This window comes from Scomber japonicus, chromosome 9 (genome assembly GCF_027409825.1).
Source record: "Scomber japonicus isolate fScoJap1 chromosome 9, fScoJap1.pri, whole genome shotgun sequence".
NCBI classification, from domain to species: domain Eukaryota; kingdom Metazoa; phylum Chordata; class Actinopteri; order Scombriformes; family Scombridae; genus Scomber; species Scomber japonicus.
The window spans coordinates 26,360,498-26,645,895 of NC_070586.1; the positions used below are offsets into that span (position 1 = coordinate 26,360,498).

Here is a 285,398-nt window from a genome sequence, read left to right on the forward strand (position 1 = left end):
AACATTAAGGTAATTAAAATGCTGCCTACATGTTAAATAAAGACTTGATATTGTAATATACAGTATGATAAAACACTGACGGGTATTCTGCCTGCACGCTGACTTTTTACTGTCTTGACAATTACTTGTAAAGCAGTATTTGTTATTGCTATATATTGCTTTTAATTAAGTAAATACATTTTTCTTGGTTGTTTAAGCATCTATGGGCCTGTGAGTATTAGGGTCCCATAAAGGTAAACCACTGTACTAACGAGATTCATTAATTTATCATGGATAGGATAACAGAAGAGGAACTGTGGATGGTATTTGGTCCCATAAGAGATGCATTATCTTCATGTCCAATAAATGTGTGTGATTAAAAAAAAGACAGAATATAAAAACATGTTTGCACATGTGTAAAACAGTGTTTTATAGCAAGTATGAAACAGATGGTTGGAGCGTTTGGTGGGCTGTTGATTTGAAACTGCTCCTCAGAAAGGCAGCTCTGCAGCTGTCTAGTATGTATCTGCTCTTCTATTTATCTCCTGCTTGTCCCTCTCTCTCTCTCTTTAACTGTCTTCCTCTTGTTTGATTTTCTATTCCCATCTAACCAGACCAGTGCCAGACCTTTGTACAGTGGCCAGCACAGATCCAGTGATCCACTCCACTGTGGGCTGTGTGGACGTGAAGGTCACACAGTTTATGAACCACTGCACTGATCTTCCCTGATCATTCAAGACAGCTGAAGGTGTTCTTTAATTGATCCTGTGTAATAACTGATAGTGATTTTAATTATGTAGCCCATACATCAATGTAGAGAGTAGACAGGAGTCCAGGATGTCTTGTATTGAAAAGGTTTATTTTCTTGGCCAAGGAGAAGTGAATGAATGATCAGTAAATGTTATGTTCTGATGCTCCCTTCAATTCTGAAGCTTCTCTCCTCCGGGGATAGACTTTAAACCACACAGATAATGCCACAGGTTGAGCCATGCCCAAATATGGGCAGATCCAACACATCTACAATATACAGAATTTAGTCTACTGGTCTATAGACCAAGCATTGCTTAGACCTCACTCAGGACCTTTGTTCTACATCCAACACTATATCAAACCTCTGACTCCAGTTGCATCCACCCCATTCAGGGAAAACAGTCAAACACATATCTGACCTTGGCTGCTATAGCAACCCTATCAGAATGTATCCTGTTTTCCCCAAAAGGAGCAAACTCACTGTTTACCACTATCTCAAGGGGAAACAGTGTCTAAACCCATCATTTGGTGTGGCCTTGGTGTGGCCTTGCTATGACCGCAAAGCCTAGTTTGGCCCAGTGCATATTAATGATTGTAAATTCCCTAACAATAACAATAAAGAAAACACAAAATAAGCATCCATCTAGCCATCCGTCTATTCTGCTGCCCTTCATGCTTCCATTGATCCCTCAATCTCAGCAGAGAGTATTACAGTTTGGATGATATTTACTGTGACTTCATCCACTTGCGATTAGACATGGCTACTGAACTCAGCATCAGTAACTACTTCCCTACATCTCAGGGGCCACGCTACACAGCAGCAAGGCAATTTCCAGGGTTGTCCAGTGGTAGTCGAGGTGGAGGATAGTGCTTATATAATGATCAGAACAACTACAGACAGAGAGATTACTAATAAACATTCAAGGGGCCAGTAATCTGCAGCTCCATCTGCACCGCTGGAGGGGTTGCATAACCCACATAAGCCCAGACTGAGTCATGGTCTGTGTCTGTGTTTAACACATTTACAAAGGGATCAAATGTTAATCTATATTTTGGACACTACATGCTCAAACGTCATGTGGGATCTCTGCAATCCAATCTTACGTAATCAATCTTTTTTTTGTGACTCCAGATAAAACATTGTCTGAGTGTGAGTGAAATAGAAAGAAACAAATTTCAGGCTGCTTTCGCAACTATTTCCATGTGGTTAAATGTGCACCATCATGATGATGCACTCTGCAATGATCTTTTGCTAAAGACTATTGCAAAAATATGCATAGATGGGTTACGCATGTGTGTCAATACCTTACTGACCTTGTCTGAATGAATAATTGATGATTGAATTCTAATCATACTCAATCTGATCTCTATACCAGGACCCCTATGGAGTCAACAACACTCATTACACTCACATGCAAACATGCAGTCATTAAATCGATTCTGACAACAGTGCAGCCCTGATATCAAAAGCGTTATAATTCATTTTAATTTTATCTGTATGAATGTTTATTCTGTCAACTAGGTCTAATTATAGCATGAAACAAGCTGAAATAATAGGAAAAGAATCAGTATGCAAGACATGAAACATGAAATACAAAAAGTGTATGTGACAAACAGAGTGGGGAGCAGGAGAATTAAATTAAATAAACTGCTTTAATCTGTACATTTCTCTTATTTAACAATATTATATGAGAAAAGGATGGGTGTCTGAACTCCGGATATGCTGCTGTGGTTATATCTAATGCATATGCATGACCAGATGTATGGTGAACTGCTTGCATTCTGCAGACTAAAACACTATGACCTACTTGACCCTGCACACATCTCATTGATATTCATCCTCTCTATCCAATGGCCCTCTTCTTCTGAAGAATTAGACTGCCACCTCCTGGCTGTAACACTTATGTCTGCTGCTTGAAACCACCCGTTGCTGGCTGTAGAAGTGGCTGATTGCTGCCAAGACCCTTCTCCACTACTGTGCAGCAGAGTGTGCTGTTGCTGCTCTCTGCTGGTATTTCCAGGTAAGGACAATGTGCAGTCAGACGTGTCAGTGACTTTCAATGAGCACAACTCACAACTCTGCAGATGGTCTTCTTGCAGGTCAGCCAGAGGTTATATTATTTTCTAGAGAGTTTATTAATGTGAATTAATATGCTCCATCTCATTCATATGAATCTTTAATTTGATGTTTGTTTAAATGTGTATGATAAGGGCAGCTGTTCATTCATCTAGCCAAGATCTGTGGTCATCCAATAATAATTAGAGGCATATACAAAACTATAATTAAAAATAGACAGATTAATTGGTTTTATAATTAATTAAAAAAACTATAATATAGAGGGTAATTGTTACCTTGGTAGGAAACCCTGCAGGCAAATATAGGGAATTGACAGAATAATGCAATAACCTTGCAATAAATCATATCTTTGCTGATGATGTTCTTATCAACATTCATACTCTATCACTTTGTTTATTATCTGTTTATTTTTTACACCCATTTTGATGACTGAGTGGGTAAAACGCATAAAAAATACTGCTACAAGTAAAGGTTCTGCATTTCCTGAATTTAATATATAGAAGTATTATGAATAAATGTACTTAGTTCATCAAAAGCAAAAGTTTTCATTGCAATTGTTAAGGTGACAGAGCCTGAGATTGATCCCTTGCAGTTTGCTTATAGGCCACACAGGGGAGTGGAGGACGCCATGGTCACTTTAATAAATATGAGTTTTAAATATCTGGAAGGGAAAGGAACACATGTTCGACTTTTATTCATTGATTTCTCATCGGCTTTTAACACAATCCAACCACACATTTTAACGGAAAGGCTTGTGGAGCAATTCAGTTTAAGTAATAATCTTGTGGGCTGGGTTCTTAATTTTCTAACTAATAGGACACAAAGAGTGCGAGTTAATGGTATCCTATCTGACCAAACCAGCACCTCCACTGGCTCTCCCCAGGGGTGTGTACTGTCCCCCCTCTTGTTCATTCTGTACAAAAATATGTGTCACAGCAGCAGGGCAGACAGATTTATTGTAAAGTATGCTGACGACTTACTCCAAGGAGATGAGGTAAGCCATGACCCTATTATTCAGGATTTTATTGACTGGTGTGACAAGTCATTCCTGCAGATGATCATCTCAAAAACCAAAGACATGTTAATTGATTGTAGGAAATGCCCAAAGGAGCCCACTGTTATAACGAGTCAGACAGTAGCTAGAGTCTGTGGAAAGATATATATATATATATGTGTATATATACAGTACAGACCAAAAGTTTGGACACACCTTCTCATTCAAAGAGTTTTCTTTATTTTCATGACTATGAAAATTGTAGATTCACACTGAAGGCATCAAAACTATGAATTAACACATGTGGAAATATGTACTTAACAAAAAAGTGTAAAACAACTGAAAATACGCCTTATATTCTAGTTTCTTCAAAGTAGCCACCTTTTGCTCTGATTACTGCTTTGCACACACTCTGCATTCTCTTGATGAGCTTCAAGAGGTAGTCACCTGAAATGGTTTTCACTTCACATGTGTGCCATGTCAGGTTTAATAAGTGGGATTTCTTGCCTTATAAATGGGTTTGGGACCATCAGTTGTGTTGTGCAGAAGTCAGGTGGATACACAGCTGATAGTCCTACTGAATAGACTGTTAGCATTTGTATTGTGGCAAGAAAAAAGCAGCTAAGTAAAGAAAAACCGGTGGCCATCATTACTTTAAGAAATGAAGGTCAGTCAGTCCGAAAAATTGGGAAAACTTTGAAAGTGTCCCCAAGTGCAGTCGCAAAAACCATCAAGCGCTACAAAGAAACTGGCTCACATGAGGACCGCCCCAGGAAAGGAAGACCAAGAGTCACCTCTGCTGCGGAGGATAAGTTCATCCGAGTCACCAGCCTCAGAAATCGCAGGTTAACAGCAGCTCAGATTAGAGACCAGGTCAATGTCACACAGAGTTCTAGCAGCAGACACATCTCTAGAACAACTGTTAAGAGGAGACTGTGTGAATCAGGCCTTCATGGTAGAATAGCTGCTAGGAAACCACTGCTAAGGACAGGCAACAAGCAGAAGAGACTTGTTTGGGCTAAAGAACACAAGGAATGGTCATTAGACCAGTGGAAATCTGTGCTTTGGTCTGATGAGTCCAAATTTGAGATCTTTGGTTCCAACCACTGTGTCTTTGTGCGACGCAGAAAAGGTGAACGGATGGACTCTACATGCTTGGTTCCCACCGTGAAGCATGGAGGAGGTGGTGTGATGGTGTGGGGGTGCTTTGCTGGTGACGCTGTTGGGGATTTATTCAAAATTGAAGGCATACTGAATCAGCATGGCTACCACAGCATCTTGCAGCGGCATGCTATTCCATCCGGTTTGCGTTTAGTTGGACTGTCATTTATTTTTCAACAGGACAATGACCCCAAACACACCTCCAGGCTGTGTAAGGGCTATTTGACCAAGAAGGAGAGTGATGGGGTGCTGCGCCTGATTACCTGGCCTCCACAGTCACCGGACCTGAACCCAATTGAGATGGTTTGGGGTGAGCTGGACCGCAGAGTGAAGGCAAAAGGGCCAACAAGTGCTAAGCATCTCTGGGAACTCCTTCAAGACTGTTGGAAGACCATTTCAGGTGACTACCTCTTGAAGCTCGTCAAGAGAATGCCAAGAGTGTGCGAAGCAGTAATCAAAGCAAAAGGTGGCTACTTTGAAGAACCTAGAATATAAGACATATTTTCAGTTGTTTCACACTTTTTTGTTAAGTATATAATTCCACATGTGTTAATTCATAGTTTTGATGCCTTCAGTGTGAATCTACAATTTTCATAGTCATGAAAATAAAGAAAACTCTTTGAATGAGAAGGTGTGTCCAAACTTTTGGTCTGTACTATATATATATATATATATATATATATATATATATATATATATATATATATATATATGTGTGTGTATATGTGTGTATAGATATATACATATGTGTGTATATATATATATATACATATGTGTGTATATATATATAGTGTATTAACATATATATAATATGTATCATGACTATTTCTGTTGACTCATTAACCCCCCTTTTATTGAATGCAAGATAGGTGATTAACAAGGTATGAGGTGATCCTTACTTTTCAAGTGTTCAACTTCAACAATATCTCACTGGAACCTTTAACAAATTCAGGCTGAAAGACACAGGAAGATTTGATCTACACTCTTATCACACAGGTCTTTTTAGAATTTATATTGTTGTTTTGTTTTTTGTTTTCTCTTTTTTCCCCCATTAGATTTATGTTTTGTCCCGGATCAACTGACAATATTTTGGCACCATAATTAATTAGCCTAATTTCAAGCTGTTAGTTTAATTGAATAATTGTTAATTGTATAAGTAATAAGTTAATTGACTTTCCCAGTGATGAGTTATTAAGCAGTCTGTTGCTGGCAAAGTGTTATTTTTATTCATTTATTTTAAATAAAGTATACTCTTCAGTGTTCACTGGTTCCAATTCTTAAACTAAACAATTTCATGCCAGGATCGCCAGAGTAGGAGTTCCAAGTATTGTGAGGAAGTGACAATAGAAAAAGTTAATTCTCTGATCCTCTTGGCTTTGATTATTCACTTAAATTTGATTTTTTTACTCATCTAACTCCAGGAAGGAAAAAGCAAATAGGAGAACAATTTTCTTTAAAAAAAAAAAAAACCTAAATCATTTTGATATTACAGTGATTACCTTACTGTGATGTCTTCCAATAAAATTATACTGACATTAATCTAACTGTCACTTTCCTGGGGACCACCCTGATCCTCCGCAAAAGGCCTCTACTAGGTCCCCGGACCTCAGCTTGGGATACCCTACCCGGAAGTGGGTGGTGGAGTCACCGTCACCCAACTGGTCACACCACCGTCGACATACTGCCTGCTGGGATGAAGCTCGCCACCGGAGAACCACAGAGATCGTTACAAATCTGAGATCACTCACAATCTCTGCGATAACTCGGCGAAACGACCCAGTTAGCAGCATACAGTTTCCAGGAGCAGGGAGGACAGAGGCGCGCTGCCAAAATGATGGAAGAAATAGATAGATTTCAAGTGCCGAGCGCCGTGCAGGAGGCAGAGATGCAGGCTGAGATGCAGCCGCTGGTAAGTCTGATTTGTAGGCTTATCTTATCTTGTGGAGACTATTAATCAGTGTTTTGGTCTTGTTTTGTTCTTTAAACATCACACTTCTACCGATCCCATATGTTTGTGTGAGGCCCACCATTCATATAATGCTATGCTTTGGGATCCCGACAAATCCATCACCTGCCATGCGTAATAATGGCTGATGTACCATTAGAGCATTTCTTAAGTTTTTATCGGCAGCTGTCAGTCAGTAAAATATGAAAATGATAGTAAAAAAAATGTCAGGTGAGGAATTGTTTGCTTCCAGCCAGGCGTATCCGCTCCTCCGTGTTATAGGCTACATACAGCGTCCGGTCTGCTGCGTAGTGAGCAGCATCCGTCATGTCTGGCAAAAAAACAAGCATCCCATCCCAACACCGCTGCTACATCCTCAGCATCCATGCAGCAAGTTGCTCCGGCTTCGAGGCCACTTGTTTAGCCCTGAATGTGATGAATTTATGGCCCTGCGTCGCTAATATGTGCGTGTGTGTGACATTAAAACACTAACTCTTGATTAAATAAGTGAATATAATGTGACGGTGCGCTCCGTGGCCTGTAGCGGGGCCCAGGGTTACTGCAACCTGCAGGGCGGCCTCTGCTGCCCGCGGCCGGCATCTAGAGAGCCAGACCAGTCCCAAAGCTGTCTGAACTGCTGTCTACAGGCCCCCCAATTCACACCATTGCCCATGGAAGCCACTGATCAATAAGGTCTTTCGTACCATTTACATTTGCCCCGCGGATTTAAGAGGTGTATTTTTCAGGAGTGTTTCCAAAACTGGGATCCAGATACTTCCGGGAGTCCAAATGATCCAACTCCAAATTGTCCCAGAGCAACTTCAGCATCTCAAGTATCACTTAAAGATATTTTACAGTCACTTAACTATTGTGTAATTGCTAGTTTGATGCTTTGTTTCCATTGTTATCTTGTCAGTTGGGTACATTCACAACAATGCTAATTAAGGTTGGGGTAATCCAGTTCTCCAGCAGTGCAAGTCACAATATGACTGAGACACACAGTCTAGGTGTATGTCCAATGCTTCATACAATGATGTGCATTTCATAGAGAAAGGGAGTCTTCCTCCTGTTTAATCTATTTATAAACTGTTTAATTCACATGGTCTGGGAATTGTTGGGGGTCTGTTACACATTAAAATAAGACATTAATTATTCATTGATGCCTCTGTGATGCACATTTCTCCTCATCTCCCTGTCCACGCCATGTTCCCATTTTTCTCCAGGACCCTGCCTCATCCACAGCCTCAGAGGCCGACTCAGACACCAGAGAGGGGGAACCCGTCACTATCAACTACAAGCCCTCCCCCCTGCAGATGAAAATAGGTGAGTAGGTACTACTTTGCCAAGTGTCTGCCTGTGGGAATCAGGATGTCTTTTATTTTAAGGGAATATTAAGAGTAATGTACAGATGTGGCTCCAGAAAGTATCTGCTGCTGTATCTGGAATAATATTGACTCAAAACAAAGGCATATAGAGGAGTCTGTGAACATTTTAATTCACAGTGTGATTGCATCTGAGCAGTGAAGATCAATTTTCTATTACAAGGCAAACCAAAGACTGTGGTGATAGACAGTGGCTTCATTCTTGTTATGGAGCTAAACTGTGAGTAACAAGTATTGTTTAAGCATGCAATCCACCTGTTGTTTTAGGGCTATAACTATATATATATATATATATTACTGATTAATCTATGTATAATGTTTTTTTAATTAATGTTGTAATAATTTGTAATAATTGCCAAAAAAATGGTAATCACAAGTTTCCAGAGCCTAGGCTGAAGTCTTGCTGGTTTTATTCAGCCAGCACTTCAATATCCAAAAAAGTATTACATTTATATGTTATAACACAAAGAAAACCATTTGTAATTAGAAAATGCTTGAGAAGTGGCTTAAACTATGTGATCAATTGTCAAAGTTGTTGTCAGTTATTTTTTAATCAACTGAACAATTAAAAGATGAAATGTTTCAGCATTAAATAATTTAATTTTTATAGACATATATATATATATATGTAAAGCAACAGCATTTGTTTGGGAAATTGAGTGTCTTGTGTTTATGAATAGTGACAGTTCTTAAAGGCTCATTTCAGCACCTTGGACAGAGTCCAGTGTTGAGCAGCAGAGCTTCTTTATTTTCTTACTCCTACAGAAATACTTCAGTAAGCCAAAGCTTTTAAGAACTGAGAATATTCAAAACCGTAGTGACAGAAATGCTAAAAGTATACTTTTTTATAATGTTATTTTCATTCTTACATGAGCACTGCACGACAGGTCTTAACAGACAAGCAACACACCTGCAGTGTTGCAATGTTGAAAGTGTGACCACAAAGACGGCTGTAGCCCTGCTTAATATTATTCTAACATCGTCTTAAAATAAAGTATATAAAACCACAATCTCAACACATCCCTTCAATTATTAATGCTTGTTAAACTAGTCCCTCTGTAACTGTGACCTTGAGACCTAAGGCTCTAATCTACATACAATAGCCTTGTAGAATCTCTTCTATTAAAAACTAGATGTCTTTAACTGGTGGCACAGCATAAATTAAATACATAAATATAAAATAAATACTTCCATTTGTAGTGTCACTAATGTATTTTAGTTCATCAGTGACTCAGACTAGACTGAGCGTCACTGCAGTCATTTGTCATCTGACCCATGACGAGAATCAAACAAGGAAGAAAATGGAGGGGAAAGCATTCAGGTCAGGATTGAGTGCTTTTAGGATTCTGTACTAAGTTGTTTATTAGTTTTTAAAAAAGACTCCTGATGACAACAACACCCTCAGTCCTAACAACAGTGATCATCACTTCCTGGCCTGCTGATCATAAATCCCTTCAGAGAGCAAAAATTGATGCACTCATGTTAATTTTTGCACTGTGCTGCTTTCAAATGTAAAAAACTGATCATACATCCTGATGAGTAAGTGTCTTAAATTATGCTTATTTTCTTTTGAGAAAGTTTAGTACTCAAGTCAGTGTACAAGACAAGTATGTTATTTAATAAACTGGTCTGAAGAGGCAAATGCAATAAAATGACATGCAACAGAGCTGAGAAATTAAACCTCTTCTGTTAACAATGCCTTGCTTTACACTTTCTAATTACAAATGTTCCCATGATCATATAAGAATGTTTTGAATGGCAACATGTGCTACATTTTAAGTGTGCGTGGCTTGTACGTTTTACTAGTCAGGGTCTTTTGGAGCTGATCCACAGTGGTGTGTTCCTCTGCATGTGTTTCTTGCACAGAGAAACAGAGAGAGCTTGCTAGGAAGGGTTCGTTGAAGAACGGCAACACTGTAGGCAGTCCAGTCAATCAGCAGCCCAAGAAGAACAATGTCATGGCCAGAACACGGTGAGAAAATGACTGAATTTCATCTTCTGTTGGATGCTGCTATCTTTCTGAGAGTTCAATTGAAATGTCTTTTTGTTTTAGTGTTAAACCCAAATTAATTCTTCATTCCAGTGCAATATTTTAGACAGCATGGGGAATACAGGCTAATTCTCTAAAATGATGGTCATAATAAAGTTGTGTGTTGTTCTGTACTTGATTATTGTCAGAGATACTGTAGAGTCTGTCATGATGGAAATTGCAGTGCAGCACACTACTGATACAAGATTTAAGATCAAGTTTGTTTTGTGTCACTCTATCAATCAAATCATAATTAAGTGAATCAAAGCCAGATTGAAATCAACAATACTCAAAAAAAAAAAGAAAGTGTTGAGTACTTTTGTTTGTCCTACTTCGCATTGTGTGTGTGTTTATTATATAATATCAAAACATGTTTTCACAGGCTTAAATAGATGGGGTTTTTATCTCATAGTCATCATCTTTGATTATCGTATGGGCTCAGAAGATAAAAATACTTTTATTGATTCAGGGTTTGTATGATGTCCGAGTTAGAAAGACCTCTTTCATGCCTCTGTTGTTGCCGAGCTGTGATGTTGCCTCCAGGCCTGCTTTCCTTTTCTCTTAACATCCCTGTCAATCATGGTCTTACTCACCTCTTCCTGTTTTCCCTCTTCCTGCCTTCCTGCCATCTTCTGTTACACCCTCTGTCTGCTCTTCTGATCTTTTCTTTTCTGCTCTCTCTCTCTCTCCCGCTACTGCCTCTTTCTCTCTGTTCTTTCCCCACAGGTTGGTAGTCCCCAATAAAGGCTATTCCTCTTTAGACCAGAGCCCAGACGAAAAGCCCTTGGTGGCCCTAGACACAGACAGGTGAACACACACTCACACACAAACACAAAACACACTAAGTCTCAAACACTTAACCCTAACCTTTTCTTTTTCTTGATGGAGACATACATAAACACACAATATCATGTTTTTCTGTTGCAGCGATGATGACTTTGACATGTCTAGATACTCATCGTCAGGATACTCCTCTGCTGAGGTGAGTTACGTGATCGAGCAGATATCTGTGCAGTCTATAAAGCCTCACGTTTACTCTCTCATTCAGTCACTCCCTCACCTTCTTTACTCAATTTCAACGATTGGTCAAGAGCCAAGTTTTTATAAACATCCTGATCATCCATGTTGATTCTGCAGGCATGTGCTTTCGCGGAAAGTTTGCGATTACTGCAGATGCACCTGCACACAAATGTGTATGAGACATGAAACAAATGAAATGTCATCTCAGGGTGTCTGTGCCTGCAAATCCTGTTTACAAATGTTTCTGCCAAGAAAACTGCAAAACACAGCCACATAATGATTTTTACTTCCTAGAAGAGTCCCCAGTCATTTTTCTGTCTCTGAGTGGTGCGTTCCAACAGTAGTCAGATCTTAATGCTACCATGATGTACAGTAAATGCTGTACCTGTGTTTAGCCATTAGGTTAGATTAGATTAGATTTCTTTATTTGTACCCGCAGGTAAATTTGGCTCGCAGTGAGAGACATTCATACAAAACAATACAATAAAATGAAAACAGTAAAATAGCCACACAATTCGTCATCATCCCCATCATCATTCCATGCTGCCTCATAAAGTGCATTTATGTAAGGTGGCTACCCTCAAAGTGCATGGCATAAAGTGCATAAGTGCACTCATCATCATATCATCATCGCCATCGCCATCATGGCGATGATGATATGATTAGCTCTTCAGTGTCAGCATTAGATAATGCCAAGTTGTAAGCAAGGGGTACACCATGGCAACAGTATGATTGTACTGTAGCTTGAGGAAGGAGGACAAAGCTTGTTGTTGGTAATGCAGTGCAGTAAATGTGTGACTGTTAGTACATAAAAAGGTAAACACTAGACTTTAAAGTCAGTGTAAAGTAAGAATAAATATGTATTCTGAGTTTGACATACCACAGAAAAGTGTGTTGTTAACCATCCTGCCTAATTTGAATGATTAAAAAAAATCGCTAAATATATAAAATGAGTGTCAGTGTCACCTGTCAATCAAAGTCACTACCTCTACCGGTGGCTAGCTCGGCGGCTAACTCAGCTAACTGGCTAACTGTAGACTGTAATAGTAGTAGTAGTACTAGTGTGCGCTGAATGTATTTATACGAGAATACCTACAGCAGCAGGGGCGGGTTTATGCCAATGGTGATTTTCAGGCCCGCCCACTAAATCCTGAACACAGAAATTTTGAAACAGTTTGTTAAGCCTAGCTCCAACATTCAAATCTAAATGGTTGAAATGCTTTTTACACATTTTTTAGAAATACATTTATGACCTATTTTATGTGTTTAGAAGAAAATGTCTGAATTCACTTTAAACGGTCTTTAAGAAAAGAACAAAGAAACAGGATTTTGACACAAAACAAAGCCTCTTTTTTGCATGCAAACACAGGCTTCACAAACAAGTCACATCAAGAAAGGACTTATCAAGTTGATGAAAAAGCTCCAAGTGATGCTCCTTACAGCCATCTGTGAAAGTGCCACAACTCAGTTTGCCATGGTTACCACGATAAAAGTCATGAGCATAGAAAATCTTAATATTAAGTATTACATTTTCTAAAAAGATGTTTTTTGGTGCCATTAAACTTTACTCGAGGCCCTTCAAATCCACATAGGTCTGATCATAAATAGTTCATGTCAGCACAGTCATATAGATACCTGCCTTTCTGTGTTTAGTGTTACTTTACCTTACTTGAACCCTACCTTTTTTCAGCATACCTTCTGTAAATATTGACAACATAAATGTTTGGCTTGTTTAGGACGACCTCCTGCTAAATTAAGACATACAAATATCTATCAAGCTCTCTAAAATGGTCTAAATCTTTTTGCTCACATTAGCTGGATAGTTACAACATTACTACTTTCGACCTCAAACTGATACCTGCTCTACTGGCACTAGGCTTGTATAGGGCGGTATTTCTTTTCTACGGTAAATTTTAAGGTAATATGACGTGATTTGTCTTACCTGTTCACCCTGTACCACAGCAGAGACATAGCTCAATAAATGTCCAGAAACAAAGTTACTGAGGGGCCACAAAATGAATATCAGCTCAAATAAAGAAAAGTATAGCGAGTTTCATTCACCACAAACATAATTATGGACGAATAACTCAAATCTTGAAGGTTTTCAGCTAAGTAAAAAAAAAAAAATTGAGTCACTTCTTCAATAGTCTTCACTTCCTGCGGAGTCAACGAGCGGAAGTGCGGACAGCGCCACTCAGACATTGTAACCCACACTGTGGTCAAAGGTGGTATTACATGCTGCCTTTAGGCGCACCCTTATATACAATCTATGGGTGCACCTCGTAAACTCCAGGTTAACTGGGAGTCTGTATTTTTGACGTTATTGAAAATAATATACCCAGGACTTTTAAACCCTACCCTGGTATACTGACTAACAGGTAGCCTACTGACAAATTTGACACCCAAATTTAAGTATTATTGCTATCTTTCACCTGTTACTGTTTGCTCACCAGCTAATGCAACACATTAGGTAGCATTCTGTTTGGTGTATCTACCTGCAACACAAATTAGTTACATTTGAACATATGTTGTATGGAAACAGCTAACCTAAACTCCAACAGCAACAAAATGTATGTTAGAACTCTACACATCCTGAATATTAGTAGGCTATATGTTCTCTGACCTCTTCTGTCTCTCCTTCTTTCCTCAGCAAATCAACCAGGATCTGAACATTCAGCTGCTGAAGGATGGTTACCGCCTAGATGAGATCCCGGATGACGAAGACCTGGATCTGATCCCGCCCAAGTCAGTCAACCCCACCTGCATGTGCTGCCAGGCAACCTCCTCCACCACCTGTCAAATACAGTAACCCAGCCCCGTTCTGACCCTTTTACCCCTCCCCTTTCCACACAACATAACCCCTGATCTTCATCTGCTGTGAGTTTACTTCACCACCAGAGTGGCGACAGTTAAGCATTGGTAGAATATTGTAATGACAGTTAAGTGCTATGACAATAATGACAATGACAATTAATCAAATTAACATATAGAAAGTTTGGTTTAAAATTAGGAGAAGGAAAACATACGTGAAAATATTCAATATGTATTTACAATATGAGTCAAAGTGGTGGTTTCCTCCTATGGTAGGACGTGCACTTGTGTTTGAGAGCCCTTCTCCTGGTGAACATGATGTAACAAAACACACTGATAACAGTAGACAGAAGACAATAGGTCCATTGATGCGCTAAAGTGATTTCCTTTTCCCCAAAGAATAAGAAACATTATCATTACTGCTGACTCGACTGCTCTGCTTTCCTGAATCCTTGGTTACGTTTTTGGGTTTTTAATTCAAGTTTTTATTTGAAAGCTTACTTTTTTTAAACGGAGGGATCAGTATTATTGTATGTGTTGAAGAGATATTTGAGAAGTGTGGACTGCGGTCTTGGTTCTAGTGCGGTATTCATTGTACTGTACAGGGTTGTTATGTAGCACAGGGCAGGTTGTTGCACTCATTCACACCACCTTCAACACTCCCACAGTTTGATATCTTTGCAGTACAGGTTTGAAATATTTCAGTGCAGAGTTTAAGGATGAATGTATGAACATGAATGGCTGAGGAATAAACTGCATGAAGAGTAGACTAAATAATTGAATGGAGACTATTAGGTAAATAGCCTGTTGCACATTTGATTTCCCCCCCCCATTTCTACTGTGCAATCATTTGCTACTGTTGTGGCTCTAGCTTGACTTGTATTGTTTTGAATTTGCACATTTTGGTTGTTGTTTTTTTTTAGGCCCTTGTTTTTGTACTCTTTCCTGCATAGCAGTGACAGTGTCTTATCTGAAATGAACTGTGTCAAAAGGGAAGATTACATATTGTTGCACCGACCCTCTAACACTTGATGCTCACATGATTCCCGTCTTATCAATGCCAAAGGGACTGTGGGGGCTCTTAAGATAGATTTTCTTCATTCTGTTGTTACCTCCATCATGTATTTTCTCAGTGTCACAGAACCTGACGATCACCAGACACTCCTTCCTTTCCTATTTCTACTTTCACACTGCAGATCATCGAGGAGCACACAGGTTCAGACACCAAAAAGATTTACCCTTTCTTCTCAAATATGCATATGCATGCATACAGACATACAATGCCAACATAAAGAGTGAGGTGGCATCTATTAGTCTTATTTAAATAATAGGTTGGAAATTGTTTTGTAACTACAACATCAAGGATGGTTGACTTGGAGCACTAATATTCCTTAATTTACAACCCTCTGTCTCTCTTAAATCAGTTGATTATTTGCAATTAGAGTATGCCTTAAGTACAGAGAAGTTTAAAAGACGTGTGTATTTATTGCCATCTTTATTTAGTTTATTTGAAAGAACATTTGCTGTCTTTTAAGGTGTTTTTTTTTTTTTTTTTTACATTTAGACACGGGTGATGCTTATATTTCTTTGGTTTTTTCCTTTTTTTAAAATGATTTACTTGTATTGTAAACACCTTTCATTACAGTATTTAACAATGTTATTGTTATGTGCGGTGTAAGAAAAAACAGTAAATAAACACAAAGCTAATGGAGCACTCCCTGTTCTACTTTGTGTCATTTTTACTGTAAGTCACCTCCTCTCTGTTTCATCAGTTATGTCCTTAAAGAAAAGGATGAAATATAGTGTCAGGTATGGATGTGTGTCATGGGACAGAAGTCATGAGCAAATGTTTAGAAAGGAAAAATAATTTTAATGTTAAAACTTTTAGCAACAATCATTACATGGCTATGTATAATGCGATAACATAAGGTCTGGACTGACAGTCCCTGATTACAGTACAGTAGCATCAGAAGTAAGGGCTTCAACCTGAAAGGGTGATCACACAATCACAGTTGTCATAATGCCAGAACAAAAAAAACAAAACAGCATTTCACTTTACAAATGTATGTAGATTTGTGTCCTAAGAGCTAATCTACACCTAACTTTACACTCTATCTGGACATTTGAATGCATTATATGGCAAGTATAAAAAGAAAACGAATGACATCAACAGTGTTTCTGGCTCTGGATGCATAAGATGTGTCATCCCATTAGTAATATTATAAAAGATTGCCAGACAAATAAAAAGAAAAAATACACTGTACCAAACAAATACGTACAAACATGCTACATGATGGAATTGAATGATTCACAAACTGAAACAAGAGAGTGTGCCTTAAAATGCTCAGACAGAAAAATAAAGATTTTATGACTTTCTGTTGGGAGAAATGTTGTGCTTCAACATCACCACCAGGGGGTGTAATATTGATTGAAATGACCGTGCATCACTTTATTCCCTGATAAAATGCAGTCCAGATACTGAGTAAACAGAAGTTAGGTTCGAGCAGTTGGCACTGTTGGCATAAGAGACAGTCATTGATATTCAAAATGATTGCTGAATATCAACATAAAGAGTCTGATGATGTTCGTTCAGGTAGTTTAATTCCAAAAGCTGAAAATGTAGAAACTCCTCTCTGCTTGTGACAAAAACCCTTAAAAGGCACAGACCTCCTTGTTTACAGTTCACACACTTTTAATAAATATGAATTGTCATGGTCTTAAACTCTGAAAAGTGTTTCAACTGCAAACTGGAAAAAGTAAAGTCGCCCACTGTAGCTTTTAAAGGCTTTACCCTGTTTTTCCTGCACTATTGACACGATTCAAGCATGGAAAAGCGACACAGTTGTTGAAGTTCATCTAACCATAAGGTTTACTTAAGTGTTGTGGTCTTGTCAAAGTACTGTATTTTGGTGCAATTATTTGCAAGTTAATCATGATGTGACAACATGTACGTATCAACACAGGAAACACACTGCTTATACCTAAAAGCTCACACTTTACCTGATTTACTAAGCCCAGAGTAAAATATATATATGAAATTAAATACCCAAGCTCTTTAATTCTCTATATAATAGCTTTATTTTATTACTCTCTAATAACATTTAACTACAGTATATTGAGTAAATCATCCACCTAAAAGGTAGTCCATTTAATCTATTTACATGGTAATACTGCTATACTGTACATTCGCCTTGTCCTGGACTGGAGGGTAACTGTACAAGTGTAAATGTGTGTTTATGTGTGCAATAATAATATTCATTGAATCTTCTTAACCCACTAGGAATATCTCCCTTCTGACATATTTTTCACCTACAAATGAAGTCTGTGATTCAGAATGAAAATATGTAGTTTTTCTGAAAACTATACACATCCATCCAGGAAAAATAAAACCTCACACAACATAAAGTCAAATTATTACAAGCTGCAAAACAACTACACCTGCCTACAGACAGAATAATCTTTAATAAATACCAATCACCTCAGGGAATAAGGGAAGCTCTGATTTGATTACAGCCAAGTTCACAAGTATTGTTTCTGTTTTCTTGTTGTACAATGTTACATGCGTAGAAAAACTCTCTTATAGTGGTATAGCTGGTTGTCAGACTTGACCGGATTTGTATAAAAGGTGCACAGGTGTGTCCGTGTTTGTGTATTCCTCTGTATGTTCTGCATGTACCTTTATGTATATATGTACAGCATGAGGGTGTGTCTCACACCCCAGCAGGGCTTTGGTCTCCAGAGTCAGAGGATGACATGGACACAGAGCAACGGCGTCTTTTGGCTGCACTGGCACCCTGGAGCATGCTGGGATGAAAGCCCGCGTGTCGGCGGGCGTGTTTAGTCAGGTGGTCACTCCTCATGAAGCACTTATCACACATCGGACAGTTGAAACGCTTCTCGCCTGTGTGTGTGCGGTAGTGACGTGTCAGCTCGTCTGATCGGGAGAACTTCTTGCCACAGTCTGGCCAGGTACACTCAAATGGGCGCTCACCTGAGAAAACACACACAAACACACACAACCTTTTGTAAATATTACACTACATTAATTTCCAATGCTCTGACATCAACCCTTGTCACTAACACACCTAATTTTAATTTAATATTTACTCTAAACGAAACCTAATCTGTGTACACACTTTCATTCCAAACCCAACTAATTCTGAACTTGCCCTTGGGACATTAGACAAAACATTAACACACAACTTTATTATATACAACTATAGTTATTATTTGATGTATTTTTTCCTTCTATACTGTGTGAATGTAGGATTTATTGTATGCATAAAGTACATGTGAAGAGCGGGTGTTTCTACAAAGCCAGTTCTCTCTTTTGGTTTACAGTTGAGGACCATAAGTAGCTGTAATAGATTAGGAATGGGTTTCGTTTAAAACCCAACCCCCTTCATTTTATTCTGTTCAACTCTATTTTTGTCTTGGGTAACTACATTATTTGGCAGAGGCAGATCATACAATTCTATTTATTTATTGCCATGTTTATCTGAGAGGAAAGGAGAAGACAATTGGAGCAGTAACCCTTATCATACACCAAGTATGTTATGTTTTGCTTATTTGACTGTTTTATGTTCTATTACTATGTAAGTTGTAAACATTAAGAATATTCAAAGTAATACTCAAAAGTAATCAATGCCGAACAAGAAGAGAGGGACAGCTTGATCTAACAGCTGTTTGGTTGTTGCTATTAGTTTGGCTGAATATAATTTGGGGAAGCAGACCTGCAAACAAACATAGAACATTTTGATATAGAAATGACAAGAGCCTCATTAAATTTAAAAGAGAGAGAGAGAGAGAGAGAGAGAGAAGAAAAACTACAACCCTCCTCCTCCACCCCCCGCCCCCCTTCCTCCCCTCCTCCTCCTCCTCCTCCACGTGCTCCATTGAACCACATGTCTGCTCTTGTTTACAACCCGACGTGAGAGAGGATGACGTATGAGGAAATTGTGGTGCAGGGAGGGTTATCTCCGGACAAGAACATGTGGGGACAACAGTGTCGCAGTGACCTACCATATGAACCATAAGCCAATACGCTGACATTTTGGTCCACCGTTCCTCTTTATTATTAGTATGAGTGATGCATGTTCACACAAAGCCAGATGTGTGTGTTTAAGATCTTTTATAAGGTAACTCACGGTTGATAACACTGATAATCATTCTGATGCATTACTTAGATGACATCCTGTCTTAATGTGATCCGGGATGACTTATCGCACTTGGACAATTTACCACGCATGACAAATATGGGCGGCGGCACGCGGTGTTCCCAGATCGCAGTTTGGATGCGTGTCAACAGAACATTAAAATACACCCCCACTGCCCTCCCCCTTCCTCTCCTTCTCTGTCTCTCTCTCACACACACACACACACACACTCACGCCTCCTATCCCCCCTTTCAACCAGCCTCTGACCCTCTATGGGCCGGTCAGTCACACCCCCAGAAGGGGCCAATTTCATGGGACGACCATTCCTATAATCTGTTATTCATTTGCTCACATGTGGACTCTCACTTCCATCTCTCATCTCACATTACAAACCACACGGTGGACTGTATCGGCCAGACAGAGACGTCATATAGGCCCAATCACATCATGACTTTAAATGACATTATTTGGCACATTTAATCTCTGACATTATAACATTCTGCATTTGTGTCCCTAATGACGTATGACATTTTAGACTAGTGTTTAATCACTAGTGTTTAAACTGTGACGTCAACCTGCGTCTGATATTAAATGATGGAACAAGTGACGCAGGGCGGTTTCGCTGTCGTCAACGGAACCGAGCCAGTGAGTTTCGTAGGCGTGTCATCCCAGTCCTACACTCACCGGTATGGACCCTCAGGTGGGCTTTGAGGTGGGACGATTTGCCATACATCTTTCCACAGCCGGCGAAAGGGCAGCTATGCCTCTTTTCAGGGGAGTCCTGCCTCGCCGACGCCTTCTGGTTCCGGGACTGTTTGGGTGCCACAGAGCCCCGGCTGTCCCCGGGATTCAACCAACAACTCCCCCGCTCCACCTTCTCTTGCGCGCCGGCCTCACCTCCCCCTGCACATCTGCTGCCCCCCGCACCGATAGCGCTGGGGTTGCATTTATTTAAGTCCAATAAAATCATCGCCACCATCAATAGAGTCCCGTTCTCCTGGTTCTCTTTCAACATGTCCTCTGTGCGCCCCGGTGGCCGGCTGGGGACGCAGTCTGCAGGGACATCAACCTCCGACATCACCGCAGAGGATCCGGGTTAAGGATACAAGAAACAATGTAGGCTACCTAGACTAGGTATTCAAAAACACTCCTGAAAAAATAACACAATCAAGTAATTAGACCGCAGTCCTCCCAGGAAACATGTGGTTAACCACCCACACGTGTCGTCTTCAATGTGACCATTCCGCAAAGACTGCGTTTTCCTGTGGAGGTTGCAGGGCGGATAAATAAACACCCCCTCAGGAAAGATAGCAGTTTGAACAGTCCCCGGCTCTCCCTCTCTCCTCCTATCGATGGATCATTTTTTTCCTAATAGCCAGATCAATAAAACACAGCGTTAACGGACTGAGCTATTGTGTCTGCGTTTATTCCCCCTTCATGTGAGCTCCCACACATGCGTCAACTTGTCCTATTTTACTGTGAGCAGCACTTCTCTCAACTCCAAGAAACAATTTCGCGGAATCCCACGGTGTCATAATAAAACTGGGCTGCAATTGGCTGACAGGAAACGTGATTCGGTTTTTGGAATTGCCTATTCACGGGAGTAAGTGGCGGCACTGTTGGCCAATTATAGAGCAGGATTGACGCACAGTGGGTTGAACCAGACTAACGATGCCTTGAAGGACTTGAATCTGAATTGGAAATACGGGTATCAAAGTAAACATTTAAAAGTTTTTAAGGCTCTAGTTGACTTCAAAACCAATACATTCATGTAGAGAGTCAAACATCTATCTATGGTCAGAAAGCAATTAGTGAGGACGAATGCTGAACTTCATCATATGACAACAAAAGGAGTTCATCTGTGGAACAACTGCACTGAAGAAACGAAATAAATAAACACAAAGCTTATAGGTGAGGTTTTAAGATAAGCTCATAATGGGGTTCTACCTCACACACGTGTTTTATTTTTTTCTTACTATTTTTCTCTGACTTTTATTTGACAAATGTGCAAATAAACCAATAATAAAGCAATACAACTGTTGGACAGATATAGAAAGGATGAACAAAGAGGTGGACTGCAATAATATGATTTGGTACATTGTGACAATTTGACTTGTGTTGTTTCATTTATGTTATTGTTTCCTATGTTTTTGGCTTGATTTGGTTATTATAGTTTCAGCTAAAGTTACCATGTACTCAGACATGGGGATAAGTCTAGTTAAAATATAATACTCGAATCATGAAATAATCCAAATAATAGTTTTCTATATTTTAATTTTCTGGTGGACTATAAAGAAAGAGGAACACTGGGAGATGTTGCCTTGATCCCAGCCCTTCATTTCCACAGCCACATAAATTCAACCTAAATAGAATAAATAAATAAATAAATACTTGACTGACTGAGATTAAAAAGAGAGTTATGTCTGCTTTATCAAATTTACAATATAATCCGTTTTTTAAAAAAGTGGTCTAAAGAGTAGCATAAGAAAATATTAATTCTGATTTGGTTGTCTAAATTTAATGTTAATGAATGGAGCCTAGGACTCCTTGTCAAGCAGTTTGAGAGTCACTGGGTTCACTAACATGTTCTTAGATTTTAACGGTGGAATCAAATCAATTTCATTTTTCTTACCCAACATCACAATTCACAAATTTTCCAATGGTTTTTTTTGTATCAGTTGTATAGTAATCCTCCCAAAAATAAACTTTTCACTGGGACAGACAATGCAATAGATACATCTACACTTTTTATGACATTTTTATCACTGTAAAAAGGTAAAATAATATGACAGCCAAACTATTAAAATGTGACGTGATGTGATGTGCACGTTTTTTTTGTGTAGATGCTTCAGCTGTAACATTCAGCATGCTTGAAACTTATCTGGCCTATTTTGCCGTGTCGTTCCAATTATAGCTCAAATTTACAATGTGCTGTGAAGGGGCACTTGAATGCAACACCTCAGCATGGGGGGCTGGTACATAACCTCAACATACCCCGCCCCTCGACCTCCTCTGTTGCCTCAAACGCCCCATGCTGGAGAGAGGTGTTATTTTGAGGTTTATTAGGTATATGTACAACAACTTATGTTTTACCATCATATTTATAAAGCTGAGGGATGAATCAGTGGTTGTGTATTAAGCTTGATCAGGCAAGGTCATTTTATTTTGTAGGAGAGAAAAAGAGCAAAGAGAAACAACACAGAAGAGCTGGATTGCACAATCAGCAAACCAAAGAAACCATGTGCCTTGAACTCATTTACATTTTTCACAACGAAAAATAAGATTAGTTGCAACACTATAGCATACTGACCAAAATTATCATACAACATGTTCCCGCTCTATGTGTGCATATGTTGAAGCATGATAGACATCTTTATAATGTAGCCAGTGGCAGCTGGTGTTGCTGGAGGTCCCGCCCACAGCTGTAAACTATTTGCTCTGCCGTTATCAATCAATGAAGGTCAAGCAGTTCATGTTCATGCAAGAAGCATGCAGGCATAAAGCTGCTGCAATTATAAACACCAGTCTTCTTTATGTTGTTGGTACTTTAGGCGACAGCTGTGGAAGGGTATCTGTGGTGCATTGGGTTCATATAGAGAGTTGACTATGATTATTCATTTAAGTCTAAGAGCAAGATTTCAAAGTTTTTACATCATAGCATTTCCAGGTTTTATTGTTAGTCCACTATTATAAAGAGACTTAGTAGAAGTAGATGATGCCTCCCTTGTTAGGAAATACAGATTTGCTTGAGCAAGATCCTCACATTAGCAGCTGCGGTGGCATCTACCCACAGCTGGCAGATCATTATTCAGGGGACGACAAATAAAGCTCTGACATGAAAAAGAGATATGTGTCTTGTTTCTCTTAGACCCAAACAGACCCAGTCACTGTGGCCCATAATGCTTTAGCTGTGGACAGGTCTCACTTTTGTGTCCCAGTTTCACAACCATGACCTCCTCCTAAATTAGCGTCGTCCTCAACTGTCCTCAAAGCTACACTTAACCTCCTCAATGCCAATGCAAACTCACTTGATACTGTCCACGAGGTTGCTCTTATGTTGTCAGAAAGAGAAATGGCTATAGGATGTCGCCATATGGGCCCTAAGAGTCAGCTGGTCCTTTCCTCTACTTCCCACACTGGTGATAACACTGTCAGTTTGTTTTTGCAGATTTCAGATATTTTATTACCAATTCCTCCATATCCATATCCATACATTGGGTACTTGTATAACACAATATAAGCAACTTCTTTATGATAGGTGATGCAGGCCTTTGCATTGCAATACTGTGACTACTAAGTTATGAAGCATTACAAGCATGAATGTGATAATAGACTACTGTATAATCACAATTTTGTAATAAAATATTTAAATGTAAAATATCTCAATTACTTAATTACTTTACCCAATATATATATGATGAGGTTTTATAGGTAACATGGATAGGACAGTGTGGTTTGGTGGTCACAGTACCTGTATCTGCTTCCAGTAGAGCAAGGGTCCATTGTTAATTATTGTTTATAATATATTTACAGGTATGTGTTAGTTTTATAAGTTTTAAAATATTTTGTGTAGTCTTTTAATCAATTCACTTTTTTTGTATAGTAACACATCAAAATAGCTTCATGTATATGTTTCTGTTTACTATCTGTAACATAGTGTAAGATGACCTGTGTTCAGCTGTGACCACACTCTGTAAAATTCACAACACCTTACAACCATTTACGGAAAGTGGATCAAGTGACTCTGAGTAAGTGTGACAGCCTACTTGGGTTAGTTTAATGATTGAATTTGTAATTCCTTATGGGTCTAGTGTCAGCTACAGTAATGCATAAAGTTTTTTTGCATGTGTTATTAAGCATTATCCACATAACATTTCATAGTTGTGGACTTTATAGAAAGTGTTACTATGGTTTTATTTAGGCTACATTCATTTTTGAAACACGTGTACTTGTATGTGCATTATGTTTCAATTATCGTGACTACTTTAAAGCTATGTGAAGGCACACATTTAGTCACATACTGAATTCAACGCAACTATGAAAAAACGGCAAACAAGCAAAAAACATTTAGCTAATCTTTTTTGCAGAGTTGAACACATTACTAAAACTCAGTTGTTCAAAATTCATAAGTGCAGATCAGTGACAAGTGTAAGTGGATCTGTTAATCTTGTATTTGACAGACATGTACATTCAAGAATTTGTATATATAGGTCACACTGAGCAAGGGACTGTAATGTAGTCAGTCAGTACACTTGAAAGTGTAACAAGACCCTCCTCGGTTTAAAAAAAAAAAAAAAAAAAGGAAAAAAAAGGAGTGCTTCAATGCAGTGGGAGGTTCATTCATGGGCAAAGTTCCTAGAAAATCCTACTCAGCTATTAGGGGGGTGTTGGGATTGAGCAATGTTGTCTCTGGCCTGAGCTGTGCAGACATTTTGGATACACTCTCTTCCCTGCGGCTGTTTATGTGAATAAAGTGACTCATACCAAGTAATGACACCCATACAGAGGTGTTTTCCTGCATAAGTAGCACATGACCCGAGTAATGCTTAAATCCCACTGAGCTACCCTAAAACATACGTAATAATACATGTTAATGATTGTATGTAATGCATTTAAACAGTGGAAATACCTCTCAGAAACTAGACTCATTTCACAACAGGCAGGGAGGAGTGCCACGCCTCTCATCAACAACTAAATAGTCTCTTTTGATGTGTCTACACTGCATCAGTGAGTCATTTGTTTAAAAGCAGATTTATTCTGATCCTTTCTTTCATATGTCCAATGCTCGCACGATATGCAAAACCAGAGGAAATGTACTGGAGGAAAGTTCGAGAGCGCTACAGGAGTGTTATCATGAAGTCACCACTTGAACACCACAGATGCAAACAATGGACTTCTTGCACTTGAACTCCGTCTCCAGTTTGCTCGTTGCGGTGGCAGAACCCCCACATTTCCAGGAAAAGAAAAATCTAGTTGAAACAAGCGTCTAAGGACGGGTATATCCTGCAGCTGACCCCCTCCCCTCCCCTCCCCTCCACACCCCGCTCCTCCTTCAGCGGGGCAGGCAGTAAACATTTCCCTGGAAGAGGAGGCGCCTATGCTTCCCCTTTACAAAAGTGCAAGAGTTCAACAGAGCACGGTGCATCTGGGTCATGTTGTTGAGATGACATGATATGGTGATTGTGTCAGGGATGAAGTTGTTTTTTGTAAGTGCGCGCGCGCGTGTGTGTTGTAACAGAGAAAAGGAGGGGGCACGTGCTCAGAACAGAATGTTCCCTTCCTCGTGTACGAGTAAGAGCTGACGCACCACTGCTGTCCCGTTGTACCGTCACACACACACACATACACACACACACACACACACACACACACACACACACACACACACACACACACACACACACAGAGGCAGACAGACTGGAAATCCTAGTCCAGTGGCCCTCTTCCAGTCAACAATATTGTTCTTCTTGTTTTCTTGTTTCTTCACTTCACTTTGCAGAATAATGTATGCACATAGTTTGACACAAGAAGGCTATTTTCACATTCATCTACTGAAGGAGGAATGTTGCTCTGTTCACAGCTTGAATCTGAGTTGTAGCCATCATCATGATTTCTGACGATGATCACAGCTAGTTTGGAAAAAACATGCCAGACACAATTTATCATTCAAAGCAGATTCTTTTTATGTGTCATACAACATGTCTGGAGGGGATGCCAAAAATATGTTAGTGTACAGACACACGCAGACCTTGAAAGCCACTCAGCCAGTCAGGACTACACCTTGAAGGGAAAACAACTTAAAGAATGATGTGTTGCTAAATGTGCAAAGGATATAGCGTAAAAAAGTGGTCTGATCCTGACAGACTATTTCCTCATATGGCATCCATTTAAGGCTGGGTTTGATTGTGCCACATGGCAGTGGGACAGGATTTAAAACTGTCAGTCCACCAAGCAGCACCTGTCCCACTGATCTCACCAACAGCCACAAGGAGGCAGGGGGAGCCTGACATCTTGCCATAACTGCTTAACAGCATGTGTTGGTGTGCCTCATTTTCATGGTTTACACAGTGTGACCTTACAATGATGCGTTTAACAGGTCTAAGTCCTGGTTTGTAGCTCGCATCATAAAAGGAGCCAAAGAAATACAGATGTTAATGTTTAGCTCTGCAGGTTTTCCATCCATCAGTGATCCAGTAAACAAATTAAGCACCATGTTGAGTCTTTTTCTCTCTCCTTCCAGCGTGCATAGTTCTGTGTGTACAGAAGTATTCCTCTCTCTACTTGTCTTTTTGTCAACCTGCTAAAAATGACATGAAACACTGTTTGAGCTTTTCATACATTTCTCACATCTGTCACACATGCGATGAAGAAATGATTTTTGTCATGATTTACTTTTTGTCAGGTAAGAACAGGCCAGACACGGTATACCAATCTATTTAATTGTTTATTTAACAATGCATGCCAGACATGATCCTATTCACATTGAAGAATACAGATTTGTATTTGCATCCAAATACTCACTACTTTGATTTCATATTATAATCTCTCTCTATCTTTCTCTCTTATCATCTTTACAGGTCGTCTCTGTACACTCTGAGTGGAAGAACTGCATGCATTTAAACAACATTAAATAAAGTGTGACCAGCGGGGGGTGGGTGGGGGGGGGGGGGGGGGGGGGGGAGTCCCTTTCAGTTGTAAGAGCACAACATTAGCAATTATTGCAGAGGGAAAAAAAAACAAAAAAACGTGTGTGAACTTGTCTAAACTTACGAGTCACAGGTCATCATAGGAGGGAAGCAGATCTGTTGATTATTGTCATATGCTCAAGGTTGCACAAAACTGTAAGATACAGTATAGGAAAGTATTTCAAAAATATTGTACACTGAGATTCTGTCGGATGGTGTTGTGTCGGCATGCCTCCTAGTGTCATCCACATGTCGCAGTTAATGTACACGCACATACACACGCGCCCAGGCACACCTCCCTCTTTAGATTTCAGCTGTCAATACCTTGCACAGTAGCCATGTCAATATATCACAAAAACCATTTATAGAATCATGTACACGTGAATTTAGAAGTGCCACGGACATGTACGCAGAGTCATACACTTCATTATAAGGAATACATTTATTTTTCTATCTCAATAGCTCAAATAGGAGGGCCTCAACCTACACTCCGACACACTCATCTTTTTTCACACTAACCGCCTTGCTTAGTTAACCCTGTCTGCCACAGCTGTGTAGACAACAGGTCAGTAGAGCACGACTGAGCTTCTTTCCATTTGGTTTGGCAAAGTTTGGTTTGGTTCAACTCTTTCAATATACAACTCTCTTTCAAAAAATCCCTCCTTGTTGTTTGGACTAATAGGAACTGAAACTCCTGTGACTGACATAGGAGCACGTCAATCAGGTATGAAGACATTTATTCATATTCTATTGCCATTTCTGAAGACATTAAAGCAACAAAATATACAGACTTCTCCCACAATTCCCAAAGATTCTAGGTTAGACTTGCAACGCACAGTGATTATATTAGAAACTGGCTGAAGACAAAATCAGATCTTTCTTTCCTTCCACAATGATTCCCACAATATACTTACTGCCTTGCATTACTGGTGTATTGTTGTCCCTGAGCACTGACTTGGGGTCAACCTTTTCTCACCAAAAAAATATGGTTACTTATATATTTGTTGAGGAAAACTACAAATCTGATCCTCTTGAATGGGCTACAACATCCAACTCGTCATCTTACGGGCACTTTAAATTATTTCCCAATCTACGTAGCGCATGTCCACCATGTAGTTTATGATGGTGTTGTGATTAGTGGGCTCAGGGAAAAGTAAGAGATAGTGGACGTATGCAGTGACCGGATTGTCAGACAGATAAATTATATCGTTCAATTTTACTGCAACAGTACCAACCGTATGGTGATGCTATTGTATATCGTCATGGTTATCTATCAGTTTAATGTGCAAATAGTTTCAGTGTTTCTGTGTTTTGGTGGATTCAATATATCCATACAAGCAGCAATACAGTCTGCTAATTACAACAACAACCCCCCACTCTGTACATCAGATGTGTTTTAAGAGAAAAACAAATGTTTATGCCACATGTTGAAAATAATCATTGATATTTGGACTTTATGATCAGGGGGAAAAAAAGAGAAATTTGACAGATATCTGAATAACTTCAGTCCTCATATACTCCATCCATGCCCAAAAGGCACCCTAAGTTTGGTATACTGGCAACCATGTATTGCCATGTCAACTTTACATTAGAAAATTCTCATAAGCTGCTTGTTAAAACATACAATAAAAACAACTGTAAATACTTCATATATGATTGAAATGTACAGTATATCAGACAGTTCTATATATAATAAATAATATAATACATCAGCATTTAGTGCATGTAGATGGTCATCTTTTATTCAATTTAAAAGCTTAATTAGAAAATACTTAAAATTCGACAAAAATATCACTGAGAAGATATAAATATTAATCTCGTAATTCAAACAGGCATTTACTGTAATTATCAGTAATGAGCGAGAAAATGTCAATAAATAGAATCAATCTCAAAATAATTGCAACATGATTAAACTGAGTTGTAATAGTGATGAAATATAAAACAAACATAAAAAAATCAGTAAGAATATTATTAATTTCAACTATCTTATCTTTACAAAGCTATCAGAGGAGGGTGTCTTTTCCCCCTCAGACTTCTTTCAATAAAATAAAAAAAGAGAGATTAAAAAAAAAAAACACTGATCTGGCTTTCATCTTATACTAATAATGACCCCCATGTTTCCACCTTCATGTCACCTAAAATCCATGCCTTTCTTATATTTCATCTAGAATGCATATACTCAGCAGCTTATTTTGAAGCTTTTTAAAAAGTTAAATTAGCTCTTAACTGAAAATGCTCAGCATCCTCTTATTGATTTGTGTATGATTTTAATGGGCTTAGTCATCAGGCAATTGCTATCTTTTAAAGTTTCCTTTTGCAGTGGCTGGCTTTGAATACAATTAAGAAAAAAAAGGAGAAAAGCTGATGAATGACAGTTAAGGAATAGATGAAGGACGGATCCATTAGTTGTGGATGTAAAAACCATTTCAAGAATATGCCACTGCTAAAACCTGAAGGAGGAGCGCTGGGTTGCAAGAGAGCAATGATTCATCGAGTGGAATGATTTTTGGTGTCAGGTACAGGCAAAGAAGGTTCACCTCAGGTTCACCCAGAAATCCTTGCTTCTGAAATAGGCTCATGGCGCCCTCTTGCCCCCATTTTTTGCAATTGCACTTGATAAAGCTCTCTGGGATCAGGTCAGAAATTATGTGAGATTCCTCGACCATGTATGTGTGAGTGTGTGTGTGTGTGTGTGTGTAGTAGACATGTAAATATGCATGTGAATGTCTACACACACTTCATATAACTCTTCTACCTCCTTTCCTTCTTTATGCATCAGCTTTCAAAGCAATGTTTCCTGTTATGGAGCCATGTCTCGATGCAGTGCTATGCCCTGAGCACGAGCTACAAAACACTGGATACTATCACTCACTAATCTCAGTCTTCATGTCACATTTTCTCCCTCACATTGCTTCTCACTCTTATCACGTGGCTAATTAACCCAAGTGTTTACTGCTCCAGTCACTGCAGATACAGGTTGCTGATAATCGACAGCCATGACTGGAGACACATGATGAAGAAATTACCTTTTGACTGTTTAAACACTGCTTTCTGTTTCTAGCTGAGCTGAATCATAAAAAAATACAAAAAAGTTTTGTAGATGTCATCTTGGTTTACAGACAAAACTCTGATAAAATATGCCAACAAAAGACAGAGGTGATATTCCTTTGAAAAATGAAAAAAAAGGTGTATTTGTGTGTCTAGAGGTAAGTTGTTGCCATGTTACAGCAATCATTTCCAGTGCAACCAAGAGGTGAAATAGTTCACACTGGTTTCAAACACTTCACTTTATGAAGCAGCCAGAAAGATAAACTTCTTTCTGTTTGCTAGTGCTCGGGTATTACAGGGTGGATTATATGAAGAGTGGAAATTGTATATCAAGCAAAGCTTGAGTGACATTAATGATTTCCGTGCTAAGACAAAATGAGGTGGATGTTTTTTTCTTTTCTCTCTTTGTCTCTCAGACCCGACAGTTTCTATCATATAATGCAGCTAAGAGTAACAGTATACTTTCATTGACTAAAGTGATTGATATGTGATGTAACACGTGACAGATGTCTACTTGACGTAAAAGGTGGTGGGTGGAAGACATACAGTACAAATACACCTTCCATTGCCGTAACACCCCATTGAGATTTACTTAGCTACAAGAGGAGGTAAAAACTAGTCTAGAGTCATAGCTCTTTGTTTTTGACAGGTGTACAGTAGTACCCCAACATCTCCCATCCCCCTGTTTCCTCATCCAGGGTAAAGTTGCCCTCCAGCACTGACTATGAATCAACTTTTATCACCTTTACTAACCTAAAACATAAGTGAAAAAAACCCCAGTAGATCTGGTATAGATCAAGCTCTTTGGGCAACTTCACCCTGTTCTCACTTTTTGCTCACTGCCCTTTCATTTTTCTTCCCTGGTCCTGTCAGTGTGTGAGTGTGCTGACCAGTGTCCTTGTCACGTGTAGTTCTGTCTATCAAAGCTGCGGAAAGCTGATGGAGTAGCCAGCTTCCTCATGGAGAGGCTGTCAGTTTTGGCTGTTTCAGGCCGTGAACCAGCCTTGCTCCTGAGGAAGGGGTTTCTGGTTCCTGCCAGACCCCGTCCCCCCGGCCCAGGCCCCCTGTCTGCCCCCAGACCTGGCCCCCTCTCCATCCTCTCACTCACCGACAGGCTCTTCCGGTGCGGAGGGGCCAGCGTGAGCGAAGGATGGGAGTCATCTGAAGAGCAGCTGTTTGCTCGCTCCAGCTTGGAGAAGGGGGAGCAGAGGGGGGCCCCGCTGGGCCCACCAAGGCCCCCTAGACGAGGGGTATCAGGGGCTGGAATCAGGTCCTCAAGGTCCTCTGGATCAGACTCTGTGTGACTAAGCTCTGCCTCTCTCTCTGGGTGAGAGGAGCTAATGTCTGACGGTTTATCAAAGGGGAATGAGGTGGATCCTCCTGGGGAGTGTGAGCGTTCTGCAGGGGTGTATGGAGCTGAGACGCAGCGTATATCGATGCAGTCAGTGATGCTGGTGTACTCTGCAGCTTTTACCTGGACTCCTGCTGCCCCAAGTCCACCGTAGCAGCCTCTTGGTGTGAACATGAGGCTGTGGGACTTGACCAAAGGAGGCTCATCCAGGAAAGCTGTGCCTGCTGTAGAGAGGTAGCGGCTGCTCTTGGAGCGCTCGAGCAGCCCGGCTGAGGGAGGTGGGGATGGTTCCATGTCCCAAGGAGGTAAGGTGGTGTCTGGTAAGAGGTGGGCTGAGCATAATGACAAGTCAGCAGCTGCGCTATCGTCAAACATGGCTCCGGCTGTTCCGCTGCTGCCAGCGCCGCCGCCCTCCGAGTGCCTGTCGCCCAAACCACTGGTGGCAGCGCTGCTGAAGTCCCGGCCTCCCGGCAGCACCGTCTCCATGATATCTGACTGCAGCGAGGAGTCTCTCTGGAGTGGTGGGACCATACGGAGAGGATCCAGAAAGACCTCTGCAGGCCCCACCTCCTCAGAAGTTGAGACATAGATATCAATGCATGATGATGGACGGTGCTGCTGGGAGACCGACAGCGTCGCCAGGGGGAGGGGCTTAGACTCCTTGGGGGCGGCACCTGAAGACACTGATTGTGAGCTGTTGGCTCGGTGGAGACTAAGTGAGCGTTCTTTGAAGAAGCTCTCAGCTCGTTCAGCTCTACTTGCACGTTCACCACCACCACGACCACCTCCAACATAAAATGAGTGACTCCTTGTCCGTGTAGCCAGGCTAGTAGGAGAAGGAGGGGACATGGAGCCCTCAGCTGTTCCCTCCAGTGCCTCCTGCAGGCGGTAGGCCCCTTCTGTGCTGTTGAAGCTGCTTTGACGAAGGATGTACGCAGCTTCAGGGCATTCACCCTGGCGGAGGATGTATGCCGAGTCCGTGCAGTCAGATGACGTCCGTGACCGTACTTTGTTGACCTCCCCACGCTCAACACCTGTCACACGCTCCAGCGCTACGGCAATTCGTCCAATCAGGTCCTCCATCTGGGCCAGACGAATGTCAACAGTCTGCAGTGAGGCCTTCATGAAGTGTTCCCTCTCATTGACTTCCTCCAGACGCATCGCCATGTTCTCCACCCTGACACAGTGAGGCGAAGAAAGGACAAAAAATACATTAAATGCACTGAAGAGGAACGAATAGCAGGGGAAAATGATGGCTGAGAGTGCAACCCGATGATTAAAAAAAACAAAAAACATAATAAAAACACATAGAAAACGCATAATAAATACAAATCAACAGCATATGAACTGCTTTTAAAAATACACAGTAATTACACAAAGAAATACAGAAAATAAGCCAAAATTGCTGCATTGCTCCAGCAACACAAAATACATTTTTCCAGGAACACAAATGACAACAGCATGTGTTCAATGAGAAAAACAATGCACAGTTAATCTATCTATCTAGTTATCTGAATGTTAATACTATAGTAACCTATCCACTTAGTTCACTGACACCACATATTAAAGCTGGTGGTCTAGGATGGCAATAATTGGTCGCTCATTTTTTGTCCAGTGTGTGACCCATACAGACAATCAATGTCCACTTCTGCTGTGTGCATTTCATAATAATTCATGCAGCTTATGTGTTTGTCAGACCAGTGAATCAGTTGTCTCAGTACGCTTTTGTTTATAGTTGCAATATGTTGGTCTCCTGCTCATCACCGAGAAAAGAAAATCATGAAAACATTTCAGACATTGTATGAAATGTCTATTGCATCACTATTGTTTGTTATATTTTGGTTCTGTCACTTCCTTTGTCTAATGTTTTTGGTGGACAGAGTATTGTACTGAGTGATATACAAATCTTCCATAGACACAAGTTTTCTGTGTAGCTATGTCTGACCTTTCAGAAGTGACTCTGATCCTCTCGTCATTAGAAGAGTGGAATCGATCATCTTTCTCTCTGAAGTACTCTTCAATGCACTGCTCCTCAAAGTCGTGCACTTTCTTCAGCTCATCCTCTGTGATGAAAAGCTCTGTGGATGGTAGAGTTTAAAGGTGATAATATTACAGTATTGTACTGAACTGTTTGATCGATAGCAGATGTTTCAAATTACACAATGTTAACTTTTTAGAAATGGTTCTGTGATCTGGATAAACAACACTGTCATAACAATAAAAACAGAGTCTTGTAAATGCCATCGTTAACTTGGGTTAAAGCCTAAACTGCATGTCATTTTACTACCACAACAGTACAACTCATCACTCTTGCTTGTTCATGCCACTCACTCAGTCCATAGTCCCTCTCGTCATCGTCATGCTTGCGCCAGCGACAACACAGGTGCTTTAGTACCATAGTTATGTGACTGAAGATGATGAGGGGTGGAGGAAGGACTGGACGCTCATGGAAGGTCATAATGAGCTGGTAACGCTGGAACTTCCAGACCTGGTTGGAGATGGACTTCACCTCGAAGAATGTATTACTAAGATGATGGACAATCACAGACAGATATGCCACAGCAACCAAGAGAGATTACACCAGTTGAAAGCTTAAATTAATGACATAAATTCATTGGGGGTGAACTGTACATTGTATTGTATGCTGACTGAATGGTTAATGGACTGATTTGTTCACTTATAGCATAGCGCTACACTGCAGAGTCAAGATAAGACACTGTGAGAATGTTGAGACAGAAATAAATGCAACAGTCAACACAATAAATGGCTGCTGTAAATGTGTAATGTGATTAAACCTTCAATTTAACTACTGTTATTCCTATATGTACTTCTTGTTAATTGTCCTGTCAAACATGAAGAAGAGGATAATTGTCTTTACTACATAGATTATTCAGAAGCACACAGACAGATCATCATGGAAAAAGCATCAACCCTTTCTGTTAATATAATTTGCTACCACCCTCTAATGAATGGCTTAACACCAGTCCAAATGGCAACTACTGTCATCTCTCTTTCTTTCACAAATCTTAAAAAAAGTTTGAAAGACAATTATTATGTCTACCTCATGTAAAACAGTAAAAATGAAAGATGCTCCTACAGGTAATACCTTAGTAATAACCTGCATGGCTCAGCTGTTTTGTGATGGTGTGCAAGGACAGAAGGAAGTGATTTGTCATCATTTTTGCCTATATGTGTGTTTCAGGCCCTGAAGAGTGTGTAAAGTAATGATTAATGGTTAGATGATGGTTAGATGAGAAGTTACGTACTTGAACACAGCTATGAGTAGATTGACCAGCAGTATGTTGGCCACCAGCAGATAGCAGGCCATGATGGCCGGGACAATCCAAGCGCCTGTCTTACAGGGAGGCAGGCTCACCACCACTCCATCCTCTGTGGTTATGTTCTGCCCACAGGGCGCTGCACAACGCCGCAAAACATACAAACACATACACACACACGCACAAGTTAATCCGAGGTAAGTATGCCTGTAGATTGAATCAATCATCTATAATATTTGTAGATGCACAACAAAGGACATGCAGACACACATAGACATAACATATATGATTAAGAGAAATGACAAATTAAAATAAATTCAACAAATTATAATAAACATGAAAAAACATGAAACATTTAGCACATACTGTACACGTAAAGACGATGACAACAAACAAAGAGACGAGCAGACCTGAAAATACCAAATAAAATTCATAGCAACATATTTTGCAAACAAACAAGAAGCATAAGTTAGTTTATGCATCTCTTCTTATTGTGGGACTGGAAATAGTGAATACTATAATGATAGGGGCTCATGTCCAGAAATGTGCATCTGAAAACAAAATACAGAAAAAAAATACATTCATCATGTATCAACGCAAACTGTGTCCCCAATATATTTAAACATGTCTTGAATGTTTAAAATATATTGTCACATATGTGTGCTATAGCTTCATTCAGCAATGGTTGATTGCTTTGAATCATTTGAAAATGCATTTAGGATACATAGTATGTTTTTTCCATCTGTGATGGTTCAGTTGCTGTGGATTATCTGTGGGGAACATTCAGCGTTTGTTCTTGGTTTGTTTGCCTTTGAGATTCATTCTCATCATGCTCATCGTTGCTTGATGTTCAATTGTTTCACACAATGCAGCCCAAAGACAGAGAACTGAAGTAATTTTTTCTATTTTCAATATTTTACCTTCAAATAATTTGGATTAAAAACTCTGACAACTGAACCACGTGAAAAAACAGATTACAGATGAAGAAAGGTGGCTGATAAATATGTTCTGGTCCAGATATGTGTTGTAACATATGTAACTTTTAATGCTTACTTATGTTAATGATGGCTATATATTTGGTATAAATATTTTGGCAGTGTTGCAGTAGCTTCACTGAGAAGCTGAGCCAGCATAAAGGGAGGGTGATATGGTTTATGTGACAGATGATGTTGACATGGCAGGGTCACTCCTTCAAATGATGCTGATTAGAAGTTAAAAAACAAAATGGTAGAAAGACATCAAAATGATATCAAAGTTTAAAACTTTGATAATTCCTCTTGATGTTTTCAACTTAACACAACTGACCAGAACAAAGACCACAAAAAATTAGGACACATTTGAAGAGTGCTGCTGCCATGTAACAGTCATTTGCCAGCCAGTGCCAAAATTAGCCAGGGTAAAGTTGCTTACAGGATGTGGTCTTAGGTCGAGCTACAATTTAGTCAGTTAAATATTTGGAGAAGATTTGCAGCCATTGAATCAGGCCTCCATACACTTCATAAACATATTCTCTTAAACTAGTTTCTGGTATTTACAGAAAATGATGCAGATACAGTAGCTGACCAAACACATGAGGGCAACTTTAGCCTTACAAGCGTGGAGCCGCATGCACACTTGTGTCTCAAGTGGCCTCTGGTGGTAAGGGTGGGCATGACATGGGAATGTGAGGATGATGAAGGAGAGGTGGGATAGGTAAATGTGGTTAAATTGAGGTCTATAGCTATAAATTTACTGTTTTGACTGTACTGGGCAGTGTGGAAAGCACCATTACTACGCCAGCTTCCGTGAGTTCGAAAGTAATTTTCGACCGGCCAGAGTTTTTCATTCAGCCTGTGCTGTAACTTCCTACTATGCATATCTGAAACAAAGAATAAAAACATTATTTCAGATCTCTTCTCTTTGGGCCACTCCTCACACTCTGTACACAGCATCATATATAGTACCATACATATGGACAACAGAACAGTACACAAATACACTCTGTCAAGACATTTTCTCATGGACGCTGCTCACAGTCTATGTTTGATTTATTGAGTCATCACTTTCTCTACATCAGATAAATTAATATAAACACCAAACACCAAAGATCAAGACAAACTAACATTAAAATGAATGTCCTGATATAGGAAGCTAAGTTACCTGGCAGAAATAACGCAGATATTGAGGCATAAAAACATTTCCATTAATCTATTTGTAGTGTAGTGTTTTAATATATATGTGTTATGAGAAGGCATCTTCCGGCAATGTAACAACCTGTGGAGGAATGACTGAAAACTTTAACGTAACTGCGCTGAGATAAATGTGTATTCCTCTTCAGAGTCAGGAACTATTCTCCCATGAATTAACACAAACAAAGTTTACTCAAAAGCTCTGACACGTTGGCCCTGAACTTACGGTCAATCTGGTCGGCAAACACCTCTCCATAGATCATCCAGTAAGGCATGAAGAAGATGTTCCTCGCTAGCATCCAAGATGGGTCTTCGTTAGGGTTGAGGATGGCCTGCCGCGCCACCCCGAAACTCATCAGCACCACCAACATGATTATCACAAAATACATCATGTCGATCATCTGACAGACAGAAGGGGGTAGAGGAGGATTGCAAAGAAGGGGAATGGAAGGGGTAAGAAGTTAAAAAAGAGAGAAAAAAAAGAAAAACAGTGAGAATACAATGTTTATAGAAAGGAATGAAGAAAGCAGTAATGAAATAAACCAGGAGAACAGAAAGGGAGATTGTTGGTCTGTAACACTGTCACAGCTGGAGAAGTTTGATGAATGATGGTCTGCATTTGCAGTTTGCGATCTCTCCAAAAGTCTTGGTTGGTCAATCGAACTGCAGTTCAATTTGTTCTGAAATGAAACCTAAACTCAATATTTACAGTGAATTTAATTTAGGTTAATCCTAAAGTGATTAAGAAAGTTACAGCACTGGAACGTGAGACACCCTCCCCTCAGGCCAATTTATATTCAACTGGCTTGTGTTACACACATGTTTTTGTGCATTAAGGGAGTCATTCATGTGCTTTTATGAAAACTTGACACATAACTTAAACATAGTCTCACTTTTAAAAACAGATTGGAGCTATAGTTTGTCATTCTAATCACAAAATCATGAGGTTTATACCCATTTGGCTGTATAAAACCTTTCAGTTTTTCAGAAAGACAGATGAAAAGCATCCTATTATGTTAGTGGAATAAAAAGTCTGAAAGTATGCTGTTACTGCAGTTTTCTATTGTATTTTAAATGTGGCTTTTCTATTTCCCTCATTTCTCTGAATGGCTTTGACTTCAATTCGTCTTATCTTGCTGCAACATCATACATGCTAATTACCACCGAATGCTAATCTAAATCTCTCCTTCTCTCTGTCTCTCTCACTAATTGCTGATTTTCATATCAAAGAGAGTTTGTGTCCATTGGTACACAACCGATGTCAAAGACAGTCAAACATCAGACAGACACAGATTTGGGCCTTTGATCTGCGCTCTAGTTGTGTCTTCATGTTGAAACCTATGTATCAGTGGATCTGATCTGATGCTCTTTCAGATCAAACAATAAGGTTTTGATTACACCTGCACACCACATACAAATTAAACCTTTGTAATCATGGGACTCAGTCAACCTTTTGTATTCATGGGACTCAGTCAACGTATTCATGGGACTCAGTCAACCTATTCTTTTAGGGTGACTACTCAACATCAGTCCAGGGACAGCAGATGTAAAATAGCCTTTTGGCTAATTCTGGCATGTTTACATTTGTTAAAATCCTTTATTAATGTGCATTGTCCCTGATCATTAAACCTTTAAATAAATAAACCTTAATAATCAGTATAGATCATGCTGAATGAAGGCAGAAGGTAAATGACAGACATAAATAAAGAGAAGATAATGGACATTGATGCTGTAGATAACAAATAAATAAAGACAAATAGACGTATATATCCAAACCCGCTGCCACCTCTCACCATCTTGCCAATCATCATCACATAGGGACCCAGGTACTTGTTCACCCCAAAGATGTCGAGCAGCCGGATGTACCAATAGATGATGTTGACGCAATAGATGACCCGCCCGTAGCTCATGAGTGGCGGCTCCTGAAGACGCAGAACCATGCCGACGGAGAATATGAGGATGGCCATGAGGTCTGTGATGTTCCAGTACTCCTGAAGCCACACCTTCACTTTCTGTAACAACTTCCCAGGCTCTGACATGAGGATCTGAGAGGAGGGAGATTAGTAAAGAAAGGAAAAAGTGGAAAAAAGCTCAAAAGTGGTGTTCATAAGTTCAACAATTTAAGCAAGACTAAAATGAGATTGAACTCGAGGAAAGGAATAATAGCAATGCATTGTATCATGATCACCATTAGAGGGCAGTATGAGTTCACTAATCACAGCATAGAGAAAATGTCTGAGGAGGCATTGTTGTTCAGCTGAGAATGATGTGACACAATGATTAATGAATTTCATACACTTACAGTACAAATACCGCCACACGATGAGGCTGAACTAGATAATCTCATATGGCCACATGCCTGCATTTTCTTCGTGTCTTTCTTTGTTTTGCCATCTCTATGCCTTCATTTCTGCCCGCCCCCCCTCGCCAATGCTTAACCTTCAATGGCCCCATTGTTGTTTTCCCTATTTATTATGAGCTATTGAGACATTGGATGACATCCTCTGCCCTCGACCACAAAACTTATTGAGTTAAATTATGTTGATGAGCTGCCCACATTTGCATGTAACCACTGCTGGGATCTATTTGTACCTCTCTCATCTTCTCAATGCCGTTGGTGAAAATGTAAGCGATGACAATCCACTCTTGAGGAGAAGGCCAGAGGTCCATCTTGACCAGAACAATATAGTTGAACAACATGAGGTAGCCCACGTATGCCATCTGCAGAAAAAACACAACAGCAGCAGAGGGAGTTCAGCCAAGACAAATATATGGTTACATGCTTGTGTGTATTTATGTATGTGTGTTTGTGTAGGTATCTAAGACTGTGCTCACATTAGCATTCTGTATATCAATTATGTTCAATTCATTCTCTGCAAACAAATTGGCTGAAAAGGCTTTTGGGGATTTTGTGTGAAACTGGTCAAATTAAATGTATATTTAGTGATCGGATGACCCTAATTACACTTTCCCTTTAATAAATTCATCAGACCTGATAATAGAGATTTGATGTCAAGACACCTGATTCTTACACCTCAACACTTGGCCTGAAAATGTCCATTATGTGTCTCCTGTGGCTGCTTTTATTTAAATCCGTGTCAGCTGTCCACTTTCGTTTTTTCTCATCATGTTCTCATCACGTTCATAACAATCCAGATAAAGAAGTTTTGGTCACAATGTAAACCTGACCACTAAATCAATTTTTACATCAATACATTCACAGGCTCTGACATATTTGACATTTCTGATAACCTTAAGAGATTTCCAGTGATTTGAAAAGAGGAGGAAAGCCTTAAACATATTTAAACTGCTGATTTGAAAAATGGGGGTAGTATATCAAGTATTCCGCTGAAGTAGGCAGGTTAAGCAATTTTAATAATGTGTGACCGGGTTTTCTTGATTTACTCCCACACACACAGTGGGTTTGTGTGACAGGTTTGACTAATATTACCATAACATGGGCAGTGCTCTACAGTGGATGCAGAGCATGAATACAAATGATGAATTCACAGTTGAGTGTTTTTATCTAACCTGTAGAGCACGAAGGAGCAGAAACTGGGAGGGGAGTGGGCGGGGGGGTTAAATTGCCAGGGAGAGGGAAAATGGGATGAAACAACAGGCAGTCGAGATATTTTCTTAGCATAAAAAAACAGTGAAATCCCTGCCAGTGATGTGAAGAGATGCTTTCACTGGGCAAGCAAATTGAAGGAGCCCAAGACGGGATGTGGGAAGCAAAAGGTGAACTTTTATCAAACATTACACACACACACCGGCCGTCACTGTGCACACATCAATGACATCTTAAAGTCATAAAACCAAGATGAACAGTGCCATACAGATGTTTACAGATGTTGAAAGGACACACACTCACACACATGTGAACACTGTAAAAATAAAGTTTAAGTCAAATATTATTTACTTATTGTAATGTTTAATCCAGCAGCATTATACCATTACTCAGAGGGTTCCGTGTGAGTTTATACTGTAAGTATTTGATATTCAATCCTTTTCTCTCTCTTGCTACCCTGTACTTTTCTCGCTATATTGCTTCCATCAGTCTCCGTAGCTCTTAAACTTTCCCACCCAGTAAAGCTGGGTAATGACAGGACCGAACAGGAGGTTAATGATGATGTTGGCACTGTGGAAGTAAAAGCAAACCACAGGGAAGCAGCAATTGGTGCTGTTGCAGAAACACAGTAAACAGACAGCGCCAGCAGGAAGCTGAGTATGTCTGTGAGGTTGTCGAAGCAGAAACTGACCGTATGAAACCAGAACTTGACGATGGGAGCATTGTAAAACTCGTAGATCTTGCGTCCCATGGGGATGAGACGGTGGCGTTTCTGAACCTCCTCAACATCCTTCTTCCTGGATGTCTCTGTTGTTACTTTACCCAGCATTGCCTGGGGGAATGCAAACCCCACACAAGAAGCGAGGGAGGAAGGGAAGAGAGGTGTGAGGGATAAAGGAATAGTGAGATTGGGAAGGGGACAATGTGACGGATTGGGAAAAGAGACAATGAGTGGGGGATATGTAGAAAGAGAATGGAGATGACGACAAACGTGGAAAGGAAGAGGTGGGGCGGGGAGGTTTGGATAAAAGAGAAAAAACAAAGACAAATGGAGAAAAGGATAAAGGGTTACCTTACGAGTCGCTGTACAATTTTAATATCATAATAAAAAAAGCAAGCACAGGCAATGTCATCATTCCAAAATGTGAAATACGTGTTTGAGGTGGAGTGTTGGGTGAAGGCTGGTAACACAGCATGACACAGACACAGACACTCATGGATTGTGTCTCAGACAACAGGAAGAGGCAGAAGTAAGACAAGATACTGACAGAGAGAAGACAGAAAAAGAAAAGGGAACAAAGATAAGACATAGATATCTCATTTCCATCTGGGACACATTTCCTAATCCATGAGACAGGGTTCAGAGAGCCCTTTGTTTTTATGGGTCATGGTCTTAATGTCAGAGCAACACCAGACCTCTGAGGGAGTTAATTCATGAGATTGTATTGTATGTTAAGATATATATATATATATATATATATATATATATGTATATATATCGTAGACCTGGGCAAAAATAAAACGGTTGAAAGTTGCTCTAAATATTTTTTTCTTGATGAAAAGTTCCCAGGTGCTGACACAGATGTAACTATAAAATCAACAAGAAATCATAGGAGAAATTACCATCATTAATAAATAAAGTGATTTTTGTTTTTCTACGTAAGTGAAACACATTTCACAAACATTTTGTCTGTTTTTGGGGTGCGAAGCACACACAGACAGGGCCTTCAGGTGAGTAGATTCAGATGCCAGTGTGTAAATCAAGCCTTTACTGTACTGAACATGCATATTTATCCGATCAGCAAGTGGACACAAGCTATCACACGCGCTATAACGTTCATGACAGTGTGGGTTATCTAAAGCATCTGGGGATAGGACAATACAATCTCCCTCTGTGGTGTAGCAGTCTGTGTATCTGTATGAATCCTGGTGTGATTCATAAGTATCTGAAGGTGCATTTGTACAGTCAGAAGGCAGGGCAACAGGAAGGACTCATTGCAGATGCATCCGCTGGCAGCAGGGTTCTTTGTTCAACCCTGCAATGCTTCGAGGACTACATGTGTAAAATGGCCCATTTCTTTGCGCTGGCTTGCTGGTTGTGCTCAATGCAGATGAAAAGTATGTAGAGTGGTGCTGAAAGACGTTCAACTTCAGTTCAATCAGTTAACGGGACAACCTTAGATCCAGTTTGTGTATTCAAATTACCTTTAAAATGCCAGTCTTCATTTCAGTACACAAACTGTATCTTGGTATCATCTCCAGAATTGATTGGATTGAAATTGAACGCGTCCAAATCCTGCTGTACATCCACGTCTATGCAGATGGACCAACTCTCACAAAGTGAGCTGGGAGAAGGTGCTCAGACTCTGCATGACTTAAACTCTGCAGCAGCAGGCGGACATGATTATATAATGCAAAAGCCTGAGCCTCCCATGCTCAGCAGCCGACATGCTGAGTGGCATGCTGCAGCAAGCCATCACTGATGGGAGAGAGTGAGGGGCAGCAATCGGCTGGCATACAGTACTGTACCTCAATCAGAACTGAGCTTGGGAAGAGGGAGAAAGACAGAAAGAGCTGGAAAGAGGACGAGTTTTGAAGAAAAAGAGATTGGAAGCAAAGGAAATAGAGAAACAAAAGAAGCAAAGGGAGAGCTGGGCAGAGAACAAGAGGGACCAAAAGAAAGGCAGAGAGAGAAATAGGGGAGATAGATAGAAGGAGAAACATACACGAGGGAACCCACAAGCGGCGACAGACTGAGACGCTACAACTCCACGACCATGTCTTTTCTGAGACGACAAGAAACAGGAAAGGCCAATTTGGCTGGAAGGGTCCAGTTGGCCAGAATAGAGAAACAAGTATGTCTGTGTGGAGAATTGTGTGCGAATGCGTGTGCATATCGTTATCTTGCTGTGGACCGTATAACACAGCATTATATCCACAACAGATATTTACAAAAAAAACACAGAATCTGGGCTATGTGTTCAACGATGTGTTTAACAATCTGAACAAAGCATGTGTGTAATGTCTAAAGTTTGAATATGTGTATAAATTCTGAGTTGCGGGGCTAAGGTGGGTTCTCTCACCACGGAGTTGTACTGCGCCTCACAGTAAGATCTTACTGTGAACTCCATGTCTTCCTCCTCCTTCTCCTTGACTGGCTTCTCAGGCTCCTCCTCTTCTTTCTCCTGCAGGTAGGCCTCCTGGTCCTGGGGCATGTAGGACATCTCATCCTTGTTCTTAAACTCCAGGCTCAGGATGGACGGCGGCAGAAGCAGCCCTAAGATTACCTGGGTTGGTGTAGGAGAGAGGAAGTGCAAGAGGAGCAGGAGGAAATGTTAGGGAGGAGAGCTGGAAGTGACAAATGACAGATGTGATAAAGATGTACAATTTCATGAGCAGCGCTGCTGAAATTAGGACACAGAGAGTCTGGAACAAACTAACCTTAATAATCAGTCTGCGACATGCACATGTGGAACCCACACTTATAACATAATTTAACCCTGGGCTGCACTGAATGACAAAGCTTTGGTATTTACAACAGGTCAAGTGAGGGCTGTCATTGTGGAAGTCAATTCGGACAGGCAGCAAGGGTACTGTGCTGCCATGATGGACACACAGCAACAGCAGATAAAGTGTAAACACTTCAGATACATAATAATCAAACAAGAAAAGCAGGAGCGAGGCTGTAACCACAATGGGAAAATATAATAACAAGGGGAAGAGAAGAAGATGGAGAGCAGAGTAATCAAGCGTCTCCTTATCTATGGAAGCAGCTGTCTGTTCATTGTTTTAAGAGAATTCTAGCTGTTTTAGTGCACTGGCTCAAAGCTTTAATTAATTAAAGTTTAGTTTATATTACATTCTGATTAGATGGGGTATGAAAAACTGAAAAAAATCATGATGATTTATTTGCAAAGCTGTGAGTAAAGTTAGATGAGACAGCGTAACTGATTGTGTGAAAAGGACAGTTTCAGGGTCAAACAACGAGGGTAGTCACCAGTACAAAATACAATTATAACCACTACATGGAAAGTGATTTATCAGCTTCTCTTGTCATCAGTCATGTCAAGGGAGCAAAGGAAAGGATGTCAATAGCTTGTCAGACTTGATGTTTAAGAAATCAATGTACTCATCCTTACATTTCATGTCCCTTCAGAGTCCCCAGAGACTGATATTCTGATATGCATTACAGTGGCAGGAGTCTAAGCAGACTGCCTTCACAACTAAAGCAACTCACAGAACTGCACACATATTATTTTGACAACTTTTTGACAATGTTATTTACTGTATATCATAAACACCAGGGGGGCAAAGAATCTTGTTTGTTCCACTTGTGGTTTCCTTTTTGTCTTTCTGCTCCAGTGAGCATGCCTTAGCAGAGCACCTTTTCTCCTCCCCGGCTCCCTCACTCTCTTTCCTGCAAAGGCCAAACCAAAGTACGTGTAGTCTGCCCTGCACCGAGAAACTAGTCAGACCCATCACCCTGTCTCACTCTGTCTATGATGAGTGTGAACCCAGCTGTGCCTTCAGCAACTCCCAGGGTAACTGTTCATTATAAATAACTCTAACCTCCCTGATCTGCACAGCTGCCTCCTATCACCTCACCCCTAGACATCTGGAAAACCCACATGAACAAAATTTCCCAAAAACCCGACAACCAGTCTTAACTGAAAGCTCTCTACTCCACTCAAATGGATGCTCACCTACATAGGCCTTTATATAAAATATGTGGGACACAATTTCAAGGTTTTTTAGTTATTAAGGTCAGTCCTCTGTTCCCTCTGGATCAGAGAAAGCTTATACTAATGAAGTTATGGTGGAAGTTCAACCAGGGGCACCACCTCACAGAGACACTCATCACACTCTAAATGTTCCTCCGTAGCTCAATGCAACGATAAATGTCTCTCTGCCTGATCATCCTCCTCTGCACCATCACAAGTAACCTTGACTGTCTGAGCTTTGGGTTTCACAGTCTGTCGTCAAGTACATCATTTCACCCAGATGAACTCATCTGCGTCACCAATCAGTCATTCCTTTTGAAATGCTTAAACTAGTTTACTGCAAGTTAAATAAAAATATACATAAATTATTCTATCACTTCTTCTGGTTTCGTCTGGGCGAACTATGTATACACGTACTTGGAAAATCATGTCAGAACAATTAACTGACTGAAAACATTGAAGGACCAACTGTCACAGATTACAGCCATCTCTATTCAAGTTAACCAAAACTACAGGATTACAAATCAAAGGTTGTGACATGATTGGAAAAGGTCTGACTGATGTGAAGAAAGAGTGTTGAGTCCTGTGCTCCCAAAAAACCCCAAGATAAAGTGCTTTAACTGTCAGTAGTGACCCATCTACAGTGCTTTTCACAGTCCGGTGCACTCCCTCCACAATCTTGACGATGAGTCATCAGAGTCAAAACACAAATATAACCAGACACACACTCGGGCTTCTTGCTGTAGGTTATAAATTCCTTATTGCAAAAACTTTGTTTGGTTAAGAGCCCATTTTTCTCTGCCCGTGATGTATATTTTATGTCATATTTATGAAGAGGAATATGCATAAAATGTAGATGAACAATTTGAAAGGAAGTATATTTTTTCAGTACAAGACTGATGCTTGACATAACTACTGTACTGTATACTTGCTGTACTGTGTATGCTGCATGACTTCTAATACGGGATCAGACTAATACTCTATTTTTGAGACGGACACTGATATTTATATTCAACTGTATTAAAAAATGATTTTACATTTTACAGCTGAACAAATACAACTAGTTAGTGTTCTCTGGTGAACAAACTAAAAACTAAATTAACTCTTGTATTTGGCATTTTGAACTACAGTTTCTTATTACATCCACGCCATTACTGTATATGTACTGAATACTGATATATTTGTAATACAATAATACAGTGTATCAGGTATGCTTTACGTCTAATAATGGTATATTGTGTCCAAAGCAGCTTACAATATTTAGAAATCATCTACAGAAATGTTTTCATGCATCACATCTACTAATTCTCATCGTAGTATTAGAAGCCACCCAGCAGCTGCACAGGTACAATTTGGGCGACCTTAGAGGTGAGAGAATCCCTGCACAACTTTATCCAGACAGTTTGATGGGATACAAGCATTTCAATTCAACTCTAAAACCGTAGACTATAATCATTGTGAAGTGCACAACTGTAAGTGTGATTTTGTTTTCTTTACCAACAGGTTATCCCAAACATCTGCCCCATTTCCACTACCTTCAGGCCCGAGTTCTTGCGCATCCGCAAGCGTCCCATCCACATGTCGGTCAGGAGCATCTGACTGCAGGTGTGAGCGATGAAATCTCTATGTTTGGCTGCTACCGCCAGCTGCAGGCAGGTGGCGTTGCTCCAGTTCTTCAGCTCGTAAGTCAGCAACTTCATGGCCATCTGCTCGTCCTGTTTATAGGACTGGTCTAGGAGCTCCACTGCCAGCTGGCCAAACTCTCTAGGGAATTATATGCAGGACATATACAGGCACAGAGAGACATGAAGAGAGACAGGAATATACTCCCTACATGTAAAAATGAAATTAAACTGGTCCAGACATCACTGACCATCTGGCCAAAATCTGAGGAAGATTAGCTTCGCATCCACACTTTCACTTACAAGATACAAAAACATTCTGCGCAACAACACATAGACATGACCGAGGCATTACATGACAATCATATATAATATCGTTAGTAGATGCACACACATGGATACAGCAAAGAATTCCCAAATTCTCACTGGTAATTATGTTTGTCCAAGATGAAGAGGTTTGGAAAGCTTATTTTTGAAGATTATAACATACTGTATGTATTCTGCAGAAACAAGAAAGACTATGTGCAGAACTTACTTTGAGATTTCTTTTCAAAGTTACGATTACAGGAGAACAGAGCTAATATGAAATATTCCTTCCATAAATCAGGCGGAAAAATAAGAAAATGGTAAAAAATGGAAAGAGTAGTATGTTCAACACACTCACATACACGCAAACACGCAAACACGCACACATAAACAAAACTGCAGACAAACATAAAGCACCAGCTTTTTAATATGTCCCATTCCAGACAATAAAGACATCAATCAGATGAAGTTCACCATCATTTTAGACTTTGGAAGGACATTTTGCCTCACAGACACACATGCAAGAAAACTCACAAATACACAATGCAATATTGTACACTACACTGGGAGGCAATCACTCCTGTTTAGTTTAATGTGTACAATAAAGCACTAGCGCTGTTGGGCTTTGGGGGATTTATAAAGCAAGGGCTCACAATGTCCTGGATGCACAACACATGGCACAGTTCAGTAGTGTTATAAATGACTTAAATGATAAACCATGACATATAAAATGTGAATACACAAACAGTATTCATGAAGTTTGCTGGCAAGTGACTCGAGAAGCAAGAACTTCCTACATAATGTAGGCATCACTGTATGTATGTAACACATGTTATAAATATCCCAAACAAACATTCCTTCCCTTGAGTTTATACATACACACACACACACACACATACACAAAAATATTTTCACACATGTAAAAATGACAGATATAGATATAAGAAAAACAGAAAAATATAATATGTATGTAGTTAAATGAGCTCTTCGAAGGAAGGCAGCCAAATTCTCAGTAGAAAGTACACTCAAAATATGCCAGCTCTAAGGCTCTTCTTTGAAACTGTGTGTGTGTGTGTGTGTGTGTTGGGGGAGCTGGGGATTGGTGTGGCTGTGCTTCATTTGTAGTATCTGAAAAAAATCCCACCTAATTAACAGTTATTTCCGTAGCCAGCATTCTCATCTCTAGGTGATTACCTTCATCTCAAATGCATATTGCTTAACTAACGATGATGCATGTCATTAGATTTCTGTATGTATGTCATTAACATCCCATAGGAGCCTGCAGTAGTCTGAAACAGGTCATTTTCCAGGAATAAAGGGATGTTAGTGTGTTTGTGTGTGTGCATCTGTTTTTATGTGCTGTAGTGTGTGTGGGGGGGGTATCTTTCCTGTCTAGACTCCCTCAATCATTTGCTCAAGCCCACAAAATGTTGGAGTACTGTATTTAAAGCCAAGGCAAGACGATATGGTGGCCCACACATGCAGAGATGGCCTTACTTGTGCGTGTGTGTAGCATTCATGTAACCCACCTGGAGTTGTGGTTTAGTTCCTGGGAGATGTCATCCACCATGTCGTTCTCAGATGCTTCATGTGCCATGGCCTTACAGAGCTTGCAAGCTACCAGTGCCTTGGCCATGGCCTCTTCACCGTGCTGCCAAAAGAACAGAGCCATCTTTTGACGTTTCATCAGCACGGCCCACACCATCAGCTCATGGAAGGGGAAAGGGAAGTGGTTGATTTCGGGGTCGTCCAGATCAATGTCAACCTCCTCCTCTCGTTTGCGTGTCGTTTTTTGACGGCCTCTGCGGATTGGCATATCATCCTGGTGGAGATCCACGACAAGTGAGAGGGGAAGGAAATGTGAGACAGCCACGCATATATTTTCTAGTGATGGTTTGTTGTAGATTTTAATTTCCATAAATACACAACAGGACTACATTTAAGTGTTTGAAGTTGATTCTGAACTCTTTGGAATCTATTTTAAAGCTTAGGGTCTGAATGGTAACTACATGTCAAACTCAAGAAATTGGAGCTCTGACAGTCTTTTCCTGGGTTTAGCCACATCAGACATGGAATATGTCTAGAGTGGTCATATCATCCAGTTCATATTTTTTCAAAGCTGTTCACCCTCCATGTGATGAGAGTTAGTTGAATGTAGAGGGAAAGTCAGACTTTGGAGGAGACAGGTGAAAGGACAATGTGCTGCACAACAAACAACAGGCATGATCTTATACACTCTTGAATATTTTCTCTCTCTCTCGCTCTCTTTTTTTTTTTTTTACTTTTCTTTTCCTTTGGAATAGAAAAATATTACTCTACCAGATATAACCACTCACTCACTGTCTCTGGAGAGACTAACACTGCCAGTTAGTGCTTAAAATAGCATGTCAGCAGGGTGGTATTGATCTCAAATAATTTCACATTTTAACAGTTGAGGACCACTGATGGTTGGTCAATTATAAACATCTGAGAAATTATCCTCAGTGCCTCTACTACTGCTGCTTGCTTTGAGACATTATTTGGACAAAGAAATACTATTTCAGTAAATTGTTGTTTTTCTATGGACATTTAGAAATGATTGCAGCATTATTTAAAATAATTAAATTTAAAATTTCAACAATGATGGGTGTCAGGTGTTAAAAGCAGTACATTTTACATATTCTGTTCGATGGCCAGGTTGCCATGCTGATTGGAGGACAAATTGGCTTAGGAAAAAAACAGAACAAGATGTTGAGGCAAAGAAGTAGATTTAAACAGGCACGCACAGAGACAGAACACACACTGACAGGGAGACAGATTTCAAACAAGCAGACTTACAAAGGAACGGACAGCCATGCACGTTAGATATAAATACCTCTGAGGAAACTGTAGACACATGCTGTGATAAAAGTTTTAGAATGTGGATATCTCATGGTGTGTACACCATGGATGCATGCGAGTACACAAACCATCTATTACATAATCCCGTTAGGCTAGCCATTACCTATTTACTTCAATGTAACTGGGCTGCTCTGACATGTATCATCATAATGTGAGTTATCTACAGACATTTACACTGTCTGGAGTATTTTATGTGGACATAATCATTTTTGTCATTCATATATCTTTCAAAAAATGTAATTTGAAAATAACTCTGTACAAGGCAGTGTAAAATGTCTGCTTATTTTATTAGACAGCAAGCCTTCAACTGGCTTAAAAGTGAATACAGATTGCCAGCAAAATAAATTAAATATGCCTCAAGTTCTTCCTTTAGAACACACACTAAATTAAATTAAAAAATATATTTTTGTTTTTGCAGAGAGGGTTTTCTACAGACCGACTAGACACCCAACATTTTTGAGGGAGAAGACTGTGTTTCAGACGAGGAAGAAGAACAGTGAAGGAATGACTGAATAACAACCTTGATGAGATCAACACTCACCTCCATCCCCAGCAGTTTCAGGGCTTTGGGCTAGAAAAGCAACAAAAACATAAACAAACAGAACAACACCTTGTCGAATGTATTTTATAGAGCAATTTACTCTATAAGCACAACACAGTGCAGAATGACAGACTCACTCACATGAGACCAGATATAATGTTTCACATGGTAACTCATAAGTCACTCATTTTCAATTGAGTAGTTTTCTTTAACAATGAGGGAAAGCATTCTGGACTGGTGTGAGTGACAGTGTACTATACATACAGCAACAACCTCCAGCTGCCTGTTTGCATGTGTTTAAACTGAACCTATTTGTGCATTTGGTACAGTACTGTGTATCTGTATTAAAGCAGGGCATGTATGAATTATGCATTCATGAGCCATCATCTGAGTTGGTAAAAATAGCCCAGGTCTCCTGTGGGGATTTTGATATCTGCATCTATTTCAAGGCTTTGTTCTTTGTTAACATGTATTTGTGTGTGCGCTCGTGTGCATGCGTGCATGTGACTATGTGTTCGCACGTTCATTTCATCTAGAAAATCACAGCTAAATTGGAATCTGCTCTCTTTCTCTCACCCCTCTCTCTCTCTCATTTTGCCTCTTTGCTCAGTCTCTGTCCCGTTTCTTTGCTTTCGCTTTATCTGCGTCTTTCCAGCTGCTTTGTTGCTGCCATGGCAGAGGCACAATGAGATAAACAGGCACATGACATCGCACATACACACAGTCACTCACAAACACTCAAATATATACACACAAAGGTGCACCATCAAGCAGAAACATGGGTGTTTCACACACAGCTGTGTACTGTATATTTCTATCTTCATCACACTTGGGGCAGTGTGTAAGTTACTAAGGCTGAATGAGAGAATTATACATCAGAACGGAGCATGAGCATATACCATTTAATGTAAAATGTGTTAAAATGGTATAGCACATTATTTCAATGATCAGTTGGTTAAAGGTGTGCTAATCAGTGAGATGAGTTTCTGTAGTGGTTGGTATGAAGTGTGTATTTTCTTGGGGTTATGATGGCACATGATGGAGGGCCACTGCTATAGATGGATGATTTGTTGCACCAAGCTAATAATAGGAGCTGTGCTGCCACTCTGCTTAAAGAGGAAATGAAGAATAAGGGGAGGACCACTCTTATGTTTGACCTCTGCTGATGAACAGCACTTTGATTACTTAGGATAACAATTTATGTGGATTCAGTGACAGCTACTCAACAAAACAAGAAGATAAATCCCTTCACATCATGTTGTGTTTTTCTAAGTACTGTATGTAATTTTAATATCAGACTAAAACATTTCAACATTCCAATCCAGGGCTATACTAGCTAGAAGCACCATGAAGTAAAACAGCAGTAATTTACACTTTCAAGATCAAACTATATACTGGAAAAGGTTATTCTGTCCTGCCATTTACAGTAAGTCAATCCATTATGTAAGAAAACATTATCATTCGTAAAAATGACATATAGTTGTATATAGTTGATTTTGATTCATGAAATTCAGTAAAGTGCTCACAGAATTCTCTTTTCCTCCAAATATCACGTAACACACTTACAGCAAACTGCAGGCAGGCGTCTCCTGTGTTTCATGTCACAATGAACCAAATCTAAATGTACACTCTAATTTACTAATCGCATTAGCAAGGTGAAGTTTACCCGAGTGCACAATCCCTGATTAACATTTTATTATTAAAACATAATTTGTCTACATTTTCCATCTTGCCCTCATCAGGGCCAATTTGTTCATGAGGCTAATTTCACTGATATTCTTCCTTTGATTAATGACATTTACTTCATTAAACATTAGCATTAAATAGTGAGATGCTGCTGCAGTTGAGAATAATTCACTCACCCTCTTTGGTCCGAAGAGGTTGTGGTATAGAGTTCTGAATCTCTTCCTGGTGTAGTTACAACGGTATGCCCCGCCCATAAGGTATTCAATGACTAGTCCAATGTCGATGAGGCTGATGCGGTAGTCCGGGGGCAGGTTTCCCTACAAAACCAGACAGTGTTAACAGCCAACAGCTCATCTCAATTCATTAATAAAGGAAAAGTAAACAAGAGGGAAACAAGAGTATAAAACAAATCTCACACACTCACTTCACAAAATCCATATCAAACTGTTTTTGGCTATGAAAAAAAAAACGTGATTATCGGATTCACCTTGAAGTAGATCCAACTGAACCCTGGATATTCTCGCTTGGAAAGAACACACAATGTCAGTGAGTATACCGCACGATAAGCATGAGCAGGGGAAATGAGACACACAGAAACTCTCAGGCGAGATCTCTCTTCCAGCCTCTTAAACTAAATTGTTATTTCATCCAAGTTGTTTTGTTTAGGTTTTTTTTTTTTAGTGGATCCGTGTAGAAACTTTAATATCATAATTGTTTTAGGTATGGTATTTGCTGTGCTCTGTTCATCCAATAAAAGAGCAGAAAATGAATGAGGGGAAAATAAAAACTTGCAGATTGATTCATAGAGAGAACATAATTTATCAGCATGGCTACAAAGGATTTAAAAAACTGAATGATCTGTCCTAATTTGCATTTCGGGAAATAATAAGATCTTCAGAGAGGTTCAATGCAGTCTTGAAGAGAAGAAAAGAAAGAGAAAGTAGTAATGACTCATTAGCCTGGAAGAGAGGGGCAATATCATGGAAAGACAGACAACTATTAACACTGGATGAGAGAATCATTATTGAAGATTCTTTTCACATGAGGACTATAACCATGTCAACGTCCGTGCCCTCACCATCAACCCTGGATCCTGCAGTTACAGTATTATCCTGACCCCCACTGTTCCTTTGAGCTACACCAATTACCTTACACATCTTTACCCTGATACCATCTCCACTGCTTCTGCAATCAGACATGGGATCTCTGTCCTCCTCATCCCTACCATGCCCTCATATCCAAAGATTCAACTTTATAAGCTGCAGCAAAGTAAATCCAGGAAGCACTGCTACCAAAGCCCTGTAGGCCAACTGACAACACTTTGAAGTTAAGAAAGACACAGATACTGCTTGTCTTTTTATACATAGTTCAAAGTGAGCACACAAAGAATCACCTCCTCATCCTGCTGATGTAGTTCAAAATGCAGCAGGCAGCGGCCAGCAGAGCCCTCTTTTAAATCCCTCTGGTGGTGAAGCTAAAGTTAATAATGGTTTATTTACACCTTTTGTGAATACACACACTCTCTCCTCTCCAGTGGAGTTAGTGAACTTTGAGTCCTATGGCATGGCCCTTGCATTAGTGAGAATGTCACCATTTGCAAAACCTTTAAAACCCAAGCACCTAAACCCTTTTTAAGCTGTAATTTTTGGCCAGATTTTTTTGGAAAGTCACAAGATAATCACAATACAGATAACTTCTGTTGCTGTTTTGCAATGTACACTAGGTCAGTGTTTCCCAGCACAGTCCTCAAGTCAGCTGATACCTACATTACTAATCATCTACCCAAATATTCTGGTTCATTCTTAGTCATTTAGCAAAGAAAATGAAGAGGTAACACCGCCAAGTTACATTTGCTCCCAAAATTTCCAGATATGTGATCCAAGGCACAAGGTGTATAGTTACTAACCTTTGGCTGCAAAACTCAGTTCATTTACTCTACAGGGAACCAATTTCTCCTTCGGCAGCTGTACTCCATAAGCCAATCTCTGTGATTCTCCCTATATTCTGACCCAACTTTGACACAGTCTAATAAACAGACCAGATTAAATCTGAGAGCAGCCCTTACATAAGTTATTAGAACAACACCTGCTTCTGAATCAAAATAACTGCCAATTGCTGACAGCATGGCCAAATATTAATGAGAAAGAAAGGAGACGGCGATGACATGGTGACCCAACCCGAGGGATAGCAGTGAAATCTAATTAGCGTCATACTATGATACAACAACAACAGCAGCACACACTCAGCTATTCTCTAACAAGCAGCTTTGCAAAAATCAGATGGTGATGTTTTGCCATGCACTACAGAGTGTGTTTGTGTGAAGTGTTGTGAGGTGTTGTATCATAAACTAAACTTACTCTCTGTGCCAACTTCAGACCAGAGTTGTGTTTAAAGGCAGATAGGACTTAAAGAAGGAGTGATTACAGCATCCAGCCTTCAACGACTCCCAGAGGAGCACACGGCATTACTGTAATCAGTAACACTTTAATTAATGAACGCCTCTCAGTGCTAATGCCGGTGTTGCTGACCCCTCCATCATCTCTCAACAGTGGGATCACTTCTAATTGGCGTTCGGACATGGGCTGAATGTAAAAGTCTACATTGCTTTCTTTTATAACCAGTAATAATGAAAAGATGCTTGATGAGAAATGCAGCAAAAATAATTCAAACTGCAGAGTGTAAACTTGGGTTAATTGATCAGGGCATTTCCTCATCTTCACCATGAAAATAATACAGTGGTGATGCAAATATATCTTTTCCATGTATCGGAATGCACAATTTCACTATTGAACTGTGTATAAAGAGACCACACGTAATAATGATGTTAATAATACAAATAAAATAAAAAAGTATTAATTGGGTGTTTACTGAGTTTTCAGCCTCAGAGTGGTTCCAATGCAGCTTCAGTTTGCTTAAATTCAAGTTCTGTGGATAAAACAATGTTTAATACATGTAGTGTTTGTTTGTCGCAGTGCTGTTTGCCTTGGAGAAAGAACAGAGCACATTTCTTAAGAGTCCAGAGGGGGATGAGAGTCGTGCATAGCTCTACGCAGCCATTGCAGCCTTTAACTCCAGCTGAAAGAGAAAAGCCAGCCTCTATTTGCAGTTAACAGCAACTAGGGCTACCGAGATGAAAACAAACAAACAGATGCAAACAGAGTAACTAAACACACCGCAATAAAAAAAGAAAAAAAAAAGCAACTGAAACTCTATGTACTCAAACATGTCTTCTTAAATATACACACTCAAGCCAACATTCCCATACGGTATGCCTGAACAGCCATACAGCTGAAGTGACGGTAGAGATGATCTTACCTTTTTGACATCTCTGACAAGGTGGTACAGCGTGTTGGACGGTCCATGTCTCTGTTAAATGAAAATCAGTCAGAACATATCGGGATATCCTGTACACTATCACCACCAGGCTGAAACCTACAAATAATCTTCCAGTGATGATACAGTATGTTTATGTGTTTTCTATGTTGTCACAGCTGTTATGTGCATTTGTTATTACCGTGTTGTAAAGCTCCTCCAGTCTGGAGAGTGTGAGGAAACGATGCATGCTGACTCCATTTTCAATCAGCAGCTTGACAAAGTCCACTCTGTCCAGAACTAAGGCATCTAGCATTGCCTGCTCAAGGGAGCCAACCTAAGGAACATGAGATTGAGCATATACAGAACATACTTATGATACTACACACTTTACATACAGTACCAGTCAAAAGTTTGGACACCTTCTCATTGACTTGAATGAGAAAGAGTGTCCAAACTTTTGACTGGTACTGAATATACAGTACAATGCGGACAAATAAACACTGATCAAGTAATAATATTAATAATATAATATATATAATTTAAAAGCGCATTGCAAAGCACTCAAGGACACCTTATAAGACACACATAAAACAACAACAACAACAACAACAACAACAACAGTACATCGAACAACATAAATCAGCTAACATTGATGTAATATGTCTTATTTTTAGATGAGTTCTCCCAGTCCCATATTATTCCGAGCAATGTTTTAGTGTTTTGTGTGCCACATATATTTTTCTTATAATAATTTCATGTTATCCCTTAGATTTGTTTTCTGCTATGGTTTTATGTGGTTAAACATTTTGAAAGATAATTTGTAATTACACAACTGAAGAATGCAAGGAAAGCATACTTTTACAATTCTGTTCACAAATAAACATAGAAATCCATTATTTGTAACAATCTGTCAGTTGCTGAACTCTTTACATGGCTGATTTTGAGCTGCTTTCTGCATCCAAATGCAATAGATTTGTCTTTAAGTTTTAAGTATTCTTTTATCTGCTGCTTAATTATTTTATCTCAATGTAAAGTACTTACACTTTAGTATCAATTTTGTGGAGGATGAAGCGAGGGCAAACTCAGAAACAAGTTTATGAAGGCAATATTACTGTTGCATGTATATTGTACTGTGTGTGTTTCTCACAGGCCACTGCTGTCCATAGATGAAGATCTGACTGCGGGCGATGTCGACTCTGTTCCATGCCAGAGCCAAACTCAGCTGGTCAGGAGCTGAGGCGTTGGCACCTGAGGGAGGAAATGAATGAGCTGACAGAAAATATTGTATGTTTGGTGGTCAGGGTTTCTTAAGCATTGATGGTGATACATAGGCCATGATAGTATGGATTACAATCATGCAGTTGTTCATCATGGTGATTGGTTCAGTACTTTCATTGCTGCAATTTCGATCCGTCTTTACTGTTCATTTGATTTTCTCTCAATCTGCTGATATTCTCGTTTACCCTTGCTGAATGCTTTTGCTGCTGTTAAAAAAAACTGATTGATACATTTCAATCTCATGTGAGAGATAGCTTAGGATCGATGTATTTTGTCCTTTTATACCGTTAGTGTTCCCATACAGACAAAATCAATATACTTCTGGTTGTGAGATATATCATAGTGGTTTTATTACAGCTTCTCCTTGTGTGTAGCATTATTTTGAATCAAAATTGTTTATTGACTATTTTTTAGTATTAATCTGATTTGTATTGCACTGTTGTGGTGCTGCTCTAACCTGCAATTGTAGGGCAATTGCTGCTATAGCTGTTGACTAATGATAGCTACTACCTCTCCTGTTGAAGTACTGAGTCTGCAGAAGCTTCATCTACCATCACTGCATGCTTGGTAGACTGCCTGTCTGCTGACAGCTCTCCTCCTCTGTTCCTGCCTTTGGCTGTGACTGTTGTGCACGTTTCTAGACAAAAGGCATCTTTCTATTGGACACTGATGGTTGGTCCCTCTTTGATGTATTACTTAATTTAATACTCTATCTCATGCCTGCATATAATGTGAAATACAGTTCCTATGTTCCTATAGTTTTCTTTGTCAGTAAACTTCATCGTTTACAGTACTCTGTTACTGAGGTATCATCAACATCATAATCAGCAGCGGAAAAAATGAATACGCACTTGCACTACAGCAAAAAGGAAAATATGTATAGTATATATATAATATTACATTATATACAATATATTGAAAATGAAAACAAATGATCAAAAAAGTGGCATTCTGCACACACCAGAACTGCTTAAAATGATACTAGAAGAAGTCGCAGCAAGAAAATATTTACTGTTTACTAGATTTAAGGGAACACTGACAAGCATTGGATGGCATTGCATCTCTCATCACTGTGCCAGCTTTTGCTGGATGTCTTTCTATATGGTTTATGGTGGAATGGTGGATGTAAATCTGCCAAAAAAACAGTTTCTGGGAAATACACTGCAAATTAAAGAACATTATTTAGAAGTACTAGGGGGTCGGAGAATGTACAGTAATTTCTTCTGTAGATATTTCTTGCAGGAGCTTAGACAACAGTGATAAAATATTTGCTGTAGTTAAGTCTTCAACACTTCACCTAATGGAAAAAACCCAGAAGAAAAAAAGATACTGTTGAAAGTACAGTGTGTGAGAGAGGAATATATATGTAAAATCAATATATAATATATATATAAAATTAAACTTTAGTATTCATAACTAATTAGTGAACTTTAATATAAAACATTTTGAATGTACAAACACAGGGCTCCAAAGTCTCACACATCGAGACTTTTCACACCTTCTCATGCCACATGTCCATTTTCTCACGCAGTGAAAACTGACAGGGCACAGACAGACAAGACAGAGCAGTGCAGTGCAACAGCACCAGCAAGAAAAATACATAAATCTCTTATGTTGTCATTTTTTTCCCATGCATGCTGCTCAGAGTAATCTCACTCAGCAGCTCTTCTGGCAGCAGCACAGCGTCTCTCCCTCTTCTCTCACACACGTGCACACGCAGCATGAGTGAGCAGTGAGGTTTTTAGGTTGGTTGTGAAGCCATTTCATTCATGCAAACAAATTGTACTTTGTTGTAATTGTTAGAGTTTAGCATTGTTTAACCAGGTTAAATTCTCCAAACATTTTGTGATGTTGTTGTAAGGCTATTTACTATACATTCCCTATTAATTGTTTGTCCTTGTTTGACCTTGAAGACGGCCTAGTAGGCTGTAATCTACCATTTAGGTTAGATAATGTTTTTATAAATATAAATTCAAATATGAAATAGTCATTCTTCTGATAATCATACTCTGCTCTCATCTACCCAATTATAAACTGTTCTTGATACATTCTTGGTAATGTCTTGGTAATGCTACTCGATAAACACAAATTAGCAAAAAGTAACGGTCTTGTTATCCATAAGATCCTGGTTCATAAGGCTAGAAAGATTTGAATGGGTCCATCAATAATGCTTATTTCATTATAAACAAGAACAAATATTGCTGAAGTGCCCCCCCTTTAACAAATCTCACTCTAAGCTGAAGTCAAAACCTGGCAGCCCTGATTAAATGTGCGATAAAAAAGTACTCACTCCAGCCTCTAAAAGTAACTGTTAACTTCTGTAGTTGCACTCATTAAACAGTGTTGACCAGGGAGACATAAAAGAAAACAGTCTCCTGTTCACATTAATAATTTACTTCAACACTGGGAGGAGGTACCCAAAATGAGAAAGACAAGGTAACAATTATCTCAGCCTTTAGAGAAATCCACTGTATTATTAGGTATAATAATCCCTTGTGTGTAGACAAGACTGCAGTTTTTAATAAGCACACCAGTATCATCCCTTCACACTGTTCACACTTCACTCTCTCCGACTTAAAGGCCTGTACAGCATTACTGGAGCTTAATGGTGTGATTTCAGACAGACCCTTGCTTCTGTAATAAGATGCAGAGCTCCCTAATAACAGCTTTAGTGGAGATACATGTATATGAACAGGCAGGATGGCTTGCTTCATCAAAGGCCTGTGGCTTCACTCTGCCTGCAGGGAGGCTGAACTGCAGTTAACTGACTTTATGGACACAGTCCTCAGAATATTGACTACCTCTGACAGCTGACCATCAATTACTCTAAACTCCCCCTGTTACTCCATGTGGCTAAGCTGCTGGTTCCTTCCTATTATATCTGCTACCACTTCTCTAAATCTTTCTCTCACATTCACTCCTCTTATTCTTTTTTTTCTTGCTTTTGCTCTGTTCTTTCCTCACCGTGTGTTCCTGACTCTGCTGTGTTTTGTTGAGCTTCAGGCAGTAGCTTAGTTCTCCACCGAAGGAATCTAATCCAGTGTTTTAAAAAGCTCTCAGCCAGGATGTGACTGATTTCATTTTAAACTAAAAGCCTTAACGCGTCCCATTCACTCAGCTGTAGAATGAGGCTTGCATGTAAAATGACCCTCATGCTGTTTACCATAAACGATTTCTTACCATTTTTCCTGGTGATCCTCTCTCATCCTTTAACTTCTCTGATCTCTTCCTTTTAATTATCCTATTTTGTCTCCCTCTTTTTCTCTTTGTTTTGATTTCAATTCCCTCATTCACCTAAATGCCATGCAGGAGAGATCAACAAAATACACGAGTGAGACGTGTACGCAGGAAAAGTCATGAAATCATGAATCTTGACTGTTACACATAAATTATGTAAAACACAATTCTGTTTCACTCACTTCCTCGCCAAACTCTGTGGTTCAGTCTCACTCTAAGTCTCTGTGGAATGAAATGTTTCTCGGAGGAACAAATCCTGAGATAGTCAATCATATGCTCTGAATCGCTAAGCAGTCCCGCAGGACTCACTGTTTCTACGCACACTTACACGAGTGTGTGCTGTCTGTGTTCACATGTACAGGTGTGTGTGTGGGAAAGAGCATGCATTCAAACTCCAGTGGGCCTGGTTAGAGTTACTCCTTGAAGAGTCCAGGCAAGATCAACCATGATCAATATAAGCTACTGAACAACCAATCGAAAGTATGGATCCATGAATCCTGTGTGTGTGTGTGTGTGTGTGTGTGTGTGTGTGTGTGTGTGTGTGTGTGTGTGTGTAGGAGGGAGGGTGGGAGCATGGGAAAACATTGAAGTGGGAAATAAGGTGGTGTTGAAGGAACAATGGTGGTTGAGTTTAATTGTTCTGTCTGCACTTGGCAAATGATCAGTTTTGTAATTCAATATTTTCCAGTTCAATTTGTTAAAGTATGAGTCTCACTGCTAATTCTGCTAACTGCATACCTGTTTATATCATACATCCTACTGTGTCATGCCTTTAATTTATGCTACTGTTGCCATGCTGACTCATTATTTGACATGTGCTGAAGTGTAATATGTGGTGGGGGGAAAGCATAGATAGAAGCCTGTTGTAACGCTGCTGAATGGCTGTGTAACATTATCTTCATACAGATGTATACATGTAAAGATAAGATGCTCTGATTGTGGGTTGCCAGGCACAAAATAGGGGCTTGTATAGTTCTAGGAATTATAGAGTATGGTTAGGCCTTGCATGCCTTTTTAAAAGTAATTATTGACCTCATTAGGAATTAATTTGCTAATAAATGAATTCAATTGAAATATACACTTCAAAAGGGATGGATAAAAGGCAATACTTTTCACAATTTTCTGGTGCCTGTAAGTGTCTTCCTCTTATTATTCCTCTCTGGCCACAAAGTTAATGAGCAGCTGTGTTCATGTTAATTGATTATACTGCAGGTGTTGTTGTGATATCAAGGTTTTATTAGCATATAAAGCAGGAAACCTGAACAATAAGCTTGTCTGAGGCAAACGGCTGGTACTGGAGCTACAACCTCCTAACATTTCATTTAAAGCTCTTTTAAAGAGCCTGTGAGTGTATTTTACACATCAAAGTTAGTTGACTGGTCATGTGGACACAACTGAGTAATAAATGTAGTTCTCTCCTATGTACTTTATGAAAAAACAATAGAAAAATTACAAAAGTACACTTTTACAGGCATATTTTTGAAACACGCAGAACATTAAATGACTTGTTTGATATAAAAGGGGGGCGAGTACTACTGTTCCCACTGAGATTCAACACCGTCTTTGCTGCTTTATACAGCTTTCTGTCAATTGCAGCTCATTGTTTTAGTTCAGTAATCTGTACGGTTGACTCCCGGTAGTGCTCACCAGGCCCCCATACAATACTGGGGGTAGTCGTCTTGAACATGTAAGCTCCTGCGGCCTGCACACAACTTGCTCAGTCAGAAAATAAAACCTACTTAAAGGGGTGGATGATAAGAAAGTTGAACATTTAACCAACTGGAGACTAATATTTTTCTAAGGAGTTGGTGGACAAAATCAGTTATTACTGGACGACTCGAGAAACAGAATTAAATATCTTTGTTTAATTGTAATTTAATTGTTTGATAAACTGATATACAGTATATGATATTATCATGACTTGATGCTGTTTCACCTTCCTTGCCCTACAGTGATCATAAATTGCTAAATGGAGCTTTAAGAGAGAAAAAATAGGCACAGATATCTGTTTTATTCCTGAGATATGAACTGTTAAAGTAGCAACATTGTGTGCTTTGAATATAGACCTCAACTGGGGCAGTGAGAGGAATGCCTTCTGAAATGATATCATCCCTCTTTTATGTGCAGAAGCTTCCAAATAACAACATCCCTGGAGGGTGACAGTGAAATGGAAGCCACTCACTGTACATTCATGCTCCAGCACACACCCGTACTGTACTAACACACCCACCTTTGAGTAATGCAGTGAGGATGGCGAGGTCGATGTCCTGATGACCCTCCGACCCCATCCGGAAAACTGTTATCTGAGGGAAAATGAGAGAGACAGACAGAAAGAGGGGTTCTTTAATTCTATACAAGCAAAAAATGTTTGAAAACGACTTTACTCGAGTCATTCTTTTGTTGTTTGACTGAATGTTTCGAGCCTTATAACATAAAGAAATTCAGTCCCATACTTAGTGAGAGTGCTTTCATTTTCTGACTTAAACTACTTTACTAAAACACTCTTGCTGAGGTACACAGAGTGGGGAAGAGAGGAGAGGATAGAGGTATTTCTCTGATGTAATATACTGTTTGTTCTCCTCTCCAGACTATTCTCTTTCCTCTCTAGTCCCTTGAGCAGAGAAAACCACAAAACTCACATGTACAGCTTGTTCACTGTAGGGAGGGAATGAAGGGATTTGCTGAGATGGCAACTGAGGAGAACAGAAGTAAAAAAGTGACAAAGGGGGAGATCAAATGAATATAGTAAGTGATGGCACTCTCTATTACTGAAGATTATCCTGGTCTCTTTCTTTTGCTTGCGTCTAACATTTTTGGATTAGGCTTTAAGGGAAATAGTTTAGCCCAGAGCCAGTTAAGATCTTTTCCTGCGCAGTCTGACATGACTTTTAGCTGCATTTTTCATATCATGTTTGCAATGAACTAATGGTGCGATGGATGAGAGCCAAAATCCAAAGTGAGGGGGAAATCTGAGAAATGGGGCAGATTTTCTGGATTTTTTTCCAATCACACATAGCAAGCACGTGTACGCATGCCAGTGTTAACGTGTGTGCGTGCACATGCTCACATGTGTGCATGCGTGAAGGGCACCTTGTGGGAGCCGTGTACGGGAGAAAGCGTGTACTGAATGCCTGACGAGCTATTCCTCTAATCCTTCCATTCACCCATCCATCTCCTCCCACCTCCCTCTCTTCCCTGCAGCCCATCTCCCTTCCCATCTCCCCCCCCCTAAATGGCTTCATTTCGTAGAGCTCCGGGAATCTGTGGGCTCTGCTGCTGTTGATGCTGCTACTGCTTTCCCTTGGGCCATGTTGCAGTGTTGTAGGCTAACCATCTTCTCTCTCCCTCTCTATTTTCACACAATCTAAATGCACAAAAATAATCAAATTCACATTGCTGATTTACAGTATCTATTATGTTGGCTCATTCATCATTTGTACAACAGATGCTGCTGAAATGTTAGCTCCTCCCTAAGAGAGAAATGAGGATTGTGACACCATATACAGTAATGCCTTAAACCTGTGTCATGCTATCACTAATAAGGGAAGCAAGTGTGTGTGTGTGTGTGTGTGTGTGTGCTTACATGTATGTGTGGTTGTCATATGCCTGTATAATCAAAAGGTCCTGGAGACATGAGAGTGAAATGGCACTTGAAGGTATCAACTGAGGTCTTCATGAGTGGGGACGCCACACGTTGGTGCAGTGTGTAATTCTGTGCCTCACTCTGGGTTTAATGTGTGTTTGTATTTGAATGGTGCGGCCAGTGGCCAGATTATTATTTGCTAGAATGCATCTCTGCCTTCACACTAATTGATATTAACAACAACACATTTATGGAGCCATCAGTTAAACACACATGCAATTCCATGACATACTCCGGTGTGTGTATGTGTGTGCGTACATAGTTGCTCTAAAAAGTCAAACTATATGTAAGCAAACTCGTGATGTTCTAACTGGACCCATTTTAGAAATACCCATTCAGCCAATCAGATGAACAAAGAAAGAATGAGGGTGAAAGGGAGAGAGAGAGAGAGAAAAAAGAGAGAGATAGACAGGGAAGAAGAAGAGGAGGGCAGTCAGCTATAATTTGTAAGGGTGTTCTCATCTGTGAGCTTAATTTTACCCAATCAGTATAGATTCATATGCTAACCACTTGTTCATTATCCTGCAGTTATCATTATAGCATAATGCCGAGTTGCACACACACACACACACACACACACACACACACACACACACACACACACACACACACACACACACACACACAAAAAGACAGAGATACAGATAGATAGATAGAGCGGGGGGGGGGGGGTTCTTGGCTGAATAAGGATGGATGATGATGTGATAGAGAAAAGATGATGGGAGATGATGATAATGGGAGATGTTCCCCTTTGTTTGTACCTCCAGGTCTCTCAACCTTTACCTTCGCTCCCTCTGTTGCACCCATCATCCTCCAGCCCCCCTACCTCCAACCCGCTAATCTTACAACAACCTCCCACTGATATGCTACTTTCCCTCCCCCTCTCGTGTCCTTGCCTCTGCTTCCTCTCTGTTTCTTCCTTCATCTTCCCTTCCTCCAATCATATCCCCAAGGTGACCCTGTGGATGTGTGCTACCTGTTATCGTAGAGTCTCTACAACACAGACGCTAAGCAGCACAACCTCTATGACAATGAGAGGTTGCTAATTTAATCTCAATGACCTTGCAGAGAGTCATCAGTGAGTGTGTGCAAAGGTAAACAGACAGCTTCTCCCTCATCTGTTTTACTGTCTTGTACAAGCAAAGGTGATCTTGAGCACTTTCACTCTGAGAAAACAAGTTCAACAAAAGGGCAGGAACAGCTTCATTGTTTTTTTTTTTAACTCATCTGTTTGTTGTGTATCACATTTGCAATAAGTAGATTACAACAGTGTTTAGTTAATATCTTAATATATCCTCAAATGTTCAACTACTTTAGCTGAATGTATATTTTTGACTTTTCTCTACCTCTACACTGACACTCTTCAACTCTGGGGTCAAGAGACAAGGCACTGACTTGTGTCTGTGGAAAGGAGAGAGGGAAAGAGCAGGAGTGAAAGCATAGCGATAAGGAGAAGGTGATGAGTGGAAGTAGGGATCGGGAGGATAGTCATGAGATAGCAGGAAAGAGGAAGCACAAGTAAGGCAAAGTGAGCCAGAAGGAGGGAGATTTAGTGTTGACATATTGGAGACGGATATAAAAGGTAAAAGAGGAAGAGGCAGCTCAATCTTTCTCAGTGTGGCTGGGCTCTGTTGCAGGATCCCCACATCCTCAGAGACGCTAAGCTACATGCTTAGAGGATCAGAAAACTGCTCTTCACGCTGCAGTGAGCCAAGCTGATTGGAAAACATTCATCTTCATTTAACAGGCAAAGACCCTGCTGATGCCGCTGCATGTACAGTAGGCAATTGAAAGTACTGTACATACAAGACACACACACACACACACACACACACACACACACACACACACACACACACACACACACACACACACACACACACACACACACACACATACCTCCAGATGGGTTTCTAAAGCATCTTTGCAGTCCATACATCAGCAATGGTAGCAGTTCAGATCAGACAAAACTATGCTAATGGTTCCATCTGTGTAAATTTGAGCATTAAAATGTATTTTTATTACTGTCTTTTATTAGCAATAAACCATTTATGACAAAACAGAGGAAAGAGGGAGATAAGTTTCTTGATTCATGAAATTTTAAACTGAAAAATTAACCAGCTGATTATCAAGCAATGAACGTTCTCTCTTCTTTAACAATTCATCTCTGACTATCGCTTAAACTCTCTACTATGCCTCATTTTCAAATTTACTCTCCACCCAAACCACCCTTTCTTCTCCCTCCTCTCATGCCTTCAGTTCCCACCGTCCCTCTTTCTCTCCATCTGTCCCTCCCACCCTCTTTCTGTCTCTATCGTGGTCCATTTAAGTCACTCTGTTACTGTCCCTGTCTTCCTCCTACTCATTCTTCGTTTCTCTTGTCAGGGAGGCGAAGGAACATTGTGGGCTGGTGGTTCCTCCTCAATATTTAATCCGAATTAAACATATAAGGACTATTCTACAATCAATTATTCATATCAAGCTGGGAGATACCAGGACAGTCATCTTGCACTGCCTATTGCAGAGGAAGAGCGAGGGATTGAAATGGAGGGAAAGTGAGAGGGAGACAGAGAGAGGAGGACCCTTTTCATTTAATTAGACCTTGAATTGGATTCACTCTCTTTTTTTGCAAAGAAAGAGCTATAACGAGCCCTGATATTATTTAAAGGCCTTACAAAGCCTGCAGTTTTTTCATTGCGCTTGTTTGACATTCACATGAAATTGTATGAATAAAGGAAACAAGCTGCTTGATGTGCCTATATGAGGAAGACAATTGCCCTTATGATCCAGGCAAATTGACTCAAATGTGGTCAATGAATTCCCTTTCACTGCACTTTCATTTCACAACATATATACGCTTTACAGCTGTTACCCCTTAGTAAAACTAATCAACATACTTATTGATTAGTTTTGCAATTATTTCCCCTCTCTCCTTTCCTGACTTGGAACCTAATAATCTATCATCTATCAGGACAGAGTTTTTGGGGGGACATTAGAAGCACACTCCTAAATATGACCGAATGAAAGCATAAAGGAGTTTGTAACTGCAAGGAGAACTTATGTTTTATAATTCACTGCCTAAATAACCTCACAGCGATACAGTAATAATAAGATTCATCATGCTGTGACTTGAAATGGGGATGTTCAAGCAGTAGTGGCTTTGAGGGTTTTATACAGCTGACTATTTCACATTTATGAAGAAAAAAGAAAATATCTAAAAACCTGTAGCGCCCACAAATGTCTTTATGAGTCAACCAACATGTTGAAAATAAGAAACAAGCAAGAAAGAGTCTTTTTCCTTTTCTCACTTACCCTCTTAAGTAGAAACAAACACACACTCTCAGTGTATCCCAGCCTTTAGTCTCTTTTTCCCTCCTACTCTATGGTTTTTCTGCTTCAGAGCCAAAAAAAAAGTAAGCATGGGCACACTATACTGGCACAATGACAAACACACACTGTCACTAACTCTCTCTCATGCACACTTACCCTTAAGTACGATGCACTGACCCAGGGTAAACCCACATTTGCTGCCAGTGTTATTTTGTAACTGCAAAGAGAACCCTGACCTGGGTTTTCACACAGGTTTGCTTTGGTATACAAGAGTAAAACAGCTTTTTTTATTTAACTCTACTACTATAATATCTATGTTGTAATTATCTGAATCTCATAAACCCTGTTCAAGTGTCAGTCGATCAATATTTTGCAATAATCACTGCATGTCACTGATGGGACTTTTCAGTGTGTTATTATTTTGTCTCTTGGTGTATTATCTCTGTTGCAGTTGTCTCAGCAGTACCACAGTGTTGCTGGTGTCTCCCATCATTCATGATGACATGCACTTTATCTCTTTCGGTGTTAACCAAAGTCTCAACTGGACATAAGGAGCTGTCTCTTTTACTCATACTCACATTTCTTTTTTCTCTTGCCCCCTTACAGTCACTTCCCTCCAATCTTACACACGCATTCACACTCAGATCTGTGGCTTTCTGTGTGCGACCAGTGGGGGACCCCTGTGATGCCTATCAGCCTGATAAATAGGAGACTGGTGAAACCAACTCAGTGAGGGAGACATAAAGGTGCCAGACAGCAGAGAGTGAGATGACACATCTGTCCAGCTCTCTTCCTTCAATACCCACAATCAACGTTGACTTTTCCAGACTCTCTGCATGGTGCACAGGCAGTAATAACTGTAGTATATATCCACTGAGAGAAGCCTGACTTTTTATGGAAGAGGATTGCCTCTCCTGAATACATTATCTGGGAGTATGCTATCAACATTTCATGTCATTGATTAATGTTTTATAGCATTGTTAAGACTATGAGCCACTGCTGACTGATTATTTTTTATATTCATACATAAAATATGAAGTACAGATTCCTGGATATAAAAACCTATCCACTGCTGGCTTTCATTGTGCTTACACTGTGAGTTTTCTGATCATACAGATGTATCAATTACACAAGTTTACACACCAGCTGTATTGCTGACTGAATAAAGAAGCATGCAAAAAAGTTATTTTCCCCTCAGTATATATAATATAAGGAAAAAACAAGTAATTGGAATGAAAAATGTAGGTACAATACTAATGCAAATGAGGCAGGGTTGATGGACTTTTCTGATTTCCTGTAGAGTACACACTTGAGTTTTATTCTTGCTCCATATCAGTATGGCAATGATAACAGTAGTGTAAGTTCAGACAGAGGCAGCATCAGATTATCTGGGCTGTACAGCCGCTCCAGCTGAATGATTCACACAGTATTGTTCTGCTCTGGCGCATTGTGCTCAGACGATCCATCAGTGTGAGCATCAGTCAGCTACTGGAACCCCACTGAGGATGCAGTCAGTCTACGTATGCACTGCACAGCCATGACCAATGCTGAGCTGCCCACAAAATACTAAACTGAATCAGGCTACGTGGGTGTTCATGCATTTGTGTGCATGTGGCTTACATGTGCATATAATTTCGACATTTCATTTATATGATTCGGTGCTTTACAGTTATTGTAATAACTAACACACATTCAAATGCATATCTACAATTAACATGAAAGTCCTCAAGTTTCAAGTGAATTCTAGTTCTGCATTTTATTTCAAAAAGTTTGATAAACTTAGGTATATGTGTATGCTACTAATTCTAAATTATTTTTTTGCTAATTATTACTGGCAGCCAGCATTGCTAACACTCGCTGATCTAACAAACAATCCCCTCCTTTTACAAAAAACGTAGCACACAATGTTCAAAGTGAGCTGAGGAGAGAACAACCAAGTAGTAAATAAATTAGTATTGCTGCAGAGCTAAGATACGGTAAAAGCTGCTAGCTCTCTGTTGGGTATACATTGCTTTATCGAGGATTTGTTATTCATAAGCTTGTGTTTGAGTGTGTGTGTTTGTATGTGCACTTCATGCAATACTATGGCGCACACTTTGAATCACAATGTGTGTGACATATACTATAATGACTGTGTAAGTTGCAGTGACAGTTAGGCACCCTGCTGCTGTGATGCAATGATTGACACATGCACAAAAACACACACACATATCAGACCATGCTCACTTTTGGGGACATAACATAGGCTAACATTAATTTCCCAGAGACTAACCCTAACCATCACCCCTGAAAAAAAAACCCCATCTTTTTCCCAACTGGGGACTTTTGTCCATGTTGGACAACCTATCCCCAGTTAACTGGTCCTAAGTCTGAGATTTGTCCCCAGAAGTAGCCATTGACAGACCACACACACATACACACACATCACCTTTCCAGACATAGCATTAAACAGCATCAATAAGAGGTTGGTTTTCATGTGACTGACAGTGGTCTAAAGGGACTGAGACTCTGCACCAGGGGAGGAAGATGTGTGTGACAGCTGGGCTTGACGTTTTTTCTTGACTTAAACACTGCCAAAGGGGTAAAGACTCTCAAGGTGGAGGCCATTTGGTCTCAAACGTCATCTGAATACATTTACATCCACTTAACATTACATGTCATACATAAAAGATGGGATAATAATTGGTCCAATAAAAGTTTCATGGTGGGAAAGCTGCATTTGACAAATCCATTTTGCTCCTCCATCACAGATTTTTCATTTTTGGACTTTTTTATACAGCAGAGAGATCAAAGCTTAAGTTAATGATGTTGATGCTGTTATTAGTGGTTTAATGGTGTGCATGTGTGTGTGTGCATCTCTCTGTGCGAGCATGCTTGTGCTTCAGTGTTTTATGCATTGCTCATATGCTTGCCTTCTCTGCAGTTGCCAATATACATGTGCAAGATGTGTGTATGTGCATGGACACGTGTCTGTAAAAGACACTCACCAGCTCCTTCTTCTTCATGCACTCCATGAGAATGATGAACAGATGTTGGGCCTGTGTCCGGCTGTAAGTGAAAGTCTTCTGGATGGTCACCAGCAACTGGTCTCTTAGAGACTCATTAATTATGCTGGGTGTGTAGAAAAAAGAAAGGACAGTGTTAGGAAGGGGGTCAGGCAGAGAGAAGGAGAGGAAAACAGTGAGTGGGTGAAGCAGTCAAATTAGATTTGTTTGTCAGTAAGTGGAACCAAGGTTGACTGGGACTCTCAGTACTATTATCTCTTCAGAAAGTTTACCTTCATCTGTAACTGCATTTATGAAGCCATAAATACAATTCAGAATTAGTTTTTATGTCTCATGTGGAACATAACCAAAAATGTTTACTCATGTGTTATTAAAGTAATGCATCAGCACACTTGCTGTTACTGTGTATTATCCCATAAAATGAGTGCATTATACTGTTTCTGTAGAACTATATCAATATAAAACTGTGCGCTTGCTAAGTTTAATCAAAAAGAAACTTTACTCATTTAATAATTCAAATGAAAATATTATCAATAATTGTGATCACAATTAAGAAAACAGAAAAGAGGATTCCCACATTTAATACTGCAGTGTTCATCCTTGGGTTACAGTTTTACTTAGTTCATGTTTGAATGCATACCCTCCCTCCTCAGAGTACTTGTGTCCAAAGGCCAAGATGTCTGAGGCTCTGCCGCTGCCATCACACACCACCACAGGGACTGGAGGTGTGTCCCTGAGGTACTCCAACACAATGGAGATCACATTAGGGCCTCCCTCTACGATCAGAGCCACCACTGGCACACCCTGACCAATACCTGCATACAAATACAGAGAGGGAGCGGGAGAAACAGTGGGTGAGCAAGTGATTGAAAAGAAAAAGAAAAGAAAGAAGGAGGAACAGTACAGAATAATATAAATACAATGTGAGAGATGAAGGGAGATTAGAAAAAACAGAGGAAGTAGTCAGGGAAGAGGGTTTGTTAATTCAGCAACATTTAATCCATGAATAGAAAAACTCAAATTTGCACAAGGTGCAAATGTGACACCTGCTATGTCTTCTGACTCTGTTGTCAGGTGACTGTATGCTTTCTAATTATTTTTCTTAAGAGCACCTGCACCAAAAATAACCAGCCCACTTTGTGCTCTGTTCCTGTGACATGGGCATGCATGTGTGTGTGTTTGAGAGTTTCAGAAATAAATCCCCCACTGTTTCATACAAAAATAGCTTCTTGCCTGCTAATCACAAGCTCTTTAGAGTAATTACACATAATTAGCAGGTGCATTTTTCTGCACACAGTAAGACACCATACAGGAGAAGTTACTGTAGAAATGAAAGTTGTTGCCAAACTCTCCAAGGAATTTCGTGCCCTATTCTGACGGCTCCTCTCTCTCTCTAGTGTCCTCTGACTACTCTAGTTCTCATTATAGCACTGAAAATCCCCTTTAAGAAATAAACCCTGCAAGTCCCATCCTCTCTCATCACCCTCTGTTCTTCCCCTTTCTAGTGGTCTCAGTCCAATCCATTTCCTAAACCTCTCTTTTCTCATGCTGCCCTTTCCTGCTCTGTCCCCCTTTCTGTCCTTCCCCCCATTCTGTTTCATGTGAACGTGTTTTCTGCCGGGTGTTTAGACTCTTCTAATTCAAAAGCCGTGTATCTTCCCCGTCCAGCATCCTCATCCTGGTCTGCATAATTCACAGAGGGGAAAGCATAGTCTGCCTCTCAAACACACAGGCACACTAGCACATACAAATGTGTGCTTACATACTGCTCAAACGCACATGCACACATTCAGAAGCATACCCACCACACAGCCTTGCACTGCCTTGCAACAGGGACAGTTACATAAGGAGAATATTTTAGGGGCCTCGCCTACAGTACTTCAAAGAGGTAAAACGTCACTGTGGCACAACACATCACACGACCATATATCAGAATGTGAGAGAAGAGCAGACTAATGACTCGCGTTTTGTTTCTCATTCTTCATTTCGTTTGGATGTCTATTTTTGTTGTTACCTGCTTGTGCGTGCGTGCACGTGCACGTGCGGTTATGTCGGATCAAGCATTGATATTGATGACTAGCGAGCTTTGGAGGCAACCTCGCAGTATCTAAAGCAGATTATTGTTCAACTGAAACCCACCAAGGAGCAGATGAGGAGGGGAAAGCACAGCTGTGTCATGGTTAATTGGTAGGAGAACATTCTGCCTGCACACACACAGGCAGATACATACTCATACAGAAACAGATAGAGGGTCACACGCACGTAAACAAAACACAAATTAAATACATTAGTGTGACGACCCAAAAGCAATTACAGCAAGTACATTTTAGGATGAGATTTGACCTCCAAAGCACAATCAGCTGTTCTAATAAATTTTAGTCTCAGCTACTGTATGTATTGGAAAATAGATGACATAAACATGAGAAAGGCAAACGTCAAGCCAATTAATTCTAATTAAAACTGAGAGCATCTGCTGAAAAAGTTGTCGGTTTTACAAACACTCTTTTAACTTATACATGTTTGCATTATAATGAATGTGTGTGGAAAAATGTGACGTGACCATACATTTTGATTGTGCCCATCACTGCAAAACAGCAGCACAGTCCAGCTCTGTTCCTGGAGGCTTGTGTGGGAATTGAAGCCTTAAACTTAACAACATTAATGCTTTGCCAACTGCTGCTTCTACTGAAAAACTTGCAATTTTATACAAAAATGTATATAAAAAAATAATAATATCCCATATATAATCCCACGATTGTTAGAAAGCTGAGAGTCCTTTGACTTATTCCTCTGTGGAGGCAAATTTTATGATCTGAACTTTCCCTTTATATTAAATGAAACACTGCATATTTGAACACATGGGACTGTGGTTACATTTCCATCTATTGTTCTAGATGGAAATGTAATGTCATAGCTGGAGAGCTAATATGTAGAGAGCTAATATGTTGAGAGTATTTAGTGAAGATGTTTACTCTCTAGCACTGTTACAATGGAACAACTATATATTCTTCTCCCCATTTCTTTCCATAATTCTTTCTTTTCTTCTATATATATTTACTATTGTGTGCTTCCTCATGTTTGCAAAGCCAAATGTTAGGTGAGACCCAACCCAGCATTACTTCCGAAGAAACAGTTTTGTGGGGTTACAGGTTATGTTAAAAAGTCCTGCACATCCACAGTGTAGGAGCAGGTCACAGATGGTACTACAGTATATCAGACTGGAGGTGATGTTAGGTGTTCTGTTCTTTGCTGGATTTGGGGATCCAATGCAAACTGTTTACCCAAGATATTACTCAAGTGTTACATTTACTATCACAGTAATTCCATGTCCTCAAAGCCTTTTCTCTTGTAACTTTAAAACTGAATTATAACAACAAAGCATACACCTAACCTCTAATACTGTAGGTCCTGCTTGTCCACCCATGTATATAAAAATTATGGAATTCTGTTGCTGATGTGCCGCTGTTATCATTCAACTGCATTATGTGCTACTAACTAACAGGAATGGGGCTTAGACAACAATGAACTGAAGAGGAAGTAATGTTGCAATAATTTAAACTGATGATTGGATGCTACTTCTGGCGTGACTCTGCCATCTGATTCTGAGCACGATTATAATCCAACAACTCTTCCTATTCTTCTACTGTATGTTTTTAAATCAGAGTTTAATCTGCCTGTTAGATAAAATCACTGATTCTGGGGGTAAAAGTCTTAGATTGAAGATACAGTATACTGATTTATGAACGTGAGTGCGCATTTTTAAAAACATACACTCTCTACACATACTCTATACTCTTTACTGCCTCAGTGCTTTCAGCCTCTCCATCCCTTATTCCAGTATTGAAAGTATTGAGGCACCATTCACACACTCCAACGCATCAGATAACACAACCCCCTACTCTCTTTGTGGCTCTCCCCTGTCTCTGTATCTCATCGATTGTTTTAAGCCAGTGCCCACATCTTATCTCTCGGGTGGGAAACTTGAAAACGTGAGAAAAAGCAAAGCCAGGACAGAGTTAGCCGATGAGACTCAGAGGCCATAACTTTCTATATTCATCAAGCCTGGGAGACGCGGAAGTAACAAGGCATAGAGGGAATTAGGGAGGGAACAAGAAGCATGTAAGCGGGACACACATAACGTGCTTAAGTGGTCCTAATTAAGGATCCGGCAATGACTCATCCTCTGCGCGTGTCTGTGTGTTCGTGGGTGTGTACCAGAGTCTGCGAGTTTGTCCTTGTATTTGTCAAATTAGTATCGGCACGACTGGAGGAGGTGTGCTACAGTATGTGGGTCGTTGTCTTTGCACCCCCCCCCCACCCCCCCGCCCCCAACACACAGAGTCACACATGGGCACAAACACCACTTTCCTAGCAACTACTAAAGCAGATAGGAAACATCAGACCTGTGAAGGCAACTTGACTCGACAGGCTACAGAACAAAAGGTCAGGGGCTATGGAACATTAAAAGGTCAAAGTGTCTCTTAGACTTTACTTTCTTTTTTGTCATGTTGTGACATCAAGATGTCCTGTCGTTTTTGACCTACTCAGAAGAATTCAGTTTGAATCATATGGTCTGTGTTACATAGTCACTGATCATTTAAACCAAGTTGTGGCGTTGTCAAGGCCAACTGAGCCTGAGAGAATCAATCATGAAGGGTGTCAATGATCAGGAAAAGGCATTCTTCTGCAGGGCAATTGAGGTTCAAGGAAACTTATCCAGGGTTGTGAGACTGTGAGCATGTGTGTATATACGTTTGTATAATTGTACTTCTCCATCTGATAATCATGCATGCCACATTTGGTTGGTGGTGAAGATTTTATGGTGTGTTCATTTGCTACACGTGCAATACTGTAAACTTAGTATTAACCTAGATGAGTTGAACTTGTATCCACTGATTCACAATATTAGTTTACAATGTTTAATCAGATAAAGAAGTTTGACTGGTCTTGACTTGCCAAGATGTTGTGTGGACCATAAAAAAAACATAAATATGTCACCTTGTTCTGACTCTCACCCCCAGTCAATCCGTGTCATTTTGGAAATTCTGGTATGCAGCGAGTCAAGTCAAATTTATCACCTCTGATCATGATTAAATTCCTGGGGTTCCATATTTGGAAACAGTAGGTGAAAAGGGTTCACTTTGACTCGCTGTGCCTCCTGTAAGACAAATAGGTTTATATCTGACAAAGTAACCATGATGGTTGCTTAGTCAGATGGTTGCATTCACCACTCCTATTTTTCCAGAAGACATTTAGCACAGTTCACACTACTGATCATGCAATCAAATTCTTTCCACACCACATAACATGTTGTCATCCACGCACATCCTCAACCTGGAACCATACCTGAAGCAAGTCTTATTTCCAACCAAACCCACTACTGACTCTGTTATCTCTCCACCACAGGGTTGAACACTCTGGCAGGTCATGTTTATCATTTTGACGTGTTTTTGTAGCCATTCGTGCATGAGCACACCGTAACCCCCCCAATGACTTCAACTGTCCCTACACTGTCTCTGTGCCTTTATTCGTTCGTGCCTGCAACAGTTTTATGTACTGATCGACACCCACAGTGTCGGTTCAATTCTGCTCATCACCTCATGAACTAAAACCACTGCCCATTGGGATCATGCAAAACTATATATTCATTTAAGTGACTGATCATTTTGATTATCTTTAAACTGATTAACTTTAAAAGCAAATGGATTTTAAATGTCAACGTACAGTATGGGCAGCATTATTTACACGTGTTTCTGCTTTATTAAATAGAGCTACATTTAGCAGAGGTTGACATGTTTAATATTCAGACTGTGGCACTGCAGCTGTGTGATCAATCTGTCAAAGCACAAGAGCTGCGAAATAATCCAGTCAGTCACACACTTGGTCGGCATAAAAAAGGTGATATTGGTATCTGAAAAATGAAGAGCAGGTCTATTTGAAAAGAAGTTTGTCAAGGCATTTATGGTTCTTGAAAGAAGAGCATTACAACTCTCTTGACTTCCCATGTACAGTACCACAGCTTAACTATAATCTCTTCTGTATGGGCGGCTCCGTGGTAGAGGTCACAATGTCATGCCTAATCTTCAGTGCAAGGCCTTACTGCCTCTGAATTCAATTACCAGAGCTTCTTCATCTTTTACGTATGCTGTGATTAATGAAACTGCCGCTATAGGAGGGTCAGTGAAGGTTACACAGTTGACACAGAGTTAAAAACACTGTATGCACACATTCAATATATAGAACAAAGTACTTATGCGCTGATCTTGATATTCATAGTAATTTAGGCGGAATGGAAAAGGGGGCGCTCAAGGTGCCTCATTCATTCTTGCAGACTTTATCTAAACTTGCAAAAATTAATAACTTATTCTCTTCTTGTTCAGTGTTAGAGAGAAAATAAAACATTAATGGATGAAGATCATGATATCGATTCTCTCACTGTCATTTCACTTTTTCATGTACTTTTTTTCAGTGAAAGCACCTCAAGGTAATATGTAGTCTCACTGCCTGCAAATATATCCCTCCCTCAACCCCTTTTCTCTGTCTCTATTTTCTCACTCTCTTTTCCTCCTCTTTTACTTTTCCTCTTGCTCATGCAGGGGTGTGATTAAAAAGCATTATAGCCACTGTTAGAGACACGTCAAAAGCTCTGTGCAGCGTTTGAGTGAGCTGTGCTGAAAGGTGCCAATCATTTTAGTGTTTTTCTTCATCTTTGAGTTTGACTGCCAGCTTCAAGAGATGGGAGGGAGTAGTTAAAGAGGAAATGTAGGCCCTTTAAGACCATAAGTGAAGTGTTATTATGAGCTATAACTATGGGGTGGCTATGGCCCAGGAGGTTGTGGCTCTAATCGGAGGATTGGCTCAATTCCCAGCTCCTCTAATCCACACATCTAAGTGTCTACAGGCAAGATGCCGAACCCCAAATTACTCCCGATGGTAGTTTGCTGTCATTGGTGTGTGAATGAGTTGATTGTAGTGTAAAAGCGCTTTGAGTGGTCAGAAGACTAGAAAGATGCTATATAAGTGCATTCCACACACACACACACACACACACACACACACACAACACATCATTGTGTTATCAGTGATTATCCAAAAAAACTGCCTCTGTTTGCATGGTAAGTGTCCTGTACTGCGTCTCCTGAATCTGTGTCACAGTAATCCAGGTTCATTTGCATGCACATCTTGGTCCATGTTCAGTACAGCTAGACCATGCCTGGTTGAACAGGGCACAAGAGAGCCATGCATGTTCAACAGGGCACAGAGCTGAGCACTTCTAACGTGTAAATGTGCTGGCACCACTATATTTACAGCTTACCCAGCCCTAGCTGCCTGTCGTAAGGCATCTATTTTGTTTACGTGCAGTCTTAGAATTTCTTGTCCACTTTCCATTGAAGAAGGTACACACCACAGGAGTTGACACCTTCCACGACATCAAATATACAGTAGAGATCGGAGGAGAAAGTATGTACAGGGAAAACACACACCTTGTCACAAAGGGTGGTGTTGAGATGTTTCGGGGCTCCAAATGTGACCCAATGATGAGCTTTTGACAGATGTGAATGTCCCTGCCATAATTTGAGATGGAAATGTGCAAAATGACCACAACTGTCTTGTTACAAAGGGAACTCAAAATGCAAAATGTTTGTTGAGATATTTTTTGCAATATTACACTTTCAATGTATTACATGTTTTTCTAGCTAAACTTAAAACACCCATACAATTTGATTGCTACAGCAATTCCACCAGTCACATGGTTACAGTCATTGCATAGAAAATTGCACACTGGCACAGTAGGATTAGCTACAGGATTGCCCAGACATCACAAAAATACCACAGGGGGAGATTACGCATATCTATCAACCACACTTCTTTCATCTTGTGTTTGTGTGCAGTGTGTGTGACGGTGTGTTAAGAGAAAAAAAAAAGAAAAAAGAAAGAGCTTGTGGTTATGTATGGTCTATAACCCACATGTCAGGTCATTCAAACTGAACTGCTTTTAACTTCTTTACTTTCTTTATCCTCATTTCCTTGACAGGACTCCAGGCTACAGTGGGATCCCATGGGGGGGCCCGCTGTGAGGAAAATTGATGCACTCCCCGATTGACCGTGGACAGGTAATCAAATCAAGAAATTGTCCTTGTCTGCCAGCCCTAAAGCAGTAAATGCAGAAAAAAGGGATACACATGCAGTATGAAGTACAATAAATCATACCGGCACTGACACATACAACAACTGCACGTTTGGACATTTGGGCAGCATGTTAAAAAGCTAACATTAAAACTACAAGAGAATGAAAGTGGATGTTTCGTCAGTAGTGTGTTTATATACTCTAGGCTTATGTTACCCTATTTTGAGGTGAAGTTGATGCTCAGGGCTGCTTTTCTAGTTAAAAATTCTCTCCCCTATGTTTAGTACCTGAGAGTTAAAAAGGCCCCCCAAACTTCATAGACATTAAGATTTTTAAAAAAGTGTACAAGTTGAACTTATACCCCTTCTTTGAGTCATAATTCAGACAGATCTGAACACAGGAATGATACACACATTTTTTGATTCAGTGTGACTTATACCTCTTATGTGCATCATCCATAAATCTGCTCAGATATCATAGAAGGAAGACACTCCTTATAACTCCATAACTTGCCTGAAAATCATCCCTTTTTTCCTCAGTATCAAAGTAATCCAGTGTCAGTTATCTGTACATGCAGCGCATGCAGCCATTTACAGTAGATGGGTGCATTGCATGGACTGCTAATGGCTACTCTGATACTTATAATGGCACTAATTTGTCAAAATGTGAACAAATACAGGATGGCGCAAGCTATGGATCTATTTTGGCTGATATAGCACTTGTGGCATACTGTAACTGTTGCCAACATGAGTTACAAAGCTGAAGCTGGTTATCAGTGTGACCTCAGACACTGCTGAGGTTAAAGGGGACATATTATGCTAATTTCCAGCTCTATAGTTTTGTTAGTAGCACTAAAAAAATGGTCAACCAAACAACATATGGAGATAATTGGAGATCTGTGTTCAGTGGATCAGTTAGAAATAATGTAGGGAGGAATAGTACAAGCAGGAACAGCCACAGTGATGATGATGTTTGATGAAGAGCTGCAGACAACCAGCAGAGCAGAGCAAAATAAATTTGCCATAAGTTGACATCCGCTAAAGATGACAGTTGGAAACCGAGTGTTCTGAGCAGTTTGAAGCTGGTGCTTTTTACTGACAGGGAATGTTTCTACATACATTTACATGTTGGCTACTTTTGACATGAAAATCCGACATTGTAACATCTTTATATGACTGAAAATAGGGAAAAGCATAATAGGTCCCCTTTAAGGTTAGTGTGAATGAGTCTGTGGGTGATGGCTCTGTGTTACGGATGGCAAGCAGCAGGTACACAGTAGACATAATCGCTTCCCTCCATGTTTTATTAGTAGCCCCTGGGCAATATTAGTCCTCACCGTGGATGAAGATATACAGTAGGTTAAAGCAAGTCAAATGATGAAATTAAATTAGGAGTGCTACCATTGTATGGATGGTCAGATGCTTGTATGACGACTGGGCGTCCCTTTGCCTTCCCAGCCCCTTTTGTATGAGTCCAGGCATAGGATGACAAAGGGAAGTCCATAGGCCACATGACTGGATAATGAGCAGCGATGACTTAAATTTAACTTGTGAACCTAAGGCCCCTTTTTTAAACTCCTGAAGCCAAGAAAAATGCAGCAGATATATATATTCCCATTAGAAAAAAACAAAACAAAACAGTTCCATTGTGAAAGTGACATTTAAAATACCCTTAAAAGACCCTATCAGTGAGCATCAGTGATCTGTCTGACAGGAAACAAAAATGGTGCTGACAAAAGTCTGATCCATGATGCTGCTCTCTACACTGTAGTGATGTATACATTTGGTAAGACCTATTTCCTAACACTCTAACACACTTGTTTTTTAAATAAGCATTGATCTTAAAATGAGTGCATTCATGTAAACCAAAACCTTGGGGAGAGTATTGTAAAATTGCTCTTTTGTTGACAACAAAAGAAAGTAATAACAGATAAATCACAGCTGCAAACACCATTTCTCTGACTCAGGGTTATTGCCAGTATGACACAAAATGCTGTGAGAGGCTATTGAGGAATGTATTTTTAAGGGATCAGGGATGTTCGTGTGTGCTTGTGGCTTTGTGTGTGAGGGAGAATGAGAGAGGGAAAGACAGCGAAATGCATTTTGTATTCATGCAAATCCATTTGGTTTCTAGCTAAGGTATATTGAGGAAATTGAAAACGGTATAATGCAATGTGACAAGGGTTCAACAGCGAATGAACACTCCACACAAGCAAATATGTGCATGTGCGGACACAAATGCACGTCACTTTCAGTTGCTGCATGCTGTAATACCGTGTTATTCATGACTTTCAAAATGTATAAAAATACACCAAATATCAAAATGTCTTCTTGTCTATGATGTCGCTCCCATGATCTAAAATACTGCAAAACTACAAATACACATCGGATCTACTCTATTCATTCTTTTATGAATGGTACAGTGGTTGTCTGTGCTTGTCATTATGTCCCTGTTTGTTAGCTGGTTTGGTAGCTTTGTGTGTCTTCTATCTCAGAACAGGAGCACACGGATTGTCAAACAGGTTCATTTGAGGAACGAGTTCATTTGAGTCGTCAGGAAGCTTTGAAAGAAAAAATAAGCTCGTCCTGAAGGGAGGGAGAGTTTCAAAGGCTCATGGAGTTGTATCACAGCTTGCTAAAAATACACTGTCTAACAGTATGTGTTCAGTATAAAGTAGGTAGTAATAATTTTAGCCTGGTCACAGCTATAAAAAAAAGAGTTTGAACCCAATTAACCCATGCTGGTGTCGTTGATAAAACAAGGATTGCAGTTTCATTATGCTGTTATCACACAGTGTGTCATTTAAAAACATCTCCTCTAATTTAGATCAAGTAGGTCAGACGTATATGGTGTACTCCACTCACGTGTGTTTATCTTCTGCAGGGAGATGTGTTTTTCAAGCTGGCGTCGCAGTTTTACTTCAGCGCCATACTTTCCCGTGGTGCCATTGTCTGCCAGGATGAAGTGGGAGTGGAGACTGTTTAGAACCGTCAACTTGCTCATTGGGTTGGACATGGTCTGATATGGACGCACCACCTAGACCAAGTGAGGATAACATTTAACAGTTAGACAGCGCTGTGCTGACCAGGATATGAGGCAGTTTAAAAATGAAGCTGGTGTTATTCTACAGTTGTTGTTTTTTAGGAAATACCAAAACAAACAATGCATTAGTGTGTCTGAAAACGTTCAAATGTACCAAACCTATCTGTAGCACTCAGCCCCAAGCCCATTTGTTCATCATGAAGTCATAAATCTTTAAAAATAGGTTGCAAATAGGCTTCATTTTTTGGAAAGGCTCACTAATTTCCTAAAATAGCTGAACACAAACAAGACTTTTACAGGGGGTATGAACAGGAGGAATGATTACAGCGATGAAAACCTCTTTGTATGTTCATATGGGCACCTAAACATAGGATTCAGATTGATGAAATGTTTCTTGAAAAATTTCGCTCTTAATAAATGATTACAAAAATAGAGGATACTGTGGATTTACTTCCCTCACATTTTCAGTGGCTACTTCTGTCTGTTCTATTGAAGGTTTGACTGAAAGAACAGAAGTATTAATAACACAATTCCTAATTTTAAATCACATATGTATTGATTTATTTATTCAAGTTACACAAACACAAAACTAGGAGAATATACATACTATATATATATATATACACGTGCTGGTCATATAATTAGAATATCATCAAAAAGTTGATTTATTTCAGTAATTCCATTCAAAAGGTGAGACTTGTATATTATATCCATTCATTACACACAGACTGATATATTTCAAGTGTTTATTTCTTTTAATTTTGATGATTATAACTGACAACTAATGAAAATCCCAAATTCAGTATCTCAGAAAATTAGAATATTACTTAAGACCAATACAAAAAAAGGATTTTTAGAAATGTTGGCCAACTGAAAAGTATGAGCATGTACAGCATTCAATACTTCGTTGGGGCTCCTTTTGCCTGAATTACTGCAGCAATGAGGCGTGGCATGGAGTCGATCAGTCTGTGGCACTGCTCAGGTGTCATGAGAGCCCAGGTTGCTCTGATAGCGGCCTTCAGCTCTTCTGCATTGTTGGGTCTGGCGTATCGCATCTTCCTCTTCACAGGTCAGGCGAGTTTGCTGGCCAATTAAGAACAGTGATACCATGGTCCTTAAACCAGGTACTGGTAGCTTTGGCACTGTGTGCAGGTGCCAAGTCCTGTTGGAAAATGAAATCTGCATCTCCGTAAAGTTGGTCAGCAGCAGGAAGCATGAAGTGCTCTAAAACTTCCTGGTAGATGGCTGCGTTGACCTTGGACCTCAGAAGACACAGTGGACCAACACCAGCAGATGACATGGCACCCAAAACCATCACTGACTGTGGGAACTTTACACTAGACCTCAAGCAACGTGGATTATGTGTCTCTCCTCTCTTCCTCCAGACTCTGGGACCTTGATTTCCAAAGGAAATGCAAAATTTACTTTCATCTGAGAACATAACTTTGGACCACTCAGCAGCAGTCCAGTCCTTTCTGTCTTTAGCCCAGGCGAGACGCTTCTGACACTGTCTCTTGTTCAAGAGTGGCTTGACACAAGGAATGCGACAGCTGAAACCCATGTCTTGCATACGTCTGTGCGTGGTGGTTCTTGAAGCACTGACTCCAGCTGCAGTCCACTCTTTGTGAATCTCCCCCACATTTTTGAATGGGTTTTGTTTCACAATCCTCTCCAGGGTGCGGTTGTCCCTATTGCTTGTACACTTTTTTCTACCACATCTTTTCCTTCCCTTCGCCTCTCTATTAATGTGCTTGGACACAGAGCTCTGTGAACAGCCAGCCTCTTTAGCAATGACCTTTTGTGTCTTGCCCTCCTTGTGAAAGGTGTCAATGGTCGTCTTTTGGACAACTGTCAAGTCAGCAGTCTTCCCCATGATTGTGTAGCCTACGTAACTAGACTGAGAGACCATTTAAAGGCCTTTGCAGGTGTTTTGAGTTAATTAGCTGATTAGAGTGTGGCATTAGGTGTCGTCAATATTGAACCTTTTCACAATATTCTAATTTTCTGAGATACTAAATTTGGGGTTTTCATTAGTTGTCAGTTATAATCATCAAAATTAAAAGAAATAAACACTTGAAATATATCAGTGTGGAATGAATGTATACATTATACAATTTTCACTTTTAGAATGGAATTACTGAAATAAATCAACTTTTTCATGATATTCTAATTATATGACCAGCACCTGTATATACATATTGTTATTGGATGTCCCATAACAATGTGTGCTGTTCAATATATATATATATATGTATATATATATGTATACACACTGCCTGGCCAAAAAAAAAAAAAGGTCACACACTGATTTATTTGTGTCCAGTGTTGCATTCATTTTTCACCAAGATCTTGTATTGATGAAGGGAGAGTCGAACCACTGTGCAAAGCCTTCTCCAGCACATCCCAAAGATTCTCAATGGGGTTAAGGTCTCGACTCTGTGGTGGACAAGCCATGTGTGAAAATGATGTCTCATGCTCCTTGAACCATTCTTTCAAAATTTAAGCCCGATGAATCCTGGCATTGTCATCTTGGAATATGCCCATGCATGCCAGTATTAAACATAGCCCTGAGTTCTACTGTTGTTTTTCTACGATTTGATTTCACCAAACGTTTCACCAAACTTAAACGTTTGGTGAAATCAAATCGTATAAAAACAATAGTAGAACTCAGGGCTATGTTTAATAGTGAAAGTAAGAGCATTGCTACAGTTGGTCAGGTCTAGGTTCAGCAACATCATGTGCCCAAAGAATGAGGTCAGCTGACTACCTGAATATGCTGAATGACCAGGTTATTCCATCAATGGATTTTTTCTTCCCTGATGGCACAGGCATATTCCAAGATGACAATGCCAGGATTCATCGGGCTTAAATTTTGAAAGAGTGGTTCAGGGAGCATGAGACATCATTTTCACACATGGCTTGTCCACCACAGAGTCCAGACCTTAACTCCATTGAGAATCTTTGGAATGTGCTGGAGAAGGCTTTGCGCAGTGGTTCGACTCTCCCATCATCAATACAAGATATTGGGGAATAATTAATGCAACACTGGACGGAAATAAATCTTGTGACATTGCAGAAGCTTATCGAAACAATGCCACAGTGAATGCGTGCCATAATCAAAGCTAAAGGCGCTCCAACGAAATATTAGAGGGTGTGACCTTTTGTTTTTGGTGGTGATTTTATTTTGGCCAGGCAGTGTATATATATATATATTTATTTATTTATTTTTTTCATGCTGTGTCTCAAAAGCTTTGGTGTGGTCTACTGAGGGTTGTGCCTGACAAGCTGGGGTAAACTCATCTGGTCATGAGGCAGTGAGTTGAGCCCAATCAAGCATGAAAAAAGAGCTTCAGCACTTAATCATCCCATTTCAGCCACCAACATTAATTGTCTCTGCTTGACTTGTTCAGTGAGCCAGAGTGCGGCACATTCTGATGAAATTTTAACTACAACATAACATTGATTCCTGAGATTTGAATGAGTCAGCATGTGCCACACGGTCTCATGTGGTTCCTCCAGCTGTCCAATTTACTTTGAAGGAGTGTTTATCACAGACTAAATTGGCTTACTCAGCATCTCAGTTAATAGGCTGTCAGCAATTTTTAAGCGCTGGCGAACTGTGGACAGAACATGGCCTTTTTTACATATACATGCAAAGAAGCACTGAAGCGTGCAAGTCTCCACTCTATAACCGCTTCATTGTTCTGGCTCTTGTTTTTCTTCTTTACTTACATCTTTGCCAACAAGGTCCTCCTGATTTTCCACAATGCCCCAAGGAGCAATGCCAATGGTGCAGATCTTCCCTCTTGACTTAGAGGCGTGGTCTTTCAGTGCATCCCCCACATGACGAATCACTCCTGTTTGTGTATGTGTGTGAAAGTATGTTTGGATGTTCGAGAGAAGGAAAGACAAACAGAAAAGAAAATAGGTTTGTCGTAATCAATGCAGAGCCTGAACTTAGTTAATGATAGACTTGTCTGTAAAATATTCTATTAGACACGGAAGATAACAACGTGGCAGCCAATGGGAATGCACATGCACACACACACACACGCACACACACACACACACACACACACACACACACACACACACACACACACACATCTTCAAACACGGACATGTTGTAGCTCCAGGCCTTTGGTTGTTGTTCTCTAGGGAGAGCAGTGTCAGACCTGGAGGACATCTCATCTCATCTCCTGCAGATATTTCATTCTTTCTCCACCTCCATGCTCAACTCCAATCCATCCCTCCATCCATAATTCAGGTCTCTCTCCACCTTTTTCTCGCCTCTGCACCCATTCTGTCACTAAATCTTACTTCCTATTTCTTTCTGTATTCAAGTGTGTGCACTCCACAGCATGAAGTGTTGTATCCTTCATTCCATATGTCATATCTATCCTATTAAACATATTTTATATCTTCATATCATTTATCCCTTCTGTCAGACTTCAGATTGCTTCTCATAATTTCAGAGCTGTTTTTAAAGCCCACTTCCATCCCTCCACCTCCTATGGTTCTCCCATGCAATCCACAGCTGCAGATCCAGTCCGAGGGGGAATGATTATGAGCTCCTCATAATCATTCCCCCTCCAGGTCAAATTCATCCAGCTTTCCGCTGAAGATCTACATTCAGGAAGAGATCTCTTATGCTGATTTTCTCCACAATCAGACTCTCTCAAGAAAATTCCTTTTATTGCCCTCAAGGTAGGGATGCACCATTTCGATATCCTAAATTCAAATCTGGCCCAGTGCTGACCTTATAAAGTGGATAAAATATTGCCATGATGTGAGCAATCCACATAAAAAACAGTTTATCACTGTCATTATAAAATGCTTCCACTATGAGTTGCATTCAGTAAGTGATGCCAAGTCAGCATTTAGTACCACAGCAACACCTGGCTGGCTGCATATTACTTTACATAGAGATGATTCCAGTGACTTCCATGCAGATGTTAGGTTGAACTTAAGTTTTGGAATCTGCATCGAGACAGAAATAGTTGGATCGGTGCGTGCCAAAATTTCACAAGTCCTTATTTCCTCATCACTCATGTTTAGTCTAGTAAGAGAATATAAACTTGCCTCTCTTTATTTTCAATAAGTACTGGTCTTTATCTAAAGGTGACACCCTCTAGACTTCAAGACACTTTTTGTTCAAGATGACCTAAGTCGAAATTGAGAGCTGTCTGGTCTGACTAGCGCGGTAAGTCTATAAGTGCTCTCAATACACACAAGATAACCTTTTCTCAATATTCCAGTGGTTCAACGTCTTATACGTCAGATAACTCATCATGCTCCTAACACAAATATATGGTCACTTAATTTGTATAAAAATAAGTGGGACTCTACAGTACTGACAAAACATCCCATGAAACATCTCTACACATTTAAATAACATCCACTTTTTTATGTTGTTTTTTAAGTTATATATATTATTAAGAGTACTGTATAGACATGCTCTATGTGAAAAGTGCCCTGAGATAACTTCTGTTCTGATTTGGCCCTGTATAAAAATAATTGACCAAACAGCATGTAATATACTTCACCTGTATTGACCCCTCCAGTGAAGATCCAGGCTCCCGTTGTCATTGCAGCCTTGATGAGCCCTTTGCCAAAGACCTGCTTGAGTTTTGGCTGTAATTCAAAGTTCTGCAGGCCCCCGTGGACTGAGATGAGCAGCTTGGGCAGATCCAGCTGCCACTCCTTGGTCATTAGGTGGAGCAGCAGGTCAGGCTTGGTGTCATAAGACACTCGCACGTACTGCAAACAGTAGGACAGGTGTCAGTGATGTACAGTAGAGTAGCACATCTGCATCACTTTCACTGCACATAAACACACATACTGTACAGACAGGAGCGCTCATGCATGATATACAAATGCACACACTGTTCATTACAAACGCATTACACGTAAAACAAATATGTGCACTGAAAACGAAAGTATGAAATGTAAAAATACCACATGGACCAGTGTTGCAGACCTGCCTGAGGTGTTTATTTTTCAGGCTACAGAAGTATTGAACAGATGTTTGCTAGGATTGGAGAAGCACATGCATTATAGAACATCTGTTTATATATCCAATACAGCCTCAGACACCCAACCCGACATGTGTGTGGATGAATAATTTAATACTGAGAATACATCAGACATGATTCAGTCATAATGTGTCTGTATTCCCTGTATACTAACACGGTTATTACAAATAGATAGATATACAATCAGCCATCATTGATCTGATGCAGTCACAAAATAACTATGCATAGTTATTATGTTATTATACACATTTGATTGATTGAGTCATTCTGATGTAATGCATTTTGTAAATTTTGCATATGTATGATGCCTTAAATTGGATCATTTAACCGGCTCTGGGGCTAAATTACAGTGCTATCTGAATAGAAGCTGGATTGAGGAAAGTGCACAGGGACTATAAAATGTATTATGACAAAAAACTAGCAATCATTGGTACAGTTTATTTAACTATTTTGAATAAACTGTACCACTGGTATGTCTGTGCCATCCAGATCAAGTTCATTTCGCTCATCCAAGCATCCAACATGTTCCTCCTCTCTACTGTCAAACTGCATCAGTTTACTGCAGCTGAGGAAACATATTTACAAATCACATTCAATTACTATGTACTTTCAACTTTTGGCGACAGCCTTCACCAAAATGTTGACAATCATCTTACAGGATACAGTATATTCAGCCAGTATATACAACCCAACTCAAGTCATTAAGAAATCTCATGATACTTGTCTCCTTCTTGACATCCATGTTTAAGTCTCCTTTCATTGGACTGTTCTGAACATCAGATTGTGAATTTGATGGGTTGGTGTATCTCAAAATGTTTTTTTGGACATCCACAACCACAAACTAAAATGTGAGGTTGACCGGACTTATTTGCCTTGACATGTTGATTATCTTCAAAGAGCAAGGTTTCTCCAAGACACTGACTATATGCTATGGAAAAGATTTTGTTATGGGATTCACCATGGCTTTATTGGAGTGTCCTCCTCCCTGGAACTCAATGGTGCCGAAGGCATCAGTGGGGCTGAGCTGCGTGTGTTTGCTGATTGACCATTTCTCTGACAGGCTTTCATTCTTGGCCAAACGCTCTGCCTTATCATTCTGACTGGATGAGATGCCCGGGGGCAGGCCCACATGCTGACCTATCAGACGACCACAACAGCACCTGGATGAGAGGAGGAAGTAAGAGTGAATGTAAGATAGATGTATAATGTAGTTCCTTATACTGTAGATGTCGGAGCTTGAAGAGAAGGGGAAAGGAGAGGGTGAGAGATGGAGATGATGCTATATATATGTGTGTGTGTGTGTGTGTGTGTGTGTGAGAGAGAGAGATACTGAGAAAGGAAGAGAAAGAGCGTGAGAGCTGCCATAGTCATGTGCATGGAGGTGGGGAAGGCAGAAATGACAGCTCATCATCTGACATTCATTTCCTGATGAGGAGGAGAGGAGGAGATGGATCTGTAAAGCTCCTGCAATCTGCTATTGGCACAGTCTCTTTTTTCTTGTCTATCTCTCTCCCTTGCTCTCCTCTCCCTCTCAGCAATGGCAGTTAGACTTTTACATGAATTGTAGCACTCCTGCACCAGTACATAGTAATTCAGATGCACAATGCAGCTTTCATATTCTACGTTTTAACCTTGTAGAATGGAGCAGGTACCCTGGGAGGAAAGGGGCGTCAGGAGGCTTTGATTATCACTTCATGTTTTCGTCGTTTCCTACTAACGGTACTATGTTTTCCTGTGCTTTACACATCAACACAAGTGTTTTGACTAAAAAGAGAAAGGCTGATTTGATCTTTGGTACGTCTCTTTTCCCTCCTCCTGCTCCTGGCCTGCACCTACTTTCCACAGTTATGATAATTCTGTTCATCTAAACAAACTGCAGCATTTCCTGTGTATTTGCATGAGTGTGTATGAAGGCAATTTCTGCAGGAATTAGACTAGCCTTTTCTAATTTGTCACAACATCTGCTCTAGTACAGGTTTTGATAATGTCGTTGTAACCGTGACTTTACAGAGCAGAAATGTTGACACCAAGTGGGAAAGTGCCTCTCAAAATCACATTTCATTTCCCTGAAGTACTCTTATCATTACAATAGTGTTGATGTATTACTTTATACTGACAAGGACTTTACATATGTACTTATACTGAACGTGAATATGCAGTACACTGCCTGAATAATCTTTTAAAAAGATGAGGAATATTTGTCTTGAATGTTGCAAATGCCACCAAAGCAGCTTAACTTGCTATTTGTGGTCTTCGAATGTATAATGTCAGTATTTTGGCTCATTAGTGTAGAACGTGTACTTGTGATGCAAATAGAGGCCAGTGTGATATTACTCAGAGGCATGATTTAAAAGGTCAATAATGAAACAGGGCTCTTAATCTACTGTGTGTGAGGTAGGCACATTCACAACGCCCACATTAGCTTTTGTAGTTTAATAAATAGAGACAAGAGATTTTTCTAAATTCCTTTATAAACTGTACAATCTTACTTACCTATGGTGGTCTTTGGCGCTCACTATGATATGAACACATTCTCTCTTGCTGAACGCTCTTTCTATCCACGATTTCTGTGCCTGTGGAAATAAAGAGAGAAGAACTCAGTCAGTCTCTGACTGAGAGTGGGATAATGGAGGTGTGACCTGTGCGTGTAGGAGTGACAGCAGACAGACAGCAGAAACAGGCTCAAATCATAAGCAGCCTCCTGTTTGACGGAGCAGTTCACCTGTAAATGGAAATGTTTTCTTGTCCTTGAAGAAACGAGAAGGGCTGTGTTTAGAGGTTGCTGTGTAAAATGGAAAATTGTTAGGTTTGTTACATAAAGACTTATCTACCACTGCACTGATTTTCCCTGCAAGCAGTAATCTAGTTTTGGGGGATAGAAAACCAAGAATGCACAAAAAGAAGTTGACCTATTATCTCAGAAGCACTCGGAAACATAGAGTGTAAAAGGCAGCTGCGGGAGAGAGAGGGGAATGACGCCAAAAATGAACCAACATTTTGGTTATATGGTAACCACTTTAACCATTCCGCTATCAGAGTGCCAACAAAAATGAAGAAATAAAGAAAAATCCAACATTTCTTTGGTTTAGGAAGGAAAATACCAACTTTTTGGATATGGCAAGGATACACTCTCGCACACACACACATATAGTAGATGTTTTCTCTTACACATAATTCACATGCTGAGGACACTCAGAAATGTTTTATGTTATTCAGTGGCTTCAAACCAAACAAGATACGATAAAGAACTGTAAAAGACAAAGCCGATGTGAAAAGCACTGAGGCAGTAAATATTGTCAGTCCTTAAACCCTCTTGTGTGCAGCCAGCTGCGTGTGTGTGTGTGTGTGTGTGCATAATGTATGTGCATGCAGCTCTATATGTGATTGTATACTGTATACAGTGTAGAAAGACGCCCTTAGCATAATGCAGCCAGTGGGATAGTGCACGTGTGAGACTGGGATGCTGTACAGTCACATCTGCTGCAGGTCTGAGTGACAGAGCGACTGACTGGAGCCAATTATCCTACTATAGACGCCACCATAAAGACACGGTAGAGCTGCAGAGCCAGCCTGAGACACACATCCAGCACAGGATTTGAGACTGATACATATCTGTGTTGATGCCTTTGCCAATACATGCATGAATCCTTGTTACATGCAAGCAGGACAAAAAGCAATATGCTGTATGAAGGGAATGTTTCTCAGGGTTCAATAACAAAGAGCTCTGTATCCTGAGCTTTTTGATAAAAGTGAGAAAAATACCAATCCTGCTTATTTTATGTATAGGGGTATTATATGTAATTTATAATGAATGACAATAAAGCCTTATCAGCAACCAAAAAGAATATAACGGCAATGAACAGTCTCTGGTAGGCATTACAGTGTACCTGTATATGCAAGTAAAGCATTACTTGTATGTAACCCACTACAAGACTGACAGCTAACTGTGTTGTTTTGGTGGTGTGTGCTTGTATGTGTGTGCTTTCAATCACATCTCCCCTGTTATTGTGCAGATATAAATGGGAGCTCGCTTTTCAAAAGGGGAGATGCCTAAACTACATTTATAACTATTTTACAAGTGAAGGGCACAAACATAACAGAAGCTACACTGTGGTTCACTGCACTGAATCTGGGAACAGATTTTAAGATTATGGAAACACAAAGGCTAGAAACAATCACACAAAACAACTATTTCCACATTACACATTCTTTAGTTTGGGCAGCCAAAAAGGAGCACGTGCTTGACGACTCAGTAAATACAGAGAAAGCACACTTGAGGATTGGCAGACTGTGATCAGATTAGCGTCAACAAGCAGCCATTGAAATCTCACAAGAACACACATTCTTGCATGTGCTGAAACAGAAACTGATGGAAAGGGAACAAATGCTAAATTGGGAAAAGAGAGATGAGAGCCACATGGACTGTAAATTCTGAGTAAATCTGAGCTGAGCTGTGTATGAAGTGGGTATAAAATAATAATGACTATCTGCTCAAAGCTATTTGCCCTGTTTACTTTTTATAATTACTTCCAATGTTAACGGTTCTGATTCAAATTGTATGAATTTAACATGTTTATAGTCAGTGTAATGAGAATGACAGACAGCAACTGGATCAAAACACAAACAAATCCAACTTGTTACTGTACAACCAGTCATCATGCTGCATAATAGTTATAGTTACACTGTAACAAGCATCCCCAACTTCAGATGACTGGATAATCTGGTTAGTCCAAAATAGTCGTTTATTCCGTGCTGTGTGATTGATTGTGTTTATAATGTGAAGGTTTCGCTGTGCCATTTAAATGTATGACTACTCAGCACTTAGCGGTTCAAAGGTTGCACTTCCTGGATTGACACCGCCATTCCAGGAAGTGGACTATGTCTGTGTGAAGTTCTGTGGCGACAGAGCACAACGCAACTGACTGAATGTCACAACGGGATGGCCGCAGACAACCAGGAGGACACACAGACCAGACTCCCAAACCCGCAACAGAGGGAACACAACAGCCATGAAAACAAAAGGACACAGCTTTTTTTTCCCTTTTTTTCCTCTCCTGTTGTTCATTCTGGGAGAGCTGCCCCGGCTCGTCTCCCAGCCAGCAGAGCTGAGAGCTGCTTGTACAGGGCTTTCCCCACCACCACGGCTACAACAACAACACGCCCCATCCGCCTGACTGGCCCTGTCACACCACGGCACGCCAAAACCCACCGCAACCCGGCCACAAACAGGCTCGGCCTGCACATAGGCACACTTACCCTAACACCAGACTTCCCACGATTAACCATTACTCTGGGGGGCTGGGGGCCTGCTTTTAGAGATCACCCTGGCCACGATGACTCAGCGGGCCACAACAACACCCCCAGCCCCATTCTTTCTCTGACACGCTAAAACTGTGTATTCATCCGCCAGCTCATCCTGGCATAAGCTAGATCCCTTTGGTGGTAACGTAAGCAGAGGTTGTTAGATTTAATAAGTATTGACGAGACTGATGGCAAAACCACAAACAGTCACGCAATACAAAAAGCCTTTTATGTTCTTTAAGAAAAGCCCTAAAAAGGGGCCGCAGTAGCTCAACCCAGAGCATTTGTGTGACAAGATTGCTTTCCGTCTCTCTGTTCACCGACTTTTTGCCTTCTTTCAATTTTGGGTTGTTTTCTTTTTTTTTTTGTATAGATGTGGAATGTACATTTCCTCCCTGTGTCTGTCTCATACTGCTGCATCTCTTTCTCTCACTCTTCCTCTCACGCTCTCTAGTGTTGCTTATGAGATTTGACATGGTATGATGAGATGGCACATGGCCTGCAGTCCATGGTGTAATTAAGATTTATCACCAGGGCACACTCGCCCGCGCACACACACACACACAGGAACGCACGCACACACACACACACACACACACACACACACACACAAACACACACACACACATACACACACACTTGCAAATATACCAGCCATCCAGCCAAAACACTAGATTGAGTCTTGTGTGACTGTGTGGCAAGTGAGCAGCATCTGACAGCCTGTTAGGGGTCTTGACTCCATTACACTCAACCCTCCACCATTTCTACCCTCCTCTCTCTCTGTTTTCCTCCTCCTCCTTTACTATTGTGCCTCCTCTTTGTTATTGGCACTGGCAGGGAGCTGAATTGAGAACCATATCCAATCAACAACCTAATCTATCTGCCCCCCCCCCCCTTTTCTCCTTTACCAAACGCGATGGACTCAACTTTGAAATGGGCACACAGGTGGGCATGGTCCTTTCCTATAAAGCCTTATTTAAGATGAAATATTAGTTGTCTTAACAAGAGTTTTTAGGTACATCTATTCCAAAGCCTTATCATCGCCTCTCATCTTTTATTACAAGTCTTTTTTTACCTTCTCTTTGTACTTTTGAACTGCTGCACAGGGAAATTTGGTTTTATTGCCAGCTCAGCAATAGACACACAACCAGGCACAGCTGCTTCCCTCAATAAATCTTCATTGTTACATTTTTCGCTCACTTTGATTTAATATGCATCAAGATTAATATCATAATTTAGAGCACTATTATGTTTTTAAAATATCAGTCTCAAGAAACAGCACATGCTTCCACGTTTACTGTTTTATAAATCAGGGCAGTCCAAGATGAGACCATTTTCATTTGATAAATATAATCTTAAGAGATACAGTCCTACTGTGGCACATAAGAGTAAAGAAGAGATGGAAGCTTAGGAGCTAAAAGACCAAAATAAGCCAACAATACTTATTTAGGTCATATTATTAGTGATCATTTCAAGAGAAATTGCATTTTTTTTCCCCTTTCATTAAATTAAGAAAACAAAACAAATTGGTGAAATAACATAATAATAATAATAACATATGTATTTTAGATAGTAATTATAATAGCATTTTCTCAGATGGTAGATTCAAATGCATAACTCTGAATACATTATCACTGAAACAAAAAGACAACCAGTTATCTTAAAACACAAAATGTTGCTTAAAGTCAAATTTTTTAACCTGAGTTGTATGATTAAAAAAATACTGTAGTAGCAGAAACAAAGCAGGGAACTGAGCGATTAATTGATCCACAAATTGTGAGATCCTGATTCAAACTTCAAACAGACAAGAAACTGAGTTAGTTTGCCCATTAAAATAGCAAGCACATCAAAAATGATACATGGTAAAACAAAAACAAAAAAAATCTCCTCAAGATGGTTTGTCAGAGCAAAACTGTGAAGCTCATGTGTCTGGTCTTAATGACTCACCTGTATGTTGTGATGGGCGGCACTGTTGTGGTCTCTCTTTCATAAGTACGGTTGAAGGTAGTGTTAGAAGCATGATTCTATCTTAAAAACTACAAATCACTGGACGAATCTGATAAGAGCAAACCAGATCAGGCCACCACTCAGTCCACAGGCAGCAACTGGTCTACTCTGGCGCTATTAGCACTGATGGAATGTGTGTGCGAGTGTGAGTGTGTGTGTGTGTGTGTGTGTGTGTTCATGGTGCTGAAAGTTCACATTGAGTCAGCCCTAAAACACCACTAAACTAGCCTTTAGCCATCTCTCACAGTCTCCACCCTGCTCTGAGTTCGAGCCAAACTGGCTTCATGTGCACATCAGCCAAAAACAAATGTGTAAACAAAATCTCACAACATGAGACAGCTAGTTTACTATGTATCTGTTATGTATCTGTAATGCAACACAGCCTCCAACATTATAAAAAGTTTGTATCCTTTTCAACAGTGTGCTTATAGAATGAACTGCTGTCCTCCGCTTCTAACCTGCACCTGCTTTAGATTCAAATTAAAGTTGGACTGTCAGACTGTGTGTGTGTGTGTGTGTGTGTGTGTGTGAAAGTGTGTCATCCCCTTTAGCCACATTTCTGTCAGAGACCAAGACCCAGGGGAGTCTGAATGGCAAGAGAGCCTATTAGGTGGAGCAACATGACATTCTTCTAACCTGCTCACCATCTTTTCTGCCCTACATGACATACACACACACAGACACACACACACACACACACACACGTGTATGGGAGCTCTCTTGCCATTACATTTGCAGTTGCGCCCCTCCAATAATTCCGACCTGTTTTCATGAAGGGGAGTAACAGACCTGCAGATATTATGAACTGGGTTTAATTAGCAGAAGCAGTGGGGAAAACTGGCTACATAAGACTGTAATCTGAACTAAATGAGGTCTAACAATACATAAGCAGGAAAATACAGAGAGGAAACAGAGTGTACTTTCCAAAAACTGTAATCCCACACACACACACACACACACACACACACACACACACACACACACACACACACACACACACACACACACACACACACACACACACACACACACACACAACTTGATTATAAGCTCAACCATGAGAAACAAAAATTCTCACCTGATCAGGTGTAAACAAAATCGTAATGTATTCAGTATCATGACAGATTCAGAATGCTTAGTGGACTGCACCTGACTCCAGACAGTCCAGATGCTGCCAGGCACTAGAGGCATGAGTGTGTGTGGTGTGTGTGTGTGTGTGTGTGCATGTCCACAAACAACTGGATGAGAGGAAGAAGTGAGTTTAAGATTGGTATATAACATCTTTGTGGATGGAGATAGTACTGTCTATGTGTGTGTGTGTGTGTGTGTATGTGTGCATGCAAATGATAGACCATACACAGAAAGCTAGACACACCTATTGGCAATGCAGCGAGGATGGCAAGGTCATAATTAGTCTTCTTAGTCATTTGCATTTTGCCAAGGAGCAAACACATCTGCCTATATAAAAACAGCATAATAATTACAGTATAAGGAATGCCCGTAAGTATCAACAACCACCATAGAATTAACTTGATTAAGTCAGTGATAAAAAGTGTTTAAAAAATAAGTTTAATACATGGTACAATAATTATGCATTATTGAAGACACATACAAGCATGTTTTACATGGAAAAGACCCCTTTGCTTTTTGTATTTTACACTAAAGTACTTTCTTCTATGGCTACCAAAGTGAATGTGAACTATTAGGATAAAAGGTAGTCTGGGGAAATTCAGATCATGACAGCAGTCTGTTTTTAGATATGGCTCTAGGGATGGTACTGTCTGTCGGTCGGTCCTCCACATTCAGACTGAAATATCTCAACATCTACAGGATGGATTGGCACATGATTTCATACGTACATCAGTGCTCACCTTTACAACAAAATTATGTAGAGAACATCGAGTTAATTGCAGGGAGAATAAGTCACTGACAATAAGTAAACAATAAGCGCAGTTATCATGATTATCAACATGTTTAAGAACATTTGTATGTGTGTGAAGAAATCTGATAAAAAACGAACGTTGCTATTTGACAGTAAAAAGCACTTTCTCAGGCAAATGAAGGCCTTACTCCCTAATGAGCCTCTAATGGACTTGAAAAGTGTTGTCCATTCAAATTCCCCATTTAACAGATTAGATGTGTTTCTGACCAGAGGTCATTTCATCTGTCCCCTTGCTTCCACTGAATCTACTGGACTTGAGCCACAGGCTTTTTATGCACTGATGAAATCCAGATGGAAGAGTTTAGGATGCGTGAGCTGCTATAAATTATGGAAATGATCAAAAAAGATATTCAACTGTTTTCAGCAAATGCAGCACTGTCGTAAAAAGGAGCCAAAGCACTCTCAGCTCAGAATAAAGCAAACCTAAAGTCTTAAAGATGGTAGACCTAAATGGCCATTCTATTCATTTAAATAGATGACACAAACTTTTGTAGTTTGTTTTGCACTTGATTTCAGACCAGCCATAGCAGAACTGAACCGAACTGCACTAAAGTTTAAACAGCCATTTACCCCTACCACACTCATCTTCGTTTAATGTCACTCTGAGTGCTTCTGTCCGTCTCTGTTTATTCCTACTCTCTTCTTCATTGTCTCCTATCACAACAACCCTGCACAACAGCGTCTAGGAGCCGACCATACACACCAAACCCCAGAGAAGCACAATATTATATACAATGACCTTCACAAGATATCCTTTCCAGGTAAACCAATGCATTGGTAAACAGCAAAAGATTGTGACTCAATGCTTTATCCAGACCAACCAGCTCCATGTAGTTACTGCTCGCATTAAAGATGAGGTCATTGCCTTTAAATGCAATATTATCAAGAGGAGGAATCACTTATGCAAGTGAAATAGCATTCACACATGCACAAACACTGGGTTTATATCCCTGCAGGGTAGCCGGCATGCACGAGTATAGGCCAGCACACATTAATGATCTCTCTCTCTGACACACACACACACACATACACACACAAATTGAGTTTTCCACTTGTTTCAGCATTTTGCAGCTTAAGAGAGATTTAAAGTATAAGCCAAATGGCTATGCCGTAACACTGATTTACAGGACCAACTTGATATGCGTGTGAGAATGTGTCAAGTGAGTTTATTTCCCCCTGTTAGAAAACAGTTGAGCAACATTACAAGACAACCCACTCCAGACAGCACTGTATGCTTTTTTAGTTGCTTTAGTCCAAACCAACATTTTCCACGTCTGTTCAGCAGCTCTTCTCCAGTCTCCTACAATCAAAAGAAGACTGCCTCAATCCCAAACAATCTTCGCCACCACTCTTTTCAGCTGAATTGAAAAACAGCCAACACACAAGAGGTGCAAACTGGAAGTTCTCCTCTTGTGTATTACACCAGAGAGGATTGAGACACAATCCCAACCAACCTTTTCCAACTCTATTCAGCAGCTTTCCTTCAGTCTGGCAGACTGGAGTAGAGCCACGAATTGGTCAACACACTATATAACCATGTGTAGCCAAAACCGACCTTTCCCACCTTTCTATTTCCAATGAAGTGTAAAATTCAAGGCAACACATACTGAGTAGATTCACACTTCTCATATTACCAGTGACAGAATGACTCATGAGCTCAAGATTTAGAGTGAAGGCTACAAACGCCTTCTGAGGCGATTTCCCGCAATTTCATCATACTCGCTATGTTGACGAATTAAACCATGTAACAACCAAATAATAATTTTAAAACATCTTAGTTAAATCCCAAACATTAATAATCACTACAGATACATGTGGAATATTTATTTAAATCCTGTAATGTGTTAAGTGCCAGTGGGACTCTTAGTTTTAAGCACACATAATGCAAAAATTTACCCAGTGCAAATTCAAGTCTCCTGTCAATGTTTTTCTTGAGTGCATAACTCCACACAGTGTATAGTACTCCTGCCAAAAGGGAAACAAAGCACTTTGCACGTAAAGAGATTTGCTCTCATTGTGTTTTACTTTCAAAGAAATCAGTAGATTTAAGGAAGCACTGCTTGCATAAATATTTAAATAGTTTCACATCGTTTTTAGTTTTAAAAGATGACGATTAAGCTTAAATAGCAATTGGTGAATACACTGATTGTGTGCATAAGAAAATATATAATGTAACTCAATGATTTAAGTTATCTGCTTCTCACCCCTTAGCTCAATGTCCCTGAAAAGACCTTCACTGAATTTATCTGAAATGGGATTTCTGTTATCCTGATGAAAGACTTTACGGCAGGTTGAACCCACTTTTATATAATTTATGGAGTTGACTGCAGTTATATATAAAATCTATCTATAAAACACAAGACTGTAGATAGAGTAAAACCCTTAAAGAAGCATTTCTATGTCATTCATCTCTAAATGAAAGATGTTGATTTATATTCAATTCAATGGCAAATTTCAATACCCTTCAAAAAATAAATCACCCCCCCTCAACATTTCATCGTTACACACAGACCTAAGTGCACTTCACCACTGTGAGGTATGTCTCCAGCATGTAATTGTAAATCAGAGGAGAATATAAAAAGGATAAATAGAGACTGTCAGTGAGAGTGGTGGATAAAATGTAGACAGAGAAGGGGAGATTGGATGAGAAAAGGAACAGCATGGTTAAATCTTGGGGAAAACACCAGAGGAAATGAGAAAGTCAAAACACAGGGGATACAGAAACAAACTGTATATTATTGCATTTATTAGCTCAACAGAAATATTCTGGCACTAATTTATACTTTTAACTACATCATTTGTAGCAGTACATTTTCTAGTCATGTAGATAGCTTGAAACTAATGATGACTGTTGGGAGAAAAAAAGAAAGAAAGAAATATCTATGAAAGAAAACTGATAGAAAAATCCTTTTTGTCTCAATTCCTGAAAGCAAAAGCAAGATATGGACGTTCACCACATTACACTGAATATATTTATGCATGTACGCTGCACACCATTCTTCAAACAAGATCAATCCTCAGTGACGGCAGATGATTATACCACCAGCTGAATCATCTTATACAGTAATTCACCACACTACATCAAATGCAAAACTGCATGAGGAGAAAAAAAGAAATCTTGAAATGTGTTTTTATGACATGCATCCTTTTTCTTCTTGAGTAGACCGGTGTGGATATGTGCTTAACTGTGCGTTTGTGCCCATGCGCGGGAATGTGTGAGTGTAATGAGAGAATGCTTGCTTGTTTTAGCCCCCGTCGTTTCCAATCCATCTCCTGAGGCTAGAATAAGCAACTCTCTTTCCCACAGGCCTCCGCTAAGCCTGGCTGAGCATCTGGCCATGCAGACTCTAATCAACACTGGCATGGCCATTCTGTCTGTGACACAGGGGGAAAGGGGGGAGACAGGTTCACACTCTGGGGGTAGGTGATGGTGGTGGTGGTGGGGTAGGGTGAAGGGGGCATTTGAAGCTGGTGTCAGCATGTGGAGGGGGTAGAAGATAGAGGCAGAAGTAGGTGGATGGATGGAGAGATAAGAGGTGAACGAGAGGTGAAGGAATGTGAGGTGGTGGTGAGAAGCAAGAAAGGCGGAGGGACATGGGGAGAAAAAGGGCAGAAGTGGGAACATATGATGAAGAACTGTTGTGTCAGTGAGGTTGTGTGAAAGATGTGAGAGTCACAATGCCACATGAGAAAGAGAAGTGTGGAGGTGAGAGAAAGAGGAGGAGAAGAAGAAGATTCGGATTTCTTTAAAAAGCAGACAGTAATAGAGACACTGTAGAAAAAGGAACTACAAAGAAAGAGAGGGGAGAAAGCATGTCCATTTTGTCTGTGTTAAGAGAAGGGCAGACAAGTTAGAAAGCTAACACCAGGGGAAATGAGAGCCAGCAAAGAAGAGTAATGAAAGTAAGATCATCAGTGAATGACAGGAGAGTAATAGGCCAATGACCTGCAGTCATTCTAATGATAACATGCTATTTTAGCTCACTGTGGCTTGATTGACACCTGTCACCAGTAAGAGTTGACAGAACATTTTAATAGTCAGGGCCAGAAGGGAAGAAATAGGGAGAATAAACAATGTAGCGTAGAGAGATAATGTGACTGTGATGTGTTATATGTGTTAGCATTAAGCCGCGCTCTGCAGTATTGAGTTGTCATTGTTATGTTGTCATGTATAGTTGTGTTTTATTGAGTCATATTGTGTTGTGCAGTGCTGTGTAGTTTTGCTGAGTTGCGTTGTGTCATGTTTTGTTAAATTCATTATGTGTAATCCATAGCCTGATAATCAGACTGAATTACCATATTGTTCTGCTTCATTCGTTCAGTCTGTCAGTATGCTCATGTTAGCCAGTATCTTGCTGCTGGGAGAGGGGCTATTTTGTTTTCATTTGCTCTAATTAATCAGCAGCTTGTCGCTCTTCTCTATCTGTCCCACAAAGCATTTTCAGTTGACATCAAAGCTACATTTGTGATTTTTTTCATGAAGATCAAAAAAATGTGTTGTATGCGTCAACTAACGTCAACCTGTGCTGTAAAACTTTATCAATGTCACCCAACCTTGGTGACCATTTTTCAGCTGGTTAGCTACGACGTGTTTGACCATTTTAATCCTTTTGATTGTTGAAAACAGTTGTCAATGTTCATAACAGCAGACCTGTATGAATGTGGGCAGACTGTATTGTATAACCCACTGTGCTGTTTATATTAAGTTATTTTTTCATGTTCTTTGTTGCTTCATACTGTATCTGTACCTCTCTGCAGTGCTGTGCTGCTCATTGTTCGGAGGCGTTTTCTGTTCCATAAAGTGATTTGTTTTTTAGCAGACCATTGGCAATATGACACAGCGCATGTTACCACCATTATCATGAAGTGCCACACTCAAGACCACAACAAAAGCTGTTGCACTTCCACTGTGCTGAGCTGTATTTGTGTCTATCTGTGTGCAGCACAACAGTGCTGTGGTCCTGTAATGAAGTTGCAGATGCTGAGGTGGTTCAGGCCAAGGGCTGTGAAATTGCCTCTCATGCAACCACTACACCCTGGCCAATAGGGATTTTGAGCGTGCAAGTGTTTTCATGACAGACAGAAAGAAAGGGGGAGAAAAAAAGAGGCAAAATTCTATAGAATCTGGAAAAAGCAGCAATAAAAATGATATGTGCCCCAAAGGTTCATATCGATTGTCTGGCCTACACATCGCTGATTCAATTTGGTCATTCAAGTTCTCTCTTTCTTGTGTCTTGTGTCAATTCATGATGGATGTACTTCTCAGGTTTAGTGTGATGCCAGTGATGCAATATTAGATGTCACAACCAGCATGGTGGTCACTCAGTGATTCAGATGTGGTTCCAGTAACATGACTCACACTGTCACCGTAGAGATGTCCAGTAGTCTTAAGGCAACAGTCAGATATTGGCTCTCTAACTCTTAACTTACTTATTTTTCAGGGTAGCAGAGTGTTTCTGTGTCTAACCATACAAAAAAATATAAAGATATTATTTCCTCCATTCATTCTTGTTTTGGGAATGTACTCTAAATGTTTCTCCCACATAACATAACTTGTATTTATGGTTACTGACCTGAAGCAGAAATGAACAGTTAAATCCATTTATCACAATCACAGACAGGCATACACAATGTGCTCATCACACACACACACACACACACACACACACACACACACACACACAATATCTGTCTCTTGTTCTCTCTCTGTCTGTGTCCCTGTTGTTTCTAGCACAGCGGGAACAGCTGACAAGTTTCCTCTTCTGGCACAACCCCATCAGTATTATTTCACTCACACACACACACACACACACGTGCACGCACGCACGCACGCACACACACACACACACACACACACGAATATGTATAAACCCTCTACCAAACCCACAGTACAGGCCAGGCCATCCAATTACATCAACAATTCAACCCCTACCATATTAGAATCAAATCATTAGGCTTGCATTGAATTATAGACCTCCTCCTTCATCTGCCTCTCTCTGGAACCTTTTTCCGATCGATAGTGAGTTTGTTTTCAGTCTGACTCTTTAAATTGAGACAGACAGAGAGACTGGACCCACAGATAGGTAGACAGGAAGAGAGGTGGGGAGAGGAAGGAAGTCGCAGCTCACCCCCTCCAGCGAAAATGCATAGTGCCAGTGTTGTCCTGCCAGAGAGGGAGGGTGTGTTGGCTGTGGGGGTCAATATGAGGCATTACAACTAGCAGGTACTTTAGTCCACGGTTCACTAAGTGAACCGCATCAATTTTTTCTCTTCAATATCCATCCAACTCTCTTTTTATTTGTCAGTGACCACACTCTTATGAACTCCATGATTTAGTCTTCCTTTTTCCATCATCATTCTCTGAACATTTTCCAACCCTTTCATTTCTTTTCTCTCCTTCCCTCCATTCCCTTGCTCTCCCTCCCAGTGGCTCATCTCAGCACCACTGACACAGATCCTGGCAGGGCAGGACGGTGTTACCATGGATACTGAAAACTAGGAGAAACCCCCTCCCCTTGCTTCCTGTGGCCCCCTCCTGTAGCCCCCCAGGCATAGCTGGGAACTTGAGTGGTGATCTCTGGAGCATGCCCACGTGCGTCAGTGCAAACGCACATACACGCACACATGCATGCAGACACACAGACACCCCCCCACCCCACACACACACGCACAGACGCAGAGAGGGAATAAGGTAACAAAGAATAATAATTATACATTACAATATTTCCATGTCAGGCTTATGGAAATACATGAATCCTAAATCATGTGAATATTAATGGAAGGAAATGAGGAGCTGTGACTGTGGTATCAGCTATTTTGTGTTTATCTGTTCTTCTGTCTATCAAAGATGACTCTAAATGTCAGGTGATATATGATGAGCCTGGGAGCGACAGCGCCCCATCACACTATGTGCCAGTGTTTATAAAATGGCACTGATTGGCATCAAGGGAGCGGGGGGTAAAATGAAAGGTTAAAATATTTAACTTGCATGTGATACCTGAGAAACAGCTGATTCTAATGACAAACAGCTCACTGTTGTTAATCAGTGGCCCAGGGGATGTCTTAATCATTTGTGGAAAAGACATTTTGAAGGTGGCTTCGTAGTTCACATAATTGGTCATATTTGCTTGCAAGATTCTTTTGATTCTCATATTTTCCAGTTCATTTCGGTTTACTGCACTTTCTTTTTATTTTTGTAAGATTAGTCATTGGGGTTTTCTGAATTTATTTTTTCAATGCCCTAAAAAGTGCTGTGTAATACATATATCATGATAATGGAGGTATCTTGCACATGCTGTACAAGTTATTGTATGTTGACATTTCGGAGACATGCTCTTTTCCAGCGCAGAGGCACAGTATGGCGGTTCGTTATCAGCCTGCTGATTTAGCTGTCTGACCAGTAATGGTGCTGTCTGTCACAGGTGTGGGCAGATCAGGGTAAATATGGCTGTATCTCTACTTTATCAGCTGCCTGTCACAACCACGCTTTTTGTGAAATGATTTGTAACAAACACAGTGTGTAATATCCTAGATATCATTGTAGATGATCTTTAAATGGCTTTCACATGTTTTCCTGCTGCTCCATTGCATTGTTTTATCATTAGTATCACTACCACTAGTCATAAAATACTTTTTTGGTTTGTTTTGTGCATAAAGTCTGAAGAGCAGAAGACTCCAAAAACATGCACATACATTCTTCTATAAATGATCCAGCTGAAACAGTGATACTTGAACCCACAGATGATTTATAGACATCTTGTTCACTTCATGTGTTCTTAAAAATAAATGTTGGAACATTAAAGAGTATAGAAAAAGACAAAGTAAAATATCTCAATTTCTCTGTGTAGGGCCTACAGCCAGAAACTCATCCGTGTGAATCAGATCTACTTTGTCTGTGTTTGCACAGAGACTCAGTAATGTATCTGTGGTCAAAGCTACTCTGACACAAAGCTCTTTACTGAGACCTGAGTCTTAATCCTATTGGCACTCTCCCAATCTCTCTATGTCTCTCTGAGTGTACATTAGCCCTTGTGTAACCCTGCACTTTGTGGATGCGAGTTTGTTTGTGCATCAGAAAGGTATACATACTATAAATAAATTATAAAATATGTAGGGAACTAAAATATATCCAGATGTATCCATAAACAGTACTTAGAGTGATATGGGACAGAGACATAGAGACAGACAGAGAGAGATTGAGGCAGTTTAATGATTATAAACTTGTAACAGATTAGTTAAGAAGAGGAGGTTTTCCTCTGGTAACAGGAGCTCATGGTAAAGCGTAAAATGACTGTCTCAACTATATGGTAATGCTGAAAAAGACACTCCAGGGTCTACCAACAAAACGGGTGCATTTGTGCATCTCTCTTTTCTTATTGCCAGAAAGTTGGCAGAAAACCACAAAAAGTCTAACAAAGAAGTGTAATATGATTCTAGCAGCCAAAGTATAGTAAAAGTATATAAGCAAGTCTCTTAGGTCTGACACGGCAGATCAAAATGACCCGTTAATCAGGAGGACACTGCTGAGTGTGTCTGATTGTCGTTCCATGGTGGAAGATGTTTTGATGTTTTGCCAGCAGGCAGGTTGTCAAAACTGTGGCTAAGCTTTCAGGATGAATAAACACTGTTATGATGCTTCTAATAACAGAGTCTGGTCCATGAGGTCATGAAGATCTTGGGTCATTGGGCGCTGGCCTAACCTTTAGCTGCACTAATGACCAGACTTTCATGTGTGTGTCAGTCTATAAGATATGAAGCTCTGAAAAGACTTGAGTTTGTCAGTCAATAGACAGGTATTAAGCTACATGGCAAGATCTGATCAGACTTGGTCAAAATACAACATAAAATACATTTGACAACAGCTCTTATGCAGCTAATGGCAGCACAGACAACTTGCACAGTTTTGAGAGGGAGAGAAATTCTGGGCCTAAGAAGTTTTCTTGTCAATATTTGAAGCAGACTGAGAACAAAAGATACCCTGAGGGGTGACCATTGTAAAGCAGATGGACTACAACAACAGGCAAAGGAGAGGACTTGAGGGGAGGCTGGTAAGGCTGGAAATGGATGGCAAGATGTCCAACTGAGGGACAATAAGAAGAGCTTATGATGAGGATTCAAGAGCAAAAACTGACTCGTTTGTAAAGACTAGAGCACAGCAAGGCCAAACTGCAGATTTGGAAATGTGTGTGTGTGTGAGTGGGGGGCTGTTACCTCATTTCTAAAGGGAGGTTATGAGGAAACAAGTAAGCAGGCATGTGTGAGACTAGCAAGACTGGAGAGAAAGAAAGTATCTGTAGTTCTTTCATAAAGGTGAGATGGGTAGAAGAATAGTGTAGAAGAACAGGCAGACATGATAGAGCTTGTGTGAATGGGGTTGGAGAGGAAAATGAGTTGTGAGGAGAGTCATATTAATGCATGCCTGTCAGAACTCAGATTTTTTTTTAGACATATGTGATTTAGGCTGAGAGGAAAGGTAAGACAGAATGTGGTGCTGTGTGAAGTTGTGTAGGTTTCACTGCACAAAGATCGCAATGGGGCTCTGACTCTCTGTACTAATGCCTTTTTCCTCCAACATGAAGGTCCTGCACCCTAGTTCTCTGGAGCCGCAGATTTATAGGAAGAGCATGAAGTTGCAAAGACAGCAGAAAAGTTTTTGCTAAAAAGAGTACACTATCCAGTCTCTGAAGCTGACCTCCTTTCTTCCTAATGTCCTTCCCACAAAAGGAAGCACATAAATGTTGGATGTATGAATATACGGTCCAAACATAGTTGTAGTGATATCTGAACCTGGCCTTCCATTATCTGTTTTGTTATCATTGTGGTGGCTGGGAAAACACCTGAGAACCTGTTATGCACTGAAATTTATGTCATTTGTTAAAATGTTGCATAACACTGTGTCATATTGGATATTGTATGTGGCTGGATGATTTCAGGAAACTAGCAGTTAGGATGATTCAGTTTCAGGCTGTTACACCTGTGCCACCACTGCTGTCTCTAGTGAGGAGGAAGTTGGAGGGCATACATGCAGCTGAGCTGAGGCTTAGATTGGATGTGTTATACCTAGTTCAGAGAGGTGAGTATCTAGGATGTTGAGCATTTGTCTTAGACAACTGGGGCTAGATTGTCTCAATACAAGTGTGTGCACTTTCAGATGTCATACAGAGGAAGAGTGCTGATAATTAATGACTCAGTAGTTCTGTGTCTGTTCAGTAAACCCTCTGGCAGATTTTTGGCACTAATCCAGAAGCGGGTGGACTGGACCCAGCTTTTGTCCGAGGGGCTGAGTAACATAAATGATTAAACACAGCTAGTTCTAGTTCTAGTTGGCTGTAATGCATGTGCACACACACACATCCTCTCTGTCAGTCAGGTTGACTTTCTGTATTATAGAGGACTTTTGATTGTCTGAAACTTTTGTATGTTAAAGTGCAGACAAAAGGCACTGTTCCACAGCTGAAATGGCTGATATGGATCATATTGTGTACACACTTGAAAGACTTTTTCTATTACTAATGACATAATAATTTATGAATATGAATTATGCACTGTGGGTGAAAGGTGCTCCTCACTTTATGTCACTAGGACTCTGGAAAGATCACTGTGTTGGAGGTTAGTTCTTGACATCTATTGGCAAAAATCTTGAAATTGTGAAAAACACAGTGGAGTAGTACATGAAGAAAAGCATGAATTTTGACATCACCTGTACCTTGTAAAAAAACAACAACATTACAACCTTCTTTTCCAGGCTGCCGTACAAGCTGATGAGTTCTCACTGACTCTCAACTCTGTTTGTCACGACCAGTAAGAAAAAACTAAAAATTCCCAAAACAGTTGGATCCAGCTCCACCTGCACAATTATCTTTACTGACATTAACCTAACCGCCTCACCCAAGTTTCTTCATCTGTCAGGTAAAAACAGCTATCTAAGCCCACATGCTCGAAGTCTTATTCAAATCTCAGCATCTGACATTAAAAGATATTGCCTTCAGGCCATCCTTCACTGAAGGATTTGAATTCTCGACAGGCCATAAAATGAACCAGGTTCCAGTTAAAATGGTGTGTGATACTGGTGTAAAACACCCAATTACCCACAGCAGTGTTTTTTATATCCTGGTGTGTTGCATTAGATAAGCAATTTATGCACACCTCACCACAATATTAATCTTTCCTGCTGCCTTATGTTGAAATCTGGACTGTAATATAACTCAGTCTGTCAAATAGATTCCCTACCATGTTTGTTGAATTTGGTTTAGGAACATAACTTAACCTATTTTGGGATTAGGAAAACACACTGCCCAGTTATTTATTTTGGACTGGCTTCAAATCAAACTTTGACAAATCTTCTTGTTATTGCCAAAATAGTCAGGCACTCCTTCTGAGCAGCTACATCTGATTTCAGTGTTTGGTGCACTATTTAAACGATGTGTGCCACATAAATATGCAGACTGATTATTTTATTGCTATAGTTAGTGATTGTGTTGTGCTGGATTGTATTATGTGAAAATGTTTCTATATATTTAGCATACTTTGATCAGCATGAACAAATAATCACACACAAAAACTGAGCAGCTTTCAAGGTTATTTTACTGCATTTCTTCTCTGCTTTGCTGCGACATATGTTTCATTTTAGAATATCAGCAGTCAAAGCCTCCATTAGCAGGTTCACAAGCTCAGTCCAGTGTGCACAGTATACAGTGTAGGTGGATTTCCTTTCAGTGTGAATCAGTGAACCAATCGCTCTGTGTTCAGCTTTTCCCACACACACTCACGACAAGAGGCTGTCAGCTAAATCAAGATGAACCTTGGCCTTTAAGACAGGCTTAGAGGTGGGAGGAGGAGGAACAGCACGGCTCATTAAAATGATTTGTCCCTCCTACACTTTGAACATGAAGCCATTTAAGGATGCTGAGAAGCAATATTGTTAGAAATGAGATGAAGGAGGAAATTCAAATAGAATGAATAAAATATTCACAAGTAAAACAGAGTTTTGATGTTTGGTGCCTCATCTCTTGCATGTCAGCAAAGTAAAATAGCTGTTTTCACATTTTGTGAGTTATCCTTTCACCAGTTAAGGTCAAAGCTTGAGTATGTGTGAAAACCAAGTTAATACACCTCTCAGCTATGTCAAGAAGAGTTGTGACATTTGCCTTGAGACCCAGATTTTTTTCACTAAAGCAAAACATGACCTTCCCATATGCACAAAATCACTTTCTGTTAGAGGTTGTAATCAACAGGAACTCTAGTCAACCCACCTGAACACCATAACCAAGTCTTGCAATAAAATGTCTACAATGCATTTTCCATTTATTATTTTCTATTTCCATTTTCAAGAAATAACACTGTCAGTGAAGCTCTCTGACAAAGAGATGAATAAAGTATAAAGTAAAGTATAAAGCAATTATTATATTTTACTCTACAAAATAATGGACAAAACACATTCCTCTTGGCTTTGTATAGCAGGTTTCAAACTGAATGAATAAACCAGAACTCCCACACACAGGACCTCACTCAAGCAGCAAAGACTTTTACATTAATGTGAGGTTACTTATGAATACCAGAGCATCATGCTAATTGGACTCATTTTCATAGGTGGAAATGTATCTAAGTAAACAGCAGAAGTATGATTGCACTGCACAGCTTCATCAGCTCTATTATGAGTCATTTCAGGCTGTTTGTGTGTGTGTGTGCTTGTGAAAGAGAGACTGTGAAAGTCAATGCATGTTTGTGTGCTGATATCACAGCTCATTCTCGCTCCCAACTCATCATATACAGAAGTTTGGTCGGGAGCCCTTGGCGTCACTTTTTAATGCACTGAGCACTCCTTTAGCATCACCATGCAGGGTAGTCTGATAGACTTCTAAGAACTCTCACAATGTCTGAAATATACACCATAAGAATGATGATGTATAAGGTGACAAATGTCATTATTTGGAGGTGGCGGGATGGATTTGATTTTAGCTATATATAAAAAACAGATGGCAACAAGACTTAGCTGCAGGAGACCGCTGTTCACTTCCCATTTCCCAAGTTTTAAAAACTGTAACTACAGTTGTGCTGTTGCCATGACAACAAAGGTTGATTAACACGACATTTCAAGTGATCAATTTAACTCTAACAAAGTATTTGTTGTGCCTAAACCTACCCAGAACTTGATCATAGTGTTACCATAAAACCATTTAGCTGTGATTTTTATGACTATTTCAGAAACTGCTACGATACTGCATGTTGAAAAATTACACTAATGGAGTACCCAGTGTGTTAAAAATTGACTTGAAGGGGTACTGCCTAAGCTTCCGGAGTGAGAAATTATTGGATATTATTGCTTTGCAGCTCCTGTAGGCTACTTATTATAAGCAAACACGAAAACCAATCAAGTGAGACTTGAAACATTATGTAAAGCGCCGGCAGGTCTTGGCTAAATCTTTGTGGTGATATTTAGATGTCTGCTCTCTGCAGAATCACAACTTGATCGACTTTGTGTCTCCTAATGAGGCCTTGAAAGGCAGCTTTCAGAAAAAAGCTAGAGGAAGGACAAATGTCTATCCCTTCTCCTGTCTCTGCCCCCCCCCCCCCCCCCAGTCTGTCTCTATCAATGTTAATGGAGTGTCTGTTCATGTGCCATTGGTGGTCTGCTGTGGAGGTCTGAGTCTAATTGGATGGGCAGGGGCAATGGTTGTTTAACCATAGACATGACAGGATAATGAGGACAAAAACCCTGGCATATAATGACCTTGTATCTTCTCCGTGATACATATACATAATGACATACATGCTTGTACAGGCGGGGTACAAACACACAGAGACAAACATGCATACAGACAAGTCAACTGTACACTTCTGTTCACTGTGTGTGTAGTTTTAATTCCCTATTTTGTTCTTTAAATCTCACACCCTCTCTCTCCCCCACGCACACAGATGCGCCTTCATTTGTTGAATTCAGTTTGTGCATTAAGCTCCACTTCTTTTGACAGACCATATTGATTTTTATATACACTTTAAATGTCAAAATCATTTTTTATTTGCCTTGCTCCTCTTGTTATTATTTCTCTTTATCTCTCTATCTCACTTTGAAGAAGGCATGTCATCACTCTGTTGAGGTGAGTTAAAGTGAATTTTTGAAGAAGCAAATGGTGCAATTCTATTCTGTGATCACTCAGTCTGCAGCATCTAGCCTGCCTTCACAGCTAATTATCAGTTTGCCTATGCTATTTGTCCTTGCTCAGCGGGGATTTGTGTCGTGCCCTCTAATTGGACAAAGAGCAAGTGGATGGTACAGTAAATGTCTTGAATTTACACATCATTACTTCGCCAAGAAAAATCTCCTGCAGTGAAAACATGCAAACACATATTAATTAGTGAGGCAAGACAGCTGCTGTAATTAATAACCTCAGAGTACAGGGACTGATACATTCTCCCACATTGTGTTTTTGTAAAAGCTTGATATCCACATTTTGGTTGCACACCTGAGTTGTTTAACAGTACCAGACACCATTTACACTGTCAAATACTGTTCATACTGTACATACATTAGACTGTTACATAATTGATACTTTTGCACACTGTATGGGTTCTGTTGCTGCATTGCACATCTGAGTTGTTGTACTACTGATTACTGCCAGTAACTGTTCACACAGTTTATTACTATTTTATCTTCTTTGTTCTATTCTATTCTAGACAAGGAGAAAGAGAGAAAGAGAGAACGAGAGGTTGAGAGAGAGAGAAATAAGTTGAAACAGGGAAATCTCTAAAATTAAGGGAGAGACATTGAATACAATTAATCAATTGATTCGCGTACACATCCAAAGATCTGGAGTTGCACTCTAATGATCTCAGGGAACTCAGATGAAAATTGGAGATGTCCAGGAAATGAAATCCTTAGCGGAGAGTTAGCAGTGTAATAATAGAGCATTGGAAGGCTTCATTATATAATAACTTATTCAATACCTAAAGTGGTTGTATAGAGATCCAACATTAATATGAATGAATGTCATCATGTGGCAAGAAGAGCAGAAAAAAACATCATAGATCTTTTTAACAGATCTGAGTGAACAAACAGGTTGATTATGTAGCTCAGGTGGACCCATTCTCACTGTCAAGGCTCAGCTCAAGCTGTACTAATTAAGGGATTAGCAGGTCAGTACAGTATAAATGTTTGTTTATTTCATAAGTGAGCAATAACTGACTCATTCTCATCTGTGTATGAACCAAAAAGCTCACTAAAATATCTTTGACAGTTCAACCTCATGAATGAAAATATCCAAGTCTTTTGAGTCAAATCAGGCAGATGAGCTTTATATAGCGGACACAGTAGGCAATATCATGCTTATGTTTGTTTTAAATATATCATTTTAAAAATGTAAGACTGAAAAGATGCATTCGTTTTGTGTAGCACGCAACTGTCGCCTTTTGAGATTAATGCTGTCCAGTTAACGCTATGTCCAGTGAAATGAACTGTCAGGCCAGCTGGGTCTCAAATTACAGCACCATTACCTACATAATAATAATAATAAGAGAATCAGCACTGCCCCCAATCACACACACACACACACACACACACACACACACACACACAAACATTTTTAGTAGAGATATCATAGTGCAGCTTACTTTCCACCTAGTTTGTATCAAAAAGCCTGTACATTTCACAGCCTGATTCCACTTTAAATGGCTTGACTTTACAGTACAACACATGTCTCAGTGCTCAGATGATGCGGTCTGTAGGAATGAGAGACAAAAGCTAATCTACAACAGATGGACAGAGACAACAGGCCAGGGAGCATAAATACACACAATTTCACCTCACACCTCACACTTGTGTGTCATATACTGTAAAGAGTATAACACATGATAGAAAGATAGTGAGACTATGGAAGAAAAGATTCATGTTGCTCCTCCTGATGCGTTCGTATTAAATTTTCCCATTTTTGCATAACAATTTTTCTGCATGCTACGGATGGAGAATCTCATCTCATCTCAATGTAATTTCCACAGGGAGTTTTAAGACACTGCATTCACATTCCTGCACACACTCTGCATAAGTCTCTGTCCCTCTCTCTGCTTCTCTTTTTCATACCGTGCACAATATCTAATTTCAAATGGAAGAGGAATGATTCGAAAGGCTTTATGCTGATTTTTCACGCCTGTGTCATGTTGAAATGACATCACATAGTCCACTGCTTTTTACCCTTCAGCTGCGGAAATGGCTTTGCAAACTCATCAACCACCTCATCAGTGTCCATCAGTGAGAGTCACACTTACTAACGTTTACCTTGATCCCACACAAAGGGTGGTGCTCACGTGGGAGTGAGAACTCATGCGCACACATGCATTGAGTGGCCTTCAGAAGTGACCTACAGCGGAAACTACACGTCTGACTGGTCTCTAAATGCACATAAGGTAAGTGTGGACGTTTCATTGCAAATTACATGTCACTAAACAAGCCCCTTGATAAATGTAGTGGCAATAAGTAATGTGTGGATGTAGGCAGCATACTCATCAGCTTCCCCCAGTATCACCAGGGGTTGCAGCTCAGTGCAGCTGAGCTCTGGTTCGTGTGTGTGTGTGTATATGTGTGTGTGTGTATGTGCATGTGGGCATGTGTGTGCTGTACAAAAACCTTTGATTCCTTCACTGGAGAGACACTCTGTAGTGCCCTTGTGCCCCCTTTGGCTTAAAATGAATTTGGATAGTTATTACCCTGAAACAAAGATGAAACATACTAATAACTCAATCACAAACAGCAACAGCATCATCTTTACAACTGGTTTACATGTATATTTGTTTCCAAGCGAGTGTTTGCATGTTTGTATAGTATGGTTGGTCCATACATGTCTCCTTAGATAAAGATGTGGACTGTGATGTGACCTGGACTCCACTTTTGGGTGCCGCTGGCTGTGTCTGGAGTGTACATGTGTTTGTGCGTGTTGTGCCTGTCTGCCAAACGCACAAATCTTTCCCTGAATCCAGAGAAGTGCTGCTAGCGCTGGCAGTCGACCTCTGAGCTGATAGGATGGGGTTAGAGGTTCTTTTCAGGCGGACGGGCAAGAGCCACATTGTGGGTACATGTTTTTCTCCCATGTCTGGACTAGCCTGATAAGGCAGAACGAGCTGGCTAAGGATCAGGGGGAGTGAAACCTCTGTCTTTCTCTTTTTCGCAGCCCAGCTCTCTTTCATGCCCTCATTCATTACCAGGTTTTCATTCTCCATTTTTGACACTTCTCCATTTCTTATTTGCTGTCCTCTCCTGCTCTCAACCTTTCTCACTAATCCCACTGTTTTCTTTATCTATTCCGGTTGTATCTGCTTCACATTGGACCTCTTCACTCCTTTCCTTTCTCTGACTTGCTGTCTCATTCTCTTCGCAACTCATTACTGCTTTCAGTCCTCATTCTCACTCTATTTCTACGTCTTTCCACAAATGGGATTTTTTTCACTTCATTCCACTGTTGAAACATCTCATCACCTCCCAGCTCTCGACTCTTCCCTCTCCCTCTCTTTGGCTTACACTTTCCTGTCCTCACTACAGCAGCTGTCAGACTGTCAGCCCACAGACATGCTCCTGTAATACAAACACAGAAGTAGGGACTCGGAGGTGGTGGCAACTGGAAGGAATAGGGATGGAGGGTATGAACTGGTGCTGGAAATCTCTGGGGACCTCACACTTCAATTAATTTCGATTCAGGATGCTAAGATACAACACAGGGTGGGACTACACAACATGCATAATAAAATCAGTGTATTTTCCAACAACATGTATACTGCAGAAGTATTAGTGTTGCATGTTAAGCTTTGCATGATACTTGATTGCCTCCCTCGATCATTATGGGATTGTTCAACAAAGCATGCACCTGATTCCAAACAATTAAACATAAAAAACAACAAGCTATATATATATATATATATATATATATATATATATATATATATATATATATATAACGTGTTCAAAATTTAGATTCTTCTCTCTGAAATAAATAGCTGCTATAATGATCTCACATTATCTTTGAGTCAGCTGTTCTTCACAATGTCTGTCAGTTGGCACCTAACAGCGTGTTTTCAGTTTCCTCTCACACAGTGACATTCCAACGACACCAAATATATATAGTTTTGACAGTTTTCTTCCTTTCTTTCAATATCAGATGGATGACAGTAGAGTTAGATTGCACATTAACATGAAGCCTGACCACAGGTTTCCTCCCTCTTCATGTGTGTCGTGATGACACATCTAGTGGTACGGGCTAAGCGTAATTAAGCCGGGGACTGACTCTATCCGATGCTCTGCTGCACCGCTGCCATTTGACTGCCATTTTAATTGCTTTTCTTTCCCCCTATTCCCACCTCACTTGCCTGCCCCGCTCTGTCAATCTATTCAATTCCATGGGGTGAAATTCCTCCATACAAACATGCAAATATGGAAGCAATACAGTGATAGCATGTTTGTGTGTGTATGTGTATATGTGCATGTGCATGTGTGTGCATGTGTGCGCCTATGCATGTTTGAACAAGTAAGGTGAATAAACACAATTTTAACATGCACACGTCCCAGTGGATTTGTACTTTGCATCCTCATGCATTCTCATGAGCTGGTGTCTGCCCATGAAATGACTCGTGCGTTTCTTTCTGCACCTGTGCTGCAGAGCTGTGGAATCTGAGGTTTCCCCAAATAGCTAGTCTCATTTACAGCCTCTCTGTGGTCTAGGCTTTCTTTGTCTGCCTCCCTTGGCAGCAGCTACTGTTCAGCACCTGACCCTCTTAACCAGATGCACACTCACACATGCATACACATATGTGATACACATACATTTCAGGACAAGAAACAGAAAAGGTCATGGTTAACACTGGAACGTGAGGCTTGCTCTAAAAATACACAATATGGATGTGGTCTCATGGGGTGATGAGTAGCCCTATATAAAAGCATAAATGGGGCCGTAAGGGATGGTAGGAAATGGATCAACACAGTGCATTACTGGCTTTCCACAAGCCTCCCTATGTGTTACACACTGCTGACCCAAATGTGACCTCTAATGATCGACAAGTAAGAACGGGTTGTTTTTTCTGTTTCAACCCAGCTCCACTGGGCCATGCAGTGTTTGCCTGTCCTCCTGACCCTGTGACTTGGACCTGAAAAAGGACTGTCACGATCTGTGTAGAACTGTTCTGATAATCGCAGGGAAACGTGAAATGACAAATGCAGCAAAAAAAGGGGAGCAAGCTGAGGACCTGAAATAATACCTCACTTACATACAACTTGTATAATTTCTACATTTCCATACCCCACCTGGATAATTGTACAGAGTGTGTCATGTTAGAGAAAGCGCCTCACTCTTTGCAGAACTACTCATTAGAAGATGATTCCACATTTGTAATTTCATGGTTTGGGGTCCTCCTGGTGGCTGCAGGGCCCTAAGCAGCCAACTCTTGTACTTATCCTTTCGGTCAACTTTGTTCAGTAGTGTCACTGAAATAATTAGCACGTGCTGCTATGCAGAGCCAAGAAAACTCATTCAAAGTACCTGTTAAAACATGAAATTCTATGTCCAATCTGTTGTAAGTCACAGTGGTCAGTACTTAACACTGATTAGCATATAAATTATTCAGCAGCGGATCTAAATGCAAAGTGAATTGCCTCCAATGTCAAATGCATAACATTTGAATGAGCTTCTTGTTAAGAGAATCCATTTTAACCCAATTAATTGAGTCACAGCACAAGATGTGATCCATTGAGGGCCACGAAGAGAAGCTGAGCAAGCAAGTCCCATTCATGTTCCCCATTAACGGTCTCCAGTGTGATATTTCTTTACTCCACTTATACAGAAAGAAGGCATAGTGCGGCTGTATGTGAGGAGTGACAGGCATAAAGCTTCATTACATAAGGTTGCTGGCAGGACTGGAGATGGTGCTCGGAGGCAAAGCACCTGCCAACAATCTCACAGGGCAGCAGGCACACATTTATCATGACACAGACTTCCTACATCCTATTTTCTGTAACTCCACCGTCTGCTCATTCATTCATTTTTCCTCACTTATCTGTTTTCTTTCATTTCCCTCTATTGTTGTTTCTCTTCTTTTTTTTCTTTCCTCTTTTTCTGCTTTACCCCTTTTCTCCTGCTCTCTCTTTCTCTCCGGGATAGTGATACATCCTTGTTTCCTCCTGCCTTTTGGGATCAGGCTGAAAGGGAAGTGGAGAGAGCAATGCTGTCTAAGTCTCTAGTTGTCCTGACAGAGAGTATAATCCTCTTGATGTGTTGCCACTGTTGTTGCACACTGTAGATGGAGTTACAGTGTTAGAACATCCATACCATATGCATGTGCTGTGCAAAGTATCCAAGAACAGAAAGAAGCTAACATGGACGTATTTACACAAATAGAAAAACAATAGCTGTGCAGAATACACAGTGATGTACGTGTATATAAAGTGATGTTTACAAATGACAAACAATGCTTTCTTCTTCATTTTCTGTAGCTTTAGTGCACACGCCATTGAGCTGTTCTGTGAGACATTTATTTGCTCTTAAGTGACCATATTTCACACAGTAACTACACTTACAAATTACCTTTCTGATCTCATTCTGTATTTTTCCTGTCTACTAATCTACAACCTGCTACATAACCGGTCAAGCAAAGTAACCCTCATTTCTTCTTCTATGAAAATTCTGTTTTACTGTGGCTGAGGCAGAAATTGAATTCTTAAAGATACAGATGAATGTACTGTGGCTGAGCAGTCTACTGTGGAACTGGGTAAGAAAAAGATGAAAAGGAGTGGCGGGAAATCCTGCTTAACTATAGTACAATTTTCCCAAGAACCCTCCTCAGTGGCTCCCTAGTTCAGTGCAGTGGAACTGTACTGTATATACAGCATATGAAACACATGACCATGTAACCAAATATATGTAGGAAAGACTGAAAATCTGCAGGACATTTAAAAGACTGAACATTTGAAATGTTTTATGAGTGGATAGCAGAGATAATTTTAGACTGACTTTTGTAAAAACTGCACTTAGGAAGCCAAAGTGGAGCACTGCTATAATAACCTCTTAGATGTAAAATGACAGTCATCCCTTCGGGGTAGGGGCTGTAACCACAGCCTAAGATGGAAGTGTGACTAGTCTATGAGATGAGAGAGAGAGGGAGAGAGAGACGACTGGTCTGACTGGACTGATATGGCCACAGATTTACCAGATATATTGAACATATGGAGAGAAGGAGAAATGACAGGGAGAGCACAAAAAGGTGACGGAAAGTTGGGGAGAAGGAGGTAGAGAGAGAAAGAGAGATCCAGAACTGAGAGTGTGTGAGAAGGACTGAGAGATAGATGGAAGGACAAAAATAGCCCTGTATGGCCATGCTGTTCACTTTCATTTTCCATGTCCCAATATCCAATTTACAGCCACACACACACACACACACACACACACACACACACACACACATGCACACATATACACATCCTCACTCACACATTTCTCTCTAATGTATCGCACATACACAACTTTCAGACTCTCACACATGAATGCACAAAGGCACATACTCACAAACACACACACACACACACGCATACACACAATCTCATTTACCTTGGCCATAAAATTGGTCTATTCTCACATTCTTTTACACCTCCGCACTCGCTCGCTTTCTGAGTCCCATTCCCTCGTCCAACCTGTATCTTTTAAACAGATGGTGTAGTGTACATGGTCATGCATAGGGAACAAACCTACACTGAAACATAGCAACACTTATGCATACACATGTACACACACAAACACACGCACACTCGTACATACGTAGATACTGATGGCAGCTGGTACCACTCCCAGGGGTGCTGTCCTATAGCTGTGCCATGAGATTTAGAGCTGCTCATCCCATTAAAAGGGACAAAAGTTGGGAGTGATAGATAGTAAGAAACATTGGAATAAAGTGTGACATGCAGGGAAGGGAAAGATGGAGAGGGAAACTAAAAATGGAGAAGGCAATTTGCATACATGTGGTCTTAATTCTTATGAGGTAAAGCCCGTAGTGACACACATGAATCCAGCCAGTTTTTTTCACCTACTTTAAAAATGTAGGCTTAATGTTCCAGCTGATCTTCAAAGACCCTTCATGGTCTTCATGAATCACATGCATGTGCACGAGTATGCACATGAAGGCGTGTGTGTGTGTCATTTCATCTGAGGAAAAGACCTAATGCCTCCACTGGGTACAGACTTCTTATCCGTTTACTCCATTTAACTGGAGAAGGAATTTCACTTCTATTAAAAGAAGAAGCAGTCTACTCACACATGCGCAATAAAACTGGTTTGTTGCTTGTATGTATGTGCTTGTGTGTAAGGGGGCATGCAGGAAATTAGCTGCGGTGAGCATCTTGTGTAAATGGTATTTGCAACGTGTGTGTTTGTGTTTTGGGGTTGTGCTGAGTATTTGTGTTAATCCATGAGTGCAAGCAGAAGGAACATTTTGGATGAGGCATTTGGGAGAACTAAAGCTGTCCCAGCATGATTTAAGATGCCACCACTCAGAGCTAATGACCTGAGTGAGATCACTAGTGCTGAAACAATACGCGGTGTGAGCTGCGGGAAACAGTGGTAGGAGGGTGATGGATATGGAGTGAGAGGCAGATGCTGACAAAGAGCTAAGAACAGTGGGGAGCAGTGAAATGAAATACTGCACAAAGGCTGTGGGAAGTTGTAGAGAAAAACTGGGAAATGTTACAAAGAGGAAACATGAAGAGGAAACATAAGCCAGGTGTGAAATTCTCTGCAACATCATGAAACAGAACAGAGCAGGAAGAAAAATACTCTCATACCTGAGTGTACTTTTGAGTGGTTAAAATCGTTATTGCTCATACTTTTTGTCAATAGGAAAAGTGTTAAAGGCACTAAATAAAAATGTATAAGGGGAGACAGAGGAGATCATTAAAACAAGTGTCTGTGTGTGTGTGTGTGTGCGTGTGTGCGCCCGTGCGTGTGAACCATAAAACATGACCGATAACCTGTCCCACTTTCAGTTTACTGTGCAGCACAGCAGAGTGTTGGGAGGCTGGGAAACACAACATCAGAGTGTAATTAGTTCTACCCGCCAGAGTCAAAATTAGACAAATCATTTGAATAACAGAAATTTTAGGGGCTCACTGATCAGCCAAGCATTTCATCTTGAATATGCTGGACCAGAACAATGTTCAAAAATAGCTGAATATGCTTGTTTGCTATCTTGCCAAGAATTAAATGAGAAGACCATAACCAGTCTGAGGCTATAGCCAGGAGGCAAGTATGCTACTCTGGCTCTTTAAGAAGATCAAAAATACAAAAATCAGCACCTGCAAAGCACATTTAACATCTAGTCTGTTTAAACTGGACAAAAACAAAAATCTAAAAAACAGTTTTAGGGTGGTGACCAGCAGCCAGGCACAGCAACTTCCTGGAGTCCATATTTTCTCCCCCCTCCCATTGTGTGAAGACCTTTCCTACTCTACCTCGCATTGGCTGGTACTTGTTGCCTTTGTTGGTTAGGCTGGCTAAGTTTAGGCATAAGGAGAGAGATGGTGAGGGGTAGGGTAAAAATTTAAATTTCAATCGGGAAACTAATGAAGAAATTTATCTAAATCACAAACTTTAGGCCTGCATTGATTGATTTTTTGGCCACTTGGGGGCAGTGGGAACAAGCCATGAACACACCAACAAATTATCTTTTGATGAATATTAAACTTGTTAGCAAACTTATCTACCAATCCGGCAGTTATGGAACAACTTCATTATTCATTTGGAGTCATGTTTCTGTCCACCTGGTGAATGTAAGTCCAATAATCACCCTTCTGTAGCACGTTTGTTTTGGTCTCTATAAACCCCTGAGAGAAATACCTGGCTGTTTAGCTGCTGAATGTTCCTCTATGTTCACCAGCTAATCACTCACTGTGTCTGTGGTACCAATCAGGCAGGCAGTGTATAATATTGCTCTGGCCGAAAACAACGTTATGAGAGTGAACCAAAACAATTAAGTTGACTGCAAAGCTCGGGAAAGCCAAGAGGAGCCACAGAGTCACACTGCCCTCAAACTGGATGCAATGTTTAAATGCCCAACCAAAGCATCTGCCTGTTAATTTATCTAAAATCTTCTTGAATAAGAGCAGTTTTTCTAAATCAGCCGAGAGAATATGTGAGTCAAATGACACTGGTAGTTGTGGAGGCGAAGCAGAGAGGACATATTGTGAGGGGACAGATTGAAAAGTACAGATGGGGAGTGAGTGGTGAAATAAGACATTACATAAGTCAGGACGGTTGGGGAGAGAGAGAGAGCACTCTGTTCCTATGCTCTCTCAGATCAAAGCATTTTGTTAAAAGACTCTTCCTGTCACAAAGAATCTTATTCTCTTTTAACAGTCTTCATATTAAAAAAATATTTTCATTTTGCTGTCACACTGCAGCAGCAGCCCTCCACACACTGCACTAAGGTGCCAGATATGCTATCTTTTCATGGGGAATAGATCATTAGCAACAAACCACAAAGCTCACTATGTATCTTTGTGCAAAGAAACGTCATATTGGTTAAGTTATTCAGTGTTCTGTTGAAATTCAATTTTAAAAAGTGTGTGGAAGACCCCAAATAGGGCCCTATAAAATCATTTTTTTCCGTTTTAATTTTTGTGAATTCCGTTTTTTCCGTTAAAATTTTTGTGAATCCTGTTTTTTTACCTTTTACTCTTATTTCACTAACAAAAACTGTGTGTATTTGCAAAACAACAGTTCACCTGACACATAGAAGTCCTTCGGGGACTGCTCGGCTATGTGCTGAGGGGTTAGTGTCAAGTTTTTTAAGTTTTTTCGCCAACGAAGACAGAGCCATGGCCAGCCACTTCGCCATGCTTACGTTGTTTTGAAGGGGGATGGGCTCAGTGTGTGGAGGGGGCTTGTTGTGCCACCCAGATTTGCTTCCCTCCATGCAGTTTCCCCCAGACATACGTTCCTTTTCCACACAAAAACAGCATTTCAGTCAAATTATGTCAAATTCTGCGATATTCCGTGAAAAAAATAAATTCTGTTTTAATCGGCCAATTCCGCGATTCCGTCCGCGATTCCGTGATCGCGGAAATCATAGGGCCCTACCCAAAGTGAACTAAATCCTACATACTGTATTGGTCCTTTAAAATCATTAAACCCAAATCACTGTAACTGTTTATGCAGCAGATACCACTGTGTGCATCTCCAAACTACTGGTCCCTCAGTGCTGAGAAGGAATATTAAATCAGCAAGATGAAAAAAGTGAAAACAATAATATCTAGTCATCTTAGTCTGTCCTCTGTGTGTGATAAATGGCACCTCAGTCGGAGCAACCCAGCAGCTCAGGCGTGAAAAATAAGAATTCTGTATGCTTTTCTTTTTTTTTAGCAATAAAATGGGTCAACAAGTAGTGCAGGCTGGCACACTGCAGAAGCTTGCATAGCGTTCATATTAGGTTAGAATATGAAGTTACCTCATGATTCAGCCTTTTACACACACATATTGACTCAGACACACAACAATAACCAAAGCCATATCAATTATTAACAGACTACCTGTTCAGAGATCTGCAAATGGATACACTATTCCCCCGAGCGTGTCAGAGATTTTGTGAAAATCTATCAGTACAGATTCTGTTCTATACATATGTAATTTCATGTCACTCACTCACTCACTCACTCACTCACTCACTCACTCACTCACTCACTCACTCACTCACACACACACACAATATCAGCAGGACTCAAAATGCATGACAGTGCCAATGCTCATAGACAGCAAAAGACAGTGAAATATTATACAACAGAGCTGTTTTATGTAACACAAACAAACAAACAAACAAACAAACAATAAGGCTAGTTGTCAGGCGAAAAGGCAAGTCTATAAAAATGTGTCTTAAGCATGATTTAAAGCACAAGCAGTGTCAGCAGATCAAGTAGTGACTGGAACTAACTGTTGATTTTGGTCATTTCATGGAATTAGTTGACAATTTAAAAAACAAAAAAAACAACACAAAATAACACCTTCCACTTATCCTTTATAAACCACTTTTGTTACTGGAGCTAATTTCAACTTCAATGCTTCAGTAGAGTTATAAATAGAACTGGATGTAGTCAAGAAACAAAATCTAAATAAACCTTCCCACTTAGGCTGGGATTTGAGTGATTTTTGTGTGCTCATTGATCGAGTTGAGCCATACATGCTGTGCAGTCACTGTCCATGGTGCTGATTTTGAAACTTGGACTAATCTGACTGCGTTTCAGCACTCTGTCAAAGTAGCACTGATTGGCTGGCTGCAGTTCAACGTGAACAACAGCTTGATGGATTACACACGCCTCAGTAACAATACGGCTCCAGCTCTCTCTGATGATTAGAGGGCCTCTAATTTCAGTCTCCCGAGAGAATGAAATTTCAATACTTATCCCATCCTTCCCTCACACCTAAGCATGCCTTTTCATTATCTTAACAGCTTTGACAATTGCACGTGAGAGTGATTAAATGGAAATGTATAGATTTGTGGATTTATTGATGTATTGTTGACATACTGATTAGTTGTAAATTACCCCCCAAAGATCAATGAATACATGAATATAGTAACTACAGCCAGCCTAAACACACACACACACACACACACACACACACACACACACACACACACACACACACACACACACACGCGTACACACAGACACACACACACAAAAGGTCCTCAATCTCCATTCTAAACTTACATTAAACAGTATTAAGGGATGACTTACTCATTTTGGGAAATATCAGTCAAAAAACTTTACATGAGTAAAAAAACTATACACAGCAGTGTTAAGGGAGGTTAACATACTGTAGCTATTTCTTGGTTGGGTGCAAGGATGTCCTCAAATCTCCGCTGGTTGCCTGAGCTTGCCAAGACTTCAAGACGACACTGCTCCCAGCCAAGAAACAGTCTGGCACATAATCCCCCCTGGCACTGCAACTTGTTGTTTTTACACCTTTGTTTTTGTCCAGATCAAATAAACATGCTAATTATTGAGCTTTAGAGATGCTAATAGGCAGTTTAGGCATTTTAAACATTTGGACAGAGTCAGGCTAGTTGTTTCCTTCTGTTTGCAGTTTTTATGCTAAGCTAAGCTAACCTACTGCTGGCTATAGTTTAATATTGAAGGAACATATATGAGAGTAATATCAGTTTTGTTATCTAACTCTTGGACAGAGAGCAAATGATCGTATTTCCCAAAATGTTGACAATAATGAGCTATTGCTTCCCTTATTCACTATGGCATTAATATTCTCTCTTATGTAAAGGATTTAAATCACCTCTGTTTAACTTTTTGGAAAATTAATAGTAATGCTCATTAAGTACAATTACGAGTAAAAGCAAATTCTCACCGACACAAGCGTGACTGTGTTTCTACAGTAATATTGTGGTCTGAATTCAAGTCAGCTTCTCTCTGGTATTCTTATTAACCCTGCTAACAGGCTGACAAATGGTGGTGGTGAAATACGTAAGCAAGTTGCGTGCACACATACACAGTCGCAACACATACATAAATTCACACTATAAATTCTCCCCACTCTAGTGTCACACGTTCCCTGCCGGTACAGTTCATTAAATGTATCAGGAGGATTCATGACTTACTGTCCTTATACATAATTGAACAGCTCTGCATGACCAATATGTAATTCCCTGTGGCAGTTTACAGGTCAAAGGTCAGTGTTCAGAGTTCAACTGCTGGTGTCACGTGTGTAGCTGTTCTGACATAGTGGGAACTGTGGGTGGATGGATATGAAAATCTGCATTTGTATATATATGTATGTGTGTGTGTGTGTGTGTGTTTTTATCTGATGTTTGTGCATTAGCATGATAGAAATTGCTATAGTGAAAGCTAGAAGTGGTTTGTCAAATTATACATTTATTCCAAAACCATATTTTCTTTCAGCACTGATTCTCATGAATGATTCAGCAGCTGACTGGCAGGTAGGTTCATTCTGTACTATCTGTTGTATGAAGTACAGCAGTAGTACAGTAGAAACTATAAACAAACATCACAACACATTGTTTCCTCAAGCTGCTGTCTTGTTTAAAGATCCAGATATTTTAGAAAGCATAAAAAGACAAATTGCTTCATTTCCCATCATGTTGTGTGGAATCGAGCCAAACAGGAAATCTACTCTTTGTGAGCCTGAATAAAGGAATGAGGTGTTAATTGGCAGCTTATGTTCTTGTTTTGCCTCATTAGTGAGATAATGTTTTAATTGAAATCTCATGAATACAATATTTGGTGGTTAATTGAGTCATAAACAAGCATGCTCTGAGACATACTGTATGTTGGAGACCTGTTCACACATGACTGAATATGAAAAAAAGAGGGGAAACGTGCGAGAGAAAGCATGTGCGTAACAGCACGCCATTTCCCCCAGTTTCATTTGACACTCAAATAGCATTTGTTCTCAACACAGTGAGATCTGTCAGTAAGTGTGGAAGTAAAAGCGAAAGAGGGAATATTGGTAAAACCAAGAGTGACCCCCAAAGCATTGTAAGAGAGAAATATCAGACTAGCAATTTTGTTTGTAGTATACTATGTGTAAGTGAAATAAGACTGCACAGACTACAGATGTATATTATTCTCTGCAACAACAGGTTACATAGTTGGGAACAACAGATCACCTGTCAGCCCTGGTCCTGTTTAAATGTAGCGCGTGTATTATGGGTGTCTTTATCATGCAACATGGAAGATTTGATAGTAAGATAATCAGTGGTTTCAGAGGGGTTTGTGATTGGAGGAATCTCTACATTTATCAGAATGTGTAAATGAAGCACATTTGTTGTACAGGAGGACACCCAAACAAAAAGCACCTGTTATAACACTTTCACTGCTGTGACAATCATATCAAATATGATTACCAGTTTAAAACAGTTAAAAGACGTTTTTCACATTATCATATCAAACTAAATTGAGTTAAAGAGACACTTCTGTATAATACAGAAAAGTATTACACTCTAAACCACAGATAAAGATATTGGGATGTGATGAACATGCCACACATCCCAATACAGATCAGATGTATATACAGAAGGTACAATTTTGCACTATGAACAGTTTTCTTCTTGTGTAATGAACCTATCTGTCTTACTGTATCTACTGAAAATGGAAATGAGTGGTGCCACCTATGGGTGACAGCATGTACCTTGCTCCTTGCCTCTACTATGTACTGTAGGTGTTCACATCAAGAATAGGAAATTGAAATCATTTTCATTATATCAGACTTCCACCTATATTTCATTCTCACAGTCCAAAGAGATGATACAAAGAACTGAAACAGAGTGTATTTTTATGTAACACAAAAATTATTTTTAGCATTAGACAGATATATATATATATTTTTTAAGTGTCTCGTCCCCCATGTATTTTACATAAGATAGAGCGTTATCTATGCTTTATGATTATGGAAAGCACTGGAATAAAAAGGAGGGGAGAGAGATGAAAAGCGAGAAAGAGGCGATAGGAACAAAAAGAGAATGAGGCAGTAAGAGAAGATGAAAGAGAGAAAGACAAGCAGACAAATAGGACACGACAGAGGAAAGATGGTGTGCAGGTAGAGAGAGAAAAGCATGGGCATAAAATGAATGGCTGTGAGGACAACCAAACAAAGGATTATTACTGTATGCAGCATTGTCTTTACACAATTACTGCAAAGCATTGCAGAGATATTAACACTGTCTGATTTCCTAAGAGGGTGAGGAGATGTGAAATAAAAAATCCCATAAAAGATAACCAGAAGAGAAGAGGCAGTTAAGAAAGCTAATGCAGTATGATGATCAAACGTAAGATAAACCAAAGCACACAATCAAAATATGAAAGATAAGAGAGACTGTCATTGTAATGAGAAAAACAGGTACATGATTGAAACAGATAGAATTTAAGTGAATATGAAAATTATCCAAAAAGTAGCCTGAAGATAAAACAAGATGGTTTTTTTTCATTTCCAGTTCTCTGTCCAACATTGCTTCCCTATTTCACACTTTATCCCACTATGTCAGGTCAAAATCTCAGGCTGGAACTTGTAAAAATCTCTATTGTAAATGTTGTGATATACAGTATAATTATTCAAGAAGTTACACGCAGTCTTAGCAGAGAAGAAATTTCGAGCAACAAATTTGATTGAATATAAAGAATCAACCATATCCAATAAAAAACAATTTAACAAAGCAATGAGCTAAAATGCGGTATGACTTTCTGTATATATACATAAGATGAGAGCAGAGCAGAGACCAAACTGGTGTGCTTTCTCTCCTGTTTTTTTATACATCCTAGTTCAGGAAACAACTCTCGCCCCCTCCTTGTCTAATAGGGACATTACTCTTCTGGAAAGCAGCATTTGACCAATTACTTGCCATTTTAGAGGTCAATAGGAAGATTCAAACAGAATCAATCCCACATCTATACTATGAGCCTGAAGGTCTTGGCACTATGAAAGTTATATCTTCAGATGATCAATATCTGAGTATTCAGGCCTGTCATATGTGCATAGGCACAAACACTAACTAACTCCATTTGTTATCTGATTAGATTAAGGGTAATGGAGGTGAGTTAATAAGATGGCGTAATGGTAATAGGTTTTTGTACTATGCTAGCAACATGGCTAAAGGGATGTCAATGTCAGTCTGTTGGTCTCTCAAAAACTATTACAAGTATTGTGATGAAATTGTGTACAGGCATTCAAGGTCCCCAGAGGGTGAGTCTCATTGACTTCATGTAGCACCACCATGATATTCACATTATGTTTTTTTGGGTTTCTTTTGTGAAATGTTTCAACAACTATTGGATGAATTGTAACATTCCCAAACTACTTACACTCCTATCAGCCACAGCTACACTTTATGTTTACCAATAATTACAATAGCAAATCTTTAAACAAAGATGATGAACATGGTAACATGTGCATCTGCATTTTAGTATTATGAGCAGCATGTTAGCAAGCTGATGATAGTAAAATGATTGCTCAGCTTTTGCAGCCGCTAAACCAGTGCAAATGAGACAAAAAATGTGGGTGCAAACTGTACTACCAAGGAAACGGTGTCATGGTGCGTCTGTATCATTTGCATGTATGTATGTATACAATTAAGCATTTTTGCAAAAACTGTCAAATTCACATAGCCCTAAACAAATTGTCACACGCAGTTAGGATGGCGCTATTACCGTCATCAGAGAGTTGATGTTGACTATGTATACGCTCACTCCCCCTCTCTTCAAGCTTGTGAGGCTTGAATGATATTGAATTGATATTCAATGATAACAAGTGCAAAATTATTTAGACATGGGGTTACTTAAAATAATTTCAGTTACCTAAAAATAAAAATGTCCTGACAGCTCTGATGGAGCTCAGAGTTCATCCATCAGGACTGCTTAATGACAAACAATCCCACCATATACATTTGAATCTGTGTGTAACAGCTGATCTGTGTAGATGTACAGCAGAACACACAATATTAATTACCGTCAGATCCTGACCCATCCACGTGTGTAAATGCACACAGCCTCTTTCTCAGTTTGGAGATGCACTTATCATTTCAGCTGCTGTGTGATGCTGCAGCCAGCTGTGCCCCACAGTCAGCTGTTGGCAACAAACAGAACATCAGTACTGATGTTTCTGATATGCTCAGTGACACCTGAACCACATTGTTGTAAGATTCAGACATCTACCTGCCTGAGTCATATTAATAGCTGTATTTTGATATTTCAGTAGATGTTACTATATAGTAAAAGAAGTAACATACATGAAAGTTGGTTTTCATGATGGACCAATCTGTGTGCTGTAATGTGGAGAAATGCAGATGTAAATGCTGCGCAATTCACAGACCACTTAGTGGGTGCAATTCATTAATGTTGGATTTGTCCCTTAGTCTTTAAAATCATATGTTCAGAGACCAGAGCTACATACTGTATATGCTGCAACGTCAACTGTGCCTATAGCAGTACATTACAAATGCACATACTTACAATAGAAAGCATGTGCATATCACAAGTGCACACCTACGCACAAGCACAAATACACACACAATCTGTTGGACATATTTTCCTGCCTAAGGAAGACAGAAAACATCTCTGACAGCCTATAAATTACAGTCACACACACATACACATGAATATAGTATGTAGTTGGCAGCAGTGGGCATGTAATAAGTCATGGGAGGAAAGTGCTTGTCCTGCAGAAATGTCCAACAATCACGACAGGCCTATCAGGTTAATTTCACACTGACAGCCTGATGTACTGTCAGCATACAGTACACACAGTTTCAGAAACCACAGTCCTCTCTGTCTTCATCCATGGTGCTTACACAGCAAATGCTACAGATTCAGCTGCCAATGCTGACATCAAAACTGTGATTCTTTAACTTTAACTTTAACTACAGTAAGTGGAAAAATCTGCCATTCAAAAACACAGACACGTACATTACTGTACAACTCATGTTTCATTCGAGCAAACATTGCCAGAACTAAAATAAAGAGATACCACTGTGATAATGATACTGTTAGTTCCAGAGCATACCTTAAACATACAGAAAAAAAGCAATTACTTCCTCCCAGCTGAATCACAGCTGAGAACCCTAAATTCAAATAAAAATCAATTTGGTGTAATTATAAATACACCAAGGGAATCAATTATTCAGTATAAATTCACCAAATCTGAAAAGTCTTGCTTGATAACATCATCAATTCAAGTTTTATTGCTCAGGGATCGAGCTTAGGCAAAAAATAATGTCTAATTAATCTAATTTGTGTCAATTCACTTTTTGTGCATGCCTGGAGTGGTTTTATGTCTACTCATTAAAATCTGAATACAATTAGCTATGATTTTGATATATTGACTGGAGCGATATGGATGCCCTGTGCTTCTTTTCACAGAACCTGAGTCCTAAAAGTCAAGTCTAAACAAACAAAAATAAAACACTTGTTGGCAACACTACTATATTCGTCTTCAGAAAGACATACACACATAGACCCTATGCATATTCATTCAAAGATTACAATGATATTCATTTAACTGGGCTATACAAATGCAAATGCGCGACATGTGAGCCAAGGCACTCAGGTTGTGTGGTTCAACATCACAGCGACATTGTTCTGTGAGACACTTTGATAAAGCCAGATCAAAGGAGCCTGAAGAAGAGTCATTCAAGACCATCAACAATAGCCCTCTTTACAGTGTGCATGTAACTGGCTTATAAAAGCAAATCAATAAATAAAGATGAGCTTTTAGGCAACAAAGGTCTTTGTACAACCACATAAATGCACTTTGGATTTACAGAGGTGATAAAACACACTAATGTAGTACAGAGATGCATCAACATATGCTAAGGAACACAAATATACACTCATTCATCTATACACAGACACACACACACACACACACACACACACACACACACAGAGCTATGTTTTCATCTCTTTAGAGGACATTACATTGACTTACATGTATTTCTTGGAGACTTATCCTAACCTTAACCATAACCTCTGCATGTCTAACCTTAACCCTTACCTTAACGTACCTTAACTTTAAGCCAAGTCCTCACCTTAAAATTAATGATTTACATTAAAGGAATTTACTTTTTGTCCCCATAAAGGAGGTGAGTCCCCACAAAGTTAGGAAGACCTGGTGCACACACACTCACACTCATTATGTTTACACACTTCTACTCAGGTGGAGTAGTGAAAAGGTGTGGTTAGCCTACTTCACTAACCTCAATCCAACAAAAAAGACAAGTCCAACATGGGAACGTCACACTGAGGTGAAACATTGAATTTATTTTAAAAACCTGTCAACTAGAATTTGATGTTGCATATCCACATTGTTCTTGAGTCTCCTCAGTCCTGTCCGTCTTCTCTAATACAACATCTCTGCTCACCCATCTGTACAATCCCTCTCTTCCCTGTCGTTCCCCATCTACCTTTCTCTTCCTCCCTCTCTTTCCTTTCACTTGTCTCTTTATCAGTCGACATTTAACATTTTCACCTTCACCCTTTATGCAACCCTGTTTTTTCACCAACACTGGAATCCAGTCCACTCTCACCTTCTGATTTCTTTACATCTCTTGTTGTGTCTTGTGTCTTATCCATTCATTCATTTTTTTTTTTCATGCTCTCAATCAATCATACATAAATAATCTTTTTCTCTTTCCTCACTTCTTCTGTTTCCTTACATCATGGATTTTCTGTCTCCATGTTTGTCCCCATTTTTATCCTCCTCTCTTTGCACATTCCCATACTCCCAACCTTCTGTATGTTACTTCACACTATTCCCAACAGCATCGTTCCCTCTATCCCTCCTTAATCCCTGCCGCACATCCATTCTGCACTAAGTACACTTGAGATGGCAGAGTACCTTTTCCAGCATTCATTTTGTATTGCCTCTTGCCTTACACCTTTTTCTACTTATCTTCATTTGGAAGTAACAGGATAGCAGAAGGGCTTCCTGACATATTTCTACACATCTCCCGGGGCATCTATTTTTTAGTTCATTCCCACTCTCCTCTCCTTTCCACCATGTTCTTTACCTTTAGCAGGCGTACAGATGGGAGGAAAGCTGCATGGCACAGTTTTCTGATGGTCCAGTTGATTGGCCGTGGTGCGTCCAGCTGGTTCATGGTGCCCACTCTTCACGGTGCGGCCACTGGTGCCTGGCAGCTTTTCCCGGCACCAGGATCAGTGTTGCCCCACTAGGGGGGCAAAAATGGGAGAGGGTCTCCAACTCCAACTGCCGAATACCACACAAGTCCCAGGGCATGACCCTCGACGGACAACCATCAACCACCACCTTGAAGCCTTTACTTCCCCAAGCAGATGCAGCTCTCACCTGGGCAGCTCTCAGCCCCCTCTCCCCTCCCTCCCTGCCCTCCCTTCCTTTCCAGCCTACACAGATCCACAGAGTCCACAGAGGAAAGCCAAGGCTGGAAAATCAGGAGCATCAGATTCCTCTTCCACTAGCAGCCTGAGTGTACTCAGCTCTGGTGCAAAAAAACCAAGAGTGTACACTATTTTCCCAAACAGTGGAGCAGAGCGCAGAAATGCATAATAGGGATAAGAGCGCGCAGAGTGAGAGGATGCAGGTGGAGATAGAGATAGAAGAGAAAAAGAGAAGGAAGAAAGGTGGAGATGTGAGAAGACAAGAGATGAGCAGTGCAGTGCAGTATAGCGCAGAGGGGAGAGGAGAGGAAAGGAGAGCAGCACAGAGCGCATAAACGGAGCAGCCTGACAGGCAGTGGCTTAGATTTGAGGCTACATGTACAACACTGTCTCCAAGATGAGAGAGAGAGAAAGAGAGAGAGAGAGAGAGAGAGAGAGAGAGAGAGAGAGAGAGAGAGAGAGAGAGAGAGAGAGAGAGAGAGAGAGAGAGAGAGAGAGAGAGAGAGGGCGAGAGAAGGGGGGAGGGGGTTAGGAGGAGGGGGAGTTATTAAATAAGACCCACAATTGAAAACAAGCTGCAATTGAAATATAGGGAAAGGAAGCAACAGAAAAAGATTATGTCTCCGCATGAGAAGAAAAGAGGGAGAGATAGAGGGAGAAAGCAAGATGGTAAGAGATGAAAGAGAAAGAAGAGAGGAGGTGAGGCACTATATGGTGATAAAAAGGGAAATGGGTAAACCAGTCACAGTTTTGTCTTACAGAGCAAATTCTGATGGACCTTTAAGATAGAAGCACATGAAACAACTTGGTGCAGTAGCAGTGGAGAAGAGAACGACCTACTTACTGATTTGCACATATTAGATGGCACATTTACACATAAAAAGCTATAAAGAGGTTAAACATGAACATTTAAAGGACCATTGATTTGACTGTTATGTTACATTACAACATTTTTTCCCTTTTTTCTATGATTTCCTTCAAGCTTCAAGATCTAAATAGTAATTATTGAAATCATTACAGGTATATTAACATATGGCAAGAGTGACAAAAATACAGATTTCTCTGTATTTCTTGAATAAACTGCAGATACAGACCTGTTTATGTCTTTACAAAGAAATACACAAAGCAAATCTTTAACAGCATCAGGAAACAGTCATGAATTAAGTGTTGTAGCATTAGTCCTATACCTTCCAATATAATACTGATATGATAGATGACCATAGATGACACCAAAATCCCCTTTTTACAAGTGTAAAATGTTGAGTTGTAAGATGTACCCTGCAGCAGCCTGCATTCATGTCTCTGAACATCAATGTTATGGATACACATTGTATGCATTATTGTTGTCATCTATTTAAACAAAAGTCTGAAATGAATTGGATATTTTCATTGTCTTACGGCTGTATGAGAATTTCATTTTGTAGATGCTATTGGTTCACACCCCAGAACAAATTTGATATTGATATTTCCAATTATAGTCACTCAGACTCTTTGTCTCCAGTGACTTACTGAAAACACAAACACTTGTCAAAACAAAAGAGATGAAAAACACAAATCAACAACTCTTTTTGTGATACATTCAGCGTGTTTGGACTGGTGAAAGAGGAAATCAGTGTGATATGATCCTCTGGTGCTGAGATAAAATGCACCAAAGGTTCAGAGGTGTTAATGAGAACACATGATGCCTTCTGTTAGATGTACTGTTCAATGTCAGTGCAAAAATGTAAAAAATGATCCAAATTAATGCCACAATGAATTAAGCAGCATTCAGTATCAAAATATCTAAAATATAAAGAGTGAGTACCTGTATTCAACACATGCTCTAGCTCAGCTGAGGCATTATATCTGTACAAATAAATGATGAGCTTCTAAAATGGACATGGAATACAAAGGGAGCAGTTTCTCACACAAATTTGAGGCGTTCATAAAGGAATTCTCTCAGAAGTAAAATAATGAGCAAAGAATAATATGTCATTAACTACAACGAATTCAATACAAAACAATGTGACAAAATATGAATGATAGGCACCATATTGCTCCCAAACTGCAACTTCCTAGTATGGTATTTTAATATATCAGTGATAGTGTAGAGTAACATAATGTATTAGTAAATGTCCCAATTAATCTCTGAGGGAGACACCGCCTCACAATTAGTTAGTGTCCTGACGGTCAGGGACTGACATTAAGAGTGTTCACCTCACTGACCACCAGCTCCCCTGGGGACCTGCAAGAACGCTGGGGAATCTGTCTGTCAACCTTAAATGCCAGTCACTGTGGAGATGGTGTGTCTGTGTGTGCGTGTGTATGTGTGGTCAGTCATGGGGACAAATTTCAGACATAAGACCAGTTTATTAGGGATAACTAAATTTTGGTTCAATGGTTAGGGTTAAGGTGAGGTTAAGGATAAGGGTTAGAGTTAGGCAAGCAGTGGTGATGGTTAGGGTTTGGGTAAGTCTCCAGGAAATGTATGCAAGTCTATGTAATGTCCCCAGAAGTGACAATGGTCTGATGTGTGTGTGTAAGGGAAGAGTGGGTGTGTATCTCCCCCCTAACCCTCTCACTTCAGTCTTATTTACTCATCTCATCCCATGAAATGGTTCAACAAATACATCTACAGCTTCATGCTTCACCCTGCATTGCCTCCTTCCTGACTCTAGATGGCAACCTTCTAAAGCACAATAACCATCTCAGTCTGGGTTCATTCAAACTTGACTCATATACAACACTCCAGTCACACAACAGAATCATTATCAAACTGTGCTTTACTTTATCACTTTAAAACCAGAGTGACTACCTTCTGATGAATAGATGCATTAGGTTAGGGGGGATATTGTCTGCCTACCTAAATAGCAACATACACACTTTAACCACCAGGGGGCATCAGTTCAACACACCTGCTGCACACTGGGAGAGTTTGTTTATCTGATCCTCCGGCTCTTCTTGTCAACACTAATTAGCACTATCTTAAAAGGTATTAAAGCAGTGCCGAAAAAACGAGACCGGACAAGTGAAATTTAATTCTCTCACAGTGATCCATTTTTTCCCCATTGGGAGCTTAACTTGGCAGATGAGGGAGGCAATTTACTGTGAATTACTTAAGAGCTTTATCGCTGAGAGCTTGAATCTAAAGGCAACACAACAAATAAAATGTTTTGTTGCTCATGTTTTCAGATGACACTCTTTGACAGATTGTTATATGGAAATCTTAAGAGCACGTTGAAATTTAAATGAATGGCATTTTTCACAATGATCAAAACAGAATCAACCACTACACATAAAGTGCTGCACACTGACACGGTCAATGAGTGTTGCTGTACATATGGGTTTCATGTGAGTGTAAGAATGTGTAAATGTGTATGTGCCTCAGTAAATAATTAACTCAAAACCCACAAGTAGTCATGGAGAAACTACATTTCATCATCTGCTAAGTACACTTTGTGTGTGCTTACGAGTACATTTATGTGTAACACTAATAACACTGAGTGGGTGTTCTGCAGCTCAACTCTTCTCAGAGACATCTCTGCTACAGGTAGACCTTGTGACATTGCCTATCTGCACGGTGACAGGAGTGAGAGAGAAGCCCATTTCCACCTGTCATTCAAGCAAGGCCAGGAGCTCCCGAGAAGCTGCTTCCTCATTGAAATTGTGAATCCACTGTTGTGGAAAAAATAGTTGGAGTCGGTGAGCGAATGAGAGAGATTCACTGAATATTAACACTGTAATTAAAGTGCTCACAATACTTTCATTGAAGAAAAGGGAAGAAAAGAGAGAAAGTCTATAAACAATAAAGACAGATAATCATATACAGTACTAGGAATATGCATCTAGGTGTCAAAGGATCTATAAAACCAACTTTGCATGCAAAGTCTTTGCCGAATTATTTGTGTGCCGAGATGCTCGTTACTGTTCCTCACCATGTTTTGTTTGAACTGAAGGTTATGTATGCAAAGAAAAGCAACCCCTTAGAGATCTGTTAGAGAGCAATCCCCATTTGTTGCAACTCAGACCAGTTAATATGCACTAACTGTAATGACATTTGCTGCAGGGAGACCAAAGGGCAAACAATCAAGAACAAGATGTCCTTTCTTGTTGTACTGTAGCAATGCTTTCTCTGATTAGGAGTTCAGTTCCTTCTGGTCAATCAATAAGGTAAGTACTCATGGTCACTAATGACATTTGTGCACTGCGGTTACACAAGGACAAGGTCAGCTTTTCAGTTAAACAAGGGACTGAATGTATGTGATAACAAAGTTGTCTGTTGTGGATAGGTAGTGCCAAAAGCCTCTATCTAATTTGGCTTCCACTCCCTCTTCTCTGTATGAGACTCATCCCCTGGAGGATTCTCGGTAAGTGGCAGTTCAATACCTCCTTCCATATGCACTCAAACACACATATGCACACACACTCACACACTACCACCCCCTACTTTTGCCCTGAGGAAGCAGGAAGACCTCTGCTGAGTCGGGTACAATCCTCCATCTGGAGAGAGGCAATGATTATTAGCCTGCGGGATGGAACCACACGCACACACACAACAGCTCTCAAACTGAATTGTTGTTGTTTTTGTTTTTTTTACCACTCACTCTCAGACACTAACCATCATTCACTATCATCCACTATATGAGTTGTGGGTCCAACCAGAGCTGCATTACTATGCCAGTGACCCATTACTGTGCAATGCTTTTGCCTTTATAAACTAAAATGTTTAATTCACAAGATGTCACACAACATATCTTTCTGAAAACCGGGTCCACATTTTTCATTGCTGACATTTAGGCCTCTAACAGGTGCAAACAGCTGTTGACAAACTGCAGTGTGATGGATTAGCAAAGTTTCAGTTCGCTGTTGAGATTCATCAATCTTGGAAAAGCGCATTAACCTGTGATATTAAATGAATGTTAATTTACAACCACATATGAGGGTCAATCAGTTAAATATCTTTTTTTTTTGCATACAAAGCTTATTATAGCTTATAATAAAGCAGGAATGGATCTACCTTATGAGGCATTAAGCCTTAAATTTACTATGACATTATTAGCGTGAGTTCAATGTCCTTATTTCTCTCTTCCTATTAAACCTGCTTCATGTGAGATCTCTTGTCTGCTTCTTGGTATTAATATCTATCTATCATTCCTGCTGGAGTCAAGAGTTACAGGTTTGGTGAGAGACACACATATGACCACCATCATATGGTGGGAGTGGAAGATGATAAGAGTTGACTATATATTAGAGAAGCGAAGGAGGTAAAAAGGCAGGCAGAAAGGTAGATTGAAACATATGCATGCAGGTGGATGAGTAAGAGTGAGGACAGGTAGATGGAGACATGTGGAGTATACCTGTGAAACACTTTATTCAGAACAAGTAAGCAACAAGAATGATGAGCTGAAGAAAAGAAAGAAAGTTCAAAGGTTTGTTAGACAATGGGCGAGGGATGAGAGCAAATGAGACTGAAACAGAAAACAAGCATATGTAGAGGAGAAAAGATTGAATTCAAATATAATGATGAAAGTCTGTAGTGGTGAAACGTGGGAGAACTTTCTTCCATCCAGAAAAATTCAACCTCAAATTGGGTGCACATTATTTTGCGCTGTGAGGGAGTCTTACAAAGAAACAGCAAGAGTCAATCCTCTTTTCTCGGCAGTAGGAATTATTTATGTGGCATTTGACTTTTTCCATCTCAGAAAGTAGTAAAATCACAAATATCTCAAGACGGCATAACTGCAGCAGGACGAGGACAAGTGCCATTTTATTTATGGCTGAAACACTAACTTACAACCAAATAAAATGCATCTGTTCATTTACATATCAGCAACTAAAGCATTTGTTTCTGTAAGGAGGAAAAAACACTGCTGCATTGTTACAGTTTTCCATGTTAAGTTAGAATAGAATACACTGTGTTAGGCTGCTATTTATTCTCAACCATCAGGTATCAGACAATCAGACAAGGTAACAAATGAATACGGTTTTCATTAAATGGTTTGTATGAACATTAGTACTCTTAAGTTAACTCTGACTCTTACTAAAGTGTGTGTACAGTCTCGGTGTAGGTATATGCAATTTGTATTGCTGCATTTGCTTTTGTATGTATGCAACAGGAGTGTATTTTGTTGTGTAAGTGCGTGTGTGCGTGTGTTGGTGTGTGCATGTTTAAACTTCTCCAGAACTGAGAAAGACAAACTGTTCATGTAATTGGCAATGCATAATGTACAAGTACTACTGGTGGTCCTTAGAGGACTCATTTTGTGGTAACATGCCACCTAGCCTGTAAACTGCATTCACTATTCAAATATATAGATTTCAAATATCACCTAATATTACTGTGCTGTAATAACACACCTATTATTCTGGCTCTGTAAATGTAATATTAAATATAAATGTAAAATATGAGTTTAATACTTAAGTAGAAATCTGATGAAATGAATGAAAGTATTGATTTGAAAATATAGTCCAAGAAAGTACATGAAAAGCTACTAATTTGCAGCATCAGTATCATTGGTCCTCTGATGTTTTGGTTGAACCCTTTGTGCTGACTCATTTTCTTCCATGAATCAACACAGCAAGAGTCCTGAAGACAATGTAAAATCAAGCCTGGAGACAGTATTAATTGGTCCAGCTAAGTGTTTGTGTGTGTCAAGTCCTGATCAGAACCCTACTTTGCCATTTATTTCCAAAATTCAGCTTAGTTCTGAGAGACTAATAGCTTGTTCTTCATGGCAATCCAATACAGTCTGGGAGAGTCCTGGTTTTATGGAAGTTCACACTAAACAACAGAGAACTGCAAACATATACAAGCAATATCAAGCATCTAAAATAATTAATTGATTAAAAATAAGTAAAACAAGGGTCTGGCTCTAAATTGTTTGGTGTTAAGCTACAAGTTTCTCAAGAATTGCACTTGGGGAAGAGTTCTTAGGGCTTCGATCCTCTGTCCAATGAAGCAGAGAGGTGTGATAAAGAAGTATGACAAGAGAACATCCATGCAGTCCCACTGAGACACACTAGTCTGACACTGACAGTGGAGGCAGATTTAGAGAGATTTATGAAGAGGAAAGACTCAAAGCAAAGAATTAAGAAGATGGGGAAAACAGAGAGGGCAGGGAGAGAGACTGAAGGACACAACCATTTAAAATAATTTCTGCTAGGCTCATTCCATGCATATCATCATTGTTGGATGCTAGCACTGAGTTGCTCTTTTGCATAATGTGGCTGCATTTAAAACAGCTGAAGCGGCAAAAGCTCTCACATTAAGTTTTCCATCTGAATCTCTGAGTAGAAATGAGGCTGTGAAAGAGATTGTGTTTTATTTGCATGGGTGTCTCGTTAAGCCACAGCACTAATGTAAAGAGAAGAGAGCGCTTTTAATGATGATGAAAATAAGTTGCTCTCAGACCACAACTTAATCATAAAACCATATTTATAAAACCATAAAAATAAAACCATATCAAAGTGCAAATGTTAATTAGATTGTTGCAGACTGAGTTAGACTAGTAGGCATTTCTTGTAGGATATATACAGTCCTTACCATTCAGAAGATCAGATCTTTTAATTCTATTTTTTAAAGGGAAGGGCTGCATGTAAGGTCAAAAGCACAGAGGCTTTGAATTATTAAATCTTCGAATAAAGCACTGGGATCTCACTGAATAGGTACATAGTCTTTTTCTGCTAAGTGATTCTGCAAAGACTCCTAGTACAAGAGACCTCAGATGCACTGAGCTCTTTTTTTTTTAAACAATAAAAAAACATTTTCTGAAAATAGTTTTTGTAATTGTGTAAATGGCCACACTGTTGCCCTTCTTCCTGTATTTCCAATGGTGGCAGTATGGCATGCATGTAAATATTCCCAGATATGACTAACTGAGGAACTTAAATATAAAAGATGAATTATAGTAATACGCAACATTTTGCTGTGCTACGTGTTACTGTGGTTGCAGCCAGGTGCAGAAATATTGCCTTCTAAAATACTTTTATGTGCATCATTACACACAAGCGAGTGTCTTCTGAAATTTATAATAGACATAAAAAGGACATACTGTCTGCCCTCGTAGCACCTATGTGATTGTATTTGGGATGCTATATTTCAGTTGTCTGTGTTTTGAATAAGCTCATGAGTATTCTTCTGCTGTGTGCTGCTTTTTAAAAGCTCAGAGCCAGTTGGTACTAGAGTTCAGGGGACACCATTGAACTCAGACTTTTGGCATTCTTTTGGTTTCAGGCCATGAAGTTGCAGGTCTTTCACACCATGTAGTTAACCACACAGAAGAGGTGAATGCTGCTGCTTGTCTTGAGGGGAAAATATACCCAAGAGACGACAGCTTTACCATGGAAGATAAAGCAGTGTCTACATATAATGTGCCTCAGGAGAGGCATATATAACATCAATAAGATCGGCCCTGAAATGAACACCTCAGGTACTTCAGAAGTTATATAGCCTATGGTGGAGACATGAAAATGTGCCCAGTAGAAAGAAAGCCAGTGCAAGCTGAGGCAGACATATCAATCCACTGCTGGGGTTTGCTTATCAAAATACCTTGAAGTCTGTAGGATGAGCAGAGAGCGGCCTCCAGTATCAGCATTCATTAAGGGTCATTTTAAACTATAAGAAGTGAAGTGACTCTGCTATGACTATTTTGGAGGTTTGAAACCAGTAAGTTAGTTATTACAGTAATAATTAATCCTATATTATATTATACTTATATTATTGTATTCTGTTGATTGCACTGTCCTTATTCGTATTGCTTTACTTAATCTATTATTATTATAAGGTGATATATTTTCCTATGTTTTATTGTAATTGTTTGATCACGTCTGGCTTTTAAAAAAATCTTCACTTTTGGTTCAGGCTCAGATGCATCAGTGTGATATCATGTGTGAGAGCTGTTTCATCCACATATTGCTTCAGTCTTCCACAGCTGTTTGTACATGTTCTTAGCAAATACTGAACAAATACTGAACAATAAACATGTCAAAAATCCATACGCATTTCACGTCATTTCACACAAAAGGCAATATGATGGTGATGCCCATCCTTTATGTTAAGACTATTTCTCCTTCTCTGGAGACAGGAGATCAGTGCAGTGCCCATCTGGCAATACCTGAAGCCCCCAAGTGCCTGTCAGCTCAGCAGACAAACACACAGACACACAAAGACACACACAGAAATCTATAAATGCCAGATTAGCTTTAGTGCTTGCCGATCTAATCTTCTGAGTCAACAGAGCAATGCAGACATGGCTTAGTGTCAAAAGCCACTATAATGAACAGTCTCTCATTTCAGTCCAATACAGCAGAGTAGACTGTCATCTTGAAATCTAAAACCCTCTTCTTCAGCCCTCTGTGTGGCTTTAGACTTCTGATTAATTCAATCCAGGATCAAGTTGAAAAACTTTTACTGAAACTATTAGAGAAAAACTGAAAGGCTTTCAGAGGATATGGTGAAGAATCATTTGTCATTTTATTCATCACATTTCTTCTTTTAGGAAAGGACAACTTTACATCACAATGTTACCTTACATAAGACAAGCATAAGCCATAAGGCTCCTGCAATTTTGATGAGATCATTTCCCTCTGGCTAGAAGGCAGAGTTTGGATCAGTCTAGTTCAGGCTAGCTCTGTCTGAGTGTTTGACATAGCTTGTGTTTCAAAGAGTTTCCAGGTTGTCCTAAAAAAACAAACAAAAAACCCCAACGCACACACACAGGCATCAGTGCTCAGCAGCATGGATGGAATCAGTGAGGTGAAATAGTGGCTAGTACAACTAATGGGTCAATGGCTTCCTCCATTTTGTTACCTCTCTGGCTTGAGGAGGCACCACACAAACATACAAAACATACAGCTACAAAAACAGACACACACATGCTGAACGTCTGCCTGCAGTACTGTGTATGAACACAAAACGCCACACACACCCCTCACATAAATTCTACATTAGCCGTTGAGAAGTTTCATGTTGCCGTAGCAACGTAGACATAGTGTAATTACTGTCTTGTGGGTCTGTGTAATAAAGCTAGACCTGCAGCCCAGTGGCCCTGGGGCCCCTGGTAATGGCTTTTATGGCAATCATTATTGCCACACTGCTACACCAGGAAATAGATACAAGAATGAGTGAAGCATCAGAACAAATGGCATCAGACAGCAGAGCTTCAAAGCTACAGTTCAAAGGGGGGGGTGCAACACAGGTTTCAGATCAACAGATCACTATTCAAAGATGTCTAAATTTACATGAACAGAAATATCTCCATTAACATCAAAAAATACAAAGCTCGCTATCATGGGGTTTCCTAATAGTATGTTTGGCAGCAGGTTTGAGGAGTAAACAGAGACTGAGTCCTGAAGGATATACCTAAACACTTCCACTGACTTTCCTCAATGAAATATCAACAATGTTAACATGGCAGGGCTTTCCCAAAGACATTACTGTTTTTTAGGTATAGTATGTGGCTTCATGTAAAACCAATGGAGCCACCCCATCACACAGTTCAGCCCACATATTTAATGAGTGAGTGGTTTAAACTGTCAGCAACAGTGAGAAGTGTCAGGATCTGCCTGGTTCAGCTCAGCAGGTGACAGTGATTGACTGATCACCATGTACAGTACATTTGTTTAGCAGTAATTAAACAGAGCAGCATGTCAAACTGTCTAGAAAAAGACAACCTTCTGAGTTTTTAAAAGTTGGGGAAAACAGAGGAAAATGACTAACTGCAAAGACTCACTGCTATGGTGCTGTTCAGACAGCAGGTTGAGGTTAATCACAAGAAGGACGTGCTCTTTACCCAACAAGTCTGCATCAAGTTTGCAAGTTCGTAATGATGGGCTTGTTTTAGTAAGTCATGTTGTTTTGTTTGCATCAATGTAGTTATTTGCAGCAGAGCTTACCAGCTTTATTAAACAATTTCCAATAATAAAATGCAAATGCAAAAATATAATAATCAATCAATATTTTAAGGGGTGAAAAAAGCTAATTGTCATAAATTCAAGCACTGTTAACTTATTGCTCACAAAGCCACCGATTTTTCTGAAAGGAGTGAGGGAAATGAAGCACGAAGACTTTTCATTTCTCGCGGCATAAAACAAAAAAAAAAATCAGTAATCTAATTGTGAGCCATCTAATGGAAGTTGTTTGCGTCGAGGCATGACTGAGCATCTCTACAAAAGTTTCTGCCTGTGTGTGTCACTGTTCGTCTTCTCCTCTCCTCCTCTGTCTGACTGAGGATAAATTAGCAGAAGGAATTCAGAGCAAGGCTGCTTAGAGTAGGGTTTAAAAAAAGCTTTGATCAGGACCCATGCCAGTAATCTGACAAATCCATAAGGAGAGCAACTCAAATCAGAGGCTATATATTGCTTTGGCAAGTCACCATGCCCTCATGACTATGTGTTGACTCTATGACGCCCTGATGTTCATGAACACAAGTGCCTCTGAATCATTATTTTAGTGGTTTAGGAATCTTTACATGCTATATGCTTTCTAGTTATTTGTTTTATTACTAAAATATTTGAGGCTGTATGCCTATGTTTGTTTGGCTTCTTCGAAACATTCAAGTTTAAGTGTGAAGTAAGTAAAAACGTATTTGTATAGCGCTTTTCACAGACATAAGTCAAAAAAGTGCTTTACAAGAGTATCATACAACATACAGTTGTGGAGTATATGTACAAGTAATTTCTCTTTTATCTTGCCACTCAGAATGAGTGCACTGGCCAGCACAAAGTGTAGACAAAGCTAACTTAAGGACAATAGCACAGTTCAATCAAAGCAGTTTATTAAAAATAGAGCTTCTTAATTCAGTTCTTCAGCCCCTCACAGTGTTATTTTTGCATTTCACTACAACAAATTATCCAAACGCTTTGCAGAGAGAATGGCTTATAGATATGATAGATATGGAGGGGTATAAATAATACCCTTATTTTTATTTATTTATAGCTATTTAACCAGAAAAAGGCAGACAGTGCAGGCAAACTCACTAATAGTTCAGTGGAACCAAGCGGACTATGATGCACACACACACACTTTTAATCAGCTGGAGTATTTTTAAGGTCAAAATGCTCCTTCCATCAAACAGCTCTCTCTCTCTCTCTCTCTCTCTCTCTCTCTCTCTCTCTCTCTCTCTCTCTCTCTCTCTCTCTCTCTCTCTCTCTCTCTCTCTCTCTCTCTCTCTCTCTCTCTCTCTCTCTCTCTCTCTCTCTCTCACACAAAGATAATGCCTGCCATGTCAACTGTGGTCATCACCTCAGCAGGGTGAGTTGAGGAGTCATTGCCACAGCAACAGATTTAGCCATACGACCTTATCTAGCCTTGTCCTTCTGAACCCCCCTTTTCACTGCCTTTTCCTTTTCATGGCCAAAGTTCATTTTGCCCTTGTTGTTCCCTCAGCCTGAAAAGTTCACCAGCCACATCATCTCTCTGAATGGTATCCAAGAAAAAGATCTCTTCAGTTTGATGACAAAAAAAAGGTTTGTGCGTGTGTGTGCATGCTTGTGCATGTGAGTGAGTGAGAGATAAAATGTTATTATGATAAATGTTTACGATATTGCCATGCATACTCATCCCCTCTCACACTTAAACCTCCATCTGTATCACACACTCACTCTCCTCCCGTCTCTCTCTCTCACTCACACACACACACACACACACACACACACACACACACGCATATGCACACAATAACACATATACATGCACGCAATAACACAATCACACACAAAGCGCTTTCATCTTCCCAAAAGATGCTTTGTCTCCTCAGCACATTCTCCCACTTTCTAACACCTCCCACCGTGTTCACTGCTTAAACAAACTCTACATGATACTTCGGGCTGTTTCCAAGTTACTGTTGCTACGGATGTCAGTCAACACCCTCCACACACACACACACACACACACACACACCATCCCATAACCAGCTTATTTGTACTACCGGTCTGCAACTGAAACGTGTGTTAAGCAGATTAAATGTTAGGGACTTAGCTATGTTGGCATGCCAGAAGCTCTGCCTTCAGGTTCGTTATGACTCAGCCCCACCGGCGTGGTAACAGATGAGAGTCTCAGGCGTGGCATAACAGTTACTGAGAGGGACTAATTACTGAAATGTGCCAACTCTCGCTGAGACTCAGAGCAACTTCTAAATAGAAGAAAAATAACATTATGGGGTTTTTTTTGCTGCTGGTGGTTCCTGGTTACAGGGTGGTGTGAGGATCCATGTGTTCTCTTTTTTTTCACATCTGTCCCTGTCCATCTGCCGCCCACAAGCATTTCTCCAGATGGTTCTCTCATCTTTCCACTTCCCTTCCCTATGCTACTTAAATTCTCTTTAATTAGTATAAGGTGCATCACTCTTGGCTAATGATTTGCAAATAGGCCGTGGGTCTTATTATCCAACCCACATTGTTGACTATGTAAAGGATTTTGATTTTGTGAATGTGAATCCTGTGTATTAAAATGACCTTTATATTTACCTTTAAATACATTTATTTGCTTTATTGCTGAGAGTTTGATGTAAAGATTGATACCACTGTCAGACGTGAGTGGAACCAGTTTTTTTCATTTAATTATCAGCAAAAAAAATTTGCAAGACCATGAGATGCAAGTCAATCACAAATTCATACTATTTGTGGTGTGGACACATATCTTACCAAAGGACGTATCAAAACTTAAATCTAAACTTAAAGGAAGTACAAACTGACTTCAGTATTTTCTGGGTAAAGTTTTTGCCCTTTAAATTGCAACTCTCACAGTTGATTTATTTACTTTTCTCATAGTCAGAATCTGTAGTCTGCACTTTTTGCATATCAAATTGTATGCTGTGAGAGTAGCCAATTGGGGGTGTAGCAATGCTTCATTGATAACAATTTACCACAGTTAAAGAATGAAAGCTGCTGGCAGGGCTGGGTGTAGATGTGAAAATGGAAAGGTTACAACTCTGCTCCAACAAAAAGCAACGACAAGCAAACTTGATAAACATAAAACAAAACAATGTTTTACTTAGGCAGCAAAAGTGTTAGTGGGATACCAGCAAACACCATCACCAGACCATCTGTACTATCTTTCTTCACACTTGGTTTTAGCACCACCCTGCAATGACTAGCCACATCACCCACATATATCAACAAACTAGCTATTATTAGTCTGCCTTTCTAATGAAGCTATGATCTTACACAGTGTAACATTCAGTTTCAAACAATGATGATACACTCAAAGGTCTCTTAATTCATAGTCACATAGTTCACAGCAGAGGCACAAGGGGACACTGGAAGTCAGATGTCAGTATAGCAGAAAAGGTCTTGTAAATTAAAATCCAAAATATATTTTTCATAAACTTTTATCCTGATCTTCTAGGGAATTATATCAGCATTTGAACAAACAAACAAAAACCAGACAAAGGACCATGGCTCTACTCCAAAATCTATATTTCAGGCAACTTAAGATTCAAGATTCACAAATATGCTAAAGAGCAGAGCAGCAGGTTAGAGACCTGATCTCACCAAAAGAGTCACTGAATTATATTTTTTATCCTTATACCATACTGCCTTTGTAAAATACGCACAGATATATTCTGCCCGGTGCCAAAAGACACCTGGGGTCTTGTTTTTTTTTGCAGCGAGTAAGAGACAGACCACACTTAATATGAAACTAGATGAAAGCCCAATAGCTTCACTCCTATTTGATTATATTTGGTTGATCAGGACAGAGATGTGTGGAGAAAATACCGGCTGGGAGATCACTCAGGGATTTTTGTTTTCTTTCACTTTCTCACTCACATACTAGACACAATTTATATACTGGACAATGGAGATGAATTGAATACAGAATCTCAGTCTGTATTGAGTTTGGAAGATAACACTTGATGTCCTTGACAAGATAAATATCAGAGGAGAATAAAAATAAGCACACAATTTGTGCAATTCAGCTTTTACTTTCAATTATACAGAGTATATTGAGTCATAATAATCAATAAATCTCAATAAATTGAGAAAATACAACACAATGAGAGGAAATTATGTTACTTCATCCTACGAACATTCGGTTGTACTTTGCACATGAGTGGTGTTTCCCTGGCCAGTTGTGCAGGAAAGTTTTGTAACTTCTTCAACACACTATACAGCATTTGACATGACGTGGACGATAAAGTAAGATTTTTTTTTTAGTTGAGATGAGATGAGAGATGTTCTGCTGCATGATTCTACGTTTTCAGTGTCCTCGTCTCTCAATCAAAACATTTAAACAAGTTCACAAAATGCTAAATCAGTCGCTCTGTATATTTTCTGAATGCACCAGTTGGTTCACTTTTTATAGCACAGAGGAATAAGACTACAGCAAACAAGTTGCCAGTAGCAACAGACTGTGGAGCAAACTTTTCCCAGTGAACACTCATTTCTTTGCTCTGTGCACTGCCAACACACATTTGGGCCACAGCTTCAACCGTTGCACATTAATGGCTCACCCTGCTGGTGGTCTTATTTCTTTGAACATATTCGATATCTCTTTCTACCAATACACATTACAGCAAGCCAAACCCACAAACATAAGAGGGACCAAAACAGTTGCAGAATATATCCAATCAAAATATTCTGATTGTAGATAGACAGAAATAGACAGGAAACTCAACACAAAAGCCCAGCCTTCAGTCCAGACAGCTCCAGGAATATCTCAAACCTCTGATGCTTACAAAAAGTAGGCTTTACTCTGATTTACAACACTGTTTGTACAGACTGTCCTTGTGATAGTAGCAAATTTTTGAGAGATTTGAGAGTTATCTATAGTATATTGTTCATAGAATTTCATCTTTCTCTAGTGGGGTTCCCAAAGGTTGGGTTTTATGTCTGATCCTTATCATCTGTTTACCCTTGCTATACCATGTAAATGGTACCGCTAAAAACCGTAGACAATGAGATACAGTACTGTATCTTAGCAGATATTCTATCTTATCAGTAAACAATGTTGAAGGGCTCAATTATTACTTACAACTAAAAACAGACTAAACTTTTGAAGATTTATGAAGCAATGCCTGCCAACTAGTTCAGGCAGCCACTGCTCAATTCACAGGCTGTACTCCTCTTACTAACATACAGTGGGGAGAACAAGTATTTGATACACTGCCGATTTTGCAGGTTTTCCCACTTACAAAGCATGTAGAAGTCTGTCATTTTTATCATAGGTACTCTTCAACTGTGAGTGACGGAATCTAAAACAAAAATCCAGAAAATCTCATTGTATGATTTTTAAGCAATTAATTTACATTTAAGAAAAGGTAAAAAACTCCATTTTTAGTTCCGGTGAGAACACCTGCAGCTGCATTTTGATTTGACTGCAGTTGGCGCACAGCTGATTTTTCTTTCTTTTTTTTTTTACTAATCTTCTCTCTCTCCACGAGGGCCTCCTGTCAAACTCATGAAATATTTAGGAAAACATGACTGGCTGCATGAGATGGAACATCTGTATTATAGCTGTATTTTCATCTTTCTGTATGTTATTTTGGCACTGGTACTGTAACTACTGACAACTAGATTTACCTTCCTTGTTTGTGGGAGCATATGGATGAGCTTGATCACAATTATGAAAATGTACGTTACTGCTAAGATCAATAAGTTAAATCTAAACTTCGCTGGCACCCAATTAGTGTTTCTCAGAACAAAAATGTGTAGAGAAGCAATCACTTGGTCGATCGTGCCACTGAGCAGCAAAAGAGCATATTCAGATTTCTTACTGTACCTTAGAGAGAACACTTTTAAATGTGTGAACTTCTAATCTTTGTTCTAAAAGCATATCCCCCGAAAAACAACATGAATCACTGAACCATGCACCGTTTCCATAGGAACCAACAAAGCTCTATGCTTCTTTCCGACCTCTGCCTCATGAAGTAATATCACACTTGGGTTCATTGTAATGGGAATCCAACACAAGCATTAACACATTTTCAGTTTTGTTTCTCCTGAGAATCAGAGATCCAAAAAGAACAATTGAATTGAATTTTCAATAACAAAATCTGAACCAGCTCTTTATATACAACTGAAGCTGTGAAAAATCTAAACTTACATAAGCATGCAAATGCATATTGTGAGGAGAGTCATGTCAGGAGCTTGTCATATTTTAAAACTTGTAATAAAGTGTCCAAACAATGTTAGAAACATTAACAATGATGTGGAACATTCAGTAACTGATGCAAAAACGACATCTTCACTGGACAGTGGACATGTTTAAGAATTTAGACAGATGCATAAATTCAATTAACATGGAATATTTTTTAGTCATCATCACCACATATGTCACAGTGTACTAAATAATAATGTGTAGTCCAAGATCAGCATGGTTAGACACAATAGAGTTCAGGATGAGACATTATAAATAGACAGTGTTTTTACACTATCTGGTTATTGCTACTGACAGCAGTACAGCTGCCTTCTCTTGCAAAACTGAAGTAAATCTACATGCCCCTTTATAATCGCCTTTTTAATTCTCCAACCATTTTTTACAGTTCAGCCTTTTACCAGCTTATGGCTGTTTTACATTTACATTAATGACTCACATGAACAAGTTGCTGTGATTCAATTAAAAAGGCTCTATGCAGTTTTGACACAACTTCCTATTTCAGTTTAGCAAAACTAAAATTTAGCTCAAATTAACACACTTCATAATGCCTTAAATATAGTACATGATTGATTCCTACTTTACTCTGATGTATGTGTACTCTTCAGTTACACAGATGGACTGTCTTTACAGTAAATGTATTTTTACTGTATAATCACGTCTATTGTTATACCATTATTATTGTGGGATGGTACTGAAGATGACTAACAAAGCAGTCATTAGACGATGACATTTTAACTTTCACAGTTTTAGTTTTGTTTCATCATAAACTTTTTAAACTCATTTGAATTAAAGTTCATGAATAATTGGCGATTTCTAACATGAGGGAAATCTTAAGAAACACACAGTTAACACCAGTGAGCCCAATCAAAGTGACTAAAGACCACTGAGGAAAGGAGATAAATGGGCTATGGGAGCTTTTGAAGTCATGGTCTGGTGCCAGGGGTGATCACAGTGGGTAAAATGTCTGTTTTCAAGACTACTGTGGTCCCACTGTGACATGAGATGAGGCTCATTACAGCCAAACAGCAGCAGCACGATGGTGTGAGCTGCAAAGGCTTCGACTCTACCATCCTATCTCAAACTGTCATATTCACCAAGGGACGGTGCTCATGACACACTGGTTCACACTTGAAAATACACACAAACAGACACACACACGGTAACATTTTCATCATGCCGTAAAAGGGACAGGGGATTTCTACAGCCGCCTTGAGCAGACGGCTTCCATGATCCACAGATGGCATGATGAACTGCAGGGCATCCACATGGCAATGCAGACACAAGCATGATTAAAACTAAGACATGAGCTTTATCACACAACTTTCCTCCCTCAAGTCAATAATGAGAGTGTAGATTTTCTTTTAAGGAGGGCCAAGCAGGGTTCAATAACATGTGCTTAACCAAAACTACAAAACAGATATATATGATATATAATATGGCTGTCAAAAACTGAGTCTCTGTCAGTCTCAGTGTGCGTGTGTGTGTCTCTCTCTCTGTGGGTATGACTTAAGCCACTTTCGAGGACACAAACCAGACTTCATACCAGTTGACTGGGGACGGGTTGTTCAATTGGGGACAAAAGGCAAGTCCCCAATTGCCTTACAAAAGAATAACAGTGTGCAGAACATGCACCATGAAAGAAAATACATACCAGTGGCACCATCACACTTGCCAGTCATTTAAGAAAGAGGCACACAGAGTAACAGAAGGCATTAATGTTACCTGCAGGAGCAGCAAGCACAAAGGGAAAAAACATTAATGTTAGCAACTACATCGTGGCCTCTACTCCCCTCTGGCAAAAGAAAGAAGTGGAACAATAAACTATTTCAATTGTGATGTCTTGTGCCAACATAACATTGTTGAAAACGCCTGGCAGCATTTCAGTGAAAATGCTTCTCTGTTGGCTGCCCAAAAACTTGCTCCATGTATTACTTATTATTACCATATCGCAATTCCACACCAGACAACTTTGATATGTATATAAATATATTTATATATAATATATAATATATAATAGCAGAAAAATCACAGGTGTGATCAATTACATTTAAACAACTGCACTCCATTTAGGTGTTCCAACTTCATTGCTGACCCTCTGGGAAACTGAGCCATTGTTAATGTCATTAGTTACACCTGTGCTTTGCCTAGTGTCAAAATATCTAAACTGACAGCAGACACAAGTTTTCAAGCATTTGGCTTTTTAAATCCTAACACACTGATGATCGACTCCTGACTCCTGACTGCTTGTTTTGCTGCCCCTGTAGAGCGAGACTAATAAGCTCTACCCAAACTGAACCTGAGCAAAGGTTAACTCTGCATTAACGCTTGTGGGAGCAATGTCAGTTTGTAAGGCAGGCCACTACTTTATTCGAGAATGAAATATCTCAAAAACTGTTGGATGGATTACTTTGACATTTGATACAGACATTCCTGGTTTCCAGAAGATAAATCCTTGTGACTTTTGAGATCCCCAAATTGTTTTTCCAGAGCCACTATGAGGCTGACATTGTTCATATTGCGCATCATCAGGCCTTTTTTGTTTTGTTTTATGACCAAATAATAATAAGATGGTGAACATGGTAAAGATTATACCTGCTAATCATCAGCATGCTAGCATTTTCACTGTGATCATGACATTAGCATTTAGCTGTTATGACTGCTATGCCCATGTACAGCCTCACAGAGCCACTAGCAAGGCTGTAGACTCTTGTCTTATTAAGCTGCTACCAGTCAAAACCCATGGGCTTTAATTCATTTACAATAAAATATCAAATTATTCCAGATTAGTTTAGAATCACGGTTCATTTTTGTATTTGTTGGCTTTGCATGTACATATAGATGTAGATGTCTGTGTGATTGTCTGACAGAAACAGATTAATACCTCTACATTAATATACAGATTTGACTCTTTAGTCATTCAGTCAGTCCTACACAGAGGATCATTGACTCCTTTACTCACACACATGATCAAACACAAATAGATCCATCTGACCATTACATAGACTAATGATTCAAAGTGTCTAATGATTTGAGACAAGCAGTGGTGTGGAGGTGGTATCACTGCAGTTCATATCCAAGCAACACAAATCCCAGATGACAGAAACTCACACACAACAGAAATCCAACCAGAGAGACAGACTGCAACATCAACACTCATTTTACTGTCAAAGCATATATTGAGTCAGTTTTTTTTTTAAACTTTGTATTTACATAGTCCTTGAATACCACTGCGACAACACTGGCCGACAGCCCACAACTTCATAGTAAGTATTACTTTAAAAAAATTCCTCTGAGACTGTTATGTGTGCAGTACAAAATAACACTGCTTATTGAAGCACTACTGAAACAACAGAAATTGATCTTGTGTCTACAACCATGCATATCTCTATCTCCCACACATCTCCCATCTCAGGCATCTCTGCCAAATATCAACCCACAGATTGGCAAAGTGTGATAGTCCATGAGCACCAGCTAGCAGCCAGCTTTAGTTACTCTGACCTTGATCCATAAACATCAGTTAAGTTCTACATTTCAAAAATAGAGTGGATGGGACCCCATGTCCATCACATCCATATCACAGAGGAGTTTCATCATTACCTAAAAGACTGCATTGAATTTTTCCCCCACTAGCCTGACAGATGCTGTTCAAGGACACACACACACATCCTGTTTGAAGCTCTACAATAAGCCTTGCACCTGGAAGCAGACACAGGAGACACACCAAGAGAAAAATGATGTGAAATAACCAAAGAAAAGAGAGTCACTGTCACTGAGAGAGGGGAGAAAGAGTTTAAGTTTATGTTTTGAACCCGATTTGAAGGAAATGTACAAATACCATCAGTTGTACTGTGTCTTCAGGTGTATCATTCACAACTTTTGAAAGATCCATGTTTTCTTCCAAGCCTCTACTACACTCCACTGCTACTACTAGTTGTGTTTTACACCATGCACATTGCCTGCTCCCAGCTGTCAGTTGTTCTGTTGATATTTTATGAACATATAAATGAACGTCCATTAGATTCAAGCCCTTACCAAATGAGTTCACACAATGCTGATTACGTCTGTAACAGCCAGATAAATCTCTCTGTATTTCACAATAGAGTGTTTTTAAATCTCATGTCAGGTGCAACATTCCTTTGCTGGGTGTTTGGCTTTTAATCGTGCAGCTCGTCTAGACTAATGTTAGCACCAAATGGATCAAATTCTAGTAGTGAAACAAGTCGTTTCGCAGGGGTTGTGTGACGCCCCAAAACATTTATCCACCGGTTTACAGCTGCCAGCTGTGTACTGGCCACCAAGCATACTGGGGCATTGGGACAAATCCCAGTAGGCCAGTGGACCATATTAAAAAATACATTTTTGGGCTGGTGGACTGTCATATTCGTTTTTACCTGCCCTCTCTGCGTGCCTGTGCTTTGGGGTGAACATGAGACTGGGCCATATGCCTGTGTTACAGCTGAGTGCCCTCCTTTTTCTGTCTATCAGTAAAGGGAGACAAAGGTCCCGCACTCCAGCATTAATGTTACTTAATACCCACTTACCAGCTGGTTACGTTTATTTGAGGATAATTGTCAGCAAAAATCTTATACTGCTTGATAGTGGCAGCACCTCTGTTTAAACCATAATTGTTTTAACATTTCACTGCATATCACAGCATTGTTTCCAGTCACCTGAGCTGTCACAACAAAACCAACAAACAAACATTACCTCTGCTACTGTACTTAGACAAGACTATGTTTTGTAACTGCTGTGACAGAAGTATTGTTGTGGATCCATAAGAGTCTATTAAGATGGAAACATCTCACGCTATTCATTATACATGAATTATAAAGCATATAAGCTGCCAGTTCTTCAAATAATAACTAACTACGAATAACTAACTTGCAAATGGGATGCATCTATTCTCTACAATCTCTTCTTACAACACACACATTATTGCACACTGCAGTTGTACCCTCTTTTTTTGCATTCAAGGTACAATGTATAAGATTTGCCATAATTTTAGTTTAAAACATTCAAAAATATGTTCTGACTGTGCAGAAACAGTTGTGACATGTCAAAGACATCTATGTATTCTGTTGCAGAGATATTAGATAGACTACTGATGTTAGTATGCTAACCAGTTGTCCGGTCTGTACTGTCTTGTAATACCAGTTTGTGCCTGAGAGGGGTTAGTGAGTCACTGTAGCATCCAGTCTGCCCTCAGTCCAACATGAGAGGAAGAAGACATAGCGCTGCCCTGAGCAGCAATGGCGGAGATTAGCAAAGTTGAAAGCTGCTGTACTTTTCGCTGCAACACTGTCGATATGTCACTACTAAATTCGAACATTTTTTCAGGCAAGAAAGCAGCCTGCTGCAAACACTGGCCGAGTGAGAAACCAGCTGGTCATGTAAGCTGATGCCGATGAAATGCCATGTGTTGCACCAACTATGTGTAAGCCATTTGGCATCATAGCACATCGTAGTGAGCTAGATCAGTATTGAAATATCATATAAATAAATTAGGTATTAAGGTCTTAGTGAGTTCTGTGACATTTATACGAACCCTATAGGAAAGTGTGTAACTGTTTAGTTGTTACTTTGTTGTTAGTTGTAATCTATCTCCATGGTGCTGCATGGCTTTCTCATCTGTGCAGTTCTTTGGTAATTTACTGCTGGTTTTAATGTCTCCGTAGTATTTTGACATCTTGGCGATGACACGACTATGTAGTCAGTGAGTGATGGTGGGGTGATGTGTTTGGAGGAAATGGTGTGTGTGTGTGTGTGTGGGGGGGGGGGGGTTGTATCCTGTCCCCTATTTGTTTGAATCATTCCTAAACATAGCACCTTTCTACTGGGTGCTGAGGGGATTTGACATTTGGTCAATTCACCCATTATGCACAGAGATCACAGACATCAAAATCACCAACATGCTCCAGGAGGCAGCTAGCACTAGCAAAACAGATACTACTATTATTTAGTATTATTTCAAAAGTTAGAAAATTAGGCATGTTTAACTGTAAATGTTAAATAATCTTATGTTTATGCAACAGCGTTTACAATATACAATATATTAACTACATAAAACTACATATAAATAAACTACAGTACTGGTTTCCAGGGTAACAGGTGATGAGAGACAGTGTAAAGCTGAAAACAGCTGCAGAGCAGCAAAACCAGACTTTCTTTAGACAAAGCAAAGTCTTAAATCGCTCAAAATTTTCAGTAAGGGGCAACATAGAGTGAATAATCTACTGAGGACTGAGGGGTTATTATGTTTAAATGTGCATTACTTAACTGATGAATCAACCAAGAAGTAACCCTAACCCTAACCCTAAGTCTTCCAAATTCCTCCACCCCATTTACCTCCTAATCCCGTACTGCTTAACCACCTCAAAGCGCTATCTCAACAGCAGCCTTTCCTGTCCTTTTTCCCTCCCAGCACTCAGGTCATTGATTAATCCTTGGGGAAGCATGTAGAGGGGGTCTGTGTATCCTTGAAACATCTTACCGGTGGCTGCTGAGAGTTGAGTGCCCCCCTCTTGGTGGACCCTCCTCTGGAGCTGAGCCTTTTCCATGACTCTGAGAAACGTCCCCTGGTGGTGGGACGCCCTGGCCCAGATGTCCCGGACGCAACAGACGAATCATCCCGGGTGGAAAATGGTCGCTCCCTGCGCAACTCCCTCCGCTCAGCCCACTTCTTCTTGGAAGCCATTGGTGTTAAAATTTGGTCAAGGAGATGTGGGAAGTCAGGCAGCCACACTCAGTCTAGGAGGCTGTTCTTTAATCAAACTAGTGCCACAGGTGGCATCTTCACTTAATGCTAAGCTCTGTTGCCAACTGAACCAGTCTGACTTTCTCAGTCTTTGTCTCTTTACTTTTTCTTCAAGTCTTCTTTTCAGTAGAGAAAACAATGCGAGAAATTTCAGACTCCTTTGCACCTGTTTCTTTCACTTTTTCCCCCTCTTCTGATCTCTTGATGAAAAGATGTGGGGCAACAGATCTTCACCTGCACGGCTGCACTCTTCTCTTCTTCTGTTCTTCTGTTCTTCTCTGTAGCCTTTGTCTGGAAGGTATGAGAGTCACAGAGGAGAGGTGTCGAAGCAGAAGGTGCTGTCTGCACCCTGTTGCATGTGCTGCTACTGTGGCTCGTTGATGCCGTTTTCCCTCCTCACAGGGAGAGAGAGAGAGAGAGAGAGAGAAAGACAGGCAAACAAGGCAAGGGAAAGAGAGAGCGAGGGAGAGAGGAGGAGGAGGAGGGGGTTGGAGGGTATGGCATTGAGATCCGGGTAAAAGGGACTTCAAGAAAGACAAAATAACAAGAAGCTCACTTAGTGGTCAGAAGAAGTACAGAAAAAAAGAGCAAAAGACAGCGAGACAAATGGAAAGGAAAAAAACAAAAGAAAAAGCTACCAGACAAGGAAAACGAAGAGGGGGGTTCCTCTTGAGCGTAGCGCAGTGCTGCTTTAGGCTGAATGAGAGGCTCAGAGACAGACACCCTGTTCAGTAAGTCACTCTCTCACAGTGAAAACTGTGCTTTGAATACCCACAGCTATTAAACCTCCATCTCCTCCCTCTCCTGATCCTCCTTCTCCCTGAGCTTTCATTCACAATCTCAGTCTCTACCTCTTTTTGTTCAGAATACACGTCTCCCCCTTCTTCCTCTTTTTTCTCTTTGATGTGCTTGGTTCACAGTTCATGAGTTAAGCCACCTGAGCCTCCGTTTCACTGGTGCGATTGAAGACTTAAAAAAAGGGCGATACCAAATTAAACTGGCACTCGTGATCTTCTTCTCCTGCTTGGTCTTCTTCTTCCACTGTCACACCTCTCACTCAAAGTCTTTAGATGTGCTAAAAGGCTGGCAACGCTACCGAGTTGTGGAGTTGACAGTAAAGGAGAATTTGAATAATTTCTTCAGGTGTAGTTTGGAGAAAAATGTTTGTTATTCTACGAGGAACTGCAATGCTTCAAACTCTTATTTGGCCTCAGAAGATGAGAAAATTATTCTGGGGCAAAAGGACAAAATGAAAGAGACAGAGTGAGCAGACAGAGAGAGAACAAGTGAGATACCAGGATAGAGACAGGGAGACAAAGTAAGAAGAGGTGACAGTGTCTGAACACCAGGGACATTGTTGTCGTCACTCCCAGCAACCACTTACCACCTGGGAGTACACACCAGTGTGTTTTTATATATGTATATGTGTATGTGTATGTGTATGTGTGTATGTATGTGTGTGTGTGTGACCGAGCAAATGAGGGACGGGGAAAGTGAAAAAGCAAGACAGAAATTCCCTGAAGGATGAGAGGAGTAAGAGTGAACAAGAGACAGTGGGAGACTGAGCAAAGGAGTGAGACAGTTGAACACACAATAACAACTTTTGATCAAACACAGAATGACATTACAGGAACATTAAATTCAGAACTACAGACCTTTCTCACAGTGGACATTTTGACTTGTCATAGTAGTGAAAAGCACAGGTTCAATCCAAGTGTCCAAGAAACTGATATTGTCACAAACTGAAAAAAACTAAAGCATCTTCAGGCATCATTAATGTTATTGATTGTATCATTTCCTGCTTTGACATGTTAAAGTGTTGTCGGTTGTATTGAATAACTGAGAGCCACATAATTAACTGTTTTCTAATTAGTATGTATTTAATCAACAAAAGCCGAAGGGAAATGGCAAAATTACAAAGTGGTTATAGCTCAAGTTGAAAAATGTTTAGAAAACAAGAAATGAATTAACAATTAATTAATTGATTTGATGATCTCATGATTAAACACAAACAATTAGTCCATGAATCAATTAGCTGATCAATACAAAATCAACAGGCAACTATTTTCAGTAGTTTCAGTCACATGGAACCATTATCGTGTTACAGCTTAATATAAATATTTTTTTCTCCTGTATGTTCTATTTATTTGAATGTTTGGGGTTTGAGCTGCTGGAGGAGGACATCTGAAAACTTAAACTAAGGGAAATTAAGGTGGTATTTTCACTATTTCCTGACATTTTATGAGTGAAACACTGAATTGCTTAATTGAGGGAACAATTAGTAGATTAATCAATAAAGGCTGCAGCCCTGTTGGAAACTATGTGATTACACAAAATACAAATTGTTATTTGTGGCATGTGTGCTCTCTATAATAATTATATATTATTATTTTAATTGGTCTATCCTTTGCACAAGGTTTGCATTATGGTTATTTGCAGCATTTCAATACAAACGCATCTCTTCATTTTCTTATAAATAAGATTATGACATAATATGCCTAAACTTCCTCTAGCATTAAAGATCAAAATACAAAGATTTCTCTATTTATAAATAATTTGACTGTTTTAAGCAGCTGCAATGGCTGACGTGAACAGGAAAGTATTTTTCAACCTGGACCCTATTTTCTCATTATTTTGGGTCTAAGTAACTAATGGGGACAAAAATGTTTGGAGTTGATCCAGTATTGAGCAAGAGCACTTCAGCTAGCAGGTGCGAAACGGGCTGCAATGTAATCCAATGGGGCCTGTCAAAGTATGTCCAACAGAAGTGCTTGTTTTTGCCACTGAAAAGCTCAGATTGTTATTAGAAGTGTCTGACTAAGAGACACTAGAGAAGTAGTAACTTAGTAGATGAGATAAAATGAGTCCAAGTTTCCAAAATGCAAGGATGGAGTGACAAGATATGCACACAGTTGCATGTTGGAGTCACATTTTTCTTACTGTGTGGAGTAAACAAACAGGCATGTGCGGCGGATAATAACGTGGGTGGATACGGTTTGCCGGCAAGCTGCTCTGAATATAGATATATTTGCAGTCGTCCATAATGCTGCTACAGGTGGCTAATTTCTGTGTTTACTTTCATTGTCAGATGCTTATAATCACAATCATTGGGTGCTTACAGTGTCAAAGTATTATTGTGCAGACCAAAACAGACCAGTCAAAATTTTAGCTCTGTCTCCTCCTGGGGAATGTTAGTTGCAGGAGATAGCTGTGAAAAACTGAGCTCCATAAATCCACTAAAGGGTAAATGTAATAGTCATTTTAAGCTGTTTTGTTCTACACCAACTCAGAAAATGTGTGTAAAGTAAAATTAATGCTGCTTTTATAAATACAGCAGATCATTAATATAAAAATGGTGGTTAATATAAAAACATTAGTAGGTGTGGTGGCAATAATGTTGTTTTAGTAATTTAAAAATACATACAATACAATAGCCTATTGCTAGGCTTCTAAAATGTGTGACTGAGGAAAGGAAATCTGTATTTTTGTAAATAATGCTTCTAAAAATAGTCCAATAAGCCGACATGATTGACATCCATTCATTCACTTTGGATCAGCTCATGGTAACACGCACACTTACACACACTAAAGAAGTATGCTATTTAAAAAAGTTTTTTTTTGTTTTGTTGTTGTTTCAGCTGAATTTGAGGATCACTTGATACACACAGAGGGATACAGGAGATATCTGTGTATGCAGCAACAGATATGTATTTTGATTAGACATAGAAGAAGAAAAATAAAGAAGCCAACTTATATAATATGTTCTATAAAACCAGTTTGGGACACACCAGACTCCTGACAACAGAACAGCCAATAGATCCCACTCAAATTTAGTGACTCAACATCTCTCAGTTACCTATGTGAAAAATGGGGACACAGGCCAAAACAGGTTAATAACCCTGCAACAGAGAGCAGAAAAATCTTAAACTCTGAAAAGCACAGAGGAAAATTGAGTTGTCAAGTTTCCCCCAAGGAGCTTTGAGAAAATCTGACACGGTGTGTTTAAAGTTTGGACATGTCAAACTGTACATGCTGACATCTGCCTCCCTCCTGACCCCCAGATACCACCTCCCTTCTTTCACATCAAAGACCTACACAGGGTTTGGTGGTTGCCATGGTTACTAAAAAAATTGATGTTGCATCATCAGTGCTTCATTATAATCCTCCCATGTATCACTGTGCACTCATCTACAATTTCACACCATTATATCCACGCAAACACACATTCCCCCAAGCAGACATACAACCAATCACCTGCAAAAATATTCATGTCTCACTCACACACACACAGATGTACACATGCAAATGTATTACATGATTTCATCACTTACTCATCTCTCGAATTGCCAGACAGATTTTTTCTGCAGATATTGGACATGTTGTTCACAATATGAAATAAATGGTTTGATAAAAAACAAAAATAACAGAGCAATACTGAGTCAAAAAGACATTCCCAGTGGACATTCTGTTCACTTTAAACAAATGAAAGTGTGATATACAACATGATGTCCATCACTAATCGAAACAAACTGACAAAAATAACACACACCGCATCCAAGATCATCACCCAACCTCACCAAGCTCAACCACAGAGCAGTCACACGCCTCGCACAATAATAACTAACGACCCGGATCACCCTCTCTACCCTCACTTCACATTGCTGGTCACAGATACAGGACTCTGAGATGGAGACGGGCACGCTTCAGCAAGAGCTCGGTCCCGTCTGCTATCTCAGCACTCAATAACCTCCCCCAATAACCACATATGGACCCAGTCCTCCTGAGTGTGATATATGTGTCGGTTGTTCAATGTCTGGTGGTGTTTGTGCAGTGTGTGTGTGTATGTATATTGTTCAATGTCTGGTGGTGTTTGTGCAGTGTGTGTGTATGTATATTGTTCAATGTTTGGTGGTGTTTCTGACAGACTATGAAAACGAATTTCCCCATGGGACAATAAAGGCTATCTATCTATATAAATTGTTCAACACCAAATAAATACATACATTTAAAAGAAAAAAACAAAAACTCCTACAAAGTTTACAAAAGCATAGCTATTCATTTCAGTTCATTTCATTAAACAAGTGTCTTTTTCTTTGGAGAGGCTTTCTAATAGGCTGTCTCATTAACAGGATCATTTTGGGGGTTTGTGTAGTGTCAAGCTCAGACCAACATGTTGAAAGAGTAAAGCCTGCTTCCGCAAAAGAAGCCATCATTAGCTGAGAGAATAACAAAATACTTGAGAAAAATTGCTCAGTCTGCTTCTAATCTCCAAAACAAATACTAATTATCTGAACTTCTTAACAAGACATTACTTTTTGATCTTGAAGTTCGCTGATGATCAAAGTCTATTTTCAGTGTCTGAATAATGGAGGCAGAGCTGCTGATGTAATAACTATCTCCTGTATATAACAACACTGAACCACATTTGAGGTTTTATTATTTCAACCGTGTTTAAATACAAAAATTAAGTTTGAAGAAATTATTGATCTGCTGCCAGATGCTGCAATAATGAATGTTCACACATCCAGAGCGAAGGCTCCTTTTTTAATCTGAACATTTGAAATGTGTGCCTTCTAACACCTTCTGTTAATGTTCGTCACCCAGGTGAGGATTTTTTTTCCAACACATGAAGAAAAAATAAAGAAACTTATACTTATGCTTACTGTTCAAGGGCTAGCTTGTATGAAGTAGTGGACATGGAGAACAATGTTATAAACTTTTACTGTCAGTAATTAATAAAAATGACTCAGCATCCTTCTTCTCACGCAAAAGTATCTGTTCAGGCAGCTTTCCAGATGACTTATTAAAATAAAATAAACTATTAAAATAATTTCAGAATCTACTCAGCTTATGTTGTGCATATGAATGAATACATGTATATATAAATATACAGTCAAAACATGCATATCGACTAACTCCTAAACACGTAAAAATCACAAAATTATAACTAAAGAACTAGTCATGTTTTTGCATCTGTCTATCATGTTGGAGAAACAAGAAGCATGTCTCCTACCTTTATCTCTGTGCACAGCGGGGTCAGGACTCTTCTGTTGTGAGATTTTCTCGTCATCTTCTTCTGGAGGACAAAATCAGAGACAGACACAGAAGACAGTAAGAAAACATCTGTCATACTTCACAAAGATTTACAATATAATGATCATTTTAAAACATTTTGATAATGTTTGAGCTTTTATGTGAATACTGTCCTCAGTTACAGGCATAATGTCATTCCAAACCACAATCAATGAGTGTCATCAAGAATCTGTTGATGCTACAGCTTTCATACTGTAAGCATGATGCAATTCAATGAAAACATGCACAAAAAAATCAGTAGCTTCTTTGCTCTAAAATGAAACATTCCTTCCATTGCTCTATCCTTTTATTGATATTTCAATCTATGCCTTCTATTTTTCACCGCTAGCTGTGAACAATTTTATATTCACTGCATTGACTAAATTTACCAATTGGTTTTGTAAAAGGATTCATTAAAATGAAGTGAAGAGTTATTGCATTCAATGTTTTCAAGGCTAAACTAATTTGTCTTTTAGTTGCCAGCAGGGTTTAAAAATTCTCATTATAAAAAGAAAAAATGTAAAAGCTGATCAGGACTAGCTCTCAAGAGGTTTTTGTTGAAAGTGTTTCTGACCTTGGCTAATTGAAAGTGCTCAACAGCATAAATGTTTCCAACTAGTGAGGAAAACAAATACACAGAGGCGAGCTGTAGAATCTGGTTTCAAACATCAAACAAGCTTCTTCTCAACAGGCACAAGTGTTATAAACACAATGTCATTATTCAAAAGGATCTAATCTTGCCACAGTCAAGACCAAATGTGATGGAGTAGCCAAGAGACCAAAACTTATAGAAAAAGAGAAGAAGGCTCTGTACATGCATGTCTTGGGTATACAAAGCTTAATCCGATCTTTATTTGATTTTATATATATGTTTTTATCTGAATCAGATTTCACTGGGATATTTATCCTCTTCTGTGGTGCTGATGATCAGATTACTGCGGCCATAAGTTCCTTTATTCGTCTTTATATAGACCTTAGTCATACAGTATACACTGACAGCACAGTGGGGAGTCTTTTGATTTATGACGGCAAATATCAATATATCAGTGGTTACTGAAGACAAAAACAGAGGGAAAAATAGCACAAATTATTAAATAAATAAATATATTAATTATAGTTTTCATTTCTAGAAGAAAAATACTACTTTGATTTCAGTCTCTGAACACAGAATACATCCTTAATGCAGATGGCAGGTATGACAGACCAAGCCATGCATTCCTTCACAATTTGTTACATTTATTCATCTGAGATTGCCAAAGTCCAGCATGTAACCCCCTCACTCAAATCAATGTAAATGTGTCTAATGAATTCAGGACTGGCACGTCCTTGAACATGAAATGGTCTGTGATAAGTGGCTCGCCTGAGTCTTTCTTCCAACTCTGCATTTATCTTTTCATAATCAGACAGAAACTCTTTTTTTTCTCTTCAATTGCACTTCACCCATCCCTCTGGAAGCCTCTGAAACCAAACAAGCTGGATCATATGTCAAAAATGAGGGATTATGATTAACAATATGGTGATTTAAAGAATTTGGGAGTTGTGTACCTGAGTCTGGAAATAGAGTTTCTTCCAAAAAAGAAAAAAGTGGATGAGGTCTGCTGTGCTTACCCCACTGATAATTACTGTCTGTCTTCTCTCATATACTAACACTAATTACTGCTTCCTCTCTCTGTGCGACAGAAAGGTTGGGGATGCATTTTTAAGCAGGCTGACATCATCAATAATTCACACTCAGCATTCACAGACAATATGGGTGCTTCTTCTTTGCCACAGTTTGTGACTTTTCTCTCATGCATGTCTGCTTTGAGCATCAGGTATATATTTACAGACAATACTCTGGTGGAGTATTACTGATGCAAACAAAAGAGGGCTCTTCCACCCACAAAATCAACACTGCAGCTGTGTACTGTGTAAGTTATCTTTTCCCTCAGCAGACCATCCTGCAACAGAGGAACCAGGGAAATCAATAAAGTGCACACCTGCCAAAAACAAAGGCACACAGTATGACTGAAATTATATTCTCTCTTTTGTTGTTTTCACCTCTCATCAGCTGGCCGTGATTCAGTTAGGAAAGACAACCTGTCAAGCTGTAATAACAGATGAGCCAAAAACAAACACAGCCTCCTGTGGAGAAGTGTCACTAAAAGTGTCCACACTGCTGCCGAAACTCCTACACATCTCACAGGCTGTTTGACAACAGTCTAAATGACAGCCAGCAAGCCGATGATGTCCTCAATATGCTTACAGATTTATGCATTTGGAAGGTGTGTATGTATGTATGTGTGTGTGTGTGTGTATGAATGAGTCGCTTGCACTGGCTCACCAGTCAAGCCATACATAGCAAGGGACAGCTCATCTGTGTATGAGCGACAGCCACAGAGCGGCTTGGAGACAAGTCGCTAATCACTGAATCATGGAGAAAAGACCAAAGCATGTGCAAACACACACACACACACACACACACACACACACACACACACACACACACACACACACACACACACACACACACACACACACACACACACACACACACACACACACACACACACACAACCTCCCCCTCCACTGAGGGAGGAAAGCTGGTCATGAACAAATCTTTTATCTTCAGCCACTTTTGCATCATTGAAATAAAACTCTGAGAAAACACAGACTTAACATTCACAAACTAATGCTATGTGGCTAGCAGTGATGTCATGCTGTAGTTGTTGACGTTGTAGGTTAAAGGTGTGAGGAAGAAAGAAGCTCTCAAAGCCCAACCTCTCACACACACACACACACACACACACACGATAACATCAATACTTAAGGAAAGACATAAGCAAAAAAATACAAATTTTAAAAAAAAAAATAGTTTAATGGACAGAGAATCCCTTAAAGGCTTTTTTCTGGAGAAATGTGCTAAATCCATGTTTTATCAGACTAACAGAGAGCAGGATGATTTATACATAGAGAGCATATGGTTGCTTCAGTGTCCAACAGCTAACAGATGGAGGGACAAAGCAAGAAAGAGAGGGAATAGGGAGAAGACAATCATTTATTTAGCACGCCAGCAGCCGACCACTTCTTGATCTGTTATAATGCAATTATAATAATCAACACAGAAACAAGTCTCAAACAAACCAAATGTAAACATTTTTGTCATTTGCAGAATAACTTTGTCTTCATTTACACAACTTTGATATCCAGGTGTTAACTTGTCTTTTTTTTTCTTCTTCTTCTTTAAAAATGCATTTAGCTCTTATAATAATGTCTAAAGCTTCATCGCCAAGTGAGCATTCAGATTCAAAATGGCTGATGTCTTACCACTCTGAAAGTCTCCAAGGCTCCTTTGGGAATTGTTTTCCTCTTCACCTTCCTTCACTTGAGTCTTGGACTTCCGAATCCTCTTCTGAGAGAAGCTCCTTCTTTCCTTAAAAAAAAAAAAAAAGAAAAAGAAAAAGCCTCAACAGAGATGTTTAATGCTGGAAATTTTACAACCAGGTGAGGAAAGAGGAATTAAACCAGGTGATAGGAAGAAGAGAGAAATGTTGGCTGAGAGAAGATGGCTGGCTGCAGGAGTCAGAAGCCACAGGTGGCCAAGACGTCCCTCTGCTAGTGGAGGTGGGTTAGAGGAAAGGGCATGACGCAAGCTCTGTACATGTGCAGGCGCGTGTGTGTGTGATACTGTCAGTCTCCAGTCCAGGAGACACACTGGGTAGTAGACTAAAATCCTGATATTCCTCAATCATCTCCTGACAGCCTCTACACCACAATCTTCCAGTTGTTATCTTGGGTGTTGGTTGATTTGTTTAAATGCCTGAGCCTGAAAAGATAGAATAAAGAAGAAGATGCTTTCTGGCCGCAAAAGAGATTAAATAAATATCCACGGTGATGATGAAGATGAAGCAATATCTTTTTTCTTTCTTCAGTCTCCTCTGCTCTTTCTCATAGGCTGACCTGTCTTCGCTCCCTTTCCTGTGACACTTTGATGAGGCCTTGTGCTTCAGCAGAGGTAAGAGGAAGAGGGTATGAAGAGGGGTATGAGGACAAACCTGTTCTTGCAGATCTGACTGTGTCTGGGCCTGATGAGCATGTGGCAGGCGCAACATCATCAGCACAAAACCACCTGAGTCACAGTTACTCTGAGGGGCTTTGCGGGGTGGCAGGCACAGTGTGTGTGTGGCCCCCAGTGATCCAGACCCTTTGAGCATCTCCCTGGGGCAGGTTGCTAGGTGAGGCAGTTATGATGCCCACCGCAACCCTCCCTCCCCCGTTTCCCCCATGCATGCATAACCCCACATACACACAGGACACAGTTTGAAGGAAGTAGGGTTAATGATAGCAAATAGACTAAAAGCATACAGCGGGTGGTTAACGAGTGCTAATTTAGTACGTCACTCTTCCATGAATTAATGAAGAGATCTCTTGGATGCCACAGCAACAGAGAGGAGGAGTGGTCTTGTTGGACCACAGATAGAGGCCCCTGTCAAGCTGCTGATCATTTTAGGGCCCTGAGATTCCTCTCTGTTGTCTGGAAACATCAGCAAGACATAACGTCTCAGTTTGCTCACTGATATTCCTTCAAAACAATTCCACTCCTTTTATTTTGTTCTTTAACTTTTTTCCACTGGCCTCCTTTCTTCCCCACGCTTCACAACATTTTGTCTCACCATCCATCTCCTTTCTTCTTCTTCTCTCTTTTCCACCATTTTGTCTCGTCTCCTGTCACGGCCTGTCTGCTCTGATGCAGCGTTCACATTGTACCATGGCTCATCCAATTGCGGTCTGTCACATCAGGTACAAACTGGTACTGATCAGGTCCTTGTTCATTTCCACACTGCTCTATCATGGACACCTGCAACACACACACACACACACACACACACACACACACACACACACACCTTGAGCTGAGATGATGCTCAGAGAGGAGAGATACAGATCTAAGAAGATAAAGCAATTAAGGGAGGCGTAGCATCTTAGACAATAGTTCCACACAACAGCGTAGCAATTAGTAATCAATTACCTGACTCTGAGTGGGTGGTTCTATTCAACAAACTCATTATTACAAATACTGCAAGTAGGCCACAAATAAGAAGAGACAATAATAATTGTGGGAAAGGGGCTGGATGACAAGGGTGAAGAGGCGGAGGAGGACGACTAGTGTGGATAGTACATTGAAGGGATAGAGAGGACATTAAAAATGTGCTCACCATTACAACCTTAAGTTGTAAAACTAAGATATGCATCATTTACACTGGAGGGGGAGGTTAGGATTTTAACTTTAGCGGAAAACCATAAAACATCAATAGAGGAGAGAAAGTCACTTTCATCATTCATTTTACCTGTGCAGGAAGAAATGGCTACCAACAGAAGAACTATATTTCTATATTAGTAGGCAAGATTGGTAACAAAAATCCACATACTTTCAGCTAATATGTCTTTCCATGTCCATATTTGATAGATAATATTTGAGGTTATGTGATTGAGGGAGAAGAAGAACAGAAGTAATCAATCGACACCGTGCAACAGCAGAAAATACTGGGCCTCCCTCTTAGTTCCACATGTGGACACACAAAATCTATATCTAATTAGCGGGTGGGGAGATGTTTTGGGGTCTCTCTGATGGCACTGCTCCCTTCCTGCACAACATACATGCTTTATTACAGGTGGACACACAGCCAATCAATTAAGGCAGCCAGTTGAGAAGGTTATCAGATTGAGTGCCTTTCTGTGCGCTAACTGCATGTCTTTAGGCTGTCTCTTCAGGCTAAATACGAGAGGAGCATCTGAGTGGATTTACTCTGCAATCTTTCTGTGTTTGAGCCTGGACCCATAGCAGTTGACCAGGATCAAATGTATCAGTGACAGCCTGGAGCTGTGGCTCTCAGCAGAGCCCTGATGTATGGTCAGTCATAGCAGACACAAATCTGGGGCAGCTTCTCTGGGGAACGCTGATTATTTTGGTTTGGTAACCACACAGGAAGGATTAGGTTAATACAGGGCTCGAGGCTGGCAGCATCAGGGACGATTGCTGCCATCATTATCATCATTTTCATAGTCATCATCATCATCATCGCCGAACACTAATGGCCTTTCTCATATTTCTACAAACGCTGAGGTTGCAAGCGGTTTTATTTTGTTGCATGAGTGTTCATTTAGTCCTCAGTGGTAACACAGATCTGTTGAATCTGTTGAAAGCAAGGCATTTGCACCTTAACAGCCTCCACAAGGCCTCAGTCAAATAAAAGGAGAATTATATTAAACTAAACTACAGAACCTTTTAATGTTTGGTACACACAGAGCAATTTCATTTTTACCGTTCTCTGAGTCACCCACTGACTCATGAAACACAGGGTACAAATCCGTCGAGACTCACTTAAAGTTTGGCTTTAAAAATCCCATGCTGGGTTTTCACATTTAGACGTCTCACAGTCCCTTCAAGGCCTTAACCGTAACACATAACCACATATTAATTGAGTGAATGATTAAAATAGGGTATAAGCACTTCTGAAAATAAATAACTGCATCATAATCCGTTTTTTATTGCATTTCTTTGGGCCTGATTAGTCAGTATCATGCTGCGTGGAAAGTACACTGCATATTTTCTAGTAATAGCTCTGACTGAAGGCTATTACCGTCACACCCATACTTCATCTACAGGTAGATAAGGTTAATTCACTGTCTAATAGGCCGGGGAACTGATGAACCATTTGATGTTAAAGGGTAATTGACAATTTCTGAGTAGTGTTTTGTGTGTGTGTGTGTGTGTGTGTGTGTGTGTGTGTGTGTGTGTGTGTGTGTGTACATGGTAGAGGGAGTATCAGCATACTGTCAAAAAAGATTACGGACATCATTAAAAGATTCTTTGTGTGACCTTAAAGCGATCCCACCCACCTCTGCACTGACTCATCAGTACATACTGAAGCCGTTTGTGGTCTGCACTATACTGCATGAAAGAGAAATCCAAACTAAACGTGTGTTTGGCTTCTTCCGACAGTGTTATCATTACTGCATCAAGCTGCTACACTTTCTAGAGTCATGACGGCACATGAACCTCAACCTGTCCTCTGTGACGACACCGGGGCGGAAAAGGGAGGAAGTCGAAAGGCCGGACGTGTAATCAAAAAGCTCCCTCTGACCCCAACCCGTGTTTGTGTGCTACTTTGCGGCGGTAACTGTGACATTAAGCAGACAGGAGATTTGCATTACCCTCAGGGCAGCCAGGACACCAGGAGAAGGGTTGTCATGGAAACGGACCCCTACATGGCAGTCAGAATTGTTTAATTATTCAGGAGGACCACCATCCCTGAGCATCAGCAGAGAATCAACTGGAACCGCTGAACCGATTGAATGTTGAGATTTAAAAATTATACAATGTGGTGAGTTGGTGAATCCAGATAAACTTACCTTGAATTTACTTAACTGTTGAGCTACAAAACTGCTGCGTGGACTCAGCTAATGATATGCTGCTCTGCTCACACACAATTCTCTCTCTCTGCCCCACCTAATATTGTCCCTAAGATAAGGCATGGTCTTGTGTCTCTTAGCTCACCAGTTAAATCCTTCATAACAAAATCTAGGTGTCACTATGGACCAGGCTCTGGACATTGGACCAACATGTCAAGTTTCTGATTTAGCTGAGAAACATTGCAAAGCTCAGGTGCATTGTGTCTCACACTAAGATGAAAATGTTAAGTCATGTATTTATGTTTTATGTTCAAGGTTCTCGTGTTCACCTATAGAGCAGTCAGGTAGGTGCTGCCTGCCTACATTAGAGATCTACTGCAGCCCTATGTAATCAGCAGGTCTCTAAGGTCCTCTAATCAGGATTTGCAGGTTGTTCCTTGATCTACGCTTAAAACCACAGTAAAGGAGACTGTCCTTTTGAGGTTGTGGCTCCTAAAATGTGGCACTCCTAAAAAGCAGCTCAAGACCCATTTGTTTAGACGTGCTTTGCCATGTAAACATGCACACCCTTCCACTTATCTAAGGCAGAAAGTCAGTTTCTGACACTTAAACGAGCAAGAGATGTAACGTGTAACATGTGGCTTAAGTGCGTCCACTTCATAGATGCTCATGCCATCTATCATACAAAGACAAAATGCAGTAACTGCATAATTAGTCAATATTTATTATCCTCTCCAGGCTTGGAAGGGATCGTGCACTTCGTCATATGCAGGGACACCACCAGGGATTTTGGGCCCCATGCAGGTATCACAAGATACCACAACTCCAGTTGACCTATTCAAAGCTTTAAATAACTCAATAACTCCACCTTTGGGGGCTTGCACCTCTCTTGTAGTCCAATACTTATTGTGCGATATTTACTGACAGTGAGCTGTGAAAATATAACACTGTGCAGACATGTATGCAACATTCTGCAAAAGCCCCTTTCATACATGCACTGCAACTCTGAAATTTTCAGGACATTGCCCAGAGGAGCTGTACGTGTGAATGCAATTGTCTAAATCAGTGGGCTCGGACATTAAACTGACTTTACCCTGACACCTGCCTCGTACAAAGCCTGTGTGATGTCCAATTGAGCCCATGTGTGAATACAGTAGTGAATTCTCCTGAGAATTCACAGCGGGCGAGCAAGCTACAACTGCTCTCTGTCATAAGTGCAACAAAATCCAGCAGTATGGCAGGTGGCAAGAGCAATTTACCAAACAACTGTTGAACAAACTGAACTCAGGACTGGACTGCTGGCAACTCACTCAACAGACAAATAAAGACCATCAATGCCAAACACAAATACAAGGACAGACTGGAGCAGGAATTCAGCACCATGAACACTAAACAAGCCTTCCATAAAGTTAAGATTCTTATTGGTCAATTACCCAGTCAGGCTCACTCCACAATCATAGATCCCACCACCTTTGCTGCAACCCTGAACTCCTTCTACACATGGTTCGACACCCAAGACCACTCTGCCACATGTGAGGAGCTGCTCACAACTTCCTCACAAAGAGACCACAAGCTGTAAGGATAGGCACAGTAACATCATCAACCATCATCACCAACAGCCCTTTTCTCTACACCCTCTCAGCCCCTCACCAATCACCAAGTATTCAGATGACACTGCCATCCTAGGTCTACTCAGTGATAATAATTCAATTCCATCTCTCACTTCACTCAGTGGTGCACCAATAACTTTCCGGAACTGAACGTGGTCGAAACAAAAGAAATGGCCATCCACACTTCACGCACACCCCCATCTGGACTGGTCCCCACCACCATCCATAACCAAACAGTTGAACATGTCAGCCACTTCAAATACCTCGGACTCACCATAGACAATAAACTGACATTTGATCAACACATCACCAACATTGACAAAAGGTCCCAACAGAGACTCTATTTCATCCGCAAACTCTGTGCCCTCTCTGTTACCCCCCACCTTCTGTCACTACTGTACACCAGCATCATTCAACCCATCCTCCTGTACTGTTCACCCTGTTTCTACAACATGCTGTCCACAACTAACAGGAACAAACTGACAAAAATAACATACACCGCATCCAAGAACCATCCCACACCCAACCTCACTGAGCTCAACCACAGAGCAGTCACACGCCTCACATAAAAAATAATAACTAACGATCACCCTCTCTACCCTCACTTCACACTGCTGCCGTCTGGTCGCAGATACAGGACTCTGAGATGGAGACGGGCACGCTTCAGCAAGAGCTTGGTCCTGTCTGCCATCTCAGCACTCAATAACCTCCCCCAATAACCCCATATGGACCCATCCCTCCTGAGTGTGATATGTGTCGGTTGTTCAATGTCTGGTGGTGTTTGTGCAGTGTGTGTGTATTTATATGTTGCTCAATGTTTGGTGGTATTTGTACAGTATGTGTGTGTACAGTATGTATATTGTTCAATGTTAAGTGGTGTTTGGGCATGATGTTGACAGATTGTGAAAACGAATTTCCCCATGGGACAACAAAGCTAAGCTGCATTGTTTTGACTGAACCCTCCACTGTGAAGCTGGTGCTAATGGAAAAGCGGACTTCCCCTGATTTATTGTAAAATTAAAGCTGTTTTGTTTCTGATGAAAAGTTTAAAAATACAGAATTACAACCACAGCGTACTTTTTGCATCATGTCCTGCATCCTGCTCTGCTCAACTAAACCAAACTGAGTATATCCGCAGTATAGGTGTGAAGAAGTCTCCTGCTGTGTGCTACATGTGTGAAAGGGCAAATCCAGAAAATGTCTGGACCTGATTTTCTGGACTTTGTCCAGAGAATCATGTTCATGTGTGAAAAAGACACCCTCTGTGTGCTATATGCCAACTTTTACTGTTTAAATGTAATTTTAATGGTTAAATTCTAAGGGCCTGATTTACTAAAGGTTTGCGTGTGTAAAAATGTGTGCAAACTTGACATCACCCACAAAAAATGTGCAAGCTGATCTACTAAGGCAGCGCACTGAGGTTTGTCTTTTGAATGTGCGCTGTCCATTTAGTACATTTGCCATAAAGAATATATAATATGGGGCGTTTCAACCCCAGTGTGCAAAATACAAGAAGGAGAAAATGCAAATATGTTATTTAGCACAAGCATTGTGATTTATCAAACCGTTTTTTCGGTAATATTTTTAACCTCTTCCAGTAGAACCTGATCACATTTTATTTTGCGCTTTCAGCTTTCTGCTCGTCCAAACTCTAAATTCAGACCTTCGATTCAGACACGCAAAACCCTCATTTAAATACTGCTGTCTCCACCCTGTTTGCAAGAAAAACAAATATTACCAGAAAAACCGACATATGGGAGATTATTTGTGACGAAGTCAATGCTGTTAGTAAAACCAAAAATATTCCACTCCAAAATTATAACACAGGTGGAAAAACTCCGTCCTGTGCGTATTCTGTCATCGTGCCTCCCTCTCCTCCTCTCCACGGTCATCTGTGCACAGTGCGCAACCGGTTAATACCATAGACTGGTTAATACCTGTCCTTCAAAAGGTATTCATTATAGACGCAGTTAGCGTGAGAAAAAATACTTTCAGGTTTGGTAAATCACAATGCGTGTGCTAAATAACATATTAGCATTTTCTCCTCCCTGTATTGTGCACACTGGGGTTGAAACCATAGACTGGTTGAAACGCCCCATATTACATATTCATTATGGCAAACGTACTAAATGGATAGTGCGTACAAGACGCAAACCTCAGTGCTACGTTAGTAGATCAGCTTGCACATTTTTTGTGGGTGAGGTCAAGTTTGCACACGATTTTACCGTTTTTACACACGCAAACCTTTAGTAAATCAGGCCCTGGGTGTATTATCTTAATATTAATACACAACTAAAAATAAATATAAATTAAATATAACTTCTTCACTTAAAATACCATTATCATCTATTGAATAATAGAACAAACAAAATAACAAAATTATCAGATTTTTGAAATAAATATACAGACCAACTCAGTACCAATTCTTGTCACTAAAAATGTTTTTCTTTGTTATCATATTAACAATAAAGAAATTCTCACAGACCCCCTGCTTTTACACTAACTGACATGTCATTTAACCATAGACTGTATATGCATTTAACCCAGTGCTGCTCACCTCCTCCTTTAGGTGGAAGTATGGCTGCTTCATTGGTAGGAGGATGAGGAGACAGGGCTGCCAAGTCTCAAGCTGCATCTGTTGGGCCTGGCACCAATTTAGTATGAATACCTTGCAGAAACTTTGATTGCATTGATTTAATGTCGGCTAAAAGCAGAGCAAAATGTAAACCCAATGTTAGGAGAGCAAAAGTAAGTCTTTTTCACTATGGATGAAGCTAACTCGGATCAAAGCTAATTTCTACCACCCACAGACTACACCCGCCTTTCTCTGTGAAAAGTTAGGTGATGTACTGTCACCTTTTCTCTCTCCTGTCTTTCTTTACTTCCTTTTTGTTTTTGGAAGCTAAATATTTCTTCAGATATGTCGCTCCTCCTTGCGTTCCTCACTGGAAGTTCACTGCTAGCAAGTCCTGTTCGCGCCATTCGCGCCGATTTGGGAGCAGGACCAAACCATTTAATGTAGGTGTTGGGGGGGGGTTCTCTGGGTGTTTACTTTTTACAAGAAATCGGAAGTCAGTTTAATTTTATTAGTACATTGTAAATAAAGGATTATATTAACGACGACAGACTAATCATTTAATATTGAACAAAAATACCTAAAGTTGTAATACTTTTTAGGGCCATTTTCAGTCACAGGCCCTTAGAATAGTCCTACTTACAGGACAAGCTTCAGGACAGCTGCTTGTACATTATGTACTGTATGTGTTCTGTTGTGTATATAAGTAAATATTAATACTATTTAAGATGAGCCTATGGTAATCACTCTAAGACTTAAGACTTAGACTTCAGTCTTTTTTAGCAGTCCTCACCATTTTATGATAAGCATCACAATTTAACAGGCTAGACTAAAAACAAGGTTTAATCTAGGTTGCAGGCCACATTTTGTGTTTGGTCTCATCTTGAACCAGAACATATGCAGATTAATTGCATATCCTCTGTGATATGTTGTGATCCAATAAAGTTAGGCACAATACAAGATGAATACATCCCAGATGTTGTTATCTTCACTGCCACTGTTGTTTTAAGACAGACTTGAAAAAAACCTGATGTTCTCCTCTAATACTAAACCTTTAGCCTATTTCTTTTTCTCCAGTTCAGCTTTTCTGTAATGGACCTCTGCACTGGTAAGGCAGCTTTATCTCCTGTTTCTCTTTTTCTACCATTTCTTTTTGTTCTTTGTCTCCTCTGTCTCAATTAACCTTTAAAGAAAGGTTAGAAAGAGAAGAAAAATCCCACAAGTAATTGGTGTTAAACTAAAAAAAAAGAAGAAAAAAACATAAAACAACAAAAAATAAATAAAAAGAACAGATACAGTAGTTACTGATGTGCCACAATGTAGAACGTGTGTTTCTATAGCTGTACACTCATGACAACAATACATTATATTGCTAAAGGCTACCACCCACACTCCAGCAAACATACGAAAAGCGTCATATTTTTAGCCTTGGCATTTCAGTAATTGTATTTGCACAGTTCAAAAGCCTGTGTATACAAGCATATCTCAGCTGTAAAAAAAAAAACTCCAGTCCATTAATGTGACATAAAAACACAACAATCAAAGCTTTTTTGTTTTTTTGTTTTGTTTTGTTTTTTTTAAAGGACACAAAGATTACTCCATGCAAGGCTTTTGAAAATCAAAAGCTATGGTAGATGTGATGCAAATGGTGTAATGGTCTACCCTGATAACGTATCAGTGTGAGAGTTTAAATGTGTTAAAGCCAATCAAAAAGAGGACAGAGAGAGAGAGAGAGACTATCAGTGAAAGACAATGAAAAAGCTGCAGTGCAATCCAATCATTGTTATGGTTAGGCTTTTTTTCTTTATGGAAGATGTCTGGGAGTCAGATGGAGCTGCTGTCCTCATGTGAATCATTTTACTAGCAAACAGTGTTGCATCGTTCCCAGAATAGTGCCAACTTTGTGAGAACACTTAGTCTTCATGACCCTTTTATGGCCAATGTGGTGGGCTGTGGTCAGTGGAGAATGCATCATGTTTCTTAAGGTAGTGACAGTTCTTTTATCCTTTTCTTGTCAAGGATTTTCACACACAAGCACACACAGAAACAATCAGTCTCTAAACAGCACTATTATGTCACGTGCTTGACTATGAATTAATGAGGCAGGTGCCCAAACACATTTTTATTTATCCATTACTTGACCTGCAGTTTGTATGTGGTTTGTTTTGCTCCTTTCCATCTTGCTACTGTAAAAATCTTTACATCTAATACTTCACTTATTTCATAGAATACGTTAATTGTGATTTTCAGAGGCTCATTGAATATCTAATATCTTTGTTGACTCTTCCCATGGTTATTTCATAAATCTAAAGCTTCCTAATATTTGTATCATTAGACCAGGAATTTGGACCTTTTTTCTATTCCACTATCACTTACATATAATTCAACTGCATTGATTTCATTTTCTGACATTATTCATGTAAGATTTCATTTCAAGACAGGAATTCCTCAAAAATACTACACTGCCCCCAAGTGGTGAAATTAGCAAACACACTGAATATGAGGTATCATTTTCATTTGACAGATGTGTCACTTGAGCTTAATATTCACCTTTAGCTACTGTTGTAAGACAATGATTAAGCAGAATTTTATCACAAAGCATAAATGTTTATTTAACTGGCAATTTACAACACATGCCAAGTTTTAATGTTGAAGAACTGACTTCAATTTTTCTATTACTTGACCAAAAAAAACAAACACACAGTAAATTGACAACCTGTTTGACATGTCTGTTACATGTACGGTTTGAGTTAAAACATTAAACACTATTTACAAAGCTCACTTCTAATTAAGAAAAAAAAATGAACTCTTGGTTGTGCATTTTCAAAGCATCAATTGAACAAAAGGCAAGGTTCGGAAAAACATTTCTCTCTCGTTCTTTTGCTCTTTTTAACAGTAGAGTGGTTAAAAGGCAACAAGGTAAACTTCCTCTCTCGATCTCACACAGTCAGTCATACACTCACACAATCGCACACACACATCGCAGACAGGTACTTAACATTGCTCAGTGGGGGAGCCCTGCTCACATCCAAACACCCTTTAAAAAGATTATATACTGTAAGTATCAATGTAAGCCTTACAGCTAGAATATGATCTGTATGCATTTTGTTGCTAACTACTGTATAGCCAGGGTGCCATCTCTAAAAAATGCACCCTGACATCACATCTTAACATACTGTTTTGGCAATAATGCACATGAAAAGATCATGTTTGAGGCAGATGAAAGGTTAAACATTCAATTTTGTTTAAGAAAAAAAAAGTAATCTACAGTTTATGAATAACTGTGCTGTACATGTGGCCAGCACTTGAGACACCATCACTGTGAAGAGATAAATAAAAATATGAGAAATAAAAGATCCAGTAAGTCCAGGTAGGAATCCATAAAAAAGGTGCTTAAAGTATTTTTTGTACAGCTGCACGATGATCAGAGGAGGTTTTCCAGTTAAAGATTCAGATATTACAGATATAATGTTCTATGTGTGGAAAAAAGATTAATGGGCTACAAAAAAATGTTTAAATATTAGTATGAATATGGCTTAGTTTTAAAAATATAGGTGTTTTGCAATAAATAATGGTAACAGTTAACATACCTAACTAGCTACTGGCTTTATTTTTACTACATGAAAGGTTCTGGCTTAATATAGCTGTTTAATTCTCAGATTCAATGGCATTTATTTTCATTATTTCCCTTTGACCTGAGCACATCGAATCCATCTCAATTCATTTTCAGTTCCAATTGAACATCATTTTTCAGGGACAATGCAATTTATTGTCATAATTTCCTTCTGGCCTGTGTGTAACTAATGCATTTTGTTCTGTTTCCATTCATTAGATAATAAATAATAGATCTGGCAGGTAGATGTTAATGATTGCTTTGGATTTGTTGTTGCTATTGTTCATGATAAACAATAAAGTTATTGCAAAGCTCCATTTGATCATTTTGGCTGATAAGGCATGTCGTGTCTTTAAAAAGAAAAGTGCATTGACTCAACGGCCCCAAGGCATACATACACATACACACGCAGACACACAAACAAAATCACTAAAATACTCACCCCGCTTATAATAAAATACCTTCTCTCCGCTTGAAACTGGTAAAAATCTTTGCCATTGTTAATAAATTAAAGGTTCAGCAGTTCACATTCATCAGCTGGTTGTGTGTGTTTGTGTATCTGTGTGCAAGAGGGTTTTGGGTAGATAAGTTGTATAGTTCACATTGGTCATTGTAGTCCCGTGGCTTTTTTTAGCAGCTCCAGGTCTTTGCGTGTTTTAGTTGCATGTGACGAACAGCCGTATGCTTCCAGACCAAGTGGCAGGTAGCGCTCCTGCAGCCCCAGGAACTCATCTCCATGCCCGGTTTGGAGCGAGACCCAAGGAGGGGGTGAAGAACTGCCCTGGAATCCCCAGAGTGCTAGACTCTCTGTGGTGAGAGACAGCAGTCGCAGTGTATGAGAAAAGGGGAAACTGATCTGACAGATGTAGTAACAAGAGAGTCAAAGGCAGGAATCAATTTGTGAGGGTGCCACTAACCTTTACTGTGCAGATCAGCAACTTTGGCCACACCAAAGGAGACCAGATGTGGTGCTACAGTAGTTAGGCCTTCCAGCTGACCTCTTGTTGCCATGAGCACAATTGACCTGTTCAGGAAAACAATCAAATCTGTAAATCTAAGTATAAAGTAAGGGACCTCTGTCTGTCTGTCTGTCTGTCTGTATGTATGTATGTAAGTATGTATGTATGTATGTATGTATGTATGTATGTATGTATGTATTTATGTATGTATGTATATGTATGTATGTCCATGGCATATCTTGAGAACTGTTCATCTGATCTACTTTAAACTTGACCAGTGCCTTGCTGGGGACCCTAAGAAGTGCAGTGTTAAATTTGGACACGCTCAATATTTATCATATAACTGAGCCGCTCCAATGGGGCGGAGCTTCTGAGTGAGCGAGTGATAGAAAAACAGTAGAGAGAGAGAAAGCGTGTGAATGACAGAAATACATTATTTTCTGATTGTTTCACGACAGTTACGATCTAATGCACAAATAAACAACCATCAAATACTGAACAGATGATTTACTGAGGAGACAGACGCTGTTAGTTTCTGTTTAATTTTCCTCCTCTGCATTTTTCCTGTTCATTCATTCATTACATCCAACTGATGCAGTGGTAAATACAAAGAATAACAGGAAAAAACTGTTGTTTTGTGCAAATATGTGAATACTGTGTTTCAAGCAGGGTAGCTGAGAGAGGGAGCAAGTGAGAGACAGAGCAGCAGAGCGAGTAGATGGAGCAGTCAAAAGCTTTTTTGGAAACAGAAAGCCTGTGAATGAGATGAATGACTGACCAATCAGTGGTCTGCAGTGTTTTTACATAATCAATTAGTATCCGCACAGCTCAAGAAAATGAATTTTATATGGCATGCTCTAAAAAGTTAAAAGTAGACAGGGAAAACACAGCTTTTAATCAAGAAAAGATAGATCCTTAGGCTACTTCCAACAGGCAGTTCAAAATCTGTATGACTCATATAAGCACAAATCTTTTGATCAAAATTACCCGCTCAAATGATCGGAACAGAAGCCGTAGAAAATAAATGATCTAAGAGCTCAATATGAATGATCCACTTTATTTTAGGATGCACATCTTAGCAAAAACTCTCTGTTTTATATTTTATTTTGAAACGCAGCCCTAATTATACTTGAAACGACAAAATATGAATTAACAATACTTGATGTCTGTGTATAATAGAAGCTTCTTCCATCTTATTGGTGTAAATACTCATTCACACTGACATCAATAGTATTATTTTTTTTGTGTTGAAGCAGAAATACTGTGTGTTTGTGTGAGTGGTATTATCTTATTTTTTCTGTCTTACCTCTTTGGTATTCCAGTTCTCATGTACTGTGCCATCTTGGTGTCCATCTTGGCAAATGAGGTTTTCTTGGTGACCTTCCCAGAGCAGGCATCCACAGACACTAAGAAATACCCAGGCTGGTAGAAAGGCATTGTCACTTCATTCACCTAACGAGGAACAGAAAAAACAGAGGGATTAGACACATAAAAGCATGAACCAAAAGCTCCAGTCACATGAAATCTACAAGCATCTACAAGGGAAATCTGTTGTTTCTTTATTGAAGCCTGATATTCTTACAGTGATAAAGGAGCTGTTGCTTCCTTTCTGCTGCTCTTTGCTGCTGAGAGACTTGACTTGTGTCTGGAGATAGGATGTCCATGGCTCACTGGAAAACACAAGCTGAGACACAAAACATACTGGTTGCAAACATCTGGACTGAAATTACATTTACTGGTACAGGTATCTTAATGTCGCAACACAAACCTGTTTTGCTCCGCAGCCTTTGCATGGTTGTGTGTTGAGGGCAGGCATAGGCACCACTGCGGATGGGGTCTTGGAGTACTTGGGATAAGCCTTGGCTGTACAGTTACAAATCTGTTTGGAAGACGTGGTAGCCATGATTTTCACTCTTTCACAGCCTTTTACAGAGCAGTAGCTGTGACCATCACGGCTGTGCCGGGCCCGAAGGTACAGCCATAATAAGCTAGTGTGATGGGAGGAAAACAGGAAGAACAGGCAGAATTAATACATTTTAGAAGGAAAGATTTAAAAAGATTGACCTTTGAGGTGTCAGTGCAAACCAGGATCAGGCACCACTCTGCTTTGTGTCAAATTACAATGTTTAAGCTGCTTCTGCTTCTGTGAGCATACTGCAATATTTTCATGTCTAATTATGTGTGTGAGGGGTAAAAGAAAAACAGGAGACAAGGACTGGATTGTGTTAATTCACCCAGTAGTTATGTCAAAGAAGTATTTCCTCTCCATCGGTCTCTTTTCCAGCTCTGTGAGAGATGACACGGTGCCGTAGTCTGTCATGTCCTCAAAAGTGTTGCTTTGCCTATCGTTGATGTCGGCCATGATCTGAAACGTGCTGTCTGTTGGGTAACAAAGTCCAACCAGCACCCAGTCATCTCTAATGGAAAGAAAGAAAGACATCCAACATCACCCAAAGTTTCCACAAGACCTCTCATAACTGGAAACATTTACAAATGTTATTATACTCTCATTAGTTAAGTATGTTTCTTTAGCTGAGAATATTTATCATGTGGCTAATACAAAACTAAAAAACACACAATATAACTGAAGATGTGAGGACATTTTGGTCTATTCTTGTTAAACACTGATATGAGTAATAAAAATATTATTCCATGACTTCCTTAAATAATGTTATTATTTCCTGTCAAAATCTGAAGATATATCATCAACACATTGACTTGCAGCAGCCCTCCTTACACATAACTGGCTCTGGTGACTCACTTATCAAAGTTGATGAGGGAGAGGACAACCTCTCTGGGTGCAGGTCCACTCCAGTGCAGCGTGTAGCTCTTGCTCATCATCAGGATGGGCTGGAACAACGTCCCCTGACTGTTGATCCCCCTCAGCACCAGAGGAATAGTGGGGTACTCATCTCTGCTGATTGACAGACTGAGGTTAGGAGCCCCCTGGGTCTGGATGTACACCTGAGGGAGTAGAGTCAGGAAGAATAAGAAGAGTGTAGGATGATAAAGAGGAATTTTACATTAGAGGGACAGAACAACACGACTAAAATGTAGAACATCCACTGTACCTGAGAGTAGCGGCCGCTACAGATCACTCCATTCCACTGAGACATGTTGACACAGGTAGGATGTCTGATCAGGTAGTTGTCTAATCTGCCGACGTAAGTGTCTGTGTAGCCTGTCACTGATCCGTCCACATCATGGAAGATTGAGTTCTTGTCCCCATCCAGGTCATTCTCTTCAAACCACTGTCCAGGACGACCAAAGAACGTCCGCAGACCCACCTGAGGATAGTATACACAGAGTGTGTCATGAATACCACCATACAAATTAATAGCAGACTTTAGATGCATAAAGTAGTTAAGCGTAATTGGGGTTTGTTAGTGAGGTTTAAGTGAGGCAGACAGACACTGCACTATATAACCACTAGATGGCAGCAGTGTTTGATTGTTTCTCCACAGGCCTGACTCTGTATGGGGTCTCCTCTCTGACCACTGCTTCACATAAATGCCAACTCAGTGACTGAGCTGCATTCTCGTCAGTATGAGAGGGTTGATGGGCGTCAAAAACAAATGGGATGAAGCTGCCAAAGGGGCAGAGACAGCTAAGAGCACCAAGAGAATGGACATATAAGCAAAGAAAAAAGGACTAAGATCAATACAAAAATGTTTATCCAGGAAAGTATTTACAATTGCTTTTTTTTCTAACAGCAGTGAATCTGCAGAGAAGCAATAATCAAAGTATGACGCAACAGAATGATAAAGAGGAAGGAAGAGAGAGCTGAGACAAATGTATAATTAAAAAAATAAGTCATTTAGAGATTATCTATCCACACATGAATTCGAGTTATCTGGTCAAACAAGACAAAATATACACAATATTAACTATATACAGAGCCTGAAACCATTCAGGACCCTACTGGACTGCTTAACAGGCTCCACACTGAACTGCATGTCAATTTGATGGAGTAATTGTAATAATGGAATAGTGCACATATATTTACAATACACTAAGTGCACATATATTTACAATACACTAAATGGTTGAATGTGCTCAGGATGCCTCAGGTGAAGTTATATCAAAATGTGTACTAACAGTGGAGTGGAAGTTGAGCTGGGACAGGTTGTTTCGTGGGGTGAGCTGCCACGTGTTCTTCAGGCTGAATCCCACTGCGCTGGTGTAACGCTCTGGTGTAGGGATGAATCCACGGAACGTGCTCTGTGTGAGCCGCACCGGACCATCGTAGATCTGGAAACCTCGGATTGGAAATGTCCTTTAGTGAAGAAAGGGAAGAAATAGCGTATGACTAGAAAATATATTTGACATCAATAAATGAGAGAAAACAGATGAAGTAAAAAGTTACAGTAAAAAGAAGTAAAGAGTTACAGAGAAACATGTCAATACATCTGAAAAATGATTCAGAAAACCAATGAGCTCACTATGGAGCAGAAATGACATGTCCCATAAATCTTAGTCATACAGTCTTAAGTGAATTTTACAGTTCCTCCCAAATGACTTCAACTATGTTAACATGAGTTATGTAGACATTATGGTCAGTGTAGAACACGTGATAAATGCTACATTAACACAAATTTCCTTTATATAGAGGTGAGTAGGTAAGACTGACATTTTCAAGTACTAATCAAGTCTTCAGCAATTCTCCAATCCTGGTCTAATTATACAAATGTCACGTTCATTTGTTTTCATAATGTGAACTTTGTTATGTAACTAAAGTTCACACAAGTAAAATTGCGTTTTATGTAATTTCTATTGCTGAAACCTTATTGGACTCACGTTTTAATTAAATCATCAAATTATCAATCCATTCTCTGTGGCAAGAAAAAAGAGTGTCAGCAGTCCTGGCAGCAGCCACCATGGCGACAGACAGATGGACTGAGCCAGATGTCACAGTGCGGTCCGAAAGCCTATAAAATGGTTATAAACTTGTACACAGTGGTGACAGTGGTCACAAAATGACAAACTGTATTCCCTTAAAACCAAAAAAAAATGTTCGTCAGTCTTTTGTTTATGTTGTTCTCCTCTTGTATAAAAAATATCTAATGAGAGACAAAAAGAAAGACAGACAGAGGGAGAACTGTAAGGAGACCCTGAGAAGATATGGCATCACTGTGTAGAGAAACCTTCTTGTAATGGAAGTCCAGCTTAAAACACAACACTGAGACACAAGCAGTGTCTAGTTTACCTACAGTATCAGTGGGAGCTATGTCAGGTCTTCATATGTTCCCCTCCAAAGATAATCCAAAAATCAAAACGTTAAAAAGTTAAAAAGAAGTGGGAGCTGTGTGTCAGAAAAGTTTGATGTCCTAAACAGAAAGCAAATGTGCTTAAATTATCAAAACGGTACAATGAGTAATCCTTCTCTACGAAACCACTCAAGTGTTGCCACCAGTTTTTCATAAGCTGCCTAAAATATCACTGGAGGGAAGTTAGTCAACACAGGACTTCCTTTCACGAGTCCACCTACTGCTTAAAGCAGCTGTAGCAGCCTCATGTGTCCATCTGTCCAACTCCCTCACTGCCTTGCTGACTCTCTCTTCCTTGTTTGTTTTTCCTGACATATTTTTCTTTGCAGACTCCTCCAACACCCTATCTTTGCAATTCCTCACAAAACTCAGTTTGAGTTGGATTTCCGTCTAAATTCCTCACATTTATCTTTCCTCCCTTTTCCTCCCTTTTCCTCCCTTCAGCAATGTTCTCTTCCCTGTTATCTCCGTCTCACCTGTTTCTAGGCAGCGTCCTCATCTTTGCATCAGCCCCTCCTAAGCCCCAGTATTTATTCTGGCCCGCATTGGTCCCTCTGTTTCGGCTTTCTCCCACAAAGAGAGATTGTGTCACCTCCTGGCTGGAGCCTTCATCCTTGGGGTAGCTGCCATCACTGGCAAAAAGAGGGTATAAATTTCATACATACACGTAAACATGTGCATAGTTTTATGCCTCTTGATTAGAGATGAAAGAAGAAGACAAAAAAGTGCATGTCATTGTACTGCACAAGAAAGAGATACTTGTGACCACACAGCAAATATCATACAGTATGTGGTTCTTGGTAAGTTCACCATGGGGAAAGAAGTAAACAAAATATGGCTCAATAAAATAATTAGACTGATAAAAGTCCAGTGATTTAGATAAATACACACCTGGCAAAAGATAATCCAACTCCATTGTCTGCAAAGCTGCACAAAGAGAAAAAATAAATATGCATTACACTAAAAAAAATGTCCATTACTGAAATACCATGAACCTGTCCTTGTAACAAAGCTGTCAGAGAAGATGGAAGTATTTCATTATTGATCCATTATTCAAGAAATGAATAAAACAGACAAAAGGTAATCAAAGTATCTATTGGATCTGATAATATATTCAAAATGTACTTGAAAATCTATGGAAATCAAAATAATGTTGAATAAAAAAGTTAGCTGAAATGATAAAGGAAAGTGTATTTCATCACAAACGGTAGATGACGTCATCACAGAAATTTGGGTGGACTTGTATCATATTGCCAGCACACATATTACACAATTTTCCCTTTTTTTCCCAATCAGGAAAAGTCCCTGTCCTCATTTCCCTAGAAGACACGATGAGGTGGCTGCTGGACACATTACAGCCTGTGAGCGGTCTTACCCAGAGTTCTGGATGATGATATCTCCACCTCGTATCCAAGCTCCTAAGTCATTGTTCTTGAAGGAGATCAGTGTGTCAATGACTGCTGCTACTCGAGGACGGCTAGGGTCTGCATTCTGGTGCGGTCGGAATCTAAAAAAAAACATGTGACACACACACAAACCAATGTCAAACCCTTATCTTACCCTAGTTTTTCTGCAGATGTGGTTCTCATGAAGATTAGACAACACACATACAAACACATTCAAAATTGATTAAACAAATTTAACCTTTGCTGGCTTCTGAATGACTAACAGCTGATCATCACGATAGTATAAATCTGCATACACAAATAATTACAGGACATAAAGCAGTGCAATTGGACCCTTATGGCTCCAATTATCATTGTCTCTTACATTGTGTCCTACAGGGGCATTTGAGGAGAGGCCTTGTGGAGTGTAACAAAAGGGTTTATATCACTTCAGGATGAATGTTTTTTTGGATACGGATAAATCTCCCAGTTAAGAAATACATTTGTGGTGCCCCTTAGTGGCAGAACTTTCCAGGACTGTGCAGCATAGCTCAGACCAAGCATCCCAACATGTGCACCACATTTATGATTTATGAATTTTAAAACTATATGAAACATCAAAAGTGCAAAAAATGTGGATTTGGACAAAGTTCAACTAATGAGTGTGGCTTATATGGATAGATTCATCTGGAGAACCTAAAGAATCCAGGAACAGTTACAGACCAAAATGTAAAGTTTGTTGTTATAGCATCATCATCTGGCCAATCTGTTTTGGTTTTTTTTGTCTGAGTAGTGGGTGAGATTTCCAGTCCATCTGCCAGGTTTGGGAACATTAGCTGCTGTGGTTTCTGAGACGCATATACTTTAAGGGCACAAAAACAACAAGACTCCTAAAGTTTGTCTCTCTCTCTCTCTCCCTCTCTTTCTTATGCAACATTAATACTTAGCACACATTCTAACATTTAAAATCCTCCCCCTCGTGCAACCTCTGTGCACATACACATACACACCGAGAGCGTGGCCAGCAGTCTCAGTGGACACGTAAGATATTTTCCATCTACTTGAGGGCTGTGTTTGGGTAGCGTGCTGCAGAGTGGAAACTCTATCTGTGAAGCCTTGTTTACACTGTCAACACAAACCTGACAGACCCTCCACTAAGATGCAGCAGTACCGTCGTCATAAGGACATCCATCCATCCCATTCAATGGCCATATCATAAGAGATATATGCTGTACAGTAGGGAGCTATAAATCACTTAATTCATACCCAGTTAGTGACAGTGGCATTAAACAAATACATTAGTAAACCACAAATATCTTAATATTTACTTTCTGTAACTGTACCCAGTGGTACATTTACATATGGTCTTCCACCATAGACCCTCTAACTCTGCTAAAAACATATTGACTAATCACTATTCATTTACATATACTCGACTACCAACTCAAAAAAAACCTCTTGGGACCAATTCATATTTCTATGCACAGTATAAATGGCAGACTGTATATTTCTCAAATGTACTGGAAGCTGGCAGTAATATGCTAATTCAAACATTTGCACGTACATACATACCTGGCATTGTTATCTAGACAAAGGTATTCCCGGGGGTCAGCAGCACTAGCATTGGTTGTCTTCACTCCTTTATCGATGAACAGCCCTGCCTGGGAAGTGGAAAGTATGATTGCAATTAAATTCCAAGGTTTCTTTAGAGATCCAGTATGTGCCACAGGTCTATTTCTGTTGGATTGACATAAGTAAGAGTACTAGTATATTTTACAGTGTGGTACTTGAGGCGATAATAAACTGACTAAATTTAAATTCTGGGCTTACAGAGTTAGAGAATCAGTGTTGCACAGGAAACTGCAAAAAGACATAAGCAGAACTCTTGTAAATTATTTATGTGAATGAAAATGTTGTGTTTATTTTTCTTCATAATGTGGTTTAGTCTGTATCATTTAAAACTGTACTGCACAAATGAATTAAAGGAAAAATGTAATATGTCTGTCTGCGTTTGTATGAGTGTGTCTTGTGTATATGGAAACCTGTGCTCTGAGTTGGTCCTGTAGTATAAGCGAGGTATAGTCTTAAACCTTGGGGCTCCTTCCTCTATAAGAGAGCCTGCTGTGGTCAGGCTGGACAAAGAACTTACAGTTCACCTGCCCGACTTCTGTCATTACACAACAGAGGGCTATTGTAGAGCCCCCTTGTGTGTGTGTGTGTGTGTGTGTGTGTGTGTGTGTGTGTGTGTGTGTGCGTGCGTGTGCGTGCGTGTGATTCTCCATAGCAAGAACCAAATGAGTATGCAGAGTATTATGCGCAGTCCTTTAGTTATAAACTATTTCTGTTGTTTATATAAGACAATGAGGCAGAAAGAGAAAACACAGAAAAGCTTGGCATAGCTTAGTACATTGAACAGTACACAAGGAAAAAAATACACAGTGATTTGAACCTACACTAATAATAAAAAAAAAGCTTAAAGATGATACCTTGAAGTTGGAGTGTACACGGTTATTGTAGAAAATCCCCAAGGGAGTGAGCTCTGCTTTGGTCTCTGGTACCAGCCCATGAGATTCTCCTGTTGAAACGCTGTGGAATACAAACCATATGCCGGCATCCTGGAGCAGGATACAGCCAGAGACAAGAAAAAATTGTGTTTGTGGTTGGCACAGCTAGTCAACAGCAAACTGTTCATTATCTGGGCTCATGCACATATCAACAATAGGTAGAGAGCTAAAGTGAAATAGAAAACAAATAAGTAAAACAACATAATACATATGGCTCAAGTCAAACAAAAAAGAATGAACCAGGTGTAGGAGTTCATATGAGCTCAACAGCTCATTAGTTTGTGGTTCATCTGACACACGCAGACATCCTAAATATCACACAAATACCCCCTGCCAATAAGTATTACATTACGTAGCCCTCCCCAGTGGACCTCCACACTGTTTGTGCCGAAATGAAAAAGAGACCCACACGAGGTCTTCTTCTTTCTTATGTTAGAGGTCTTGCTATGTTATTGCACCCCTCTATCAGACACTAAAGCCTCTTAAATCCTTTTTTTATTGACGGATCACTTTGTTATGGGTATGAAAATCTTTACTTTTCATTATGTAAAGTTCAGGAACACCAAAGCTAGTGCAGCTTCAATACAGTTCATATATCAATAAAGAGCTCATAAATTTTTCATCAAATCATTTTAAGTTACTTTATAATTATATAACTCTGCTGTTATTACCTGAGAACCAGCAGCTGCATTGCCGATGAGGTTGTTGTTGGGGTTGGCGATCCAGAATGTTGAAACTGCCCTATGAAACACACCCACCAAACACAGACAGACACAAACATAGACACACACACAAACACAGACAAAGAGTTTAAAAGGGCATTACCTTGGCATATCTAATACTATGACTATTAAGGAGCAGTAGAAAATATGTACAAATTCACTGATTTCAAAATTATCCATCTCTCCAACATAATCTATTGATAGGGACTACTCTGCTGACACACACCAAAACTCTTGGAAACAGGCATTGCTGCTTCCCTCCAGTGGCACTTTTCTTGTTCCTGACACAAAAACATCCTGTGGAGAGGAGCGGTTGTTATTGCATGGGTGAAACCACTGTGCCAGTATCTCTCACACACACTTTTACTAACTTCAGTATCTCTCTTACATAAACAAGAACCCCTCTGTCTTTTCTCAATGTACATCTACCCTATCTCAAAAATCTTCCCACACTAACTTGAGAGTCAAAGACTTAGTATCACACTTATAGATTAAAGAGTGTCACAGATCATTCATGTATATTTGGCTTCACTGTTCACTGTTTTCAATGACAGGTTTAAAGTTCCCTCATGAGTATAAAGCTACTTTTGAGTTAAGATGCTGGCTTATTTGTAGTTGTCAGGACTTGGCAACCAGTGTCCCCATTATCTGTTATTACAATTATCCAGGCTCATGATTAACAAATCCCCAGTCTCTCTGAATTGCAGCTGTTCCTGATCACTGTGGGTGGATACTAGGTTAAAAGTCATTTCAAACCTGTTTGTATGCCTCACAGAGCAGTTATGGATCAGTGGTGGATGTTAAAAACTGTTATAACTACAAAAAAAACTTTGATCAGTGAGTTTTAAATATAATGTGTTAAATGGCAGATTTTTATACCCACGCTTTAGATGTAAATCAATGAGACAAGCATATAGTTTCTTAATGTCGGAAAATCCAAATCCTTGTCCTAAGTTCTTGACTTGCAGTTGTTGAGCAATGAACTGAGCTGTATCCATATCTGTAACCAGAGACATAGCAGCACACACTCCTAAACTCTTACTTGCACTCTGTGCTGGGTGAGGGAGTGTGGCCCTTGTAAACTTTGTCCTTGATGTTGATGCAGAGGGTCTCGTTGCGGTCGGTGGGCAGCAGAGTCCCAGGTCGAGTCAGCAGGCCAAGGTTGTGGTAGAATGTGTTACGCTGCTCAATCCCGTCCTCAAGGAAGAAACAGTGACCCAAGGTGTCATAGCCCACAGTGTTCTTCACCTGGTAAAGGAGGGAAGAGCACAAGAAGAAAAAGGAGCCAGTTAAAGATTTCTACAACTGAGTTCTTAGCAGAAGGAGAAAAGAAATACAGTAATATATCCCATTTATGTAAAACCTTTCCTAGGAAGATACAGTTTATGGAAATATGCAGAAAAGTCTGGTAAAAAAGAGGGCTAATATAGTATTTAGATCAATCTTGGTATCATCAACAACAACTACTGTCTGCCTCCTTAAAGACTTAACATTTCTAAAGGAGTACAACTGTTTTTTAATTTTTTAAATCCATCTGAAGAATGGGTAGAGAATGATGGTATCAAGATAGCTGTCAAAGAATACAAAACAACAGAATATTCACTTGGTCTTTCTGTCAGAAGGGAAACAGGAAAAACAGAGTCATTTCCTTGATGCAGCTTCCACAAATGCTTTCAGTCATCAAGGACAAAAGTTAACCCATCACTGTTTGACAATGACATCAAGAGAGAGCCTAACTTACAAACACAAAAGCGATCTCACAAAGCATAGAGGTCACACAAAAATACATTAAGACATTTTCAGATTTCGTAATTGACAAAAATGTACTTGTGAACGTGTGATGTGATTTTACTTATTCAAAAAGTATAGAAAATATCTAAATTTGCCAACGGTAAGATATTTATTATCTGGAACTAACTATTAACTATTGAACCTCCTTGTAAAAAGCTCCAGCAAGACAGATCACTTTATTATGGAGATGGGACAGGAGGGTTTGAAGAGAGATTTAGGAAAAAAGGAGAAGGGAGAGGAAGGGAGAGGAAGGAGGAAACAAGCCATTACAGTAATCCAGTGAATGACGCTGTAATTGATGAGCACTCACCAGACACTGTCATCTGGTACTCATTAGTAAGAGTCATCTCACACATCCACCGAAGATACTAACGTTTTCATATGCATACAGATATCTTTTCTTCTTTCTAATATGCATTTTAGACTCGACACACACACACTCCACTAACCAGCAAACCGTTGGTGGCGTGGATGGTGAGACAGCGAGAGAAGGAGTGGTGTATGGAGAGTCCGTCCACGTAGGTGGGCTCCCAGTAGCCTCCTTTCTGGTCGACATCTCCGCACATGTGGAAGTGGAGGGGGTAGCGGCCCGTCTCCCCTTGCTGGCCCATGTTTTTCAGCTCCACATGGGACAGATGCACCGATGAGAAGTTACCCAAGATCTGATGGTGAAAAAAAAAACAGGTCAGAGTTGGACATAAGTCACAAGAGAGAGGGAAGATTTCAAAAGTGATCAAGCAGGAATAATGAACTGGCTTTGTGGAGTGTAACACAAGGCTTATATTATTCCACACAAAAAAAACGCTAACTCTCTGAACACCATTAAAGGTCTTCAGTATGATTCTCAGTATTTGTCAATGATCCCACTGGGATATGTACTATAGCACAGTTGGCACCAGGCTCCAGTGAGTCAAACTGGGCCAAAACCACTGATGTTCCTCCTGATGAATAAGAGATGTGAGTTATAGAAGCACAAATTAAACACATATATTATTTTTCTATGTGTTATACATATTTACACATATAGAGAATGCACACACACGCAACACATAATCCAACACAAATATATTGTAGAATGCTCTCTAGGAGGGCTTTTTATGGGTATGGCATAATCCACAAGGTCTGGTTCCTGTTAAAGAGGTATTGGCCAATCTCTCAGTTAACTGTAAATAACCCACATAGACACGCGCACACGCACACACATACACACACTCATTCACATAGTGTACATACCAACCAACATGCACACACACTTAAGACCAGTGATGAGCAATACTAGATAGTCTTTATTGTTTCTACACATGCACATTCCTAAACCTAATCATTCTTACTGCATATGCACATCTATACAAAGATATACATATGTATGAGTGCTTGCAGGCATACATACATAAAAACATACATCCATACACACATTTACTGGGTGAGATTGAGAGGACTGCCAAAACGTATATGTTAATGTCCGGAGGGATTGAGGATAACGTGCGATGGTGGGCACTATCTATCACACACATAGTGCTCTGTTGTTAAGGTCAGAGAGATTGGGGGTGGAATAGTGGAATAGTCAATGACTTTAGGGGCAGATTGTGTAATAATTGCTGGAGTTAAAATGGGAAAGAAACGGTTAACATGGCAGGAAAAAAGGAGTGTTTCTTTTATTTAGCACAAGAGGGGGTCAGTTACATAGAGCTTAAGGAATGTTATTATCATTTGCCACTAATGTGAATGAAATTGCGAAATCATCAGCCAAAGTACAGTAAACTCAGGGAGAATATGATGCTCCTAATCTGTTTTACTTCCTCAGTGTTTGACCAGATTTAAGGACAGGACAGAGGAATTAGTGTCATTAAAATTAAAACTTGACATGTGAGGAGAAACAGAACAGATTGGAGTGAGAGAAGCAGAAGGTGAAGAACCAAAAGGTGCTTTACATAACAAACTGTCCTGGGAACATGAATAACCCCTCTCATTTAGGAGGGCATATAAATATAGAGAGTACGCACTCTTAAGCTCTGCAGTATGGAAACTGTCACGCAGATTCCTGCAGACACGCTGACCTTTAATGAGAATGTTGCTGAAAACACAAATCAGCAAATACAGACATAAAGCACAGAGTCTAAACAAAGGCCTGTGCTATGAAATTAAACATGCATGTATGCATACACACACACACACACACACACACACACACACACACACACACACACACACACACACACACACACCTTGATGTGGCCTCCATAGGTGTCATGGCTGTAGAACTGGCACATGTTGTTTCCGTAGCAGGAGTTTTCCATTTCTCCGTAGATGAGAATGTTTCTGGAGAGCAGAGCCACTTCAGCACGCATGTCGACCCCATCTATGATCTCTCCTATGTGGTTATACTGAGGCTTTCCTGGGCAGCACAGAAAGGACAACACATTCTTGATCATTTGCTACAATAAAGTCAACCTTTCAAAGAAAGAAATCTGCAACAAAAAAAACCTGGAAAATGTTCAATTTATTATTTTGCATAAATACAAATGTCAATCACTGCATTCCATCTCATCCAAAGAAAGCATGGGCATGGAAAGAAAAGTCTGACTGAATAACAGCAGAGGAGACAAATTAACAGCAGAGTGCAAAACAATGTGGGTTCAAACTGTGGCGCAACCTTTCTCAGGTGGCACAAGTCATACTGAGACTCTTTTTATAGCGCTTAAAAGAAAATGTTGAAACAAACAGGTAGTGGCAGCTTATTTTAACTATGATATTTTTCATCTGTCAACCACAGGAAGTATGCCTTGCAGCACACACAGAAATATAAATGCCCACACCCAAAAAAAAAAAAACCCAAAAAAACACTGACTAAAGTAACAGACATGTAAAAACAAAAGAAATCAAATACATATGAAACACAAAATCTTTTTCACAATGTGGAACGCACTCCTTGGCCACAGGGTGCAGCTGCCAGTGATAAATTTGCACAGCAGTGCTCCAGCTGCTCAGGCCTTCCTCACGGCAGCAGCACAAAACTAGCCACACACACATGCACACAAACTAATACACCCTTCTCTCCGGGAAGGGAGTTGGCGACAACAGAATAATGAGATCAGGAAATATGTCTGATAGAGAGATGGAAAAAAAGTAACTAACAGATTAGGGAACGACATTAGAGGAGCAGAGGTAGGAAGAAGCATTGCCAATGTATCCAAATCCAATAAGCACTCTGCTTATTATAAATTGAAGTTACTATCAAAACATAAGCTGACAATCTCTTCTTAGCCTCTTTCAATAATCTTACATCACCGTAACAGCTGAACAGGAAATGAGATCTCTCTGGACCTGAGGATTAGTAACACTACTGTTCATCTGCTTATCACATCTATTGACAACAGCGAATAATTAGCCTAAGATCTTGATCTTCTTCTGCTGCAGACGCAATAGTGATTATCAGTCTTCTCACAAGCTTTTCAACATAAAATATGTCTGTGCTGTATATGTCTTCCTTTTCTTCTCTCTGTCCGCCTGCATATTTTACAAGCACTGAAAGTATTTATAGCTGAAAATGATACCTATAGTTCAAGCAGCTTTGGGTCGGACTACAAGCCACACACACAATAGGAGCAGGTCAGCATAGGACAACCACCCACAGAGACAAAGACAGTTTGAGTTTGCAGCCCAGGACAGCACCACTCACCTTGTATCCTGACCTGCCTGCTGGTGCAGTCAGGGCATGGCAGCAGGGTAAAATCTTCAGCTTGGTGCATGGAGTAATCTGTACTTGCAACAACAATCTGATTCCCGGGTTTCCAGGTTTGCTGCACTTCATCCTGCAGGTTCAGCACCACCTGGTCCGCAGCATCCACCTGAAAGCCTGAGATGGGGAAACCTAGGATGGTGCAGCAAAACATAACGAAGGGATAAGAAAATGTGACGAAAAGTATAAAATGACATAGACAAAGAAATGCTCCTGTATTGTTAAATTCTTAAATAAGCAACGTATCTTTTAAGGAATTGAAGGTAACTGTGATTTTTCACACATTTTTTAACATGTGCCACAAACTTTTAATAGTAGTCATAAAAGAGCTTGTAAAGTCTCTCTTCAAGTAATGAACAAGTCCCTTTAGATGGACTTAATTGTTTTCATACCAACAGTAGCAAACTCATATTACACTGGTATATGGAAGACAACTAAATCATTCTGAATGAATGTCTCAAATAAAATGTTTGTCTAAAACAGTTATTTATACTGTTTAATTGTGGGCAATATTACTCCAAATAATTATGTAGAAAAAGATTAGCTACAGTGTTAACCTCAGGAAATGTAATCATTTTCCACTGAAACTGAGTCACTGTCAAAATGTGTTTTACGAGGTGTGGCCATGTATGGTCGCAATAAATAGAGAAAACAGCTCAAAGCGTGTGCTAGTGCCTCGCCTGAACCACAAATACACACAAACACACACACACTTACATCTGCCTCAACACTGGTCATTATGACACAGTCACAAAAACACAATCGTCCACGCAGGGAGGAGAATGTCTTTCATGTTCAGATGATTGATGTGAAAAGCAGTTGGCATGTGGTACACCTCATTCCTCACCCTGTCACCTTCCTCTAAACCTTTTGCCCCTAAGCTTGAGTCATTTCACCTGAGCTACTTCCATGATAATGAAGCTGACCAACAAGCGTTAAAACAAACGGCTGATTACTAATTTATTTTAATGGCTGTCATCACTGAACCACACAGTATGTGTTCAACTGTTTTTATTGACTCCACCACAAACTATTTCTCACCGTTCTTCCACTCGCTGTAGGCGGTGACTGAGAAGCCAACACCATCCACAGTGCTGAAGTTCCGTCTTGCCAGAGCTCTCCCTCCGGTGTCATGGTTTTCATGTTCCCTAACGTCCTCAGAGCATGATGCGTTACCACCACCTACCACGGAGACTAAAGCCCACGCCTGTCTGCAGAGACCAGAGGGATGAAAAGAGAGAAGTGGGAGCGAGACAGAGAGGAGAGGAGAGGGAGTCATTTTCAGACATTACATAGACTACTTTCACACATCTGTATCAGATAGCTGCAATGAACCAAAATGACCTTGGAGTGTAACTTCATGGAGACATTGACACATTGATGCAGGCTGATCTTAGCTGCAGCTCACATTGCAAACTCATTACTCATCACTTGTTTCATCCTTTATCTGCATCACAGCTTTGGTTTTGAGTTTGAATCATCTTCAGTTCACGCACGTACACACACACACACACACACATACACACACACACAAATGCAGAAATAAACTTAATTAAAGCCAAATGAGAAGTTACCAGTTCTTCATATAGATTATTAAATTATAATCTCATGGCTGTTTTATTGGAGTAAGAGTGATACAGTTTCATTCTTACTCCTTTCAACAACAGTGATGCACAGCTACAATATAACTGTACACGACCCATGAGTTGTGATAAAAACCACTTTACTTTCAATGGAATTAAAGTGATGGTGTTACATGTCACTGTTAGTAGATATGTCTCAGTGTGAAAAGCTAAGAGTGGAATATAAACAAGACATAAACATCTTACAGACATGGTGTGACCTGACTGACACCATTTAAAGCTTTTCTGTGTTTGAATGTCTTTATTACTCATTCAGGGTTATGTGTATAACGGGCAACAGGTTGAAGATATCACCTGAAAACCTTTTCAACTCAAGACTAGATATTTTACAGATCATAACGGACAGGCACATACTCACAATATCTGAAAAAGAGATTAAACTAATGTACTGGCTGGTGAAAGCTCTGAAGGCAGAGCAAATTCCTGTGATAAGCCTGGAGCAGGATAAGAGGTGAGACAAGAGCAGATGACTGAATAGCAGATTGAATGTTATGTAATAATTTTAAAAAAGGATGAGAGATAGGAAACTAAAGAAAGGTCAAGTGATTATTAAAATGATGACAGGAGATTTCAGAGAGGATGTTCATGCAGCTCAGAGGAATACCTAAAACTTAATTGAAATCTAGCTTTTTTATTACTTTTGTTCCTCCTTGCTCACTCCATCGAATAATACCTTATAAACCAGGAATGTCAAGAAAATAATTTTTAAATGAGATTAAAATAATTAAATAAGAAGGAGAGGCTGAAATCATTTGAGCCCGAGAGCTTGAGGGTGGGGACGGTGAAAGGGATTTAGTGTGACCTAAAACAGGATATTGTGCTGGACTCGCCTTGAACATTAAATGTGATACCCTTGACTTCTTTAGAATGACTCCTTGCATTATAGGTATCCTGCCGATAGCTGAATGACTTTTTGCTATTTACAGATATAATATTTTTTAAGACCATTGTTACTGCGTGACCTTTAAACACAACCTCTGAGCAACATGACCTTTCATAATACCTACATTACAGACATGAGGATTTTGGATACTAACCTACTCTGACTGTAATGATTTTTGACTTTAATATTCACACAACAGAATAATGATTGCTCACAAGTCACAAATATAATTATATACACAAGTAAACCCTTTAAACACCAGGCAGTGTTTCTGGGAGGATGCTTAAACATTCTGATTAACAAGAGGAAAGAGGAGAGTAATCTCTACATAAGCCTGTTGTTTCCACTAAAGCATTACTTGGTTATTCCACATACAGTTAACAATACAGGCCATTATTCACCTTTGCATTTCACTCACTGACTCAGTTTTAACAAGCACTGTGATGATTCTGCAGTGAATGTGACAATGTGACTTCTGATGCTCAGTTATTATCTATGAAGTCTCTCTACATATAAGAAGCAGTTTGTAAAGTTATCAACAACGTTATTATCTGTCCCTGCACATAATAACGGCTCCCGCTGGCATAATCACAGTCTAAACACATTTTCTTGTAGTTGAAAGAGCCTCTGTGCCATGTCACCGTGCACCCCACTGATACACAAACAGGATCCATCTGGGGCCCGACTCTATTCTGTCATCGCAGCCCCAACGTGTGGCTTTCTGTAAGTTTTCCCGTGGGGAGAAGGAAAAAAAATCAAGGAAGGCCTCCTTTTTGTCCTGCACTCTATGAATCAGACAGAGATTGGTTGTTGGTGTTGGAGGCACACAACAGGAAAAACAGAGTGAGTGCAAACACTTGTACTTTTTCCTTGATCCACATCCTCAAGTTGATGTTCATCAGCATTTTAACAACTTCATTGTTTGACTGGAAATAACATTGTGTGGAGGCCAGAGGTGAAATCACTATGGACCAGCATGGACGTGTGTTATGTGTGTGAGTGCTGTCCTTAGAGACAAAAGATTAAAGACAGAAGGGTCAACAGGCACGAGGCAGAGGACAACACACTTGTGTCTGTGCCAGGAACGATGGCTGACGCCACAAAGAAGAGCCTAGAGAACATTTTCAGTATCTGGGTCATGTGGTAGTTTGTTAATGTTTATTGGGAAGAAGAGTTGGAGATCAAAAAGGGTTAAAGAGGGCCATAAAACATGCCTTCGGGAATCCCAGGTGTGAAGCATTGACGCAAAATAATAAAAAATGTTCCTAGTATGTTCCAGTTATGTTCCACTGGCGTTTTCTCCACATCACGCCACATGTCATCACTCGATTGTTGCTTCATTGTTACATGACATGACATCCTATATGGTTACATGCTTTTACCACCCAACTGTTTCAACCTAAAAATCACTCAGCGTAACAAAGTGAGACTTTAATGAGACATTAAACTGCATGCTGTCTCATAAATGTATACTATGTGTTTCCTCCTACCACAGGCACATCCACAGAAAGCTAAGATAAAAATCCCCATTCCAATAAAAGTTGAAAGGATTAGAAGAGTGTGCACACCATTACCGTACTGGTGCGCGCACACGAGCGAACGAACACACACACACACACACACACACACACACACACACACACACACACACTTCTGATCACATGCTGGGATCTATCATCTGATCCATTTTACACTGTGCTGTAGATTGTAGTGGACTTGTTTAAAGACTGTGCTGACTTGGCACCCACCCCCAGAGGTGAAATGTGACACTGGAGAATCTGGCGTACAACTTGGCTTCTCAGCCAACCCACGATCAAACCAGCCCAAGCAACAAGTAACCTAGAGTTACATGCTGCACATTAGACTTTCCACTGAAAGAAAGTTTATAAATGTGTTTGAGTGACAGTAGCGAGTTTACGGAAAGCATAAGCCCAAATGGCCAGAACTGCATCCTACGTCAAAATACCAGTACTTGTCCTTTAAGGGAATAAACCTGGTGGATATAAAATCTCCTGAATCACCACATTCTGCACAAATCCTGGAAACTCTCCGACCGTAACCCTGTTATCCGGTATGTGCTTCCTTTCCTGGCAGGGCAAGATACAGAGGAAACAGGAAGAGAAATACGTAAAAACCGATTCAAAGGAGCATCCCGAATGAAAAGAAAGTTAAATGACAATATTTTTCCAAGGAGGATGGACCTGGAAGTAAAGTAAGTAAGTTTGTATTGTGAGTCCACGTATTGCTGTTTCAAAGGAAAGGGGCTCTTACTTCAGAGGTTAAACAAAACACATAAACCTTCTTTATCAGCCCCTGGAGACCAAGAATAAACAAAACACTCCCAAAGACTTGCAACAGACAACAAACCATGGAGAACCAATACAAACGTTTTAAGAGCTGGCACATCCTGCAGCACAGCTGAGCCTCAGACTCATGCATCTCATGCATATTTTCATACAGTGAAAATATACACACACACACACACACACACACACACACACACAGGTCAGGACAACAGCATATACCAATCTACACAAGTATATTTTCATCTATATCAGATATTAACATCTGCTATTATATACTGTTTTATTGTGCTCAGTTCATATGTAATTACATCTTTTAATTTCTATAGATATCAGTTTATGCTATTTACGACCCTAAGAGTAGGGATGCACTAATGCAACGTTTTCAGTCCCATTACCGATACTGATATCTGAGCTTTGAGTAACGGCCGATACCAGTGTTCAATTAATGAGCTGTATGCCTCACTGTGTGGAAGAGACTGGGACCATTCTTTCATGTGTAAGACAACATCAGGATTGATTTAAACATTGCTTTCCTAACTTTGTAAAACAAACTGTAACACATACATTTACTGAATAATTATTTATTAAAATAATGTTATCCAATAACAGATCAGCCTATTGTCAGCAATACCTGATCCAGCTATTTGAGTCTGTATTGGACCGATATCAGTATCAGTATTGGTGCACCTCTACTTAAGAGAAATTAGTATGTGTAACAATGAAATAAGTATCTAGCATACAGGTCTGTATATCTCTTATATTCATGAAAAGAATTTACCTGTATTTGAGGTCATAGACAAAGCTGCTGCCGAGCTTCTCTTCAATTGCCTTCTTGGTTTCATCCAGAAGACTTTTGACGGCAGAGTCTCCTACAGCCAGTGTGACAATGCGACCCTCCGGCAGGGTCCGAAGCAGCTGGGTGAGCCGTCGACTGTCGTTACGAGAGTCATGTGTGTCATAGCGTTCAGAGAGCAGCACAGCAGCTGTGTCCTGGTCCACCACTCGCAGGTTGATGCCTCGGCTGAAGTTACGCTGGAAGGCATGACCCCCTGTGGCCAGACCGGTGGCTGGGACACTTCGGGTCAGAAGAGACCAGGCAACTCTCTCAGTGCCATGCAGCTCTAGAGTCCCGCCGCTCATGACACCAATGAACTTGCGGCCCATGCCAGGTATTTCTGGGATCGCCTTGTCGTCAGAGCGGCCCACAAGGGCTATGGTGGCACGAGAACGGTAGCGACATTTGGGTGCACCGATGTGAAAGGCTCCTCCAGCTTCTATGAGGATATGTCGTATTCTCAAAGTTATGTTTTTGGTGCCGTCAGCATTGTCCGCAAAAACTACTCGACCTATAGGAGGTCAGAGGGAGACAAAGGTGAGTTCTTGTATGCTGTAAGTTATATATATATGTATATACACACACAAACACACACACACACACACACACACACACACACACACATATATATATATATGAACTGTACTTAATCTGTGGAACAATGTCACTTATCATGTTTAACAAATGTGAATCCATCAATGTGACAACTCAAAATGCTACTTAACATTTCTTCATGCACTTTGTTATCTTTGTTTCCATTTCTTATTGCATTGTAACTTTTATGTAACTGCATTGTGTATTTTTTTGTCTTTATGTTTGTGAAAAGGGCTCAACAAAAATAAAGTTGATAACAGTTTACCTCCTGACTGGATGATTAGTGAATAGAAGGTGGCAGAAGACTCTAATCTAAAAAAGTTTCCCCTCCTGACAACCACGGTCTTCTCTGGTTGGTGGCCGGGATTCCAACTACTCAGGGATGGGTTGTGGTCTGGACAATTCTCTGGAAAAAAACCCAATCAGTAACAAATCAGAGAACCTACAGATGACAGTACATGTCATTACACAGTGATGTAAAAATGGACATAGAATATCAGTAGTAACAAACACATACAATAACAGAGCAAATATCGAAGCGACATTCAAATAGTGGATTGATAGTCATAAAATATCAATCCAATCCTCTTATCATAAAAATTTGAATCTGTGCTTTGTAACACTGACCATCTAAAACTTCACCACTTGAGAGACTTAGGACGAGAATGAGGGTGAGGAAGAAAGCACCCATTGACACTCCAAAACAGATCAGTGTGTTCTTTCTTCGCTGGAGTCCCAAAGCATGTTCCCTTCGCTGGTTCCCCTCTGACACATTGAAAGTGGCTGGACGCTCTGGTGGTGGACCATGAGGTTTTATCGGTGGAGGCGGTGGAGCTTTGGCAGGTGGCGGCGAGCGGACCGGAGCCACTCGCCCTGGGACATAACCTGGTGACCGCTGGTGGTTGCCGTGGGGTGGAGCCACAAAGACTGGGAAGCGGCTGGGCCCATCACTAGTCGGCATGGTATATGTGTCTGCTACCTGAGAGGACAGAAAAATGAAAAAGAGGGTTTGGGTTAAAGAGGGAGGGAGACAGAGAGAGTGAGAGTCTAGCAAAAAAGAAACATTTATAAACAATCTGTGTTTAAACAATGAGGTCTTTGAGAAGGTTTCATTCTTGGCGTCAGACAAGTTTGAAATGTGTTGCTGTCACTGAGAAAATCTGTAAGACTTACTGTTTTCTCAGTAGCAATAACATCCAAAATGTTTTAGACAATCTTTCAACCTCTGGGATTTAAAAGTTTGTTGTCAGCAGAAGCATTTGAAACATACACAGCATTTTCTTTTTAAAACCACTGACCACAATGGTGCCACAGGGCAGAACTTGGTGAAATACCACAAAAGAAGAAAAAAAAAAAGTGTTACGGGATTAGACGAGGGAGTGAATGAAAAAGAAGAAAGACTACAGAGGTCAAAAGGTGGGAAGAAGACACTAACAGAACATATAAAATGGGAGAAAAATCAGAAATGGCAAAGAGAGAAAAGGGGGGGGGGGTGGGACAACAGGCAATAAACCACAAAATATCTCACTCATGGACCTCCAGGTAACAATCCTGGAAGTCGGCCTACAGTAGACTACAAATCTATAACTCTAAAAAAGAAAAAAGTCAACTTCTGCTTTGACTGCTTTGGCCTGAACAGGGTGACATTAGCTGCTCCTGTCCACAGTGACGGAGGAGGTTGTGAATAATGGATCGCAACATTCCTGAGACAATGTTAACACAGCCAAAACAGATGGCACCAATTACAGTAAGGGAAGGAGTGCTCCAGCTCCAGTTTGTGCTGTGCTCCCTATATCACACAAATGAAAGTAGTCCTGAGTGAGCTGCAGCCTTGGACACACACACATACACACACACATACACACACACGAAAGGTCATATGAACACACACCTGCACACAGGAAGTTTAGGAAATTACACTGCAGAAAAAAGGGCTTCAGTGGCACTTTTCATTAAAACAAACAGCCTGTACCAGTGTAATGACATAACCTCCTGCTACGATATGTCTTCATAAACACAAAATCAGCATATTCAAGCTCTGACATGATTATGCCCATTATGTCTTCAAAAATGACCCAGTCCTGTTAGAAATCTTTAGAGCGTCCCAGTTTGTATGAGCTCTGTTCAATTTAAAAGTCACACCAGAAGTTATTTCAGACACTTCTCAAATAGCAGGTCTAGATCTTTATTTCACAGAGACCCAACATTCCCCAACGAGGCAAGCACTTGGCGACAGCGGCAAGGAAAAACCCCCCACTTTACCAAGAAACCTTGTGCAGAGTGTTTGTATCAACGCTTCAAACACACACAGACACATAAAAACAAACCATTGTCTTCTCAATCCAATTAGTCATCATTGTATCCCAGAGCACAATAAACCTCTTCAGCTCATAAACAAAGCAATATACAATCAAGGACTGCTCAACAAGGGCTCAGTCATTTACACAGGCTCCAATAGAAGCTCATGAATTATCCAATTTAGGCCTGAAACTAACGTCATCATTGATTAATCTGTTGATTAATCTGTTGATTATTTCCTTGATTAATTGTTTTATCTATTACCATAAACATCAGAAAACAAGGGATAATGTAAAGCAATGCTCAGTTTTTGTTTCCCGGAGCAAAAAATCATGTCTTATTGTGTCTGACCAACATTCCAAAACATGAAGATATTCAGTTTACAAGGATCTAAAACAGAGAAAAGCAGAAAATCCTCAGAAGCTGAGATAGTTGCCATTTCTCCCTCATTGCAGTGTGAATCTTTTTGTTAAAACTACAAATTGTCCATCTCAATCTAAAACGCATGCTACTTTCAACTGCTTCTGGACGTCTGACTGTTCATATCCTAACAGTCTGTGGCCTACATTGCACTGACTCAGCAGGAGCCTGCTGTGATGGGATGATCCCTCGGGCATCTTACTTTATAACCCTATCTCAGGCTATGTTTTTATTCACATTCCTCACCATAAAAGGGCCAAACTGCTCCTGGTCCTACTCCCCTGGTACAAGCTGACCTGTCAGAGCTTAAAGAGTTGTGGACTTACTCACCTTAGGGCTACTCAACGTCTGGAAATTACAACGATCACAAGGCTGCACTGAACCTCATGGACATGTATTTCCTAACAATCAGGGACTCATTATTCCCTCCCTCACTTTCATATTGTTCAGATTTCAGAGCTACTGAATATCAAACAGATGTCAGGGAAACACATGAGTCAAAGGGGGACAGACCATCAAACATTCCTGAGCTGTAAAATCATCATATTGCTTATTTGGAAATGGACAGTGGCAGTGAAAGCAGCAGAAAGCCATGTGTTGGCTACAGTCACTGAAAAAACTATATGCTGAAACAGCTGTTTGTTAACTGTATTACACATTTACAGTAGTCAGTGCTGGGGAGTAACTGATAATGAGGCTACTTAAATGACCAAAAAATGTTTAATTGTAATCCATTATTGAGAAAAAAATATGTAATTAAAATACAGTTAGCAATCAAAATGTTGGTGATTATAAAGGAGTTACATCCAAATATATTCTTTTTGGTAAAAAGTTTGTATGTCAAATATAACATTAATTCTGTTGCTTTGAATGTTTTCTTGTGATTTTCTTTTTGTTAAAATCAATCCTGTACAAGCTATGCAAAGATATATGTTCATCTGTATATGACCTCAGGATATGCTGTAAATAAAAAACAGACATTGAAAAGGAGTCAATCAAGAACCAGTGTCAAAAAGTTGTGAACAGCATATATCCCTACTGATAGTTTCACCACCACATCAAGCTGACCTGAATGTGGACTTGGTTTGAGGGTATGGATACATTTTTCCTTTACTGCAGTCAGACTTTGTTGTTTATGATCTACATACTTGTGATTTGTTCTGGTGGTTGTCCATTAGAAATCAAAGCATTCCCATCTTAATTCAAATTATACTGAAGAACATTTAATAAAAGTCTGATAGTAATCAGTGTTGAGTACTGAGTGAAGTTTCTGCAGCCTGGTGTTCATTTATGCCATTAGTTACGTTATTATAGTTCAGTTGAAAACATTAAAAGAGTCATCAAAAAGTAATCAAATCAACTTATTGCATTTGAACAGGTTAAATACTCATCTGTAACCTATTACATTTCAAAAAATAAGCTTCCCAACACTGACAGTAGCGTGGTGAGTCAGTTAACCCACATTAATGGAAACTGAGGTTGAACAGTGGTTAAAAGTTGGGGAAATGTCACAGTTTACGATGATTTATGGGCTTGTTTTGGCCACAGTGACTCCTTCCACACGATAAAGAAACACTTGGACACTTCAGTCTGAGGTAGTCCATAAGACAAATGTCACCACAGAAGAGGAACCTAAGGGATAATGATACAAGATGAGTACGCACTAACTGCTAACTGTACATTAATTCTAGGTAAAGCACACTCTTTTTGGTTGAGTCAGCTAGCGTTAAAGTTACATTTCTGTACTTTTTGACAATTCACAAGTTATAGATGGGACACGTAGTTAGTTAGTTGGTTAGTTAGTTAGTTAGTTAGCAACAGACTGAAAACAACTATTATACACCAGCTCGGGGCACAGAAACAAAAAAACAAATTCTGCCTTTTTATTTTTACTTCCATATAAAACCTAGTAATAAACCTTTCCACCCGGTGACTCCTCGTATTACCCCCAGCGGTTGACAGACAGACAGACAGACACAGACACAATGTAAACCAAACGAAACGTACCGTCGGTGAGACTGTCCTGCTCCTCTCCCGCTCTGTCCATCCGCTCTCTGCCGAGCCGTGAAAACGTTGACTCGGTGCCGGTGAGACGAATGAATAACTTCTCACCCTCGCAGTTTGCTTTCCGTGCCCCTTTAATATATACCTGTTCTTCACATGGTGTTTTTGTCTGTTGCGGATGGGCTGTCGTCCGTCCGTCGGTCAGCCCCTCCAGTCCCACAGAAAGGGAAGCAGGCGCGGCTTGGGAGAGAGGAAGTGATGATGCGTTCACAGGCTGTCGGAAAATAACGGTAGATGGGGCAGAGCGAGATACGAGGTGTAGCTAAAAGTAGTGAAGAACACAAGATGATGATGGTGGTGGTGTGAATGGGGATGGTGATTATTATTATTATTATTATTATTATTATTATTATTATTATAGCCTGGGCGTTACCAGGGTGTAAGAAATACCTCTAATTCATCCCTCCATCCACCCCCACACCCCAAAAATAAAGTTAATAAAGACATATTTATATGCAGTTAAAATGTTCACTTACAATTTCTGTTATCCCACTTCCAGACAATAAGGTTTATTTACGTATTTGGTTGGCCTTGTGGTTAAATTTAAATGCAGTATAATCCTGAGGACATTAGCACTAATGGTATTATTGATAGATCTGTTGATGCATTTTATATAAATAAATTATGTTGAGGTATACACAGCATGACTGGGTCAATAATTATTCAAACAAAAGCTAAACATGAGATGTGGTGACTATGGTCACGTAGTCTGTTTGTATTATGAGAATGGAAACAACTCCAATTATAACACTATAGTCCTCTGTTGTCAGAAGAGTCATTAGAGTATGCTGTTGTACATTGATGATTCTCTGTCCACACATGATGTCAGAACTAATGTAATAATCTGTAATTAACAGGACAGGCTTTATATGTGAATGTACCATAACAGAAATGGCATATTCCTGTTCAATGTGCACAAGCATATTTTGTCACTGTAATTTTGCTGCTTAAGCACAAACCAGCTGGATGCTGCTACTTACTCATATAATAAAGCAACCACTGGATTTCTAGTATATGGCCTGTGTGTTTTCTATTACCAATCTCAGGGCTCTGAAAGCGGGGCAAGCCTCCTCTAAATATGAGATTTCATAGAAGGAAACAGGGGTTTCCGGGGAGTTACTGAACGTCTCACCAGGACCACTTCAGCAGTAGGGATTGAGGGAGGGGCTTAAATCTGAGTCACACTGCCGCCTGCTGGTATGAAAGAGAAGATAGGCTGCAGGCAACAGAACCTTTACCTTAATACTGAGAAATTAGCAAAATCTTTTTTCCTTGGCTGAAGAGGTAATTTTTATAGTTTAAATATTAAATACACGTAACATGAAAAACACTACGTTTTCTGTATCATATAAATCACCTGTAATAAACCACTACCATGACTTTTACATCTTTCATTTTAGTTGCAGTCTCACTGCAGGATTTTTTTCCCCCACATCCTTAATTGTAACCTTTGTGATCTCCTCATCCTATACTGGTACTGTCCCTGAGCCCAGGCAGCAGGGCTGACCCCCTGACCCACAGCAATATATCGTATATATATATATATATATATATATATATATATGAGCTTTAACGCTGAGCTTTAACGCTGAGCTTTAACGCTTAAACTACTGGAATTCAGTAACTACTAGAACTACCACAAGCATACAATTAATTGTTTTACGCAGTGTGTTTTTTCTGGCTTGGAGGGTACACAGTAGGGTACTTCCTCAGGTCATGCTGAAGATATTTCAAATCAGACTCCACTGAAAGGGAAAAATGAGATATATATATATATATATATATATATATACCCCCTGACCCACAGCAATATATATATATATATATATATATATATATATATGCAACTAAAATGAAAGATGTAAAAGTCATGGTAGTGGTTTATTATATATATATATATATATATATATATATATAGTTACTGAATTCCAGTAGTTTAAGCGTTAAAGCTCAGGACAGAAGAATTGTGTTTTTGGCAGTAAACATCAACCTACTTTGCTGTAATGCATCAGAATCCGAGCTCTGCCAATACATAAGCACACTTTTGTCCCAGGGTAATGACCTCTCCCTCATCACAATAAGAGTCAGTACCCATCATGCCGAGAGCACTCCATTATTCTCTATTGTTCAGTCAAATCACATGTAACAGCAAGTGATTCCTCATTGTCATGGGACAAGATGATCCATCTTCATCTATAATGCAGACTGAAAATTAAGCAGCATAACAAAACCTGTCCCCCCGAAAATAAAAAGTTCAGTCACAAATTGGGTTGCTTCTCAAATACCATTTTTATTTTTCTCTATTGACATTTGAATTACTATAATTAATATTGTTATTACATATAAGTTCCTTCTGTATTTAAATATGCTGTACAAAAAAATCTAATCAAATCAGAGATGACATTAGTCAAGGTGACCGTGGCAAAGGTCGTCTGAAAAGCCAAAACAATGGCCTACCTTGGTCTAACAGTTGTCATATCAAGAATTAAAGAACTACAGTTGAGAGATGATGAAAAAAGCTTATGAGAGACAAAAAAATGACATCATATCTAGTACAAATAGTATTTACAAAGTGAAAATGAAAGAAAACATAACATTGTTTTTTAAGACAGAAATGAGTTGTGAAAAAAAAACTTTTTTTTTTTTCCATGACAAAATACAATCAGCCGACAAACAACAGTTACCAGTCCTAGCGGATCTTGGTCAGTCTGACAAACGAACATAGCTTCCTCTCAACCTGTAAGTTATCACACCTGAAGGTTTACAGTAGCACCTATTGGCTTGTTGGTCAATTATCACATAACATCATTTGACCCCATTTGTGAACACAGGCTCAAGTGCAATACAGGTATTTAAAATAATTCATTGCAATTCTGTGTCTTTATATTGGCCACAAATATAAGAGCCAGATTAGCCATATGTGGCATGCAGTAGCACTTAGCTTTTCATGGCTCTGATAGAAACTTAATGGAGTCATCAGTACAATAAATGCAGCTGGCTAATGCTTTGTGTTGTCTCACTCAGCATTAAAGGGCAAACCAACAAACAACAATGGATCCTGAAATACCATGCAGACAGAAAGAAAGATAAAGTTAAGACAAAAACAGAAGAAAAACATTCTGTCGGGGATGGAGGCCTTTAAAAGCTGAGCCATGTATGCTAACATAACCCATTGTCCCTGTACACATGTTGTGAGTGGTGTCCATTCATTCTCAGCTCAAATACACTAAAGAAAACAAAAATATTTTTCAATAACTCAAAATAAAATATTTAATTTTTTATATATTTTTTAAACTTACTGAACTAAAAAAAACATATCGACACGGCACATGTTCACCGTTCAGTCGTGATTGGCATTAGTGGTATAAGTCTGGATCAGAGCACAAACAGTAGTTACATTTTTATTATAAAAAAAAGATACATCGAGAAAGATCTAATCCAGGTACATAAACAAGATCTGTAATTATAACTATAGTAAATTAGTTAACTCGATATCTTCAGACCCAAAATACAGATATAACACTGTCAAAACTGGGCTTCATAATAGTTATTATTTCAAGGCGAACACTTGTCATTTTCAGAGTGGGGTCTGATATTTAGTCCATAAAACTGTTCCAGCATTTATGGTAGTTTGCCTGAAAACATCAAGTTCATAGATAACAGCATAGTGATACTGATCTTAAAGTGACCACAGTTTAAGGTAAACTCAGAAGTCAGATCTGAGGAAATGTTTTCTGTGGCAACACACTAAATTTCTCAACCATACACAGCCTCAGCCTTTTAACTGGCTACATGGGCTGCTCACTGAGCCCCATCTTGCATCACATTCCTGCACATTGTAACATCATATTGTACCACTCTAAGACTAAACAAAGAAGTAAAGACTGAATACAGCTGACAAAGGCTCCGAGATGTTTCTGCATGTTAACTGTATAAAGTACATTTCTTTGTGAGTCTAAGTCTCTGTAATATATTATACTAAACATTTGGCAACACTGGCACAGCTAGATAATAGGTCAGTTTGTCTTGTACAGTTCTTCAGTGACAGCTGATACGTGCAAATATCATGTATAATATATAAAAATAGAATAAACAATAACAAAAAAATAAATTCATGGTGACTGCAGTGTGTAGGACCAAACCTGACCTCAAAGTCAGATGGAGTTCAGTTAGGTTGGAGAGAATCTGGTCCACTTGGGTCCAGTCCGCATTAGAGCAAGGCTGTTTTACTGAAACCTCAAAAGCCTTATCGGCCACTAAGAGGTCCCCGTTACGAACCGTGGACCATGTCCTTCTCAAAAGGCAGCAAAAATATGACACATACACACTGACATACTCTCTCATACACAGGTCGTACACATGGTATGGTGTCTACGTTCTCTTGCATTTACACACTGCAGCAAGGTGCAACATGATTAAAAAAAGAAGAAAATCTAATAACAAAAACAAAACAATGGGTTTCCAAAAGATGGGTGTTTGTTTTTTTAAGTTCACAGCTGCAGCATGTGGAGTGGATGGTACTGACAGGCTCTGCCTGAGCGAACTGGAGTTCCAAGGGGGGAGAGGTGATAATGGAGAGAATCCCACCACCAAAACTTCAGTAATACACAGACATACTACTTTACCTGCATCACTTCATGAAAAAAAATCGAAAACTGTACCCCCTGTCCTTTATCCAGCCTCTCCTATCAAATCAATGATTTCTTCTCTTCCTCATTCTCCACCCCCCCACCCCACCCCACCCAACTCCTCTACAAGTTTACCAGCTCATGTGCAACGAACTGTTTGAGTCTCTCCAGGTACTGTCCATAGAGCTCCACGTCATTGTGTCCAGCCCCCTCCACCCAGAGTGGCTCCACGGGGCGTTGGCAACGTTCGTACAGCGCCAGGCCATGAGAGAAGTCGATGACCTCGTCTTCTGTACCGTGGATGACCAGCACCGGTGACGTCACCTTTGAAATCTTGTCAATGCTTTGGAGAAAAGAAATACATGAAAATAAAAGAGGAAAAGTAAGTGAGATACAGCAATTATAAACCCCACCAATTAAAATTCACCAGGAACTCCACTAGAGGGAGCTATTGATATTTTTTTTTAGGCTGTGACTCAAGAAAACCTTATTGATTTGGCACCTAAATTTATAATGCAATTTTTCAAGCTTTTGTATGTGCGTGTTTCTATCTTGATTCAGGTGCATTCATACAGTGCTGTATTTAAAAGGCATGTACTACATGTGTTTATTATCAGTGCAGGAAGGCTGGGTGCCTTTCAGTGGATGCAATATGTGAAACATTTAGCCCGGCCTTCACACATGCCATCTGTATGTACAGTCCACTCACTTTGGGAAGGCGTCAAAGCAGTAGGTCTTCTTGGTGTCAGGGAAGGCCACTCTCATGCCAGAGGTGAGCGGGGAGTGGAGGACGACTGCAGCACTCTCATAGCGAGAAGCCAGGTCCACCGAGGGCACAGTGCCAATGCTCTGGCCGTACACGATCACGTTCTCTGGCCGAATGCCATACCTAAGAGAGGGAAATGGAATATGTGAAAATCACACTTCTGGTGATCAGGAAAAGGGTGTTTACGCTACTAGTAGCCACAAATATTTGGATGATTTGTGTGTGCTCTAACAGACACTAGCAGGCACCAAGTGTTTTTCATATGAATAGAACAAACCAGTTGTTTGGTTTAATCACAATTCTCCAGGTAATATCAGCTTTTTACCCCAAAACATTGTACTACACTCACACTGTTATTCTCCCATCGTTCTCTCATTTCCTCTACATGCTTCTCCATAAGCAAACACACACCTGTGTGCTATCTGAGACTTGCTCATACTCTATAATCAGATGAAGTGTTGTGCGGCAATGACTCAGTGATTGTGCAGCTTCCTGAAACAAGCACAAAGATGTGGGGCTAGGTTCTTGCTTTTCAAAGCAGTCTAACAGAAGACCCCCACTGTAGTCCTGTGACTACAAAGGGAGGAGGGGAGCAAGGGAAAAATGAGAAGAAACTGAGCAAAAGAGACACCGATATTGCACTGAGAGTGCGGGAGAAATGGAGAGAGAGGAATCAAAAGGGAAGAAAATTCCACAGCTGATTATAGAGAACGTGACCCACTCTAGCAAGCAGCTAGTCAGCTGATGACCTGAAACCTAGTCTGAGAACACTGCATCACTGTCTGTACCCTTGCACTGCTGGATCGGCCATAGTTAACAGCTATAACTGGCCTGACTAAATCTCTGTACACTCTATTATTAAAATTAGGAACCTTACGGTCTCTGCCACTGCAGTCTGAACAATACATGAGCACCTTAAGTCTGACAAGTCCGTACTGCATTGAGATGGTTTATTGTTTGGAGAAAAAGATTTTGTTGGCATAGACGCCTTTATTTATCAGTAGACCAACAGGAAACATGGGAGAGAGAGGGGTTGTGACATGCAGCAGAGGACCTCCGATTGGGATTCGAACCAGGGTCGACTGCGTATATGGCATGTGCTCTAACCACTCGACCACCTGGTTTATTGTAATTACGAACAACACACACAACCTTTACTGAGATACACCCTGCAGTAATGTAGGCATGCTGCCATAAAGGGCAATAGACTTAACATGAACACAGGCATATCGGCTTCAGACGGAGCATGGCAATGTACACAGACAGTCTCGCTGGCAGACTGTCATCAGCAGGAATATAGGAACCGTTTACGGTTGGCGTGTCAGCTGGCCTTCACACAGTATAAATAGGGGTGAAAATACTGGCACGGCATGGGAAAGTGTTCCTGCCCATTTCTAGGTGATGTCATGTTAACAGCAACATTAACTCTCAAGGTTGGCTTCATATAATACACACGATTCATGAGCTGAACGCTTATCTCCATAATGTAGCTGTTGAAGGGAGATGAAGAACAGAGAGGCTGAGGCCAGACTCTCAAATCTATCAAAAAGTTTCAAAAATGTCACTGTCAATTCTGGTGTGGCATAACAGTTTAGAAAAACTCCCCAAAAAGTAACTTTATTTGCAAATAAAGCCCTTTAAAAAGCCTAGTTAAGTCTTTAGATCCTCAAAAGCATCAAGAAAAAAAGGGTAGAGAGAGGCGGACACCCTACATTTCAACAAAAATCCATTTCCCTGAAGAGGAGTAGATTTTTCAGTCCTACTTTTATATGTTTTTGGCTTCAAGAGGTCTAGTGAAGTGAAGTGAAGTGTGGATATCAACGTTTAAAAGACGGAAACAGCAACATGTGAGTTAGGTGCTGACTGAGTTATAAAGAACAGTGGACTTTCATTAAAATCCACCTCCCCTTCCACTGCTGGGAGCAATGAACTCTGCTGAGAGGAAGACAGACAAGGAAAAGAACAAGTAAAGCAGTCTGAGAGATGACTGAAAATGTGTTGATATATATTTCACAGATATTTAATATTAATTCCTCCCAGGAGAGATGAAAGCTGGGTGAGGGAGCGTGTTTGGTTGTTTGCTTTCCTTTTACTGCTCACAGGCAACATTTGATCATTATACATTCAGAGGGTTTAATTTGATCAACAGAGCGTTGTAATGCCCCTAGCTGTCACCTGCTAACAAAAGTCAAAGGTTTGAACTCTTGATCCCACAGATAGTCACATGTTTACTGTTATGAACATTTTTTTTTATCAGTGTGGCCATTGAGTGTAACGTTATCCGTTATCAACTTTAATTCATGCTTATCTAGTCAATGTTCTTTGCCATATCAGGCCACAAAAGCCTGACCAATCCTCACACACACATGAACACTTGGACGTCACAACAATGTGAAGCCTATGCAGAGAGTAAATTGAAACCATTTGACGGCCTGATCCATCAGGTGACTGGATATTAGGTGGTGCGAGCAGCGAGGCTTTCCCCACACTCACTTTGGCATGCCTGTGTTACAACACGCAACTGATGTTGTTACCCAGAGTACCTAGGCGAGTGTTTAGCTCGAGGACACACATAGATACTCAATGAATAATCCCAGGCTTGAACTTTTGCCCTTCCATTTACGGCAACTTTACTCTAAGAACTAACTCGCCATGTTCTCTTGGCACCTTTTTCCTCACACAGGACAACTCTACAGCTGCACTACAAGCAACCCATATACACACACAAGATACACCCCCAGCCCCTCACCCTCCATGGACCAGCTACCACAAGCCTACAATTTGCTCCATTGCATCTCAGCTTGAATCGACCTCACTGAACCATTGCCAGCCATGCTCCATGGTTACACCCCTCCCCCAAAACCTTCATCAATTTACTCCCCTGACACAAATCCAATCTATTATGCATCACATCCTCCCTCGTCCCCCAATTCTGTCTCTCGCTCCATCTTGGCTGCCCACCTCTTGCTCCCTGAAGACCAAAAATATTTGCATCCCATAGCGCTTGCTATGACTAAATAGATATTTTAGGATATCCTGAACATATGTACAGGAATTTTTCACAGATTAGTGTGCCATCTGTACTACAGCGGGGGATCCTGAACTGAAGCCTTCAGCGAACTGTTATTCTGCTTAGAGCCATTTTACTCATTTCTCTCTGTCCCGTCTGTTACGATTTGTGATTTAAGATAAATAAGAGTCTGTTTGTTACCGAATGCTTAAACAAATTTTGAAAAGCGAGTGTGAATTTAATATTATAATCTGTAAATGTCAGTACTCTGTTCCTGTTGTTCTGTGCTAAAGAGGACAGTCAGGTGAGCAATCGCACTCCGCCCAACAGACACTGCAGCCTTTATCCACAGGCTCAATCAGTCAAACTGCCGCTGACATTTCCAGTAAAGTACACAGTTCATATAGAAGAAGATCGATTGTCGGCGTTTGAGAGAATTTCTCCTCATTATTGAACACTGGAGATGAAGGATGGCGTCTTGATTTGGATCAATATGGAGGATTGAACAGGATGTGAGTTTTGCCCTTTTGTTTTTACTGGCCACAGTGTGGCAAGACCTCAGCCTGGAAGCTCATTGGAAATCAGTTGCTAGGCTACCACTCAATATTAGACTAGCAGGATTGACTGCTGGCCCGCCTCCATCTCAGAGGGCAAAGCAAATGATACGGTGCCAATCTGTTGAAGAAAAACACACACCTCACATCTCCCCCTGTTAGTATGTGTAATCCGTAGTACCGTACGCTGACTCATAATTAGTGAATCGTCTGACTCACTCCCTGCTCAGGTGGAGGGAGTGCCTTATCCGCCGTGACTGAACAAAAGTACACAGGAGGAGTATGTGTGTACATGCGTGCGTGTGTGTGTTTGCGTCTTCTTCTTTCGTCTGCGTGCCTGGCCGAGCAGCTCTGGTGAAACTGTCAGCAAACAGGTGGTTGCCTGCTGTCATATGACTGTGGAGTAACGTGAAAGCAACCTACACAACAAGTGGGTCAACGCTCAAGAGAGGGTGAAATTGCTGACTGCTAAATCATTAGGGAGAAAGAGACTGAAAATGACAACAGAAGCAGAAAAAAAAACTGGATCTGGTGTGCTCAAAATGTCAAGTAATCAGAAAGAAAAATAGAGAGAGAGACACAGAGAGAGAGATGAGGGCAACTCTCTTCTTCAGGCTGTGCGTCTGATCTAACATGAGAGACTCGCATGAGGGATGTAGGCTGCCGACTAATGCGAGGCCACGCAGAGAGGCCTTTTGATGTGATAAATACAATCTAGTTGATTCATGTTCAGCTGGGTCAAAAGGCTGCTCCCTCTATCACACAGACAGTCAATTAAAAATTTGGCACAGATAGCTGAGTTAAGAAGGCAGATAATATATGATTCGAGGGACTTCATTTTTACTAAGCTGTTTAGGCTAGGAACTAAAGGATTAAACAAAAAGAAGCCGTGTGGAAGGAAGCTAAATATTCATAGACGAGTTAATGAGATTTCCTTCATATTTTCTGTTAATAAATCCCTTGAACTCGTTATACCTTTTCAAAATGTTGACAATTATCCCTGAATGGTTGATGAAACATCCTTAAGAACTGCCATCATTTCATTTTCTTTGTGTGAGGAGTTGTAGCACATGTCGAGTACAAAACTCAGAACTTGTTGAGCTCATATTATTATTGTTTGGAGGTTTAAGCAGCGTCTCACCGACTAAACAAGACGGATGAGTGGTCAAACAGCAGGGATATTAACATCGTCTATAATGGAGAGTAAGATGAAGAGGCACTGACATGGCAAACAAAAGAAAGAGAGACTGTTACTGGTGATTGACGTATCCCAACCACAAATTTTACATATACATTCATCATTTGGTTAGACCGAAATAAATCATGCACAATGGACTTTGAGAACACACTCATGTTCCCAGTTTTTATCATTTTCTTTTATTGGGTATGAGTAAGATAAATAAAATGTCCAGAACAGGGTGTTTCTGTGCCGAGCCCCATCATCTCGACACTGCCTTGAGTGCCATAAAAGCACCAATATCACATCATTACATAATGTCTCTGCAAGTCCTTTTTCCACCCCTGTGACAGTCTGTCAGCTCCATTTATTGGGAGTCTATTTTATGGCGTCTTACATCTCCAAATGCATTGATTTCTGTAGAGATACAGTCTAACAAGGAGTTTTCTTTTGGGATCTCCTTTCACCATTATTGAGACAGACCTTGTAGGGAGTAAATTTCACCGCAGGCTGAGATTCAGACTTGAATCACACATGAATTGACTTTGCAGAGATGAATAATAAGACGGATGAAGAAACCCTGCCCTGCCTCAGTACGTCATGACCTGATCCTGGACATTAAGACTGATAGATGTCTGTATAATTACTACTGTGTGGACACATGACAAGGCATCACAGAGAAATAACAACATCTTTACTGTGACAGCCAGAAGGAACTCAGTCTAACTCTGCTGAGGGGCCGTTAACCATGAAACTAGAAGTCACGGGACATACAACATGCACACAAGTTGAGGTGTCTTCAATATCAAGGCATTTCCTGGTTTCTGGAATCGGCTCATCTGATCATTAACCTTCACAGCCATATAATGCAGAGTCTGTGACTAATGTAGGGCCGATACCTGCTCAGCTCTTTAATAAACAACTGATTAACATCAACAGAAGTATAAGTGCTTGTTGTAGCTACTATAAACACGAGGGTTTCAGTTTTAAAGGTTTAGTTGACCTAGACAAATTAGGTTGCGTCAATACGCAGCTGGACTATGATCTTAGTGCTGCTATTCAAATTTCACTTATCCAGACTAATAAGAACTAAAACACAGAGGGAGATAAAATGTCAGTCGAGGGAGCTCGTCTCCAACACCCAATGCAAAAATGTATCAAGACTGTATGCCTGAGTGAACATAAAAACAGCTGACAGTCAGGTTTTGCATTTGCCGTAACAATCACCTACCCCACACACACACCAATCACTGAGCATAATTTGATAAAGCGTACATCTGCTCTGCTCAGATTAAATGAGATTTCAACACTAATTTTCTATGCTGCTGGTCACGATTATGTGGGCGCAGGAGATTCCTTGGTGTATCTAAAGACAAAGAGAAAAAAAAGGGAGGCTGGGAAAGTACAATTATTATTTTTTTAAAGAAGGAAATATCAAGAGCAGAACACAGTAGCCAAACACTCACTGTACACTAGCTTTTGAGAGAAGTGTGCTGACATGTGAAAAAAAGAAAGAAAGAAAAAAAAAAAACAAGAAAAAAGAAAAAAGGAGAAGTGTCCTGAAGGCCTGTCATATGCTTTAGTCTGCTGTCCTTTCAGATCCAACAACTAATTGACTGAAGCTTTGACAAAACTGTTTGTGTGGCAGCATTTAAGATTTAAACATGTAAGCAAAGGAATGTGCTGGTAGCTCCTACACACAAACACATGTAATCCATGTCTGACCACAGGAAAAGCAGGTTCTTCTTCACAGCAGTGGCTTATTTCCTGTATGCAGAACCTTTATGATCAAGAGTTTCCTGTTTAACTTGCCAGTTTCCTTATTTAAAGAAGACCACTTGGTTTATCCTATAAACTGGAAATGGTACTGACACACAAAACGTTCACATTTTACCAGTGGGCCCACTAATGTTCTCCATCAAACACTATTAATCTCTCGCATTTCCCACAGAGAGAGCGTCCACCCACATCAGCGCTGACACAGTAGGAGCACTCCACACACTACAAGCCTACTTTGTGATTGATTCACTGTGCTTTGGCTCTTCCTGTCCAGCCTTTTTAGTTTTCCTTCAGCAGATATCTCCCATCTCCCCCTCGCCTCTTGTCATTCGTTTGTTTGTCTTCCAGCAGGAAGTATACAAAAATCAACCAGGCCTGCTAGATGAACTTTTATTTTCCCCTCATCCACATAAACAAAAAGGCACAAACATGATGGACACAGTAGTTTCTCAAAACAGACACACAAACACACAAACACACACGCACGCACGCACGCACACACACACAGACAGACACACAGACAAACACACACACACACCTCCCTCAAACCCTGTCCTGCCAGAACAGGTGTATCTGTCTATATATACTGTGTAAAAAGTTTAGGCACTAAAAATTGAGGCTGCTTTCTAACATAATGCATTAAATGTATCAATTCTTTTCACATAAAGCGCAGTAAGTAAACAGGGAGGAAAAAACTTCCCACGGTACATGGCGAGTAAGTTGTTTATAGCATCTTGGATCATTTTCCACAGTTCTTCAATGGATTTAGGCTCATTACGAGCTGCTTTTCATGTAATACCAGGCTGACAATAGAAGGAGATGATGAGATTGTGGAAGTCAATACAGCAGAGGTTGTGGTACAGGTATGGAAGGAAGTGAGGGAGATAGGGTTGGACAGACTAGTGAACATTTCTTCTTAGTCAACATTTATTTTCATCTATCCGCCCATGCTGTTTTCTTGTCAGACTTTTGTGTATCATGGAGGTGGAACAAGAAAAAGAGTTTAGTCTTTTTTTTTTTTTTTTTTTTTTAAATGACATGAATTAAAATAAATTCAACAACACATTCCTTTAGACAGTATGCAATGTCTAATCACTGACAAATGTGCTTGTTTCATTGTCATTACATTCCCATAATACAGAATAATGCTGACACCACCAAACTGAAGCTCTTAATAGCTAATAAACTAAAATACATAACTGCAGTGATTTGACGCTTTATCAGCTCATAAATCACAGACATTGATTACCAATCAGCAGAAGTTGAATACTGGTCGATAAATATATCCGTAAACTGATATTCAGTCTATTCATAGCCTGTAGAGCAATGATATTCATCGGAGCACCCACTCACGCCTACGTATGTTCGGCCAGCACAGTCCTAGAATCAACGCTCCCTGTTAACGCCCACAGGAACATCATGTCTTGCCTACTAAACTACCATTCTTCGTCATACAGTATCACATCCACCCATGATTTTAATCAGATCCAATCAATTCATCTGTCCGCCCAGCTCCTTCTGTTCACTCATCATATGGTCTTCCTACTCTCACTGACTCTATCTTTTCTTGTTTCTTTGCGTCTCTGATTTACGTTCACCTACGTTGCTGTCTTTTCTCCATTCCAACAGTCAAATCAGAGCGGTTTCTTCTGACGCTTCACATCTGCTTTTATTTCAACTGTCTCCATTTAATTCAGCACAAAGTGAGACGCCCTCATAGCTGTAGACATGCACAGCTTGAAAAAACAAGTAGGCTTGCCCGTTGTTTTTATTCATAACATCATCTCTGGCTACCAATGCAAAACTGTCAACCAGAATGATACAAACAGAGAGTGGCTATTATTAATATGAATCTTTCCTCACCGTTTACACAGCTGATTGCTTAATTATTTTTGGCTTATAAGATGTACGGAGAAAAATACAACACGATAAGTTAACCTGCTACCCTGCGAAACTACTGACATTATTGTAACACATTGTTCAAGAAGGTTTTCATAACTTTTATTTCACCCATCTGTGTTCTGTTGCTTCCTCTTCCCCAAGGGCTCTGGATTTTAACAATTGATTGCATAAAATCCTGCAATGTATTTGATGTCCTTAATTCAGTTCATGAATCTTCGTGTTTTTTCAAGCCTGATCTAAATCACTATTGACATTTTATTTTACTTCAAGTATTTCTGTTGTCCTTAAGTGCCTCACAGAGGGGAGCTACACTTATGAGGCTCATATCTCCACTCCAATATAAATCAATATTATAGTGTATGTGCTTTTCAGTTACTCAAATATCAGTGCATTTATCACCACTGAACAATCACTCCATCCTTCCTCTATAGGCTTTGGCAACATCTGCATACAAGCTCTCTTATCTCCCCTCCATCCATTCATCATCTTACCGTGACCGGAGTGCCTGCCAGGCAGCGTCAACATCAGCGTAAAGGTTCTTCTCTGATGGCTTCCCAGAACTGGCCCCGTAACCCGAGTAGTCGTAGGAGAAGACGTTGCAGTTGATCCGTGAACCCAGGCCAATGTAAAAGCTGCTCATCTGGCCCAAGTCCACTGCGTTTCCGTGGGAGAACAATAGTGTGTAACGGGCGCTGGGTGAGCAGCGGACAAACATGCAGGCAATCCGGTTCCCTCTCGAGGTGCGTGTCATGAAACACTCGATGGCGTCCTTCTCGCGGGCCGAGTACTGCCAGTCAGCGCGATCTGACAGGTGCAGCGTCCATCGGCTGCCGCTTTCGTCACACATGAGGCTGTAGGTGGGCTCGGGGGGCAGGAAGGCCAGCTTGGAGGCTATCTTGCTGGGGCACGGTGGACAGCAGAACAGGCAACATAGCTCGCTGAGGGATAAGTGGTTCATCCTTAAAACGCTGTGACAAGAGAGAGAGAATTGTTAAAACAGAAACATAAATACATGTCATGAAGGTAGATATTGCCTTTGAAAGCTAAGAGTAAGAGAAAGAACAGAAATGACCTTTTCAAAGAAGAGCATCTGGGCTCTCTAAAACAAATAAAACACAAATTTGCCACAGCAGGCAGAAAATACCACAAGAGCAGATTCATGGCACAGCACTCTTGAATGATGCTCTCCCTAAGCACATCAACACTTGTCTTTGTAAAGTAAAAAACAAGGGGGTTTTCCAGGACTGCGGACAAAAGCCAGGCTGCTGCCTTTTGTAAAAGCACTATCAATTCCCCTCTCCGCAACACATGGCCCTGTCCAGCCAGGAGTATAAAAAAAGATATAGCCCTGACCCTGATGAATGTTTGTTCTCCATCTGCCTCAAGGCTTCACAACCACTCGGACAGTATTGACTTAAAAAGGGTTTCCCTCTACTACCTTGCACCTGGACCCCCACCTAAGGCTACCCTTTAGATATTCCAGGTGTCTTTAGACTGAGGCAGCCAGTACTAAAGTTGTCAACGCCAAAGCTGGTGGGTCAACATGACAAAATGTCCTCTAGTAATACAATAATTTATTGTCATTCATCATACTGCCAGCACTTTTTTCTTTGGCAGCCACTTTGTAATGTGACCTGGTGTAAGTACACATGCCTTTTTGAATAGGGAGAAAGGGATCATTGTGTCATATTACAACAATATGCTGTAGACTATATTTCCCACCGTCATACATCCATGCAAAGCACCTTTCTCAATCACTAATCTGCTGAAGCTCGGACAAGTTTCATGGGATCTGCAGCTCATTTTAAATCCTTCACAGTCTCTTGATTAGATTGAGGGGCTGGACTTAGTCATTTGCAGGATTGGCTTAATGTTAGGGAGTTGTTGTCCCAGATTTGCTTTTCTCTCTCTATACCTGCATTTTACCCTCTAAAAGCTTTCTGGGTGCTGCTGCAGAAAAGCATCATAACAGCATGGGGCTGCCACCACAGTGTCTCAATGTGGGAATAATGTGTTGCTGCTAAAGTGGGGTGTTTGGCTAATACCTGAAAGCAGAATGTCCAATCTCATTAGGCTATAGAGCTGTTTTCCACTTTCACATGCATTACACTAATCCAACTATCACGTGAGTTTTGTCCAACGCTGGCTTTCTCCTTTATTAATGATAACGGTTGCCTGGCTCTGATCTTATCTATAAAACTGATAACTCTGAAGGAGATACAGGGTTGCCACAGACCTCCTGGTTGCCTCCCTTCCCAGTAATCATGCACATTTTTAACTACCTTTAGCAGACTTACAGCTGCCTCCATCTTTCTTTATTTTCAATACTTAGATATTCAGAGCCTTAAAAATGTTCTTGTGTATCATTCCCCTGAGTGGTATTTTTCAACTTCATAATGGATTTTTATAGAGTAGTCTATTGTGTTTATGATACAGTAGGTGAAAGAAAACTGCCAGACCAGCTTTTAAACTAACACGGATATAAACAAACTACTTGTCACATCTTAATTACACACAGGTGACTTCAGTTCAGCTTAATTACCTGTATGCCACTTAAGTAATTAACTGGGTGTACCTGAAAAGACTTAGGTGGCTGCTTTTTATAGTCACTTGTAATCTATGAATACTACTTCTGCAGGGTGCTGTCACATCCCAGAGGAACATACCGCAGCAAAATACATGCATTTGCTTCCCATATTCCCTAAAATAGTCTGTAATCCCCCAGCCAGGGAGACAGAATGGTGCCACGCATTGATTTACTATAAAACGGTGGTGAAGGCAGCTGTTTATTTAGTGAGATCATATTGATTTAGAACTGGTTTGTTAGGGTTTCATTGTCAGTGGCTGGACTGTTTTCTTTTTTTGCGAAGTGTATTGAGCAAATTAGCCAGCAATACTCAACATCACAGTATGCTTCTTTTTTTTAATATATGAAAGCAGAGCGGAAAACTGTTGTGAAACATTACCTGGATGGTGACTGGACGTTTGTTTTGTTTTTCTTTCTATTTTGAGGTGACAGTATTGGCCAACGTCGCCGTAGTTAGGTGTTATCTTCTCACCAAGCCAACTAACTTATCTCCTTCTCGATGTCAGGAGATTCACAAGGTTATCCTCGGCCAGATTATCCTCTGTTCCGTGTGCTATTCCTTGGCGATGCCACTTTGAGTGTGTGTATCCTTCTTGGCAGTACAGCTGTGAGTTACTATAAGGCTAACCGCTTCGTCCTCCGGGTCCAGACTGCCTCTCAAACTGTCGTTTCTTTTTCCTCCGCTCGGTTTTCTCAGCATATGGTCCTGAATAATAACGAGGCGGACTCATTCAAAACGTTTACATCTACACAGCGACATGGATAAACTGGATAAAGGTCTAAAATAAACTAAATTCTCGTCTCACGTCTGTGTTGGCTTACCAATAGCGTTCACAGCGGTTTCTCTCTGCCTCTGAAACATCACCGCTTTCGTTGTGAAAATATCACTCTGCTTGTTATGTCGGTTTCTGCGGAAGGACAGGCGATGATTGGCCGCTCTATGAACCAATAGTAAAGACGCTGCTAAAACGAGCCAGCCAATTGTACAGCGAGTGTATATTTGGGGCGGTCCCTGTCAAAAGCAAATTGAAATGCTGGTTTTGATTGACGTATAGGAGAACCAATCATAGATTACTATTTCGTGACAGCGGTCCAATAGGCGCCGATTAAGGCGTTTCAGACAGTGAATGTTGACATAATTGATAAATAAGTATTTTATCGAACGTATTTGTTCATGTAAAGCAGTGTGCACATTACTTTTTTTTAGCAAAATTATTAGCAACTTTTTATTATTACTAATTGTTTTTTTATTTTAATTACTTTAACCACCTTTGAGAAAAGCGGAGGGTTCGTGTTTTGACCTCAATGACGTAGCATCTTCTTCCGGGTTACACGCTTTATCTAGCATGGTTGTTCGTGTAACATGTGTAACTAGAAATTAGAAAATAAGATGAGTTCACAGAAAGGAAATGTATCACGGTCGCGACAACAGAAACATCAAAACACCTTCGCCTTCAGAAATGACAAGTACGGAGCAACTGTGCAAGTAAAGGTGCGTAAACTCACTGGATGTGATGTGGCAGTGTGTTGAGGCAAACAGCTCAACTAAGCGACACAGTAAAGTTAAATTTCACACACTTAATAGTGAGCTCTTTTTTCTGTCAGTAGCCATCCTGCCACAACATGTTCTTTATCATCATGTATCTGCTCATGTGATCTCAATTGTAGAAGGCAAAGTCGAAGATCCACGATGGGCTATGTCAACGCTGCAAAGACGTGCTCGAATGGAAAGTCAAGTACAACAAATACAAGACACTAACACAGCCTAAAAAATGGTGAGTACACCAGAGTTTAAATTAATTAGTTAATTGTCATCTACACTTTCATTTTCTGGTCATATTTTGATATCATAACAATATCATGATGTGAGACTAGATATCGTCGTAGATTTGGATTTTTTTATTATAGTGATATGTCATAAGTGTGTGTGTAAACATTGTATTAACGCATGTGTATAATATTGTCGCAATATAGATATTTAGGTATATGGTCATACAAAATGATGATGTCTATATCCCCACTCATTTGATCTGTCACACTAAAGAAGAAAGTAATTGCTGGTAAACATATTGGCAAATAATCATCAAAGCAAAATCAATATAGAGTATGATTATGCTAATAAACTAATTCATTCATTTTCAACAGCCATTATTTTCTTCTGTTCCCTTCATATCATCATAAACTTATTACATTAAGCTGCTCATCAAGTATATAAGATATTCTATACATGATGATCCTCATTCAAGTGAGTGGGAAGTTGCCTGAACAACCTTTTCCTGTGAGTCTTTCTCTAATGTCAAAGGGCTGCCTTTTTGTAATTTGTCTCGGGTATGCAAACTGATGTGTGCTTTCTTATTTCAGTGTCAAGTGTTTTCAGAAGAGTGTGAAGGATGCATATCACATCATATGTAAGCCCTGTTCTATTCAGCTTGACATCTGCTGCAAGTGTGGGAAGAAGGAGGACATTGTTATTCCGTAAGTGAAGTGCTGCTGTATCTTTAAAAAATGTATGTGTGCATATTAATGTTGAGTCATTTTGTGTTCTCATCTTGCATACATTTTCTGCTTACTGCTTCGGAAGTCTGTCTCTGCTTAGTGTGGCCACGCTGGTCTTCTAATTGTTTATGAATGAAATAATTGGTTCTTGTGTTGATTTGCTTGAGGCTGGGTGGAATAATTGTTTTTATTATGAGGTTAATAGAAAAAAAAGATTATCTGACTGACAAGCACACACGGGTGATTTTATGACTAGACTGCCATCTTGTGGACATGAGACGCATTAGAACTTAAAAAAACAAAACAATTGACTTCAGACTGGCAGCATTTTACCTTCAGTCTTTACATCTAGATTTACTTCCTCTCTCACATATTGTATGCATCATTTATTCCCATCCATAATTTACTTTATCTGCTTGCTGACAAGATGACAGAACATAATTCTTTTCTTGTCTCTTGTAAAAGTATGAGTATAAAAAAGACAGCAGGTGACACCAATTCATGTTGTTTTTTATGTCACTGGACAGAGTTAACTCCCATCTGGATAAGACAGAGAACGAAGAGGATGAAGAACCGAAAAAGAAAGGTTGCAGGCGAGGAAAGAAGGACGCAGATGACATGGACAGTGATGATGATTACGATGATGATGATTGTAGTGACTTCGGAGACGACGGTGATGATGTTGAAGACTTTGACAGTGACTCAGGACCAAAGAAGACACAGAAGACAAAGTCTGCCGCACTTCCAGATGTCTCCAAAGTTAACATTAAAGACTAAAGACAGAGGAAAAAGTGCCAGGTGAACTTGTTTTTACATACTGTATACACATACTATATACTCATATCTACAGTATGTGGTTTGTGGTGTGACCATTCTCAAATGAACTAAAGCAAATGAACAGTGTTGCTGGTTGTATAACCTGGACTACAAGTTAATGTCAACATCAGTTGTGAAGGTAAAAGCTCCCAGATGATTCAGAAAACTAACATTTATTTTAGATGGTCTCCATTAAAAGACCTGCAAAATGAGATGAATAGGCTGTATAATATAACATAAATTGTCCAGCCTGTTTACAAGCAGTACCAGGTAGATGCATATATATTCAGTATTTGAAAGAACTGTAATAAAAACCTTCCTGTATACAATTGAACCAATGAACCTTAAAGATTCTTTTTGATTTTTGTTTTTTTTACTCTGATGTCTTCATCAGAGTTCAATTGTGTCAAAACATTTGTTTATATCAACTGTTAATGGCTTCATATCAATCAATGTCCTCCAGTATTTTCTCTTTATAGTTTGCTGTACCTGATCTGAGAGGCACACAGAGAAGCCGCTTTTACAACATCATTTTTATTGTGGTATATGACATTTCCTGATATTTAGAGTTTGTTAGACTGTTTTGGGCCTCTCCCTCATCCAGACTTTTTTTTTAATCATTGCTTCTCAATTAAGCAGAACTAAATTCACTGAAAATATCAACAGATTTTCCTTGGAATTCCCTCACTAATATTAAAAATGGTGTGTAAATATAGTAAGTGTGCTGTGAAGTCATTTCCAGACAATGTTCATCAAAAATAGGCACAGTTCTGATTGTTTTGCGGAAGCCCCAAAATTAGAAAGTTCTTAAGTCTTAAGCAAACCTTTTTTCTTTTCTTTTTTTGAGGGGGGCAGGGGGATATGTGTATGAATATGTCGAAGTTCTCCTTTATTATTTTCAGCCACTCTCAACACTCCATGCCACTCGTGTGTGGTGTCACCCAAAATGAGTATGTGTTGTCATTCATCATGTGGTTAAAAAAAAAAAAATAGGAACTAAATGTTCCAATTGCATTGTGTGCAATTGTGGATAAATTTAAAAGATTGTTGCAATATTTCAGTCCTTACTTCCTCAAATGTGTCATTATGACATATGAATGGATTTGAGGAAATCCCTTAAGTTTGAAACAAGTTCACTGAAATAGCCAGGTAACTTTGAGTCAAAATGATCTAGATACCCATTCAACCTGTTGACTGGAGTAAAAACAACAAAGACTGTTGGTGTTTGCTACATTAATGACATTGTCACACCAACAATAAACTAACATCCAGTTGTCAGTTCATTTAAGCATCTGTGTAATGCAGTCTCATACAAAACTACTGCAATAAATAGGGTAATCATGAAGGTTATAGTGCTCAGTTTGTATTGGAATTGTTTAAGGGAGGTGGGAACTTGATTGGGATGCTAAATATGTAAAAATAATTGTCATGTAAAAAATCAGAGCAAACAAAGGACATTAAGGAGAACTTGATAGTTGTGCATTTTTCAACTCTAATTTGTGGTTAGACAGTTTTCAAGGTAAATTACTGTAGAGTGTTTAAAGTAATATTTTTAAAATGAAAGAGACTGATGGAATGATGATGCCATTTGTGGTGTGTGAAGATATTACCTGTTTTATTCATCTACTATACTGTGCCCACAGTATCCGGCCCTAGTGTTACCTTAAGATGTGTTGGCTCCATTCTCACCAACATATGGCACAACATATCTCACTGTTATTATCAACATTACTTACGTCTGCAATGTCCCCATTATACAGTTATTAACAGGATATCCCTCCATGCTTATTAATGCAAAGTGATGTCAAACAGCCAAATGAGTCAAAAAGAAAAGTCTCAGAAACCATGGCAACCTGTGCCAAACATGAAACTACGTCACTGACAAAGAGGAATAAGTAACAACTAAACAAGAAAACCGCCCAGGAATGTACCTTCTGACTGGCCGTCATCATAAGACATCATATCTGAGGAAATGATTGCAAAATTTAGGTTCAAGTTTATTCACAAAAGGAAGTGTTCATTTATTTTGTGGAGCTCATTTTGGACATTTACTTGCTGTTGGCCTTCCTGAGGACAGATCATACTATGGGCCCGATTAACTAAAGGTTTGCGAGTGTAAAAACGTGTGCAAACTTGACATCACCCGCAAAAATGTCCAAGCTGATCTATTAACACGTTTTTGTTTGCGTGCGAAACCCTCCTTTAAATACTGCTGTCTGCACCCTGTTATTTGCGCAGTTATTCTGAGTAGATCACCCGCAAAACGCACGCTAACCAGCCACCTACACGCAATTTACATTTTACTTTTGGATCTTAGTAAATCATCATATGTACACATTAAAGTTAGAAAATAAAGTAATTAAAGTAATCTATTCTGCCGACTAAAGGCAGTTTGAGGCCTCTAAAAATAAAAAAAGATATGAACTTGCCAAGTTGCTGCGCACTGACCCTACTCATACACTTTCATTTATGAAATGATAGATGAGCTTTTGCATTAATTTTGGGGACACCATAGTTTTCTATGCCTTCATGCCTTTTATTTGAAATTTATATGCGGACTCATATATATATAAACTTTACTTTGTCTACAAAAAAGGACTATTTGAAACAGAATATAGCCTGGTGAATATAGACCCCCACCACTGTGATTAATTATTAAACGGACACAATTCAAAGGTGCAATCCCAACTCCCCAGCTGTTTCATTGGCATATAAACTTCAGATGTAAAACAAAAGCAAAACCTGGAAATGCTTTCTTCAAATAAACTGCTGACCTGTGCAGATTCGATGAGTAGGCTACGTACCTTATTTGACACCCCTACAAAACTCCAACACACACCCAGTATTTCCCCGCGCCCTCATTGGCTGCAGATTATCTGTTTAGTCAGGTGGATCCGTGCGTCCCTGTGCGTCATGGTGATCAGAGTCCCAAGAGTACAAAACCGCCGTGCGCTTTTGCTGCTGTAGGTTCGACTGCTCGACTCCGGCTTGATCTGGTCAAGGGATGGCAAACTCTAACAAACCCTCCACGGCCATTGCGCACATCTACAGGGGGACATTTGTCCACGCGACCGAGCAGACAGCGCTGCAGATCCTGGAAGATGCGCTTCTGGGTGTGGATACGGAGGGAAAGGTTTGACTCTAAAATACCTCAAACACATTTTTAAACAAATCAAATAACATTTTTAGTATGCTTTAGAAGTAGACCATTTAAGAACAAACAGATAAACAAACTGTGGCATCATCTACATATGGGCTTGATAAATATTCATAGCTCTATAGATATTCCCAAACCTTGCGTAAAAACGCTTTGAAAGACGCTTTTCAAAGTGAATCAGTTACATAATACCTTGTCTCCTATAGACAGCGGTTGCTTAGCAACTTTCACTTTTTGACCAACAGGGCCAATAGACAAACCTGTAATTATAATCTTTAGTAGCCTCTTAAAATACATCAAGCATTCATCCAAACACAAATTGTATTGTTCCCAAACTCATGCGTCAGGATATCATAGACTGGTTATTAATGAGGTCTAGTGGATAGAGAAATGGCAATAATTATGCATCAGTGCCATCAAACGCATACACACAAAGATTTCTTTTATTATTTGATATTATTATTATTATTTTAAATTTCATAATACACTGTTGGAATACATTTGGCTTGTTACAATAATCATTTAGATTGTTGTTGAATGTAAGTACACGTGTATGATGTTTTTAGCTCTCACAGTTTATTATCATTTTTTCTTCTTCTTCTTTTTTTTTTTTACATCCAAACACTCGCCCACACACTAATCATAGTTTATTCTTATTTTGCCATCAGATTGCATTCATTGGGAAAGGTGAAGAACTGGACAAACTGTCCCAGACCTTTGGATTTAGCCTATCTGAAGTCACTCAACTGGCACAACAGTAAGTAGAGTAGCCTATATGAATTATTTACTGGATATAATTTTCCTTTACAGTGATTGATATTAATTAAATCTATTCTTAATTATATCTATTACTATTTTGTCAAATATTAGCATGCATCACATTTTTTACAGTAGGTAATTTAGAACAATTCAGGACATAAAAACAATATGCTTTAATACATGTCTTTGGTTTGCTGCACTGCAGTGAGTTCTTCATGCCAGGGATGGTGGACACTCACATCCATGCGCCCCAGTACAGCTATGCTGGCACAGCTCTGGACATGCCATTACTGCAGTGGCTCAATACATACACCTTTCCGGTAGAATCACGCTTCAAGGACTTGAAGTTTGCCCGAGAAGTTTACACTCAAGTAGTGGTGAGTTTTTCAGGATCAGACCTTGTAAAATAACAGTGAACCAAAACTGGTTTGATATGTTTATGATACTAAACTATTGCTGATGGAATAAAAAGGTGCCTCACCTAGAAAAGTGAAATGTTTAATAACACATCCTGTTATCATGCACCCTATGTTTAATAACACTTAAGTGGCTTAACAATTTACAGACAAGAGATAAAACCTCTTAATCCTGTAAAATGATCCCTGTGCTTTACAGAGGAGGACCTTGAGAAACGGAACAACCACTGCATGTTATTTTGCTACCATTCATACAGCTGCATCTCTCCTGCTGGGTCAGATTACAAGTAAGAAGTTCCATACTCAAACCAAACACACACACACACACACACACACACACACACACACACACAGACAAACACACATACACACTATTGAGGGAGTCATTTAAACCAGCATAAATCCCAAACTTTTAAATGAATAGTGGATTGTTGTGAAGTTACCAGTTTGTAATAGTACCTGGTAAAAAGTGGGAGCCGCTCCTGTGATGAACAGAAGAAAATACTAGTAACTGTTATCATAGTGTTAATCATATCAACACTTCTGCCTTGTCTGTATTGTTATAATCAAATCAGCAGTTCAATAAGTGATGTCATGGGTCCATTTCTTTGACTGTGGTACAGAATTTCCCTTAGGCTACTAAGAGCATCTGTGGGTCCTTTTTCCCCTTCTCAGCTGGGTCCGAAACAGACTTATTTTGTTCACCTTTAAGCCCCCTTCTTATCACCTTGGTGTTATGTAATACTGAGCACACACACACACACACATAAATATGTAATGATACAACCACCCTGAATTGAACACTGGCTTTGGAAGCTTTACACAGTCTCTTTGTGTAATCAATGCCAATGAACCTTCACCTTTGTCCTCTTCTGAGCAGCTGCTGTGGATGTTTAGTGTGTGTGTGTGTTTATGTGTGCGCACAAGTTTAGATTTTAACTTTGTATTATAAAAGACATCAGAGTGACCAAGGTTGGGTTTCTAGCTCTATCTCCAATACATGTTTTTAAATATTTCCTCATGCAAGAATCTTGTGAGGTCCAAAGTTCAGGGTCTTGGGGAAGTCTGATTTGAATGCACGTGTTCTGCCTTCTGCCTGCTGATCATGTAAAGTACCTGTAACATCATACTAGTTGCAGCAGTGTCCTATATATAGCCAAGGCAAGGCAAGGCAGTTTTATTTAGAAAGGACTTTTCATACACAATGGCAACTCAATGTGCTGTACATAAAACAAACATTTAACAGTAAGAATTGGAAATTAAAAAACATAAAAAACATGCAATTTGAGAAATAAAAATAAAACCCTATAATAGTAAATATACAAAAAAATTAACTTAGTTTTGTCCTGATTTAATTGAAGGAAATTTTGGTTCATCCAATTAGTTACTTGCTCTAAACAGTGACACAATGACTGTATTGGACTGTAGTCATCTGGGGACAGTGCTAGGTATATCTGCGTGTCATCTGCATAACTGTGATAGTCTACATTAGAGTTCTGCAGAATTTGACCCAAAGGCAGTATTTATAGACTGAACAGAAGGGGTCCAAGAACTGACCCCTGAGGAACTCCACATGTCATAGACACTCGATCAAATTCATAACTTCCAATGGTCACAAAATAACTCCGCTCTTCCAAGTAGGTCTAGGACTGTTCCGCTGAGTCCTGCCCAATGTACTGTATATAGTACATAACACAATATCTGTTCCATGGAGTTATGTTATATCCAGTAGGCATTACCCTCACATGCTACCCCTACCAAGCAAAATCTGATATGAAATGAATATAAATATGGCCCATCACTCAATCAGTCATCAATGATCAGTAGACACTAGTTCAATTTCTGTAATAACATTTAAGTGAGGTCTTATTGACTTTGCTGACAAGTTGCATTTGAAACACATTGGGCCTGATTCACTAAAGGTTTGCATGTGTAAAAAACGTGTGAAAACTTGACATCACCCGCAAAAAATGTGCAAGCTGATCTACTAATGGCGCTTTTCCACTACACAGTTCCAGCACAACTCGACTCGGGTTTTTTCGCGTTTCCACTAGGGATAGTACCTGGTACCTGGTACTTTTTTAGTACCTGCTCTGCTGAGGTTCCAAGCGCGCCGAGCCGATATTAAAATGTGACGTCAACAGACTGCCGGCCACTGATTGGTCAGAAGAGTTGTCACTGGAAGAGTCATGAGCCGTCCTACACAAGAATCAAACCCGGCATTTTAAAATACCAACAACAGCGTTACAGCCATACGGCTCAATTTTCTTGCTTTGTGTGTGACAGAAAGCCACATACAGCAGCAAGTACACCATCGCCTCCATGTCCTCCATTATTTATGTGTTTGTGTCGCGTATAAAATTAAGTCACGCAGTTTCACGGAGCCGTGCTATGACGACCCCGCCCACGTTGAGTAGGTACTTATTTGTAATGGAAAAAGTCGTTCCTGGAACTGAGCCGAGGCAAGGCAAGTCGAGTCATGCTGGAAAAGCACCATAACACAGCCCACTTGCATCTTTCAGCTGTGCAAGATTATACGTGCTGTTCATTTAGTAGCTGTGTTTGCCATAATGAATATGCAGTATGGGATGTTTTTACCCCAGTGTGCAAAATACAGGGAGGAGAAAATGCAAATGTGTTATTTAGCATACGCATTGTGATTTACCAAACCTGAAAGAAATGTTGCTGACTGTAACTGCGTCTATAAATAATACCTTGGAAGGGCAGGTATCAACCGGCTGTGCACTGCGCACAGATGCAACAGCATTGACTTTGTCTTTCTTGGTCCAATCTTTACATTAAGACATGCAAAACCTTCATTTAAATATAGCTGTCTCCACCCTGTTTTCAATTAGGCCTACAGAGTTTTTCACCCACAAAACGCATGCAAACAAAACGCACAATCTATTGCACTTCACATGTAATTTAGTACCCACTTTTTGGGATTTTAGTAAATCAGGCACTTTAAGTTGTTGAAATACTAAAACAGATGAGGTCATACTTCACCTGGCATTCTAAATATCAATACTAAAAGAAGTGTGTGAAGTTGAAGTTTTCATGTATTATTAACCCACAAATCAGATATGAACACTGCATTAGGTTGAAGATGGGCAGAACTGATTTGGGAGATGTGTGAGGTCACTAAACCTTGTAATATGGTTATATGACTCTTAATCTCTGTCAAATGATCATCGCAGCATTTTTAGTGACAGTACAATCATTTGAGTTGAGTCAAGTTAACTCACATAAACCAAGGCGTCTTCTATCGTATATTTACACAGCCATTTAACTGTTTGTTTTATAACTAATAATATTAATTAGCGCTATAGGCTTGTGGAAGTGTAGCATTCATGGAACAGAGCCACCTGTAATGCGATTAGTTTCACCTGTTTTTTTTCTGCTCTAACTCAACACAGAATCTCTGTCGTGAAATACGTCCATTGACTTTATCATGAAGTTCATGCTGAACTTGTCTTGGAAATTGTCTACAAAAAACACTGCTGGGTTGAAGATTAACATTTTTTATTGTACAATAAGGAGATAGCATATATACAAAGTGACATCAGCTTATCTCAACAAGCAATGAACAAACCTAATCTATTAGTCTCTGAAGGAACAAAGAAACAAAGGAACAAAGAAATGATCACAAACAAACACATTTGGATATATGCATACTTATTACCCAAAGTCATTTCACACAAGGGCCATACATCCCCTGGATATAGGAAATGGGACCTTCAGCCATAAATGTCTACGCTCACTTAAACATACCCTTCCAAGACCTCAAACCTTTACCTTATCTTAACACAGGTTAGAAACATGATGACCACCAGACCCCTTGATGTAGTTAACATGAAAATCAAAGCAGCGGTTATATATTCACTCAGAACTTGTATCTTACTTAACATGGACCAAGGCAAGGAAGCAGCAATAAACCTCTAAACAATAGTAATGAACACATTCCACAAGACAGCACAGTTAATCACATATTAAAAATGATAAACTCAACCCTTGTTGCTTCTTTACTTTTACAAACTTTCCTGATTCCTCATCCCAAAATTGCTCTATGGCAAAGTCGGATTCACCAAACACACGTATCACCAGGAAACAGTCGTAAATGACCTTCGTAAACATGATGAATCCCACCTGCTCTAAATGAACGCGCGTTCCAGAGAATAGTAAATTAACATGATTGACGCCTCCAAAATACCATATAAGGTCAGACGACCGGCAGGTTGTGGAGAAGCTCCATTCATGGCACTAAAGACTAAAAATAGAACTTTACGAGCTGTCAGACTGAGGTCCCACTCTCAGAAATAGATCAACAGAAACACATATTATTATTTAGTGTGTAAGTGGTGGAATTAAAGGTCCTGAGAAAGACAAAGAACGAGGAAAAATGACCCGTGCTGTAAACGCTGTCTCAGTAAACTACAATAGGTTACATCACAGTACCGCCACCTATCGTGCTTGGCTGTATTGTATCATACAGTGTTGTTTGGTCTTGATACCCGTGTGGAGGTGTTATGTGTTCATTAAGTGATATTAAGTGAGCGTATCTAGTATATGATGTCACTGTCACATACATAAATATGGTTCTGCACTTCATCAGCCTCCTTAGAAGTAAACGTTAGATTTTATAGTACTTAAAACAAGTATAAGCATGATATTTTATGCAAACTTTTCTTATTTTTACTTGTAGATGACTTTGGCCAGCGTGCCTTGGTGGGCAAAGTGTGTATGGACAGGAACAATTCTGTGAAACATTATAAAGAGACCATTCAGGAGTCTCAAGAGGAAACCTGTCGGTGAGTACCAAAGTTTAATGTCATGTATTGCAGATCTACAGGATGTGTTGGAAAGATATGAGTCTTACTTTTGCCTTTTTACAAGATATGTGAGTCTTATTGTTCATTTATCAGTGCAATGGTGAGCCTTTTACTTGAGTGGGAACATGATAAATTCACCAAGGCAACAGCTTTAGTTACACTGAATTTATCCAGTGTGTCTCAGAGAAAAAGACAGAGGCAGGCAAGTTTTCAGTTTCAGTGCTCAAAGCCACTACATCTAATAGAATAGGTCATAGATAACAACAACAACAACAACAGATGTGTGACAGATAGTTGGGATGTACATTTTAGTAACATGTTAATGCTCCTGATACTCTGTGGATCCAAATAATGACAATAATGTTTTCAAAAATAAACCTTTTTTGTATTGGTATGCCTTGACTTTTACTTCCCCTTTTAATATTTGATACCATTGCCATATATTTTCCCTTTTAAAACATGCATATGCCCACCCAGCATAAAGAATGTGCCCCTGAAGTAACATTTGCAGATGTTGTGAACGTGGCAGATCAAGAAGGATTATAATTATTATTTTGTCCCCTCAAGGTTCATTTCAGAGCTCTTGGACAAGAAGGTAAGATTCTGTAATATGATCAATTCAATAAACAGGACAATGACAGAAAATGTAACAAAAGTCCAAAGTGTGTTTTGTTTACACATTCTTCTGTCTCCTCTGACTTTTGAGCAGTATCCTCTGGTGAAGCCTGTGGTGACTCCCCGCTTTGCTCTGTCCTGCACAGGAGCCTTGCTCGGACAGCTGGGAGAAATCGCGAAGAATAACAACCTGCACATTCAGGTGAGGTCACCGTGGCAACCAAACCCATGCTTTGTCCATAGGCGATAGTTGCCGTAGAGACCGCTTGGTGTTGGACCTGTAGATGACTAATGTTGATTAGTCATCTACAGGTGATGACTAATGTTAATTAGTCATCTCTCTTTCTGTTGGAAGAATTTTAAAGGAAGTGTTGTTGTAGAATGGCTTTTGACATTAATTATCCTGGCCAGACTCTTCTTCTTCTGAGAGTTACAATGAGGTGTCTGACATATGTTAGTGTGTTGTATAATTCCAGAGTCACATCAGTGAAAATATGGAGGAAGTGAAGCTTGTTAAGGAGCTGTTCCCTGAATCAGAGTCCTACACCGATGTCTACCACAAATACAACCTGCTCACTGACAAGGTGAGAGATTTTTTAGAGAAAAACATTCATATGAAAGATGAAACATGAAAGAAATGCAGAATGCAGCTGATATTATTCATGATGATGATGATTTACAGACAGTGATGGCCCATGGCTGCCACCTCAGCGATAAAGAGTTGACCTTGTTCAGAGAAACAGGAGCCTCTTTGTCTCACTGCCCCAACTCTAACATCTCGTAAGTCTTGCATAGCTTGCTTCTTTGGCCCAATGCCTTGAACCAAGGAAGCTTTGTATGACACAGATTTTTGCATCTAAGTAACACCTATACTATATAACATTTAAATGCCTGAAAGCAAAAATCTGCAGTTAAAAATGTATAAGTAGATGACACTTTATTGATCCATGTATAATGTTAATTAGTCATCTTTCTTCATCTACCCAGGTTGTGCAGTGGTGTGTTGAATGTGTCTAATGTCCTAAAACACAAAGTGAAGCTGGGGCTGGGAACAGGTAGGAGCAGAGCAGCTGACTGTTGTGCACATTTTCACTACTTTTATTTTTGACAAAACTTAATTAGAAAAGCTGTACAATTATGTTTGATGTTTTGGCTCAATTATTTTAGTGTTTTAGTGAGTGTAGTCAGCTTTGTTTGACCGATGTGTTTGTGGTTCTGCATCAGACGTGGCAGGTGGCTACTCGGCTTCTATGCTGGATGCTGTGAGGAGAACTCTGGACACAAGCAAATACTTGACCATCCAGGACCCAGAACATCACACACTTACCTTTGAGGAGGTATTCAGGTTGGCCACGCTGGGAGGCAGCCAAGGTGGGACATAAAACCAGCTGTCAGTCAGAAACAGAGCAAGCATTGTGTAGAAGTTATAATGAACACAAATACCAGGGATAAAGACGTGAAGTGACTCTGCAGTAGAGTACAGCAGCTGAAATGCCTGATTCAATACACCAGTAGCTCTGGGAACAAGTCATTTTCAATCATGACTGATGCAATTTTACACCAGGATGGAGAATATAACAGTTTCTTTGAATAAATGTGTTTTTTTCCTAGCCTTGTCCCTGGATAACCAAACAGGAAACTTTGAAGTAGGCAAAGACTTTGATGCCCTGCGGGTGAATGTAGCAGCTCCTGGTGGACCCATCGACCTGATCCTGCATGAGGGACCAAAGGTCGGTAGTTGAGCACGGTCTGAATGTATTGGGTGGCATGAACAAACACATTTAAACAGAAGTCAAATAAAGTAACAAAAATGTATCGTCACTCTTATTTCAGGTTCTGTTGGAAAAATTCTTAAACTTGGGTGAGTATCAAATTTAGATTCTTTCAAACTTTTCAGGTTCAAGAGTGCAAACCACCATTTACTCAATGTTTGTTTCTGCTTCTTCCTCTCTGACAGGTGATGACCGGAATATAATGGAGGTGTATGTGGCTGGAAGGAGGGTGGTACCATTCACAGAGCAGACAGCAGAGTAAACCTTTGGATCCTAAACTCCCCAGTTTGACAAAGGTGTTTAGATTCTAACATGAGTACATGAGAGAGTAACAATATGTACTGCACGTGTACAATCAGCTGGAAACACTGCTGTTCCATTATCTTTTGTCTCTAAAACAAATAAGTGTGAAATGAATCATCACTATAAATACTTGACTGTTAAATCCAGAGGATGGCAGAGGTGTGCTCAAATTTACATCTTTTACATCTTGTAATACAGTTACAGTGCTTTTAAAAGGAAATAAGGGAAAGTTCTATGAACATTGCACTTTTTATCTTACTGCAGTTTTAAATTGTTTACCTAAATTCAAAATCAACAGATTTGTGCTAATTAACAAGCCGCTTCTATATTCTCTGTTCATGTACATGTTGTTGTAGCCTTTTTTAATATAACTTTTATTCTATTTACTTAGACAGGTTTAAACTGATGTACAGATGTAAGTACTGATGATGGTAGCTGCTGTGATGTGTTACTGTGAGTTAAGGAAAATAAATTCCACACATGTCAATATCAAACCGCTTCACCATAAAATATTTAAACTGGACAATCATCCATGGAGTTCAGTGTCATAGTAACATAGAGAAAGACTTTGTGCTGATGATGTGAAGTGGCTCAGTGCTAAATGTAGCTGCAATGCTTGACCTGATTATCTACAGTGGTGCAACGATCCCGTTTTCATGCTTGTGTGGCAAGAAAATGCTCTATGATCAGAAGACTGGAATGAACTTGAGTTATAAAAATGATTCGTCTAGTTTTACACTGTACACTCCTTTCTATTGCCTCAAATCAGGTGCTTAAGATACAAATACAAATACAACGTTGATCATTTTATTACACTATTTTATAGTGCGCTCTTGATTTCAGTCAGAGAGAGCACTATAAAATAGACACAATCAGGTTTTTATGCACTAGCATACAGTTTCTTTAAGAATGTAGTGCTCAGCGTGGTGAAACGTGACACTCGTGATACATACTTGTAACGTTACCATTCCAGCTGTAGGATAGATATTTATCTAATATTTGGCAGCACAAACCCTTGACTTATTCATGTCAAAATCTGCACCCTGATTTGACTGAGTGGGAAATTATACTGCACGTAACCTGGTGCCTTATTATCAGAATCAGTTGCTTTTGTAATATTTTGTCAAACTAATCTTTAATGAATTATTACTGACAATGAATTAATTAATGGTGAAATGTCTTGAAATGATTTTATGGACTATATAATATACTTGAATGTTGGGAAATTAAGGGACATTAAATGGATTTATTGCTGAATATGTGTTTGTCTTGATACATTAGACTGTATTTAAGATAAGTTTACTTTTCTACTAAATATAGCCAATTTATGACAAAATATCATGCAATAGTAGATTTTTTTTTATATTTTAAAAGGTATTCTTTGTATTTTTTGTTGTCTCACATCATGAAAGATTGAAATAAAGAATACTCCCAAGTCTGTTTTTTTATGTTGTTCAAATCTCATAGTTATTTACGCAGCAGGTGATCATTACCCAGGATGTAAGCAAAAGATATGAATTAATCAAAGTGCCAATCGACCCTGCAGCCCACTAACAGACCAGTCAAAAGCTCTGTTAATAAATTGTCTTCACCGTCTGCTCAAGGCAGCTGAGAAGGTGAGATGGCAGAAAAAAAGACATGAAGATGTCTGTTGTCCCACTGACAGCAAAGCATCTGCTCCACTTCAAACAGAGCATGTAAACTGAGAGGAGATCATGTACACAGTCACAGCCACCAGAGGGGAGCAACAAACTTCAAAAGTCATCACATATGTCATATCTCCAGGAAGCAAGATTACCCAAAAATATATTTTCCCACAATTTTAGTGGTATCCAGTCATGCAGACAGTTTTCTGATAACAACAACAATAATCTTTATTCATAGAGCACTTTTCAAAACAGCATTACGACGTGTTTTACAAGGCAGCAGAAAATAAAGTGCGCCTATTAAAGGGCTTATGAAATGTGAAATGTTTCATTGGTAGTTAAGAAATAATCAACCAATGGTGTATCTGTTTTAAATCAGTCCTAATACCATTTGAGTTGCCATGATGAGTTATTCTGAGATTCCAGATCCGCTGGGAAATGAGCCAGACTAACGAAATAAGCCTGGTTTATTTTGTAATCCTGCCTAATGGAGCAGGGCCCCGGTTCCATAAAGCAAACTCAGCATATTTCAAGCTCAGTTACCATGGCAATGTATGCTGGCAAACTAACCTGATCTGGACCAGGCTAATTGTCAGATTTAGCCTGAGTTGCTGCTTAGCCTGAAAAAAAGATAGATTATTTAATATATGATTATTATTATTAATATTTCTCTGTTAGACAGGGCGTGTCCCTTCATTGAGGAGCTTGTACATGACAGAGCTGCCATAGTACACAGGGCACTGCAACAAGAGCGCACCTTCAGAGACAGATCAGACCCATTCAATCGATCAGCAATTTCCTGACAGCCTTTCGCTTAGATTTTATTTATTCATTTTTGTGATCATAGGTTTAAATTCTTCATATGTATCCAGCAGAGGTGTGTGATGTTGCTGTGTCGCTATTTTGTGGTGGATTTTGCCATTGTAAACCGTTTGATCTGTGTTAGACGTCATGGGCTGATCATGAATGGCGTTTACTAGTCTGAAAATTTGAGCCTTGAATTATTAATATTGAATTATTAGTCTTGAATTATTCTAATTGAGTGAACGTGGAATGGATAGGAATATATGGAGCTCATTCAAGTCAAGTTAATAAGCGCCGCTTTTCTGAACTTGCTTTATGGAACGGACCCCTAGACTGTTATCTTTTGTTTTTGTTTTTATTTTAATGTCATAAACAAAAACCAAATGGCTTGATACCAGTGGAGGTAAGTGAGTAAATTTAGTTACTTAGAGTTAAGCACACTTTCAGTTAAAGGTAATGGTAGAAAAGTCAGATAAACAAACAAACAATCAGTTTGGCTATAGAAAACACTATGGGAAAAACTTAGCCTGCTTATGTGCTTCCAGGGAAGTTTTGAAGTTGCATATTGTCGTATTATCAGTCAAATGGATTCATTAAACTTGTTATGGTTGCATTAGTATTTTTGATCAATTGGCAACATAGCCTCCGCTGTCACTGCGTTGTGCCTGAAAGACTAAACCCAGGGCTACAATGTCCAAAGTCCAGCCTCCTACAGTCAGGAAGTGCTGACTGGAGGTGGGTCACGCATTGAAAAGGGTTGCTCAATATCCTTTTCTGCATTTTCTGGACATCAGAAAACTTGAAGCTCTATTTAATCTGGCAGGTAAGAGTCAACGTAACAGGAAGTCTTCTTCTGTACGCTTGACCGTCAATCTCTCTCATTCTTTCTCTTTCTCCGTTTATTTGAGTTGATTTGATATTTGCATTGCTAATAAAGCTCTGAATAGTAAATGTTAGTTAGGGGTAACCACACCTAGTATCTCACAGTCTAATATCTCTTCTTAAATTTAACCCAAGGCAGCAACAAAAAGTAACAAAGTAAAAATCGACTACAATTGTCTAATTGTTCACGAGTAAAACAGTGCCTTGTTTATAATAGTATATTTTTGACATTGCTGATGAAAACAATGACAACATCTAAATATCTATGCCAAAAATAAAATGTTCCAAAACCTTAATATCAGCTATCACATAAAATTGATGATAATCTGCAGCAGTGATTCCCCACCCTTCTTTCCTGTTCTTTGTAACAACACTATCTATATAGTTTTGACATATGAATACAGGTTGTGACCAGCTGAACCAAAAAGTTGTTTGTATGCTCTTTGTGGTTCCTGTCCTGTTAATCACGTCAAGAGCCCCAGATTGGCAACCACAGGTCAACATTAGTAAATTATCTTCTCTTTGTCCTCCAGCAGCAAAGAGGCAGATCCATCACCCACTTCAGCACAGAAACCAGCCACTGTTGCTCAGGGATGCCTCTGTTTCGGGCCCCTGGTGAGGGTGGGGCGAAGGCTCGGCGCAGACGGAGGAAGACAAAGAAGAGGGAATGGATGGGGATCTGTGGGTTGACAGATGAAGATGACTCTGTCATCTCATTGACACGACTGTGTCTGCTGAGCCTGGCAGACAACATGAAGGAAGTGTGGGTGAAAGACTATGCTGACAACTACTTGGATCATTATTCTTTCAGGCACATCATGGGGCCTTTCAACATACTACGTGAGTGAGGCTTTGTTTACTCTACCAGATAGTTAGAAAACAGTCACCTGCCTGTTTCCACTTTGGCACTTCTGTGTTGGGCACCAGGTAACATGGCCAACAATAAAGTGCCATGTTCTGATTCACTGGTACATACTGCATTGCCTAATTAATAAATGAAAATGAAAGTGTGCCGATAAGGGGAACTAAATCATTTTAATGATGAAGTGGCTTACAGACTTACTCTTTTTCTACTCTATAACTCACCCTGTAGCGGGCAACCTGGTTGAAGAGCTGACGTGGCTGCTGTGCACCAGGAAGCAGTTGTCCAGAGCTGCCCTCCATCTCCTGCTTGTGCCCCAGCTGCGAGAGCTGTCTCTGGAAAGGTGTCCTGGTCTCGCTACCTCCAACGTCTGTGGCTACATTGCTGCACGTTGTCAGGTCAGACAGAAACTAGTGCCCATACAGATGTGATGTACATAGTAAAAATTGTTCTCTTTCTGTTGGTATCTTGTGTCCAGCATGTATTTCTTTAATGTCTTGATATTCTGGCAAGTCAGTTTTTTGTATAACCCAATATCAGAAATCATACATTTTTCTTTACAATCAATACAACAAGCAATACAACATCCTCTGTCCTTAGACCATCAATGTGTCCCACTGTTTTGTCTCAGGCTCTACACAGTCTGGACTTATCTGGAGCCCAACAGCTACCTTCAAAAGTCCTGTCTGAAACCCTCTGCCATCTACACGCCCTGCGTTCGCTTTCCCTGGCTGGTACGTCCTGTGACAGATATGTCATCAGGACCATTGCCCACCACTGCCCTTTGCTGCGTCATCTAGATGTATCCTGCTGTCAATATCTTTCCCCTGCTGCACTGCTTCCTCTTGGAAGGGGGCCTTTCTGCTCCATCTCTAGCGGTCCTTCATCTCTTCACTCCATCTCTACATCTAAACCTACTATTTCTCCTTCTTACTCTGACCCCTCTTCCTCTTTTTCCACACCTCTGTCTCTTCTTCCCCTCTGTAGTCTTCTGGCTCTTCATATTGGGTTTGGGGAGCAAGAGGGAGACACTGTGGCGGCAGCAACTTACCTCCTACTCTCCCTGCCCTGCCTGGAAAGAGTAGCCCTGGAGGGCCTCTCGCAGGCCTGCAGTGTCATCCAGCAGCGAGAGTTTGGGCAGATGAATGGGTTCACTGATAGAGAAGGAGTTCCCAGGCTGGACGAGGTGTGGAGGGAGAGGAGGTGCAGGCAGGGCATGAACGGTTGGAGGAAGAAGATGGAAAGAGCAGCAGATGATGAGGATGAAGAGGAGGAGAGCACACTGTGGGAGAGGTGTGGTAGTGAGAGTGAGGAGGATGCAAGTAGAGACAAAAGGCCAAGCTGCTTGCAGAACCAAGCAGACGAAAAAAGGAGAAAAAGAGCTTTGTCACAATCGGGCGAGGAACATCTGACTCTGTGCCTGAGGGATGTTAAGGGCTTAACTTGTGACTCTCTGGACAGTCTGGGCCATTTATGTCCAGACATCTACTCCATATCTGTTAACGGTGATGATTATGAGGACACTAGAGGAAGAAACCTTGGGTCTCTGTTAGCTGCAGGCCTCCACACCTGGTCAGGACAGCTGCGGAGCCTCTCAGTACACTGCCCAAGCCCTCTGGTGGATCTCCTTCCTGCCTTGCATGTTGCAGGCTCCTCCCTGGTCTCTCTCACCCTGGAGGGGGTGAAAACCAGCCCCCACACCCCTCTACTGGAGGTCATCCAGGCTTGTCCCCAACTCAGAGACCTGCTCATCTCCGGTGAGCCTCCCACCATGCCACAGGAAGAAGAGGAGGAGGAAGATGCGCGGGATAATCGGGATCTTCCACGCCTGCCTAACCTCTGCTCTCTCACACTCAAGTAAGGCCTTAATACAGTGTGTATTAAATTAGACACTTTGCATTAAAGGATGCTATACACAGGATATTGTAGCACTTTTTAATGATAACCCATTCAATCACATTTTAGTTTTGTCTCTCGAGCTTATTAAGGAATTTGTCACAAAATAAAAATAATATGTAATAAACTTCTTTAGATTGTAAGTCTGAAGTTTGTAACTTCTTCTTAAACATATCATCTTTCATTCATCAGTTCATCTTCTTTGTGTCTCCCCTGTGTCTCTTCAGTTTCTCCTATGAGCACAGCCAAATGAAGCCTGTCATGTCCTGGATGTCCTTGAGGAGGACGCTCGGGTGTCTCCTGACTGGCTCTCCTTTACTGGAGAAGCTCACATTGGTGTCCTTGCCGTGCCCTCTGAACTGCGTTTTACAGGATGTACTGCACAGAGCCTACTTACATCTGAATCACTCTGCAGATTCTACACACTGTCCTCCCATGCCACTTGGGCGGGTACAACATCTTTACCTGCCACGGACAGATGTGAAGATGATAACAGTGAAAAGCATAATGCAACGGAGTAAGAGACTTAAGTATGTAGATGTGAGTTACTGCTGGCAAATCAGTCAGCAGGAGTGGGTTGACAGCAAAAAGTTCAATAAAGTCCAAATTGTCTGGGTGTAGTGAAGAGACTGACAGATTCTGATACAGGAGCAACACTGTTAAAGGTGGATAATGTTTAAATGATTCAAATAAAAATACAGTGCATGCTGTTTAGAGTCAGTTGTATTAGTGTTTTATATTTTACGACTATAACTTTCTGGCAGGCATCGCGCTGACAGATTGCACTATGTCCTTAAAACTTCTGTCAAACAGGTGGGACTTATTCCCACAGAGCCTTAAATGAATGTTATTGTGTTTTAAGTTCATCTTTTGACAACCAGGTTGTACTTAACAGATGGCACAGTGTATAAACAGACATGTCATTTTTGAGCTACTACACCATTTGTAAAAGGGAGTTTTTTCTTGCCACTGTCGCCAAGTGCTTGCTCATGTGGGAATGTTGGGTATCTTTAAAATTAAACTTGAAGAGTACAGTTTAGGTGTACTCTACGTGTAAAGTGCTTTGAGATTACTTTTGTTGTGGCGCTATATAAATAAAGATTGATTGATAATAAGATATTCCTTTATTAGTCCCACAGTGGGGGAATTTACAATGCAGAAAGCTGCTTTATTTTATTTTTGTTATCATATATTCTATTTACATCCTCTTTTTCTTGTACGTTTGTAATTTTGAGTTAACATTCCTCAGTTTGGTAGATTTTTAGCAGGACAACATGAAAGCTGAGGCAGGGCACACTACATGGAATAATATTGAATTTAATAGACAAGCACCCAAATTCAATTTTTACTTTATTGGCATGAACATAATTAAATACATTCATACCAAACATGAAGTAATGTGACATGTAGTTAATTAATTCAGAGTGTAAGAAAAAACATAACGGTGCAATAGATTGCGCGTTTCGTTTGCGTGCGTTTTGCGGGTGATCTACTAAGAATAACTGCGTAAATGAAAACAGGTGCAACAGGGTGGAGACAGCAGTATTTAAATGAGGGGTTTGCGTGTCTGAATGGAGAGTTTGGACGAGCACTGTGCGCACGCAATTTAGTGCACACTATTTGGGATCTTAGTAAATCAGGCCCATACAGTACACAACACAATATACACAACTACATTAATGTATAAAAAAAGACAATAGACAATATATAAATAATATAGCATATAACATAAATGATAATATTATATATAGTTTCACAATTGAATGTAATTGTAATGGTGAACCTTTGAAGAAAGTACATGTAATAGCACCAAGTACTTTTTGGAGTCAGAGGAGCCAGTGGACAATGCAGTGTGGCAGTAATGCACCTTGACACTATGGTTACAACCCGCCGCATAGTGAAGAAGAAGAGCGATGTTGGGCGGAGACGACTGATGTGTATTCATAAATATGGGAAAAATAATAAACCCCTGTGTATGAAGGACAGCCGTATGCTTTTCTGCATTGTCGGTGTACAGCCTCCTGGAAATTCGTTAGAAGAAGAAAAATGTTGGGTGGTGTTTGAAGCAACAATTTCGTTACTGCTTATCCGGGCGACGCGGAGATAAAATCAAACACACCATCGGGACAACCACGTCACTCACCGGAGACCTGCTGCCACATACTCGCTCAACATTAGCCAGCGGTTAGCATCTGGTAGTTCACAAATGTCCATTTTACCACACAGGAGGGGACTTGTACGTTGTTCTTAGTAAGTATCAGACCAGTTAAATGCAGCGTACGAAGAACTATACTTTGCTAATGCTGACGAGTCGTGAAAATATGTAAAATCCTCGTTTTTTTAACTGTCGTCTACTGCCAAACACAGACGATAGTCACTGTCCTCAGGCGCAAGTGAGACTAACGTTAGCTAACTACCAGTTTTAGTTTTCAACTATGTGCTTTCTTGACCGTCCTTGTAATCAGTTAAATTACTATTGTCTATTTAGACATATTGAAATTCCCCCTTTAAACATGAATGTAGTGTACTGTGTTTGTGTACCGAGAATGTCCACCAGTCTGAAAACGTTCGGCCTTCTCACACATCAACTCATAGGCAAATGTTATCCGAGTGACGTTAAAATGTCCAATATTTTCCCCCCACAGGTCATGGTGATAAGTAAGGACAACGGGATGGAGCCGAGGACTATACCAAACCTCCCTCCTTCAGCCGACTCTTTGATGATTCACATTAAATAAACCAACAAGTTGAAGACAATCTGCGTCATGGGAAGGTTGGTTTGTCGTCATGTGTGTGGGATGCAGTTTGATTCATGAACCCTGTAGTATCTGAGATATCTGATGCACACTTTCCTCAGTCTCTCTTCTCTTCTATCTGTTGACAGGATCAGCTTTTCGTGCCTTTTCCCAGCCTCATGGCATTTCAGCCTGTCATCCCAGGTTCTTCCTCGGCTCCTCATACCATCCATCAGACAGCTGCTCTTCACTGGCCTAGTTCTCTGCCTCATTGGACTACTCTACCTGCTGCTTGTCACTGGAAAGGGGCATGCCAGCTGGATCAGTAAAGAAAACCACTTTCACAGGTGAACTATCCGCTATTGCCTAAGTGCTTGTGTTATTATAAACTCAGGCAGTATTATCTTAACCTTAACAGTACCTTGCTCTTCAATAGGCACTTGGCGAGGGTGACTGATATCGATGCAACAGATACAAGCAACCCTAACCTGAATTATGGCCTGGTGGTGGACTGCGGCAGTAGTGGCTCTAGGGTATTTGTGTACTGCTGGCCCAGGCACAATGGTAATCCCCACGAACTCTTGGACATTCAGCAAATGAGAGATCAACATCGCAAGCCAGTGGTCATGAAGATTAAGCCAGGTAAGGTATAGTGCTTGGCTCCCCGTAATCACAAGAAATGATCATTTAAAGAATAGCTAGATTATGAATATTAAATACTCAAGTCTACGTTGTTATGAGACTTAAGAAACATTGTTTTAGGACAAATGGTTATTGACTATCTTTCATATACCCACTGTATTTTTGTTATTTAGAGTTGTGTTAGATCTCTTTTATTGTGCTTTTGTCTTTAGGCATTTCTGAATTGGCTAAAACACCTGAAAAGGCCAGTGATTATATCTATCCACTGCTGAGCTTTGCAGCCCAACATATCCCCAAAAACAAGCACCAAGAGACACCCTTGTACATCCTGTGCACAGCTGGAATGAGAATCCTTCCTGAGAGGTATAGTATGGCCTAATGAGCATCATCTAATGCTAGATCCAGAAGCCTTTGCTGCATGAAATATTCAGACCACAAGTTTAAAAAGCACAACACTGGCAAGAGAAAATGATAAATATTTAAAATGCCATACATTTAATCTGTGTTTATTTTTCTCAGTCAACAGGAAGCTCTTCTTGAGGATCTGCGAACAGACATCCCAGTGCACTTCAACTTCCTCTTCTCAGATTCCCATGTGGAAGTGATTTCTGGAAAACAAGAAGGTAAATTAAAAGAAATAATAAGAATACACAGGCATTAGGTTCAACTAAACATTTATTGTATTTTATGGCTTTTTACAATATCTTGATAATGTATGAACATATTTGATACTGCATTAATACAAAAATGCAGTTGTAGTATTCTCCTCTGCATTGTCGAAATAATTTTAATTGAAAACCAATGCAGCATTGAAAATTATGATACAAATATATATAATTTGTTGTCTTGGGTTTCAGGTGTCTATGCATGGATTGGAATAAACTTTGTCCTAGGGAGTTTTAACCATGTGCACAATGGTAAGGAACCTTGTAGGTAATATTTTAACCGCTTTCAACTGTTGAAAAAGTTAATTTTTATTATTCAAATGCCGATGTGCTACATGTTAACCAGCCTCCATATTTTGGGGCCCCGTCCATTCTACCAGTGAGACTGTGTGCAGGAAACTAATCTCTAGTAAAATAGTAATCGCATAATGTTTTCTGTCAATCTTTCAAGATGGTGAAGCTGTCATAGAAGTTAATGTCCCTGGCAGCGATCAGCAGGAGATGCTGGTGAGGAAAAGAACTGCTGGTGTCCTGGACATGGGCGGGGTCTCCACACAGATCGCATATGAAGTGCCCAAAACTGTAAGCTTTGCTTCTCCACAGCAGGTTATTATCCACAACCAATTCTGTTTTTGTGCTGCCTTTGTTTTTTGTCACTCACCCTTTGTTCTTCTCCCTCTTCCAAATTTCTGTCATTCCCTGGTTAAACCTGTATGCACCATTTTTGTCCCGTGGAGACGATCTGCTCTCCATTCATCACTATTGAAGGCATACTGTAAGCCTGCTGCATGAGTCCATAGCAGGATTTAGGACTGAGAGCATTAAGTAATTTATGTAGATAGTTAAATACAATGGAGATTATCCATGTCATGAATTTCTGTTTGTGTTGTAGTGATGGATGTACTGTAGCAGGTGTGACATAAACTGCTTTCCCTTTTTGCTCTCATTGTTTTTCCTTTACGCCATGTGATATCAAATTGAATTTTCATCTTGCTAGATCGGTCCAGTTTCTGCTTTAGTAAATATAGAGTAGACTAGACATAGCATTATTGAGCTCTAAGCCTATGTGTCCTTAAACATAGGTCACTTGCTATGGTGATTAATATATGTGATGCATGTCAGCACTGCTTTCATCTTTTTTTCATTTTTAATGCATATTTAGAATTTTTCCCCTGGATAATTTTCTTTTGTCTTTTAGGAGGAAGTTGCAAAGAATCTATTGGCAGAGTTCAACTTGGGGTGTGATGCACATCGCACAGAGCATGTTTATCGTGTTTATGTGTCCACCTTCCTGGGTTTTGGAGGAAATGCAGCACGCCAAAGATACGAGGAGAGCATCATCAGAAATACTGCCACTCGAAATAAGTGAGAGACACAGACAGATCTAATAGCTTGATTTCATTTTTATTTTTATTTTTGGGTTTACAACTAGTCAGTAGTTGGGAGTATTTACACTGTATTTTCTAATTACACCAGGCTTTTAGGTCAGCATACCGGTGAGACAGCAGAGTCTCCCCTCCTGGACCCTTGTCTACCCACAGACCTGCAGGATGATATTGGTCCCTCTACACAAAAGCTGTATCTGCGAGGCACAGGGGACTTTGACCAGTGTCGACAGATTCTGCAGCCCTTCCTCAACCGCACCAATGAGACTCATACATCTTTAAATGGGATTTACCAGCCAGCCATTAACTACAACAACAGCCAGTTTTATGGCTTCTCTGAGTTCTACTACTGCACTGAGGACGTGCTGCGCATGGGCGGCGATTATAATGTTTCTAAATATTCACAGGCAGCCAAGGTAAATCTTACAGTAAAGAATCTAGCACCTAATTGAAACCTATTTGTGTCATTGAGTAACTTATTGATCTCCGGATTTTGCAGAATGCTGTAGCTGCAGTTAGATAAATGCAACACCTCTGCTAAAAATATTTGGGATTTGTTGATGTCTTACTACTGGAAACTTTCCTGATGTTATTTCCAGAGCTACTGTGCCACCCAGTGGAAGACTCTGAGGGAACGCTTTGACTCTAACTTGTATGCCTCGCATGCTGATCTTCACAGACTCAAGTAAGTCACACTTGGCTGATCAGACCCCTTGCAAATCTCAGCTAGCCCCTTGTGCATACTGTAAAAAAGATGGTTGTTTATCAATGGTTTTATGTGTGTTCGCAGGTACCAGTGTTTTAAATCAGCATGGATGTATGAAGTATTGCACTCAGGCTTCTCTTTCCCAACCAATTACAAAAACCTGAAGACTGCTCTTTTGGTCTATGACAAGGAGGTCCAGTGGACTCTCGGAGCTATTCTTTACAGAACACGGTTTCTGCCTTTGAGGTAAATTTGATTTTCTTTCACTAGTGACCTGGTGTTATTAATCCAGCCAAAAGTGATATTAGCCATTAAAAATGATGATGACACCCTTGGCCATGCCTTGGCCTCGGTCTCGACTTCATGTGTATGCAAATGATAGATATCTAAGTACTACATACCATCTGGTGGTGATCTAGAATTGATAGAATTGTAGTTACATTCATAGGTCTGGTTTTACGGGTTTGAACTGAAGGACTTGTTCAGATGAAAACTCCAGACAAATAAAGATAACTGAATCTTCTTTTCTTCCAGGGACATCCAACAGGAAAGTCTGAAAGGAGTACACTCTCACTGGCGGCACAGCTTCTCCTTTGTCAACAATCACTACTTATTCCTGGCGTGTTTCTTTATTGTGGTGTTGTCTATTATGCTGTACTTACTGCGTCTTCGCCGGATCCATCGACGGACAGCGCAGCGCTGCACCCCCTCTTCTGTACCATGGTTGGAAGACGGTCTTGGCTCACCCACCCTCCCCATCAACCTTTAAGCTTTGTAGAACGTAACGTCGGGGCAGCTCTCCTCTCTCTTAGGCTTTTGCTTGCTCAGTGAGCCCTTTGAAGGTCTGCTGCCCTGAAAACAGGGGATTTTGATTAAGTTAAGAGATGGTACTGGAACTTGGACAATTAAGGAAGATTTTATGTGAATCTTCTGGCTTAACTGAGCCATGACAATATTGTGTTTAAGTTATTTTGTTTAATAATGAAAATGTCATTCTCAAAATCATATTCTTGCCTGCCACATACTCCTTTGTCAAATTCAAATGGCAGCTGTCTCCAGGTGTCTTCAGTTTTCTTTCTACTACTATGCTACTTTTCTCAATAGGTAATCTTCATGCCCATATAAATACACTATGTAGGTTGTCTCTACTTTGAATTTCACAAAGTTGGATAAATGAATCACATAGGTAATTGTATTTGTTTTTTATTTACATGTGGGCATTTACCTTTCTGTCTGCCTTTTTAAGTGCATGATCACATTTTTTTAAAAGAGTTGTTAAATGATATAAGCACTCGCTGTTTCTACAGAAACCTCAAATGCAATACGATGAATAATTAGAGAAAGGATAACCATAATGCAGTTGAGAATGACGATGCACAGTAATGCCCAGCTGGAATGGTCTGTTTTTGTGTGAGTGTGTGTGTGTGTGTGTGTGTGCCCTTACCAAATTGTTCTGCCTCATATTCATATTGCGAGACAAGTAAACTTTAATAGCTATAATAGTGCAATACATGTCTTGTCACTGTTAGGAAATCCTATGAAAGACATTTGTATCAATCTCTTTAAAAACCCTACTGAAATTCTTGTGTTGGATTCTCTGACAATTAAGTTGGAAACCATTGCATATCTTTACGTTGGGCTTCATTTTCAGAAGCTGTCATCACTGCTGCGAGGGGATTGTAAATGAGAGCACACGCCCCATTATTTATATAAAAAAAAGTGTTGTGTAATGTTTTCACAGATGAATGCGAAATAAGAAATAAATGTCACATTGCAATACAGTAAATAAAGGTTTTATGGTTTATTTCTCTTGAGTTTCATTTTCCTGAGGAGGAGATTAAACTCAACAAATGGTGTCTGTATTTAATTTGAGTACATCTGGTGTTGGCGGCCCTTCTGAAGCATAATGTTAACACCGACCACTTCTTACGTCACTGCGGAAAAGCCAGTGCTTATCCCAATCACATTTTAATCTTTGGTAATTGAGATTAGTGCTGCATGCCAGTATCTATCAAAAGCAGTAATCTGCAGTCAGCCCAGCACAGGTACTGTAGGCTGTTTGTCTGAGTTTGTGTGTTTCTGTTTGTGTGCAGATGTTTTGTTAGACCAACACCTGTCCTGGTCTTCACTTGCTTATTTCACTTGCAGACTTGTGCAGTTATGAAAAATATGCAATAAATAGTGATCAAGTTATTATTGATGACTATATCCTCCAGTGAAGGCATATCAAGTAGAAACAGCCACCCCATGTTTTTGTGTGACAGCAGTGTTAATACTTGATGTGCTCTATACGCTATGTGGGACACAACAGACCTCCTGTGTGGTCTCTCCACTAGGTGGTATTAGTAGCCTTAATTCATTGAATTGATTGTCCATTCTACAACAATATAGTGTTTAATTTACCTTGGATCCGATGATATATGCATTATAAACATGTTCACCTCTCCTTTTAATAGAAAAAAATTGGTGGTTACAACTGAAATAATTGCTTGTTGGGGCACAACTTACACTAAATAAATGGTCTAATTCACAGCCAAATGGTAGAACATGAGCCTTGTACATAACAGTAAAGGACAGCCTTTTAATGATTATACCTTTTACTTGTTGGTTAAGTGATGTTCATAGACATATACAGTGTTACAGTATACATAGTTTCCTCACTGAACATGTGAATACAAGCTGTAACTACACCGCTCAAACAAGTGGCTCTTGGCGCTCTTATATGCTGAGTCACTGACATATCAGGCTGCTTCGCAGACACACCTACGGCGATACCACAGTGTGCTCGGCTTATGTTTCAGTCAATGGTGAGTGACACAGGATAGTTAATAGATCAAGTCCCAGTCTTTTGCCTGTGAAGATGATTAAAGCTGTCTTTGTTACACTGATTATGTTATTCTATGTTACAATTCAATTCAAGGGGAATCTATGGTATGGATCTTGGTAAATATCTAGTCAGATGATACCCTGAACACAAAATGACTTCCAAATGGATCTCAAGGTGAAATTTAAACATCTGGCCTGCAATGAGAGACATGTTGATACTGCCAAAAACATTTTATGAATTATTAAGAATAAGAGATGTAATGAAAAAAAAGTGGAGTCATTCATTCAGCCTAATCAAGATGATTAGTCTTTTGGAGGCTCTTAGAACTAATTTAATTAAGTAAGTAATTAATTTGAACCTGTATGACGGTGGTATCTATTGTACATGTGCACATACAGGGGCTGAAACTGAAGCATAGATGTGATGCACCTCTTTGTTAAGAGACATCTGTATTCACTCCAGGATATTTCAAATGACGAAAGAGGTGTGAAAGAGGGACGATGTTTGCAGACCAGTATGTTGAAACAAAGATTGTATAAACTTAAAGCTTAAACTTTTCTTTAAGTTGTGTAAAGGTCTGACAATGAAAAAACATGTAAACCTTATAGTATACCACAATGTGGTTACCAAGCTCTTTTGATCTGTGCTTCCTCAGTGCCTTGGTAAAATAAGTATTTCAGAGGAACTGTCCTTCTAATTAATTATAGCTCTTTACTCCAAAACAGTTGCCACCAAAAGCCCAAGTCTAAGCACCTGTCACTGGAATATTTTATGATTACTGCAACAGAAGAAGCTGATGTTTTTCCACTGCTGTGAAACTTAGTATGTTTTTATAAAGCACAAAACTTGAAGCTTATAAGCTTAACAACTGTGATTCAGGTGGCACTGACTGCTACAACAAACATGCAAACACTTTGTCTATAAAAGGTGTGTCTAGACAAAGAAATGAGCAATAAAGCTTAATTTCGATGTAATCATTCTGTCTGTATGTGTGTGTATGTTTCAGGAGATACTATTTAGTGATTTTATTCTGAGGTTGAGTAGTTATTTTCATTATTACTTGACATTATCTATTGTCAATAATGACTTTGCAAATTTTTAATAGATTCCACCCACAAAACATATGACCATTTAATAAATTATCTTGCGTAGTGTTAAAATGGACTCCACCTGGACTACAACATTTGATAAATGCTCATATTTTCATTGAACTGTACTGTAATAACAACCCAATATATTATTATGACTGTGTGGAAGGGGACTCTTCTGCATTAAGAGCACTAATGTTCTATGCACTTATAGCACTTAAAACTACTCATCCACTAAAAATATAAGATTGCTGTTTCAGAAACACAAAGTAAAGTAGTTATATAAATACACATATACTTTAATCTTATATCAAATAAATAAAGGATCTGAATATTATTTTCACCACTGTGTAAAATCATATTGAATGTGCAGGAACTACAAAGTTGGGGATATGACCATTTATGACAGTGAAAAGCTGCATCATCACTCCCTGTATTTTCTACAGTATCAAAGAACAGATGCTGCCAGATAAAGAGACCAAGCCCATTCATCTGTTTAGGCAGGACTGTGAGATTACACTTTTGTCAAACCCATTCAAAAAAAGTCTCAAAAGATACAGAGATGCACAAAACTGTAACAAGCAGCAAAGTGTCAGACGGAATCCACCACGGAAACTTCGCATTGGCTGCCTCAAACCAAGAACCGCCCCTTTCTTGGAGTATCTGGGATGTGATTGGCTCATATATTTGTAATGAGGCACGTACGTCACACGGGCGCTGGGACTCCCAGTAAAGTGTAGTGGTGATGTTGAGGTGATCCATGCCGCCGACGCCTCTCCTCAGTGTTATCTTGCGCAAGTACACTGGCCTGGGAGAGCTCACCCCGCATGGAGTTTGAGCTCGGACCGTGCGGTGGCAACCCTGGAGATGTCGGAGATCCAGAGCACAGACAGTGAGCCTGTCAGCGGGGACGTCGGAGACTACGAGAGCTTGCCACCTCATGTCTCAGTGATGACCCACATGACAGCAGGAGCCGTGGCTGGCATACTGGAGCACACGGTGATGTACCCGGTGGACTCTGTCAAGGTAACGCACACAGAGGGCAGCTCAGTACTCAGTCTCACTTGCATTTGCCACTAAGGCTCATTCACTAACTAGCTTACAGTTTAAGTGCTCCACAGACGACCTGGCTACCGCCTGCTAACAAACGTTAGCTGTAAAATGTTGAAGCTGCCTATCATTAGTTAGCTTCGGTGTTAGCTCATTTAACAGCACGGCGGTCTGCTTCCTTAAAGTACACTGATAAACTACTTAAACAGGCTTAGCGTACGTTACATTTGAAGTAGAAGCACGGCTAGCTTAACTAAGCAGTGGGTACTGTAACTTCTTATCGTTTCCGTCTTGATGTAAGTTGACTAGAAACTTTGCTAATACTGTAGCTCGCTGAACGCCCAGTGTAACCTTAATTGACCAAAGTCATTAGTAAGGGTAATGCAAAGTTATGAGCATGATAGCCATGAGCTCATTTCGCTGTGTGTCTAAATATGTTTTTCCCTGAGTGTTTTCCATAAAGTGACAGAAAATGAGTAAAACTTACCTTATTGACCATTATTGAAGTGGGGTAGTTAAGTGAAGGTCAAGTACCTGTCACATTGCTTGGAATGTAAGACTCTACTTATCAACACTTCATTTATGTTCACGTTTCAAAAAAGAAAAGAAAAGAAAAGTATAATAAAGTTACTGATTCTTTATATTGTTGTCAAACTTTACTGTGTAGTTGCAAAGTATGTCTGTGTCCACACTTAAGATGTATTAATTATGCAACTATATGATGAACTGGGATCTTAGTTTGGTTGTCCGTTTGCTGAAGAGAAACCACAGTGCAATATATTTATATTATAGAAAACCTCTTACTTTATATGACAGGACATATGTTTAGAGATGCAACTCTGTCCTTAAATCTACCAATTATCATATTGATTAATCACTGTCTATTCAATATCAGAAAAGTGTATGGAAAAAAATGCCAAGAGCCCCAGATGATATCTTTAAATTAAAGGTTGTTTAGGCTGACCAAAAATATATAGTCCAAAGATTTAATTGCAGTTTATATTGTCATATTTGAGAAGTTTTCACTTCATAACTTACAAGACTTAAACGACTAACTTAACAAATGGGTTTTATGCCACCTGATCATTAGACAATCCATTATAGCACTACAACTGTTATGTGGTGGTTAGTATAGGGAAGAAACCTAAGTATATAATGTAAAACCATTATTGTCCAATTTCAGTCACATTCACAGTAATAAGAAATATATGACTTTTTGTATAAGAATTGCCCATCATGGCTCAAGTGCATTTTTAGTTTTGGGATAATCTCAACAATAGAAGGTCAAAACTGGTTGAATGCCTAAGTTGATGTGGCTCTGGAGCTGCAACAAAGCACATTTTCAGCTGGACTTGTAACTTGTGTTGCTCAGATAATGTAGCGGCAGTCCAAGGGGTGCACACTGCACAGATGATGATACATTTCAATTATTTGTCATCACATGAGTTCACTCTAATGAGTAACACATTAAAGTTACATTTGAAATCACAGTTCTCTAACTAAAATTAAGTTGTTAAGCGTGTTAAATATTGGCATGTGTCTGCAAAGCAAATTGCTAACTGTAACTTCAATTGGTGAACTTTGCCCCTGCAATCCTCTCTCTTCTGCTCAGCTATTGTTTTCCAACAATGTAGTGTTGTTTCACTAAATTGGCTTGCTGCACAATCCTAACAGTAATCATGATGTGGCACAGACATCTTTGAGTAACATACTGAAAGTAAAATGTCCGTATATCCTCTTTACTACAGTGTGATGCTGTGGACATCTTGCCAAATTGAACCAATGGGCCTTTATTACACAAGCCACTGTTACTGTTTCCTCATGAGGTTTCATGAAGTTTTCACAAGCACCACAGAGCTGTAGATGAGGTGCTCCTTCAGTCTGATCACTGAGTATCTGGTTCCCCAGAATCGGTTTTGAAATTCTAGGGTATTTAAAGTGATGAAAGAATGAATTGTTCCTCCTTTTTTAAAATTACATTTACTTTTTACCAATGGAGTCTTTAGTGCAGCTAAAATATCACAGACAGACTCCACTGCAATTACTTGCAGTAAGAAAAATAATTGTTTGTTAAATTGTACAGTTAGTGAACCATTTAACCACAAGTCTTTGTTTGATGAAAGAATTAATTGGTGTGTCTCCTCAGCTTCAGATGAGATAAGCAAAACATGTTTGTCTTAACGAGGCTTGGTGTGTGTGGTTTTTTTTTTTTGGTATTTCAAAGTTAATTGAATTGTGGTAACGGTCCACTGAAGATGTAGAACGAGACAGCAGGAGCTATGCTAATAGTAGGAGGTCTTATCAGTGTTGTGCACACTTGAAATCAGCCTCATGAAGTAAAGGGTGGGTGTCTGCATTTGCTCTTCTGTGGTACTGATTAGTGAACCGCCACAGGGACAGAACCGCCTACGCTGAAACATCACAAAAGATAGGATACAGTGTATTGTAGGAGATGAATTTTTCTTATTATAGTCTTCTTAAATGGTTTTATTACCAATCAGTGTTTCTCAGCCTATTATGAGTACTGGTTTGAAGCCAGTGGACAACCTGATGATCATCTGATTTGCATGCTTGTGCTATAGTCAGTCCTGAAACTGCTGTATTTTGATTTTGTCCATAGTTTCTTATAGTCTTATGTTCAGTCAGCAGCTAATATAAATCTTTCACATCAAATATATTACCACTTTTTAAATGGATTTTTAAGGGCTATACAGATATCAATATTTGAGAATTACCTGATAATGATAGCCAACTTTTAGTTACCTAACCTTTGTTATAACTTGGTCATTTGTTCATTTCCATTCATTTCTTTTATTTTGTTTGTATGCTCTGGCCTTAGGTTACTGGAGAAAGGTCTTTGTCATGTCTTAAGTACATGAGATCTTTTATCATCAGGCATTTGGAAAGTTGGAAAAAGAGCAGCCTACAGTTGGATATGTGGGTTTCTTTGTCCTCGGCATAATTCACTCTTCAGACTATCTATAGATCAAACTGATATTTTTGAAAAGTTTAATCAATATCAATATAAAATCACACTTTTGCTTGTCTTCAACAAAACAATGTGGTTTGTGAAGCATCAATCAGACACAGAAACCTAGCTATGCTACCAGGTTTTGTGTGCCCCAAGTTCCCAAATCTGTATCAAACGGATATGTAATTGATACTTAATTGTTAACATGAAGGAAGGAAACACATGGGAACATGCTGAGGAAGATAGACTTGGCCTATCTCCTGGGCCAGCTCCAGATCTCCTCGCAAATAAAAACATGCTTTGTGCTGTCCGGATAACTTGGCATGGTGGAGTAAAACAAAGCGCTGCCTCCCCCACCAGCCTTGGGAGAGACACACATCACTCAGACTGGACCTTGCTGCTGCCAAGAGCACTTACTGTCAGAACAATGTGTCAGCATTACAGAGAACAATACATCAAGAAATCATGTTTTGGCCCACACCAGGTGTCCTCTTTAAGCCACTCACAGTCACGCACATTCATGCAGAGCAGTGACCTTTTATCAAATCTACCTCAAGTGGAGTAAATTGTAAGAAATGGTCTTCATATATGCCTTTTTATTTTTCCAGACAAGGATGCAGAGTCTGCAGCCGGACCCGAATGCTCAGTACAAAGGCGTGTATGAGGCTTTGAAAAGGATTATCCAGACTGAAGGGTTCTTCAGACCACTGAGGGGCCTCAACATCACTGTGATAGGGGCTGCTCCTGCTCATGCGCTCTACTTTGCTTGCTATGAACGGGTCAAACGCTCCCTAAGTGACGTCATTCAGAATGGAGGCAACAGCCATCTAGCCAATGGTACGAGTTTTCACTTCTCAACCACAAATCACGTGATTGTCATACTAACCACTTTCAAAGTAGACGAGGAAGTGCAGCCTGGAGGAGTGTAGTTAGGATAAGCCATGCTAATGCCATATCCTGTTTACAATGGCTAGAATAAAGCCATATCCCAAACATGAATAATCCAAACATACTATCTGGGATTTGTCGGTACAAATGAGAGTTTTGTTGCATGTACACACCATGTAATGACTGGTGTATAAAACAAATGTTAATTTACCCAACCTCAGTCTTTTGTTTGTATTTGTATTTACAGGTATGGCAGGTAGTGTGGCCACTGTTCTTCATGATGCAGTCATGAACCCAGCTGAAGGTAAGAACATATTTTTTTATTTTTTATTGCACCAAGCAGCTCTTTTTCTTTAATGGAAAGACAACATATAGCTACCAGTATAATAATTATGCTCTTGGACTGTACTGGCCAGTGGTGTAATATTTAATACATTTTGTCATAAGAATTAGAAAAACTTCAGCATTTGCTTTCTTAAATTATATTTGATCATATTTCTATTTAAAAATATTTCTCTTTCTTTTGTTTTATCATTATTTCTGTTTAATTCACAGTGAACTGGAAATAATCATACATTTAAAACATAAGTAAAAAAAAGTACATTGTTGAGGACAACAAATCATTTAATGGTCTTTTAAAAGTGTTGTCAATGTTGCATGTCATTCTTAACATGCAATATATGAAATATATGTACTAACACTCTTTCTGTTTTCACACATTGCTCAGTGGTGAAGCAGAGGATGCAAATGTATAATTCGCCATATCGAGGATTTTTGGACTGTGTTCGGACAGTGACACGTACTGAGGGGTTCGGGGCTTTCTACCGCAGCTACAGCACACAGCTGACCATGAACATCCCCTTCCAGGCTGTTCACTTCATCACATACGAGCTGATGCAGGAACAGCTAAACCCCCACAGACATTACCACCCTGGCAGCCACATAGTGTCAGGAGCAGCAGCAGGGGCTGTTTCTGCAGCCGTGACCACTCCACTTGATGTTTGTAAAACGCTGCTTAACACACAGGAAAACGTTGCACTCAACTCCGTGAACATCAGCGGCCATTTATCAGGAATGGCCAATGCCTTCAGGACAGTGTACCGGCTCGGCGGCTTCGGAGCCTTCTTCAAAGGGATCCAAGCTCGGGTTATATACCAGATGCCCTCCACTGCCATTGCCTGGTCAGTGTATGAGTTCTTCAAGTACTTCCTTACCAAGCAGCAGATGGAACAAGAGGCAAGATCCAGCTCCCTGTAATGGAAAGTGTGTCGGCAAAACCTTACCTGATGAATGAAGGCTCACTGTGTGCTGTTTGAGGAAATAACATCTGTCATTATCTCAAAGGGAAGTCACCATGGTGGAAGTGCAGAAGAGAACGGCGCTCCTTATTGTTCACTTAAGGAAATCTCTGGTTTTTAAGTTAGGACGATGTTACACAACCAGGATATGCAAAAGAAATAACTATTCATAAAGGACAGATACACGTAGAGCTGACTAGCTGTCTTTTTTCCTCCTGCACCCAACAAACACATCAACCACAACTTTCTTTTCTACATGTGGTGACCTTATGATTAAATTGTCTTGAACGATGTTTATAGTTCTTAATATTGGAACTTTTTATTTATTTGTTTAGCTTTCTGAGGCTTGTATTTTACGGATGCGGAAGAAACACAATGCTGTTTGCTTGTTTTATTTCACTGTGTATTTATAAAGAACTATTATGACACATTCCTTATTTTCACTCCATGGCGAAAGGAACAGTCACGCCTTCCAAGTGCCTCATAAATATTAATGGCTGCTTCACGTTTGTCTCCTTTGCTCTGTGACTTTTAAGAGAGCAAGCCCTTATTTTTCATATTTCAGTTTTGTTTGGTCCAAGTTGCTTACGCTTCTGTAATGGGATTAAATGTCACAGTTGGTCCTTATTTTATAATTGGTCAAATTTGTTAAAGCTATGCATATAAAAGAGGATGGTGATGTGTTAAATTTTCAGTTATTATCCCTGTCAATTGCTCAAATGCCATTTTGCAGCAATTGTGTTTTTTCTGATTGTTTTTTCATTAATGTTTTTCTGCTTTAAGTGCAAAACACCATGTTTTCTCCTCTTGAGAGAACTTCTATCTCTTTTAGTGTTAAGGTGTTTAGGCCGTAACGGTCCAGTTATTTGCCTTGTTGAAGTGCAGCACTACAACGCCGTTGAATCACGCACAATACTTGTCTCATTTAAAAACCCTTACCTGTCACAGAAAGAAGGCAGCTTCTTTATATCTGTTCACACAAACATGAATATGTATTTTGTGGGTGACCATTTTTTGAGAAACTCCATTACACAGGTTCGAGGGTTTTCTCCTGTAAGGCTGTTACTTGGGTTGGTGGCCTTTCAACCTTTTACATACATTTGTGCCGGTGTGATGTTCAGCTTTTGAGTGACGTGCTTTAGTTACAGTATGTGTGTCATATTGACCTTGAACCTAAGGGTTAAAGATTGTATATAAAATATTTTCAGAGTATAAGATTTGCTGATGCAGTCAGTGTAGACTATTTGTGATCTATCATATTTGTTAGTTTTGTTTTGAAGCTGTCTTTGTTAACATGAGACTGTGAGTATAAAACCTGAGAAAATCAGCTGGTGAGCAGGAATAGCGATTTCTTTTTTTCCCCCCACTCATCCTGTTGTACTTGCACATTTCCTGTGTGCTCTCTGCTCTCTCCAGCTCTTTTGACTATTTTCCACTCGGTAGTCAAGACATTCCTTCAGATATTGATGTAATCCAGCAGGCAGCCAGATTTATTTGTTTTTAATTACAGAGTTTTTCTTCCTCTGGTGAAGTTCAGAGAGTTCGTCGGATTCCAGTGGTCTCACAAACCCTTAAGCAGCAGATTCGTTATTCTTGTACAGTAGGGTAATTGTTAATATACCAAAGACATGTATTGTATTCTTCTATGCATCTTACTTTGAACCTGTAATTATGATGATATGTGTGTGCTTGCCTGCTGTGAATTGTCATCTTTTTTCCCCCTTAAAAGTTCCATACAGAGTAGCGTTACATTTTCTAATGATTTGAGCACTTAAGCATCTTTTCATTTAGCTTGTTTGCTGTCTATGTTTGGACTGTGTCGAAAGCTTGTCTGCCTCAGCGTTGTATGTGAAACATCCTGCAAAACTTCTCATTGACTACTAAAATACTTGAGCAAAGGCAGATAAGGTGGAAGTTTTATGTCATTACAAGTTTTCAATATATTTGGAAATGTTGAAGATTACATTTTGATCTAATTTTTATTGTTCAATCTGTCTTTTTAGACTATATAAAAAAATTATATAAGCTGTAGTCGCACATGCAATATAGCTTTCACATGAATGGATGGAAATTATTGTCTGCTTGATTATAATAGTTGCAGCTTAATCAGCATGGATTCACACAAGTTAGCTAATCATATTGTAAGAAAAGTAAAATGAAGTCAGTAAAACTTGATTTTCTGCATTGTACTTTTACAACACTCTCTTCGAGGTGTCGATTCATAATTTCCAAACCATTTTATGTCCAAGTACATTTTATCATGTAGTAGTGTTATGATACTGCTCATTTTCTAATACATGCTTACATTTTAAAAGGAGATAGCAGAACTGATATTCTATATGCTGATGTAAATACTTTTGATGCTATGTACGCACAAATGATTGAGACTGGAGTTTGGATGATTTTCACTGAGTGCCATCTTCAGACGAGGAGTGCTTGGTAGTCACACGATGCAAATATGAAATAATTGTGATGATGCTGCTACAGTAATGTAACACTGGAGCTGAAATAAACATGCAAGTGAGAAAAGTTGTGTTTTGTTTCTGAACTAAATCACTATTTGCTGACCTCAGTCAGAGCCTTTCAAGAAGTTGGGGAAGACGTTTACTTGTACAATACCATTTGGTTAAAAGAATATATTTTCCATGATTAGTGTCCAGATAAGCAACAGTTGCAGCAGGATCATAAAAAACACCAAAGCTGCTAGTGTGGCTAAAAAGCAATAAGAGTGGATTTGGTGTCAAATATTTGTGCCAAATACTTTCATCATGATTGCTGGAAGTAAAAGGTCCTGTCTGGTCCTGCACATTGTGGATGAGGCTAATGATCATACACAGACAGTGTATTATAGTATATATACAGTAAATAGTTATTTATGTATATTGTCTGTGGGAAGGCTTAAAACAACCTGCATGTTTAATAAAAGTATATTTTAGCTGTTGTTTCAGTGCCACTAGAGGGCAGTATAGCATCATTTAAAAACTGTCATCATAGACAAAAAGAAAGTCCTTAGAGGCAGGTATGAATGGGACAAACTGATACGATGATGATGTCAGCACTATGGTCTTTGGTCTTCTTTTTGCCACCTAGACAGGTTTCCAACTTTGGACTGTCCTTTAAGTGCCACCCACAGGTCCTGAACTCAGATTTGAGATTTTGGAGGTAATCACTCTGCCAACAATAATAATTCCGTGGAAACAATCATTAAAAAATATTCTCTGCACATCAGAGTTTGAAGTTAATGTTGATTTTGAAAGATATTCCTCATTTTTAAATTGTGCTACTAGTGTAGCAGGTCCTCTGCTTCTAAATTAACGCCTAATTTAATGTAAAAACACCCCACTGAATTAATGTATTATTTTACCTGGGTTCATCTCAAGTGCCCCTTATACACTGTATCTGTATCCAAGACAAAAATCACAGAAACCGCAAACCTTCCCTCAAAAGTTATCACAGCGCCGAATCAACTCTCACTGTGTGTGTTTGATTGCAGCAGGAATTCTTGTAACTTTCCCCCAAAAGAAAGAAAAAAAAAACATCCCTGTGATCACGTTCCCATTTTCTTTTATTCTACAAGGACATAACAATGTTTCAACCACAAATGGTCCTCCACAGGTAAAGATGAGGGTGTGAACACATCTGCATGTGATGACACGTCGCCCATCATCATCTGTACATTGGAAAACTGATAATACAACTTATCATTTAATTACTAGTATTAAACTAACTCTAATTTACAATGTGAATATTACATGAACATAGAGCTATACTAGATGCATATATAATCACATATAATCACACAGTAAAGAAATGATAAATATAAACTAGAAAGAAAAAGTATGACAAAAAGTGTGCATTGATCCCATCGATTGTTCAGTAATCCATGTTGTAATTATAATATAATTAATTCTACTGTTTACATGCAGGTAAATACAGTATGCCCAGTTGTATGTTGAGCAATGACAGAAAAGCAAGAATCATGTGATGTTTTTTTATTGAGATGCAGACAGTGCAGGGCTTTATTCAGAACCAACATGCCTCAGGACACGTACACTTGTGCTGTAACGTTGTTGTCCCTGCATGTGTTTAGATTTCGCCCTTGTCCGTGAGCGAGTTGTTTATCTGAAGTGTATGAACGCCCCCCTCAGCCCATGTCCTCTGTCCTTGTCAAGCTTTTCTCTAATCACTCTAATCTGCAGTAAACTGTCTCACTACTTTATGTCTTTATCCCAAAGATAAGAGCAATCATAACTGGCTCTTCCCTCTCTGTCTGCAGCCCCCCCCTTACCTTTCTTTCACTCTCTTTCTCACACACACAGATTTACTTAAGTCACTTTTGGGACATTAACATAGACTTGCATTCATTTCCTAGAGACTTAGCCTAACCATAACCATAACCACTACTTGTGTAACTGTAGTAGGTTGAAATTGCTACAGATTTAGTGTTTTTATGTAAACAGGCATACACATTTACGCCAATAGATGGTGCTCTAGCTTCTAATACTGCTGTGGATCCATTAGGGAGACTGTAGCTACCCAGTAAGACGCTAACTTTGGTCCTGTCTCTATTAATAATATTCATTTCTCTGCATTTAGCATGGTTCAATAGCATGGTTCTATCTCGTCTTTGATGGTAACATTGCCGAGAACTGACGAATCTTTGAACAAGAATATGATATATTCATCGCACACTCTGACAAGCCGGCCCGCACACAAGCATAGGCCTACATCCTCCTCAATTTGGCATTACCAGAGGCCATTGAACACGAGCGGCCTTTTGTATATGCGGGAGAAGTGACAGAGCCCGGTGCGGATAGAAACATCCTAGTTCCCGCTGAATCCAAAGAGGATCCTCCTGAGTGCCTCAAGAGAAAGTTTCGAGAGATGTGCAACCCCCAAACTAACATCACCATGAAAAGACACAAGTTCAACACACGTAACCAAAGAGCTGGTGAGGAAATTGAATCTTCAATGTCAGTGATTTAAGGATTAAAGCAAAGAGCTGCAACTCTGGAGATCTCTATGAGGAACTTATTAGAGACAGACTGGTCTGTGGCATCAATAATGACAATCTCAGAAAAGTGTTATTGCGTGACAGTGATTTGACATTAGCTTAGGCTGTTTCCATATGTCAGATTCATGAAGGGACAGAAGAGCATAATAAAACACTAACATTTACACGACACTCTGCCACAAGTGTTGATGCAGTACACGCTAAATTCATGAGAAAACAGAAGCATGAGACAAGGATGAGAAACCATGCAGAAAAAAAATGTAACACAGCACATTGCTAACTGTATCAACTGTGGAGGCAGTCACGATGCTAAGAAAGATAGGTGCCCATTTAAAAAAATGCTGTAAGTCCAAACAACAAACATATAACAGGCAGAAACCTAGAGGGACTGCTCACGAGCTAGAGCCCGACCAAGCTGATAACATAACAGATGAGACATTTTATGTTGATGGTGTATCGCTGCAAATGAGTGTCGATTCAGCTGATAGAAGAAAACAATGAGACTTTTGTCACTGTGCAAGTTAACAGCATCTCAGTTGAGATGAAAGTGGACACAGGTGCAAAGAATGTTTTGCCAAAAAAGATATTTGAGCAAATTAAGGACAAAGAACAAACAACAGGCACAAAACCCACAAACCTTGTTGCATATGATGGCAGCAAAATTAAGACTGTAGGTATGGTTAAGCTGCAGTGCAACCTAGAGGGACAGCCATTCTACATTGGTGTAGGAAGATGTTTTGCCACTGCTAGGGCTACGTGCATGCAGGCAAATGGGGCTGGTCTCATTCAGCAAAGATGTTCATCAGCTTAACCTCACTGATGATGATGATGATGATGATGATGATCTGTCTGATTCAAGCTGAATACAGTGCCCTCTTCTCTGACGAGCTTGGAAGGTTACCTGTAACCTATTCCATGACACTCGACCCGCATATGAGACCCGTTGTTCGTCCTGCACATCGTGTACCTATGGCTATGAAAGACAGAGTTAAAGCTGAGCTGGACAGGATGCAAGACCTTGGAGTCATTACTCCTGTCTCAGAGCCAACTGATTGGGTGTCATCAATGGTCGCTACCAACAAAAAGGACAAGCAAGAAATCCGAATACGCATCAATCCAAGAGACCTGAACACTGTTCTGAAAAGACCACACCACCCTATGCGTAATGTGGAAGAAGTTGCTGTACAAATGTCAGGTGCTACTGTGTTTTTGATCTTAGATGCAAAGAGCTCCTTTTGGCAGATCTCACTCAACCACAGATCTTCAATGCTAACCACATTTAGCTTTTGAAGCACTGAAGAACCACATGTCTAGCCCACCAGTCTTGTCATACTATGATGTCAGTAAGTCAGTGACACTTACCTGTGATGCTTCACAGTATGGGCTTGGTGCAGCATGTTTTCAGGAAGGAAAACCTGTGGCATATGCTACACGAATATTGACTGACACAGAAACTCGATAAGCGCAGATGGAGAAAGAGCTGCTGGCCGTGGTCTTTGCATGCTCAAAATTAAATGATTATGTCTATGGCAAGCCAGTGACCATAGAAACAGACCACAACCCCTTGGTCACCATACAAAAAAAGCCCATACATGCAGCACCAGCGAGACTACAAAGTTAAGACTTCAAAATTACAGCATCACACTCATCTACAAAAGTGGAAAACAAATGCACCTGGCTGACACTCTGTCCCGAGCTCCCAGGAGTTGCACAATTCAACATGCTGCTGAGAAGGACAGCTTTGATGTGATGACAGTCAACTACATATCTTCTTCTCGCCTCGAGGAATGAAAGAGACACAGCAGAAGACACGACCCTGCAGACACTCACACAGTGCGATCATTACACACGAGTGGCCCAGCAAACAGTGTTGTCGTCCTCATGCTGTCCGTCCTTATTTTTCTTTCAGGGATGAACTAACTATTGAAGGCGGTAATGTTTTTATTATTAACTATTAGTTTGGTTACACTGTCTTTTATTTTATTGGGTTAAATATTTTGGTATTGAGTTTACGTCCACTAATCAGATAATTAAGATGCAATGTGACTGTGAATTGTATATAATTGTGTGTCAGAAATAAACAAGTTCAGACATGAGCAAGATGCTAACTTTGGTCCTCTCTTTATTAATCCACAGAGCCAGTTCAATGTATATATTGGCTACGCAGTGCTCCCTAGCCTGTGCAACCCTTGCTGCTGGTCCAGATTTCCCCTAGGTCTGGTGCCGGTAACATAATGCTAACCATGACTTAACCCTAACCCTGTGTGTGTCCCTGAAAGTGGCTTCAGTCATACACACACACACACAAACTACTGCATGTCTTAAGCAAGTCTTCACCCTAAAATTGATGATTTACATTAAGGGAACTTGTTTTTTGCACCCATAGTGGAGTGAGTCCCCACAGTGAGGAATACCTGGTCCACATGAACACACACACTGTTTGATACACAATCAATGCTAACCATTGAATGAGTTGGATGCAGCAGTGTATCTGCTGATGATAGAAGAGAGGCAGCTGCTCTCCTGGTGCCGTAACATGAGGGATCCAGTTACACTATCCGAGGAAGTTTATGAGTGTTCCCATGTGAAAAGATCAGGGCTGTTTTAAAACTTCTTATCAACTCCAACAAATTTGTCAGACAGTCACGGCATATTTGAGCACCAACAAAGGCTGTCTTTGTGGTCGGGTTTGGTTTTTCTCCTCATCTGTTAAGCAGATCTACTTGTTTTTCAAAGCATCATTGGCCACCTTGAAGAGCACCACGGCGGCTCCACGACACACTGTTCAATCAGATTCCTGAAAGTAAAGAAAATGAAGATAAACTCTTGAGAATAGAGACTTAACTCTGAGCATATCTTGGAATTTACTTTATTTCCATATCCCAGAAGATCTTCATATATGTACTAAAGGGACAGGTCCATGAGTCAAATAGCCTACAGAAGCAGTTATGGTACAAACTCCTCCTTTTCATCGTCAACTTGCCAAATCCAGTTAATCCAGGTGGTGCAGGGAGAGATTTAGAGGCGCTCCCCAAGCCTGTAGAACAGACACAGACAAGAGGATGTTGTTTTTAGTCTTCTGTGTTTGTGAATCAATGTACCATGTCTTTGAGCCCTGAGGAAGTGCAGGTATTACAATGGCAAGTGTAATAATAATAGCTCCTCTAACCTTCAGCTCTTCGACAAGCTCCTTTATCTGATGAACGTGTCCGTATGAGGCCCGGCAGCTGAGAGACACCGCGAGATACTGTCAGATTTTCAATGCCGTCAAAACAGATGCTATCTGCCCCTCTTCATGTCTAATTACCTGTTTACTCCAAGCGCTTTGAATGAATGGTGCAACCGCTGGCATGGTATTGTTGATAAGAACTCACTTTAGTTTAAGGAAATCATCAAGATTTACATTTGAGTTCATGTTCTTAGCTTATACATTGGAAGATATGTTTGCAGTATGTATGTACAACTTTCTGTTTATTTTACAAAGTGTATTTAGTGTTTAAACTTCACACTTTTTGCTGTATACAGTCATTTTAAAAGTGCTAAGAACGTCTTTTGTAACTAACATGCTTTTTGAAAAAGGTCATGAAACACCTACAAAAAAAGACCCCTAGCAACATGAAGGTAGAAAAATAATCTAAAACTGTAAAGGCCAACTATTTTTCTCAGTATGGAATTTTAAAAAATCAGATTATGATAATCCTGGGACACTTGTTGCCCAAGTACAAGACAAATCTGTGATGAGGGCAGCGACTTCACAAAGTCAGACAGGTTACTGGCGTGAGAGCTCTCAAGCCTACCTCCTTATCGATGCCATCACTCCTCTGCTCACACTTTGGTTATGTTACTACAAACTTGACCTTCTTAACTATGTAAAGCCCTAAATCCTGCATGCCATCTTATCAGCACTGTAAAGGGAGACGCTGCGCTGCTCCAGCCTGACATGCCAACTTGCATATAGCTATTTGAACAATTGGAAGGGCCATTTAAATACTGGAAAGTTGAGAAAAGATTTTTGTTTACTCTACTGAATGTTCTGAGGTATAATCTTTAATTTATCTTAGAGAGGTTTAAAATGTTTTGTCTTCTCAGCTACAAACTAAAATCAATTTAGAGTGGATTATTGTACATTTTTTATTCTTCAAAATACGCATGTTCTTTTGGATTTTCAAGAGATCCAAATACACACTGAAACTCATGATTTCATAAAGTTTGGGTTTCTCAGATGTAAAACATCGTGGGCCAAAAACATGGGGAGTTGGGTCAGCCACTGAAGCTTTAATACAGTGTCAAACCATGTGTCATTGCAACAAGACATACAGCTACATAATATGTAAATCTGGAATCATGGATTATTTATATGTGTCTTCACTGCTGAATATACTGAGATTGTACTGTATGTCAGTCTCGCAAAGAAAAAAGTGTCCAAGTTTTTTAATATTCGGATTCTGGAGGTGGCAACATTGTGATGTTCAGTGGTGAACATACAGAACACGAGTACCAGCTAACTGACAAAAGTCCTCCATGAAGAATACACACATACAAGAGCAGATTGTAAGGGTAGCAGGTGTATTCTGGGTCAAGGAAGATCTTACCTGTAGGCAACAGTGTACAGATAAATCTGAAGGCCTTTAACTTTAAGTCAGAGCAGTGAGATGTGATGTTAGCTATGGATCAGCTGTCAGCTGACCCTACCTCAATCTTACATGCGATTGAGATGCGGTCTGGTGTTAGCCAGACTAGTTTAACAGCACATTTCATTTAACTTCAAAATCCAGACCATGTAGGCTATGTAGATAAAGATATACCAAATCACTGGTTGTGAGGCAATCAATGTTTATAGTTTATAGTAGAGTGATCAATAAGCCTAGCATTAAGACAAATTAATTTTACTTGAAGAATTGAAGAATATCACTCCTGTTAGGAGATTCGCATAATTACGTTTAGTGAGCAGTCAAATCTAATTAGACTTGAAGGTTCAACTTCATGATAAAGGAGAACATAAACGCATCTGCTGAGGGCGTCATGCACACAAGAGGCCATGTGATCTGCATTCAAGACATGGATCATATCAATACATTTAGAGATGATAAACCGCATTCCACGTGTGTGATACCTGTGGAAAGGCACAGTGCTGGCACACACCTGCATGAAGTTAACATTCTTTATGCTAAAGGACAAATGTGTCCGCTATGGCGTCAGGTTTACAGTACTTGTACAGTGCAAGTGGTGGCTTCAATTGTTATACTGTTTTGTTTCATTTCAAACTAAACACGCAACTTGATTTCATTAGAAAGTTGCAAGTTGCAGTGCATTTAAAGCGACTGTTAGGTTTCTTGCATTTCACACAGCACTTTGAAAAAACTTGAACAGCAACAACCCCTCCTCCCTCCTATGTCCCACCCCCGCACTCCCCCTCAGGTCAATCATATCATTCGGACCGAATGATATGATTGACCTGCCTGTTTTGGTCAGAGTTTTCATAGAATATTATGAGAATGGAATAATGATGAGTTTCTATACCTGGTGGATCTGTCTAACATTCTTGAGTGCCATTACCTTATTAATGGCATTTTGACCTAAACAAAAAAATGTGTAAAAATGTAACAAAGGTAAGGGTAGCTTTAAAACCATGTGCTGGAACACTTTTATTGCAATAGATTGTTTCCTGTGTTGACATGACTTTTCTTCTTCTTCTTTTTTACGCTGAGTAATTTACAGTGATTCATTGTCAGGACATTTTTAGTGCCTCTTCACACATAAGACAGTCTTCTAAGACTGACATTTTCATTTGTGTTCATCCGGATCTGGTCTGTCTTATTTCTGAAAGTAGCCCATCTTACATTCAGAATTGAGGGGGAAAACTGTAATTGTTTACATATACAGTACATCTAGTTTAATTTAATCTCTTTTCTGCATGAACTGCTTGTATTTAATCACATTAAGTATAAGTGAAGTTATTGTTTGAATAATACAATGTTTGGGGTGAGATTTTAGTGTATAACTTGCAGTATATTCAAAGGGTCAGATTAAAGTATACAACCATATAATTTAAATAAAATAATATGACAAAATGTTTCTTATGGGATTTTCTAACACATTTTCCACAGATTGTTTTACAATGGAACCTATTAGTAGTTATCTCAAAGTCTGCAGTATAGTTGTAATAAACTGTAACTTTTGTTTATATGTTTTTGTAATATTCATAAAATTAGTGTTATCTGTACTGAAAGCCAATCCAGAGCTCTGAGACTCTTACTACAGGGTCAGCTGGCATTTCCATTTCTTATTCTAAACAATCTTCTCACCTTTGTGCACATTGTATGTCCTGCAGTAAAAATCTGTCAGCAAACAGGTTTTGTTACGACAATAATCACTGTCACACACTCAGGAAAAGATCTACACAATGGGTTCCCTGCTTCATGCCACAGTGGCGCAAGTGAAACCGTCATCTTGTAATCGTACAAACATAACATGCCTGGTCTGTCTTTGAGTTGAAATCAAATGTACTGTAACCCACTCTTTCAAACTTGCTGTCGAGATAAATCAAATGGTTGTTCTCATGTGTTATACTGCTTACTTGTTGTGTACTTCATATTTTAAATCAAAATCCCTCAAACTGTCCCAGATGATAAATTGCAGTTTAGTTTTACATCATGGCTTTCCGCATGATGTCACCTGAAGGAATCTGAAGAGCAGTCTATCTCTGTGTAATCAGGTTTGGAGCTCTTTAAGGAATCAAGTCTCATTCTTCAGCCCTCATTTACAATATCACGCTGATCTCAGTCACGCTTATCCTCTCATGTAGTTTTACTGTATTATCAGAGTTTAACTCCACACAGTTAGTTTAAATGTTTCCAGCATGAGAGCGGTGTTCTTTCTTGTATTCTTTATTTTTTTACCCAACTGTCTGCTGCTCAATTTAATACAACTAATTGTACATAGGTTGTATATTCAAACAACTAACTAACTAACTTAACAGAGAGTTTTCACACAGTCTTTGCCTTTTGCTGTCAAAAGCTTTCATAGCAAACAGAATCATTAAAATACATGTTAAAATGGCCAAACTTTGCTAGACGTGCTGAAAGTTTGAGCGGATGGGAGGAGCTCAACTTGTGCTATAGCTAAAATATTCCCCAAAACTGTATTTTCTGCATATATTGCAACACAAAACTTCAAAGAAAAGTAAAATATATCAACATTAATTTAATAATGAAACACTCAGCAATGCCACAACTGAGATCAGTTCAAGTGGTTCATTGTGCAAACTCATTTCTGGTCCATTACAATATCTGAATGATTTTGTATGAGATCATTTTTCTCAAAACATGAAAAAATACAGGATGATGTTATGACAAAAACAATCAAATGGCATACAGGTAGCTGGATTCAGGATCAATGTAAAAAACAGCAACAAATAATCAAGTATGATAGTGAACACACACCTAAATATCAGGGATACTAAAAATAGTTTTATGATAATAAATCATAGCTCCATACATCATATTCACCATAACGTTGGCCCCCAGGGGCCACCGTAGTCCCACAGGTAGGGTCGGTATTGATACGCTTTGTAGAAAGAGGTGATCAATGATGATCGGACTAAATCGTCTCTCAGACCTAATCCCTCTGCTTTGTACACATCCTTACAGAACTCTGGTGTTTGCTGCTTTCTTTTTGTTTTATACCTCCGGTTCTGAAACCAGATTTTCACCTGGGTTTCAGTCAGTCTTAAAGTGCTGGCCAGATGAGCCCTCTCTGGGGCTGACAGGTACTTCTGGTGGTTAAATTTCTTCTCCAGTTCAAGCACTTGGATGTGTGTAAATGCTGCCCTGGAGCGCTTCTGTTTCCCTGAGGACGTAAAACCGCTGGAATCTGAAGTGCTGGGACAGGATGTGTCCAATGAGTCTGAAGAAGAAGATCAAACGATTGGGTCATTGAAAGGAAAAATAAATTTGTAGCAGTCACAGATTATAAAGAGTTTTATGATCATCATGAAGAAAACAACCACCAGCATAAACTAAATGTATTCTCAACACTCTTTAAGTGTATGTGTTAAATCATATTGTTACAGCTTCTCATGATACAATCCTTCAAAAATCATTATTACTAAACAGAATTTGGTTGAGTTTACTCACAACTGAAAGCCCTGCACCATTTACTGAAAGACATACAGTATGTATACACTGCAGAAGCTCACCTGTCTGTACTCCAAATGCCGACTCCAGTGGGGAGAGTTGCTCAGACAACTTTTCTGATTCCTCTTCCCACCCTGAAAATCTTTCCTTGTTCTGCGAGCAGCATTTTCCATTAAATCTTGTGCTTTCCTTAACAGAGAGGATGTCCTCTATGAGGAAGGAAGTCCGAGGTTTGACCGTATCAGACATTTCCATCCAGTAATCCACAGATTGGAGGCCTCTCGGTGCTGCAGGCTGGCTGACTGGCTGGTTGCAGCAGTGTGTTTCCTCACACATACACACAGTCTGAATTTATACAAGTGCAGGGGCGGGTTTACCTAGACTGCTCTGACAAGTGGAGGAGGCGGGACTAGCAGCTAACTTACTTTCTTTTGTTCACCTTCATAGGTCTTTATGGAAATTCTTGACATCATGACATAATGTGCAAAAGAAGTTTTAATAATATTATACTTTTTAATGTGCTTTCTTCTAAATCCTTCTATGCAAATATCGTTTTTGTATAATACACACTTTTATATGCTTTTTAACTGTGTATGCTTATGCACTATGATTATGGATATAAACAGACTTTACACACTCAGTTGCTGGATTATTTAGGTATGTATCTAGTTAAAACTGTTACACTCTAAAACTACTGCCCTGCCTTTGCTAAGCTTACAATATTAAGTTATTGTGATACTGTATCACAGAGCTGTTGATTCAACTTTATGATTATTTAGGAGGCTGTAGTGTGTTGTGCTGTATTGTATTATACTGACAGACACAATATTAAAAACCACCAAACTACAAACAAACTGAAAGCTGAGTGATTTATGCTATAAGTTCTTTATATTGTAATTTAAAATCTCTTAATATATTGTGTTGTGTATGAAGCATATTTAGGCTGAATAAACTTTAAGATATATGCAAAACATGAGGTAGTAAACTAGTGTAGTACCTTCAGATTGAAAGTATGTTCATAGTACTTGTAACAACATTCTTTTCTTTTCACATGTACAAGAAACACTAAAAATAGACTCCACACCAGATAAACATACTGAATTGTAGAGTGGACAGTCTCACTCATATTATATATCACCATAGTTAGATGGACTCACTTGGTTGTCTACGCCTGCAAGGGGAGGTTGCTGTGTCTGCCCATTGGAGGGGGGGGAGGGGGGGGGGGGTCAGAGTGGGTGGTCATACCTACTGCAGCACTAATGAGTTTGACACATTTAGGCCGGCTCCCGAGTGGACACAGTCATTGTTCGGAGGCTGTTTATTTGTTGTCCTCTGTGGTTCAGCGTGACCTTTCTCCCTGGAGAATGAGACATTTACTAGCAGTGTATGTATCCCTCTGGGAGTTCCTGCTTCATTTGGAAATGCGTGAATGTGGGGATGATAAACATGGTCCTCTCTGTGCCCCCTGCCCCTGCTGACTTTTCCACATCACCACTTGTCTGATAAGTTGGTCTAATGCACACTCTACAGCCTTAAAACCACGAGAATCATGATACAAATAAGAACTTACAACCTTAAAACCATTTGCACCACTGCCATATTTTAAAGAAGTGTGAGCTGCACTGCTGGGAAAACCGCATGAAATACAATAATGTATGCCTAATTTATAAGATTATACATATTTTAGCTACACCCCCTTAGCTACTAGCAGCTAAGGGGGGATGTACAATCTCACTCAGAAAAATTGCATTTAGCCATACCATCTTTTTCTCTCCGTGCCTGTATCATCTGTTTTAGTAGTATGTTTTTATCTATTGTGCATATTTTATTAGTTATATTATTCTGAGATATCTAACAACATCAGGTAAAGGGACTGCTGATGAAAGCTCAGGTGCTCCATGTAAAACGTTATGAAAGCAATCTGTTTTTAACCTACTTTACAGGGTCTTCTTAAGCATTAGCTGTTGTCTTGACAACATAGTATTAAGATGATTTGTTTGATATGTTTCATCTTGAATTCTTTGTCTGCGACCGTCTGTCTGCCAGAGTATGTTGAACTGTAAGCACAGAAAGCCTTTATCCCTCAGTCTAGACACAGTTTTACATTGTTGGTGACTCAAACCCTCATGTGTATTTTTGGATCACACAGTACTGGATGGAATACAATGTGAAAGTAGGGATTATGCTGGAAAAAAACACATTTTAGAAATGTTCTGATTATGCTCAAAAAAATGTAATTTCTTTGATCACTTCAGTATTATCTCTCCAAAAATATATCTCACACACTCACATTGTGATGTCTTCAAACACAGCTGGTTCTGAATCAAAAATACTCGACTGAAAAAAATACAAAGACTCTCAGTCAAGTGACAAAAGCAGCAGTGAGAGTGAGAGTGTGCAGAGTGGGGCTGTCATTCTTTAAAAAATGTCTTTATTGAGGCTCTAAACCAGAAGATGGTGTCATCCTCTGCCCTTATTCAGAGACAATCTATGTGATTGCTCATAGTTTTGAAAACAATGACATTTCCTCTCTATGTAATGCTTCATTGCAAAGATGTTTAGCTGCATAGTTGTACATCAGACGTGACGTAGTCGAACCTCTGACCTTTTAGCCCGCGAAGGCATTTGTCTTCCACAGCAGGTAATATAGTGGTGACGATGTTTTCTTTGAGACACTACGACTTGTTCTGCCATCAATCTTCTGTTGTTTTCCTGCTATTTTCTTTGTCTGAGACAAGCAGTGAGACCACATTGTAACAGTATAAGTGACAGACTTTTATCTGTTTAGCATCAGTTTTGTGTTTTACTGTATCCTGCACCTGGGCTATTGCACAGAGCCGTCTCTCCATGTGTTGTATGATGATTTGCCATTAGCAGATTGAATTGCTCCATTTGAGGTTTGCACACAAACCACATTAACACAAAATAATGCGGATGGTCAGAACAAATTCAACTGGTTAGCAGATGAACTGAACTTAATTTAACTAATAAGCATTAACTTAGTTAATTTTTGGATTGTAAATTGTGAATGTAAACAAATACAGCCTTTTCAGGTCCCTTTGGTGCTTTAGAGAACATTAGGTTCATGTAGATTCATAAACAATATTTTTAAAGGAATAACTGCACAGTTTAACAAATGGCACTTAGCCCTCTTTAACTAAAATGCTGTTAGTTTTGTTAAATTTGACTTTTGGTATTTTATATTAGAACAAGATGAGTTTATTTGTGTGCAGTCATGTGGCTGTGAAGGACTGGTTTACATTATTAAGTCTTCCACTAGAGGGAGCTTTAAAGCCACAGAGAAAACCAGAGAACAGCTAAAACCCTGTAGGGGCAACCTCACAATGAGCTATTATACCAAAGATTAGAGAGTGAGATTACGCTGTGTTTCTTTGATGATTTAGCCCATAACCACAAAATCAACCTTTTCTGAAGCTGATTTATTATCATCATCTCAGCGTCGATCATAAACACTAGATTGTCAGATTGGTATTAAAAGGATGTTTTCACATAGCCAAAGATGAGACAGCTACCTCTCTAAAACTGATGCTGTCAACAGTATGAGTTAAGACTTTTTTTTTTGAGTAAACCATAATGGCTCTTTCACTGATGGCCAGACTCACGTCATGCTTTATTTAAACTGACCCTCATGAAATGTGAATCACAGCATTGTGTACTGTAATCAAACATCTTTACTTGGGGAGTTTGGCTTTCATTCACAATCCCCCCCTCCTTTCTCCCCCTCTCTCTCTCTCTCTCTCTCTCTCTACACATACACATACACATACACACACACACACAAACACAAACACACACACAAACACACACATACCTGCAATCTGTTGTGTCACATCTCTCAAGTGACTTGTATACAGAACAGCATTGTACCAAATATTCTAATTTTGTCAAAAGTTAGTCTGTTCAATAAAACACAACCTCTGTGCATCAGCTACATTTGTCCACTGAGAAAATATCAAGATTTGGCGATGTTTAAAAACAGTCCAATAAAAATTTGATCTTTTTTTTTTTTTACCCTATAAGCCCATTTTCTGGACTTTGATTGATTGATTGACAGAGAGAGAAAGATACTCAATTAATAATCCACATTTTGGGAGAACTTGTCACTTTGCTTATTTGGCTGATATAAATGTATTTTGTGTATTTATATAAAACATTTTAGTGAATATTTCTTGTCAGTCACATTTTAATCAATGGCTTTTACAGAACATTCACTCACTCACACACACTCTCTCTCTCTCTCTCTCTCTCTCTCTCTCTCTCCCTCACTCACTCCCTCACTCACTCACTCACTCACTCACTCACTCACACACACACACACACACACACACACACACACACACACACACACACACACACACACACACACACACACACACACACACACACACACACACACACACACACAGAGGTATTATCTGATCTCCTGAAGTGTCTCTGGTCTCCTCTCTGTCTACAGCTTCGTCCTTATCTGAGCAGAGATGCTCCTTCAGCTCCTCTCTCCTCCTCCCTGAGGGGCTCCTCCTCATCAAAGCCCTCAGCCGGAGTGTCTACGTGCATTAACGGCGACACATTTACACACAAGTTTCACTTTTTGCTCAACTTGAAGATGGAGCAGCCGCACCACAGAATGTGTGGGCTGAAATGTTGAAATATATCCATAATGACATAACTTAATCTGAGGGACTTTTTAAATCTTCTTTCTACCATTACGGTTTGATGTGTTTTAAATACTACCACCACATCGCATTGTGTATATTTGTATAAGCTCTCGCGTAATAATAGTTTTAAAGGTGCTGCTATATATTTAATAACTAATCAACAGCATGAGATCAGTTAAAATGAGAAACACTTTGCAGGTGAAATCAGTCCTATCTGTGTCTCATCGATAAGTGACAGGTCTGACTGGAACTGTTTCCCCCTTGATTGAAAGTTTTTAAAAAGTTAAAGAGCCACTCTGTCTGCGGGTTTGTTTACCAAGCAAAGCTCCGGGACAGGACAAGCTCTCCAGCCTTATCAGAGGATTTGTGAATGGGACAATGATGAGCTCAATTTGATAGAGTAGCCCTGTCAGCTCAGATGTCACATCACCCATTAGCCCTCTGATGGCTCCCATTGATAAACTGGACATCTCCACCAGCGATCACCAAAGGATTTCTAATTATTCGGCTGTTTTGAATTAGATGAAAGGAAAATTACAACTGGAAATTATGTGTCGACGTAACTTGAAATAACTACAATTACATTTTTAGCTTATTAAAAAGTATTGATTACTTTTTAAAGCTTCATTAGGAAGAAGAAAAGTAGGGGTCAACTTTAAAATATTTGATTAAAAAACAATTGATCGGAGCCTGACTTAAGTGACAAGAACTAAAAAAAAAAAAAAAAGTACATAAAAACAATATTGTTTAAAGCCACGAAAACAAAAAGTTCCAGAATAATTAATCTCCGCATAAGGTTGCATATAAAAGTAGTTTGTAGGAGATTAGTTGGCATATATAGCTTATAAAAACATGCTTTATATCACGCCCCTTTTGCAACCAGTTACATTACATTTTATATTTTTTAATTTGTCGCTAATTAAACGACATATAATCGAAAAGATCAACAAAAAGAAAATGATTCCACCCTTGACTGCGTGCCTAACCAATCAGCCAAAATTTATTGTGCCTCTGACTTAAAAAAGACGACAATATTTCCAACACAAAATATACAATAGAAAATACACTGATTATCTTCGTCTATATGGAGCCCACTTTTATCACCAGCCTCTTACACCCTGTAATGAAGCCTGGAAGTGTCCGTGGCTGAAGGGCCCCTCTGTGTTACCTGTTAAATCAGCCAGGTGGTTATTAGACATATGTGCGGCTGAAGGTGACACATTGTGATAACTGCAGCTATACACACTGCTGTTTCCATATTCAAACACGGGGTTATAATGTCCAAAAGTCACATTATAAGGAGCTGGATGGGAACCTGCGCCGCACAGCTTTCCGTCCCGGACCAGCACCGGCACCGCCACCCTCCTTGGTGCAGGTGGATAACCCGCCAGCTCCAGAGACTTGTCCTGTCTTTGGCGCTTGCATTTGTACCTCCTGTTCTGGAACCAGATTTTGACCTGCGTGGAGGTGAGTTTGAGGATGTGGGCTAGTTGCTCTCTCTCCGGGCCGGACAGGTAACGCTGCTGCCTGAAGCGCCTCTCCAGCTCCGATACCTGGGACTGAGAGAAGAGGACCCGGGGCTTCCTGCGCAGCCTGGGCCCGCGTTGTGACTTTCTGTCGCAGTCAGGAGAACTGTCAAGACCGCTCATCTCTAAAACAAATGTGCAAAAAGAAAAAGAAAAGAGACAAGAAATAGGTTAGATATAGTTAAATGAAATGCAGGTTACACAATTACAAAATGTGTTGTCAAAATTTTAAATAAAAATAACGCACAAAATGTTTTAGCCCTAGCTTTAAGTGTTCACATTTTAAATATTGCCGACGCAGTGGGATGATATCATTTGTATATACAGTATGCACGCATTTACTAAGTAACATCTGTAATGTTATGTGGTCAGATCACGCAGTCATTGAGAGAAAAAATGTCCAATCTTTAGTCAAGATTTGATGCTTTTGGCGTAAGGCTCCTTAGGTCCCTCAGGTCTGCCAGTCTGGGTCTTTTATCTAGTCCAGAGTCCAGGTTAAAAACAAAGGTTGGTTGGTGTTTATGTGTGTGTAGGCTATATGCATTTGTTTATGTGTATATTCCATTAATTACGGCTTGCTATTGTCTTTAATGTTGTCTATGTTGCTTGTGTAATTTTTCACACTTTGAGCTTATTGCTTGTGAAAAGTGCTCAATAAATAAAGTCACTATTATTTTATTTTTTTTAATTGCCACATTTCCACTACCTTAATCACTGAAATGAATATATGCTTGTTACTTTACAACAGTTAAACTTTAATCTGGTAATTAATGTAACCTCTATAGAAAAGCAAACTTCACTCTTTTTACTTTAAACGTTGTGCACCTGATTGATTACATTTGACTGTAATAACTGTAATCACTGAGACCAATAGCTTTTCTATTGATAGGGGTTTATTAATAAATAAATTGTCGTTCATGGTATTTGTTTGTGTTTTTAAATATAAGACATTTAAAAGGTAAAGAAAATATTTTCAGGTGATGGTGAGCTGTGTTTCTTCCCTGCTGTCAGGGAGGAAGGCCCCATTCCGGCTGTAGGCCTAAACCCAAATAACCATACACCAGCTGCGTGTATAAACTGGGACTGATTTGAGTTTGATGTATGTATTTTCTCACCGTTTTCGTTTATCTCCTCTTCTGCAGCTGAGTCGTGAATATCAACCTTCTCCTGCATCCCAGCGAGTTCTGCCTGGCAATCATACAAGTCCCGGGTCCGGGACGTATCATGCATGTGTGGATGATGCATTGGAACAACTTGCTCAGTCATCAAGAATTCATTTCCAAAGGCATGGTGGTGTTTCAAAATATCCTTGACTGAAAAAGGCGTCGTGGTCGATGAGCTGGTATGCATCCCCACTTTCTTATTGTATGTAAATGATTGTTGATCCGTTTTTACGCACTGCGCTGGAGCTGCTGCCGGACGTTTCCCTCAGCAGACTGATGAGTGAGGGCCCGTGGAGATTGAAATCATTCAAGGGTCCAGTTAAATACCAAGGCAGAGATATGTGTCACCTCTCTCCAAAACAATGGCCAACACCCAGCCTGCGCGCACAACTCCCCTCTTCTTCTCACTTTACGCAGGAACACCTCACATCATATCCACCCTTCACTTAGAGGAGGTGCAGTGGGTTAATTAATAAATGAGTTGATGATGTCGTTGACATTTTACGGCAGTACTGGAAACTACTGTTGCAATACATGTTTGAACTAATTTCTATAAAAGAGGTCAGTTTTTTTTCTTCAGCCATTGATTTCCTTTATCTGACAGTGGTTGCAACTGCAAATAAGCATATATCTGGGCCTTTATGTCGTCTTAAAATGATGTTGCTCAAAACTTCCCACTTTCATTAATTTCACACCTTTTTATCAAGAAAATGTCACAGTGGCAGTAGACTTCTTGAAAAAAATTGAAACGATCAGATTTTAAAGAAAGTCTCTACAAGGGATTAATTAGCCTGTTTAAAAAGGGGTAATATACCCAAACCAGCTTCTGCTGAGCCAAGCAAAACCACTTAATCGGCGAGCAGGTCCTCGGGGGTTGAGTGATCTTAGGTGATGTTGAACAGCTTTACCATCAACATTGTTTTCCAGCCACGTTATTAGTGTTCTCAGGCCACAACAAACAGTAACATTACACCTGATGTTGTGGAAGTGGAGAGGCCGCGGCGCCAGCCTGAGATGCATGACTGAGGCCGAGACGCGCGTCCACACAGACAGGAACAAGGACAGACCTACTGCAGCACACAGGAAGATCTATGGAGGGCACTTAAGTCGAGCTTTTTTCTTTAAAGCAATGACTAAAATTGTTGATTGATCCTTTGTTTGGGACAACTGGAGTAAGAACAGATGTCAAAATTCAATAGTAATACGACATAAAAATGCAGAACTTTAATGCTTATAATTAATTCTTGTTTCTCACTATTAAGAAGCGATCAAGTCACTATGAGTTTCTGATTAGTTCAAATAGATAATCAATTAATGAGCGTTAACACACAGTTTTATACATTAGAGTATATATGTGTAGCATATATGTGTTTATTAGTCAGTGAATTATTTGTACTAAACCACCATGGTAAAACAACAAGACTCAAACTCACAATAGCTCAAAATTCCAGCAACACTTGTACTATATAAAACAACTTCACTGTTGGACCAATGGGGCTATGCTCATAGGTTGCTGAGGTTACCAAAATTAGAAAAAAAAAAATATTTGTGGAGATTGTCACAGCTTGACAGGCTGAACAAAACAGAGCTGCCAGGAAGATGCCAGGAAAAACAGGCAAACAACGAGTGAACCATGGGGTCTGCTGTTCTGTCCTTGGTTTAGTTTAAGGTTTAAACTCCAGTGTTCTCAGAAGCTGCAATTTAAGTTATTTCTGTGGATTTGTTTTTAAACTCAGTGTAAATGACACTAGAGGTCGCTGTTTCTGAGGTTTAACTAGGTTCTGAGTTTTTCTCCATTGGAAAAACACAGTGCACACAATTCTGAAGACATGAAGCTCATGTATCAACAAGACTCCAGACTACTAAACTCTTAGTACAATCCCATTTCTTTTCACTCTAAATCATATTTTTGGTAAAGTCTGAGCATAAATTGCATCATTTAGCACACATTGTTCACCTGGAAAACACTGTCTTTCAAAATGTCACACTCTGATTACACCCTAATAACCAATCAGTGTCACTCACTTCTCACCTGTTCAAACTCAACTGGCAAAACATTTCAATCACACATCAGAGCATAAAAGAGGCCTCAGGCAATCTCTGCTGTGTAGGGCAAAATTAAGCAGCGTGGAGAACAGAGAGGAAGATGAAAAGTGAGAGCAAGACAAGGATTTTTATTTCAGTTCAGTCAGCTGAACATGTTTGCTGTATTACAATATGAAAGAAATATGTGCTTTGTTATCTTTGTGTATTTGTGCACTGATTTCACCATTACAAAAAATAGTCATTAAATATTTTCTTACTGTAGTGTCGCTCATTTTACCCATCAGAGTTTTGCAGTGTGGTCACTAGTGTTTAATTGATGCTCTGTAAGAGGTATTTGTATGATAGCTGTGTGTATCATTTTGGTGGAAAGAATCAGTTTGAGAGAAGAAAATATGGTTTTGAATGCAGTGTTTCCTTTTGCAAGAGATATGTGAAGTTTTGACAAAATGGTTCAATCTTGTCACTTTTGTGTTTGGAGTTTTGAGAAACTGAGCTATCGTTAACCAGGTGTGCCTCTACAAGACGGGGCTTCAAAGGCAGATAATGATGCTGGTGTTACCTTATAGCACTTTAGTCATGACTGCAGTATTTTAATGAATGAATACGGTCACAGAATGACTATCATATGGTGAACCTCTTAGTGAAACTCATAGTGACTTCATTGTCATTTTTTAACAGTGAGCAACAGGAATTCATGATGCAACCTGCATAATCAGATTAATGTGAGATGTTTCATGAGCCATTCACTGGTTATGCATTACTTAAGCCTGTGTTTTGTAAGCTACTGTTACCAATTCAATATAGTCATTTTCAACAATATAGGGGTTGAAGAATGTGAATAAGGATATCCATTTGAATTACTTTCAAACAGCTATGATCACCTGCAGCGTAACTGTGATTTTGAACTATATACATTTAAAAAAAAAAAAAATTCAGTGATCAAATGTGCCACTGGCTCAAAGGCCCAGGTAAGTAAATGTGGACATTAATTGTCACAGTTCAATTGTTCTTTATAATATACACAGTAAAATACAATAAAGCACCAATTTGTATTTTGGATGGATATTCTTTTTTTCGACCGTGTACCGGGGGAGGCGGGGGACATTGAGTCCAAGTGGGCCATGTTCCGTGCCTCCATTGTTAAGGCAGCCGACCGGAGCTGTGGCCGCAAGGTGGTCGTGCCTGCCGTGACGGCAATCCCCGAACCCGCTGGTGGACACCGGCGGTGAAGGATGCCGTCAAGCTGAAGAAGGAGTCCTATAGGCCCTTTTTGGCCTGTGGGACTCCGGAGTCAGCTGGCAGGTACCGGCAGGCCAAGTAGAGTGCAGCTACAGCGGTCGCTGAGCCAAAAACCTGGACATGGGAGGAGTTCGGCAAGGCCATGGAAAACGACTTCCGTGCGGCTTCGAAGAGGTTCTGGACCACCATCCGGTGTCTCAGGAGGGGGGAGCAGTGCATCGTCAACACTGTGTATGGTGGGGACGGTGCGCTGCTGACCTCGACTCGAGATGTTGTGGATCAGTGGAGGGAATACTTCGAAGACCTCCGCAATCCCACCGACATGCCTTCCGGTAAGGAAGCAGGGCCTGGGGACTTGGGTGTGGGCTCTCCTATCTCTGGGGCTGAGGTCGCTGAGGTGGTCAAAAAGCTCCTCGGTGGCAGGGCCCCTGAATGTTGTGGGGCAGTCATGGTTGACACGACTCTGCATGGACAGAACATGGACATCAGGGGCAGTGCCTCTGGATTGGCAGACCGGGGTGGTGGTCCCTCTTTTTAAGAAGGGGGACCGGGGGGTGTGTTCCAACTATAGGGGGATCACACTCCTCAGCCTCCCTGGTAAGGTCTATTCGGGGGTGCTGGAGAGGAGGGTCCGTCGAATAGTTGAACCTTGGATTCAGGAGGAGCAGTGTGGTTTTCGTCCAGGCCGTGGAACTGTGGACCAGCTCTATACCCTCTGCAGGATCCTTGAGGGTGCATGGGAGTTTGCCCAACCAATGTGTTTTGTGGACTTGGAGAAGGCATTCGACCGTGTCCCTCAGGGAGTCCTGTGGGGGGTTCTCTGGGAGTACAGGGTATCAGACCACCTTGATATGGGCCATCCATTCCCTGTATGACCGGTGTCAGAGCTTGGTCCACATTGCCAGTAATAAGTTGGACTTGCTTCCAGTGAGGGTTGGACTCCGCCAGGGCTGCCCTTTGTCACCGATCCTGTCTTTATGGACAGGATTTCTAGGCGCAGCCAGGGCGTTGAGGGGGTCCGGTTTGGTGACCTCAGGATTGGATCACTGCTTTTTGCGGATGATGTGGTCCTGTTGGCTTCATCAGACCGTGACCTCCAACTTTCACTGGATCGGTTCGCAGCCGAGTGTGAAGTGGCCGGGATGAGAATCAGCACCTCCATGGTCCTCAACCGGAAAAGGGTGGTATCACTCTCCGTGTCGGGGATGAGTACCTCGAGGTCTTGTTCACGAGTGAGGGAAGGATGGAGCATGACATCGACAAGCGGATCGGTGCGGTGTCTGCAGCAATGCGGACTCTGCACAGATCCGTCTTGGTGAAGAGAGAGCTGAGCCGAAAGGCAAAGCTCTCGATTTACCAGTCGATCTTCGTTCCTACACTCCTACCCTTTTCTTTTTTTCGTCCCATCATTCTTGGAATTAACATGTTTTCAGTTCAAAATAAAGTAAGTACAAACTTAATAAAAATGCACAAACATAAAAGCCTTAAAATGCAATCTGGTGCCTTTCAGGAAAGACGTACTGAGTTTGTGACTCTACTGAAGTAGAACATACAGTGACTCATGCATTGATTAGTCAGCGGGCTTTCCTTTCTTCAATTAGTGCACGCACTGATCTGTTGGTTTAATATGGGACTATTTTCGGAGCACCATGGTAGTCTGCCACATAACCACAGCAGCATGTCATACCCAGTTGTCTTACTTTTCCGTCTGCCTCTTGCCCCCACCCCCCCTCAAAAGAAAAGAGTATCACCCTCACATGATTTCTTTAAAAATAATTTCTTCAATAATAGTTCAAAAAGAATCTAAAAACTTATTGAGGGGTTCGGATTCTTAACAGCGATATTCTGTGAAACAAGCACATCTTTAACTGACAGACCAAGAAACCTGAACTTCAAAAGCATGGACAAAAAGCAGAGAAGTTGACTGTGAATTGTTTGACACCTTGGGGACTTCAGGGTGTCTAGTTTGATGGGTAAATTACTTAATCACTACAGCAATGTTCTCTGAAGGCTTCTAAGTTTCTGTGACTCCTGTTCATTTAAATCAAAGCCTTTCCTATTGATTCCACCATTTGTCCCCTCAGCGTAACATAAGAAGCCAGCTAAGCACAGTTTACCACAAAATACCCCTAATTCATCATACAGATAAATAGGAGGCTGATAGCGGCTGAAAGAGGAGATACAGTTGTGTGAAACTGAACCTTGCCTTCCTATGACCAATATGCCACTAAAGATGCTCGTCAAAATGTTGTGTGACATTGACATTTCCATTCAGGAGTGAAGGAAACTTTAGTTAGACTCTAGATTCATTCAATAGTCATGTGATATGGGAGAAAAATTCACACATTCTTCACATTTTCTATTGTGGAAACTTAGACACTCCAGTAGTCCGAGACTGTCAGGTTTTGACCATAATCCCATAACCTACAGCTATTACGACACAAGCAAGAGGATACTTACATTTGCATTTAACCTCCTCTGGTAGGACGAATGTATGTAAGTTTCTTGTAAGTAAAACATTGTTATTACTGAATTTGAAAGGGATTGCTTATATTACTGTAAAATGATTCATTCGGACCAGGCTTCAAATGACCTTTGAACTTTCAGGACAGTTGTTTATGGAGAGGCAGTTATACTTAATGTTGAGATATTAATCAAATTCTAAATTAATTTTAAGCATCTTTCACATAACCCTTTGCATACAGTAAAAAAAGACCACAAAAAATATAATTAGAAATACTATTTTATACAATGAACATCTCTGTTGAATAAATTGTGAGTCACGTACTATGAAATGTTTGAAAACACAGGCATACTTGTGCAGTAGCATCACGTGTTGATAATTGGTATGTATTTTCTTCCATTTATTCACCATGCTGCTAATTGTAGGACCTAATCTATTTGATGTTAACAGGGCTAATATTAAATGGCTCAGCTTAATCAATTTCTGTGTTTGCTGGCCAGTCTAGTGGTAGTTTTGTTTTTTCTAGCCTCAAGCAAATTCAAAAATGTTCCAGTTACCAAATCCAGCCGGTGTGCCTTTGAACCTGCCTGGAGCAGCACTTCGACAGGGCCTCGAACTTTATAAGCACATATTGGAGCACACACACTCAAAACATCTTACCAAATGATCCATATTACAACGTGCATTAGAATTAAGGTCAATGTTATGAATTAAATTATTAGTCATACTTTGGTCTTGATAACCATGATAATATCTAAAACACCACAGGCTTTACTCCCTCAGACCCAGTCACCTGCATTAGCTATGAAAACTATTCGGATGCATCTGACCAAATAAACTGTATATCGCTGCCTGTTCATATCTCCTGCTCCAATATGCTTTTCTCTCTCCACTTTTATCACTTGTATTACTGCTTGTAATACTAACTTGTTGTAAGATTTTGAGCATAATTATTCATTTCAGGATTTATAAGCCTTGTAAAATGTTTTAATTTAGTTCACTTGGAGGCATATTCCCTTGTGGCCACATATGTCTTTAAAATTAGAGGCACAGTATACCAGTGTTTCCAATGACGACATCTGACCATCCAAACCATTATATCCTTACTCATTCAGGCTCACCTCCAGCAAGGGATATTGTGAGGTTAGCAGCTATACATGTGATTAGTTTTAAAGTCCTTTGTACCTGTATACATTCTGTATGTGCACTGTTTTGATCTATTACAAAATTTGATTTGTGATTGTTTAAAAAACAAAACTCTTTTAATATCTACTTTCTGGACATTTGGTATGGACGTTTAGTATCTACAGTGGTCCTGAGGGTCAAAACACAACATTTCACAAATAAACACATTT

At 39.8% G+C, this 285,398-nt stretch overlaps 12 protein-coding genes across 13 annotated transcripts; 6 read left to right on the plus strand and 6 right to left on the minus strand.

Moving 5' to 3' along the window:
- The first annotated feature begins 6,718 nt into the window (after nucleotides 1-6,718).
- On the plus strand, nucleotides 6,719-14,203 carry fam219ab (family with sequence similarity 219 member Ab). Its single transcript, XM_053325849.1, has 6 exons — nucleotides 6,719-6,870; nucleotides 8,130-8,229; nucleotides 10,155-10,260; nucleotides 11,044-11,124; nucleotides 11,245-11,299; nucleotides 13,988-14,203. Exons 1-6 carry the CDS (start codon nucleotides 6,793-6,795, stop codon nucleotides 14,144-14,146), a joined length of 579 nt encoding a protein of 192 aa, XP_053181824.1. The 5' UTR covers nucleotides 6,719-6,792; the 3' UTR covers nucleotides 14,147-14,203.
- A 1,664-nt stretch (nucleotides 14,204-15,867) lies between these two features.
- On the minus strand, nucleotides 15,868-20,747 carry klf9 (Kruppel-like factor 9). Its single transcript, XM_053325848.1, has 2 exons — nucleotides 19,989-20,747; nucleotides 15,868-18,139 (listed from the first exon to the last, which is right to left on the minus strand). Exons 1-2 carry the CDS (start codon nucleotides 20,380-20,382, stop codon nucleotides 17,859-17,861), a joined length of 675 nt encoding a protein of 224 aa, XP_053181823.1. The 5' UTR covers nucleotides 20,383-20,747; the 3' UTR covers nucleotides 15,868-17,858.
- Nucleotides 20,748-30,938: 10,191 nt separating this feature from the next.
- trpm3 (transient receptor potential cation channel, subfamily M, member 3) lies at nucleotides 30,939-155,074 on the minus strand. The gene is made up of 27 exons (XM_053325840.1): nucleotides 154,871-155,074; nucleotides 89,665-89,744; nucleotides 88,130-88,331; nucleotides 86,683-86,896; nucleotides 84,869-84,993; nucleotides 80,959-81,130; nucleotides 70,607-70,781; nucleotides 69,949-70,072; nucleotides 62,219-62,291; nucleotides 56,621-56,721; nucleotides 55,673-55,807; nucleotides 55,474-55,524; nucleotides 52,646-52,681; nucleotides 52,335-52,475; nucleotides 50,473-50,502; nucleotides 48,581-48,873; nucleotides 46,659-46,887; nucleotides 43,486-43,689; nucleotides 41,094-41,234; nucleotides 39,427-39,555; nucleotides 38,628-38,879; nucleotides 37,061-37,235; nucleotides 36,399-36,524; nucleotides 34,655-34,805; nucleotides 33,720-33,913; nucleotides 33,334-33,466; nucleotides 30,939-32,565 (listed from the first exon to the last, which is right to left on the minus strand). Exons 1-27 carry the CDS (start codon nucleotides 155,072-155,074, stop codon nucleotides 30,939-30,941), a joined length of 5,517 nt encoding a protein of 1,838 aa, XP_053181815.1.
- A 21,180-nt stretch (nucleotides 155,075-176,254) lies between these two features.
- On the minus strand, nucleotides 176,255-203,991 carry cemip2 (cell migration inducing hyaluronidase 2). The gene is made up of 24 exons (XM_053325841.1): nucleotides 203,810-203,991; nucleotides 199,712-200,063; nucleotides 199,350-199,490; nucleotides 198,434-199,001; nucleotides 193,865-194,034; nucleotides 192,764-192,955; nucleotides 191,310-191,479; nucleotides 189,534-189,746; nucleotides 188,336-188,541; nucleotides 187,243-187,312; nucleotides 186,494-186,622; nucleotides 185,580-185,668; nucleotides 183,998-184,129; nucleotides 183,514-183,549; nucleotides 183,099-183,254; nucleotides 181,454-181,631; nucleotides 180,427-180,642; nucleotides 180,117-180,319; nucleotides 179,590-179,772; nucleotides 179,124-179,343; nucleotides 178,938-179,039; nucleotides 178,662-178,807; nucleotides 177,314-177,420; nucleotides 176,255-177,203 (listed from the first exon to the last, which is right to left on the minus strand). The coding sequence occupies exons 2-24, from the start codon at nucleotides 200,043-200,045 to the stop codon at nucleotides 177,004-177,006; spliced, it is 4,161 nt and encodes a 1,386-aa protein (XP_053181816.1). The 5' UTR covers nucleotides 200,046-200,063; nucleotides 203,810-203,991; the 3' UTR covers nucleotides 176,255-177,003.
- Nucleotides 203,992-208,617: 4,626 nt separating this feature from the next.
- Nucleotides 208,618-221,115, minus strand: abhd17b (abhydrolase domain containing 17B, depalmitoylase). The gene is made up of 4 exons (XM_053325155.1): nucleotides 220,649-221,115; nucleotides 218,174-218,650; nucleotides 209,204-209,383; nucleotides 208,618-208,837 (listed from the first exon to the last, which is right to left on the minus strand). The coding sequence occupies exons 2-4, from the start codon at nucleotides 218,638-218,640 to the stop codon at nucleotides 208,618-208,620; spliced, it is 867 nt and encodes a 288-aa protein (XP_053181130.1). The 5' UTR covers nucleotides 218,641-218,650; nucleotides 220,649-221,115.
- Nucleotides 221,116-221,610: 495 nt separating this feature from the next.
- On the plus strand, nucleotides 221,611-223,946 carry c9h9orf85 (chromosome 9 C9orf85 homolog). Its single transcript, XM_053325449.1, has 4 exons — nucleotides 221,611-221,761; nucleotides 221,938-222,044; nucleotides 222,631-222,744; nucleotides 223,293-223,946. Exons 1-4 carry the CDS (start codon nucleotides 221,660-221,662, stop codon nucleotides 223,540-223,542), a joined length of 573 nt encoding a protein of 190 aa, XP_053181424.1. The 5' UTR covers nucleotides 221,611-221,659; the 3' UTR covers nucleotides 223,543-223,946.
- Nucleotides 223,947-226,541: 2,595 nt separating this feature from the next.
- gda (guanine deaminase) lies at nucleotides 226,542-235,717 on the plus strand. Its single transcript, XM_053325654.1, has 14 exons — nucleotides 226,542-226,714; nucleotides 227,407-227,495; nucleotides 227,703-227,874; nucleotides 228,113-228,200; nucleotides 232,616-232,721; nucleotides 233,310-233,337; nucleotides 233,452-233,559; nucleotides 233,834-233,941; nucleotides 234,040-234,137; nucleotides 234,345-234,412; nucleotides 234,582-234,728; nucleotides 234,969-235,087; nucleotides 235,191-235,218; nucleotides 235,315-235,717. The coding sequence occupies exons 1-14, from the start codon at nucleotides 226,586-226,588 to the stop codon at nucleotides 235,389-235,391; spliced, it is 1,365 nt and encodes a 454-aa protein (XP_053181629.1). The 5' UTR covers nucleotides 226,542-226,585; the 3' UTR covers nucleotides 235,392-235,717.
- Nucleotides 235,718-238,655: 2,938 nt separating this feature from the next.
- si:ch211-214j8.12 (uncharacterized protein LOC100000539 homolog) lies at nucleotides 238,656-242,419 on the plus strand. The gene is made up of 5 exons (XM_053325630.1): nucleotides 238,656-238,705; nucleotides 239,298-239,604; nucleotides 239,858-240,024; nucleotides 240,258-241,483; nucleotides 241,750-242,419. Exons 2-5 carry the CDS (start codon nucleotides 239,358-239,360, stop codon nucleotides 242,141-242,143), a joined length of 2,034 nt encoding a protein of 677 aa, XP_053181605.1. The 5' UTR covers nucleotides 238,656-238,705; nucleotides 239,298-239,357; the 3' UTR covers nucleotides 242,144-242,419.
- A 1,048-nt stretch (nucleotides 242,420-243,467) lies between these two features.
- On the plus strand, nucleotides 243,468-249,456 carry entpd4 (ectonucleoside triphosphate diphosphohydrolase 4). 2 transcript variants are annotated; one of them, XM_053325115.1, is made up of 13 exons: nucleotides 243,468-243,772; nucleotides 244,168-244,295; nucleotides 244,407-244,604; nucleotides 244,694-244,899; nucleotides 245,112-245,262; nucleotides 245,419-245,522; nucleotides 245,757-245,816; nucleotides 246,016-246,170; nucleotides 246,763-246,929; nucleotides 247,041-247,365; nucleotides 247,549-247,634; nucleotides 247,740-247,901; nucleotides 248,190-249,456. In XM_053325115.1, exons 2-13 carry the CDS (start codon nucleotides 244,288-244,290, stop codon nucleotides 248,422-248,424), a joined length of 1,857 nt encoding a protein of 618 aa, XP_053181090.1. In that variant the 5' UTR covers nucleotides 243,468-243,772; nucleotides 244,168-244,287; the 3' UTR covers nucleotides 248,425-249,456. The 2 variants fall into 2 exon arrangements, with proteins under 2 accessions (XP_053181090.1, XP_053181091.1); XM_053325116.1 differs by having other exon boundaries at nucleotides 246,016-246,146.
- Nucleotides 249,457-252,369: 2,913 nt separating this feature from the next.
- Nucleotides 252,370-258,782, plus strand: slc25a37 (solute carrier family 25 member 37). Its single transcript, XM_053325118.1, has 4 exons — nucleotides 252,370-252,596; nucleotides 256,200-256,428; nucleotides 256,727-256,783; nucleotides 257,207-258,782. The coding sequence occupies exons 1-4, from the start codon at nucleotides 252,438-252,440 to the stop codon at nucleotides 257,734-257,736; spliced, it is 975 nt and encodes a 324-aa protein (XP_053181093.1). The 5' UTR covers nucleotides 252,370-252,437; the 3' UTR covers nucleotides 257,737-258,782.
- Nucleotides 258,783-270,295: 11,513 nt separating this feature from the next.
- On the minus strand, nucleotides 270,296-271,181 carry nkx3-1 (NK3 homeobox 1). The gene is made up of 2 exons (XM_053325802.1): nucleotides 270,989-271,181; nucleotides 270,296-270,696 (listed from the first exon to the last, which is right to left on the minus strand). Exons 1-2 carry the CDS (start codon nucleotides 271,179-271,181, stop codon nucleotides 270,296-270,298), a joined length of 594 nt encoding a protein of 197 aa, XP_053181777.1.
- A 5,524-nt stretch (nucleotides 271,182-276,705) lies between these two features.
- Nucleotides 276,706-278,481, minus strand: nkx2.7 (NK2 transcription factor related 7). Its single transcript, XM_053325564.1, has 2 exons — nucleotides 278,247-278,481; nucleotides 276,706-277,256 (listed from the first exon to the last, which is right to left on the minus strand). The coding sequence occupies exons 1-2, from the start codon at nucleotides 278,479-278,481 to the stop codon at nucleotides 276,706-276,708; spliced, it is 786 nt and encodes a 261-aa protein (XP_053181539.1).
- Between the last annotated feature and the right edge of the window lie 6,917 nt (nucleotides 278,482-285,398).

Excerpts from the sequence above, each read along its gene's own strand:
- trpm3 (XM_053325840.1), bottom strand. The coding sequence starts at position 155,074 with ATGGCTTCCAAGAAGAAGTGGGCTGAGCGGAGGGAGTTGCGCAGGGAG. Across the intron at positions 52,682-55,473 it reads TTGTCAGAGATGTCAAAAAG|CGAGAATATCCAGGGTTCAG; the intron begins GTAAGATCATCT and ends GTTCTTTCCAAG. Across the intron at positions 33,467-33,719 it reads CGAGAGGGACTATGGACTGA|AGCTTTTCATCACAGAGGAT; the intron begins GTGAGTGGCATG and ends TACCATCCACAG.
- slc25a37 (XM_053325118.1), top strand. The coding sequence starts at position 252,438 with ATGTCGGAGATCCAGAGCACAGACAGTGAGCCTGTCAGCGGGGACGTC. Across the intron at positions 252,597-256,199 it reads ACCCGGTGGACTCTGTCAAG|ACAAGGATGCAGAGTCTGCA; the intron begins GTAACGCACACA and ends TTATTTTTCCAG. Across the intron at positions 256,784-257,206 it reads AGTCATGAACCCAGCTGAAG|TGGTGAAGCAGAGGATGCAA; the intron begins GTAAGAACATAT and ends CACATTGCTCAG.
- fam219ab (XM_053325849.1), top strand. The coding sequence starts at position 6,793 with ATGATGGAAGAAATAGATAGATTTCAAGTGCCGAGCGCCGTGCAGGAG. Across the intron at positions 6,871-8,129 it reads AGGCTGAGATGCAGCCGCTG|GACCCTGCCTCATCCACAGC; the intron begins GTAAGTCTGATT and ends ATTTTTCTCCAG. Across the intron at positions 8,230-10,154 it reads CCCCCTGCAGATGAAAATAG|AGAAACAGAGAGAGCTTGCT; the intron begins GTGAGTAGGTAC and ends TTTCTTGCACAG.
- c9h9orf85 (XM_053325449.1), top strand. The coding sequence starts at position 221,660 with ATGAGTTCACAGAAAGGAAATGTATCACGGTCGCGACAACAGAAACAT. Across the intron at positions 222,045-222,630 it reads CTAACACAGCCTAAAAAATG|TGTCAAGTGTTTTCAGAAGA; the intron begins GTGAGTACACCA and ends TTCTTATTTCAG. Across the intron at positions 222,745-223,292 it reads AAGGAGGACATTGTTATTCC|AGTTAACTCCCATCTGGATA; the intron begins GTAAGTGAAGTG and ends GTCACTGGACAG.
- gda (XM_053325654.1), top strand. The coding sequence starts at position 226,586 with ATGGCAAACTCTAACAAACCCTCCACGGCCATTGCGCACATCTACAGG. Across the intron at positions 228,201-232,615 it reads CCTGCTGGGTCAGATTACAA|ATGACTTTGGCCAGCGTGCC; the intron begins GTAAGAAGTTCC and ends TTTTACTTGTAG. Across the intron at positions 235,219-235,314 it reads GGAAAAATTCTTAAACTTGG|GTGATGACCGGAATATAATG; the intron begins GTGAGTATCAAA and ends CCTCTCTGACAG.
- abhd17b (XM_053325155.1), bottom strand. The coding sequence starts at position 218,640 with ATGAACCACTTATCCCTCAGCGAGCTATGTTGCCTGTTCTGCTGTCCA. Across the intron at positions 209,384-218,173 it reads TGGCAGGCACTCCGGTCACG|GTATGGCATTCGGCCAGAGA; the intron begins GTAAGATGATGA and ends TCCCTCTCTTAG. Across the intron at positions 208,838-209,203 it reads TGCTTTGACGCCTTCCCAAA|CATTGACAAGATTTCAAAGG; the intron begins GTGAGTGGACTG and ends TTTTCTCCAAAG.
- si:ch211-214j8.12 (XM_053325630.1), top strand. The coding sequence starts at position 239,358 with ATGCCTCTGTTTCGGGCCCCTGGTGAGGGTGGGGCGAAGGCTCGGCGC. Across the intron at positions 239,605-239,857 it reads GGGGCCTTTCAACATACTAC|CGGGCAACCTGGTTGAAGAG; the intron begins GTGAGTGAGGCT and ends CTCACCCTGTAG. Across the intron at positions 241,484-241,749 it reads CTCTGCTCTCTCACACTCAA|TTTCTCCTATGAGCACAGCC; the intron begins GTAAGGCCTTAA and ends GTGTCTCTTCAG.
- cemip2 (XM_053325841.1), bottom strand. The coding sequence starts at position 200,045 with ATGCCGACTAGTGATGGGCCCAGCCGCTTCCCAGTCTTTGTGGCTCCA. Across the intron at positions 192,956-193,864 it reads CTACAGCGAGTGGAAGAACG|GTTTCCCCATCTCAGGCTTT; the intron begins GTGAGAAATAGT and ends GCACCATCCTAG. Across the intron at positions 187,313-188,335 it reads TCACCCAGCACAGAGTGCAA|GGCAGTTTCAACATTCTGGA; the intron begins GTAAGAGTTTAG and ends TGTGTTTCATAG.
- entpd4 (XM_053325115.1), top strand. Across the intron at positions 244,605-244,693 it reads AAAGAAAACCACTTTCACAG|GCACTTGGCGAGGGTGACTG; the intron begins GTGAACTATCCG and ends GCTCTTCAATAG. Across the intron at positions 247,902-248,189 it reads ACACGGTTTCTGCCTTTGAG|GGACATCCAACAGGAAAGTC; the intron begins GTAAATTTGATT and ends CTTTTCTTCCAG.
- nkx2.7 (XM_053325564.1), bottom strand. The coding sequence starts at position 278,481 with ATGCATACCAGCTCATCGACCACGACGCCTTTTTCAGTCAAGGATATT. Across the intron at positions 277,257-278,246 it reads AGAGGAGATAAACGAAAACG|AGATGAGCGGTCTTGACAGT; the intron begins GTGAGAAAATAC and ends CATTTGTTTTAG.
- nkx3-1 (XM_053325802.1), bottom strand. The coding sequence starts at position 271,181 with ATGGAAATGTCTGATACGGTCAAACCTCGGACTTCCTTCCTCATAGAG. Across the intron at positions 270,697-270,988 it reads GGCATTTGGAGTACAGACAG|ACTCATTGGACACATCCTGT; the intron begins GTGAGCTTCTGC and ends CTTCTTCTTCAG.
- klf9 (XM_053325848.1), bottom strand. The coding sequence starts at position 20,382 with ATGTCGGAGGTTGATGTCCCTGCAGACTGCGTCCCCAGCCGGCCACCG. Across the intron at positions 18,140-19,988 it reads CCACCTGAGGGTCCATACCG|GTGAGCGCCCATTTGAGTGT; the intron begins GTGAGTGTAGGA and ends GTGTTTTCTCAG.